The 288,358-nt window shown below is 38.3% G+C and overlaps 3 protein-coding genes and 2 pseudogenes across 6 annotated transcripts; 4 read left to right on the top strand and 1 right to left on the bottom strand.

The window, feature by feature from the left end:
* On the top strand, positions 26,328-27,878 carry LOC102187747 (annotated as a pseudogene).
* Positions 151,854-152,774, top strand: PMCH (pro-melanin concentrating hormone). Its single transcript, XM_018048181.1, has 2 exons — positions 151,854-152,192; positions 152,540-152,774. Exons 1-2 carry the CDS (start codon positions 151,944-151,946, stop codon positions 152,744-152,746), a joined length of 456 nt encoding a protein of 151 aa, XP_017903670.1. The 5' UTR covers positions 151,854-151,943; the 3' UTR covers positions 152,747-152,774.
* Positions 152,194-222,692, bottom strand: PARPBP (PARP1 binding protein). 3 transcript variants are annotated; one of them, XM_005680530.3, is made up of 11 exons: positions 222,595-222,692; positions 219,035-219,190; positions 203,696-203,929; positions 200,295-200,402; positions 189,576-189,746; positions 188,123-188,277; positions 176,874-177,057; positions 172,592-172,770; positions 170,406-170,487; positions 154,255-154,390; positions 152,194-153,788 (listed from the first exon to the last, which is right to left on the bottom strand). In XM_005680530.3, exons 2-11 carry the CDS (start codon positions 219,185-219,187, stop codon positions 153,448-153,450), a joined length of 1,743 nt encoding a protein of 580 aa, XP_005680587.1. In that variant the 5' UTR covers positions 219,188-219,190; positions 222,595-222,692; the 3' UTR covers positions 152,194-153,447. The 3 variants fall into 3 exon arrangements, with proteins under 3 accessions (XP_005680587.1, XP_017903667.1, XP_017903668.1); XM_018048178.1 differs by lacking the exon at positions 219,035-219,190 and having other exon boundaries at positions 222,595-222,666; XM_018048179.1 differs by lacking the exon at positions 154,255-154,390 and having other exon boundaries at positions 153,676-153,788; positions 222,595-222,691.
* Positions 222,729-274,871, top strand: NUP37 (nucleoporin 37). The gene is made up of 10 exons (XM_018048180.1): positions 222,729-222,820; positions 224,040-224,252; positions 234,514-234,638; positions 237,302-237,374; positions 239,647-239,741; positions 265,810-265,900; positions 271,067-271,248; positions 271,974-272,024; positions 274,022-274,115; positions 274,596-274,871. The coding sequence occupies exons 2-10, from the start codon at positions 224,097-224,099 to the stop codon at positions 274,707-274,709; spliced, it is 981 nt and encodes a 326-aa protein (XP_017903669.1). The 5' UTR covers positions 222,729-222,820; positions 224,040-224,096; the 3' UTR covers positions 274,710-274,871.
* On the top strand, positions 239,876-253,332 carry LOC102173371 (annotated as a pseudogene). Its single transcript, XR_001918142.1, has 2 exons — positions 239,876-239,902; positions 252,198-253,332. The product of XR_001918142.1 is annotated as a protein farnesyltransferase/geranylgeranyltransferase type-1 subunit alpha pseudogene (transcript).

Raw genomic sequence — 288,358 nt, 5'->3', positions numbered from 1 at the left:
GGAGATTTGGCAGCGAGGGGACCCTCATTGGAATAAAGATGCTCTATTAACTGAAGAAGCCAGTGGAGGCCACATAGCCAAATAAATTATACCAGCCTTCCTTAATTTACCAGCTGTTTCCTTTCTGTTGAGTGGAAATAGAAAAATTAAACCTTCTAAACTCAAGATGAAAATAATTCCTTCAGACTCTAGAGAGCATGATCAGGTTCTTACAAGAGAAACTATTTAGTGGTGACTTAATAATACATCTCCAGAATACAAATTCAAGGGACCAGACATGGAATGTTCATCAGCCTTTCTAATGACATTCACAGAGTTATTTTTATGCTTAATCAAATGAGTCTCAGACAGCTTTTGAATATGGAAAGGATGATACACAAATGTTTGTGCCAATTTCTGGTTATGCACTTTGCTTAAAAATTGACTTGGACTAGCTGAAATTTTGGCTGAAGGCTTTTCTTGGTGAGAACACAGTAAAATATGTGGGCATTTCATCTGAGTTGGGGAGGGTGTCACATCACTGTGGGTCTCAGCATTGTAAAAGGTCAGTTAGGTGACAAAGTGACAAATTCTCCTTATACTACTTAATGAGATTTTATAGATTACACCTGGAAGTAGGCAATTTCCATTACCATTTCCTGGATGGGGACTACATTGAAACTTTCTATTAAAAGGGTAATAAATGACTTGAAACATAAAAATTAAAGCATGTTCTCGTCATTCACTTTTGCCTTAAAAACACAAACTCATAATATAAGATAATTTGGAACTAAAAGAGACATATGAGAGCATCTAACTCAAAACATTTGTTTCACAAATTGAGAGAATCTGTCAGATTTAGTTCAAAATTCAAGCACCTAACAGTTGACTGGGTTTATGATAGCACTGCCAACTTAGAGCTTAGTCCAACCAAGAATCCTGCTTCAATCTTCCTATCTACAAATGCACTGGAAATAAAACCAGGGTTCCCGTGAATGGATGGTGGTCATTTCCCTCTAAATCCTGTCTTTGTATTTTTCCCACAGTGAGTTGGTTTCTAGGAAATATCTGGTGAAATAAAGCAAAAAGGGGAAGGGAGACCCCAGCAAAATCTTACCAAAACGACTAATTCATGCGAGGAGAAAAAAAATCATTTTTTCCTTGGCTTAAGTAATTTGGTTTGGCTTTCCACATGACCCAAATTCACCAGATAATTACCAGTTCTCTGTTTCTCTTCGTGCCGTTTTGGTCTGGCCTTTGAATCCTGAGTGTACCCACAGTCCAGGGGATTAACTGAAAATTTCCCTTGACATTATTAAACCCATATACCATGCATTTTATGGCCTGGTGCAGGACCCCAGATTGCCAGCACTAAGGAATGCACTCAAGAAACTTGCCCTGGCCCCCAGATCAGATGAAGGGAAAAGGGTTACTGAAAAAGAATAGTTGGGGTCACAAATTACAGAAGGACAAGGATATGTGAAGGATACATCATTTTATCCTTAGCACCTTCATAGAGCCTGACAGGCATATAGAAAGGGCTCCGTAAATATTGGATTGGATGAAAAGTGCCTTCCGGTGTTTCCATACCACCGTACAGAAAAGCCCGAATGAACTTTTTGGCCGACCCAATATTTCTTTCTTTCTTTCTTTTTTCCCACTATTTCTTGAAAGCATATACAATGAATGCACAGAAAATCAAGTGAGCAACCCCATAAAGTCAAGAGAGTTAAAATGTAACTTCTCTCTTGATTATTATAAAATGCTGTCAGAGTTTGCCAGCTCTTTAACACACACACCCACACACACACACACACACTTGCCCTGGTGTGGCTACACACGGACAGTAAGAACAACTGTCAGTGACAATTATTGAACCCTATTCTGTATAAAGCATTGTTCTAATCAAGCCTTCCATGTGTGTTAATTCATTTGATCACTGCAGACCTATGTAGCAGGCACTGTGATTATGTCCTCTAGCAGACGAGGAAGCCAAGAGTTGCATAAATTTCTTCAAAATTTCCCAACTAATCAGGAAATTGAACCAGGATATAAAGCAATCAGCCTGACTCCAGAGACCACAATCCTAATAACTGAGGCTTCCTTGGTGGCTCAGATGGTGAAGGATATACGTGCAATGCAGGAGATCCAGGTTTGACCCCTAGGTTGAGAAGATCCCCTAGAGAAGGCAGTGGCTACTCACTCTAGTATTCTTGCCTGGAGAATTCTATGGACAGAAATTAAATCTAACAAAGATGGCTGGGGATGAGTGCTTGCGGTTTCCCCACCACATCTCCATCCATCTTCTGGGGACTATGCCTGTGCTCCACAGCCTTTTATTAGTATCCTTGGTCTTTAAAAAGAGTCATGTCCAAATAGGTAGCTCATATGGAGTTTAGCAAAATCTTGGGAGATTGTGGGGTATCACTTCTGATGACAATACATGAGTGCCATGCAGGCAGCTATTTATACAGAAAGTCCTTAACAGAAAAGACTTAAAGAAACAGCCAACATGGCCCTCCTTTAAATGGCCATGCACAGTCCTGAGAACACCCCACCCATGTCTGCCCACCAGCTCCCTTCTACCTGGCCCCCTCAGGTACAGCTGGCTCATCCCAACCCTCAGCCCACCACATCGCTTCTCCCTTTCCTAATCAGCTAGCCAGACCACCACCTGCCAGTTCAGAGAGGGGGCTCAGGGCCCAGTAACCTGGTTCTTTCCCTATTCTCTATGTCACCAAATTTTATGTCATAGATTCCATATCCTGCTTCCTTAAGAACCTTTATCTCAGATTCTCAGTGACTCTTTCCTCTCTTAAAACCTGGTTCTTCAAAATCAAAAGTTCTGGCACTGAAATCCACACTTCTGTTGTAAGCTGTGCAGCCTACTAGAAACCTACCAGTTTCTTCCTTTTTGCTTTCCTGGTCTAACAATCCTAGCTCTCCTCAAAGTAATACAGATTACTGGCTGTATTAGGGAAAACATACTGAAACTGAAAGAGAGATTAGTACTTCAAAAACAAAACCAAAAACTTCTCTTTCAAGACAGTCAACTACAGGCCACTAAGTTTAAGAAATCACCAAAGCTTAATAACTCATCTCATTGAAGTGTATTTCAATCCATTTTGTTTTGTTTTGTCTCCTCCCCAAACCTGCAGAAGCAATTCTTGGATGTGGCTCCCTTTGCTCTGGAGTGGAAAAGAGCCTTAGTTTTTGTCCTGCGCCTGCCATTAATTTACTGCAAAACTTGGGCTGGCCACTTCTGTGTCCTGGGTGACAGTCTCAGAAGCAACATTTACAGAAAACTCATCTCAATCACTGTTTATGAGACAATAACTATGGACCAGACCTCTCTGGGAAGCTGTACATGCATTGCCTCCTTTGATGTTACAAGAATCCTGGAAACAAGGGAAGTATTTTTATCCCCATTTCACAGATAAGGCAGCCGAGGCCTATCATTGGGTGTAATAAGAAGTTCAGGATCCAAACCAAGGTTTTCTAGATCCTGAGATCCTTTACACTCTACAACTTTGTCTGACTCTTTGCAACCCCATGGGCCATAGCCCATCAAGCTCCTCTGTCCATGGAATCCTCCAGGCAAGAATACTGGAGTGGGTAGCCATTCCCTTCTCCAAGGGATCTTCCTGATCCATGGTTCAAACCCAGGTCTCCTGCCTTGCAGTCGGATTCTTTGCCATCTGATCCACCAGGAAAGACCCCCACAACTATAGTATCTTGTAACTTTTTATTTTGTATTAAGTATAGCCAATTAACAATGTTTTGATAGTTTCAGGTGGACAGCAAAGGGACTCAGCCATACTTATACATGTATCCGTTTTCCTTCAAACTCCCCTCCCATCCAAGCTGCCACATAACATTGAGCAGAATCCCCTTTTTATACAGTAAGACCCTGTTGATTATCCATTTTAAGTATAGCAGTGTGTATGACTACAGTATTTAGATTAGGGGTGTGTGTGTGCATGTTACTACAGAGCTGCTAAATCCATCACAGGGGAAATGTTCATGGGCAAATACAAAGTCTGAAACATATCTGTGCATAATGCTGGAAAGAGAATACCAATAGTTAGACACCCCAGTTGAGGGGCAGAGCTCAGGGACCACCTGGTCCAAGAAGACATAGGCAGTACATGTGAACAAATAACCGCATTCCCTTTGGTTGACCAATCTGGGCTGATTACGTTGTTGGGATGATTTCCCGCCCTGCTAAGGCAAAACCAGAGTTGCAAAATATTTTTCAAAAGGGCAAGTCAGAGACCACAAGCATTCTGGCAAAATTCTGGTTTGCTATCGCCTCTCACACTGACTTATTTCTGCTGAAAAGATAAGGATCCAAGGTAGGCTCTCTGGGTGGGAAACTCCAGTGCTCAGGGAAGGAGCCTAATCAAGAAATGGACAATGAACCATATGTAGACTCCCATATCCCTGACACAGCAAAACACTGCCTTTGCTCTGAATGGCAAAGTTGTTTCCCACTGTGTGCGTGGGAGAGAGATGACGCATTCTGTGACAGTAACTGTGAACAGGTGGGGGGAAAACAAGGGTCACTTCCAAGAGGTCTGTTAAAACTTTCCCTTTTCAAAGTCTGAGGAAATAATAATGTGGCTGTCCAAGTGAAAATCTATCTGTGGCTATGCGTTCCATGTACACCTTGCTTATCCTCTCAGAAGTCTCCATTAAAATCACAGCTGTTATTTGTGTGTTGGGTTCAGACATTCTCCCATGGCCATGGCAAAGGAACAAAGACAAATACTCGTGTTGGTCATTACCTGCAACTGGGATGAATGGCGGTTGATGTCAGCTGCATTCATATTGTATCTGGGAATAATAATAATGCCTTTCATTTGCAGAAAGCTGTACAGTTTATGAAGCCTTTTATGTACATTTCATGCATTCTTTAACATTAAACATGGTGTCTCCCTTACAGAAAACAATACAAAAGGATTTTTTTTTTTTTTTACAAATCAGCCTCTGCAGCATATAGATAACAAATATTTCTGAGTGTCTAAACAACCTTTACATCATCATAGCACCTTAAGATTTCCCATTCAACAAATTTCTCCTCCACTGTAACAACAGTAACACACACACACACACAGAATATTTCCTGTTCTTAGTTGAGTTGTTTATCTTTTTTGCTTACTGATAGGACGCCCTTATATGTTCTTTTAATTTATTTATTTTTAGTTGAAGGCTAATTACAATATTGTCTTGGTTTCTGTCATACATCAACACAGATCAGCCATAGGTATACATATATCCCTTGCCTCCCTCCTACCTCTCGCCCTATTCTTATACATTGCTGGTATGACTTCCTTGACAGATATAAGATTGTTACTCTCTTCCAATTGGTTATTGAGTGTGTGATTAGTACATTATTTGTTGAACTTTAGGTTGGAAAAATGGCTTTAGTTCAACTTCTTCATCCACAAATGAGGAAAACTGGTCCAGAAAGTTCACTTAGCCACTAAGTGGTAGCTTGATTAGAACTCTAGTCTTCTGACTTTTTCTCCTCAGTTCAGTTCATTTCAGTCACTCAGCAGCGTCCAACTCTTTGAGACCTCATGGACTGCAGCACTCCAAGCCTCCCGGTCCATCACCAGCTCCTGGAGTTTACCCAAACTCATGTCCATTGAGTCAGTGATGCCATCCAACCACCTCATCCTCCTGCCTTCGATCTTTCCCAGCATCAGGGTCTTTTCAAATGAGTCAGTTCTTTGCATCAGGTGGCCAAAGTATTGGAGTTTCAGCTTCAACATCAGTCTTTCCAATGAACATTCAGAACTGATCTCCTTTAGGATGGACTGGCTGGATCTCCTTGCAGTCCAAGAGACTCTCAAAAGTCTTCTCCAACACCACAGTTCAAAAGCATCAATTCTTCAGCGCTCAGCTTTCTTTGTAGTCCAACTCTCACATCTACACATGACTACTGGAAAAACCATAGCCTTGACTAGATGGATCTTTGTTGGCAAAGTAATGTCTCTGCTTTTTAATATGCTGTCTAGGTTGGTCATAACTTTCCTTCCAAGGGGTAGCGTCTTTTAATTTCATGGCTGCAGTCACCATCTGCAGTCACTTTGGAGCCCAAAATAATAAAGTCTGCCACTGTTTCTCCATCTATTTGCCATGAAGTGATGGGACCAGATGGCATGATCTTTGTTTTCTGAATGTTGAGCTTTAAGTCGATTTTTTCACTCTCCTCTTTCACTTTCATCATGAGGCTCCTTAGTTCTTCTTCACTTTCTACCATAAGGGTGGTGTCATCTGCATATCTGAGGTTACTGATATTTCTCCCGACTTTTTCTCTAAGGATATAGCTAATATCCTGCACTGGTGAATTCTCAAGTTGTCATAGTTACACAGTGTGATGTGCTCTTCTGTGCTTAGTTGCTCAGTCATGTCTGACTCTTTGCAACCCCACAGACTGTAGACTGCCAGGCTCCTCTGTCCATGGGGAGTCTCCAGGCAAGAATACTGGAGTGGGTTGTCATGCCCTCCTCCAGGGGATCTTCCCAACCCCGGGATCAAACCCACGTCTCATGTCTCCCACATTGCTGGTGGATTCTTTACCATCTGAGCCACCAGGGAAGCCCAAGAATACTGAAGTGGGTAGATTATCCCTTCTCCAGGGGAACCTCCTGAACCAGGAATTGAACTGGGGTCTCCTGCATTGCAGGCAGATTTTTTACCAGCTGAGCTACTACTAGGGAAGCCCATATAGTGTGATACACTCATACAATTCACATATAGCAATTAAAAATAAAAAGCATCTACTGGCATATGAAACAACATGGATAAATCTCAGATAAAATGTTTAGTGAAAGAGTCAGATATAATAAGCTATATATTATGTGATTTTGTTCATATGAAGTTCAAAACTAGGCAAAACCAAACTATGGTGGTAGAAACTAGATCTTTATTCCTTAGGAGAGGGTATGACTGAAAGGGGGCATGAGGAAGTTTCTCTGGGTGTTGAAATGTTCCATGTCTTAATGAGGGAGGTAGTTGCATGGATGGATACCTATGTAAAAGATTCATTAAGCTGTACATTTAAGATCTGTGCTTTTTGCTGTAAGTTATACAGTAATAAAAAATAAAGAAGAAAACCAAAGCAGAGACTTAACTATTTCTCATTAACTTGATGGATATTGAGCAAAAGAGAATAATTCTGGCCCTCAAATGATTTTTAATCTGAATTATTCTTCCTGGCTGACTTTCACTATTACACAAACCACAGAGTTGCCAAATCTCTACTTCTTTGAATAGTCTGGCTCTGCCTTGAACAACTGTGGGTTGAGCTAATTGACCTTCAAAGTCACTCCTAGGTCCAAATTTCTGGGATTTTTTGAAAAAGGGATGCCAAAACATATCTTTGAGCGGGAAGGAACATCAGAGGTTGTCTGGTTCTTGTCTGTTATTTTATAGGAGAAAAGAATGAGCTTAGAGAATGGAAATGACTTGCCTAAGGTTGCCCTGATAGTAATTCAGTGCAGCTCCTCTGACTTCATCTCAACTCAGGTCAACAAATATCCCTTGAGTGCCTGCTATGTGCCAGGTACTGAGTCAGACACCACATTGGGCTCCCTGGTTCTATAAAGCCAAAGGTGTCATTGTATTGCTTGGTGAGGGAAGTAATGAGCTCATTTCCCACAACCTAGTGTGAGAGCACCAGCAGACAAAGTCAGAAGACTCAAAAAAGGGAGCAAGACAAAATTCAAAGAGCCAAAGTAACATAACCACTTAATGTCCTTTCCCGCACTTGACCACAGAACTATCAAAGTCTCTCCCTCATCCCAGGGTGGGGTTTCTGGGACTCTAAATCATGATAATGGTAAGCTGTAATTCTGGAATCTACTATATGAAAATTCTGATCATAAGCCTTAACAGCATGTGAACCTGAAATTCCCTTTTTTATAAACTTCTACTCCCTTTCTGAAAAAACTTGTGTCTTTAAGCAAAGTTCTATTCTCCTTCATTTGATTCAGCAAACATGAGGAACTAATCACTATAGACTTCTTACAAAGTGGCTGTAGGAACTAAGCATGATGAATGTGAAATTCACCACTCAAAGCGTGCAGAGCACAGGAATTCACCACTGTGACAACAGCTTAGTCAAGCAGACACAGGTTCAGAGTGTAAGCCAGGGACATGAGTCTGTCATAATTCTACCACTGACTAGCTATGTGATCTTCGTCTCTCTGGGCAGTCACTTCGCCTCTCCAAGCCTCTGTTTCTTCATTTACAAATTGAAAGGGTTGGACCAAAGAACTGCCCACATTTCTCTCGGCTCACTCTGGGATTCAACAAGGGCTGTGACTCACAAGCTCGTGAAAAAAAACTTCGGAGTGTTGTAAATTTTGGTGGTTGTCCCCAGGAGTCCTGTTGATAATACTGAAGATGCAGAGGGTTAAAGAAGAGCGGAAAGAGATGAAGAAGAGAAAAGAGAAGAAAATGGAGATTATAAGAGGGAGAGACTTTCACTGAGTGTCTGCATGACTGCTTGCTAGGTAGGACCCTCAGGTGGTTCCTGACTGGACTTCTTACCTCCTTTCCTTTTTCTTCATGCATTTGTTCACAAAATATCTGATTCTATTTTGATCAAATTGGTCCACTAAGGTCCCTGGACCTCAGCCTGGGGTGGTGACTGCCTGTTTTCCTAGACTTTCTCTCTCACCTGGGACCTCTCGCTCTTCTATGCCATTGCGATCCATTGCAAGCTTCTCCTCTACACACTAAAGGCACCGTAACCCACACAACATACTTCTTTCCATTCATGAAACTCAGGGGCTTGGTTGAGGTTTTACCTCTAACTTCTGAGCCTAACCTAGACTATGTGGATGTGCAATCCCTACTACCAATCTGCCTATAGTCTTGCCTCCTTGAATTTGTCATGGCTCAGAATTTGCCGGTGGTACAGACGCGGATTTTTCAACCATAGGCACAGGATAGGTGTCTAATGCATCTCTGAAGAAAGTAACAGGAATACTCAGTGCCCAGATATCAGGAAAGAACAGTTTTCCTGAGGGATCAGCTGAGACGCTTGTGCAGACAAGCTCCCTGGAGAACATCTCTTCCCGAACACAAAGGAAGTACAAAGTAGATTGGGTCCTGTTTCCGAAAACTACCATTTCGTAAGAGCTAAATCGAAGTATGAGCGTGTAGGCACCACCACACCCATTCTCTCTCCATCTCCTACAAAATCAAAACCAAACTCCTCAGCCTGGCATGGGAAGCCCTTCATAAACTTTTTGCATCTTCATCATAATTTGTAGCTGTTCATGTGCCTGCTTGACTGTCTGAAGCTCTGGTTCTGTGGTTCTGTGGTTCTCAAGCAGGGTACAGGAGTTCTCCAATTAGAATCACCAGGGAACTTTAAATATTCAGATGCCCAGGCCACATCCCAGGCCCATTATATGAGACTCTCTGAGGGTGATACGCAGGCATCAGGAGTTTTTAAAGCTTCCCCTTCCTGCCCTGTGATTATAGTGTACCAAAGTAAAGAATCACTGCTTTCACTGGTTTAAGAATCATCTTCTGTGACCCAGAGAGATGTTATGGGGAGGGAGGTGGGAGGGGGGTTCATGTTTGGGAACACATGTACACCCGTGGTGGATTCATGTCAATGTATGACAAAACCAATACAGTATTGTAAAGTAAAATAAAGTAAAAATTAAAATTAAAAAAAAAGAATCATCTTCTGGGGGCTTCCCTAGTGATCTAATGGTTAAGTATCTGCCTTCCAATGCAGGGAACATGGGTTCAATCCCTGGTCAGGGGACTGAGACCCCACAGGCAACTAAGGTGGCACACTGCAACTACTGAGCCCGCACACCACAACTAGAGAAAACCCACCCCCACCCCCATACACACACAATGAAGATCCAGCGGATCTTGAAAAAAAGAGAAAGAAACACTATGTGCAATAGCATCTTTTTACCTATTTGATTGGCAAGCACCAAAATTTTAAAAATAAAATCATCTAGTGGGGCTGTTAAGAATAAAGTTTGCTTAGGCCCCCACCCCTAAGACTCTAAATCACTAACTGTGAGGTGGGGTCCTTGAATGTGCATTTTCAATAGGCATGTAGGGGAATTATGGGGCAGATGGCCTGAGAACCACACTTGGAAAAAACACTGCTCTTGGTCCATGAAACTACTTCATCCAAGCTGCCTGAGTACAGCGAGCAGTCTCACTCTCCTTGGCTTTGATTTGGCTTCGCTCTCTGCCTGGAATGCCCTCCCCTCTCCCTGACCTCTGAGAGAACTTTCGGTCACCTTCCAAATGTAAACTCTTCCCTGTGACCTTTCCTGACCCTTCCCAGGAGGAATTAATTACTCCCCCATCTGAGTTTCCATAGCACTTGGTACATGCTTCTGCTGAAGCATTTATCACACGATATTATGGCTGTTTCTTTATGTGTCTGTCACACCCTTTAAACTATGAGTATTTTCCTTTTTTCATCTTGCCAGGACCTAGCACAGTGCCTGGGACATAACTCAAGTCAGTAAATGTTTATTGAGTTCAATGAGGCTGTTTGTAGAGCTGGTTATCATATTAGATATCCATCCATCTATGTGCGGCAAGACTACAGACACTGGGATAGGGCACAGGAAGGATCCTAGTGCCAGAGAGGAGAGCCGGCCATAACAATGCCAGGTAGGAGAAATGCCAGCCCTGGGGCCAGGCCGAAGGCATGACTCCTCCAGCACAGAGGGCATACAGACAGGCTCAGATTTGCTTCCCTATGTTAGTAGGGACAGGAAAATTCTTTTGATGGTCCTTGAAAGTTAACAGTAGATATGAAGCAGAAGTCCAAGCTCATGGATAAGGTTGGTGATCATAAAGAATAACTAGGTGCTTATTATTTATATTGGGCTTCCCTAGTAGCTCAGCAGGTAAAGAACCCGCCTGCAATGCAGGAGACCTGGGTTTGATCCCTGGGTTGGGAAGATCTGCTGGAAAAGGGATAACAACCCACTCCAGTATTCTTGCCTGGAAAATCCTTAGACAGAGAAGCCTGGAGATATATTAAAAGAACACAGAACCTGAGTCTAAGTTCAGATCTACAATTGAAATCTCCATGAGATATACAGAGAACGTGAACATTTAACAAGAATCTTAGGATCACTTGGGTTTATGAAACACCTGGTTAAGCAACTTTAGGAAGTACTGAAAATGGGTAGAAAAAGTTTTTAATGCAAAAGAAAGCCAGTGTCCCCAGACACAGAATGACCTGCTGTGGTAGCACAAAGTCCATATCTGATGTGGACAAGGGGAAGTTTGAAGTTTGAAAAGCACTGGCCAAGGGTCATCACTGGGTTCCAGGAGGCCAGAGACCTTTAGAGGACCTTAATGTGGGCTGCACCAGCTAAGAAGTGGCTCTTCCTCTCTAGCCCACCTTTCTTTTTTGTGTGTGTGATTTATATATTCTTTTTTCTCTTTTTTAAAATTATTATTATTATTATTATTTTTACTTTACAATATTGTATTGGTTTTGCTACACATCAACATGAATCCGCCATGTAGCCCACCTTTCTTCCTGAAGTCCTGGAGTTGGGTAAGGTTGAGTACATGGTGAGGGACATTAGGAATAGAGAAACTAAAAGTTGAAAAAGGCTGTAGAAATGAAGACAGCAGAGTAGGCAGAAAAATAAATCAGAACACAAGCAAAGGTCAGCTCTGTCTCTCCTAAACTGCGATAATATAAAGTTATGATTCCAATCATGTTTCAAGCTCTTGAAAGAGGAGGAATGAGGGGTGTCATTACTGGAGTCAGCCAAACTGCAGTATCAAGGCACAGCTTCCCCAGCTGCCCTTACTTCTCACACTAGCTGCTGGTTTAAGGGATTCCTCAAACCACCCCAGGTTTAACCATTCACTGGGAAGATTCACAGAACTCACTGAAAGCTATTATACATATGGTCATGATTTACTATAGGGAAGGGTTAGAAGCAACAAAAGGAAAATTCACAAAGGGTATTGTTTAGGAGGATTCCAAATGCAAAGCTTCTGTTGTCCTGAGGATTCAGGAACGCCCCCTTCCCCTGGCATTAGTGTGACAATACAGAATATTGCCAACTTGGGGAACTCAGCCTTGGAGTCCAGAGTTTTTATTAGAGGGTCATTGCAAAGATGTAACTGGTTGATTGATTGCCCACATTATTGAACAGTCTCTGGTGGCACCTCCTCTTCCACAGAGATTGGGCTAGAAGAGGCCTGAAGAAGACAGAGGGTCTGCAGTTTTCCTTCTTTGAAATGGAGTTGAAGTTGCATAGTCAAAAGTGGATTTTCTGTGAAGCTGTAAGACACTCATCCACACTGTAGAGTCATGGGATCAATCAAAGAAAAGATTAGAACTAGTGTAGCTTTACTAAAAGTTTGAAATAGAGGTAAAGATATTCAAATATATACACATACTCACTCACCTAAATTTTAGTAAAAGCCTCAATTAGGCATCAATCAAAAATCTGTCAATCAATTGCTTTTTGTTTTTTAAAACTATACTTACTATGCATCCAACACTGAGATATTAAGCTACTGTTTGGGGAACACTATAAACATGAGATAAAATCAAGGATCCCAGACATTACAAGCTTTGGAGGTTTCCTTTATGTTCTTGCAAGTGTAGATACTTCCTGCTTTTTTCATGTCCATTTTCAAACCATGACTTGAAGGCCACAGTGAAGGTTTATTATTTCCACTCTCCACTACTTATCCTATGTTTGCTTCAATTTCTCTTCAAATAGCCAGTGTTCCAACCATGGAGTGACCCAAAACTTTATTCCAGAGAGATCTGAGCTTTCAGGGGTCCCTGATTATAAAGAATTTCTATAAACACCCCCCCCTTAATTTATGCCTGGATAGAGCAGACCTAGGAGGTTCCTTGGAATTTTATCATATTCCCCTCTGACTATGCTATGTATCAGAACCTTTGATAACTAGGATGGACTATAGCCTATATTTTCCCCGAAAGTGAAAGCATTAGTCGCTCAGTCACGTCCAACTCTTTGCAGCACTATGGATTGTAGCCCACCAGACTCCTCTGTCCATGGAATTCTCCAGGCAAGAATGCTGGAGTGGATAGCTGTTTCCTTCATCCAGGGGATCTTTCTGGCCCAAGGATCGAGCCCAGGCCTCCTGTGTTGCAGGCAGATCCTTTACTGTCTGAGCCACCAAGAAAGCCCAACCTGGTGTTAAAAAGAACCTGGAGTGGCAGGGTAGCAGTCTCTGTTGTTTCCTCTGGTGGAAGCATCTCTTCTCCAAGTATTAAAGCCCATATATGAGCATTACCCAAAGTCAAAGGTATGATATAAAATGTAACTGTGAGAAGTGACATTCCCATTTCTCACCTTGGTCTCTGGATCCACTTTTTCTGCAAGAGCCTGCACCATCTATCAAACACAAGTAGATATCAGTACCAGCTTTAAGGTAGCACTCCAATCCTTCAAGACATTGAGTTTCAGTTGGCACCATGACTGATTCTTACTTCAGTCATTCCACTGTTTTATAAAGCCAGCTGCTTCCAAAACAGAGATTAAGATAAGACCGTGAATTTCGATGGGCATCAGCACATTGTCTTCCTCTCCTAACAGGTAAGGTTCTTATTGAGAAGCAACATTGAGTAAGATACTGTGACAGTGAAAAAGGCATTCAGAATACCTACAGATTATGGTTTTTGGCAGAAGCATTAAGGGAAGAGAAGTAAATCCAAATCTTCTCTCTTTTAGTAAGGACATATTGCTTCTCTCTCCACAAAGGAAGGACTCAAATGCTATGAACCTACCATCAGGTGAATGACTAGCCTCTTGGAGTGCTATCAGTTGGGAAGGTCATGGTTGGTCACTAGAGCTGGCAAGCTGGTGATATTGGGAGAGCCTTGGTGAAGAAGTTCATATAATTGAGCTAGTATATCAGTTCCTGCCACCATGGCCACTTAACTACAGAGCCCACTGAGCTCAGCTGAGGATAAAGAGCTACTAGCATTCGAAGAGCAGATCTTATTGATCATCTAAGTACTCCAGGACTTTTTGTGAATATTTACATGAAACTCAGACCTTGTGGACCTCTTTTGAGAGCATATCAGATTAGAGCGCACCTGAACACAGCTAAATGCATGATTTTGTGAATCAGAAAACATTGTGCATGGTTCCAATGTCTATACCTATTATTTAGTTACACGCATCAAAAACAAATTTTTAAGGATTTAGAGGGAAAAAATTATATTGGGTAGCTCACAAAATCTCTAGGAAAGTCAGAGAACCAAGTTCAGAAGCTACCCATTCAGGGATCATGTTCAAATTATGCTGCAGAGCCTGGTTGGGAAAGACATCATGCCACGAGCAGTCATAGCAGACCCATACTCCCATCACAAGACACTGCTGACAGCCCTGAACCATTGCTGTCCCTAGGAACTGGACGCAGCTGCCAATCACTTTAATGGATGGATCTATAGGGTCCTCAATGCTTGTTAGCTTGGTTTTATGCTTGTGTTTGTTTTATTAAAGGCTTGTCTCCCAACAGCAAAGTTTAGGAGGATAACATAGAGTTTATATCATAACCCAAAGAAAGAGGGAGAAGAGATAGTGAACTTACAGCCATTTTTGGACTCTAAAAGAAATTAGTTTAACCAGTGAGTGGGAGGCCAAAGACAATCTGAAGAAATTTGACTGGTGTTTATATCAAATAGGTCACCAAGAAATGAAAAATACTCTGTCCCCTTCATGAGTTCAAAAGCCCACAGAAGTAAGTGAAATTCAGGATATGTTCGGGGAAACCTGAGAGCTGAAGAAACCATTGCCCAGTTTCCCAGTGGATGGCCTGCTAGAGGAGAGACCTTACATGAGAGACTTAGGTTCAACATGAAGGTAAAATAGTGCTGACTGAAGGAGATAGAGCAATGAGAAACTCATCAGGAAAACAGACTCTACCCATGGCATTTTAAATAGAATCAACTTAACATAGGGAACTGGTAACATAGGTAATGAGAGAGCTAAAAAGCCAAAGGGAGGATGGTGAAACAACTCAGATATTAGCAAGAGCAGAAAGCTGCCACCATCCCTAGGGCTGAAGGGACACAGGAAGGATATATATTACAAGAGCCAGAACCTGAAGCCATTGGGTGAGAGTTAGCAGTGTGGCAGGGGCTGTTCTGCAGGAGCTGGGAACCCAGAGAATGGGCTTGAAACTGCATAAACAAGCAAGCAAACACAGCAGCCAGTGTTGAAAGCCTCTTTGGAAGCAAAAACGAGGAGAAATACTCTGGTTTGTCCTGCCCTCCAGTCTTCCACCATTGGTCAAATCTACTTGAAAGCCAGTTGTCAAGGGAATGTGGGAAATGTAGTTGCCTGCAATGCAGACGGCATAAGCTCTTCAGGCATCCCACTGGAAGGAACAGGAGATCACACATGCAAACCCCTGAGCTCCAGGCTCTGGCAGTACTAACACTGCAGGCCTGGGAAGGTCACAGCCAGGCAGGACATGTTCAGTCTCTTCTAGGCTTTATGGCTGGAATGTGAGGTATTATTATAGATGCACTCATGTGACTCTTAATGATTATTTTATAGCCATGGCTAAAATAGCAGTGCAATGCTCCCACAACCATGAAGTAACCATACTGTTTTGGGTTGATGTGGTTGAGGGTCAGGAAGGCAGACAAAAGTGTCTTTCATTAGGATATGTGGGTTTCTGAGAAGCTATACCAGGCAAATACTCCTGTCTGATACCATCCTTTGGCTTGCTGAGACCTGTTCCCTGCAAGTTGACCTTCAGTAAAGTAGAACTCACATAACATGTATGCATGAAATGAAAAGGGAAACTGTTAGTCACTCAGTCGAGTCCAACTCTTTGTGACCCTATGGACTGTAGCCCTCCAGGCTCCTCTGACCATGTGATTCTCTAGACAAGAATACTGGGGTGGGTTGCCATTCCCTTCTGCAGGGGATCTTCCCAACCCAGGGATCAAACCCAGGTCTCCTGCACTGCAGGCAGATTCTTTACTGCTTGAGCTACATGTACATGTACTGGTGCTCATTTTTACCAGTTCTCAAACCTGTTCTCTGATGGATTTAAGGAGGGGTTAGTGGCTCCACCCTTCAGGCAGCCAGTGTTACAAGAACAGGTCTACAGCTGGGGGATGAAAGTAACAGTGGATTGTCTGTTGCTCAAGCCCATTTGGCTAAGAGGAAACTCATCTTCTTGAAGCAGTCTTTAAGACTCTCACAAAAATTCAGCTTGCTTTTTTCTGGGGCAAGATCCCCCAGGGTTACTTGGGCAAAGATGATGTACTAGAGGCCTGGCATTTTGAGAGAAAAAAAGGGAAAGCATCTACTGGAGAACTTCTGTACACCATATCCAGCCTTCGTGGTAGTTTAGTCACTAAGTTGCGTCCAACTCTTGAGACCCCATGGATGTAGCCCACCAGACTCCTCTGTCCATGGGATTTTCCAGGCAAGAATACTGGAGTAGGTTGCCATTTCCCTTCTCCAAGTGATCTTCCCAACCCAAGAATCAAACCCAGGTCTCCTGCATTGCAGGCAGATTCTTTACCATCTGAGCTACAATGAAAGCCCACATCCAGCCTTGGAACCTTTCCAATGTACCATGTCATCAGTTTATACAACCCTCTATGTGGTAGTGGTGGAGAAGGAAATGGCAACCCACTCTAGTATTCTTGCCTAGAGAATCCCATGAACAGAGGGGTGTGGTGGGCTGCTGTCCATAGGGTCGCACAGAGTCAGACACGACTAAAGCGACTTAGCATGCATGCCCGCATTGGAGAAGGAACTGGAAACCCACTCCAGTGTTCTTGCCTGGAGAATCTCAGGGATAGAGGAGCCTGGTGGGCTGCTGTCTATGGGGTCACACAGAGTCGGACATGACTGAAGCGACTTAGCAGCAGCAGCAGCAGCATGTGGTAATGGTGGTTCTCCAATTCATAGATGAGGAAACTGAAGCTCAGGTAAGCAAGGCAGACTCCTAAAGACATAAAACTAATGAGTGGAGAACCAAGGTCATCCTCCCAGAAGACATTTGAGAAGCCCCCTCAGGAGGAGTGAGGTGAGGCAAGGGACACTCTGGGTCTAGTTACCCAAAGTGGGGTGACCAAATTCCCTAGGACTAACTCACGAGTGATTTGCTTGGGATTCATAGAGATCGCAAGGGAAAAGTAGGTTGGCATTCATGACACTGAATTGACAGAGGATCCTAGAACCTTGTCTAGCATTGGTTGTTTTCAAAATGCTTCCTGTATCTGCTTTGGATTATCAGTGACCCCCTAATGTAGACTAAACAATTTAAATGTTTCAGTGAATTACACAACACAACTTACTTAGTGTGATGGATTTATCAGGGCTCCACATTACTCACCTGATCTGAGAGGCAGGAAAGAAAAAGAGGGAACTCCCTCATTTGCACTCACTTTCCAGCCAGGATACCATACCTCTTCTGCCCCTTCTCTGCAGCTGCGCTCACATCTGACTCAGCTTCAGTGTTGTCTCCCTCAGTGTCTGATGGGCACCAAATCCAGACAAGGCATTTTACCACCTGGGAGGGAATTTCAGGATCTCAGCTTTTAAGAGTTGAAGTTGAATGCCATGCGGCTGGTTAGCCCAGCTCAAGTTCACCACTTCCCACTCCACACATTCATTTATTTGATAAAAGAATGCTTTGCCAAGGGGGATGAATGGGAGAAAAGGTTAGTTAAGGAGTTTGGGATAGATATGTACACACTGCTATATTTAAAATAGATAACCTCTCCTGGTGGCTCAGTCAGTAAAGAATCTGCCTGTAATGCGGAAGACCTGCGTTTGATCTCTGGGTTTCAAAGATTCCCTGGAGGAGGGCATGGCAACCCACTCCAGTATTCTTGCCTGGAGAATCCCCTTGGACAGAGGAGCCTGGTGGGCTACAGTTCCAGTCTGAGGTTGCAAAGAGTCAGACACAACTGAGTGAGTAAGCACAAACAAATACCTATTGTAGAGCACATGGAACTCTGCTCAATGTTATGTGGCATCCTGGACGGAAGAGGAGCATGGGAGAGATAGGATACATGTATATGTATGGCTGAGTCCCTTCACTGTATGCCTGAAACTACCACAACATTGTTAACCAGTTATACCTCAACACAAAATAAAAAGTTTAAACAGCACTCTTAATTCTAATAATATATAAATGTTTATAGACACGGGCATATATTATCTAACCAAATAAACTTTTTTAAAAAAGACCCACCATAGAGCTTCCTCTCTTTCTCTTTTTTTCCTTTCTCCCTCTCCTTCTTTTTTCCCCTCCATTCCTCCTTCCTCCCCTACCACAAAATAAATAAATAAATGAAATGGATAACCAACTAGGACCTACAAGGAATTCTGTTCAATGTTAGGTGGCAGTCTGGATGGGAGGGGAGTTTAGGAGAGAATGGATATATGTGACTGAATCCCTTTTCTGTCCACTTGAAACTATCACAACATTGTTAATCAGTTACACTCCAATACAAAATTAAAAGTTAAAAAAAAAAAAAGCATGAGATGGCCTGTCACTGAGGGATGCATCAGTATGCTGGACTTCCTAACAGGCCTTCTCTGGCAGTCTCCTGCCTTGAGGACTTGGTTCTATCTCCTTTCAGATAGTTTGTCCCGTTTGTCTCAAGTCAAGCTATTATATTATCCTATGAGAAAGGTTGGGCTTCCCTGGTGACTCAGATGATAATGAATCTGCCTATAATGTAAGAGACCCCAGTTCAATCCCTGGGTCAGGAAGATCCCCTGGAGAAGAAAATGGCTACCTTCTCCAATATTCTTGCCTGGAGAACCCCATGGACAAAAGAGCTTGGCAGGCCACAGTCCAGGGGTTGCAAAGAGTCAAACATGACTGAACAAAGAACACACACACACACACACACACACACACGAATGGTTTGGGCAGGGATGAAGGAGTGGGTGGGGGCTGGCGGGGGGAAGGAGGGACAGGCCTTGCTCTTTGGGTCCCTAGAGCAGCCTGGTTCTTTCCTGTTATCTATCTCACCCATCCAGTCCCATAACCTAGGTCCTTTGAGAGGATGTCCTTTTTCCTGTCTCTTCACTAAACAAACTGGGATTCTCTCTGGCATTTGCTCCTGAGGGCTTTGTCTGCTGCCCTGCCTTTATTATGCATCCTCTCTGATCTCGTCCCTCTTCCTGCCTCGGATTCTCCCCCTCCTCCATCCTCAGGCTCACTTTTCCTGCCTCTACTCTTTCCAGGCCCTGACTTCTCAATTCAGCCACCCTCCCACCATTATCTTTTCGACAAATAATCTTGGCCTTACCTGCAACTCCATGTGACTCTGGTCTAGGCTTTCCCCTCACCTAGACAGTGCCATTTTCCTTGCACATTCCCGCTTCACCACCCATCTGCATTTCAAAGCAATAGTCATTGATCCCAACCACACTAATACAATAGTTAAGACTGTACTTTTATATTTGACAAAACAGTTTTAGCTAATGATGACTAGTTTTTCAGGGGATAATCTATTCTTTCCTAGAGAGAACACTGGTAAATAAACATAGTAAATCAGAAATACTGTTGCAAATGTGTGTGTATAAAATGTTTTGACATGTTTTAGGTGTGTAAGTGAATAACAAGTTTTTCCTCACCATCAAAAACTGGCCTGATCTCTTGGGGAAACATCCCTGATATAGTCCTGATCTTATTTACTATATACGTGGGCAAATCGATTAAAAGAAAAATTTATGTTGTCCAGTGTCAAAAGCCAAAAAAAAAAAAACCAAAAAAACAAAAAAAAAACTTCAGAATGAAAAAGAAGCAGAAAACTACAAAGCCAAACAGAATTCTGGGACAACTTTAAGAGAAATGGAGCAGAAGAAGGAAGAGAAAGCTGCAGCAAAATAAATTGATTTTTTGTAGATTTTTTGTAGAGTTCTCACTAAGCCAGAGGAACTCTGATACCATCAGTTCACTTAGGCACCACAAAACTCAAACCACAACTAAAGCTACTCTAAGGAAAGGTAGGGACCATAAAGCATGTTTTAGAGCTGGAAGGGGCTTTCACAATCAATTACCCAGACAATTAGACTGAAAAAGATAGGCTCCATAAAGTCATTGTCAAGTGTACTGGATAATAATAGAACGCTACCTAACATTTACTCTTTAATTATTATTGGAGAAAAGATACTTAACGTGAGATCTACCCTCTTAATAAATGACTCTGTGTACAATGTATTATTAGGCGCAATGTCGTACAAAAGATCATTCATCTGGTCGAATGAAAGTTTATGCCTGTTAATTAGGAACTCTCCACATCCCCCTTCTCTCAAGACCTGACAAACCATTATTCTCCACACTAAGTGTTGTGTGTGTGTGTGTGTGTGTGTGTGCGCACTCACGCGTGTGCTCAGTTGTGTCTGACTCTTACGACCCCGTGAATTGTAATCTGCCAGGCTCTTCTGCCCATGGAATTTTCTAGGCAAAAGTACTGGAGTTGGGTTGCCATTTCCTACACCAGGGGATCTTCCTGACCCAGGCTTCAAAACCAAGTCTCCTCCATCTCCTACATTGGCAGGCAGATTCTTTACCACTGAGCCACCTGAAAAGCCAGGTGTTTCCTATACGTTATTTTACTTCATCTCAAATAATTCTATAAGGTAGGTATTACTATTAGCCATATTTTCCAAACAAGGAAATTGACACTCAAAGAGATTAAGTAACTCATTTAAATCTTTCCAGGAAGAAAGCAGCAGGGCCAGTATTTGAACAGAAGCAGCCTGATGCCATTTAATCATTCCAAGGGTCTGGTCAATTCAAACTTCTGGTTAAACTACACAGATAATGAAAAAAGGTACATTTAGGAAGGACTTTTGGGGTCTCTACTTTCTGGATGAATGGTGCCTACATTAGTTCAAACAGGTTGTGCTACTGTAACAAACAATCCCCAAGTCTCAATGTCTTATAGCAAAATTTAATTTTTCACTCACGCTATATGAAGTCAGTAATGAATTTGGTGGGGCTTCCCTGTGACTCAGGTGGTAAAAGAATCTGCCCAAAATGTGGGAGACCCAGGTTTGATCCCTGCATCAGGAAGATCCCTTGGAGAAGGGAACGACTACCCACTCCAGTATTCTTGCCTGGAGAATTTCATGGACACAGGAGCCTGGCAGGCTACAGTCCATGGGATCACATAGAATTGGACACAACTGAGCGTCTAACACACACGCACACACACAATGAATTTGGCATCACATGATCCTCACACAGGACTCAGACTGGCAGACCCTCACCATCTGAAATAGTGTTGGTCATTATGGCTGGAGAATGGGAAGATGGCGACTCATGACTGGTCTTACAAGCTTTTATCTGAAGATGATGGCTCAGTGTAAAAGAATCTGCCTGCCAAAGCAGGAGATGCAGGAGACATGGATTCAATTCCTGGGTGGGGAAGATCCCCTGGAGGAGGAAATGGCAACCCAACTCCAATATTCTTACCTGGATAATCCCATGGACAGGGGAACCTGGTGGGTTACAGACCATGGGATCCAGAGACACAACTGAGCAGCTGAGCACCCACACACAATGTTCATCAATTCTGCTCTCATTTCTTTGGCTGAGGCAAGTTACATAGCCACATATAATTTTAAAGATGTGGATTAACGCAGTCTAACTATAAGGGTTGTTTGTTCTTATATGGCACAAGAGCACTGCCTGGAAATATTGAGGCATAGTCCTAATGACTACAATAGTGCCAAATTCATGAAACTGTCTTGTGAACTTACTTCACTCTCATTGTGTTGACCAGTCTTGATTCTGTAATTTAAATTTGTTGGTGTACTTTGAATTTATTTGTGTATGTCATGAACAAGTTTAATTCCAAATTATATACAATGACCACTGCTCTTCTAGAACACTAACTATATTTTCCCTCAAGCATAAAACTACATAGGTAACATTTCATACCAGAGTAATAAAAATAAGATTTGAATAAAACCAAATAAAATCTATATTCCAATTATAATCATCCTCCATATCTGTAGGTTCGACATCCATGGATTAAATCAACTGCAGATCAAAAACATCCCCTCCATTCCAGAAATTTCCAAAAAGCAAAACTTGAATTTTCCACAGATAGGCAACTATTTACATAGCAGTTTAAATTGAATTTATAACTATTTATATAGTATTTATATTTTATTAGATATTATAAGTAATCTAGAGATGATTTCAAGTGTATGAGGATTATATGTAGATTGTATGCAAATACTAGCCATTTTACGCAAGGGACTTGAGCATCTGCAGATTTTAGTGGGGAAAGTGGGGGTCCTGAAACCATCCCCCACAGACACCAAAGAATGACTGGAATAAACAGAAAATTTGATAATTTATGACATGAGATAACATGTGCAAAAATTCTAAACATATTTCCTGGCACAAAATGAGTACTCAATAATCGTTAGCTTCCTTAAACATATCGACTTCAATTAATTTTTCTTCAGGAGATACATCTATTTCAGTATCCACCAAAGACTCCTGAAGGATCAATGCTTCTGGTTCTAATGCTGATTACTAGACACCAGTACCATCCTCAGTAACTCAGTCATGTCCAACTCTTTGCAACCCCATGAACTATAGCCCTCTAAACTCCTCTGTCCATGGGATTTCCAGGCAAGAATACTGAAATGGGTTGCCATTTCCTACTCCAGACTAGACACTGGGCATACTAATAATTAAAAGATAAAAATGAATGATCTTGAGCAATGTTGTCCCAAAGTTCTTATTCTCAAAGGGAGAAAATGTTGAAGAGGAGTTAGATCTCTGGGCCACGTTATTTTCAGCTGAGCTCAATCTCCTAAACCATAGCTCTTTCTAATTATCCAGAACAGTTTTCAAATGTTTCTGACATATGCTGGTCATCACCACCACCCTCTTTGACATGCAATTACATATTAGTGCAGATGGCTGGAGGTAAAAGCAGGTGGAGGACAATAGAGGTTATTTTCACAGGAAAGAAGAGCAAAGTATACTCGGCACAATGGAATTTTCCTATTAACTGCTGGAAAGAGAAATATGGGTGTTCACAGGCAAAACAGAAAACTCTGCACAAAACTGAACCATGGAAATCAGAAATGTAGATCTTGAGGGAAACCCGTGGTATGAGAGCAATTCTCTCTGAGAATTTGGAAAACAAACAAGGGCAGTGCCAATAATTCTGCTCATCCTTTTTCTGATTAAACCCAGGGTCAAAGGAATGCCAGTCTACTAGAAGAAAAAGAGTGGCTTTTTTCTACTGCTCTCACTCATGAAGAAGACACTCTGGTGATGGAAGAGCTCCCCAACTTTCCTCTACCTTACTTGACCCCAGATATGAATACCTCCAACTGAAACCTTGCTTCTTCATTTTGCAATATGAAGAAGTGCTTGCTGGGGGAACTTTTTAGCCGGATACCCTTGAATGCACTTCCTGATGAAGTGGGAGATGTGCCAGCTGCCACTACAGATGCTGAAAGCCCTGGGAACAAGTAAAGCTGATTGTAATAATATGTTGCATGAGGCTGAAGGCGCTATGGTGGTGGAGAGCCCCAGCTCAGGGGTAGGCACCTTCCAGCTAAACAAAGGCCAGGCAAAATTTGGCCCTTTACTCTAGCAAAACTATTATGATATCTTGCTACTATATTACAAGGCACATGAGGGCTGCAGAATATCCCTCAAAAAGAAAAAAAAAAAAGATAGTAGCATCAGGGAAACTGAAAGTTTCTGGTTCCTAGAGATACTGATTGGCAATATAAGCTATATAGTTGTGGTATCAGAAACATGGAGAAGGTTCTCAACCAAGAAATATATTACTTTATTACTTGCAAATTCTTTAATTTCCATTATTACAGATGCATTTCTTCAATCTGTTCTGTTCTTTTGTTTAAAAAAATTCAGACTGTAATAAATTAGCATCAAATCATTTATACCTTCTTATGAATTAACTCATGTATTAGAATCTTATCCCAAAGATTCATCAATACCTTCTAGTAACAAAATGGGAGGAGAAAGAAAAATAAAAGGATGCTTTGTGTCTGAGGGGAAATTTATAGCATAAGGAACAGATCACGTAAGACTTAAAAATCAGAGGTTGAGGGGCAGGTTTCTGGAAATAAGACAGGAAGAAGAAAACAGATGAGGAAGGCAAAAGGAAGCAACATTAAATTTTATTCTTTCACTTGAATGTTTTTGTTTCAATAAATTGATTAATTGAGCCATTTGCAAAAATGGGATTTTTGATGGTTAAGGTATCCTTCAGTTCAAAGATGAAGTACTAAAAGCTAGCATTGTTTTATGCCTTTCATTGTTTGTAACTGCCTTTTCACTGCCTAAAAAACCACCTGGAATGTGGCAGATAATAAATTTCTTCATGAATGAATAAGTGAATGAATGAATAAAGCTAAAACTTCAAATCCAAATAAATAGTATTTCCTTCAAAGTTATCACCTGGAAAACTGTGTACTTATTCCGATCATCTCCTTATTGACCCAGACATATTTAGACACCATTCTGAGAATTGCCAAAGCAAATGACAAAGTCATTTTAAAATCATCAGTGGAATCAAGTTATCTCCCTCTGGTGAAATATTCAGTTTTTTTGGGTTTTTTTTTTTTAAACTTTGTTATAAGTACAACAGCAGATGAATTTCCAAGTTGGTTCTATTTTTCAATAAAAAATGAGACATAATTCTATGAAAAAGTTAGGCTGACTTTCTTGTGAGGCAAAAGCAAATCTAAAAGGGAGCCCCAATCACTCCAAAAAAGTTCTAAGCAATGGTGGCTTTGTTGGCCCAATTGGCTAGCCCTCCCACATGGCTCCTTTGAAAGATAAGACTTATTTAAGACCTAAATTTTGATCTAGCTGCTATTAAACAAACAAATGAAATAATAAAAATTGTATTCAAGTCACACTCTGTTAACTTCTGTTATTCATTATGCACATCAGAAAAAAAGATAGTATTTAAAAATCTCTTTCAGGGTAGAGCTTCCCCAGCAGCTCATCAGTAAAGAATCCACCTGCAATGCAGGAGACGTGGATTCGATCCCTGGGTTGGGAAGATCCTCTGGAAAAGGAAACGGCAACCACTTCAGTATTCTTGCCTGAAAAATCCCTTGGACAGAGGAGCCTGGTGGGCTATAGTCCAATGGGTCTCAAAGACTTGGACACAACTAAGCAACTAGGCACAGCATAATGATTATATGTATACAGTGAGGACTCCCACATAGACATCTCCAACTCTGACCTATCTCCTAAGCTCTAAGATTTACACTTTCAACCACGTGTGTACTAAGTCACTTCGGTTGTGTCTGACTCTTTGTGACCCCATGGACTGTAGCCTGTCAGGCTCCTCTGTCCATGAGATTCTCCAGGCAAGAATACTGGAGTGGGTTGCCATTTCTTTCTCCAATTAGACCCCACAATTGTATGTATAATACCTATGTCAAACTCAACATGTCTTAAAAAAAAAAAAGGCTTGCATTCTTAGTATTTCCCATCTGTTTTTGCCTATTAGTCTAATCTCCTCAACTAGTATGACCTTTCAAAAATGTGAACCAGCCCATGTGAACCCTCCATGACCTACCATCACCTTAAAATTGAAATCGTGGTGCCATGGGGTACAGTCCTCTGACCTAGCCTCTGTGTCATCTCAGCTCCAATAAGTCTACCCTTTACTCACTCTCCTCCAACCCCTCTGCCCCACCTGCTTTTCCTAGAACCACTAAGCTCATCATTGACTCAGCCCCTTACGCTTTCTCTTCCTTATGCCTAAAATTCCCTTCCCATACCTTCACATGTCAGATTCCTTCTCACCATCAGGACCCTGTTCAGTGTCATCTTCTGAAAAAGATACATTCTAATCTATCTAAAAGGTCCCCACTCAAGTCACTCTGATCCCCAACTGTGTTTTATTTTATTCATAGGACTAATCATATCTGAAATCATTACTTTATTGTTTGTTTATTGTCAATTCCCCTACATCTAGAATGTCAGGGACATGAGGGTATAAATTTTGCTTAACTTGTTTACTGTAAGAGTTCAGAACAGCACTTGGCACATAGCCTTTGACTATGAGGATCACAACAAACTGTGGAAAATTCTTAAAGAGATGAGAATACCAGACCACCTTATCTGCCTCCTGAGAAACCTGTATGCAGATCAAGAAGCAACAGATAGCCCTGAAGAGGAAGGTGGGCTCTGGGTTCTGGCATGGTCTCCGCCAGTTGAGGGAGAGTAACTCTCGCTACTGCATCTTGGGGTCCGTGGGGACCCTTGACTTCGACAAATATGGCGGTCCTTTCCTCATCATCAAGGATCAGGACTACAAGTCTCATCTTATGGTACTTGAGGCCCTCAAATCTCATATAATGGCAGCAAAGGCTGTAGCAAATACAATGAAAACATCACTTGGACCAAATGGGCTTGATAAGACGATGGTGAATAAGTATGGCCATGACTATGACCAATGATAGTGCCACCCTCTTAAGCATGATGAATGTTGACCATCAGATCACCAAGCTGATGGCTGAACTGTCCAAATCACAGGATGATGAGATGGAACCACAGAAGTGGTTGTCCTGTTGGAAAAGGCTGAGCAGCTGCTGGACCTCCACATTCACCCAATCAGGATCACTGATGGCCAAGAGCAGGTCACCTGCATCACTACTGAGCACCTGGACAAGATCAGCAACAGTGTCCTTGACAACATGAAGAACACTGAGCCCCTGATCCAGACAGCAAAGACCATGCTGGGCTCCAAAGTAATTAACAGCTGTCACTGACAAATGACCTAGATCACTGTGAATGCTGTCCTCACCGTGGCTGACATGCAGCGCAGGGACATTGACGTCCAGCTCATCAAGGTAGAAGGCAAGGTGGGTGAGTGGCTGAAGGACACCAAGCTGATCAAGGGCTTGATCATGGACAAGGACTTCAGTCATCCGCAGATGCCCAAGCAAGTGGAAGATGCTAAGGTTGCAATCCTCACATGTTTATTTGAGCCACTGAAACCAAAGATGAAGTAGAAGGTGGATGTGACATCTGTGGAAGATTTTAAAGCCCTTCAGAAGTGCTGAAGGAGCACTTCTGTAAAGGAGAAGTTTGAAGAGATGATCCAGCACATTAAAGAAACTGGTGCTAATCTAGCTATTTGCCAGTGGGGCTTTGATGATGAAGCTAATCATTTACTTCTCCAGAATAACCTGTTGGCGGTCCACTAGGTTGAAGGATCTGAAATTGAGTTGATCGCCATCGCCACAGGTGGCCACATCATCCCTAGGTTTTCAGAGCTCACAGCTGAGAAGCTAGGCTTGCAGGTCTTGTGAAGGAGATCTCATTTGGGACCACAAGAGACAAGATGCTGGTCATCAAGCAGTGTAAGAACTCCAGAGCCGTCATCATTTTCATCAGAGGAGGAAATAAGATGATCATCAAGGAGGCCAAGCATTCCCGTCACGACACTCTGTGTGTCATCCACAACCTCATCCGGGACAACCGCATGGTATCTTGCAGGGGCGCTACCGAGATCGCTTGTGCCCTGGTGGTCAGCCAGGAGGTCGACCAGTGCCCGGCCCTGGAGCAGTAGGCCATGCACACCTTTGCCGAGGGACTGGTGGTCATCCCTATGGAGCTCGCGGAAAACAGAGGCATGAACCCCATCCAGACCATGACTGAGATCCGGGCCAGACATGTGAAGGAGGTGAACCCCGCCCTCGGGGATTGGCTGTCTGCGCAAGGGAACCAATAATATGAAACATTAACATGTCATAGAAACCTTGATCGGCAAAAAGCAGCAGATCTCTCTTGTAACACAAATGGTTAGAATGACTTTGAAGATTGACAACATCCATAAGCCTGGAGGATCTGAACAGTAAAGACAGAATTTAGAATAAAATGAGGAGTAAGATCCGCAGCTGCTGCTGCTGCTGCTAAGTCGCGTCAGTCGTGTCCGACTCTGGGCGACTCCAGAGACGGCAGCCTACCAGGCTCCCCCGTCCCTGGGATTCTCCAGGCAAGAACACTGGAGTGGGTTGCCATTTCCTTCTCCAATGCATGAAAGTGAAAAGTAAGAGTGAAGTCGCTCAGTAAGTGTCCTGCTACTGTGACTAAATAAATGGGTGTCTTGTGCTGCATATACAGCTATTTATTGTTACCCTGTATCAGACACTGTGACAACAGTAGCTGTTGGGTAACCATAGTTTCACTTGTTCAAAGACATGAAATTATAGAGGTATGATCTCACAAGATTTTGTATTTGTTGTATTAAAGGGAACACTTTAAACAACCTTTATATTCTGCTCAAGTAAACAAACATTCACTAACATTCATCAAATGCTTTAACTGAAGGAGTTTGAGTTGATTTTTATTTAATAAGATGTAGAACCTGTTTTTAACAGCTTTAAATGTTCAGTTTGTTCTCAAGATTTGCTTTAACGTTGAGGAATATCGGCTTGGTCCTATTAAATTTATTTAAATACTGACAAAAAAAGAAAGAAGCAACAGTTAGAATGGCATATGCAACAACAGACTAATTCCAAATTGGGAAAGGAGTACGTCAAGGCTGTATATTGTCACCCTGCTTATTTAACTTATGTGCAGAGTACATCATGCAAAATGCCAGGATGGATGAAGCACAAGCTGGAATCAAGATTGCAGGCAGAAATATCAATAACCTCAGATATGCAGATGACACAACCTTTATAGCAGAAAGTGAAGAAGAACTAAGGAGCCTTTTGATGAAAGTGAAAGAGGAGAGTGAAAAAGCTGGCTTAAAATTCAACATTTAAAAAACAAAGATCATGGCATCCGGTCCCATCACTTTATGGAAAATAGATAGGGAAACAATGGAAACAGTGAGAGACTTTATTTTCTTGGGCTCCAAAATCACTGCAGATGGTGACTTCAGTCATGAAATTAAAAGACACTTGATCCTTAGAAGAAAAGCTATGGAAAACCTAGACAGCATATTAAAAAGCACAGACATTAGTTTACCCATAAAGGTCTGTCTAGTCAAAGCTGTTTTTTCCAGTTGTCATGTATGGATGTGAGAGTTGAACCATAAAGAAAAGTGTGAAGTGAAAGTCACTTAGTCGTGTCTGACTCTTTGTGACCCCATGGACTGCAGGCCTGTCCTCTGTCCTTGGAATTCTCCAGGCAAGAACACTGGAGTGGGTTGCCATTTCCTTCTCCAGGAGATCTTCCCCACCCAGGAATTGAACCCAGGTCTCTCGCATTGCAGGCAGACTCTTCACTGACTGAGCCCATAAAGAAAGTCGAGTGCCAAAGAATTGATGCTTTTGAACTGTGGTCTTGGAGAAGACTCTTGAACGTCCCTTGGACTGAATGGAGATCAAACCAGTCAATCCTAAAGGAAATCAACCCTGAATATTCTTTGGAAGGACTGATGCTGAGGCTGAAACTCCAATACTTAGGCCACCTGATACAAAGAACCGACTCATTGGAAAAGACCCTGATGTTGGGAAAGATTGAAGGCGGGAGAAGAAGGGGATAACAGAGGATGAGATGATTGGATGGCATCACTGACTCGATAGACATGAGTCTGAGCAAGCTCTGGGAGTTGGTGATGGACAGGGAAGCCAGGCGTGCTGCAGTCCATGGGGTCACAAACAGTCGGGTATGACTGAGTGACTGAACTTACTGACTAGCACATAGTAGGCATACCACTTGGAATGAATGAATGAATGTTCAATAAACCATACAAATTGTATGGTAGTTCTAAGAAAGGTTTATGACCAGACTGCACTCTTCTGAAAGTAAAGAACTGCTCATAGAGCCAGTAGTCATCAGCTTTGTAAGCAAATGTTTAGATTTAGAACTAATGCAACAATACAGGCTTGCCTAGGCTACCAGTTGTATAGTCTGTATCAAGTATTAGCTAGCAAATCAAGTCGGAGAAGAGTCGGACATGACTGAGTGACTTCCCTTTCACTTTTCACTTTCGTGCATTGGAGAAGGAAATGGCAACCCACTCCAGTGTTCTTGCCTGGAGAGTCCCAGGGATCAGGGAGCCTAGTGGGCTGCTGTCTATGGGGTCACACAGAGTCTGACATGACTGAAGTGACTTAGCAGCAGGAGCAGTAGCAGCAAATCAAGTATGTATCATTTCACACTACCTTCGGAACCTTTGAGTACTGGATAAAATACTTCCTTAGACAAATAGACTATGACCTGAAATAATTATGTATATATAATAACCAGCCCTGACAAGGTGCAAAAAAACAACCAAAGCTGGAATTGAATGGCTGTCCTTCTTTGCTCTCTCCCTCTCCTTTTAAAGTGTAGAGCTTTTTGGAAAAGAAGCATTATATGAATTCAAAGCATTATCTTATCAAATCCCCATAATTATTTTAACCATGTGGCGTAATCTGGGCACAGCCAGTGATTAAGCTGTGCCACAATTAAAACAATAACGTGAAACTAATTACAAAGAGCTAGACAGACTGTGCTATCTTTCTGCTTGGTGTCCGAATGTTACATAGAAGAATGTAATTCAACTCTGCAGACACCATCAAAATCTTCCAACATACTTTTAAATCCCTGACTGACTAAGGGGTAGGTGGCATCAGGGAAGAATGGGGAATGACAAAAGAGTAGGAAACAGTCCTGAATGAAGTGCCAGCTTTTAGATCTTTAGATCTCCTCTGTTAGAGGAGAAAATAATTTAAAAAGGATTCCTACGAAAATATTTTTTCCCTCTTCATAAAAACTGTGTAATCAGAAAGCCAGATAGCTTGGCCAGGCTACAGAAGCCATCTAAAAGTCAGAAAGACCTGGCTGATACATTCCCATTCAGACTAAAGTTACAATTATTTTCCTAGTCAGAGCAGGTAAGGGGAAGAAGCAGGAATCCAAGGGACAATGTTAAATTCATCATTTCACAGAGTTTTTCACACAAGGCCAATGGCATGAGTGAAATACTTTACATGTACACTTCCCTCTGTTAACAAATTATCTAAGTGTTATTTTTATTCATATTCAGTTAAGTTCAGTTCAGTTGCTCAGTCATGTCTAACTCTGTGACCCCATGAATCACAGGACGCCAGGCCTCCCTGTCCATCACCAACTCCCAGAGTTCACTCAGACTCACGTCCATTGAGTCAGTGATGCCATCCAGCCATTTCATCCTCTGTTGTCCCCTGCTCCCCCTGCCCCCAATCCCTCCCAGCATCAGAGTCTTTTCCAATGAGTCAACTCTTCGCATGAGGTGGCCAAAGTATTGGAGTTTCAGCTTTAGCATCATTCCTTCCAAAGAAATACCAGGGCTGATCTCCTTCAGAATGGACTGCTTGGATCTCCTTGCAGTCCACGGGACTCTCAAGAGTCTTCTCCAACACCACAGTTCAAGAGCATCAATTCTTCAGCACTCAGCTTTCTTCACAGTCCAACTCTCACATCCATACATGACCACTGGAAAACCCATAGCCTTGACTAGACAGACCTTAGTCAGCAAAGTAATGTCTCTGCTTTTGAATATGCTATCTAGGTTGGTCATAACTTTTCTTCCAAGGAGTAAGTGTCTTTTAATTTCATGGCTGCAATCACCATCTGCAGTGATTTTGGAGCCCCCCAAAATAAAGTCTGACACTGTTACCACTGTTTCCCCATCTATTTCCCATGAAGGGATGGGACCAGATGCTATGATCTTCGTTTTCTGAATGTTGAGCTTTAAGCCAACTTTTTCACTCTCCACTTTCACTTTCAAGAAGGTTTTTAGTTCCTCTTCACTTTCTGCCATAAGGGTGGTGTCATCTGCATATCTGAGGTTATTGATATTTCTCCCAGCAATCTTGATCCCAGCTTGTGTTCTTCCAGCCCAGCGTTTCTCATGATGTACTCTGCATATAAGTTAAATAAGCAGGGTGACAATATACAGCCTTGACGTACTCCTTTTCCTATTTGGAACTAGTCTGTTGTTCCATGTCCAATTCTAACTGTTGCTTCCTGACCTGCATATAGGTTTCTCAAGAGGCAGGTCAGGTGGTCTGGTATTCCCATCTCTCTCAGAATTTTCCACAGTTTATTGTGATCCACACAGTTATTCTTATTCTGAACTAATGCTAGGAGATGCAGCCTATAACTCCATGGGCTAAATGGCTAAAGGAAAACACCAACGTGAAAAATCTGGTCAATCACTAGCACATGGCTACAAAATAAAGCAAATTGTTTTGTTTTTGTTTTGTTTTTTTTTTAACCTCAGTTCAAGGCCACCCTGACAAAACCATACAAATTGAATCACTCTGTGGGGTTATTCAAGAGAATGGGAGAATAAACTTCGGTAGAAGGTAAGTGTCAGGGCTTACTTTAGATCAGCTTGTCCTGGACCTACAGCATCTGCACTGTTTGGAAACCAGTTAGAAATGCAACTTCCAGAATCCTAACCCAGACCTCCTGACACAGAAATTCTGGAGGTGGGGGCCAGAAGTCTGGGTCTTAACAGACCCAGATGATTCTCAAATCATCAAACTGATGATTCTCAAACCTGCTCAAGCTTAAAAGTCACTGCTTTAAAAAAAATTTTTTTTTGCTGTGTTCAGCCACTCAGTCATGTCCGACTCTTTGTGACCCCATGGACTGCAGCACGCCAGTTTCCCCTGTCTTTCATCATCTCCAACAGCTTTCTTTCTCAAACTCCTGTCCATTGAATCGGTGATGCCATTCAACCATCTCATCCTCTGTCATGCCCTTCTCTGCCTTTAAAAAATTTTTATTTATGCATTAATATTTATGGTTGTGCTGGATCTTTGTTGCAGTGTTCAAGTGTAGGGAAAGAGCAAATTAGCCAAGATGGCATAGTCAGGCTCTCTCACCCCACAGCCCCTTGTTCTTGCCCCATGATTTGTAAATAATGATTATGTAACAGCTGAGATCACTTATAACATTGCACATGTGTGTCACAAGGTACTCGCTTGGCCACAGGCTACTTTTACTAAGTGAGTTCCATGTAGAAAGTGGCGGCATTTGCTGTTGCATCACGGCTGTGTGTGTTGGGTCAACCAGGAGAGGAGAGAATGCAGTATGTCTACTGCTATGGCGGATGCACCAGCCGAGAGAGAATACTGTTACAGTTGCTGCACCAGCCAGCAGAGAATAAAACATGTCTGCAGTTCCTACGGTTCCTTGAGTTTTCTTCCAGCATCCCCGCTTGCACCTTATCTATGGTGGGTCCAACGAATGGTGCAATATGAACAGCAAGGCCACTGGCATCACAAACAGGATCAGCAATACATCAGGCTTCTCACTGCAGTGGCTTCTCTTGCTGTGGAGCACAGGCGCTAGGGCAAGTGGGCTTCAGTAGTTGCAGCTCCTGGGCTCTAGAGTACAGTCTTCAGTAGTTGTGGAGCGCAGGCTGAATTGCTCTGTGGCATGTGGGATCTTCCTGGCCCAGGGGTTGAACTTATGTCTCTTGGACTGGCAGGCAGTTTCTTTACCACTGAGCCACCAGGGAAGCCCATCACTGCCTTTTTGTTATTATTGTTGTTCAGTTCAGTTCAGTTCAGTCGCTCAGTCATGTCCGACTCTTTGCAACTCCATGGACTGCAGCATGCCAGGCCTCCCTGCCCATCACCAACTCATGGAGTTTACTCAAACTCATGTCCATTGAATCAGTGATGCCATCCAACCATCTCTCCTCTCTCCTCATCCATCCTCTTCTCCTCCCGCCTTCAATCTTTCCCAGCATCAGGGTCTTTTCAAATTAGTCAGTTCTTTGAATTAGGTGGCCAAAGTATTAGAGTTTCAGCTTCAACATCAGTCCTTCCAATGAATGTTCAGGATTGATTTCCTTTAGGATGGACTAGTTAGGTCTCCTTGCAGTCCAAGGGACTCTCAAGAGTCTTCTCCAACATCACAGTTCAAAAGCATCAGTTCTTCAGTGCTCAGCTTTCTTTATAGTCCAACACTCACATCATAGCCTTGACCAAGAGGACCTTTTTTGGCAAAGTAACATCTCTGCTTTTTAATATGCTGTCTAGGTTGGTCATAATGTTCCTTCCAAGGAGTAAGCATCTTTTAATTTCATGGCTACAGTGGCTTAAAGTCAGCCACTCTTTCTATTGTTTCCCCATCTATTTGCCATGAAGCGTTGGGACTGGATGCCATGATCTTAGTTTTCTGAATGTTGAGCTTTAAGCCAACTTTTTCACTCCCCTCTTTCACTTTCATCACGAGGTTCTTTAGTTCTTCTTCACTTTCTGCCATAAGGGTGGTGTCATCTGCATATCTGAGGTTATTAATATTTCTCCTGGCAATCTTGATTCTAGCTTGTGCTTCATCCAGCCCAGAGTTTCTCATGGCCTCCAGGCCTCCCTTTCTGCTCTAAACCTGACCTTTGCACATGCTAGATGTGTGAATAAAATACAAATAAAGTGCCAGTTAAACTCCCCTCTATATCTGGAGAGAGTATTTAGGTACACCCCACTGCAAAACCAAATCACTGAAGGAGAACTAGATTTCATGTCCTTTCACCAAGCAGATCTATGTTTTTAGGAAAAAATAACATAAGATTACACATTGGATGTTATTAATAGAAGTAAATTGCAGGCTCTTTGATTTCTACTCATCTTGAATATCCTTCAATACCTGGCACTAACACTTTAGCTGTATTGGCAATCTATACATATTTGTTCGGATGAAAGAAGTAATATTTTTAACAGACTCCATGAAAGGCGGTTGTCTTCACTTCTGTTTTCTCTCCAGTGTCTTCCAGAGCACTGTCTCACCCATCTACATACACCACATGTCACATGTCAGGCATAGGGCTAGAAACTAGAGAAAAATGCACACACGTGTGATATCACCCTACCTGGGAGCATACAGTTTAGTAGAAGGCAATGCATTTGAATAACTAAGCCCAGAAGGAGATGCTAGTTGCTATGATGAAAGTGAGCATAGGATATGATACAAGACAAGAGGGTATATTCAAATCTACTTCTGAAAGTTCAATGGTGTATCTAGTAGCATTGGGCCTGAATATACTTTGCATATCCTCCTAACCCAGTACCACCAACTAAGTCAACTCTGCAGAGGTTAAAATTTATTCTGAGGATTCCTGGTGGTCTAGTGGTTAAGAATCCACCTGCCAATGCAGGGGACATGAGTTCTGGTCCTGGAAGATCCCACATGCCAAGTGGCAACTAAGCCCATGCACCACAACTCCTGAGCCCACATGCCTAAAGCCTGTGCTCTGCAACAAGAGAAGCCGCTGCAATGAGAAGCCCATGCACCCCAACAAAGAGTAACCCCCACTTGTCGCAACTAGAGAAAGTCCATGCCCAGCAATGAAGATCCAGGTCAGCCAAAAAAAAAATAAGTCTTAGGAAAAAAAGTTGTTTTGAGATCTGAGAGTGGTAATGACCAATAAGAGTCAGTTTAGAATTGACCAAGGACATGAGGATTTGAAATAAATAAATAAATAAATAAAACCTTTCCTTGGAGTTGTTTTGAATATTCTTACTGCAAACTACTTTTCTGGGCTGTATACCGAATCTGTGTGTCAGTTCATTTGTGCCTCCTTGACGACTGAAGTCAAGGTCTGATGCTTGGCAGAAATAATTTGAGCAGCATGCCACTCACTCTACTCTCTGCTGCCACAGTGATTCTAGCCCTTGTGCAAATCTACCCTAAGCAACTAGGGACCATAACTAGGGAAATTGAGTTCCTTAAAAAGCAAAGGGAATGGAGTTGCCAAAAGAGTTTCTAGGAGGATATGCTTGGAATTTGGGATTTTTGATTTGTGTTGCTACAAACCCTGGGCAAGCTGCCCTACTAAAATTACCATTACATTGAATTTACGACCAAGTAATGGTACATTTCTCTCATTGAAGACAGATCTTCTCTATCTGTCTGGGCTCGAGCATGACCTGTGTGGGAAAACAATAAATCAGCACTTTCGCACAGCTCTTTTGTGTGCCTTGTGGGTAGGAGGGGGATGCCAAAGCGGTTAAGGTCAGCTTTGTGACTTGTGTCCCAGGAGGGCAGAAAAATCAGTTTGAGGATTTGCTAAAGGATCAACAAAATAATTGATAACCAGTGCACTGGCATGATTCTGCAGTTGGAATGCCTTTGAAACCATTCCCAAATGGCACAGGGATTAGGGAAGATTTTTGAACAGAGAATGAGTTATGTGACCTGGGGGGCATACTTTAACTCTGCCATCGACCTGGGTGTCGTTGTGAAGGACACTTAACCTCAGTGACCTCCTCGTCTGTAGAGCTAGAATGACGGCTGCAGCCCAGATGGAGCACATGAAGCATCAAGAGACTCCCCTAAAAGTGGCCAAGTATGTTTTGGGGCTTCCTCAAGTATTATTATTAAAATCAGAGAAACAAAAACAGATGAAAATAAAACCTAGTTTCAATCCTCAATTCTAAATTATAGGATACCAACAACTGGTATTCTTTGCTTGAATTTTCCAATGTTTCTTCACTTTCTGATTTCTGCCTAGAACAAACAATAATAATGACTGTAATATTTAATATGTATTATTTGAAACCTTGGCCCAGGCACTGGAATAAGCCTTTTTTCTGTATTTCATGTCATCTTCACCAACTGGTGGCTCAAGATGATAAAAGAATCTTCCTCCGATGCAGGAGACCCAAGTTCAATCCCTGGGTGAGGAAGATTCCCTGGAGAAGATATTGGCTACTCACCCCTCTATTCTTGCCTGGAGAATTCAGTGGACAGAGAAGCCTGGCAGGCTACAGTCCATGGGGTCTCAAAGAGTCGGACACAACTGAGCAACTAACACTTTCACCACCACCCCATGAGGTGAGGATTTCTAGCTCTGTTTTGCAGATGAGAATCCTGTGGTTTATAGAATCCAGCCCAGTGATAGTATTAGGACTTGCACCCACATTGGACAGTTTCCAAAGTGCATGCTGTTTGACACTAATTAGCTCTAACAATGGAAATAACAAACGATGGAGGAAGTCCTACCTTTAAAATTTTCAAATGTTAGATTAAAAGTTTGATACTATGAAGTTTAATAATAGGTTGCCTGTTGTTGTTCAGTCACTCAGTCGTGTCTGACTGTTTGAGACCCCACTGATAGCAGAATGCCCGGCTTCCCTGTCCTTCACCATTTCCTGGAGCTTGCTCAAACTCATATCCATTGAGTCGATGATGCCATCCAACCATCTCATCTCTCTCCTCATCTTCTTGTCCTCTTCTCCTCCTGCTTTCAGTCTTTTTCAGCATCAGGGTCTTTTCCAATCAGTCAGTTCTTTGCATCACATGGCCAAAGTATTGGAACTTCAACTTTAGCCTCAGTCCTTCCAAAGCATATTCAGTGTTGATTTCCTTTAAGATTGACTGGTTTGATCTCCTTGCAGTCCAAGAAACTCTCAAGAGTCTTCTCCAACACCAAAACTTCTCCAAGTGCTGTTCCTTAAAACTTCAACAGTTTGAAAGCATCAGTTCTTCTGTGCTCAGCCTTCTTTATGGTCCAACTCTCACATGCATACATGACTACTAGAAAAACAATAGCTTTGACTAGACGGACCTTTGTTGGCAGAGTAATGTCTCTGCTTTTTGATACACTGTCTAGGTTTGTCATAGCTTTTCTTCCAAGGAGCAAGCGTCTTTTCATTTCATGGGTGCAGTCAACATTGACAGTGATTTTGGAGGCCAAGAAAATAAAGTCTGTCACTGTTTCTATTGTTTTCCCATCTATCTGGCATAAAGTGATGGGGCCAGATACCACAATCTTAGTATTTTGAATGTTGAGTTTTAAGCAGTTTTTTTTTTCACTCAAGATTACTTGAGAGTACCCCTTTTCAATTACTGTCACTGTCTATTCAGTATCCACTAGAAATCCATTTAATAGCTATTGTTTTCTCACATAGAATTAACTGTAATTTCCTATCTGTTCTTAGACTATTAAAAGCGGAAGCGTTTTCAAGATAGACACTCAACCTTCACTTTGTTCAGATCTCTGCCTCCATTCTTTTAAAATCTTACACATTTTATAGCTTCAAGTTATATCATAATATAATTTTTTTACATTATCAAGGATTTAATTATATGTTCCTTAAAACTTTATTCCCTTTGAGAACTTATATTTTATTCCAACCATTTCTGAAATAAATTATTATAAACTTTGCATGACTCAGGGTCCCCTGGAGAATTCATGCTTTTAAGCTTACTGCAGCTATACAAAATAAATCCAGGCTTCTGTGCATTGTAGCTTTTGGCTCTGTATTTTAGCTTTCTCTCCTCCCATCATTGTAAACTGTTATTCCACATGCTGGCCTTGCTGCTTATAATATATCTTACTTTATAAATAATTGTCTGGATAAAGACCTGAAGGAAGATCCGTGTTTTTACTGTGGAGTAAAGTTCATTGGCTTTGTGACATGTATTTTCATATTATCATTTAGTTTACCTCCAAGTTCATAACAGTCTCCACAATGGTTATGTCTGACCAAAGACATAAGTCGAATGTGAATGCAAGTTAGATTGCTTTTTACAAGTCATACATACATATATGGAAATATAAGTCATATGGATGATGATGTAGGTATAGATATATAGATGGTATGCATGGATATTTTAGTTTAGACTGTTTGCGGACCAGACATGATACTGTGAGAACCATGACAATAAAGGTTTTATCTAAACTGGAGACTGATTTTAAAAGTTTGATTTGAGCCCAGAATTCAAGTTTAAACTTTACTTACCACCGTGCTTATTTATACTACAATGCTTTACACAGAAAAGTCACTCAATAAGTGCTAACTAAAGAAAATCATGCAAAAAGGAATTCAATGCTAAAATGTAGAATTATTTGCTTATATCCTTTTACTTCCCAGATTCACATATGCTCCTCTTTGAGCTTAACAGAGTTTGCAAAATAACTTACATTTGTTAAAACTCTCTCTTTAAAAGCATAATTTAAGAGAATGAAAATAAGCCATAGAGTAAAATTAAAAATTAACAAATTATATATACAACAAATAACTGTTATCAAGAATGTACATATATTTGAAAACCACTCAAAATTCAATAATAAAAAATTGTACAGAAGATTTGGACAGATGTTTTACCTAAGAAGATACACTGATGGGAGATAAACACATGAAAAGGTTTTCAACAACATTAGGTTAGAGAAATGTGAATTTAATTAGAATGGATAAAATTAAAAAGAATGACCATACAAAGTGTTGGTGAGCATATGGAAGAAATGCAGCTTTCATATATTCTTATAAGGATTCATACCTGAATGTTTCCAGCAAATTTATTCAAAATAGCTAAAATCTAGAAACAATTTGAATATCCATCTTCAGGAGAATGGATAGATTATAGTATAGCTACATGGTGAAGTACTGCTCAGCAACTAAAAGGAATGAACAATTGATACATGAACAACACGGCTGTATCTCAAAATAGTTATGCTGAGTTAAAGAAGCCAGAAAACGGGAAGTCCATACTGTATGATTCCATTCATATAAAATTTTGGAAAATGTAAACTTATCTATAGTAACAGAAAACAACTAACTCAATAGTTGCCTGGTAGCTGGGGTGAGTAAAGATGGAAGGGGTGCTTACCAAAGACAACAAGGAAATTGTAGGGACGAGGGCCGTGTTCACTCTTCTGACCATGGCAGCGGTTTCATGGATGTATAAGTCTGTCAAAAATTCTCAGTTTGCATGCTTTAAATTTATGCAATTTATGATTTGTCAATTACACCTCAATAAAGCTATGTGTGTGTTCCCCTGGTGGCTCAGATAGTAGAGAATCTGCCTGAAATGCAAGAGACCTGGATTTGATCCATGGGTTGGGAAGATCCCCTGGAGAAGGAAATGGCAACCCACCCCAGTATTCCTGCCTGGAGAATCCCATGGGTAGAGGAGCCTGCCGGGCTACAATACATGAAGTTGCAGAGTCAGACACGACTAAGCGACTAACAAAGCTATGCGTGCGTGAGTGCTAAGTCGCTTCAGTCATGTCCAACTCTTTGCGACCCTGTGGACTATAGCCTGCCAGGCTCCACTGTCCGTGGGATTCTCCAGGCAGGAATACTGGAGTGGGTTGCCACGCCCTCCTCCAGGGGCTCTTCCCACCCCAGGGATGGAACCCAAGTCTCTGTCTCATATGTCTCCTGCCTTGGCAGGTGGGTTCTTTACCACTAGTGCCACCTGGGAAGCCCCCAGTAAAGCTATTGCAAAGGGCAAAAAAAAAAAAAAAGAACATAGCAAACAAAAGAAAGGGACTAAAAACAGATTCAGAGGGCTTCCCCAGTGGCTCAGTGGTGGAGAATCTGCCTGTCAGTGTGAGACACAGGTTCAATCCCTGTGTCTGGGAAGATTCCACATTTTGTGGAGCAACTTAAGCCTATGCTGCAACTATTGAGCCAGCGCTCTAGAGCCTGAGAGCCATGACTACTGACCCTGTGCCCCCTCGAGCCCATGCTCCTCAACAAGAGACGCCACCACCATGAGAAGCCTGCGCACCGCAGCTAGAGTGCAGCCCTGCTCACCACAACCAGAGAAAAGTCTGCGCAGCAATGAAGACCCAGCACAGCCATAAATAAATAAGATTTTTTAAAAAATCAGAATCAAGGTTTAGATCTGAAAGAAATTTAACAAATCAACTCATCTATTAATTCATTTTGTGGATGAAGCATATTTGAGAGCAAGACAATGGTTACTCAATAAGTAGACTCAATTAGGGACACCAAAAGAACAAAAGATAAGCAAATTTGACAACTGGTCATTTGTTTTTTTGAAAAAGGCATCAAGTAATCAGATTGGAGAGAATCTGAATGTTCTTATATTTGCTGACAGTTACATCTGGGGTCATGTTGTCATGATATGCTCACTGTTTAGGGCTTCCAAGCATCTTAATCTTGTCATAGATTCAGAAATGTCAAATGACTGCACTGTTCTCATAGTAGGTGGTAGAGCAACAACTTGCACCTTTAATCTCTCATCTAAGGGCTTTGTCTTTTAGAAAAGGTTCATAGAGCTGGAAGAGAGTTCCATATCAGAAGAATTAGCAGTCATATGACTTAATAACCCCTAACCAGAAAGCAAAAGGAATTAAGCAAATCAATGTATTTGCATCTCACTTGCCAGAAACACCTCTGCAGAAACTTCCACTGGTGTTAGTGTACTTGTTCCCTGCTTCACCTTGGGTTTTACCTGCTGTGGATTCCTGTCCAGAGAAGCCAGGCAAAGAGCAAGGAAACTTTTCATGAGGGAGCAAGAGAAACATATCTACAGCCTCCAAAGGGATGACTGACAACATAACAGGGAAGTTATAGGGAAGTTCTAGTAGAAGAATCTATTAGCCTCTTCTCACAGCTGGAGGACTTACCATGTGTTCTAGGTTTCAATCACTGACTAACAAGTCACCCCAAAACTTAGTAACTTAAATAACAATCACTTATTTGGCATAAAGAGTCTGCACTTTGCACTTTGGGCAGGTCTCGAGGGAAACAGCTCATCTCTACTCCACGTGGCCTGACTGGGGTTGAATGGTCCACCTCCAGCAAAGCTGATTGATGCCGCCTATCAGTTTCTCTCCATGTGGGTCTCTCCATGGGGGAGGCTTGCTGCTGCTGCTGCTGCTAAGTCACTTCAGTCATGTCCAACTCTATGTGACCCCATAGACGGCAGCCCACCAGGCTCCCCCATCCCTGGGATTCTCCAGGCAAGAACACTGGAGTGGGTTGCCATTTCCTTCTCCATGCATGAAAGTGAAAAATGAAAGGGAAGTCTCTCAGTCATGTCCGACTCCTAGCAACCCCATGGACTGCAGCCTACCAGGCTCCTCCGTCCATGGGATTTGCCAGGCAATAGTACAAGAGTGGGGTGCCATTGCCTTCTTTCTTAAAACTTGAAGACTGGCTCCTAAGAGCAAGCATTCCAAGAGATAGGAAGCAAAAGCAACTAAGTTCTTAAGAACTGGATCTTACTGTTGTAGCCATGCGTTCCAGGAAACAAACTCACTCAGAAGGACAATGCAGATAGTGGAGTGTAGTTTATTACACCGGCAGGCCCAAGGCAGAGTCTCCTCTTAGCCAAGGACCCTGACCAGCATTTGTGAAAATCTTTATACCCCATGTGTATGTGTCCAAACCCACCACCCCAAATTCCTTGAGACTTACATAAACCAAGGAAAATACAATCCCAACAACCCCATCATTCACGTGCTATGTGCTCATGTGCTCAAACAGTCAAACAATTAGGCAATAACCAATAAACCCGAGGTTACACTCCAATAGATACAGAAAAATGTATGGCCTGTCTGGAGGAAGGGGTGATTAGTGTATGTCTTCTCTTAGGCGATGAGTAACCTAGATACGATCTTCAAGGTTCCCCTGTCTGGAGGGGGTCTTATCTTTCTGTTGTTATTTTCATAGGTACTAAACACAGAATTCAAAGTCCATTGGAAAGCTGGCCGAGCATGATCAGCATGAACAGGCCTAATATGGAGTCCAGGCCCTTTGAATTCCTTCTTCATTCCCCTCTCTTGATGCTCTTAACTCATATTATGAGCACTATTCATAGGGATATATTGCACCCTGGCTCTCCGACCACCAATTTGGGAGGATGACATCAACCTTCGGGTTACAAAGTTCATAATACATTGTAAAATCCAGGGTCCACAAAGCAGAACTATCAAGGCAACTATAACAGTGGTAAATATAGTTTTCCATCAATCGCCTTTCACCCAAGATAGGACCGAAGTCCAGAAGGGAATGTTTTCATTTGACATTGCTTTTACCTAGTTTTTCATGTCATCTAAAGCAGTCGATACATTGCCAATGTCAGGAATGTATGCACAACATTCAACCTCAATTATAGCACAGGTCCCCCCTTGAGCAGCTGTGAGTATGTCCAAAGCCATTGTATTATGAATTACTGCTTTTCTCATTTGGATTTGCTCTTCATTTAAGGCTTGGATGGCTTTTGTTCTATCTAGGAGGGCCCGTTTTGTGAAATTTGTCAAGGCCTCTACTTTAATCATGATATCTGTTGTCCCTATAGAGGGTACGAATAAGGCAGCAATATACTCATACCATTGAAACATGGATCTTGTCCACCTAGCATGTAAATAAGGTAGATTTACTGGGGCTTGTTGTAGGTTAGGCTTTTGTTACACTGGCATTTATATCAAATGTAACCCCATGACCCAAGTCTATTGCCTGTAGGTCTTACACCAAGAGAGCAAGGAGAGGTTATGATTGATGAGAGAGAGGAAAGTCTCTTTTTGTCATCCCAGAAAAGAGCAGAGTGGTTTAAAAACCTCCTTGGCAGAGCAGTGACACCCACCAAGGAAGTCCATCCATCACTGACAGAGGCATAGCCCTACAGCAGCTGGAAGTGTTGTGGAAGTCTGCGTAGGAATGAGCCCATGAGATGAAAACACTGTCATGAGTTGAAACGGAAATTAAATTCAAAATCACGTTGATGAGCCCAAGCAGCAGGAGTTGATTGTGCGGCTTCCTGAAGGGGCTCGTCCGGGATCTTCTTTTCCTTCTTCTTAAGGATGGTCTTAGTCTCTTGAGGGTCAGAGGGGTCCCTCTGTGCAGTCCATTAAGCATTTTTTTTTCAGTCTGCATGGTGTGTTCTCTTCACCCTCGTATGACGGATCCAAGGAACAATACCTGCAACTTTAACTGCAGTAGGGGTAGTTAGAATAACATAAGGGCCCTTTCACCAAGGGGCTAGCAAATCATGTTTCCAGTCTTTGACCCATACTTGGTCACCAAGCGTAAACTCATGAATCTGTTCCCCAAGGGGGAATGGCACCCTTTCTTGTACAAACTTAGTTACCCGATTTATTGCCTTACCCAGTTCCATCTGGTGTAAAATCCTATCCTCCCTTACCTGAGGCAAATTTGTTGACACTTGTTTTATTATGGGAGGGGGCCTCCCATTCACAATTTCATATGGAGAATAGCCTTGGGACTGTGGGGTCATCCTGAGTCTGAGCAGAGCTGTCGGAAGCAAGTCCACCCAGGAGCAGTCAGTCTCTATGATCCACTTGGAGAGTCTCTTTAATGTCCAGTTGGTTCATTCCACCATCTCAGAACTCTGGGCCTATATGTAGTGTGCAGTTTCCATTTGATGTTTAAAGTTTTGCTTACTTGTTGTACTAAACCAGCTACAAAAGCCGGGTCATTGTCTGAACCAATGCTGGGAACTATTTCCCTAAGCAGGCACTGGGCTACTTCTGATGCTCTTTCAGTCCAGGTAGGAAAAGCTTCTACCCATCCCGAGAATGTACATACCATGACCACCAGGTAATGGTAGTGTCGGTGAGGTTTCATTTCAGTGAAGTCCAGTCCCAGGTGTTCAAAGGGCAATGTGCCTTTCAGCTAAATAGCCGGAGGTTTTTGTCTGAGTACCCGAGAGGCAGCATTAACCTGTGAGCAGGCAGCATGGCCTAGGTGGGTCGCTTGGTGTGCTTGGCTTACCAGATTGTATGCCAGCTCCTCCAGTACCAATAATTTGCCACTTTGCAATTCCCACCATCCGTTTTCAATCTTGATGTCCCCTTCCACTCTGGCTAACCTGACAGCCGTTGTCCTTGTTTTATCAGGCTAGTGCCATCAGTATATAGGACCCAACTAGGGTCTGGAACTTTGCGTCCTCCTTTAAAACAAACCCCAGCTATCTTACCTCCTCCTTGCAGATCTGTGCCTTCTTCTTTGACACCCGGTAAGAGAGTTCCAGAAAAACATCTATTTCTGCTTTATTGACTATGCCAAAGCCTTTGACTGTGTGGATCACAATCAACTGTGGAAAATTCTAAAAGAGATGGGAATACCAGACCACCTGACCTGCCTCTTGAGAAATCTGTATGCAGGTCAGGAAGCAACAGTTAGAACTGGACATGGAACAACTGACTGGTTCCAAATAGGAAAAGGAGTACGTCAAGGCTGTATATTGTCACCCTGCTTCTTTAACTTCTATGCAGAGTACATCATGAGAAACACTGGGCTGGAAGAAACACAAGCTGGAATCAAGATTGCCGGGAGAAATATCAATAACCTCAGATATGCAGATGACACCACCCTTATGGCAGAAAGCGAAGAGGAACTAAAAAGCCTCTTGATGAAAGTGAAAGAGGAGAATGAAAAAGTTGGCTTAAAGCTCAACATTCAGAAAACGAAGATCATGGCATCCAGTCCCATCACTTCATGGGAAATAGATGGGGAAACAGTGGAAACAGTGTCAGACTTCATTTTTTGGGGCTCCAAAATCACTGCAGATGGTGACTGCAACCATGAAATTAAAAGACACTTACTCCTTGGAAGAAAAGTTATGACCAACCTAGATAGCATATTCAAAAGCAGAGACATTACTTTGCCGACTAAGGTCTGTCTAGTCAAGGCTATGGTTTTTCCTGTGGTCATGTATGGATGTGAGAGTTGGACTGTGAAGAAGGCTGAGCGCCAAAGAATTTATACTTTTGAACTGTGGTGTTGGAGAAGACTCTTGAGAGTCCCTTGGACTGCAAGGAGATCCAACCAGTCCATTCTGAAGGAGATTAGCCCTGGGATTTCTTTGGAAGGAATGATGCTAAAGCTGAAACTCCAATACTTTGGCCACCTCATGCAAAGAGTTGACTCATTGGAAAAGACTTTGATGCTGGGAGGGATTGAGGGCAGGAGGAGAAGGGGACGACAGAGGATGAGATGGCTGGATGGCATCACTGACTCAATGAACGCGAGTCTGAGTGAACTCCAGGAGTTGGTGATGGACAGGGAGGCCTGGAGTGCTGCAATTCATGGGGTCGCAAAGAGTCAGACACGACTGAGTGACTGAACTGAACTGAACTGAACCTGCTTCCATCAGCAGCTGGAGCAGTGCTTTTGCCCCTTTCCAGCATTTTCCCTTGGTCTCAGCAGCCAGCAGCAGGTCATCCCCATATTGTAGGAGCCAACATCCGTACTCTTCCGGATGGAATGAGTTCAGGTCAGAAGCCAAGGCTTCCCCAAGGATGGCTGTGGGGTTCTTAAACCCTTGTGGGGGAGTCCAGATGAGCTGTTGCTTGGTGCCCCCGACTGGATCTTCCCATTCAAAGGCAAAGATGGGCTGTGACACTGGGGCGAGGCATACACAGAAGAAGGCATCCTTGAGATCTAGGCGAGTATAAACTTTAGTCCTCGGCAGGAGGAGGTTAAGTAAGGTATAGGGGTTTGGAATAGTGGGGTGTAAAGTCACAGTAGCCTGGTTGACTAGCCTGAGATCCTGTACAGGCCTATAGTCCTGTCCTCCTTTCTTTTTGACTGACAGGATCAGCGTATTCCAAGCCGACTGGCACTCTACTAGAATGCCTGCTTGTTTCAATCTATTGATGTGGGGCAGTATGCCGGCCCAGGCCTCTATCGGTAGCGGGTACTGGCGCTTTCTAACAGGGATGGTGCCTGGTTTAAGTTCTATTATCATTGGGGCTTGATGTTTAGCCAGCCTGGGCGGAGGAGGGGTTGTCTTCCGCCCAGACCTCAGGGGATAATTGAGTTAGCTCTCTCTCATGCTCTTCTGGCCCACCTGGTTCTTCCTTCAGAGGCTCATCCAACCTCCACTCATCTTGGGGTGGTATTGAGAGAGAGAGCTAATAAGTCATAGTGTCCATCCGGAAGGTGGGCCTCTCCTCAGGGGAGAAAGTCACTTGTGCTCCTAGTTTGGAGAGCAAGTCTCTTCCCAACAAGGGTACTGGGCACTCAAGAATGTAGAGGAATTCATGAATCACTTGGTGCTCCCCCCACCCCCCATCTGACATTTTCTGGGCTGGCAAAATGATTTAATCATCTCTTCTCCTGATACCCCAGTTACCCCAGTCTTTTCGGACCGTGGTGCCACAGGTTTTGTTACTGCCGACAGTTCCACTCCTGTATCCACCATGAAGTCAATGTTTTGGTTCCCCACTTTTAAGGTTACCATGGGATCTCGGGGACCTGATTTCTCTGAGCCCCGGCAGCCCTATTTAATTTCCAAGTCCGCAAGCCCCACAACTGCGGGAGCTCCATCTTCCTTCCTGGCCTTAGGGCATTCATTCTTCCAGTGGCCAAAACCTTTGCACCAGGCACACTGGTTTGGCTGTAATGGGGCCCAGGGCCTCCGTTGGGACCAGTTGAAGGACTGTCCTGTCCCTGGGGCAGAGGCGGTTTTCCCGAGGGCCCGAGATAGACTTTCCCAGAGCAGCAGCTAGCATTGTAAATCTCTTGTCTGTTCTCTTTCATTCCCTCCAGCTCTCTGGCAGAGCACAGTCTCTGCTTAATTCCAACATCTCCCTCCCCTTCTTGTCAGTACTCACTGGGAGAGGCAGGTATAGCTTGGGCAGTTTGGCTGGAGCCGGATCCTGGAAGTGTTGGCCAGAGGTGTCACTCTGTCACCTGCCGAGGTGGTGGCTCTATGACCTCAGGGAGAGCTCGCAGAGGAGCAGCGGCTGCTGCAGGACTTCACCTGGCCCTGGATCGGGCATTAAGGCGGCCTCCAGTCCTGGTGGAGCACTGGGCGGCAGGAGCATCATCATCCAGTATGGGGGAGGGGGAAGGTCATCCCCGTCCAAATCCTGTAGAATTTCCTTTTTTATCATCAGTCAATTTTTGTGCCATTAATATTTTTCCCTTTCCCTTCTGGATACAGAACCGTGTCCAAGTAGGAGGGTCTTGAGCTAACCCTAGCCATGAGCCAATATATGGATATTGATCCAGGTGTCCTGGCTCTCCTGTGGCTACTGTATAGACTGCTTCCACTATTTTTAAGTTCATGTTGTTCTCTGGTGACCATCCTACTCCCAAAGGGGGCCATTTGACCTCACAGAGTATGTGGAGGCAGTTAGGCTTCATCTTCACCCCTAATCATCATCATCTCCTAATCCCTTCTTTAAATTTTTAATCATGCACTCCAATACAGTTGCCTTAGATTCACTTCCCCCCATCTTGCTTACCTTCTTGGACCTTCTTCTACTTTTCCTTTTCTTTCTGTCTACGAAGTTCTCAGTACCCTATGTACTTCTGATATTTCCACTCAATGACACTTAAATTGCCATTCTGCCTCCTTCCTAATTGGGGTGAGAAGAGCCTTACCTGCCAGATCCCAGAGGGAGAAGGGGGATCGGCGTGCCTTCACCTGCTGGTCAGCACAGCCAAACCACAAACACCGCGTGGTCCAAGACTGTTTCTCAATTAAAGTCCATTCTGCCTTGGTGGGCTTGATCAGGTGCGGATGAAAACACAGATGAGTTAAATATCCCATGTCTGAGGCCATTTCCGGGAAAGCCAATTCATACTCACCTAAGTATCCCCTTCCTTCTAGCCTAACAATTAAGAGGGGGTCAAGAATTTCACAGCAGACGAGACACATCCTGGGGGAGGGCAGAATGCGAGCATACAAGGACCAGTTTCCTATCCTAAAAATCCCCTCGCGATCGCTGGTAATAATTTTCCCTGAGATGGCATGGACACACCTCCTAAATGACCTTCACAAATTTCCTTCCTAAACCGTAGCATGCTTGTTGACCTGTGTACCAAGCAATCGCTGCTTCCTGCCTATTCCAGGCCCCTGTGGGTCCGTGCCCCTTCTAGTCCTTTCCAGCGGGGTGATCAGGCCCCCTCTTCCACCCTACTGGGTGGGTTCCTCCTCACTTCTGTTGTTGTTCATAGGCACTAAACACAGTGTTCAGAGTCCATTGGAAAGCTGGCCGAGCATGATCAGAATGAACAGACCTAAGATGGAGTCCAGGCCCTATGAATTCCTTCTTCATTACCAGATCCAGTGCCAGTTTCCAAAGTCATATTTTAAGAAACTGGGACAGCAATACTTCTGCCATGTTCTATCAGCCAAGCAATCATAATCCATGAGGATTCAAGACGAAGAGACACAGACCTTCCACCACTAGAAAGAAGGAGTTTCAGTAACTTCCATGGCTGCATTTTAAAGTCAAGGTACCGCACAATCATTACAGTTAAAAATTACCTGGACACTTTTGCTAGTTTCTCATTAAGTCCTTGCTCCCCCCATCAGAGAGTGAAGGGATTTGTGTATTCACCTGGACCATAACTTCTCTCAGTATTATAAACAAGACCATTCTCTGCTGGCATGTGTGGTCTTGGCATCCAAATTGTTTTCTCACTTTACAAGTAGAACTGGTAACATCACATTTTTAAATAACACTGGGAACAATCAACCTAAAAGCTCTCTTTAGACAGGGATTTGATCGCACTTTAGTGTCCCAAACATACTAGACATTTCATGACAATGCAAATTGACATGCCAAGTTGGCCCCACATAATTTTCCAATTCTTCTGGTAAACACTGCTTTTCTCAATATTTGGTGACAAGATAAGAGATAAATAGAAGTTGTGACAGCTTCCTCTACCTCACCATTAGGCAGTAAGTATAGTGCAAATAAATGTCAGGCCAAATTCTGCCCCCTAGAAATATTTATTAGCTAGAAAACTGCAAAAGAGTCACACAAGACAATTCCAATGGGCTTGAAAAAGTTCCTGCTCTCTACTTTTCTGGCACTCCAACAAGCTTTACAATAATACTCTAACAATATATTTAAAAAATAGCAAACCTACTAATTGGAGCAGGTGACAGAGTCTTGATTAAATAGGGAGAAAAAGAACAAAATTTTAGACCCAGGACATACTTTGAAGATGTTAGGCTTCTGGGTTTGTTAGGTCCTTCAGTGTTGTTCCTTCAGGGACACTTTTAGCCTGATGCATATATTGCCTCCCATCCGGTCCCATCACTCCATGGAAAATAGATGGAGAAACAGTGGAAACAGTGTTAGACTTTATTTTTGGGGGCTCCAAAATCACTGCAGATGGTGATTGCAGCCATGAAATTAAAAGACGCTTACTCCTTGGAAGAAAAGTTATGACCAACCTAGATAGTATATTCAAAAGCAGAGACATTACTTTGCCGACTAAGGTCTGTCTAGTCAAGGCTATGGTTTTTCCTGTGGTCATGTATGGATGTGAGAGTTGGACTGTGAAGAAAGCTGAGCTCTGAAGAATTGATGCTTTTGACCTGTGGTGTTGGAGAAGACTCTTGAGAGTTACTTGGACTGCAAGGAGATCCAACCAGTCCATGCTGAAGGAGATCAGCCCTGGGATTTCTTTGGAAGGAATGATGCTAAAGCTGAAACTCCAGTACTTTGGCCACCTCATGCGAAGAGTTGACTCATTGGAAAAGACTTTGATTCTGGAAGGGATTGGGGGCAGGAGGAGAAGGGGACAACAGAGGATGAGATGGCTGGATGGCATCACTGACTCAATGAATGCAAGTCTGAGTGAACTCCAGGAGTTGGTGATGGACAGGGAGGCTTGGCGTGCTGCAGTTCATGGGGTCGCAAAGAGTCGGACACGACTGAGTGACTGAACTGAACTGAACTGATTCACTTACTCCCCAAATTATGTCAAACATTCCTTATATCGATCAATGAACCCTCTGGTGCAACATATGAAGAGATCTGGGTCTGGATCCCTGAGCAGAGAACTGCAGGGGTCATAGTGTTGTAGGAGAGCAGGTGGTACTGGCTGTGAACCTATCGTGCACATCCCTGCATTTCATAACCTTACACTGGTAGCTTGAAACTGGCCATGGTGGGAATATTTACACAGGAGAAATCAACGAATGCCAAAAATCAGGGCTTCACTCCTCCCTAGGGCTCGTTGTTAAACATTTACCAGCACATGACAATACCTGACCACTCCTATGGTATGAATTAAAGTTAATTTACATCATAGTATTTATATGGGATTATTTAAAAGTAACAGCAATAACATAATAATCAAATTTTAATTGCTTAAATTAATTATTCCATACAGTTCTTGAACTCAAATAAATGCTTATGTGTGTGTGTGTTTTGAGTGAGTGAGGAGTTGTTTGTTCAATCTTACCAGCTTATTATAATCTGTGAAGTTTTCAGTCACATAATATTGAGTAGAATATAAAAACCGAGTCTAGATAGTCAGTTGCTCAGCAGAGCTAAATTAGATAATAATATGAAAGCTTTTCAAAGATTATCCACTCACACTTAAGATAAAATAGAAGAAAATAGAATGACAGGTATCAATCCAATTTTAATTTTACTTTCATTGAAAATTCTGATCTCATAATCCAAGATTTGGCCCATAATTTTATGTCCTGTATGATGGAAAAGACCAGACTTGAGGTCTCAACTTAAACACATATTATCTGTGTTACTTCAACCAAATCATTTCTGAGTTTCTCTTCTCCATCTATAATATCGTGATGATAAAAATGAGATTGTCCATGGAAAAGCATTTGCCACTGTCAAAAGCTACAACAAAACACTGGCAATTATCACTCAAGTGCTTCACAAAGGACTAGCTGCTAACAAGTTAGGATTTGGCCAGGAAAGCATTATTCTTTCCTTAATGAGAAATAATAATATTTTAAAATAATAATAATATTAAAAATAAACATTTTAAAACGTTTTATTTTGTATTGATGTAAAGCCAATTAACAAACAATGTTGTGATAGTTTCCAGTGGACAGTGAAGGGGCTTCTCCATACATATACCTGGATCCATTCTCCGCCAAACTCCCCTCCCATCCAGGCTGCCACATAACACTGAGCAGAGTTCCCTGTGCTCTACAGTAGATCCTTCTTGGTAATCCATTTTAAATATAGCAGTGTGTACATGGCCATCCTTAACTCCCTAACTATCCCTTTCCCCTATCCTTCCCTCCATAACCATAAGCTTGTTCTTGAAGACTGTGAGTCAAACAATTAAATATTTTCAGAAGAATTTTTTTGTCCAAAAAATCAACAGTGCTAAAATTAACTCTTCCAGGTTCTCTGAGATGGCAAATAAAGCCTGACCACAAAACTATCATCAGACACACTCAGTGAGACGTGCTGAATGTCTTAACCTTCTTTGGGTGCACCTGGGATGCGCTACCTGAGGCCCCTGCCTTCAGAGCTGGCTCAGTCCACATCATTCATTACCCATCACTAGCCTAGGATTGCCTTGCTTCCCCAGTAAACTAGATCTTCACATCTCCAATCCCACAGACACATATATTAAGAAAAAAACAAAAGACCCTGAAGTCACTGTGTTTAATCCAGTCTTCATTTTCACTAAACACACCTTCAAACTATCACACCTAATAGGTGCTGGGACTTTATATGTATTATCCCATTTAGCCCTCCTCCAAATATTCCCCTTTTGAAGGTAAAAACACTAATTGAACTTCAGAAGCTTTAGGAACTTCCCCAAGACTTGCAAAGCCCAGAGGTGGTACAGCCAGGTTTCTAAAACAGTACTGTCTGGCTTCAAAGACCATTCTCATTTTCCTTTTCCAGTAATCCCTCTACAAGTCTTAGAAGTGAATTCATAGACTCTTAGAGATCACTCAATATTTTTAAACGCCTTCTAGGCCACACAGTAGTTTGATATTTTCCACTAGAATGTAGGCTCTTGTCCTCAGTCATGTTCAACTCTTTGCGACCCTTTGGACTGTAGCCCACCAGGCTTCTCAGTCCATGGGGTTAGGCTTGCCCAGTCCAGGCAAGCATACTGGGGCGGGTTGCCATTTCCTTCTCAGGATGTAACTACCTGAAGCGGACTTCTTCCAAATGAGAGACAGGGGCTAGGATACCAAGCAAAGACAGACATCCTGCCTTCTTCACATTTACCCTAAGCAAACCACATTGCACTCTATAACAAAGGGATATCTTACCAATAAGAGTTTGAAAAAGAGCTTCAGAAGAATCCACCACCCTTAGCACATGTAGTGCTTTGATTCAACAATCTCCTCACAAAAATAAACCACAGTTATCTGTGGAGAATATGAGGCAGATCAGAAAGTGATGAAATAATATTGCACATATGTCATAAAAATAAGCAAAGCTGAAATAAATAAAGGTGATTTAGATCCCAGGATTCTTTTTTGAGTAACACTTATATTTTAAAGTTTACAAAGGTTAGGGATATGCTCACAAATGCTCTGATTCCTCAAACATGTGTAAGCTGGGAATGCCTCTCAACAGGTATTCCTGAAAAGAATTGTATAAATAAAATCTTAACAATAAGATATCTTTTAACTCTTTATTTTGTATTGAGGTATAGCCGACTAACAAACAATATTGTAACAGTTTCAGGTGAACATTGAAGGGATTCAGCCATACATATACATGGATCCTTTCTCCCCCAAACTCCCCTCCCATCCAGGCTGTCACATAACACTGAGCTGAGTTCTCTGTGCTATGCAATAGGTCCTTGTTAGTTGTCCATTTTAAATATAGCAGTGTGTATGTGTTCATCCGAAACTCCCTAACTATCCCTTCTTCCCATCCCTCCCTTCAGCAACCACAAGTTCATTCTCTTAAGTCTGTGAGTCTCTTTCCATTTTGTAAGGAAGTTCATACAATAACGCATTTCAAATGTCCTTAATGAGATATTTATTTATAACACCTTGTTATAAATCATTTTGAAAACCAGGCCCCACAATGTATCAACTTTGTAAATTCAGATTTTCTTTTGGGGAATTTTGTAAACTATGGTAAAAAGTATTTTTTGCCCTTCTCTAGCATAACTACAAAGCCAAATAATTCACCATGAATTCCAGCTTATGTGTTATTTTTACAAAATCACAAGATAAATTTCCAAAATCTGCCTTATATTCTAATAACTTTATTGTGAGGTTGTAAATAACTGGTTTGTTTCCTGGCCTCTTTGTATAGATTCAAATGTCTTATTGTACAAACAAGACAACCGAAGCCTGGAGAGGGCTAATGGCTTTTGCAGAATCTTGCAGGTGGACCACCACGGAGTCAGGATTGGAGGTACTCCTTGGGGTCACATCAGAGCTCTTCATACTCACCAGACTCAACTCTGCTTCTCACCATTTAACTGTCACACATTTAAGTATTAGTCTCCAAATATAAATTAAAGAAGAGGCTCCCTTGCCTTTGATATACATCAGAATGAAGAGAGGTCGAGGTGGAAAGAAAAACTATTCCACCTCCTCTCCTGGGTTTCTCTGAAATGCTGAAAAAAATCTATCTTTCCAATTAAAGCAAACAGTCTTCTTGTGCCTGTTGTACAAAGTCGTATGTCTATGAAAATTTACAAGAATGCTGAGCAAGGCAACAGCCTAACACTGAACCCCTAAGATCAAAACTACCAGGAGCAGGGGGCCCAAGAAGACTCTTGAGCTCAGCACTAAAACCTTCCAGGATATTTCTGCTGTCTCACATCCATGCTTCTTCCTGCCTCAAGTCCTATACATATGCTATTTCTTTTTCTAAGACTGATCCTCTGCCACTCCTTTTCACTGGTTTACTCTCTCTGAATCTTAGACAGTTTATCTCAGACACTTCTTCCTTGGGGGGAAATAAAGTCACATTCCCCTGTGTGTGTTTCCTCCACAGCTCCAACCACAATTATAGTTAAATTGTTAATTTTGTAACTGATGATTAATATATGTCTCCCTCATTAAGTACTGAACTACAAAAGAAAAAGTACTACTCTTGCTTGCTTGCTACTGTATCTCCATCACCAAGTCTTATGGTTGTTCAATCACTGTCGTGTCCAACTCTTTGTGATCCCACGGACTGCTGCACACCAGGCTTCCCTGTCCTTCTACCACTTCCTGGAGTCTGCTCAAACTCATGTCCATTGAGTCAGTGACGCAATCCAACCATCTGTTCTGTCACCCCTTCTCCTTCTGCCTTCAATCTTTCTGAGTACCAGGGTCTTTTCCAATGAGTCAACTCTTTGCATCAGGTGGCCAAAGTATTGGAACTTCAGCTTTAGCATCAGTCCTTCCAAAGAATATTCAGGTTAATTTCCTTTAGGATTGACTAGTTTGATTTCCCTGCTGCCCAAGGAACTCTCAAGAGTCTCTAGCACCACAGTTTGAAAACATCAATTCTTCAGCACTCAGCCTTCTTTATGGTCCAACTCTCACATCCATACATGACTACTGGAAAGATCATAACTTTGACTATACAGACCCTTATTCAGTAAAGGGATATCTTTGCTTCTCAATATACTATCTAGATTTATCATAGTTTTCTTCCAAGGAGCAAGCGTCTTTTAGTTTCAAATCACCAAGTCTAGGATGATATATTGCTGTTGTTCAGTCACTAAGTCAGTCTCTTTTGCAACCTCATGGACTGTAGCCCACCAGGCTCCTCTGTCCATGGGATTTCCCAGGCAAGAATACTGGAGTGTGTTGCCACTTCTTCTCCAGGGGATCTTCCCGAACAGGAATCAAACCTGCGTCTCCTGCATTGGCAGGTGGATTCTTGACCACTGAGCCACCAGGGAAGCCCAGGATGACATGTGTGTGTTAGTCATTCAGTTGTGTCCAACTCTTTGTGACCCCATTGGCTGTAGCCCACCAGGCTTCTGTGTCCATAGAATTCTCTGGGCAAGAATACTGGAGTAGGTTGCCATTCCCTTCTCCAAAAGATCTTCCCAACCCAGGGAACTAACCCAGGTCTCCCACGTTGCAGGCGGATTCTTTATCATCTGAGCCACCAGCAATCCGAGGATGATATATAGATGGTGCTAAATAAGTTTATCTGTTCAACAAATTTTATTGAGTACTGGCTATGTTCTAGCCATTGTTTTTGACACTAGGGGTGCAGCACTAAATTAACCCTCAAGAAGCTCACATTCTAGTAAGGGAGAGAAACAAAAATCAAATAGACAAATGTTTACATAATGAGTGCTATAAAGGAAACAAACTGGATGCTGAGAAAGAAAATAATAGGACTTGAGGGCTTAAGAAGATTAGGCTGTCTTGGATGTGGGGATCATGGAAGACATATCTAAAGAGGCAGCATTAGAACTGAGACATGAAGGATGAGAAGAAGCTAGCACTGCAAAGTTCCAAGATAGAGCTTCTAGGCAGAGGAAATGGCAAAGACAAAGATGACATGGAAAGAGAAGTTGGTGTATTCAAGAAAAAGAAAGATGTCAATGTAGCCGGATAGACCGAATGAGGAAGAAAGTAGCTCAAAATGAAGTTGCAGAAGTAGTCAAAGCTAGATCATTCAGGGCCTTCTAGGCCATGGAGAGGAGTTAGAATTTTATTTTAAGGGTAATGGGAAGATATTGAATATTCATGAGTAGGGCAGTCAAATCCCTGTTCATGATTATTCTCAAAGCAAGGTAATTCGAGAAAAACATCTACTTCTGCTTTATTGACTATGCTAAAACCTTTGCCTGTGTAATCACAACAAACTGTGGAAAATTCTTAAAGAGATGAGAATAGCAGACCATCTGACCTGCCTCCTGAGAAATCTGTATGCAGGTCAAGAAGCAACAGCTAGAACCAGACATGGAACAACAGTCTGGCTCCAAATTGGAAAAGGAGCATGTCAAGGCTGTATATTGTCACTTTGCTTATTTAATTTATATGCAGAGTACATCATGCAAAATGCCAGGCTAGATGAAACACAAACTGGAATCAAGACTTCTGGGAGAAATATCAATAACCTCAGATAAGCAGAGGACACCACCCTTATGGCTGAAAGTGAAGAGGAACTAAAGAGCCTGTTGATGAAGGTGAAAGAGGCGAGTGAAAAAAATCTGGCTTAAAACTCAGTGTTCAAAAAACTAAGATCATGGAATCCAGTCCCATTACTTCATGGCAAATAGATGGAGAAACAATGCAAGCAGTGACAGACTTTATTTTCTTGGGCTTAAAAATCACTGCAGATAGTGACTGCAGCCATGAAATGAAAAGACTCTTGCTCCTTGGAAGAAAAGCTATGACAACCCTAGACAGAGTATTAAAAAGCAGAGATATTACTTTGCCGACAAAGATCCGTCTAGTCAAATATATGGTTTTTCCAGTGGTCATGTAGGGATGTGAGAACTGGACCATAAAGAAGACTGAGCACCAAAGAATTGATGCTTTTGAACTGTGGTGATGGAGAAGACTCTTGAAAGTTCCTTGGACTGCAAGGAGATCAAACCAGTCAATCCTAAAGGAAACTACCCAAGTATTCATTCAAGGACTAATGTTGAAACTGAAGTGCCAATACTTTGGCCACTTGATGTAGACAGCCAACTCATTGGAAAAGACCCTGCTGCTGGGAAAGATTGAGGGCAGAAGGAGAAGGGAGTGATAGAGGATGAGAGGGTTGGATAGCATCACTGACTCACTGGACATGAGTTTGCATAAACTCCAGGAGATGGTGGAGGACAGGGAAGCCTGGCTTACTGCAGTCCATGGAATCTCAGAGTCAAACATGAATGAGTGAATGAACAACAACAATAACAAATTGAACACATGTTTTTAGAGTGTAATTTGACTTAGATTTTGACTTTGGCTGCTGGGTGGATAATGTAGTCTACAGTTTGCTGGTTTTCATAGTAGTCCAGACAAATGACAATGATAGCCTGGATAACAATAGTGATGACAATAATGGAATAGAGAGTGCATTTTATAACTGTTTTGGAATCATAGTGGTTACTGTTGGATTGGGTGTGTGGAGTGAAAGAGAGAAAATAAGGATAACTCTTGGGCTTTGGGCTTGACCAGCTAGCTGGACAGTGGTACCATTTACTGTGATGGGTATAGGGTAGGACAGGAAGAAGTTGGAGAAACTAAAAAATTCCATTATGTATATGTGAAGTTTGAGACATCAGTTAGTCTTTTGGATGTCCATCTGTTGATATGAATGAATACTTGTTAAATCAATAAATGTAGTTCTGCTTCCACCTAGGATGGAGAAGCTAACAAAAATAAAAAATAATAATAAAGCCATTATCACCGAAACAGGAAAAGTTGATAGTCTATACTCTATTTTTAAGTCCAAGTACCCATAATATTTGAATTCCAGGTCATCAGACAGGCTTAGAGGGAAATATTTCTTTGGGCAGAGTATGACCTGAGCAGTTTGAGGCTCCCAGTGTCCAGGAGCTCTTTTCCAACTAAATTTTGATTTGAAGTTAATGCAGTTTGCAAAAAGAATGCATTCTATTTTTTTTATATTTGTTTTTAAAAAAGTGAAAACCCATGTCTATGTGTTTGTGTGTGTGTAAAACATATCATTATCATGGATTCATTTAAGAAAATCTTTATTGAGAATCTACTGTGTACTGCTGTCTTCAACCCAGGCTATCATTATTTCTCATGAAGACCACAGCAGTGGTTTCTCTACTTAAACTCTTGCACCCTATGGTCCATTCTCCTCACCTTACACACAGTAGATCTGTTTAAATTCCAAGATGATCAAGATTTGGACACATTTGCTTCATCTATCTGCTTCCTCCTTCTAACCCACAACCTTTGGAGTATTTTAACGCCAATCCCAGACATCATCATTTCACATGTGTATATTTTATTATGTATTTCTAAAAAATACTGGTTTTCAAACATAATTATAATGCTATTATCTTTTCTTCACAATGAACATTAATTCTATGGTATCCTCTAGTATCTAGGCCATATTCAAATTTTCCCACTTGATTAAGAAACGTCTTGTTACTATTGGCATGTTTGAATCAAGAGACAAACAAGGTCTGCAAATTACCTTGTGTAATTGTATCTTTTAGGTCTCTAACTGTTGAGTACTCTCTCCTTTTATTTATTTTTCCCATCCCATTGACTTGTTGCAGAAGCTGGGTCAGCTGTCCTACAAATGTCCCAGAAACAATGTGATTTTCTGGATTTGTCTGTTTGCTTCCAATAATCTAGACTCTTAAATAACTTACATTGCCTTAGAGAAGGACAGATGCTACAAAACAATCATTCTTGAGTTCATCAGTGATCTGAGATTACAAAGTAATCAGGTTAACTAAATTCTGAAGGGCAAAAGGCAACTCAAAGAAAACATAGAATACTCCATGTTCCACCTCTGAGTGAATATGGAAGGAAAAGGGGCAGCCGTAGAAGTGGGTAAGGAAGATACAACTAAAATTTTAACATGCTGTTAAAGCACTCCTGTGGACTAGTATGAAAATATAGAATCCTCAGGAGCCACAGGCACAAGAGGGTCTGCACCCACTCACCAGTTACTTTCCAAGGCCTCCACTGGATATTTACAAGAAAGCCTAGGATGGTCCAGTGGTTAAGAATCTGCCTGTCAATGCAGGGTACACAGGTTCAATCCCTGGTCCATGAAGATTCCACATGCCGTGGGGCAAGTAAGCCCCAGGAGTTGCAACTACTAAAGCCTGCACTCCCTAGAGCCTGTGCTTCACAACTAGAGAAGCCACTGCAATAAGAAGCCCTCACATCACAACTAGAGAAAGCCCACATGCAGCAACAAAGACCCAGCACAAACAAAAATAAATAAGCACAAATTAAAAAACAAGGAAGCCTAGGGGCAGATAGGAAATTGGAACACCCTTCTTCATGGCACAAGTGTACAGGGCCTGGTAAAATCTGAAAGTAATACAAGAACACCTATAGAATCTTGTCTCACTCTGGGCTCTGCATGAGTTCAGGATGATAAACAGTTGCCACTGCCCACAGCCCAAAATCTTCTTGATAGGAGGCAAAAATCCATCTGCCTTGAGGGTAGTCAAAAGAACCTATTCATATCCTAGATATGACTGTGCTTTTACATGGAGTAAAATGCATCATGTCCTACGGGAGAATCAAGAAGCATTGCCATGTCCCTATTCCAGGGCAAAAGTTGGCTGCCTCTGGATGAATGGCAGAAACCTTGCTTCTGCCCAAAACCCTACACCGATACAAAGCAGAGCTTGCTACTGCTCAAGGAGGAGTAGTAAATTCATAATTAATTAAAAGATAGAGTTCACCGTCACATGAGTGAACTGACCTGAAGAGAGTCAAAGATGGCTAGCTGGTCACAGGAGAGAAATAGGAGTGATGAAAAAGCCTGGCATATGAGGCTCCGGAGCACAGTCTCTGCCTAAGACTATCCTAAGAAGGACAGATGCTACAAAATAGTCTCTCTTGAGTTCAACAGTGAGCTGAGATTACAAGGTGATCAGGTGTACTAAATTCTAAAGGGCAAAAGGCAGCTCAAAGCAAACAAAGGAGGCTGGATCAGGATGGGTTAAAAACAAAAAAACACCCCAGCATGAGCCTTGCACAGAGTAATAAGCAACAGAAGGCTAAAGCTAGGGAAAGGACAAGAACATGGAGAGAAATCTCTTCTATGACAAGGGCACTAGTGATTGCTAAAAGCTGAGGATAAGAGAAGAAAAGTCTAGAAAATCCCTCTAGTCCAGACCTCACACTAAGAACAAGGTTCTTAGTAGTTCACCACTGGAAGAATTTGAAGCCTAGAGTTCACTGAAGTTAACCACAACCTAGCAACAACAATAGCAAATCCAGACCCAGCTCAGCTACAGATGAGATAGCCTCAACTCCCTGAAGAATCATGACCTAATAGAAAAAGAAGCATGCCTAGTTCTGGGCATAAACATTACTTAGCCTAGTGTCTAATGTTCTTTTATACACATTATCTGGCATGTAAATAAAATTATGATAAACATAAAAAGCAAGAACAAAACAACCCATTGTCAAGAGAAAAAACAGACTCAGGACTTGGCATAGATGTTGAAACTAACAGACAAGGACTTCAAAATAACTGTAATTAATGTGTTAAAGGATTTAGTGGGGAAAGTATAATACATGAATGAAGAGATGGCGAACTTAAACAGAGAGACGCATGTATTTCCTAGGGGTTCTGGAACAAATTACCACAAGTTGGGTGGCTTAAAGCAAGAGCAAAGGATTCTTGTGCAGTTCTGCAGGCCTGAAAGCTGAAATCAAAGTATCAGCTCTTTCTGGAGGCTCTCAGAAAGACATTTTCTGTTTCTTCTGTCTTCTGGTGACCATCAGCATTCCTTGGCTTCCTTGACGTGAGGCCACATCACTCCAATCGCTGGCTCCATCATCTTACTGTCTTTTCTTCTGTGTGTCTGTGTCTTCTTCTTCTCATAAAGACACTTATAACTGTGTTTAGGACCCACTCAGGTATTCCAGAATGATCTCACCTCAACAAAATGACATCTGCAAATAAGATTTTCCCAAGTAAGATAACATTCACAAGTTCCAGGAATTTGGGCATGGACATATCATTGGTGATGGAGGGGCAGCATTCAACCCGCTAAAGATAAAAATCATGTAAGAGAGTAAGGCATAATCCTGGGTAGACAGTTTTCAAGGAGGGAACTATGAGCTGTGAATGATCAATAGCAAATATTTGCAGTATCTAGGGAAATGGATGCTTGATTCTGAAGGAGGGCCAAGTCTCTGGATGGTACAACACAAGCATTTTGTGTGAAATGTGACACCCTAATGGGGATACTGGCTTGTGTGTGATTTCTTAGACTGAAGAAAATGAAAAAAGGGCTAATCTAACACAGAGAGATTGTGTTCTGGGTGTCAGAGAATGAATAGCTTGGTTTGAGTCTGGGGTAAGAGAATCCAGTGGAGCATCTTTAGAACTTTATTGTATCCTAACAACAGCTATAACTGGACATGGAACAACAGACTGGTTCCAAATAGGAAAAGGAGTACGTCAAGGCTGTATATTGTCACCCCGCTTATTTAACTTATATGCAGAGTACATCATGAGAAATGCTGGGCTGGAAGAAGCACAAGATGGAATCAAGATTGCCAGGAGAAATATCAATAACTTCAGATATGCAGATGACACCACCCGTATGGCAGAAAGTGAAGAAGAATTAAAAAGCCTCTTGATGAAAGTGAAACAGGAGAGTGAAAATTTGGCTTAAAGCTCAACATTCAGAAAACAAAGATCATGGCATCTGGTCCCATCACTTCATGGGAAATAGAAGGGGAAACAGTAGAAACAGTGTCAGACTTTGTTTTGGGGGCTCCAAAATCACTGCAGATGGTGACTGCAGCCATGAAATTAAAAGATGCTTACTCCTTGGAAGAAAAGTTATGACCAAGCTAGATAGCATATTCAAAAGAAGAGACATTACTTTGCCAACAAAGGTCCATCTAGTCAAGGCTATGGTTTTTCCAGTGGTCATGTATGGATATGAGAGTTGGACTGTGAAGAAAGCTGAGCACTGAAGAACTGATGCTTTTGAACTGTGATGTTGGAGAAGACTCTCGAGAGTCCCTTGGACTGCAAGGAGATCCAACCAGTCCATTCTAAAGGAGATCAGTCCTGGGTGTTCTTTGAAAGGACTGATGCTAAAGCTGAAACTCGAATACTTTGGCCACCTCATGCGAAGAGTTGACTCATTGGAAAAGACTTTGATGCTGGGAGGGATTGAGGGCAGGAGGAGAAGGGGACGACAGAGGATGAGATGGCTGGCTGGCATCACTGACTCAATGGACATAAGTTTGAGTGAACTCCAGGAGTTGGTGATGGACAGGGAGGCCTGGCGTGCTGCGATTCATGGGGTCGCAAAGAGTCGGACACGACTGAGTGACTGAACTGAACTGAAATGAACTGAACTGAACATACATTATCACCCTTCTTGGTGGCCCAGAGGTAAAGAATCTGCCCACAAAGCAAGAGACTTGGGTTAGATCCCAGGGAGATGTGGATTAGATCTCAGGGTCAGGAAGATCCCTTGGAGAAGGAAATGGCAACCCACTCCAGTATTCTTGCCTGGGAAATCCCATGGACAGAGAAGACTGGCAGGACTACAGTCATGGGTAGTGAAGAGTCAGACATGACTGAGTGACTAAACAATGAACAACAACAAATACACATTTGCACATAAAGTAGATAGTATTATGGGCTGAGAAGCAATCAAAGGGCTGATCTCTACAGAATTCATCATCTGGGCTCCCATACTCTGGCCGCTATTGATTTGGCTATAGCAGAGGGTGAAAGGAAGTGGAGTTTGGGGTACTCACTCTCTGGTCCCTCCCTACCTCTCCTGTAGTCCTATGTGTCTTTACATCCATGGCTCCTGAACTGGCTTGTCCTTCGCAGCTCCACCTCTCCCTGACCTGCAATAACACCATTTCCTCCTCTTGCCCTTTCAGAGCAAAAATCAGTAATGGCTTCCTGCTATTTCCAGTCCCAGGATACCTCACCATCCTTTGTTGGTTCCTTTAACTTAGCCCTGAAATAGTCCATTCATAAGACAGTTCAACTCTTCGAAATATGGCATGTTTCCTACCAGAATTCCCTGACTCATCCACTTTTGTTAGCTCATGCTCTAACGTATGGGTTTCCCTGGTGGCTCAGACCTGGTAAAGAATCCACCAGTCTAATTCTTTCTTATTTCTCTTCTCTATCTTTTGGGACCTATCAGTCAATTAATTTCAAGGTCTCTCTGATGATATTTCTGCCTCACTGGGGATTGGGTTATTTATCCTACAGAAATTAAAAGAAGTAAGGGCTTAGTGTATTCAATAATCTAACTTGCATGTTCCTCCTACCCCCAGCCTGCCCATCCCCACAGGCCCATGCTTTTCTCTCTGCGTGTATGAACCTAGCATACATCTGCTGTCCAACATTTGTCTTTTTCCCTCTGCCTGTAGTACCACCTTCTCCTACTCAACCTACGAGACCCACTATCGGGTCAGCTCTCCTACAGAGCCTGACCTGTCCCTCTAACCACGAGTGGATTTAAATGCTTTCTCCTCTTGGGCTTCCCTAGTGGTTCAGTGGTAAAGAATTCACCTGCCAATGCAGGAGATAAGGGTTCAATCTCTGGGTTGAAAAGATCCTCTGAAGAACAAAATGGCAACTCACTCCAGTATTCTTGCCTGGAAAAATCCCATGGACAGGGGAGCCTGGTGGGCCACAGTTTATGGGGTCACAAAAGAGTCAAACATAATTTAGCAATTAAACAACTGCCTGTTTGCTACCATAGCTCACACAGATTCCTATATCATAACACAGTCATTATTCCATGACTGTTGATACATAGTTATCTCTCTTAGACTATAAATTCCCACAGGACTGCGTTCTTTTCATTTTTCTATCTAACACATGCCTGGTACATAGTAGTTACTCAATAAGTTTATGATGAATTAGTTAGAGAGGGAAATTAGATTCCTGTATAACATGTGTGGGGCCACCCAAGATGGGCAGGTCATGGTGGAGAGGTCTGACAGAATGTGGTCCACTGGAGAAAGAAATGGCAAACCACTTCAGTATTCTTGCCTTGAGAACCCCATGAACAGTATGAAAAGGCAAAATGATAGCATACTGAAAGAGGAACTCCTCAGGTCGGTAGGTGCCCAATATGCTACTGGAGATCAGTGGAGAAATAACTCCAGAAAGAATGAAGGGATGGAGCCAAAGCAAAAACAATACCCAGTTATGAATGTGACTGGTGATAGAAGTAAGTTTCAATGATGTAAAGAGCAATATTGCATAGGAACATGGAATGTTAGGTCCATGAATCAAGGCAAATTGGAAGTGGTCAAACAAGAGATGGCAAGAGTGAACGTCAACATTCTAGGAATCAGCGAACTAAAATGGACTGGAATGGGTGAATTTAACTCAGATGACCATGCATCTACTACTGTGGGCAAGAATCCCTTAGAAGAAATGGAGTAGCCATCATGGTCAACAAAAGAGTCCGAAATGCAGTACTTGGATGCAATCTCAAAAATGACAGAATGACCTCTGTTCATTTCCAAGGCAAACCACTCAATATCAGAGTAATCCAAGTCTATGCCCCAACGAGTAATGCTGAAGAAGCCAAAGTTGAATGGTTCTACGAAGACCTACAAGACCTTTTAGAACTAACACCCCAAAAAAATGTCCTTTTCATTATAGGGGACTGAAATGCAAAAGTAGGAAGTCAAGAAACACCTGGAGTAACAGGCAAATTTGGCCTTGGAATATGGAATGAAGCAGGGCCAAGGCTAATAGAGTTTTGCCAAGAGAATGCACTGGTCATAGCAAACACCCTCTTCCAACAACACAAGTAAAGACTCTACATATGGACATTACCAGATGGTCAACACCGAAATCAGATTGATTATATTCTTTGCAGTCAAAGATGGAGAAGCTCTATACAGCCAGCAAAAACAAGACCGGGAGCTGACTGTGGCTCAGATCATGAGCTCCTTATTGCCAAATTCAGACTTAAATTGAAGAAAGTAGGGAAAACCACTAGACCATTCAGGTATGACCTAAATCAAATCCCTTATGATTATACAGTGGAAGTGAGAAATAGATTTAAGGGACTAGATCTCATAGAGTGCCTGATGAACTATGGACGGAGGTTTGTGACACTGTACAGGAGACAGGGATCAAGACCATAGCCATGGAAAAGAAATGCAAAAAAGCAAAATGGCTGTTTGGGGAGGCCTTACAAATAGCTGTGGAAAGAAGAGAAGCAAAAAGCAAAGGAGAAAAGGCAAGATACAAGCATTTGAATACAGAGTTCCAAAGAATAGCAAGGAGAAATAAGAAAGCCTTCCTCAGCAATCAGTGCAAAGAAATAGAGGAAAAGAACAGAATGGGAAAGACTAGAGATCTCTTCAAGAAAATTAGAGATACCAAGGGAACATTTCATGTGAAGATGGGCTCAATAAAGGACAGAAATGGCATGGACCTAACAGAAGCAGAAGATATTAAGAAGAGGTGGCAAGAATACACAGAAGAACTGTACAAAAAAGATCTTCATGACCCAGATAATCATGATGGCGTGATCACTCATCTAAAGCCAGACATCCTGGAATGTGAAGTCAAGTGGGCCTTAGAAAGCATCACTATGAACAAAGCTAGTGGAGGTGAATTCCAGTTGCGCTATTTCAAATCCTGAAAGAGGATGCTGTGAAAGTGCTGCACTCAATATGCCAGCAAATTTGGAAAACTCAGCAGTGGCCACAGGACTGGAAAACGTCACTTTTCATTCCAATCCCAACGAAAGGCAATCCCAAAGAATGCTCAAACTACTGCACAATTGCACTCATCTCACATGCTAGTAAAGTAATGCTTAAAATTCTCCAAGCCAGGCTTCAGCAATACATGAACCATGAACTTCCTGATGCTCAAGCTGGCTTTAGAAAAGGCAGAGGAACCAGCGATCAAATTACCAACATCTGCTGGATCATGGAAAAAGCAAGAGAGTTCCAGAAAAACATCTATTTCTGCTTTATTGACTATGCCAAGCCTTTGACTGTGTGGATCACAATAAACTGTGGAAAATTCTTCAAGAGATGGGAATACAGACCACCTGACCTGTCCCTTGAGAAATCTGTATGCAGGTCAGGAAGCAACAGTTAGAACTGGACATGGAACAACTGACTGGTTCCAAATAGGAAAAGAAGGACGTCAAGGCTGTATATTGTCACCCTGCTTACTTAACTTCTATGCAGAGTACATCATGAGAAACACTGGGCTGGAAGAAACACAAGCTGGAATCAAGATTGCCAGGAGAAATATCAATAACCTCAGATATGCAGATGACACCACCCTTATGGCAGAAAGTGAAGAGGAACTAAAAACCCTCTTGATGAAAGTGAAACAGGAGAGTGAAAATTTGGCTTAAAGCTCAACATTCAGAAAACGAAGATCATGGCATCCAGTCCCATCACTTCATGGGAAATAGAAGGGAAAACAGTAGAAACAGTGTCAGACTTTATTTTGGGGGCTCCAAAATCACTGCAGATGGTGATTGCAGCCATGAAATTAAAAGACACTTACTCCTTGGAAGAAAAGTTATGACCAAGCTAGATAGCATATTCAAAAGCAGAGACATTACTTTGCCAACAAAGGTCTGTCTAGTCAAGCCTATGTTTTTTCCAGTGGTCATGTATGGATGTGAGTGTTGGACTGTGAAGAAGACTGAGCACCGAAAAATTGATGCTTTTGAACTGTGATGTTGGAGAAGACTCTTGAGAGTCCCTTGGACTGCAAGGAGATCCAACCAGTCCATTCTAAAGGAGATCAGTCCTGGGTGTTCTTTGGAAGGAATGATGCTAAAGCTGAAACTCCAGTACTTTGGCCACCTCATGTGAAGAGTTGACTCATTGGAAAAGACTCTGATGCTGGGAGGGATTAGGGGCAGGAGGAGAAGCGGACGACAGAGGATGAGATGGCTGGATGGCATCACTGACTCGATGGACATGAGTTTGAGTGAACTCTGGGAGTTGGTGATGGACAGGGAGGCCTGGCATGCTGCAATTCATGAGGTCACAAAAAGTCATGACTGAGTGACTGAACTGAACTGAACTGATATCAGTTCTTCATATAATCAAGGTACACTGTGAATCTAAGGCCACGATTAACAAATCCATGAGTTGTCAGGGTTATGTGCCAGAAGGAATCTTGTCTAATCCAACTTGAAAACACATGCATTTCCAGCTTTCCAGGTTCATTGGCTCATTCAAATTCTTTAACATTAGCTGGTCTAGTTATGCCTACAGGAACCCTGGTTTAACAGAGTTGAAATTCCTGAATCTCCTATACACACGTGGACATGATCATACCTCCTAGCCCAGGCAGAATTATAGCAAATCACAGGGAAGCATTCTTTTTTCCAGCTTCTCTATACTGAAAACGTAAGCAAAGGCAGTGAAATTGCATACCTTCTACCATTTGTCCTCATTCAACCTTTTTCCATAAAGTAACTTCGGAAAGTTACTAAAAGTTTCAAGATAGATTTTGAAAATTAGACACCTCTGCAAGGAGGCTATTTAAAAGAATTTTCCAAGGTTATCCTCTGGGAGGCTTAAGTTTATATGCTTTCAGCTTCCACCAAAACCTAAGTCAATCTGCTATTTTCTGCTCCATATGGTCTGGCAAGTAACTCCCCCCTTTTCCACTGCAGGGAATTAACCCCACAGCAGAAACAGTGAGTCAGAGGACAAGAACCAAATGATGCAGACGACCCCATCACAACCACTCAAGCTGGTGTAAACACTCTAACATGGCATGGGGATTAGATTCAGTACAGTGCTCCTTCTTCCCAGACCTGAGTCACCTTCCTCCAGAGATCAAATGCAATCACAGTCAGTTTTTAATTGGATTTTTCCGAGTAATGGCATTTATTTTGCCTATTGTTTACTGTGATGTTTATGTCAAGGAAGATGTTGATATAATTGCAAAAAGAAAAGTATGCTTTCTTATCTCTAACTACTCCTTTTCAGCTTGTTAGGCTCCAGCCACCCTGCAACAGTTAGTGATGAGTTATTGAATGTGACACTGGTCTCCCTTCACATTGAGTTGGGTTATATCAAGAAAATTCTCCTAAACCAGAGATGACTGGAAACTAGTCTAGAGAGATGCAAAGTAAAATTTAAATTATCTATAAGGAGGAGTGAGAAATTTTTTATAGCATAATGGGACTAAGATTAAGCTGAACTCTAGGAACTGAGTAAACAAAGATGAAAAAGTACAAGAAGCCCTACCTAGCACTTTCCTCTTAGTATCGTATCTTATTCAATCCTTGTAACATCCATGGCTGTTAGATACAGGAACTCCATTTTACAAATAAGGAAACTGAGGCTCAGAGGGTAGGTAAGGAACTAAGTCTTTCAGTTCAGTTCAGTTCAGTCGCTCAGTCGTGTCCGACTCTGTGACCCCATGAATCGCAGCAGCCAGGCCTCCCTGTCCATCACCAACTGCCGGAGTTCACTCAGACTCACGTCCATCGAGTCAGTGATGCCATCCAGCCATCTCATCCTCTGTCGGCCCCTTCTCCTCCTGCCCCCAATCCCTCCCAGCATCAGAGTCTTTTCCAATGAGTCAACTCTTCGCATGAGGTGGCCAAAGTACTGGAGTTTCAGCTTTAGCATCATTCCTTCCAAAGAAATCCCAGGGCTGATCTCCTTCAGAATGGATTGGTTGGATCTCCTTGCAGTCCAAGGGACTCTCAAGAGTCTTCTCCAACACCACAGTTCAAAAGCATCAATTCTTCGGTGCTCAGCCTTCTTCACAGTCCAACTCTCACATCCATACATGACCACAGGAAAAACCATAGCCTTGACTAGACAGACCTTAGTCAGCAAAGTAATGTCTCTGCTTTTGAATATGCTATCTAGGTTGGTCATAATTTTCCTTCCAAGGAGTAAGCGTCTTTTAATTTCATGGCTGCAGTCACCATCTGCAGTGATTTTGGAGCCCCCAAAATAAAGTCTGACACTGTTTCTACTGTTTCCCCTTCTATTTCCCATGAAGTGATGGGACTGGATGCCATGATCTTCGTTTTCTGAATGTTGAGCTTTAAGCCAAATTTTCACTCTCCTTTTTCACTTTCATCAAGAGGGTTTTTAGTTCCTCTTCACTTTCTGCCATAAGGGTGGTGTCATCTGCATATCTGAGGTTATTGATATTTCTCCTGGCAATCTTGATTCCAGCTTGTGTTTCTTCCAGCCCAGCGTTTCTCATTAATAAGCAGGGTGACAATATACAGCCTTGACGTACTCCTTTACCTATTTGGAACCAGTCTGTTGTTCCATGTCCATTTCTAACTGTTACTTCCTGACCTGCATACAGATTTCTCAAAAGTCAGGTCAGGTGCTCTGGTATTTCCATCTCTTTCAGAATTTTCCACAGTTTATTGTGATCCACACAGTCAAAGGCTTTGGCATAGTCAATAAAGCAGAAATAGATGTTTTTCTGGAACTCTCTTGCTTTCTCCATGATCCAGCGGTTGTTGGCAATTTGATCGCTGGTTCCTCTGCCTTTTCTAAAACCAGCTTGAACATCTGGAAGTTCACGGTTCACGTATTGCTGAAGCCTGGTTTGGAGAATTTTAAGCATTACTTTACTAGCATGTGAGATGATTGCAACTGTGCAGTAGTTTGAGCATTCTTTGGGATTGCCTTTCATTGGGATTGGAATGAAAAGTGACCTTTTCCAGTCCTGTGGCCACTGCTGAGTTTTCCAAATTTGCTGGCATATTGAATGCAGCACTTTCACAGCATCATCTTCCAGGATTCGAAACAGCTCAACTGGAATTCCATCACCTCCACTAGTTTTGTTCGTAGCGATGCTTTCTAAGGCCCACTTGACTTCACATTCCAGGATGTCTGGCTCTAGATGAATGATCACACCATCGTGATTATCTGGGTCATGAAGATCTTTTTTGTACAGTTCTTCAGTGTATTCTTGCCACCTCTTCTTAATATCTTCTGCTTCTGTTAGGTCCATGCCATTTCTGTCCTTTATTGAGCCCATCTTCACATGAAATGTTCCCTTGGTATCTCTAATTTTCTTGAAGAGATCTCTAGTCTTTCCCATTCTGTTCTTTTCCTCTATTTCTACTTCAAATCAATGAACTCTTTATCTAATAGAGTATGGATTGTGAGAATTGGATTATAAAGAAAGCTGAGTGCTGATGAATTGATGCTTTTCAACTGTGGTGTTGGAGAAGTTTCTTGAGAGTCCCTTGGACTGCAAGGAGATCCAACCAGTCCATCCTAAAGTAAATAAGTCCTGAATATTCATTGGAAGGACTGATGCTGAAGCTGATACTCCAACACTTTGGCCACCTGATGCGAAGAACTGACTCATCTGAAAAGACCCTGATGCTGGGAAGGATTGAGGGCAGGAGGAAAAGGGGATGACAGAGGATGAGATGGTTGGATGGCATCACTGACTCAATGGAGATGAGTTTGAGTAAACTCCAGGATTTGGTGATAGACAGGGAGGCCTGGCATGCTTGCAGTCCATGTGGTCATGAAGAGTCAGACACGACTGAGTGGTTGAACTGAACTGAACTTATCTAATGGAATTAGCAGGGGGAGTGGGAAGGTTTTTGCTCCAAACAAATTGATATATTCATGTTATTGCCCTTGGCCCTACCCAAACATGTACTGTACTTTTTCTTCTCACTGCCTTTGCCTCTTTACTCCCTGAAAATTCCCTCCCACTTCCCTCTCTGCTAATCCAGACCTCAGATTTCAACTCCCATTCCATTTCTCCCAAGAAGACTTCTCAGATTATGCTGTCCACAGGGATTACACCCTTGTTGAACTCCTATAACTTAGTTTCTCTGCATTTTGCTCATATGGCTCTGGTCGTATTTTTCCACATACTGGTAGTTACTTTCCCAAATGTATGTTTTTCTTTCCAACTAGTTTGTCAGCAGCCTAAGATCAGGGACATGATCTTAATATTCCTCACCATTCTTAAAAATAATTCTGAGTACTCAGTTGAATATCAATATATAAAAAAGCATTTAGGAATCAAAGAATGAATAAATAGTTTATAGAAGAAATACTTGAAAACATATCTTGTGTCTCCTATCTCTACTCATTTATTGTCTACCCTTTCCATATTTATACCACAACACAATCATAATTCTCATTTGCCATAGGAAAATAAAGTAGCAAAATACCAAAGTACCAAAGTAGGAAAATAATTAAATCCTTCTCTAAGATTTTTTTTCAATAGCAACAGTTGAGACCAACAAAAAGCACAAACTTCCATGACTCAAGTTAATAGGATTAGCTTGCAATGTACACAGGCTTCCTTTTTCCTCACAAGAAAATTTACCTTTCTAGAAAGGAGTTGGGGGACAAACGGCATTAACTAGGGGCCCCGGTACCACAAGCCAAATGATTGGGTCAGGAAAGGTAGTCAGAAATGCTCAAAGTCTTAATTGGGCCAAAATGAGGAAAACAATCAACTCAGAGAAAATCCAGGCCAAACAAACAGCTTCCCTGAATGATCCATCCCTTCAAGGGAATTGCCCATTCTTGGGAATTGTGAATCCTTTCTGCCTTTCTTTCCTTTGTCATGCTACATGATTAAGTTCTCTAGTTAATGAGAAAAACATTTGACTTAGTTATGTTCAATAAATTCCCATGAAAAAGATGGAAATTGGAAACATTTTCAAGCTGAGAAGCATTTAAAAAAAGAGTTCAAAAGCATCCATCAAGCCACTCTGCACCAAATGGAGGCATTTAACACCATCCTGGCAACCTGAGCCATATGCCCTGCCCTGTCTACCCAGCAAGAAGCATCTAAGAAACCACAGCAAGCTCATCCCAAGCTCTTCCAGCAACATTCCTTATTCTCGGATTGGATCCAACACAGGCCAGGATGGAGCCTGAGAACCAGCAGATGTCCCAGACACAGAACTCAGGATGCAACCTACATGTTTATTCTGGTCATTAAATTATTTTTACTATTGAAGCATCTTTAAGAAAAACTTAGGATAAAAAAAAACAACAAACAGGCAGAAAAAGAAAATCACCCGTAATTATACCTTCTTAAGCTAGCAAATATTAACAGAATTCTTGACTTTCTGCCTCAAAACCTTTTCCATCTCCCAACATTCTCATCTTATTGAATGGCATTGTCACCCACCAATTAGGTTAGATGGGCCACAAACCTAGCAGTCAATCTTTATTTCTCTCTATACTCAATTACCATGTTTCTAATAGCTCTCATATATAGAGTTATAAAATTTCAGCTTAATTACAAATTTAATGGGGTTAATATTTTGTAAATATTAAACCAATGTTCTCTTTTTCGCTTTTTTCCATTAGTATTGTTCCAACCATTGTTTAACTATGATAACCCAAGAGAAATACCCCCTACAGCAAGGAGAATATTGTGACATAGAGAAAGTCCCAACAAGACAGGTTTACCCCCAGACCCTAATGGTTTGTGAAGAAAGGATAAGGCAGAGGAAGCATGTTGTATAAGGAAAAATGAACCTCTAGATTATGAGTCATCAATATTTGGGAGTACTTTGTCATAGCAGCATTACCCATTCTACCCTGACTGATATACTGAGTTATATCAAACCCATAAAGTCCTAATAAGCAGGCTGATCTCCAGTCACCCAGAGTCATTCAGAGCTGCCTTTCTTTACTACCTACAGAAGTGGCACAATGCTCAAATCATTCCTAAGAATATAGAAGGCTTGAAACAAACCAACAGTATATTTCTCAAGGCTTATATGAATCTTAGGTAACAATTAAGGTTCAAGTCTCACCTCTGCCAAGGTATACACTCATCCTTGTGGACTTGGACCTCTATATTTCCTGCCCCCTCCCAACCAAGACGAATCATTAGCAGGAAATGTACCCATATAAATCAGGTTTGAGCAAGCTCCAGGAGTTGGTGATTTACAATGAAGCCTGGCATGCTGCAGTCCATAGCGTCACAAAGAGTCAGACACGACTGAACGACTGAACTGACTGAAATCAGGTCTAGAAGGAACCAACTACCTCCTTTCATGTGTCTTCATTTTCTTTCCTTTTTTTTCTCCTCATTAAAAACCTAAATTTAATAATTCTTGCTTTTTTCTGCATCTCCTAGAAAGGAAATCTGGTTTTTATCATTGCTTTATACTTATGACCAGAAAATATACTTGTTGTGGACCCCAGAACATCACTTCAATATTCCTTATCCTACAAACTGTGATTTCAAAAGCAGGACATAGTGTGTAAAGAATGTAAGCTTCCAAAGTTAATAGTTTTACTGAGATAGATTTACCCCTTCTTCTGCATGCATAAACTGAGAATAACAGACTTCCAGCTCATCATCATTAACTTTTAACAGACAATCCACCTCCTGCTAGTGATGATTGGAAGAGCCACGTAAAGGTTCAACAATGGGACAGGATTTACAGCAATCCCTTGAGGACAAAGTGTCTTGGCAGACAAGGCACCTAATTTCAAGAGTAAGAAAAGAGGCTGGATTATCCTCTCAAGGTTCTTTTTGGGCTCTGTGGCCCTGTGATTATGTCATAAAGCTATTCTAAAGCCATTTAAGTCAAGTTAAGAGCTTTTTTAGTTAAAAATTCTACACTCATTGGAATTGCTTGTGTTTGGAGCCCAACAGATTCTCCATTTCCTTTGTAAACTGAGAGATAATTAAAGATATGTACTCATAAAAATAGAAGAAAAGGGGGTTTTTCATTCAAAGCAAAAGCACAAATGTAAATAATTCAAAGTAAACTGAGCAAGTGATCTTTAGAAGAAAGTACTTCTTTAAAAAAACAAATAGTTATCGGGGATTACATGCCATGCTTTTAAGTCTTACAACTTTGTGAGAGAGATACCAAACCCATTTTACAGATTGCAGAAAGTAGGCACAGAGAGGTTGGGTAATTTGCTCAAAGATACAGAGATGGTAATCGGCAAAGCCAGGATTCAACCCAGGAAATCTGATTCCAGAGTCTGTGCCCTTAGTTGGTAAACTATGATGCTACTCAAGTAGGAGATACTGAATATAAACTTCAGGTTGACTGGAAATCTCTGCAAGTCTTCTAAGAATCTTAGGGCCCAGAGGGGCTTTTAGAATCACCTCCCAATAATATCTCACCAGCAGACATTGAATTTATTCTATAATACTGCCACCAGTGGAAACCCACTACTTCTCAAGGCAACTCATTGAACAGATGTAATGATTAGAAAATTTTTGGTTCTATTAAGAAAAAATCTATTTCCTTGCAGCATTCACCTATTGGTTTTGATTCTATGCTTTACCGTATGTAGTAGTAATCTAAGCCCTCCTTCTCATGCCTGTCTTTCAAATATAGGAAAATTTATGTACTAGTGGGTCATTTTCTTCTCTTCAATTTTGCTCTTCTCAATTCCTTATTCAGTTGTTCCCATGTGTGGCAGAGTTTCAAAAATTATCACTGGCCTTATCACTGTCACATGAACACATGCTAGTTTATCTGTACACCCTTAAGTGGGATACATAGAATTGAACAAAGTACTAAAGTATGGTGTAATCAGGACTAGATAGAGAAATACCCTCAATTTCCTTAATTCCAGACTTCTTATAATACCATGTACAAGAGTAATTAACTTTTTTGAGTAAGCCATAGCATATCATCAATTCATATTGAACTTACCATTATTTTTGATAGTAAAATATGGCTTGCTTCCAAAAGAGTGTAGAAAACATATGTACAGTTTTAAAAACTGGAATAAAAATGAACATCTGTGTATCCACCACTCAACTTTGGAGCTATGGTATTAAAAGCGGTTTAGAAGCCTCCATACACATCTCTCTAATTGTAGCCCTCTTCCCTTTACCCCAAAGTAACCTTTAGTCTGTATATTGTGTTCATCATTTCCACACTTTTTTCATTATCCTTTTACTAACCATGTACAATATATCATTTAATTTTTTAAAATGTATTATACAAATGGAGCCATAATGTGCATATTATTACTTCATTCAACATTATATCATTGAGATTCATCCATTTAAGTCCATTTTACACCTATCATTGAGTCTTCCCAAAGTTTTCCCATACGTTTTTTGTTTTTGTTGTTGCTTTAAACTTTTATTGGAGTATAGCTGATCTTATAGAGTTTTCTCAGGTTAAAAAGAAAAGAATTTCATGTTCATCTCTATTACATAGAATCTACCCAATGTCTTCCATCTCAGAAAACATCTCTTTTTAAACAAGTGTGTGCTGTGCATGCAAAGTCACTTCAGTTGTGTCTAATTCTTTGTGACCCTGTGGACCATAACTGGCCAGACTCCTCTGTTCATGGGATTTCCCAGGCAAGAATACTGGAATGGGTTGCCATGCCCTCCTCCAGGGAATCTTCCCAACCCAGTAATCAAACTTGTGTCTTTTATGTCTCCTGTTGGCAGGCAGGTTCTTTACCACTATTGCCACTTGGGAAGCCTAAATAAGAAGAACCTTAAATTAATATAGATATATTTTTCATACTAAAACCCTTGGATTGGTCCCCTAGCATCCCTTTAAATACAGAAGCCCGAAGCTTTAAAGAATTGCCTGTAAACAATTATGATTCCATGATTTAAACCACATACTGAAAAGAATGATCTTTTATTAAAAAACTAATAATCACATGCCTAATGAATTTAAAGCTTATTTTGATTAAGTTTAAAGGCAAACAATCATTTTGCAACTTACTTGTCACAGGTGTAAAGCATATATAATAAGTAATAATCAGTGGACAAAAAAAGTAAAGGGAATCACTCCCTGAAACATTTCAAGTAGAAGAGACCTATCACTTTAAATTAAATGTCCCTCCTAAACTGGAGAATAAATACTGATAAAGATATTTACCTCACTATTGCATCTGTTAAAAAGCAAGCCTAGTATATAGCACAGGATGTTTCAAAAACCACCATCCTGTTCAATTACGAACAACCTCTCTGCCATATCTATTCATTCCTTCAACACTTAAAGATATATGATATGTTCAATTCTGCGAAGCCATCTGGAGAGATTTTCATTTTGCCATCAACTTTTTGATAGAATCTGAGTTTAGTTATATAGAAAGAAGATATCAATACATTAATCTAGATAAGCAACTGTTGAAACAAACCAACCCCAAATCTCATTAGCTTGTACCAAAAAAAAAAAAAAAGTTCACTATGGCTCACACTACTTGTTAAGGAGCTCTAATCACTTGGGTCAAGAGGGTGCCTATTCTAGGGATCCAGTTTAATGGAGATTCTACTGGCCTTCTAGGTCAACAGGGCAAAGAAAAAGAAAGCTGTGGGTTCTTTTAAGCTTCACAAGCCCTTGCCCTTTATACCCATAGTCCATTTCCACAATTGGTTATATGACTCAATCCAACTGTTAGACTCTTGGGAAATTTGGGGGAATATTACAATTGCTGCTATACAAGAGTATCCAAATCTAAATCTAATAATGTGGTAGAAAACTAGCAATCTCCTTTTTGTCTCTTTCTCCTACCACAAAACACCAATTAAAACCCAGTAAGTAACTGCAAGGGATTCCTAGCTGGTGCTAGTGGTAAAGAACCTGCCTGCCAATGCAGGAGACATGAGGTGCAGGTTCAGTCCCTGGGTCAGGAAGCCTGGAGCAGAGCATGGCAACCCACTCCAGTATTCTTGCCTGGAGAATCCCATGGACAGAGGAGACTGGTGGGCTGCAGTCGTGTGGATCACAAAGAGTCAGGTACAACTAAAGCAACTTAGCACACACGCTGCTGCTGCTAAGTTGCTTCAGTCGTGTTCAACCCTGTGCGACCCCATAGATGGCAGCCCACCAGGCTCCCCCATCCCTGGGATTCTCCAGGCAAGAATACTGGAGTGGTTGTTATTTCCTTCTTCAATGCATGAAAGTGAAAAGTGAAAGTGAAGTCACTCAGTCATGTCTGACTCCTAGCAACCCCATGGACTTCAGCCTATCAGGCTCCTCCATCCATGGGATTTTCCAGGCAAGAGTACTGGAGTGGGGTGCCATTACCTTCTCCATAGCACACACACAAGTAACTGCAAAGTTTCCGTAGTCCTGGAACTTGGAAAGTTGAAAAGGAAAAGCAGTTTTCTCTACTATACACACAACTTTCAACATCTCTGTTGCTTTTTTGGTTTTCGCCCAGAACAATTTGTTCTGGTCCTCTGCTGGACACTAACTGGGTATTCTGCAATTCAACTCAATTCTGACATTGTCTACCTGAAGCTAACTTCAGATCCCATAAGTTACAAGACTGCTCCCCACTTTACATACCAATCTTGAGTAGTAGTACCCAGGTTACCCATAATTCTGGATGACTCTTATGAATGAGGAGTACCCATGATCCCCTCCTTCTGCAACTTACTATGACAGCTCGCATAGCTAAGGTAAATACTTATTTATATTTACCAGTCTGTTATAAAGGATATGATAAAGAATACGAATGAATAGTCAGATGAAGAGGTACATAGAGCAAGGCACATGAGGAGGGATATGGGGTTTCTGTGCCTTCTTTAGGCACACTGTTCACCCAGAATCTCTATGTGTTCTTATTCACTGAATCAGAAGTTCTCCAAACCCCCTACTTTGGAGATTTTCACAGAGGCCATAGGCATGATCAATTATTAATTCAGTCTCTAGCCTAATTCCCCTCCCCAGAGGATGAGGGGTAAAACTAAAAGTTCCACGCTGCTAATCATGGCTTGGTCTTTCTAGGGATCAGCCCCATTCCAGAAGCCTCTAAGAGTTACCTTGTTAGAATAAAAGATGACCTTATTGTCCAGGAAATTCCATGAGATTTAGGAGCTCTGTGTTAGGAATTGAGTCAAAGACCAAATATTGGAACAAAAGACGCTCCTAGCACCTCTATCACTTAATACATTACAAAGATTTTAGGAGCTCTATGCAAGGGACCAAGGGTGAATGCTAGATACATATTTCTTCTTTGTGTTGTTTTTTAAAAATTTATTTATTTTTAATTGAAGCATAATTGCTTTATAACATCATGTTGTTCTTGTTACATCAGAATATCACAGAAGTAGAAACTCTGAATACACCACAAATCATTGGAGAAACTGAAATTAAAGAACTATATTCTTCAAACTCTTTTGAGTTTACTAGAAAGTTAAGTAATGTGACCATGTTTGAGAGAATTCTTTTTGTGCTTACATGCATGCTAAGTTGCATCAGTCATGTCCTACTCTATGTGATCCTATGGACTGTAGCCTACTAGGCTCCTCTCTCCATGGGATTCTCCAGGCAAGAATACTGGAGTGGGTTGCCACGCCCTCCTCTGTGAGATCTTCCTGACCCAGGGATCAAACCTGTGTGTCCTCCATCTCCTGCACTGCAGGAAGATTCTTTACTGCTGAGCTACCAGGGTGGTTTTTGTGTGCATTGCCAAATGCCTTTCTAAAATTTTTTACCAAAGACTATCAAAAGTCTCTAATTTCCTATGCATATTTTCTACTGTACCTGTCCACTCTACTAAGATGCCTCACAAACACCTTGAATTCAACACAGCCAAGGCTAAACTCATCATCTTTCCCCTCAACAAATTATTTCATACATGGTTTCTTATCTTTATCAGTTTTTTAATATATAAATTTACAAAACCTAACCCCTCTGGCTTAAGACAAAAGACAACACACTACTATCATAAATCAAAAAGTCCAAAATAAAGGATGGCTTCAGAAATGGCTGGTTTTAGTACTTTAAGGACACCATCAGGATTTTGCTTCTGTCTCTGAGCTTTGACTTCATTGTACTGGCTCTGTTCTCAGACAGACATTCCTGTAATGAGTTCAAGATAACTACAGTAGCTCTGCCAATTGCCATGTCCATGACTTGTTTAGTAGGTCCAACAAAAGCTCAGAGATTCATGCTGACTGCATCAGTTGAGATGCTCTAACCTATCTTGATATGTGTCTAGAAAGAATGGAATACACTGATTGGCTCCTCTGGGATCATGTGCTTCACTCCTGGAAATGGAGGTAGAGTCCATTCCATTTAGGAACAAATGGATTGAGATGGAGGAGGGAGCTATATCTGGCTGAAAATTGGGACGTAATTACCGAGAATATATGCTGAGTGGCAACAACAACCATTGTGCATCCACTGCACTCTTTCCTGTCTCAGCTAAAATGCCATTCACACACTCAAGCACAAAACCTGGGAATCCACCTCCAGGCCTTTCTCCTGCTCACGCCCCATCCAGCACTACACTATTACTACATCTTTTTGCTTCCTTCCCTGTAAACATCTCTCCATCTCTCAAATTCTCTTTATTTGCACTGTTAACACTCTAGTTCCAAGCCTCCAACATCTCTCTCCTGGATGCTATACTGGCATTTTAACTGACCTCCCCATATCTACTTTTAACTCACTTTAATACATGATCTTTGGAATTAGAGGAATCTTTAAAAAACTAAAATCTGAACATGACACACTTCCCTTCTGTGTCTTCAGTGACTCCTCATTCTTCTCAAAATAAAGTGGCCTTGTGTACCACCCCCATTCCCCTGCCCTGAACAGTATGGTACATTTGACCAAGCCTCCTGAAGTCCTTAAATGTGCCGTGCTCTCTCTCCTCTATGGAAACTTCTCGTAATAGGTTCTCTGGCTACTCTGTCTGCTTGAAACTCTATTCCTCCACCCTGTCCATGAGCACATGGCAAAAGCAAACACATCCTTCAGATCCTGGCTTAGATACTCTTAATCCAGAAAAACCTTCCTGGTCTCCTTAGCCTGGATAAAGTGTCCCCCATTAGGTAATGGTGGCACCCTACACTACCCCATCAGAGTAGTTTTTATTGTATTATCACACCCTATGTATTTGTCTGAAGTGAAGTGAAGTTGCTTAGTAGTGCCCGACTCTTTGCGACCCCATGGATAGTAGCCTGCGCCAAGCTCCTCCGTCCATGGGATTTTCAAGGCAAGAGTACTGGAGTAGATTGCCATTTCCTTCTCTAGGGAATCTTCCCAACCCAGGGATCAAACCCAGGTCTCTCACATTGTAGACAGACGCTTTACCATCTGAGCCACCAGTATTTGTCTGAATCTTGCACTAAACTGTAAATTCTACCAGAAGAGTAACTATGACTATTTTACTCATTGTGGCACCCCCAGAATTTCTAGGACAGCATCAGTGTAATAGGTGCTTGATACATACTTGTTAAAAACAACAGCTAACATTTACTAAGAATTTGTTATGTGCCAGCCACTATTTTACGTGATTTACATGTGCTAATTCTTTCAATCCACAGACATTTAATGCAACTCCCAGTTTATAGATGAGAAAACGAAGCACAACAGGTTTGAATGAATTGCAAAGGTTATAGAGCTAAATGTTGCAGAACAAGATTTGAACCTAGGCAGTCTGGCTACAGAATCCAAGTTTTTTAACAACTACACTATATTCTTATGTATATGCAAGCATGCAAAAATGCTGTCCCAGATATTTTGAGGAACACAAAAATGACAAGTGGAGTGGAATAAGAAAGTACAGAGATACATAAAACACCCAACAGAGTATTATGTAATACAAGGCTTTTTCGCTTTTAAAACACACAAACAGTAACAAAATCTTTCTGTTTGGTAAGATGGGATTTGTCCACAGAGAAGTATTTCAGTATAAAAATTCCTGAATTCAAATGTGTTTGTGACTCAGTTACCCAGTGGCAGTTGATATTTATGTTAAAAATGAAAAACAAAACCAAGAAGTTATTCTGGGCACTAAACCATGTTTGAAACTGCTGCATTTATGTTTTTGAAATATTTTTCTATAACTACTAACCTTTCCAACAGGACTAGCTCTTTGACATTTCTTAAGAATTTCCATGCAAGGCCTATGTTTTTCTGCTTTAAAAGAAACAAAGAGATATTATGACTGTCTGGTACTTCAGTCTATAAATAATTAAAATAAAGGAGGCTTCACTCAACATGCCCCCAAATTAAGTTATATCTTAGGAGAAATATTTTATAAGTGTGCCTAATAACAAAAAGTTATTATTTAAACCTCAAATGAGTTACTTCTCTATTAAAAAAATTTAATAATTTTAACTCATTTCATTATAACACTGTTCAAGGTAGTTGAATCAAACATATAGAGAATAAAAACAGACTTAGAATATTCAACTGAAAGAAATGTTGCTGGTGGTATAAGCTGTGGGTCTCTGAATCCAATTTAATGAGCTGCAATTAAAACAACAGACTTTTCAGTGACAAAGAATATCTTCCAAAAGGAACAATGGCCACTTGCTGATGATAATCCAAAATGATCTTGGTTCTTTGAACTTTTCTAAGAAGTGTAAAATAATAATACTATCTGCTTACATTGGTGGAAAATGATAAGCTCATAGCCTATAGCAGATCCATGATAAATGTAATGTGAGCAAGCTTGATTTCCTCTCTGAAAACTGGAGAGGTGAATGGATTTAATGAGACTTAAATAATATTCTTAAAATAGCAAATGTTAGGATAGTCTGCACAGAAATATATATTTAATCTCATTCTCTTTGGAGAAGGAAATGGCAACCTACTCCAGTATTTTTGCCTGGAGAATCCCAGGGATGGGGGAGCCTGGTGGGCTGCCGTCTCTGGGGTCGCACAGAGTTGGACACAACCGAAATGACTTAGCAGCAGCAAGAAGTATTTAACTGGTCCAACCACTTGAGAGTAAAAGAAGGCTTCCCTTAGAGACTGAATTGAATGACCACCTTTGAAGCTGGATGAACATTGCACATGATTAAAAACTTATTTACTGGAGTTAACTTCCAATTTGGGTCTATTTAGGAAAAGATCATTTGAAACAGATAAAAAGCTGGACTTTAGGGTAATTTGAAATAAGGTGTTAGTATTTTGAAGAATTTTTTAGTAATTTGAAAGAATATATTTAACAAAATTTTGGTGAGTAGAGATTCTTAGAATCAAGATTTAATTTAAAAAAAAAAAAAACGTAGCCAGTACCCACAATTCACTTTTCCATAGGAAAAGAGTTTATTCCCAGGTTTAAAATGCTCTCTATGCTTTTGTTTTAATAAATATTTCCTAAGGAAATCCTTTGTTCACAGGTAGCCCAAAATTAAACTTGCATTCTATCTTATACAAATGGTTATAAATTTTTAATGAAAAGAATTTCTATGCATTACAAAATTACCATGTAGCCATTTCAACATATAAGAATATAATATCTGCAAAATAAATAGTTACTGTGACTGGTTCCAAATGGTTCAAGAGTATGACTCTGTAAAACAAAACTGCAGATTTTCAATAAAAATTACATTTTTCCTAAGGAAAATGTAATGGCTGAAAAAGAAAACAGAATGTAACAACAAAAAAAATTTATATGTTACTGTCTATGAATGCTTAACTTGGATAATTTATTCATTAACTTTGTTAGCTGAAGAGAAAGTAATTTTGAGTAGTTACTGTAAAAGGTCAGATGGAAAACAAATTTCCTCTGTGTCAATAGGTTAACAAAATGTTATGCTTGCTGACTCTGTATAAAAAGGGCAACTCAGAGAACACTTGACCTGATTAGCTCATCATCAGCCCATTAGGAGGTTTTTCTTGGAAAAGAAATGGGGAACCCATTTGCACCATTTTTATTACCTTCTAGATTTTTGTATACTATTGTGTAGCAGATGTGTAGCTACTAGTAGGTACTTGATGTGAAATTATTGGAGTATCTAAGTTCTGCTTTAAAATTTCAGGAATCCTGGTGGTTTCTAGGTTCTACCAGAAACTAACAGGGCAAAATATTTCACACAAATGTTGTCTTTGTGACTAGCTTCCTTGTATAGATACAGATGATTCATTTTCCTCTGTATATCCCAAGATATAAGATCAGTTCAGTTCAGTTCAGTCGCTCAGTCGTGTCCAACTCTTTGTGACCCCATGAATCGCAGCACGCCAGGCCTCCCTGTCCATCACCAACTCCCGGAGTTCACTCAGACTCACGTCCATTGAGTCAGTGATGCCATCCAGCCATCTCATCCTCTGTCGTCCCCTTCTCCTCCTGCCCCCAATCCCTCCCAGCATCAGAGTCTTTTCCAATGAGTCAACTCATGGTATGAGTATTTATTAATGTTTGTGTTTATTAGCCCCCAATTCTCAAAAATAAAATCTTTGTACCCCAAGTTCTAACACAGTGTCTGCCACATTGTAAGTTCAATAAATGTTTTCTGAATGTATTCTTTTATGGACTGGATATTCACAAGTACTTTCAAAAGGAATTTATTCTTCTTAAAGTGGTATCAACAGGTACACCCACTTGTTGTCTCTATCTTGCTTTAATCTTGCTCACTTATCCCCATTTCTCCACTTCTTTTAATGAATAAGAATTAATTAGACAAGCAGAAAGCATCTAAACATCCACATTCCTAAGGCTTGTGATTGGAATTTTCACTTCTGATTTCTTTTTTGATCCAAATAACTTCACACATTTATATATACTGTTAAAAATGTTATACACAAGTAAAAAGCTAAGGCTTAAGTTCCTTCAACCTGATGTTTAGCTTAAAAAATTTTGCATGTTTGAATGCTTCATTTCAACTGCTTTACCTTTTATCATATAGCAGGTGTGTACATTTCATTTCCCTAGCTAGTTCTTTTCAATGGAATTCACCATTTAAATGTTTATTGTTATCTTAGTTTTTTAAATGACTATCAAAATTTTGGAAAATAAATAAATAAAATCACAATGGACCAATATAAAGATTCTGAAAACAAGGAAATATATCAGTATAGTGATTAACAACAGAGAAGAAATCATTTTCATAAAGGATTTATGCCAGGAAGTAATTGTCGACTAAGGTCCGTCTAGTCAAGGCTATGGTTTTTCCAGTGGTCATGTATGGATGTGAGAGTTGAACTGTGAAGAAGGCAGAGTGCCGAAAAATTGATGCTTTTGAATTGTGGTGTTGGAGAAGACTCTTGAGAGTCCCTTGGACTGCAAGGAGATCCAACCAATCCATTCTGAAGGAGATCAGCCCTGGGATTTCTTTGGAAGGAATGAGGCTAAAGCTGAAACTCCAGTACTTTGGCCACCGCATGCAAAGAGTTGACTCATTGGAAAAGACTCTGATGCTGGGAGGGATTGGGAGCAGGGGGAGAAGGGAACGACAGAGGATGAGATGGTTGGATGGCATCACCGACTCAATGGATATGAGTTTGGGAAAACTCTGGGAGTTGGTGATGGACAGGAAGGCCAGGTGTGCTGGGTTCATGGGGTTGCAAAGAGTCAGGCATGACTGAGTGACTGAATTGACCGACTCACTGAAATAGATGAAGGAGTAAAGGTAAAGAGATTTTAGTTTTGCCTTTTGCGTTTACTCTTCCCAAAAGCAAATGTATTCATATTTTGTTATATAATTAAAAATTAAATTTTTAAAAAGTTTAAGGAGGATTAAAAATTAGTAAGCATGACAACAGGAAGAATTCTTGTAAGAATTTTCATCAATGTTAAATTTAAATTCAAAGTGCCATCTTTTGCAATGTCATATTGCATTAATATTATTATTTGTTATCAGTTAAAGTACATTATTTTATGTCCAAGTTCTTTGATTCAGCCTTGATTACAATAATAGTTGTATGGTAGCAATGTGTTTCAATGTTATTTAATGAGAAACTTTCAACTGTTAGCACAAGTGCTTTTAAAAATGCAAAGCACTAAGCTAGCCATTACCATTTGTTTTAGCTAGGTAATGAAGGAGTTTAGAGAATATTTATATACCAGTTACCATAAAATTTAAATTAAAGCTATACTTATTCTGTATCTTGTTATCTTAAAGTGGAATTTCTGCCTAAGTTTACATAAGACAGTTTAAATAAGACAGTTTTCCTATAATATTCAAAAGTTTGTTTTTAATAATTTCAAAGATTGTTGATTTGTAAAATGTTGAGAATATAAATTCTTGTTATAGGAAACTACATTTTTTACAATGTTGGCCCTAGAGAATTGTCTTTGTTCACATAAAACTGTAAACCATGTTTGTCATAGTTTGCATTTGCTCACTAAGTTTACAATAGTTAAACACTCCCTGACCTTCTCCCAGCTCCAGTCTTGTTACAATTAACTCAACCAGACTGGTTGACTTCTTTTGAAGAATGAAAAAATATATTTAAGACTTTCCTTCTTGCAGAATATATTTTTGCAATTAAACAACTGATTCAAACATCATTTTGAAGGTACAAAGCCAAATCTTATTCCATTGCACATGACTCATCAAGAACCTAATTTAATGCAAAAGTTATAAAAGGAATATCACAGGATGGTAATTAACAGCTTGCTTTCTCCTTTACAACAATAAGATTTAAACATAAAAATGAAAACAAAACAAAATGAAATACTAAGGAAAGCATGAGGTTTAAAAAGAAAATATTTTGAGTAGGAAAGGTCTGACTAAAACTATAAAAGTTTTTTATTGGTGAGTTCAACTATATATGAATGAAAACTCTAAATTGTCTAAAGAAATAATCAACACAAAGTACAACAATAAACTAAAAGGAAACATTTACAGTACAAATTACAAAGGGTTAATTTCATAAAACGTATAAAGAATACAAAAAGGCAGTAAGAAGAGTAAGCAAAGGTTATAAACACATAACAGAAGTAGGAATACAAAAGAAAATACAAATTAATTTTAATTTTTAATATAAATTTATTTATTTTAATTGGAGGCTAATTACTTTACAATATTGTATTGGTTTTGCCATACATCAACAACAACAAAACATTAATTTGTACTTTCTTTTGTTAATTTTTAATAGAAAGAAAAACTATAATGAGATACTAATTTTTATTTATCAGATGAGAAAAATATATTATGTTTGATAATAAGAGGAAGCAGGCACTCATACATTCAGGTGGGAATTTCACTTGGTATAATCCATATGAAAGCCACTGAGCAATGTCAAAATTTTAAATACACATAATTCCTATATTTTCCTATATTTTCTATATTCCTATATTTTCTTCTAGAATCAGTACTTGGTATATTCAAATAATATGCAAAGAAGTATATACAAACAATTCATTATAGCACTACTCGTAATAACACAAATCTAGAAACAACCTAAATTCCCACCAGTAAAGATTGCTTAAACAAACCACAGAGTATTTCTAGAATGGAATGTCAAACACAACGCTGAAATAATATCCAAGACATCTTGTTATATGGATAACAAGGTATAGCACTATATGTGAAATATTATTGTGGGTCTGTTTCTAGATTATATATACATATGAGAATATGTACACATGATATCATAGGAAACAAAAAACTGATAGCTGGTAGGACTGAGAGGAGGGAGACCTATTTTTCATTGTATACTAGCTGATGACTTTTGAATTTTTTACCAAGTGCACATATTGTTGTTTAGTTGCTAAGTCATATTGCTGACTTCACTGACTTTTGAAATCCCATGGGCTATAGCCCACCAGGCTCCTCTGTCTATGGGATTTCCCAGGCAAGAATACTTGAGTGGGTTGCCATTCCCTTCTCCAGGAGATCTTCCCAATTCAGGAGATCCAAATCTGGAGATGGATTCTTTACCATTTGCGTCATCAGGGAAGCTGATGTGCTGTGCTGTGCTGTGTTTAGTGGCTCAGTCTTGTACGACCTTTGTTGAACAGGACTGAGTGACTAGCACAGATATAGAAGGACAGATATAGAAGACAATGTAAAAGACACTCTCTTACTTACTTTAACCTCACGGTCAGTGAAATTTCCCTCTCTCCAAGGTTGACGACACAGTGGAAATGGGTAGAAATATGCTACCATTGACCAGCTCAATCCCACATCCTTCCTCAGGCCTCTTTCCACAATCTGATTACTGAAAATTCTTCTTGGTATAGGCTAGAAAGGCCATTATGTTTGGGATCTAGTGCTACTATAACTTCGTATTTCTTCTATTATCTTTATTAATATTTCAAAGGGGAGTTTGGAGACTGTTTCTCCCTGCCTCCTTGTTAGGAGGATATATAGGGGAACAATAGCTATAACCTGATGTTTTTCACTAACAAATGAGTGAAAGTGTTAGCTGCTCAGTTGTGTCCAGCTATTTGTGACCCATAGACTGTGGCTCACCAGGCTCCTCTGTCCATGGGATTTCCCAGGCAAGAATACTGGAGTGGGTTGCCATTTCCTTCTCCAGGGGATCTTCCTGACCCAGGGATCAAACCTGGGTCTCCCACATTGCAGGCAGATTCTTTACCATCTGAGCCACCAGGGAAGCCCCCATTAAACTAGCCTCCTATGAAATAAATTACTACTCAATACTTCTTCCCACATGCTACACTGACATCTGCCAACACGGAGGTTCAGTGTTCTCAACATTTGACAGCACGGAGCAAACAGATTGAAACAGAAAATTAAGGTCTTGCAAAGTGAAAAAGGAAGGAAAGTCACCTCGAAGAGAATACAAAATATGAAACAAACCTGTTGGGAAAAGTGGTAAAGCCCTTGAAAATGTTTGCCCCCCCAAAAAAAGGACTAAATATGATTGCACTAAGAAAAAAATTAAAACTTGAAGAGAAATAAGTCATATCCTACCAACATATTATTTATCAGGGAATATATGCCAAAATACCAATACTTGATCCATTTCTTGCTTTAAATCAATGCATAGTTATGAGCTGAATTTTGTAAGTAAAATAATTTTTATGATTTTCTTTTTCAAGCTTACAGCCAATTTAAATCTTTTTTCATTATTTATCTTAAAATTTTTGTCACTATTTAAAATGGACTCCAATTAAAAGTACGCTTTTTCTAGGACCCATTTTGTACTGATTGTGGTGACATAAGAGCATAACAAAAGTGGAGTCTAAGGACTTTTAAACTTAAACTGTTAAGTCCCTTTTCCTTGTTCTCATTTGAGAATCTCACACAAAATGAAAGTCTTGCCTATTTTTCCAAACCTCAAAAAACATTGCACTTAGAGAATTAGGTACAATATGTTCAACTTTTGAACAATGTGTTCACTTTTAAATTATAAGGACAGCCTCAAAGCCATAATATTTGGAAGAAACACTAGACCAAACGTTGTAAAGCTACTTTCCACTCAAGTGATTGTTACTATATATAGCTCAATTATACATATCTGAAATGTATATGTTTAGAAAACTCAACATAGATTACAGGATTAGGGTTCACTACAGCGTTCTGACTGGATCTAAGCCTATAACAGAAATAAAGTTTCTTTTTTCCCTACACACTATCTCCATTAACCCAAAAAAAGAAACTAAACAAATCCAGACTAGTTGCTTTGATTAAAACCATAAATTCAGAGTATGCTTTGCAGACTAGCTCTGTTAGGCTAACTATACCTCTGGGGGGCCAGATATCACACCATGTGTCTCTGATTCAGATCTTTCCTTGTGGTTGACAAAGAAAAAGGTTCAACATGGAAACAAAAATGGGCTCAACCTTTAAGTCCTGAAGAAAAGCAGGGCAAGTTTGTTCTTAAGATCAAGTCACTTTTTAGATCTGAAAACAACCAGACTCCACGGTTTCTGGCTTAGTTCACTCTTCTCAGATTTCGCCAACTAGAATCAAATGTCTTTGCCAAAAACACCTTCTTTAAGATTCAATACCAATTAAATTAAAGCAGTATAGCAGAGAAGGATCTGAGATCAGTTCCCATGTTATTATCTAAAAACTCTTGATTAATATGGTAAAGGGTCATGAGTGAGACTAGAATAAAGAATCTAAGACAAACGTGTTCAACCTAGAGTCCAAGGGTAGAATTGGAGAGGTTTGTGATCATGCATGGAAGACAAAATACATCTTTTCTTTTTCACTAGACTCTAACTTGACATTTCCCTCAAGTACAAATACAGGCAACACATCACAGTAATATTAGCTGCATCTGTAACTGTGTTACCAATAGAAATCACAAATATTTTTATATTGCATTATAGTTACTACAGAGATCTAAAAATATCACTTACAATGTTTCACTACTTCAAAACTATGCTAGTAGCCAACTTGTGGCTAGAATTGCATGTGATTATATCTTCTTGCTCACAGATGCTCAGCAAAACATGGACAACTACTCACCAATTCTGCAGTTCATAGTCATCCGGCCTCCATATTTTCCAAATGTTTTACCATGAAAGCCACGTGGTCTCACACAGGGGACCCAGATCCATGTTGCTTTTCAGTGTTTCCTGTATATAATGATTGGCCAATCATTGAAAGAGATGACTCAGATATTACACCAGAGTTTAATGTTCTTATTCAAGCTAAGCAACAAAAGTTTATATACTATAGTAATACTGTCTTTAATAAATAAAATTAGCTTTAACTTAGCTTTTTAAATGTAGTGTCTTGTGTTAATAAAGTACATATATGTCTATGCCATGAATTTAATACTTTGATAGCCATATGTAAAATATAACATTCTCTTTGTAATTCAGTGTATTTCATTTTATTCATTTAAGTTCTACCAGATGGCCAAGGGGCCCATTGGCACCAAAACGGTCAAGAGATGATGACTAACAGATAAGGCCAAATCAGCTTTCTCAAGGAAATTTGGTTCAACCAGTATAGCCAATTCATATCATATACGTCAAAAATGCTATTTTTCATTGAAATTTTATATATAATCATCCCCTCCTATCCCTCAAGTACCAGCTTTTAAATCTGGTAGGTAATTGCTAATAAGTTTTCTCTTAGCTATCACTGCAAGCACTATGAACCAAGGTTGGAATCCTAGAGAGTATTTCATTTAAATACCCTTCTCCCAGGTGATGCTAGTGGTAAAGAAGTCACCTGCCAGTTCAGGAGATGCAGGAGACATGGGTTGGGAAGATCCCCTGGAGGAGGAAATGTCAACCCACTCCAGTATTCTCAACTGGAAAATCCCGTAGCTGGCTACAGTCCATGAGGTCACAGAGTCAGACACGGCTAAGCATACACACACACACTCTAACCAATGCCCAATATATTATACAGAAGTGCAGACACCAAATGGAGAAGGCAATGGCAAGCCACTCCAGTTCTCTTGCCTGGAGAATCCCATGGACGGAGGAGCCTGGTAGGCTACACTCCATGGGGATGCAAAGTCAGACATGACTGAGCGACTTCACTTTCACTTTCAAAAGAGATATAAACAGCAGGAAGAATTTTGAGGCTCAATTTAGAATGGAATGATTCAAAGAAGAATTTATTGGCATTCTGTTTACAAAACTGTTTTTCTATGTAATGTCATTTACTGGCTTTTCCCCACAATGCAATGCACACATTCCTCTTACTCAGTAAAAGCCTTTCCCTTGTTGGCCTCTGATAAATGCTCCTGAACTCTTGTCATGCTTCTTCCTGCCCTACCTGTCAATAACCCTAACCCTAATCCTAACTGTCTTAGAAAGTCTTCAATTTACTGTGATACATTCACAATTTTTTTCTTCACTTCTTTTTTGTGACTCTTCATCTAATCAGTAACCTCTTTAAATTACACTGTATAAGCTGTTTACTCCATTATATATATTAGCTGCATAAAATGTGCCTCAAAGTATTTGTAGCCAGGGGAAAAACACAAAACAAAACTTCATTTGCGAAATGCTGTTAGGAGTGCTATGCTGCTGCTCTGTTTATTCGCTAAGTCATGTCTGACTCTTTGCAATCCCATGGACTGTCACCTGCCAGGCTCCTCTGTCCATGGGATCTCCTTGGCAAGAATACCAGAGTAGGCTGCCATTCCCTTATCCATGGGATTTTCCCTGACCCAGGGACCAAACCATGTTTCCTGTGTCTCCTACATTGCAGGCAGATTCTCTACCATTGCACTAGCTGAGAAGCCTGATGAGTGCTATACTGCATGATTATTTAAAGTCCTCTGGAAATACATAGAATGTAGAGATTGGCTCTGTTTGGGTAGGTCAGATTTGGTTCACAGGAAAGGCAATCTCAGAAAATGGCTTTAAAAAACAGAGCATACACTATAATCAGTGATAGAATAAACATTTCCTGTGCTAAAAAGACATGTCTAAGGTTGAAAGGTCTCTGAAATCAGAAAGAGAGGGAAAGGTAGTTCTACATAAAAATAAAACTCAAGCTAGACAAATTATAGTTGAACCAAGAAGACAAAATTCAATGTTAATTTTGACTCTCTCCTGAAACCTCACTAAAATGGGATTAAAGGAGATTAAGATTAACAACTCACAGGTATAGAGAATAGCAGAGGACATGAAAGCAATGCAGGTTTGGAAACATGAAAGCTGATGGACAAGTAGAACTGACTAGCAGACCAGGAAAAGCTGAATCCAAACTGAAGCCCAGAACTAAACTGATTTGTGCTGCAGAATCCAAGAGAGCCTCGGAAATTGGACTCCTCAGGTATCCAGAAACTGAATGGTGGAGCTAAATAGGGGTGAACTCACTGAAAAATCTGAACAAGAAGCAGTAGGATTCCTGGGCCACCGGTTCACTGTACAAGTTGAATGTCTATTCTTCTACAGCCTTGGTAGAAGTTTGAAGGCTCTCTTCTGTTACACACTGAAATGGACCCTGGACTTGGGAACACCATTCTCATTGAGAATTAAGGTAAGGTGTGTTATTAAAAGAAGAACATGAAAAAATATTGGAAAGAACATACTAAATGGTGATATGTGGGAGACGCCATTCTTTTTTCTTGTTTGTTTGTTTGTTTTGTTTGTTTGTTTTTTTAATTTTTTAAATTTTAAAATCTTTAATTCTTACATGCGTTCCCAAACATGAACCCCCCTCCCACCTCCCTCCCCATAACATCTCTCTGGGTCATCCCCATGCACCAGCTCCAAGCATGCTGTATCCTGCGTCAGACATAGACTGGCGATTCAATTCTTACATGACAGTATACATGTTAGAATGCCATTCTCCCAAATCATCCCACCCTCTCCCTCCCTCTGAGTCCAAAAGTCCATTATACACATCTGTGTCTCTTTCCCTGTCTTGCATACAGGGTCGTCATTGCCATCTTCCTAAATTCCATATATATGTGTTAGTATACTGTATTGGTGTTTTTCTTTCTGGCTTACTTCACTCTGTATAATCGGCTCCAGTTTCATCCATCTCATCAGAACTGATTCAAATGAATTCTTTTTTATGGCTGAGTAATACTCCATTGTGTATATGTACCACAGCTTTCTTATCCATTCATCTGCTGATGGACATCTAGGTTGTTTCCATGTCCTAGCTATTACAAACAGTGCTGCGATGAACATTGGGGTACATGTGTCTCTTTCAATTCTGGTTTCCTCGGTGTGTATGCCCAGAAGTGGAATTGCTGGGTCATAAGGTAGTTCTATTTGCAATTTTTTAAGGAATCTCCACACTGTTCTCCATAGTGGCTGTACTAGTTTGCATCCCCACCAACAGTGTAGGAGGGTTCCCTTTTCTCCACACCCTCTCCAGCATTTATTGCTTGCAGATTTTTGGATCACAGCCATTCTGACTGGTGTGAAGTGGTACCTCATTGTGGTTTTGATTTGCATTTCTCTAATAATGAGTGATGTTGAGCATCATTTCATGTGTTTGTTAGCCATCCGTATGTCTTCTTTGGAGAAATGTCTATTTAGTTCTTTGGCCCATTTTTTAATTGGGTTGTTTATTTTTCTGGAATTGAGCTGCAGAAGTTGTTTGTATATTTTTGAGATTAGTTGTTTGTCAGTTGCTTCATTTGCTATTATTTTCTCCCATTCAGAAGGCTGTCTTTTCACCTTGCTTATATTTTCCTTTGTTGTGCAGAAGCTTTTAATTTTAATTAGATCCCATTTGTTTATTTTTGCTTTTATTTCCAGAATTCTGGGAGGTGGATCATAGAGGATCCTGCTGTGATTTATGTCTGAGAGTGTTTTGCCTATGTTCTCCTCTAGGAGTTTTATAGTTTCTGGCCTTACATTTAGATCTTTAATCCATTTTGAGTTTATTTTTGTGTGGGGTGTTAGAATTCCCAGAATACTAATAGCCACAATTTTACAACATTCAAGCAGTGAATTAAAGAACTTTTCTCTGGAGAAATTGACCCACTGGGGAAAAATCATATATATATATAATATATATAATATGTATATATGAATATATGAATATATGTATCATAATCATGATATATATATACAGGTTTCCCAAAGAAACAGTCCTTTTCTATTAACCAAAAGTAAAGCATATCATTTAAAACCTCTACACAAACACACAAATACAGAACCTCTTAGCTTTTGAATATGATGGGGCTACCAAGTTCAACAAACATCTGAGAAAAGACTATAACACTTGGGAAAAACAAAAGCAAACAAAGAGGCCAATAGAGAAACTTCGAGTTTCTTAGAATACTGGAAACAGAATAAAACTTCAAAAATAGATTAATATCTTTCATAAGGTAAGATGTAGGTGATAGGTCTTCATACTCCCTTTGATCCCCTCCCCCCTCATGCTGATTTGAATTCACTCCAATTAGGTTTTCATCCCCAACACTCCATTGGAACTGCTAGTGTCAAGGTCATTATGACACCAGTGTTTGACAAATCCAATGGTCATTTTGCATTCTTATCTTATTTTAACTAATAAGCAAAAGTTGACACAGTCAATCATTTCCTCTTTGAAACCATAGTCTTCACTTGGCTTCTAGGTCATCACATGCTGCTAGTTTTGCTCTTACCCACTTGATGTTTCTAAATGTGTTGATTCTTCCTCATCTCCCTGATACTTTAAAGTTGCCCAAAGACTCAGTATTTATATTTCCTCTCAGTCTATACTAACTCTTTAGATGATGCCACCCACTTCAAAGCTTTTTATATATTTATGTTAATGAATACCAAATTTATGTCTACAGCATGGACCTCATCCTTGAACTCCAATTTCATGTATTCAACAGTCAACCACACTCTGCTATCTGGTTACTGAATAGACATCTCAAATTTGACATGTTTAGACATACAGTTCTTACTATGATGAAGTAATTCATATCATATTTATCTTCCCACAATAAACAATTGAAAATTGAACAAAAATAATTTTGTAACATATACAAATATTGAATCATTATGTTGCACACCCAAAATTAGTATGTCAATTATACTTTCATAAAAATTGAACAACAATAAATGAAGAAACTACTTTAGGCATTAGACAAAACAATACAAGTATTATTCTTGAAAGAAGCAAAATGCATGAGGTGATCTTCATATGTCACTTGCTTTCTACATTTTACAAATAGCAGCACAAAGAGTGGATCACAAATAGAAAGGAGAAATGTTAACAAGTAGAAACAGCAAAGTGAAATTTGTAAGCAAAGATACTAAAGAAGAGAGAGCTATATGGAATAGCCCCATATATCTGCACAGAGATCCCCTTTAGTCTCTGGATGAATACTAAGTTATGCATGGAAAGAGAAAGACTCCAAGAGGTCTTATAGGGAGCAACTGCTTCAGAGCCATGAGATTAATGCAGATCCCAAAGCTCTCACAATACTGAGAGATGTTTATATTTTCACAAGCCAAATGAAGAGATTTGACTGAATACCCACAGATATCTAGTTGCAACCCCAGAATGGACACACGTTAAAGGAAGGCTTATTTCATCACTAGATTAAGGACTATTCTAGACTCTCCCAAAGAAAGCTTAAAATCAAGTAGGATCAAGCTGATTGAGTAAAGTTCCTGCTAGCTAAAACAAACTTCAACATTGTTTAAAGAAAGACATAATGTTAAACACACTCTCATCAGATTTGCAACAACATTGCATCTTAAATGTCTCGCATACAATTAAAAATTACTAAACTGATGAAGAAGCTGGAAAAATGTATTAAAACCCAAAAATAGGAAGAAAAAGTCAGTAGAAATTCAGAGACTGCACTAATGTTGGAATTCAATAACAAGGACTTTAAAATAACTGGGGCTTCCCAAGTGGCTCAGACAGTAAAGACTCTTCCTGCAATGCAAGAGACACAGGTTTGATCCCTGGGTTGGGAAGATCCCCTGGAGAAGGAAATGGCAACCCAGTCTTGACTGGAGAATTCCATGGACAGAGGAGCCTGGCAGGCTACAGTCCATGGGGCCACAAAGGGTCAGACATGACTGAGCAACTAACACTCTTGATATAACTACAGCTTACCCCTGAACAACAGGGATTTACACTGCATGGGTCAACTTATACACAGGCTTTTTAGATGAATATATAGTCAGCTCTCCACACCAGTATGTTTTTCATCCACAGACTGAACTAACTGTGCATCATGTATACTACATTTACAATCTGCAATGGTTCATTCTGTGGATACAAAATTTGCAGATTCAGAGGGCTGACTATAGAACTTGAACATCTACAGATTTTGGTATCTACAGTGGGTCCTGGAACCAATCAATCCTCTGTGGATACCAAGGGAATACTATATTATAAATATGTTTAAGTGTTGAGTGAATAGAAGCAGAATCTAAAAAGAGAAATAAAAATCAGGGCGGGGGCGGGGAGGAAAGAATGGACATTCTAGAACTCAAAAAGAAATATCTGAAATACTTAGGATTAACTATAAACTACACATTGCAGGTGAAAAGATTAGTTTTGGAGACTGGACAAAAGGAACTATATCTAAACCAAAGCTTACAAAAAATAAAATAAGACTGAAAAAAAATGAATACAGCTGCAGTGGCCTGTGAAACAATATCAAGTTATCTAACATATATATAGTTGGAATTCTAGAAGGAGAGGGGAAAGACATTGGAGTCAAAAATTTTTCTAAATTAAATAAACAATGGCTACAAATTCTTCAAGAAGCTCAACTAACTCTAGCCAGATAAACCTGAGAAAAACTAGACCTAGGCACATAATAGTCAAATTGCTGAAAACTAAAAAGTGAGAGAAAATTTTCAAAGGGACCAGAGAAAAAGAGTCCATTGCATAGAGACAAATAAGATAACTGCTCTGTTCTCATTAGAAATAGTACAACCAGATAACAATGAAATGGCACATTTAAAGCACTGAAAGGAAAATATCATTGACCTAGAATCCTATATCCAGAAAAAAATATGCTTTGAAATGGGAGGCAAAATATATAGTCAAATAAAATCTGAGAAAATTCATGAATAGTAGACCTGCACATCAAGCCCAAGGAAAATATCAGACAGAAATTTAGATCTGCAAGGAATGAAGAGTGATGAAAATATATATGGGCAAAAATAAATGACTTTTCTCAATTTCTCTAAAGATTTGACTATTTAAAGCAAGGATAATAGTTTCCTGTGGAGTTTATAAGATGTGCAGAACAATTCATCAAGAAGACAGTTTAAAATGTGTATGTGAATAGTAACAAAGTTTAAAAAGAAATGAAGCAAAACCCAGCAGAACCAAATGAAGAAATGTATAAGTCCATACTCATAGTTTAAGGTATTAACCCTCTTCTCTATTGTCAACAGAGAAAAAAACAAACAAACAAACAAACAAAAAAACTGGCAATATTAGAAAAAGATTTGAACAATATTGTGACAAGTTTTACTTTCCACAAATGTTCTCAGCAATATTTACAGCCTCATATGCTCTTCTAGAACCTCCTCACATCCCCATCAAGACATGGAGTCAATGGACTCTCTTCTAGACTGAACAGACAGCATTCTGTGACTGCCACTACAAACAGAACATGGCGGAAGTAAGCTTTATGACTTCCAAAGTTAAGTCAAAAAAGGTAATATATCACCTACTTAGCTTTCTCCCTCTCTCATAATACAAAACTTGAGTGCTTTAAACCAACATCTCCCCTGAGCCACCATGCTGCAGAGGTCACACATTGAGACCACATTAAAATAGAGATGCCTAAGAAGCTTAAGATGATTCCAGGTTCCAACCCAGCCCCAATCAGCTAATGCTGAGTGGAACTTGCCTTTGAGATGTCCCAGCTGATGGTGGTTGAGGCACAGTAAACTATTCCCACTAAACCTTGCTGGAACAACAGCATTTGAGCCAAATAAATGTTGCTGTTTTAAGCCACTAAATATGGGAGATATATGTTACACAGCCATTGATAACAGATATCTTTACCAGCCAACATGATCTAACTGAAAAATATAGGATGCCATACCCAAACAACTAAAGAATCTAAGTACTCATGGTACATTCATCAATATAGATCATATGTTGGGCATAAACAAATACGAATGAGTTTAGAAGGACTAAGTCATACTAAGTTAGAAATTAATAAAGAGAGAATTCCTTGGTGGTCCAGTGGTCAGGACTGTATGTTTTCACTTCTGAGGACACATGTTCCATCCCTGGTCAGGAAACTGGGATCTTGTGGACCATGTGGAATGGCCAAGAAAAAGAAAAAAAGAAACCAAATTAAAAATTAATAATAAATAGACATCAAAAAATTTCCAAATTATAAAATTTTAAAAACAAGGCTTCCCTGATAGCTCAATTGGTAAAGAATCTGTCTGCAATGCAGGAGACCTGGTTCAGTTCCTGGATTGGGAATTGAATTCCTGGATCTGCTGGAGAAGGGATAGGTTACCCACTCAAGTATTTTGGGGCTTCCCTTGTGGCTCAGCTGGTAAAGAATCTACATGCAATGCAGGAGACCTAGGTTCGATCCCTGGGTTGGGAAAATCCCCTGGAGAAGGGAAAGGCTACCCACTCCAGTATTCTGGGCTGGAGAATGAGATGGACTCTATAGTCCATGGGGTCACAAAGAGTAGGACATGATTAAGCGACTTTCACTTTCACTTCACTTTCACTTTCAACACTTAAAGAAGCCAACATCAAAGAAATCAAAAAGAGAATTTGAAAATACTTTGAAATAAATAAGGAGAACAAATATGTCAAAAACTATGGGAGGCATCTAAAGTATCGTTTAAAAGGAAATTTATAGATGTACTGGATCTTTTTCCTTTAAAAGAAAGATTGAAAATTAACTGTCTAAACTTATACCTTAAAACTCTAGAAAAGAAAGAGTAAATGAAACCCCATATATGAAAATGTAGAGAATTAATAAATATGAGAAGAAATCAATGAAATTAAAAAGTCAAACAGTATACAAAAATCAATAAAACCAAAAACTAGTTCTTTAAAAGTTTAATAAACTTGACATTATCTTGCCAAAACTGATCAAAAAAGAAGAGAAAACAATGTGGGGTGGGAGAGGAAGACAGAGCATCTAGGATGAGTCATAACAAGGATGCTACCTCATGGCTAAGTGGTTTTCATTGCAGCGAAAACCAAATCAATACAATTCACCAAGTTAACAGAATAAAATGATTACTTCAATAATTTCCCTGATAGAAGTAGAAAAAACATTTAACAAAGTTAACACTTTTTCTAGATAAGATCTTGCAGAAAAATCATAATAGAAGGAAACTCCTTTAATGTTTTTCCCTTTATTGGCAAGTCTCCCTATTTTAGCCTTTCACTCCTAGAGCCTATTCTCAACAGAGCAACAAAGTTATCTTCTTAAAATACAATTAGATTAATTTAGCTCTTTTGCCCCAAACACTCTGTTACTCCAAATTTTGCTTCTGCATTTTGCTTAAATTGAAAAGATATTAACTTAGTTATATATATCATAATCTCTAAAAGAAGCACTAAAAATACTAAGAGATATGGCAAGTCAATGAATTAAAATAGGTTACCAAAAAAATAAGGCAGGAAAAGGAAAAAGGAACAAAAACTACAGGAGACAAGCAAATAAAGAAAATAATTTATAAAGGAGACAAATGCAATCATCAATAGTTACATTAATGGTAAATGATCCACATACCAATTAAAAGTCAGTGATTGTTGGATGAGAAAATCAAAATATTCTAATAGACAACTACAAAAAAGCTACTTTAATAGTAAAATAGAAGCATCCCTATTATAATCAAGAACAAGTAAAATATGTCTGCTAGATCTATTATTAATTAATATTGTTCTGGAAAAGTTTGCCAACATAATTGGGAAAGAAAGAAAATTTAAAGTACAAATATTGGAAAGAGGAAGAAAAAGTAACATTATGTAGAGGACTTCATTGTATAAGTATAAAACTGAACAAAATAATCTGAAAAGCAACCAGGGTTTATACAAAAGATTAGTAGAGTAGTAATTAAAAAATAAATAAAGCTCAATATGTGTCTACATTCCAGCAATAAGAAGTTAGAAAGTAAACTGCATTCCTAATAGCAAAACATATATCGCCTAAGAGATAAACTCATGAGAAATGTACAGAATCTCTGTGAATAAAACCACAATATTGTTACTGAAGAACATAAAAGAAAACTTGTCTAAATGGAGAACTATATCATGTTACTGGGTCAGAAGATTTAATATTATCAAGATGTCATTGCTTCCCAAATAAATAAATAAACTCAGTGCAATCTCAGTGGGTTTGAGGATTTATTTCTGGAAATGCAAGAAATGATTCTGAAATTCATCTGGAAGAATAATACACGAAACTAAGTGGGATATTCAGGAAATTATAGTAATGAGAGGACTTTATTCTACTAGGAAATAAAATGTATTCATATACAAAATAATAATTACAACATTATAGTACTTCCATAAAACAAGCAAGAGTGAGAGAGAATTTAAAGTTTAGAGCAATTTCTTCATAAGCAAAAGATTAATTTGTTAATAGTGGAATCTTAAATCAGTGAGAAAGTAAATTAGTCTATAAATAGGAATGGAGAGCTTGACTATTGATTTTGGGGAAAATAAGTTAGATTAATATTCAACACAATTCAAAATAAAGTCCATTTTTGAGATTAGTTGTTCGTCAGTTGCTTCATTTGCTATTATTTTCTCCCATTCCAAAGGCTGTCTTTTCACCTTGCTTATAGTTTCCTTTGGTGTGCAGAAGCTTTTAATTTTAATTAGATCCCATTTGTTTATTTTTGCTTTTATTTCCAGAATTCTGGGAGATGGGTCATAGAGGATCCTGCTGTGATTTATGTCGGAGAGTGTTTTGCCTATGTTCTCCTCTAGGAGTTTTATAGTTTCTGGTCTTACATTTAGATCTTTAATCCATTTTGAGTTTATTTTTGTGTATGGTGTTAGAAAGTGTTCTAGTTTCATTCTTTTACAAGTGGTTGACCAGTTTTCCCAGCACCGCTTGTTCAAGAGATTGTCTTTAATCCATTGTATATTCTTGCCTCCTTTGTCAAAGATAAGGTGGCCATAGGTGTGTGGATTTATCCTGGGCTTTCTATTTTGTTCCATTGATCTATATTTCTGTCTTTGTGCCAGTACCATACTGTCTTGATGACTGTGGCTTTGTAGTAGAGCTGGAAGTCAGGCAGGTTGATTCCTCCAGTTCCATTCTTCTCAAGATTGCTTTGGCTATTCGAGGTTTTTTGTATTTCCATATAAATTGTGAAATTATTTGTTCTAGCTCTTTGAAAATTACTGTTGGTAGCTTGATAGGGATTGCATTGAATCTATAGATTGCTTTGGGTAGTATACTCATTTTCACTATATTGATTCTTCCAACCCATGAACATGGTGTATTTCTCCATCTATTAGTGTCCTCTTTGATTTCTTTCACCAGTGTTTTATAGTTTTCTCTATATAGGTCTTTAGTTTCTTTCAGTAGATATATTCCTAAGTATTTTATTCTTTTCGTTGCAATGGTGAATGGAATTGTTTCCTTAATTTCTTTTTCTACTTTCTCATTATTCGTGTATAGGAATGCAAGGGATTTCTGTGTGTTGATTTTATATCCTGCAACTTTACTATATTCATTGATTAGCTCTAGTAATTTTCTGGTGGAGTCTTTAGGGTTTTCTACGTAGAGGATCATGTCATCTGCAAACAGTGAGAGTTTTACTTCTTTTCCATTTGGATTCATTTCTTTTTCTGCTCTGATTGCTGTGGCCAAAACTTCCAAAACTATGTTGAATAGCAGTGGTGAAAGTGGGCACCCTTGTCTTGTTCCTGACTTTAGGGGGAATGCTTTCAATTTTTCACCATTGAGGATAATGGGTTTGCTGTGGGTTTGTCATATATAGTTTTTATTATGTTGAGGTATGTTCCTTCTATTTCTGCTTTCTGGAGAGTTTTTTTTTTTTTTATCATAAATGGATGTTGAATTTTGTCAAAGGCTTTCTTTTCATCTATTGAGATAATCATATGGCTTTTATTTTTAAATTTGTTAATGTGGTATATTATATTGATTGATTTGCAGATATTGATGAATCCTTGCATCCCTGGGATAAAGCCCACTTGGTCATGGTGTACGATCTTTTTAATGTGTTGTTGGATTCTGATTGCTAGAATTTTGTCCAGGTTCGATGCAGGATACAGGATGCTTGGGGCTGGTGCACTGGGATGACCCAGAGGGATGGTACAGAGAGGGAGGTGGAAGGGGGGTTCAGGATGGGGAACACGTGTACACCTGTGGCAGATTCATGTTGCTGTATGGCAAAACCAACACAATATTGTAAAGTAATTAGCCTCCAATTAAAATAAATTTAAATTTAAAAAATAAATAAAGTCCAGGATTATTAGAGATTTAAATAGAAAAATAAGATCTATACCACTAAAGAAATACATATGTGAATATATAATCTTGGTGTGGTGAAGAAAATGACACCCAAGGCATACAGGAATATATTAAACTTCTTTATATTTATTTCTGTAAATATATTTTATTTGGCAAAATAATACATTGAATATAAATCCAAACACGCAGATGATTAACTGAGAAAAATATACCTTTAAGAAAAAGCTCATATTAATCCACAGAAAGCTGACAAAGAGTCTTTGTCATAAATAAAAATCAGTAACAGACAATGATCAAAAACTCTCAAAAGATGTAATTACCTGCCACATAATAATTGAAAGTGCAACTTAATGAGCATGCCATGTTAGAATATCAAATAGACAAAGCTCTATATATGTATTAGTAAGGGTATAGGAAAATATACTAGTGAAAGGGTATGCTGCTGCTGCTGCTGCTGCTGTCACTTCAGTTGTGTCCGACTCTGTGTGACCCCATAGACGGAAGCCCACCAGGCTCCCTCGTCCCTGGGATTCTCCAGGCAAGAACACTGGAGTGGGTTGCCATTTCCTTCTCCAATATATGAAAGTGAAAAGTGAAAGTGAACTCGCTCAGTCGTGTCCAACTCTTAGCGACTCCATGGACTGCGGCCCACCAGGCTCCTCCGTCCGTGGGATTTTCCAGGCAAGAGTGCTGGACTGGGGTGCCATTGTGAAATGGTATAGATTTGTATAATTTTTTTTGAAAAATAGATTGGAATTCTTGAAATTTTGTAAATATACCATTTAAGGGAGTTAATCCTAACAAAACAATAGTAGATTCCTCTAAATGGATATCCACAGTACCTGATTATAAAACATCAGATCAAAAAATGGCTCTATTCACTTTGTTTTTTAAGAAATCAAATCAAAACAATGAGACAGAGAGAGAGGGGGATGATCTTTGGTAAAACTAGTATATACTTGTAACTTTGAACTATGTTTGAGAAAGAGTTACCAAAGCCAGGAAAGTCAAACAGGAATGCAGGGAAATGCCAAAAGAGACATCTGTGGGAGAAGATCTCAAACAAATGAGGCAGAGCCCAGTTAGTTATCAAAGCATGGAGCACAACATGAGGGGCAAAACCACAAGTGTTGTCTGGGACAGTGGGAATAGGATGCCTGGGTCTTTAGAGGAAGTCTCCCAAACCCTGTAGAATAGAAAGACAAAAAAAAAAAAAAAGAACGAGGAAACACACATTTTTTTGAGAAAAGCAATGTGTTGTTAAGGAAGGGTAAAGGATATAGAGCCTGAATTATGAGCAGTCCAGAAACTGCTGATTTCTTTGCACTGGGGAGAAATGAAGATTAGAACAATTCACACACACACACACTGCTGAGCCATAAAGAGCTTTATTGTGAACCAAGGAAAGTTAATGCTTACCTGGAACACTACTCTAGGGTCTTCCCTGAAGAAATATCTCAAAAATAACTGGAAGAATTCAGCTCATTCACAAAAGTAATAAGCAAAAAGGAACCAGACAAGTATGCATGCAAAGTTATTCCAGGAAAAGGAAGAAAAATGTGGGGAAAACACATGGCAGGTGAGGAACACACACCAGAAAAATATGACCACTGCTCAGATAAAAGTCATGACCAAAAACATGGTCATAAATACAAGGCACCTAATGAATCAAAGAGCTTAAAGCAGAGAAATGGAGGAGATGAAACCCAAGCTGGCAGATTTAAAAAATGAATAGAAAAAAAAAATCCGTCCAACAAATCATGGCGACATTAAGCAGTACAAAGAGCCATCATTGAAATCACACTAAAGGATAGAAGAACAGGATTAAGGAAAGCAAGTGAAGTGATAGATATGAATCAGAGATAAAAACATAAATCAATACAAAACAAAAAGAAAAAACAAAGACATAATTTTGAAATACCTGAAAAACTTAAATCTATAACTTGTCTAGCAATCCATAACACCCACCACCAGAAAAAAAAAAAAAAGAGAAGCCTTCATGCAATATGATCTACACTTCAAAGATGAAAAACAAAAACCAAAAAACTTCAGGTGTGCAGGCAAAATGATTAAGTAACCTACAAGCCTGAGACACATTCCCATTTGTTACCCCTAAATTTACTCTTATTTCTGGCTGTATAACCACCCAACTAGACACTGGATCTCCTAACCTTCCTTGCAGTTAGTTAGGGTGGCTATATGAGTATGTTCTGGATAACTGGATACACACTAAAATGAAGTGTGCAAAGTAATCGAAAATTTAAAGAAAAGCTATTTTCTCTGAATTTTGCCACTTCATCTTTCTTGCAAACTGGAATATAGATGTGCCAGCAACACACCTTTAATCTTGGGAATGAGAATAATGCCCTAGGGGATGGTGGAGCAATAAGACAGAATAAATTGCTCCTTGGATGACTATGCAGTAGTTGCTCTGATAACAGACCAGACCAGATAGATGAGAGAGATATAAAGTTCAGTTCAGTTCAGTCGCTCAGTCATGTCGGACTCTTTGCGACCCCATGAATCGCAGCACGCCAGGCCTCCCTGTCGATCACCATCTCCCAGAGTTCACTCAGACTCATGTCCATCGAGTCCGTGATGCCATCCAGCCATCTCATCCTCGGTCGTCCTCTTCTCCTCCTGTCCCCAGTCCCTCCCAGCATCAGAGTCTTTTCCAATGAGTCAACCCTTCGCATGAGGTGGCCAAAGTACTGGAGTTTCAGCTTCAGCATCATTCCCTCCAAAGAAATCCCAGAGTTGATCTCCTTCAGAATGGACTGGTTGGATCTCCTTGCAGTCCAAGGGACTCTCAAGAGTCTTCTCCAACACCACAGTTCAAAAGCATCAATTCTTTGGTGCTCAGCCTTCTTCACAGTCCAACTCTCACATCCATACATGACCACAGGAAAAACCATAACCTTGACTAGACGGACCTTAGTCGGCAAAGTAATGTCCCTGCTTTTGAATATCTAGGTTGGTCATAACTTTTCTTCCAAGGAGTAAGCGTCTTTTAATTTCATGGCTGCAGTCACCATCTGCGGTGATTTTGGAGCCCAAAAAAATAAAGTCTGACACTGTTTCCACTGTTTCCCCGTCTAATTCCCATGAAGTGATGGGACCAGATGCCATGATCTTCGTTTTCTGAATGTTGAGCTTAAGCCAACTCTTTCACTCTCCTCTTTCACTTTCATCAAGAGGCTTTTTAGCTCCTCTTCACTTTCTGCCATAAGGGTGGTGTCATCTGCATATCTGAGGTTATTGATATTTCTCCCGGCAATCTTGATTCCAGCCTGTGTTTCTTCCAGTCCAGCGTTTCTCATGATGTACTCTGCATAGAAGTTAAATAAGCAGGGTGACAATATACAGCCTTGACGTACTCCTTTTCCTATTTGGAGCCAGTCTGTTGTTCCATGTCCAGTTCTAACTGTTGCTTCCTGATCTGCATACAGATTTCTCAAGAGGCAGGTTAGGTGGTCTGGTATTCCCATCTCTTTCAGAACTTTCCACAGTTTATTGTGATCCACACAGTCAAAGGCTTTGGCATAGTCAATAAAGTAGAAATAGATGTTTTTCTGGAACTCTCTTGCTTTTTCCATGATCCAGCGGATGTTGGCAATTTGATCTCTGGTTCCTCTGCCTTTTCTAAAACCAGCTTGAACATCAGGGAGTTCACGGTTCACATATTGCTGAAGCCTGGCTTGGAGAATTTTGAGCATTACTTTACTAGCATGTGAGATGAGTGCAATTGTTCAGTCTTATTTAAATCACTGTATCTTATACTTTGTTTCAGTATCATATTCTTTATTATACCTAATACAAAGAGAAAAGCTAGACTGGCTTCATACTTCACAATAATACTCAACACTGTAGACTTAGGTATGATACTGTCTTAGTTAGGGCTACTCTAATAGAATGCAGATTCACTGGTGGCTCAGACAGTAAAGAGTCTGTCTACAATGCAGAATACCTGGGGTTTGATCCCTGGGTTGGGATGATCCCCTGGAGAAGGGAAAGGCAACCCACTCCAGTATTCTTGCCTGGAAAATCCCATGGATGGAGGAGCCTGGCAGGCTACAATCCTTGGAGTCGCAAAGAGTTGGACATGACTGAGTGACTTCACTTTCTTTCTTTCTTTTCACTCTAATAGAATTCTATATAGTGGGTGCTTATAAAAAACATAAATTTATTTCTCAGAGTTCTGAAGGTGTCTGGTAGGGGCCTGCTTCCTGATCTGTAGATGGCTGTCCTTTCACTGTATCTCCCTATGGAAGAACAAGTGAGGGAGCTCCCTGGGGTCTCTTTTACCACAGCAGTAATCCAATTCCTGACAGCTCACCCTCATGACACCATCAATTCCCCAGATCCCTACCTTGAAATACTATCACTTTAGAGATTAGTTTTCAACAAGTGAATCTTGGAAGGACACAAGCAAGACCCAATCAAAAAGCTATTACAAGATGCAAATTACTATATATAAAAAAGATAAACAACAAGGTCCTACTCTACAGTACAGGGAACTATATTCAGTACCCTGAGATAAACTATAATGGAAAAGAATACAAAAAAGGATGTATACATATTGTATAATTGAATCACATTGCTGAACACTAGAAAATCACACAACTTTGTAAGTCAACTATATTTCAATAAACTAAAATTTTAGAAGAAGCTATTATAGACATATAATACATAGATGGTATTATAAGAATACAATAGATGGTATTATAAGAATAGATAATATATAGATGGTATTATAAGAATACCATCTTTAATAAGATACTGCTCATCCTTTTCTTTTAGAGAAGGAAATGGCAACCCACTCCAGTATTCTTGCCGAGAGAATCCTGTGGACAGAGGAGCCTGGGGGCTGCTGTCCATAGGGTCACACAGAGTAGGACATGACTAAAGCGACTTCAGTTCAGTTCAGATCAGTTCAGTCGCTCAGTCATGTCCGACTCTGTGCAACCCCATGAATCGCAGCATGCCAGGCCTCCTTGTCCATCACCAGTTCCCGGAGTTCACTCAGAGTCATGTCCATTGAGTTGGTGATGCCATCCAGCCATCTCACCCTCTGTCGTCCCTTTCTCCTCCTGCCTTCAATCTTTCCCAGCATCAGAGTCTTTTCAAATGAGTCAGTTCTTCGCATCAGGTGGCCAAAGTATTGGAGTTTCAGCTTCAACATCAGTCCTTCCAATGAATACTCAGTACTGATCTCCTTTAGGATGGACTGGTAGAGTCTCCTTGCAGTCCAGTTCAGTTCAGTTCAGTCACTCAGTCATGTCCAACTCTTTGCGATCCCATGAACCACCGCATGCCAGGCCTCCCTGTCCATCACCAACTCCCAGAGTCCACCCAAACCCATGTCCATTGAGTTGGTGACGCCATCCAACCATCTCATCCTCTGTCATCCCCTTCTCCTCCTGCCGTCAGTCTTTCCCAGCATCAGGGTCTTTTCAAATGAGTCAGCTCTTCGCATTAGGTAGCCAAAGTATTAGAGTTTCAGCTTCAACATCGATCTCCTTTAGGATGGACTGGTTGGATCTCCTTGCAGTCCAAGGGACTCTCAAGAGTCTTTTCCAACACCACAGTTCAAAATCATCAATTCTTTGATGCTCAGCTTTCTTTATAGACAGTAAAAGAACAGTAAAAGAATTTAATAAAATGTCTAAGTTAAAAATTAATATAAAATTATTCCAGTTACAGCTTTGATAGACATTCTTATATTAAACCAAACCATAGAAAACAAACAAAACCATACAAAAGCAAACAAAACCATAGAAAATTTGGATAAAATGAAAAGTACATGTTTGAAAGCATGAAGAACTATCAAGTCACTAGAACTTGAGAGGTGAAGTTCTACAAGAGGCAAGAAGGGTGTTGAGATAAACCCCAAATTTTGCTCCATTATTCCTCTGAATGCATTTGCTGGTTCACAAGCAGTTTAGAGTTTCACGTCTGAGAATCAAACAGAAAGGGATGGCTATGAGGCTGGAAGCTGAACAAAACTTTCTGTGGTCTCGCAAGACTGAAGGAAAAAACCTGGAATTCAACAAAACAACTAAGACTTGAAAACACAAGATCATCAGGGGGAATGGAAGTGTATTAATATTAAAATGAACCCAACGTTCAGCGATGCAGTTAACCTCTAGGAATCTGCTCATTTGTAAATAATATGGAGATGAGAACATAAGAAGCCAAGCAGAAAGTGGCAACCAGGATCCTGTATCAGTTTGCTTGGGCTCCCAAAAAAATAAAGGACCTCAGACTAGGTGGCTTAATTCTCACCATTCTGAAGTTAGGAAGTCCAAGATCAAGGAGAGTATTAGCAGAGCTGGTTTCTTCTCTGGTCTCTCTCTTTGTCTGGTAGATGGCCATTTTCTATCTGTGTTTTCACACGGTCTTCCCTGTGTGCATGGCTCTGTCCTAATCTCATTTTATAAGGACAGCAGTCATATTGGACTAGGGTTCAATGTAATGACTTCATTTTTAACATAAGTACCTTCTTAAAGGGTTTATCGCCTTCATCTCCCAATAGAGTCTCCTTCTGAGATACTAGTGGTTAGGATCCCAATATATGATTTTAGGAAGGATACAGTAGAGCCCATAAGAGGGCCTAAGAAGTAGAGAAAAACTTTAGGCAGTTCACTGACGATAGAGAGACAAAAATTGGGCCTCAAGGCCCATAAAAGGGAAGGAACTCTAATAAACATGCTCGACATTTAGTTAGGTCCCCTGAGAGGTTACATCTTAAAGCCAAATTGGAAATGGATTAGTCTTCACAGTGGAATCCATCTTTGAATCAGCTTAGTCCCAGGCTGGATTGAAGCAAATTGCCTGTCAGAAGCAACTGCAAATCTTCTTTGAAGGAATGGACAGAATTTAGACCCTCAAATTATTTCTAAAATTTTTTCATATGCAAGTCTTGTCACTCAGTAAAAAATTATAACATATATCAGGAAATAGAGACAAATAACTGAAAATCAAGAGGAAATAGAAGAAATACTGAAGATCCAGAGTTACTATTCTAGATAAACTATATATTTTATTTTAGTTGTTCAATCATGTCTGACTGTTTTCATCCCCATGGACTGTTTTGCAACCTCCAGCTTCCTCTGTCCATGGGATTCTCCAGGCAAGAATACTGGAGTGAGTTGCCATTTCCTTCTCCAAGGGATCTTCCTGACCCAGGAATAGAACCCAGGATTCCTGCATTGCAGATAGATTCTTTACTGTCTGAGCCACCAAGGAAGCCCAACATACATTATACTGGTTTTCAGAAGGGCTTCAAAGATATCAAATATATCTGCAAGTAAATTAACCACCTGTTGAAACAAAGCCTAACAATTCCTTAAAGAAGACGATAAAAGAAAAACACTCAACAATGTAAACCAGACAATAACCTGTGTTTAATACAAAATTAGTGGGCATGCCAAGAAAAACAAAAATTTGACCATAAACAAGGTGTTTTAGAAAGATACATGTTCAGAAACGATAAAGATGATGGAACTAGCAAATAAGAGTGTTAAAATAGCTATTATAAACTACTCTGAGGGCTTCTCTGGTGGCTCAGCAGTAAAGAATCCTCCTGCCAGTGCAGAAGATTCAGGTTCAATCCCTGGGTGGGAATGATCCCCTGGAGAAGGAAATAGCAACCCACTCCAGAATTTTTGCCTGGGAAATCACAGAGACAGAGCAGCATGGTGGGCTACAGTCCATGGGGTTGCAGCAGAGGCAGACACAACTTGGTAACTAAACAACAACACTATATTGAAGTATTTAAAGCAAAACACACACACAGTAAGAAAAGAAATTTTATGAAGTCTGGAGACAGTTTCAAAGATAGGAGAAAGCTGATAAGTTGTAGGAAACCAATGATGAAGAAAAAAATCTTAAAAAAGCAGCTAGGAAAAAATTATGTGATAAACAAAGGAACAAAAATAAAAATAATTGAACTTATTATTATAACTATGTAAACTGGAAGATAATTAAACAACATTTTTAAACTACTAAAAGAAAAGAGAAAACATGTCAATATAGAGTTCTACAATCAGTAAAAAATATTCAAAATAAAGATGAAATAAACATAGTATAGTTAAAGACATATATGTTGTTGAAAGTATTTATCACCAGGATATCTGTATTAAAAGAAACGTTAAGCTTTCAGACAGAAGAAAAATAAAACCAGGTAGAAAGTTGGATCTACAGAAAAGAATGAAGAAAAGAATAAATGATAAAGATATGGATAAATATAATATTTTATCTCATTTAAAAAATTTATTTAAAATATGTCTATTTAAGGTAAAAGTCATAATAATGTATTGTGGAATTTGTAACATCCAGAAGTAAAGTGCATGGCAACAATAAGATAAAAGAGCACAGGCAAATGGAAGTATACTGTTGTTTCTTACATTACATGTGAAGTGGTATATTATTTGACAGAAAAGTGTTAGAAGTTATAGATGCATGTTTCAAACCTGGGGCACCCATCAAAGCAATAAAGTTAACAATGAAGAGATACTGGAATTTGAAAAATACTCAAATCAAAAGAAGGCAGGAATGAAAAAAAAAAAGCTAAAGATGGAAATGTCCAGATCGAATAAACATGAAAGTAACTCAAACTTCACTCGTAAATTTATAAAAAAAATTTTTTTTAATTCAGCTGCAATGAGAAGTAATTTTTAACTTCAGTTTGGCAAAAAAAAAAAAAAAATGTCTGCTAACACTATCATCACTGAGATGTGGGGAAACAATCACTCTTGCATTGTTAGTAGGCAGGTAAACAGGTACAATCTTATGAAGCTCAGTCAGCAACATTTCTAAGGATTAGAGATGCACATAGTATTTGATCCAGGAACATTGCTTATAGATATTTATGCTACAGGTAGCTTTGTTCATCCATGAATGTGCAAAAATATGCAATAATATTAACTGCAAAATTATTTCTAATAAAAATTAGATTGGAAGCAATCTAAATGACCATCAAAAGGAGAATGGCTGGATAGGAGTAAAACTATGAACATACATACAAATAGACTACTATATATAGTAATCTACCCAAGTAATTCCACAGATTATCTCCCTAGTTAATATGTTCCTGACAAAACAACTCTTGGGTTTTAATAACCAAACCTCAGAGATGTGTGTATCTTCCAATACAATATTTTCTAGCCAGAGTTTATATAGGAACATTTAATATTTACCTCATAAAACACAATATATTTTTTACCAAAATGACAAGCAGGGAAAGCCTCCAGTACTGTGAGATAGTAAATTTCTGTTATGTTATCCAGTTTGCGGTATTTTATTACATCAAAGTAACACAGCAAGGTATTACCAGAAAGAGTGGGGCTCGGAAAAGAACTGATCAATGTATAAGCAGGAATAAAACAGAATATGTTCAGAAATTTGAGGATTTACAGGGTTAGAGAAAGCAATTGCTTTTTTATACCAAATGGTAAAAATATGGAACTTAGCAATAAATACTGGTTAAAACTCAGACTCAAGGGAAGGCGCAAACCAAAGGTATAGCCATTATCTTTTTTGTTAACTTTGCTGAATACGTGACGATGTCCCAGAGAAAAAACTGTGATGGATGCCCACTCAGTCTTTTCAGTGATAGGAAATGGCTTATAAAAAAGTGATTCAGGGCACGATCTCTCACATCTGAAGAGAGGGGAGACAGCTCAAAGAATGCTCAGCTCTTCTCCCTCCCACAACCCAGACTCAGAGAACATCAAAACCTTCAACAAAGGGGTTATCTGTTAAATAATAGCAACAAGAAAGAGAAAGGGTGGTATTTTTACATGCAGCATAAAATTCAGTGGCAGTATTTTTATCCAAGGAGTTAAAATAAGTTCACCAGGAGGGCTTTGTTTTGTCTGCAATTGCATCCCCATCACCTAAACCAGAACACCTAGACTAGTAGCTGCTCACCAAATATTTGCTGATTCCAAGAATAAGTAATGAAAAGGCAGCCAGAAGAATAAAGGCATTTTCTCTGCTTGCTTCTCCTAGTCCCGTGATGAGGAGGGAGGGGGAAAATGGGAAGCCCACTTGAGCAGTATTCTCAGAAAGAACTGAATTTAGTGACAGTAAAAAGGTGGTGTGTGTGAGCTAAGTTGTGTCTGACTCTTTGTGACCATATGAACTGTAGCCCACCAGGCTCCTCTGTCCATGGGATTCTCCAGGTAAGAATACTGGAGTGGGTTGCTATGCCCTCTTCCAGGGGATCTTCCCGACCCAAGGGATTAAACCTGAGTCTCTTACATCTCCTGCACCTGGGAAGCCATAAAAAAGAGGGAGCTTTTATTTGAGAAGTTTGTCTAAGATTATGTAAAGGTTCTTTGACCTTAGCCACTAATAGGCAGCCTTGCCATTAATTTATCATTTCCTCCCTAGTTTACTTCTCCCAGAACTAGTCCAGATCTCTTGTGAAGCTCACAAACTTCTTTAATCCCAACTCTAATTCACTTCATTACTGAGAGGACTGAAATTATTCAACATAAGTGTTCTCAATGAATCCTGTTATCATCTAAGCCCCTAAATTGGGACTCTCCCATTTCCATACCACAGATGAGGACATGGCCCCATTTTTTTAAAGCCAGCATAGCTGTATTCATATTTATCTGCAAAGAGGACATTTTTGCTCTTTTTGCCCTTCACATTCATGTAAAATGTCTGTTCTTTTCTGAATTTAAATTAATGCCTTGCATCTCCCCATCCTCTGCTCCTTCAGACTAAGAAAGCTTTCTCAAGATCTTAAAGTATTTCCAGATATAGAAAATTCTTCTTTTTGGTTCTGGCTGTTAGATTAAAACTATCCATACGAACTACAATTACATATTGCATATAGGAAAGGGAACAGAAGCACTAGATCTTAGTTAAAATCATTCTTCAACTGGGGCCAAAGCTGGAAATGCTTCTGAAGGTTCTTTATCTTTCACCCCCTCTATTTGCAAACATTCTTGTTCACATTTACTTTCTCAATATGTACCTTTATTAAGACAGATCTAATCACATCCCAGTTCAGCTCAAGCCATGAGAGTACTCCAAAAAATAATATTTTCTATAATGTCCTCATGCTGCTGCTGCTGCTAAGTTGCTTCAGTCGTGTCCGACTCTGTGTGACCCCATAGATGGCAGCCAACCAGGCTCCCCCACCCCTGGGATTCTTCAGGCAAGAACACTGGAGTGGGTTGCCATTTCCTTCTCCAATACATGAAAGTGAAAAGTGAAAGTGAAGTCGTGTCTGACTCTTCGAGACCCCATGGACTGCAGCCTACCAGGCTTCTCCGCCCATGGGATTTTCCAGGCAAGAGTACTGGAGTGGGGTGCCATTGCCTTCTCCGGTCCTCATGCTAACTATCGTATATTCACCCAGATGCCACCCGATCATATCCATCCCATAGGTAGCTAGGTGCAGTGAGTTTAAGTCTGCAGTTCTAGTCTGAGTTCTCCCCAAGATTTCTTCAAATCACCAAGAGTTCTTATGGTCTCTTCTGCTCAGTTCTCCATTATGTCAATTCAGAAGTGAAATTCAGTCTCTTCATTAATTCCCATAGAAAAGCCTCCATTCACATAAAATACAGCTTAGCTGAATACAGAAGGACCACAAGGAAGGATCATAGCCTGCACCCAGAGCAAACAGCTTCACATCAACCACTCTTCTTCACCGGGGTCCTTTCTAGTAATCCCACCACCAGGGATTCCCCAGTTGGTTCTTTACATAATCAGCACTTAGCTTCATGTCTTTCTGTAAATTCCCCTCTATTCTTACTCTTTTCCCTCTCCAGAAAGCTCAGACCCTGGAGGTTTCACTTTTCCCCTCCAAGGTATTTTTCCAGACAGATACTGCTTCTTCCATAAGAGGAATTCCAATATAAACTGTTAAATTTAGATTAGAATCTAAGTTAATTTCTGGAGATAATTTAATAATTCTAGTCTTGTTTCTTTTGTTCTTTGACTGAAGAAACAGAGGCCTAGAAATCTTAAGTGCTGTGCTTACTTTAGCTCTTACAACACTATTTACAGAGACCATCTGATTCAGAAACATGTGGGTGGTTTTTATGAAAAATACTAAATTTGAGGCTGCACCTTCCATCTGCTAAACCAGGATCTACTGAACAGCTCCCCAAATAACTTCTAGGCACACAAAGTCACTGCCTTTTAGTTATAATTTAAGGACTGGGCAGGGGAGGGGTGTACAAAAAAATACTAAAGCTGTTACAAATTTAATTAAATCTGAGCTGTAAGAATGACAGTTTGGTTTCACGCAGCACCTGAAAAGACCTTAGACAGTTTTGACACAGGACAAAGTAAATACTAGTGTCACTTTAGTGGAAGTAACAGCAGACTAGGAGTCAAAGCTAATGTGTAACCTTGAGCAAGTTACTTAACATCTCTGGACCTCAGGTTCCTAGGGGAAAATACTGTTTTCCCTACTTAACTCCAAGGACTATTTGAAGGGTAAAATGAGATCATGTATGTGAAAACACTTGTAGAAGGAGGAGAAAATAAATAGCTCTCTACAACCGCTAGGTATTATTTCAAAGTCCTACTTGGGCCTGGAAAACATCAATCTTCTGCCTGTTACCAGTGTGCTAGTAATACAGGCTATGGAGTTTCTCAAGAAGCCCGTAGGATCCAAGTTAGGCAGCTCATTGCTCAGGCTGAGTAGCCAGAGAGGGGAATTCTTGATTCAAAGCAGCATCTGTTAGTGATTAAGGTTTCAGAGGCATGTGCCTGAACTGAAGGCAATGCTACAGAATTGGTCATAGCAGCAGTCCCAGTTGTAAAACAGATTCCATCCTTAAAGTGGATATGAAAGGTAAACATGAAAGCACTATTCTGCAGTCACATGAAACAAAAATGATGCTTGTTTAACATCCCTCACAGCACACGTGCAAGCACACACAACGGGAAACAACAACAGCCAGAGGCTTATGGGAAAGAAACAGATTCCCCCAAGCCACAGCCACCACCATCAAACTCAGAAGAGCTCACTTGCAGTCTAACAATTGCACATAATGTTTGAAAAGTGGGTATCTCTGGCATTCACTCTCTGATGCTCTCTTCCTTGAAAACACAAGTTTGATTAAATTGGATCCTTAGCCAAAAAAAAAAAAAAAAAAGAATCCCCATATCCAAAAATCACTATAAATTCTGTCTGTGTCAGAAATCTGACTATAGTTAACATGACCATGTTTACTGTGAGTTAGAAGACAGGATGGACTTTGAACAAAGTCCATAGATCTGGGCCTGGTGTGAAGAGTGATCTTAGGACTTCTAGGTAGGCTGGGTGAGAAATTCTGAGAGTGTTTGGGATGGCAGTAGAATGAGACCCCAAGGTTTTCATTAACGTTATTTTGGGAAAGTGCGCACTGTCTATAAAAGTGGATGTAGGTGTGTGCTTGAGTTGAACTTAGAAAGCTTAGAGAGAGGGCTGTTAAAAAATTTAAAGAAAAAGTCAAGATGAGCAGTTTAAGGTGGGTCAGAATTTACTGTTCAAGCTATAAATTTCAGTTGAAAGTGCATGAATAAGAAACATGATGTCCCACACCAGGGGAGAGTCCTGGTTTTTATGGGGAACACCTTGAACATACCCAGGAAGTCAGCAACTTGGATGACCTGGCTGGCTTAAGTTTAGCCTTTCTGGAAGCACTTGTGAAAACGAAGGGAGAGCTGTACCCAAGGCCAAAGCAAGTGACCAATAAGAAAACAGAATAAGAAGCAAAAAACTGGGGCTTCCCTGGTGGTCTAGCAGTTAATACCTCACCTTCCAATGCAGGTGGTGTGGGTTCGATCACTGGTCAGGAAGCTAAGATCCCACAGGCCTCTCACCCAAAAAAGCCAAAACGTAAAACAGAAGCAATATTGTAACAAATTTGATAAAGACTTTGAAAAACTTGTCTACATTAGAAAAATCTTAAAGAAAAATAAAGAGTATGTTTATTTAAAAAAAAAAGAAGAAGAAGAAGCACCAAAAGCTGACTGCATGAGAGATGGATCTAAGGACAATCTTAATACAAGAAAACTGTTCCAGGAAGGCAGAGCACGGGGCCTATGGGCCAGTCACTGAGGCCAAAGGAAAAACAGAGGCGAACCATAGCCATCTATTTGGTTAGAAGTTTGTTTGTTGGTTTGTCTAATTGCTTGTTTTCCATCAGAAAATGAATGGTCACCATGTAAACTAAATTTGCCCATAAACCACTTGAATCTATCTTATAGAAACTGTTTCTTTAGGTCATGAAACAGGCTAAGAAACTAAATTGTGGGATGCAGCAGAAAGGTCATTTAACCAGGACTGAAATACCTGGGCTCTAGTCCAAGTTATGCCAATCACTGGCTGAGGTGGTGTCTCAGGTGGGGCATTTAGCCGATGCATCTTCTGGAAGCCTGCCATGGCAGGGCTAGGAGGGCAGCAGGAGGGAGTAAAGAGAGATGGAAAGATGATCTCCAAGGTCCCATCCAGTGAAAACAGTCATGGTTCCAGTTAGCGTATAAAATAATTGAGGAAGTCTGGAAGGCTATATATCAAAACATTACTAGAATCTACCTCAAGAGAATGGGATTAGGGCAGAGGCAGAGAGACAAAAGAAAACAATTAAGGAACCCTTTCAGTGGGGAAAAAATGCAAAGGGAGAGGGGATTATAAGTGAAATATTAAACAGGAAAATTTCCAGTTAGCATATAAAATAATAAAGTCTGGAAGGCTATATATCAAAACATCACTAGTAGTCAGAGCCTAAGCACGAATTAGAAGGAGCAAAGGCACTTGGGGGAGCTGACAAAGTGATTATTTTATTTCCCTGCCTTCTCCCCTGCCCTTCTTGGAAAAGCTCATGGTAGAGCCATTGGAAGCCTGTCGATCCCATCTAACTCCTCTTCATCCTCTGGGGCCCAACCCTCCTTGCCCACTAATGAGGGAAGGGGACATGGGAGGGAATTGCCTGGGAACGTGCTCTGATGCCTCCTTTGCAATACACCATCTGATTTTCTGGCACAATGTGAAGAAAGCTGAGCTTGGATCTTACCCCACACTGATAGTGCTGCTTACCCTGGAGATTTCAGCATCATCAATGTGGCTTCTTATATCATCCTGGCTTCCCTCTTTCTCACTATCAACTTCAGGGTCTACAAGTTTGTCATCCAAGCTGTACAAAATTCAAAGGGCCATGCAATAGAGCTATCTTCAGAAGTTTTCCATAATTATGAGAGTAACCCCATCAACATGGTCAACATGGTCCCAAAACTCATCATGTGTGTCTTTCTGGTGAAAGATCTGGCTGTGTTCATGTGGCTAATGACCAACATTGGCTTAGCTCCAATGAGATTGCCCTCCTGATCTTTGCCTAACTGTAAATTTTCAGTATTCCAATGAAAAGTGCAAATCCCAGTCTGACTACTATGTTATGACCAAGCCAGATGTTGAAGGGCCCAGGCAATGCTCTCTGGCATTTCAAAGAAAAAAAAAAAAAAAGAATAAGCACATGGAAATTAAAAATCCAACAGTTACCAAAACACCATTGAAGAGTTATAACCCTGCTCTTGTGCCATGAAGGAATATGTCCAGTGTTCAAACTTTTTTCATCTGGTATTTTCTCACCTTCTTTCACTTACCCAAGCACTGGGTTTTAAACCAATGTCTTACAAGAGTTTTGTGATTATTTTCAGTTTAAGGAATCATGATTACAAAAAAATTGATTTGGGGGTGGGAGTGGAATAATGACTATGGAGTTAACTTTTATATATTCCTCAGACTATTCTTACCCTCCTCTGACCTCATAACCCTGTTTCATAATGTGAGCAGCTACTAGTGTTATTGTCTGTCTTCTCCCGCCTCACTGGTACAAAACTTTCAATTCTGTTAATAGCTCATAGGTGATACTGATAGTCACTGAATCCTAGAATTGTTGTTATTGTGGTTTAGTCACCAAGTCATGTCTGATTCTTTGTGGCCTCATGGACTGTAGCCAACCAGGCTCCTTTGTCCATGGGATTTCCTAGGTAAGAATACTGGAGTGGGTGGCCATTTCCTTCTCCAGGGGATCTTCGTGACCCAGGAATCATACCCGCGTCTCCTGCATTGGCAGGCAGATTCTTTACCACTGAACCACCAGGGAAGCCTGAATCCTAAAATATCATCTGATAAATGAGATCAGAAGCAGAAAGTTGGCCCACTGAGCTGAACACCACTCCCTCTCTGCTCCTGCTTAGGAAATTAAAAGCCCCACCATTTGGGAAGGTGGTTTCTATTTCATATTCCAGTTCATTTAACTGGACATGAGTTCTGAGCTTAAGTATGAGAAAAGTGCTTCCTACCTTCTTAAATACCTGCCTCAAGCTTAATAGACAAGGCTATGCTTTATTTGTGAGCTGCTGGCTCAGAGGTTAAAGTGTCTGCCTGCAATGCAGGAGACCCAGGTTCAATCCCTGGGTTGGGAAGATCCCCTGGAGAAGGAAATGGCAACTCACTCCAGAACTCTTGCCTGGAGAATCCCATGGAGGAAAGAGCCTGGTAGGCTACAGGTGCTTTATTTGGGAAATTAAATGTATATAATTTCTATAAAAAATAATATTAGCAGTTGCCTCTGGGTACATGAACACACACAGAGTTCAGTTCAGTTCAGTCACTCAGTCGTGTCTGACTCTTTGCAGCTGCATGGACCGCAGCATGCCAGGCCTCCCTGTCCATCACTAACTCCCAGAGCTTGCTCAGACTCATAACCATAGAGTTGGTGATGCCATCCAATCATCTCATCCTCTGTCGTCCCCTTTTCCTTCTGCCTTCAATCTGTCCCAGCATCAGGATCTTTTCCAATGAGTCAGTTCTTCACATCAGGTAGCCAAAGTATTGGAGTTTTACCTTCAGCATCAGTCCTTCCAATGAATATTCAGGATTGATTTCCTCTAGGATTGACTGGTTTGATCTCCTTGCAGTCCAAGGGACTCTCAATAGACTTCTCCAATTCCATAGTTCAAAAGCATCAATTCTTCGGTGCTCAGCTTTCTTTATGGTCCAACTCTCACGCAATTCACTGTAAGTTATTTGAGAGAGTATATATGAATAAGTGATTGTAGTCAGGTGATTCATGATTTGGAAAAGAGCTTGAATATATTGGGGGCAGGAGGAGAAGGGAACCACAGAGGATGAGATGGCTGGATGGCATCACTGACTCGATGGACGTGAGTTTGAGTGAATTCCAGGAGTTGGTGATGGACAGGGAGGCCTGGCGTGCTGCAATTCATGGGGTCGCAAAGAATCGGACATGACTGAGTGACTGAACTGAACTGAACAATTAATAGAGCAGAATTTCTAGATGCTCTGTCCCTGATAAAGAAAAAATACCTAAAAACTGAGATTTATGTTCTACCACATTTTAAAACTACTTAAAAATGGTTTAAACACTATCACCATGAACACTATGGAAAGAAGTCTTATATTTGGCCTAATCATTGCCCTCTGGTCATCAAAACTCACTTACAAGGGTCAGTGGTCTCCATCAGCCCGTACTGTAACTGACTGTTCTCCCCAACATCAACACAAATATCTGATGTTTTTATGGAATGAAAATGAAATGAAAAGATGCAGAAAAATGGTGGAGTAAAGCTAATAAAATAAGTAACTATACTCTCAGTCTCTTTGAGTTGATGATACTCTTAGACCTAGTTTGAAACTTCATCTATCTTTAAAGCCCAATGGATGAGACTAAATAGAAAAAGACAAGGTCAGCATTCCGGTCCACACCAACACTAATTCTGAGTCCAAGATATGGTATGTGGTTCATTAAAGGAGATGTAATTTAAAGATACGAATCCCTAAGCTTATCAAGTCTAGAACAACAATAATTAAATACATGTTCTGATAACACTAAGTGGAAAAAAATCTCATGAAGCCCATGTAGCCAAGCACTGTCCTAATCTAACTTTGTTTTCCTTTCAACAGGGTTACAGAACCCACAGAGGCAGAAACGAATGGGTTTTGTATAACCCTGGCCTTCTCTTAGAGCCTAATTATTTGTTCTCAGAAACTCAAACCACTTCACTATACCCAAACAGGCCAGAAAGTTTGCAGGTAGAGCTGAGCCAAAGAGTCTGGTTTGGTTATATTAGCCAAAACATGAGTCGACCCATTTGAGATGACTAGACACAAAGGCAAAAGAAAATACAAAAATTTATATAGATGTGTGTCTGTGTGTGTCTTGCTGTGTGTCATGTTTTTGCGAATGCTCACTGGAGTTGACAGGGAGTAATGACAGTATTTTCACTGGATTGTCTTTTCCTTGGCTCATCTTTACTTTTGGAGGTAGAGCAGCAATGCTAGATCCTGACTGATTTTAATCTGCTTACCTCATTTCTTGACAAGCAGGACAAGAAATTACAGTGCTCTTTGTTATTACTGCAGCTGATAAAACCCTTTCAGAGGTGTCCCACCCTCACTCAAAGCATCCTTCTTCTCACCCAAATAGGCTTCCAAGAGTCCATGTAGTATTTACAGCAAGAGAGAAAGTTATATTTCATTTATTAAATAAATACTTGAGCTTCAAGTTACATTGACCTATGCTAGGCACTGTGAAAATAAAATAAGCAAATAATAAAAAAGAAAGAATAACATAAAGTTATAAAATCTAAATGTAGGATAAGAAAGTATTTTTAAAAAATATTTAGTTGCTTTTAAAACTTTTATTTTGTATTGGAGTATAGCCAATTAACATTTGTGGTAGTTTCAGGTGAACAGCGAAGGAACTCGGCTGTTCCTTCATACATGTAGGAACATACACATGTATCCATTCTTCCCCAAACTCCCCTCCCAATGCTTGCTAATAATGTAACATTTCCTTTGAAAAAAAAAAAAAGCCCAATACAAATCTCTCTTTCAAATAATAGATATAAGTACAGATGAGCTTCCCACGTGACCGCTAGTGATAAAGAACCTGCCTGCCAATGCAGGAGACATTAAGAGACATGGGTTAGATCTCTGGGTTGGAAAGATCCCCTGGAGGAGGGCATGGGCACCCACTCCAGTATTCTTGCCTGGAAAATCCCATGGACAGAGGAGACTGGCAGGCTACAGTCCATAGGGCCACATAGAGTCAAACACGACTTAAGCGACTTAGCACACATGCATCGGTACAGATGTGAATGTAGAGATACAGATGAGAGATACAGATAAATAACTCCCTGTTACATAAGGATTTTCTTTCTGCATCCCATTTAGAAGCTTTTGCATACACAGTTCTGGCCCTGGACAAAAAATGAAGTGAATGACCTTCACCTTCATCACCTTCAGTGTTTCCCAACATTCCTGTAGCTTTCCTATCCTCTTAGGGTCTGTTTTGCTCATAATTACCCTGGCTTCGAAGGGTCCTCTACTGTACTCCTTCACTGAACAGTCCACTGTGGTCCTTTATAAATTCCTTTTCTTCCCATCTCCACTGTCCAAAGAGGGCAGCTTTGTGAGGATAGCTTTTCAGATATACCAATTTTGCTAGATTACCAGAAGGTAGAAAGGTGTGGTTGTAAACATCAGTCCTGGATTGAATTAATTATATCTGTGTGGAATCCTGGCTCAAATACTTAACAGTTCTGTGATCTTGAACAGTTTACTTAGCTTCATGTCCCAATTTTCTTTTAGGTAAGGTTGGATGAAGGGGAGTGGTGGCTAATACCATATTTCATCTAATCTATGATGCCGTCTCTTGTCAGTCTCACCATGATTTGACAAGCCCCAAGGCTTGTAAAAGAAAAGAATATGTTCTAAATTATGCTAGTAAAGACACCATTAATTCTAAAACACATACTAATTTCACTGTGAAAATGTGTAGGGGGGAAAGTGAATCTTAAAATGTTTAAATACAGTAATATCAACTTCATAAAGGTATGGTAAGTATTAACTAAGATTTAGGCACTTGAATGTTAGCCAGTATTATTCATATGTTACTCCTGCCCGATAATATAGTTCATTTTAACAAGGGTTCTTTAAACACAATATACAAAATCACTCAGGGTGGGGTCTGGGGGTTTAGAGCCAATGGAAACATACCTTATGGGTGGCTTAGATTTTTTTGATGCCCTTATTCAGATCACACATCTTGGAAGTCATTTTTAGGATTGCTGCTGCTGCTGCTGCTGCTGCTAAGTTGCTTCAGTTGTGTCTGACTCTATGTGACCCCGTAGATGGCAGCCCACCAGGCTCCCCCATCCCTGGGATTCTCCAGGTAAGAATACTGGAGTGGGTTGCCATTTCCTTCTCCAATGCACGAAAGTGAAAAGTGTTGCTCCCACTCAAAAACTAGTGACACAAATCTGGAATCAGAACTTTTATCACAGTTTAGAGATTTATCCCTACATTAAATAATCAAATCATTCAAAGAATTTCATAATGAGCTGAAGTTTATAATTGCCTCCCCCAGATCACTTTCCAGGCTACATAGCTTTCCATTACTCTTTACATCTGGAAGTTTAATCAGTGCACCTATGACTATTTATCCTCAATATTCTAATTTCTGTCTTTTGATGTGTTAAATTGAAAAAGAATGTATAAGCACCAAACAGGAAAGAATACCTTTTCACTACCAGAAAACATAGTTATCTTTCAGATGAGTGACATTATAGAACAAGAATATTTTAGCAAGCACTCTGAATGACATAAATGTCATATATTTATTTATAAATCTAACTTGGTCACCTTTATGTTAAATTCAACACAGGAAATCTAAAAATGACACTCATCCAGAAGTTGGATATAATATACGTAACAAATATGGTATTCATAGAATGTTCTGTAAAGCATCATTCTTTTATAGGTCTTCAGTTTAGTCTGCAGCTTGATAACTTGTTTATGTCAGCACGCCTGTCTGCTAAGTAGTATACTGACAATATTGATGTGATTTTCCAATGATCTGAATACTAGTACAACAGTTGACAATATCTTGCCACAACTGTATAACTTCATAAAAGCTTTCATCTGCATCTTGCCAAAAATGTAGTGTCTATTTATAACTAGTCAATCATTTTCAGTGAGTCAGTCCTTTTGCATATCTCGCACAAACAATATGCTGTGATCTAAGTTGATTATTAAGATAGACTAAAAGCTTTCATAGACATTTGCTCAAAATAAATCAATCACCTACTTTAGACCCAAGACTTGAAGGATACTGACTAACCACCACCTGCTCAGGCAATTTAGGAACAGCACATACCAGAACATAGTTATTCCAGTTTGCAACAGGAGGCTGGCATCTCAGTCACCCTACACTCAGTACTTCCTTCTACTGTACTACCCTTTTCATGTACTCATGTGGAGTATTTACTTACATTCCAGGTTCTCCTATGAACCAGTAGCTTCCTTGAAGACAGAAATTGTTCCTTATTCATCTTCATACATTTATTTATATTATGCCTAGAAGATACTCAAAATTTGCTGAATTGCATGTCTCCAACCTTTTAAACATCCGTTGGGTCATAGAAAAAGCAAGAGTTCCAGGAAAACATCTACTTCTTCCTTATTGGCTACATCAAAGCCTTTGGCTGTATGGATCACAACAAACTGTAAAATTCTGAAAGAGATGGGAATACCAGACCACCTGACCTGCCTCCTGAGAAATCTGTATGCAGGTCAAGAAGCAACAGTTACAACTGGACATGGAACAATGGACTGGTTCCAAATTGGGAAAGAAGTACGTCAAGGCTATTATATTGCCACCCTGCTTATTTAACTGACATGCAGAGTACATTATGGGAAATGCCAAGCTGGATGAAGCATAAGCTGGAATCAAGATTGCCAGGACAAATATGAATAACCTCAGATATGCAGATGACACCATACTTATGCAGAAAGTGAGAGGAACTAAAGAGCCTCTTGATGAAAATGAAAGAGGAGAGTGAAAAAGCTGGCTTAAAATTCAACATTAAAAAAACTAAGACCATGGCATCTGGTCCCATTAGTTCAGTTCAGTTCAGTTGCTCAGTCATGTTTGCCTCTTTGCGACCCCATGGACTGCAGCACGCCAGGCTTCCATGTCCATCACCAATTCCCAGAGTTTACTCAAACTCATGTCCATCGAGTCAGTGATGCCATCCAGCCATCTCATCCCATGTTGTTCCCTTCTCCTCCTGCCTTCAACCTTTCCCAGGGTCTTTTCCAAGGAGTCAGTTCTTCACATCAGGTGGCCAAAGCATTGGAGTTTCAGCTTCAGCATCAGTCCTTCCAGTGAATATTCAGGACTGATTTCCTTTAGGATGGCCTTGTTTGATCTCCTTACAGTCCAAGGGGCTCTCATGAGTCTTCTCCAACACCACAGTTCAAAAGCATCAATTCTTTGGCCCTCAGCTCTCTTTATAGTCCAACTCTCACATCCATACATGACCACTGGAAAAACCATAGCCTTGACTAGATGGACCTTTGTTGACTAAGTAATTTTTCTGCTTTTTAATATGTTGTCTAGGTTGGTCATAACTTTCCTTCCAAGGAGTAAGCGTCTTTTAATTTCATGGCTGTAGTCACCACCTGCAGTGATTTTGGAGCCCCAAAAAATAAAGTCTGTCACTGTTTTCACTGTCTCCCCACCTATTTCCCATGAAGTGATGGGACCAGATGCCATGATCTTAGTTTTCTGAATGTTGAGCCTCAAGCCAACTTTTTCACTCTCCTCTTTCAGTTTCATCAAGAGGCTCTTTAGTTCTGCTTCACTTTCTGCCATAAGGGTGGTGTTATCTGCATGTTCGAGGTTATTGATATTTCTCCCAGCAGTCTTGATTCCAGCTTGTGCTTCATCCAGCCCAGCGTTTCTCATGATGTACTCTGCATATCAGTTAAATAAGCAGGTTGACAATATATAGCCTTGATGTACTCCTTTCCCGATTTGGAACCAGTCTGTTGTTCCATGTCCAGTTCTAACTGTTGCATTCTGACCCACATAGAGTTTTCTCAAGAGGCAGGTCAGGTGGTCTGACCATCTCTTTCAGAATTTTCCACAGTTTGTTGTGGTCCACAGTCAAAGGCTTTGGCATAGTCAATAAAGCAGAAATAGATGTTTTTCTGGAACTCTCTTGCTTTTTCTATGATCCAGCAGATGTTGGCAATTTGATCTCTGGTTCCTCTGCCTTTTCTAAATCCAGCTTGAACATCTGGAAGATCATGGTTCACATACTGTTGAAGCCTGGCTTGGAGAATTTTGAGTATTACTTTACTAGTGTGTGAGATGAGTGCAATTGTGCAGTAGTTTGAGCATTCTTTGGCATTGCTTTTCTTTAGGATTGGAATGAAACTGACTTTTTCCAGTCCTGTGGCCACTGCTGAGTTTTCCAAATTTGCTAGCATATTGAGTGCAGCACTTCCACTTCACATATCTTCATGGCAAATAGATGGGGAAACAATGGAAACAGTGACAGACTTTATTTTGGGGGGGCTCCAAAATCACTGCAGATGGTGACTGTAGCCATGAAATTAAAAGATGCTTGCTCCTTGGAAGAAAAGCTATGACCAACCTAGACAGCATATTAAAAAGCAGAGAAATTACTTTGCCAACAAAGGTCCATCTAGTCAAAGGCATGGTTTTCCCAGTTTGGATGTGAAAGTTGGACTATAAAAAAGCTGAGCATTGAAGAATGGATGCTTTTGAAGTATGGAGTTGGAGAAGACTCTTGAGGGTCCCTTGTTCTGCAAGGAGATTCAACCAGCCAATTTTAAAGGAAATCAGTCCTGAATATTCATTGGAAGGACTGATGCTGACACTGAAACTCCAATATTTTGTCCACGTGATGTGAAGAACTGTCTCCTTGGAAAAGACTCTGATGCTGGGAAAGACTGAAGGCAGCAGGAGAAGGGGACGACAGATGGCTGCATGGCATCACTGACTTGGATGTGAGTTTGAGCAAGCTTTGGGAGCTGGTGGTGGACAGGGAGGCCTGACGTGCTGCAGTCCATGGGGTCACAAAGAGTTGGACACGAATGAGTGAGTGAGCTGAACTCAACCTTCTAAAAATGACTGTACGTGGACCCTTGTACAATGCAGGGGTTAAGGGTGCTAAAATGCATGTACACCCGTGGTGGATTCATGTCAATGTATGGCAAAACCAATACAGTATTGTAAAGTAAAATAAAGTAAAAATAAAAATTAAAAAAAAAAGAAAACCATAAGGAAAATAAAATGCGTTTACAGTACTGTACTATACCTCATTGATACTGTAAGTTTACTTCATCTGTTTATCAGATGAAACCATTTGTCTGTCAGCACCTCCATTAATACTGTCTTATATAATATAAAATACTATAGATATCATACATATCACTAACACTAAACATCAAAAATAAAAACATAATATGCAAGATAAATTCATATATGCTTACAAGTATAACTGAATTCATGAATTGATAATGAGGAAGCAACAATATGACTACTTTATGGCTTTTATTCTTATGGTAGCCCATAATTGATATGACTGTTTTACAGAGTGTATCTTATATGCTAATGGCTGTATCATTATAAATTTTTATGCGATACAGTACTATTGTATGACTATATTCATAATACAGTTTTAGAAACTTATTTAAAATAAAAAACAACAGTTACCTGTGCTAATAGGCTAAATAGGCTAATAGGCTAATAAGCCTCTCCAGAGGCATACAACACAGTGATATAATTATTTAAAAGTCATAAAACCATAAGAAAACAAACACATTATTAAGTTTATATTAAATACCATTCACCTTATGCTTATGTAAGGATAGACTAGCACCTACATATATTTTATTCATTTGTGAGATACGTTTTCCTTATTTTTAAAAATATTTCTAGGCTACATGGCTTACCTGTGAATTTTTCAAATTGTTGTGAATTTTCAAATTTTTTCAATATACTTACTGAAAGATATGTGTGTAAGTGGACCAACACAATTCAAACTTGTGTTGTTCAAGGATCAACTCTACTTCAAGATATATATATATATATATATACACTCATTAGTCTACACCAAGTTCTTGAAACTAAAATTCTAGAAGGACTCAACAGTGAATCTACCTTTAAGTTTCTCCTAGTAGAGAAGCCTTGGGTAGAGAAGAGAACATGTCATGTAGCTACTGCTGCAGATAAATCACTTCAGTTGTGTCCGACTCTGAAACCGTATGGACCATAGCCCACCAGGCTCCTTTGTCCATGGGATTCTCTAGGCAAGAATACTGGAGCGGGTTGCCATGCCCTCCTCCAGCGGATCTTCTCAACCCAGGGATCAAATCCACATCTCTTATGTCTCCTGAATAACTAATTCGTCACAAACAGCTTTCATTAACTCAAAGATTTTTGCTTGATATCCAGCTACTGGAGATTGAAAAAGGCCTCTAAAAGGATTATAAATATAAGACATTTTCCAAGATAATGTGGATTTAGGAACACTGCTAAGAACACCCCCTAGACCATCAGTCCTCCAAAGAGATAGCTATGCCCTCAAGAAATTGTGGAATAGTCTGCTCCCTGCTGGTAAGACTCAAGTCAATCAGCTAAATACCCTAGAAACCGACACTAGAGAAATATCCTAGAAATTGACACTAGGATTGAGGAACTGGAAGGGACCTTAGAGGTCATCTGAGAATTCTAGTCAACACCCTTATTTTACAAATGAGAAATTTTTAGCCCCAAACTAGCTATATGACTTGAACAAGTTCAGAAAACTTATCAGAGGCAGAAACATGGAGAAACATTTATAAAAATATTTTCATTGAGTTGAATTTTTAATCCTATTTGACCAGGACACAAATTGATAAAGTTATCTCCTAGACATGTTATGTATGTTAAAAAGAATACACTCTTCTGAGTTTGACATCACAGGGGCAAATAGTTGGTTCTGCACATAAACCTACTCCAAATCAGTGTTCCAGGAGACAATTCCTCACCTTGCACTGCTTGTGCAGATCCTCCTCTAAAATATATCTCCCCAATTTCAACTGTTACTTACATACAGACAATATCAAAATCTTTATTACTAGTCCCAACCTTTGTCTGTCTATCTGTCTCTCACAAAATTGAGCCCTGCATTTCCAACTGCTTACTAAAGAGTATGCCATCACCTCAAAAGCAACAAACCTAAAACAAAACCTATTTTTCTCCTCCAACCCCAACTGAAGCTACTTTTCACATTTCTCATTTATGAACATGAGAAATGTTTTGCAACCATTCTGATACCCAGGTCTCAAATCACACATTAAACCAAAAGATGACATCGTAAATTGTCCCTTACTTTCCACATCATATAATCTCACAGCTGTATTGATTTCTCTTTCTCTTCCTAATGATGTTTTTCCTCTCCATTTTCCTTTCCACTACTGTACACCAGACTTTTATCATTTTTTTAGGCCAGTGAAAGGGTTTTCTAATCAAATGTTCTGCCTTCAACCACTTCCTTTTCCATCTATTCAACCTATTATTACCAGCAGTATCTTCCTAAAACATTACTTCACTATTTCATTTCCCATTTCAAAAATATAGAATAACTCCTTGTATCTATTGGATAAAACCCAGAGTCCTTGGCTAGCCTTCCAAAATCTGATTTTACCCTTTCTTTCAAGCTCTAATTCCCACTATTCTCTTACATCAATTCTCCCCTTCTATACTGTATTTTCAAGTCTCTGATGCTCTGATTCCTCACATCTGAAACAACCTGTTTACTTTACTCCAAATTTGTATAACCTTCAAAGTCAGTAAAGAATTCACCTGCAGTGCAGGACACCCAGGTTCCATCCCTGGGTGGGGAAGATCCCTTGGAGAAGGGAATGGCTACCGACTCCAGTATTCTTGCCTGGAGAATTCCATGGACAGAGGAGCCTGGCGGGCTACAGTCCACTGGGTCACAAAAAGAGTCAGACATGACCTAGTGACTAAACCACAACCACAAAGGCCAACATAAATCTCGTATTTTCCATGAATCCTCTGACCATCTCCATCTGGAAATGATTATTTCCTTGTTCAGAACTGACTGTCCCTGACACTTAGTAGGCATTTAACACTTATATTTATTTCTCAACCATCAGTTCACTCTTTGAGCACAGGGCTCTACTTATTTATTGATTGCCTATTAATAGCTTTGATAAATATTCAGTACCAAAAATTTAAATCCTCAATTATTAAAGAATGTTATGCTCCTATATTTCCACTGTTAAACTGTAAACATTACAGTATTACTATTTGTTCGGAAAATAGTTCTAGGGAATCTCCAAATTTTGAAAATTTAACTAGATGTATTTACATTCGGAGAAGGCAATGGCAACCCACTCCAGTACTCTTGCCTGGGAAATCCCATGGACGAAGGAGCCTGGTAGGCTACAGTCCATGGGGTCACAAAGAGTCAGACACACTGAGCGACTTCACTTTAACTTTTCACTTTCATGCGCCGGAAAAGGAAATGGCAACCCACTCCAGTATTAGGGAACGGAGCCTGGTGGGCTGCTGTCTATGGGGTCACACAGAGTCGGACACGACTGACGTGACTTAGCAGCAGCAGCAGCAGCATTTACATTCTGAGAAGCAGACTTGCTTCCTGTAGTCCTAAAGTTCAAATATGAAGAAGAAAAGGAGTTACTTATTGGTGTCATTACAGAGTGATATTTTAACAGAAACACTAATAGAAAATTTTCAAGTTACAACAAATATTATTAACCACAGCTCATCAGTTTGTGATGCATATCCAATTTCATGTGAATTAGTTCAAATTTCACAGTAACATGACTCCATGTAATAGCAGAAACAATCACTTAAAAGGATGGGGAATGCCTAATATAATCCAACTAAAATTGCTAACGAAATACATTCCCAATTAAGAGAACCATCCAATTTGATAAGAATATGGATACTTTGGGGAATATTTATGTTATTTGCCAACTGGAACTTTGTCAACTTAGTCACTTAATGGGCCAAGTCAAAGTCTCTACCTAAATAAGAAAAGGCATACTTTATTAAATTCTCGGTATCTCTGAGCACACTGAGGCCCCAAATCTTCCTAAAATCCTTCGAGATTGTGTACTTCAGAAATTCAGCAGGCCCCTCTTGACTCTTTGCCCCTCCAGGCTGTCTTCTACACCTGCACAACCTGAGGCTTGTCCTCATTTTTGCTTTGCCGTATTTGTTAAGTGAACAGCTATAAACAAGGTGAGATACTCTATTGGGTACGTTTAGAAATCAACTTAAGCTTTCTAAATTATTGCAGAATGAATCCTTTTTTGCATTTATATTTGTTCTAAGAGGTCTTCATTGCTGATTATAGACTGGTCCATTAGATATTTGAGAATCATATATATTTTTTTTCTATGTTACATACCCTTGCCTGAAATACATTCTCCTGTGCTGGATATAATAAAGCCACTAAAGAAACAGTCATTAAATTGAACTCTTATCCCTGGAATAAATAAGTGGTATCCAAGGAGGATAGGGTCTAAATTATTGGGCTCTCTTTAAAGTAGAAAATTTGTTTCAGAAGTCAGCTAGGTAAAGAACTACAGTTGTTCTCCTGGGATGACTTTTGAAATGAAAACTGACCATGATGGGAGATCACTATGACAGGCCTTAACCCTGCTGGATTTAATCACCTATGAAAGATCTTTCCCTGTTGTACACAAGAGGCTTATAAATTGGATGCAGGCAACTCAATTGCTTTCAAAAGTCAGCTTTCTCTGAAGGAATTGGAAAGAACGGTTTCATAATTCCTATAGTAAGAGGAGCTGCCACAGTGAAATAGCACCAGTTCGGGTTAGGTAGGCCCCTTTTCCCATGCAGATTCCCCAGTAAGTGTTTTTGTTTCTTGGTTTTGTTAAAATAAGATCCAAGTTATGGTTTCATAATTTCCCCGTCACTAGCCCTGAAATGAAGTTACTACAGCCCTTAAACTGGAATGACTCCACTGGCTACATAGCAAACCTTTGTCCAAGATTCAAACCAAACTGAATGTTTGAGGGTTTGGGTTGTTTTGAGTTTTCTAAACTTCAAGCTTAAATTTTCATGAACCTTATGGCACTTCCTGATCTTTTCTGGGGGAGAGAGTGGAAAAACTGACCTCCTTGGTGCCAGTGTGAGAAGCAGCCCTCCAAGTGTGGTGACTAACTGCAGGGAGAGAAGGTAGGCCTCGATAGGAATAGCAAGGCGGTCAACTCTGGAACTAATTTTTTTTTTTAATTTTCTCTGAAGGCTTCTCTTATATTCTTTTCTCCTAATATCTACCACATGATTAAAACATCCAGTGGCAAAGCTGGAGTGCAATGTTTCTAAAAACCATAGCATAATGAAAAAAGCAAGCCAGTAATTTTAGTTCAGACTTGAAATAAAATAGCTATTACCCATCATAACAATCATAACTAAGAATTAAACAAACATGGTAACATCCTCAATGCCACCTCGGAAAAATAACTGGATAGAAAAGAGAGAGGTGGCCAGATTTAAGCCTTTGGACTTGGAAGACTCATTGAAATCTACAGACTCCTGAGGACAGAGTAGTATTATATGAGGGAAAGAAGCAGAGAGAGTAAAGGAAGGAGAAATAAGATTTCATGGCAGAACCATTTGCTGTGGTGAAGACAATGTAATCCATGGATCAGACATGCAATCAAGAACTGTGTCATTCTCAATAAGTGTACTCCAGTCTATTCCTGGCTTGGGTGCACGCCAGCTCAGGGATCCGCTCCATCAATGAGAGCTCAGAGTTTCATACTGACGGTCAAGAGAGTTTCAAGGAAGACCGACTCCCCAGAAAATCAAGGATGAAAAGGGCAATTGTAACCACAACATCACTAGCACTGTCTCATTTTTCATCACTATGATGATAAGTTGCTCATACAGAAATCCACAGTGTGGCTAAATACAAAATCAAATGCATTTGAAGTTGCCATGAACTTTTGTTTAATAAACAAACATCATACTGACCCAGCCAGAGACTCTCTCTTTGGAATTGTAAAGGGAGTCATTTGCAAGCAAGCCAAATTGAGAATGAGATGCTCCTCAAGTCCTGCTGAACATCTTTATTGTGGAAATACTGGGACCCAGGTCGCCTTATATCATCTGATAGAAACCCCATAACCAATATAACCTAGATGTTTCTCCAAAGAGCATAACTAGGGCAAGTCTGGTGCATTAGATTCAGATTCTTAATCTCCCCTTACCACCAATATTGAAGAGATAAAAATGTCTTTCATTCAAATCTTTGTAAATATTATCATGAGCAGTCATAACTATCTATAACTGCTCTCTGAAGAAGAGAATGTCCAAACAAAACTGACCATGGGGCAATCATCAGATGTGGGGAATTCTAGCATCATGATGAAAGGGTCACTGACAAATCAGGAATGTTGACAGTCTAGGGAGTAGATCAAACTATGCATCAGTACAGGAGGAGGGCAGTCTCAATCTAGAATTGTGGAATCACTGAGAATCAGTAACAGGATGGCCAGGAATCTCTACATTAAAGCACATCCCTTATATGAATCCTGATACGATTAAAGTGAATAGAGGAGAGTTGGTTTCTTTACAGTTTATTGTTTTTATGTAAAAGATTTACTATAGAAAATTTAAAATACAGATAAGCACAAATATATATAAATATAATCCTACTACCCAGAAATAACACTGAATATTTTAGTGTATAATATTTTAGACACACACACAAATAAATATATGCTTATAGTTTTTAAAAGCTGTCTTATAATGGTTTTATCATTTTTCCATTAAATAATATACTAAAAACATCTTTCTATGTATACAAATACATACCTACAACATTATTCTTGGTGACAATATTGTATCATAATTTGCTTAGCCAATTTCCTATTTATAATCATTTGAAACAGTTTATAAGTTTTCAAAACACATTTTTTTCAGAGGTGAAAAATAAAAGTGAAGTCACTCAGTCTTGTCTGACTCTTTGCAACCCCATGGACTGCAGGCTCCTCTGTCAATGGAGTTCTCCAGGCAAGAATATTGGAGTGAATTACCATTTCCTTCTCCAGAGGATCTTCTCAACCCAGGGATCGAACCCAGGTCCCCCACATTGCAGATTCTTTACCATCTGAGCCACCAGGAAAGTCCATGTTATATGTATATTGTACTACAATTTGATTTCATATTCTTTTCCTTTATGGTTTATTGCAGAATATTGAATACAGTTCCCTGTGCTATACAACAGGACCTTGTTGTTTTTCCATTCTAGGTATAATAGTTTGCACCTGCTAACCCTGAATTTTCAGTCTAACCCACCCCCACTCCCCCCCTCCCCCTGGCAACCACAATCTGTTTTCTGTTTGTGAGTCTGTTTTGTAGATAAGTTCATTTTATCATATTTTAGATTCCACATATAAATGATACCATATGGAACGTGTCTTTTTTTTTCTGACTTACTTTACTTAGTGTGATAATCCGTAGGTCCATCCATGTAGCTGCAAATGGCATTGTTTCATTCTTTCTTATGGCTGAGTAATATTCCATCATGTGTGTATACATATATACCCTATCTTCTTTATCCATTCATCTCAATGGACCTTTAGGTTGTCAAACAGATTTTGTATATATCTCGTGGCATATCCGATGATACCCTTAGAAAGGATTTCTAGATGTGGAATAGTAAAAAATACACATTGGTATTTGATACAGATTTTCAAATTACTCCCAGAAATCCTGTATCAGTATGTTTCCACTGACAGCATACGAAAATTCATATTTACCCACATCTTCACTAATCCTAGCCTTTATCATTATTCTAAATCACTGCCAATCTAGTAGGAAAAATCTAGGAACTTACTGGAGTTTAACTTGCATTTCTTTATTGGAGGGATGGCTTCTTTTCAGTTTTGTAGATCTGCCATAGGAATCAGATTTGAATATTTACAAGGTATAAATATTTTCTCTAATAGTATAACAACTTTGGGATTATATATAGGTCTTTTCCTACCATGAGATCATCTAACCATTTTATGTTTTATTCAAGTCCTTTTATACTTTAGTTTTTCCTAATTTAAATATTTATATCTGGGCTGGATTTTCCTAAATGGACTAATAGGTCTCTAATTTGACTTTTCCCAAAAAGATTAGCCCGTTTTCTTAACACCAGTCATCAAACAAAACAACTTTTCCTCATTGACTTGAATGCAATCTTCAGCTTATACTAAATTCTAATAAATATCTGGGTATATTTCTGAGCTTTCCATATAATTCATGTATATATCTATTCCTGGCTTTCTCGGTACTATACTACTTTAATTATTATAGCTTTTTAAAAACCAAGTTTTATTATCTAGAGGAAAGGCCTTGCCCGGAACTCTTTCTTCCAAAATGTATAGGCTATTTTCTCAGGTGATCAAATTTTTAAAAAATTATAGTTTTAATTGGGACTGTGTTACAATTTTTAATACTCTCAGGAGAATTGATATGTTCATAAGTGCTCTCCCCTTATTCAAGTCTTCTCTTAAATTTCTCAGAAAAATTTTTACCTTTTGTTTTATCCTACTTAAAAATTTTTATAGTGTTTTATAAGTGGAATATATATTCTAAAGGGGCTTCCCCGGTGGTTCAGATGGTAAAGCGTCTGTCTGCAATGAGGGAGACCCGGGTTCAATCCTTGGTTGGGAAGATCCCCTGGAGAAGGAAATGACAACCCACTCCAGTACCCTTGCCTAGAAAATCCCATGGACAGAGGAGCCTGGTAGGCTAAAGTCCATGGGGTGGCAAAGAGTCAGACAAGACTGAGCGAAGCATTGTTTTATCACTCTGATAAATGGGATCTTATTTTTTATAAAGGTATTCCCAATATACAGAGATGTGAGGAGTCCCCAAGATCATCCTAAAGCTCAATGGTTCACTAGAACTCCTATATAGGACCCAGAAGTTGTTATACCCATGGTTATGGTTTATTTCAGTGAAAGAATAGAGAGTAAAAGTAGGAAAAGGAAAGATCATATGGGGCATTTTCAGAGGAAACCAGGCTCAAAGTTTCAGATATCCTCTCCCAGTGGAGCCACACTGAACCTACTTAATTTCTCCAGTAACAATGTGTGACAACCATACGCAAAGTGTTGCCAGTCAGGGAAGTTATCCTAAGCAGGCTTGAATGCTTGAATTCTTTACTGGGGTCATTCATGTAGACATATAGCATTGCCTCACAGATTTGTTACCCAAGTTCCAGACCCCATAAAGAAAGCAGGTGTTCATCCTAAATCACATTGTTAGCATCAGTTATTTGAACAAACAGGTATAGCAAGGCTCAAGGCCTTGAGCATGGAAAAATATTATTAGACAGAACATTCCAAGATCTCAGCTCCCAGGAGCCAACTAAAGGCCAGTCCTGAAAATGGGCCTTTCTTGGGAAAGTACAGGGTTTGAGCAACCCAGCCTGTTGAGTTAACCCTTTCCTATAGAATAGGAGCACTAATGATTTTTATATATTGACATTAGCCAGGTATTATACTGAACATATTTCAGAGAAGGCAATGGCAACCCACTCCAGTACTCTTGCCTGGAAAATCCCATGGATGGAGGGGCCTGGTGGGCTGCAGTCCATGGGGTCACTAGGAGTTGGACACAACTGAGCGACTTCACTTTCACTTTTCACTTTCATGCATTGGAGAAGGAAATGGCAACCACTCCAGTGTTCTTGCCTGGAGAATCCCAAGGATGGGGGAGCCTGATGGGCTGCCATCTCTGGAATCGCACAGAGCCAGACAGGACTGAAGTAACTTAGCAGCAGCAGCAGCATACTGAACATATTTGTTTCTTTTTTGTTGGTTTTTGTAGTCTTTCTAGCTAGACATTCATATCATCAGTGAACCACAGCAATTTTGTCTCCTGAATTCTGATAAATACCAGAATATATTGTTTCTTATTAAAGCATTTCCAGAACAATGATGAATAATAGCAGTAACAAGGGCATCAAGTCTTGTTCTCATCAATTCTGGAAATGTTTCTAAGTTAATTATCATATTGATGTTGGTTTCTGGCTTATGTTCTTTGTCATGTCATTTCTAATTTATTAAAAAGAATTTTGAGGGGAGGAAGTCCATGGCAGTCTAGTGATTAGGATTTGGAGTTTTCATTGCTGGGGACTGAGTTCAATCCCTGGTCAAGAAACTAAGTTTCACAAGCCTTGTGGTGAGGCTGAAAAAAAATTTTTTTAATGAACATCTGTGAAGTTTCATCAAATGTTTACAGAGTATCAGTCAAGATAATCATAACTAACATGCTCAAGGAAATAAAATGTGACCTAAGAATTTTATACCCAGTAAAACTGATCTTCAATGATAAGAGGTACAAATGATTAAAAAATGGAGTGAGCATATGGAAAAAATCATACACCTTTAAAACTCTTCTAATTATACTGGTAGTAGAAATATTAGTTATAGATTAATATTTTGAGATTGCTATATATAATTTAAAATAAATAAGTAATTATGAGATAGTCTAATATCCTTTGTATCCTTAAGAACTAGGATTTTTAGCAGAAAGAAAAAAGGAGACACAGATAAATATAGAAGAGGTAAATTAAAAATCCTTATAGATGAATTTTAACTGGAAGCATCAGTATGAATGCATTAGATATTTTATTTAACATACTGTTTTTATTTGTTCTATCCACTGAAGAGTTTTAGAAGAAATGATCAGCCCATAAGCAATCAGCATCTCTGCTCCCCAGATTGTGGCACTGAAATTCCAATTCTAACTTCAAGACTTCTTGAAGGAATGACAAATTCCAGGTCAGGGGAAAAACCTGTACAAGATGAACCTGGAATAGAATGTCACATTAGATAGCAAAAAAGCTGTCAAAGACTCAAGATTCACATAAAAAAAGCTCCCATTGGCAAAAAAAAAAAAAAAAAAAAAGGAACAATTTGAGTTACAGATTGGATAGTAATCTCAATGGATTGAATGAACACAGAAAATGTTTAAATCTATGAATTCATATTGAAACTTAGCGAAAAGAAAGTAAATAATCACCTTTTGAGGGATGAAAGGGAACCAACTCATTGTTTTCAACACTGTAAATAAAAGAGAATAATGAAGCAATATTCTGAATATCAGCAGGGTCAGTATCTAACAATAAAAACTACACACAGATCCACCACTTTAGAGAAGCTGAAATGAAGTTGCAAAAAAAAGAAAAGAACCCTCAGAGGTGGAAATTGCATTTCATATTTCCTTTCATATTAAAGAAGAGGTACTAGAACTGAATAGCATAAACAAGCCTTGATAATTTGAAGGGGGAAATGGAATTTAAATAATCAACGATGTTAAAGTGTCAATCTTGATGGTTTATCTTCTAGAACTTTCTTGAATGTCATTGGCAACATGATTCAGCAGCAGCATCAAAACATTTATTAGGCATCTGATTAGCTACAAATTATACAGAGTTAAGTACTGCTTGAATGAATTTGACAGCACCATCTCTGCCTCACAGGGAACATTCATATATGCACACGTCACAACATATGAAGAATTTCAAAGACACAATGATTGCCATGAACAAGAAAAACATACTTTTTGGCAACTTCCAGGGCACATCACTTCTTTCCATCATTGGCAAGACTTTGGCTGGAATTCTTTTGGATCAGTTACTGCTCAGTGATGGCCACTGTGTACTCCCAGAATAACTGTGGCTTTAAACCACAGGGCAACTGACATAATCTTTGCTCTATGTCAGAAATAAGAAAAATACAGAAAACAGCCTGACTATTACTAAACTTATTGACTGCACTGAAATTTTTTATGTTGTCTGTAGACCTCAAATATGAATTACTACATTGCTTTTTTTGACTACAATTTGTCAGGATCTAAGAAGCAAGTAAGACTGGGCACCCTAATTAATCAGCTAAACAGCTACCAGGCACACAGCACTATGCAGATTATAGTTATTTATATGACTGTTTAATTATGATCTCTCCCAATAGAATATAAACTTCACATAGAAGGGTCTGAGGCTATCTTGTCCACTATTGAATTCTCAGTGCCTAGCACAGTGCCTGGCATATATTATTAGATCCATAATAACTACTTGTTGAATGAATAAATGTGCAAGTGAATTACAAGATACAATACTTATATTTCCCCACTAAAGAGATTAAACATAAAATAATATCTTAATATCTAGATTAATCTTCAGTTTCCACTGTCTAAGGCAGTAAATCCTTCATGGATCATGGCCTTGGGGTGGCGAAGAGGCTTGTATAATTCAATGAAGCTATGAGCTATGGCATGCAGGGTCACCCAAGAAGGACAGATCATAGTGGAGAGTTCTGACAAAACGTGGTCCACCTGAGGAGGGAATGGCAAATCACTACAGTATACTTGCTACAAGAACTCCATGAAGATATGACACCAGAAGGTGAGCTCTCCAGATCAGAAGGTGAGCTCTCCAGGTCATAAGGTGTCCGGTATGCTACTGGGGAAGAGCAGAGGGAGACTACTAATAGCTCCAGGAAGAAAGAAGAGGCTGTGCCAAAGCAGAGATAATGCTCAGCTGTGGATGTGTCTGGTGGTGAAAGTAAAGAACAATATTAAATAGGAACCTGGAATGTTAGGTCCATGAATGAAGGTAAACTGGATGCAGTTAAGCAGGAGCTGGCAAGAGTGAACATCGCCATCTTAGGAATCAGTGAACTAAAATGGATGGGAATGGGAGAATTTAACTCAGATGACCATTATATCTACCACTGTGGGCAAGAATCCCTTAAAAGAAATGGAGTAGCCCTCATAGTCAACAAAACAGTCTGAAATGCGTGTGGTACTTGGGTGCAATCACAAAAACGACACAATGATCTTCGTTCATTTCCAAGCAAACCATTCATCACCACAGTAATCCAAGTCTATACCCCAAACAATGATTGCCAGAAAAGCTGAAGTTGAACGGTTCTATGACCTTCTTGAACTAACACCAAAGACGTATGTCCTTTTCTTCATTTTTCATCAAAAATATGTCTTTTTCATCAACACCAAAAAAATATGTCCTTTTGCATTTCACTGGAATGCAAAAGTTTGAAGTCAAGAGATACCTGGAGTAACAGGCAAGTTTGGCCTTGGAGTACAAAATGAAGCAGGGCCAAGGCTAACAGAGTTTTGTCAAGGGAACACACTGGTCATAGCAAACACCCTTTTCTAACAACACAAGAGATGACTCTACACATGGACATCACCAAAATGTCAACACTGAAATCAGATTGATTACATTCTTTACAGCTGAAGACAGAGACGCTCTATAGTCAGCAAAAACAAAACCTGGATCTGACTGGCTCAAGTTATCAGCTCCTTATTTCAAAATTGAGGCTTAAATTGAAGAAAGCAACATGGACGGACCTAGAGATATCATATTAAATGAAGTAAGTCAGACAAGTATCACATCACTTATATGTGGAATCTAAAAAAAAAAAAGATACAAATGAACTTATTTACAAAACAGAAACAGATTCACAGACAAAGAAAAAAACTTATGGTTACCAAAGGGATATCAGGGAGATGGGGGGAGAGATAAATTAGGAGCTGGGGATTCACAACTACACACTACTATATATAAAATAGGTAAACAATAAGAACCTAGTGTACAGCATAGGAAACTATATTCAGTATCTTGTAATAACCTATAATTGAAAAGAATCTGAAAAAGAATATATATATTATATAAGAATATATACATTTTATATATAGTATTTTATATATGGGATTCCCTGGAGAGGGTAAAGAGTATGCCTGCAATGCGAGAGACCTGAGTTCGATCCCTGGGTCAGGAAGATCCCCTGGAGAAGAAAATGGCAACCCACTTCAGTATGCTTGCCTGGAAAATCCCATGGATGAAGGAGCCTGATGGGCTACAGTCCATAGGGCCACAAAGAGTTGGACACGACTGAGTGACTTCTCTTTCACTTATGTGTATGTATGTATGAATCACTCTGTTGTACACTTGAAACTAAAATGTTGTTTCAATTTTTTAAATGGTTTTTACAAAAGGCTATACAGATTCATGGTTTCGATTCCAAGTCACATCCTCCATAAATCTCTGGTTTTCCTGGAAATATTAATCGCCAAAAGAAATCTCACAGCAATTACTGTAAAATAATAGCAGCACCAGCAGAGAAGCTATGTATGAAGTGGCTAAGAGCACAGACTATAAGCTTGACTCTTACCTCTACCACTTTCTAGATGTGTGATCTTGAGCAAGTGGCTTAGTCTCTACCTCATAGGGTTGTTGTGAGGATTAAATTAGCTAAGATAAACAATGTGTTTAACACAGAGCTTGGCATATCAGAAATGCTCAGTAGGTGTTGCTTTACAACTGTAATGATAAGCATCAAACACATACCATGTCCCATCAATTCTCACAACAATCTTTTGAAGAGGCTACCATTGTCATCCAGAGAAGGCGATGGCACCCCACTCCAGTACTGCCTGGAAAACTCCATTGATGGAGGAGCCTGGTAGGCTGCAGTCCATGGGGTTGTGAAGAGTCGGACACGACTGAACGACTTCACTTTCACTTTTCACTTTCATGCACTGGAGAAGGAAATGGCAACCCACTCCAGTGTTCTTGCCTGGAAAATCCCAGGGAAGGGGGAGCCTGGTAGGCTGCCATCTATGGGGTTGCACAGTTGGACACGACTGCAGTGACTTAGCAGCAGCAGCAGCAACCATTGTCATCTGGATTTTGCAGGAGAGGAACTAAGCAGAGAGGTTAAGCAACATGGCCACATGCATACAGTAAGTGGCAAAATTGAGATTCAAACCCAGACACTCTGGCTCCACAGCACAGGATCTTAAACTATGTTGTTCTGCCTCCCACGTGCTTGAGTTGATCATGTCCATATTTTCTGGTTTAGTCATTGTGTCTGACTCTTTTAGTGATCCCATGGCCTGTAGCGTGCCAGCATCCTCTGTTCATGGAATTTTCCCGGCAATACTGGAGTGGGTTGCCATTTCTTTTCCTAGGGGGTTTCCTAACCCAGGGATTGAACCTGCGTCTCCTACATTGGCAGATGGATTCTTTTACCACTGAGCCTTCTGTAAAGCCCCATATCTATGCTTACTATAGGCCAAAAAATGGCCCCCTCACTCATGTAAATGTATTCATATCAAAAACCATCTTTGCAGATGTGACTAACTTAAGAATCTGGAGATAAAGAGATAATCCTAGATTATCCTGGTGGGCTCTAAATGCCATCACATGAATAAAAGAGGGGCAGAGGGATATTAGGGACAGACACACAGAGGACAGATACAGGTAGAAGACCATGTCAGAGCCTGTGGAGGGAGTGTGGCCCTGACTACAGATTGACTTCAGACTTCTGGCCTGCAGAACTGTGAAAAGTAAATTTCTGTTGTTTCAAGCCATTGCATTTATGGAAATTTGTTTCAGCAGCCCTAGGAAATTAATATAATACTCTATCACATTCTAGAACCTATATACCTTGTCCCATCTATCCTCTTAATAAAAATTTATTCATAGACTTATCTCATTTATTGAAAGTCTGTTAGGTGCCAGACTCTATTCTTGATGTGCTAAGCCGTTTCAGTCGTGTTCAAATTTGTGACTCCATGGACTGTAGCCCGCCAGCATCTCTGTCTATGGGATTCTCCTGGAGTGGGTTGTCATGACCTCCTCCAGGAAATCTCCCCAACCCAGAGATCAAACTCACTTCTCTTATGTTTCCTGCATTACCAGGCATATTCTTTACTACTAGAGTCACCTGGGAAGCTCCTTATTCTTGATACTAGGGATAAAAAAAAATAAACTCTCTACCTCAGGAACATTGGGGAAGATGGACAATAAACATGTAAATAAATAAGTTGAGAAAATAATAAGCAAAGTGAAGAAAACACAGTGAAAAGGAATAGGGAATAGCTGGGAAGAAGGCTCCTTTAGGCAGTGGGGTCAAGGGAGCAATCTCAAAGTAAGACATTAAAAAACTCATGATGATGCCCCCACAAATAAGAGAAGGAAGATGCTCCTGACAGAGGGAACAGGGCAAAGATCTGAAGCCAAAAATTATCTTGGTATAAAAGAGGAAAAGAAGGCCAATATGGCTGCAGAGTGATGAAAGAAGTAGACAAGAGTAAGAAATAAGTTTAGCAAGGCGTGGGTTACACTATGTAGGATATGTGTATCAATTATCTACTGCTATAGTAATGCTGTGAAAACTTCATCCTTATAGCCTGTGCTTCTGAGGTGAGCTGGGAGTCTGCTAGGCAGCACTTCTGACCTCAAGTGACTGACTTGCTCTACTGTCTAGTGTTTGAATGGATGACTGCTGAGGATGGCCTCAGTGTGACAACTTTCGCTCCATGTGGCCCTCTCTTCTGCAGGCTGGCAGGGGAATGACCTCATGGTGATGGCAGAGGTTCAAGAGGGAATCCTTCAGTGTACAACACTGCTTCATTAGTTAAAGCAAGTCATCCACCCCAGGCCAGAGTCATGGAGTGGGCAGGTGATCCTGCCCAAGTTGGGAAAGCAAAATTACATGGTACAGATATAGGAAACAATGAACAATTGAAGCTATTAATGCAAGTTTCTGCAGGTATGTAGGGTCTTGATAAACTTATGAATATAAACAAGTATTTTCTAAATGGGATGTTACTGCATTACAAATATAGGACTTAAGAAAAAGAGAAGGGTCTTGAAGAATATTTGAGATTTAGATGCATGAATCAGGGCTTCCCTGATAGCTCAGTTGGTAAAGAACCTGCCTGTAATGCAGAAGACCCCAGTTTGATCCCTGGGTGGGGAAGATCCACTGGAGAAGGGACAGGCTACCCACTCCAGTATTCTTGGGCTTCCCTTGTGGCTCAGCTGGTAAGGAATCTGCCTGCAAAGCAGGAAACCTGGGTTGGATCCCGGGGTTGGGAAGATCCCTTGGAGAAGGGAAAGGCTACCTACTCCAGTATTCCGGCCTGGAGAATTCCATGGACAGTCCATGGGATTTCAAAGAGTCAGACATGACTGAGCGACTTTCACTTTCAGATGGGTGGAGGGACAAAATGGGGGAATTCTAAGAGTGAAGAATGACATGAACAAATTTATGAAAGCAGAAGAGAGTGCTGTACCTAAACAGAAAGAAAAGAATGTCATGTATATCAAGATGCTTCTGTCTTGTCTAATCTCTGTCACAAACAGAAGAAAATGAAGTAAAAGCAACTTAATCTCATATTCATCCTACATAGTAGAAACCACTGCTTTTAAAATGTTATGAGTATAGAGTTCTCAATATGATAACCAGGTATGTCTGAGGGCTAGAGACAGCCATGAAGAGTACAAACATTAGGATTCCTAATATGTGTGACAATGAAGATTCAATGCAGTATTCACTGAAATGATGAAGAAACCTAAAATTATGAATAAACATATACAATAATCTTTTTGGTAACCCAATGTTAAAAGCTATAATCAGATTGTTATTTTGGAAGGATGCTATCATATGTCTCCAAAATTGCCAAGAATCAAAACAATATCCAAGGATCAACTGTGAAAGAAATTGAAAAATTTATCCAGAAACATAATCTCAAGTATGTTCATATAACTCTTGATGTTAGTTGTATCTTGATTTGTGGCATTAAGGTTTTAAGGCAATCATCAAGATACCAGTCTAATCTCTAAAATCTGGTAATGCATAATTCACTAGTTCTGGCTCTTCATTTGGCTCTTTAAACATGCTGTTAATTCTGCTTGTATGACACTAATAGCAACATCTCATCTCATTATGAGACTCGGAGAAACGCCAGTCCACTAGCCTTCATAGACAAACATGAATTCAAATTTTTATATAATTAACTAAGAGGAAAATGCATGCAAGGCAGGACCGTAATTCAAATATATATTTGCAATATAAAGATTTAGATTAACTCACATTTAGCAGTTGCAACAGTAGAACAAAGCTTGAGGATACCAATATTCCTACTCACCTGGGCTCATAGTCCCTGAACAAATTCTGATAGAACATCACCAACTCTCTCCACATCTCCCATCTACCATACCACAAATCCCCTGCATGATGGGAAGAACCCCTACCTATCTCCACTGTTCGAGCAAAATTGAAGTGTTTTATGGCCTCCACAACTCTCAGCTGGGCCCCATGCACATGAAGAGTCTCTAAACACTCCCTGCAAGGCTGGGTTCTGGAAGCCTTCAATCTCTTCTCTGAACCCTCAAATTAAAGACAGACTCAAACTGATTCTTTCTGGAAAGGGAGACAACAAAGTAACCAGATTCAAACTCTTTCAGAAGTGTAACCTCCTAATTCCACTGCAGAATTCTGAGTGGCATAAATGCCCACGCAGAGATACCTTTCTCTGCCAACTACATAAACATCAGAGAGAGTGAACCCCTCTTCTAAGGAAATGCCAGGAGTAATTCTCTTGCCAACCCAATCTACCACTCCATATACCAGTGTCCTTTCTCTCCATCTAAATGTGACCCACTCCAGCCACCTATCTCCCCCATACTCTCACCTCCAAACAGCTCTGTGCTTCCCCTCTCCTCCTTCTCCAGTCTTTGCACTATGCCTCCTTGGTAATGAACACTCTGTGGCCTCCATTTCACTGATCTTTTTACCACCACACATACTTAATTGTTGGGAATGAGGATGAATGTCCTTTTTTATTTCACACTGTCAGTAGCTTGTAAAACCTTGTTAGTTCAATCCCACAAATTCAGCAATGCCACTTCTTTCTCTTCCTTATCATCATGCTCTATCTTCCATCTTTAAATAGAAATCCTCCCTTGGTGTTACACCCCTTTTCTGGATCCACAGCCTAATTTTTCTGCATTCCTCAGTGTAAATTACTGGCATGCTGTCTGTATTCACCATCACCACTTTTTCTCTTCCCATTCTTTCTTAAATCCTCTTTTATTGGTATTTGATCACTACTAGCATTGAGAAACTTCATTAAGGTCACCAATGGCTACCACATGCCCAAATCAAAGATAAATTCTCAGTTATTATCTTATACACTCAGCAGCATTTGGCATAACTGATGCCACTGTGCTTTTCCTCACTTACTAAGACAATCATGCTTTTTCTCCTTTATTCATTTAATGTGCTGAATTTCACTGAATTTTTTAAAAAGTTAAACCATTTTACATTGCTGAAATAAACTTTACCTCATCATGAAATGTGATCTTTTTCATAAAACTACATGAAGGCGAATGGGTTTTGCACTGTATAAATCTGAGAAGGAATTCTAAGTTTACTTATATTTTTTGATAATGTAAGTGAGCAATCTTTGCTTTGGGACTTATAAAATTAGCCATTAAGAAATTCAGGGTTCTCAGTAAAACAATGACCAATCTCTAATTTGGGGTGCACTGAATTTATTGGCATTACATGGCAAAGATATGTTAATTGAAGGAAAGAGAATTTTGACAAAGTTATTTACAAATATATAGTGTTAGTAGTAGTTCTTTAAAAAATTAAGATTTCATTTGATATAAACTTTTTGCCTTTCCGAGGTTTTCTGAACCACCCAAGCCCATCTGGCAATAGTTTTTCTTCTTCAAAGTTCCTCTCTACCACTTGGGGACACTTAATTTTCAGCATCAATGGAAAAGAAATCTACTATGCTCCATTGCACATCAGAGTAACCAATGTTTAAAAAAATTATCATTAAAAAAAAATTGGAAACTATCTCCATAATTAAATGGTTATGGGAAAACCTCATAATGTTCAGAGACTATGACAATTTAAGCAAAATAAAGGAAAACATTAACTAACTTTTCTAAACTGTCAAAATGGTTTGGATTTGGTCCCAATTTTGGGTGAAGATCAGCCAAACCAATTCATCTGGTGGAAATTTAAAACAAAATACATAATTGCTAATATTTATTACACTTCCAGAACAACAGCTAAGAAAAAAAAGGTTACCATTAATAAGGACTTTTGTAGATTAAACAACCACCTCAGAAGCAGGTTCATACCCTGGGAAACAAACCAAGGCACAATTAGCTACATTAAAAAAATAAAGAAGCCCTAAGAGCAAAGAAGTCAGAGGACTTTGAAATCTTTCATTTATAAATACAGTCTCAGGAAATATGTGCCTAATTAGATTTAAATAGTCTCCAAGAGAATTAGCAGCTAACTATACTCATCTCTGATCCAATATAAAGGAATTAGAATATTAAACACTACCATTTAAGAACTTGAAATATAGCCCCATAGCATGAGTTTAAAAGGAAATAATTTAATACACAATATATACATACATTTTGTGTAAATGGATTCAAACTCACTTGCAGAGAGAATTTTCCACTGAAGAATGAACTAAGACATCCATTTCTAGCAATATGGCAGACTACTTGTGTAGAGAACACCTCTCAGTAAAAAACACCTTAAAACGCTAAGTATGGCTAGATTGGTGGTAAAATAAGGAGAGTAACAGATGACCAGAAAAAAGGAAGTACAATATTTCACAGGAGTTAACAAGGACTAGAGTCTGCATTTTCTCTGAGAGATTCTGTGAATTGCTGGTGTCCTAGCACTTGGTGTTAATAGCCCACATAGGCTGAACAGAGGACAAAACTTAGGAATCATGTAAAATGAGATAGCAGATAAGAAACTCCCTCTTAAAGCTCAGAACCCGCCTAAGGAAGTACACTAGAAAGAAAATCAGCTAGAAGGAAATGTGTCTGTGTCAGGAGTGGTTCTGAGAAAAGAGGGATAAAGTTATATATATGTATATGTATACATATATGTGTATATATATACATGTATACATATATATGTATATATATATATACACACACACATACATACATACACACACACACCCCCCTACATCCCAAAGAATTCCTAATGACAAAAGAATATTCGCTTAGTTTAGGATTTGCACTGACTCTGGGGCCTAAAAAGCTTCAAGAAGAAATTTTGGTTTGAAATGGCCCTGTATACTGTTCCAGGTGCCAGGCAGACGAAAATACAGGAATTTCAAAAATTCCTTGGGATACAGTTCAGTGAATATATGCACAAAATGAAAATTCAATGAATACATGAAGAAAATACCATGAGCTAGGATCAGCAGAAATAACAAACTGTAGAATCAAACAAGCAAAGACAGCAGACATTGGATAACTAGATACAAATATAAAATGTTTAAAAATAAACATTAATGTTTAACAGATTTAAAGCAATAAAATAGGTTGAAAATATGAATAGAAATAGAAAACCTAACTGAACCAGGCAGATCTGAAAAGGAACCAACTAGAACTTTAAGAAAATATAAGAAGTTAAATTAAAAGCTCCAAACACAGTTTAAATAGCAGATTAACTACAAGTGAAAGTGTACAGGTGAACTGGAATACAATGCTGAAGAAATTATTTAAAGTGTAGCACAAAGAGAGAAGGAAAATTAGGAAACAGAGGTTATAAGATATGGAGCAGGCAGTTCCAATACAAGAGAACAAGAGAGAAGCAATATTCAAAGAAATAATAAGTAAAAAATAAACAAACAAAGAAAACACAAACATCTCCTCTTCGGGACTTCCATGGCAGTCCAGTGGTTAAGACTCTGCCCTTCTACTGCAGTGGGCATGGGTGGGTTCAATCCCTGGACAGGGAGCTAAGATCCTGCATGCAGTGCAGTGCAGCCAAAAAAAAAAAAAAAAAGAAAGAAAAACAAAGAAATATTAAGTAATACTTTTCTAGAACTCATGAAAAACATCAACCCTTAGATTCAAGAATTTAAGCCGGGATAAATTATAAGGAACTCATGCCCAGACACATCATATGAAACTGCAGAACACTGAAGCCAAAGAGCAGATTTTAAAAGCAGCTAGACAGAGTACAGAGATTACCTATAAAGGAATCGTGATTAAAACCAATAGCTGAATTTTCTGCAACAATGAAAACCAGAAAAACTGAAATAAAATAAAGTACTAAGGGAAAACAATCATCAAATGAGTAATTGTATAGTCACGAAAGCATTTTTCAAGAACAGCAAAAGACATTCAAACAAAACTTTTTATTTTGTTTATTACTAACAGAACTTCACTAAGTTAGCATCTAACTTAGTATACTTTAAAAACATGTACATCAAAAAGAAAAATGGTTATCCAAAGAAGATCTCAGCTATAAAAGGAAATGGTGGGGAAATTATAGTAAACCTGTAGGTAAATCTAAACCAATGTTAAATGTATAAAATAATAAGTGAAAATCGCTCAGTCGTGTCCGACTCTTTGCGACCCCACGGACTGTCATGGAATTCTCTAGGCCAGAATACTGGAGTGGATAGCCTTTCTCTTCTCCAGGGGATCTTCCCAACCCCGAACCCAGGTCTCCCACATTGCAGGGGGATTCTTTACCAGCTGAGCCACAGGGAAGCCCAAGAATACTGGAGTGGGTAGCCGATCCCTTCACCAGCAGATCTTCCCAACCCAGGAACTGAACCGGGGTTTCCTGCATCGCAGGCAGATTCTTTACCAACTGAGCTATCAGGGGAGCCCATAAAATAATAAAATAATCCCTAATTTGTTTCATTAAAAAATCAAGATAGAATTTAAATCTTTGAAAATAATTGCTTACAAATTAGGAATAGTGGTGACCAGATTTAAAGGTTTTTACATTATTTGGGAGGAGGACAAAAATACTGATAACTTTAAATAAATGTAAATAACTGAAGATGATACTAAAATGTCTAGTGAAGTGTTAGTGAAAGTGTTATTCACTAGGGTAGTCCTTAAAAGAATGTATATATACGGGAGTATCACTGATTTACAACATTGTGTTAATGTCAGGTGTACAGCAAAATGATTCTGTTATACACCCATATATGTATATAACTATATCCTTTTTAAATTTTTTTCCATTTTAGTTATTACAAGATATTGAATACAGTTGCTTGGCCTATAGAAAATCCTTCTTTACAAAGTTGGCTTAAAAAAAAAAAACAAAAAAACCCCCAACTACAACAATAACAAACATTAGTTAAGATCAATTCTACCTGAAAAGAACAAAAAATATATTAAATTTAAATCAGAAGGCAATAAGGGGAAGGAGAAAGCATATTAGAACCAATAAAAATCACAAAAGAAAGTAGCACTGAATATTAGTAATTCAATAAACAAGATAAATGTAAATGGACTAAACTATCCAAGTAAAAGACAAAGATGACAAAGACAAAATATTCCAAATTCAGCTATATGATATTTACAACAGACACATATAAAACATACAGATGATACAGGACAAGTGATAGTAAAAGACACATTATTAAAGCTAGAGAGTCACGATACATGGTTTAGTTTATGGGAAAGGCAGAACAATTTCTACTTGTAATGTCCTAATAACATAAGCTCAAAATAAATGAAGCAAAAATTGCAAACCAGAAATAGAATTAGATAAACCCATTATCATAATGAAAGATTTGCAAATACTTCTCTATAACATAATTCATGCAGAGAAAAAATCAGTAAGACAAACAAGATTTGAACAACATATTATCATGTTGGCAATAAAAGAAAGGAAAATTACAGATTAGTCTCACTCATGATAATAAACGCAAAATGTATAAATCAAATATTACCAAATTGAATTCAATACTTCAAAAGGTTTGTTTCATAAATACATAGTTGGTTTAATATGGGGAAAATCTGTTCACTTTCTAAATGAAAGACTGGCAGAGAAAAAATATAATTATCTCAAGAGATGCAGAGAAAGCATTCAATAACATTCAATAATTCACGATAAAAATTATTTATAAGCTAAAAATAGAAAAGAACATCCTGCAAGTTATAAAGGGAGCCTACAAAAAAAATCTAGAGCAAACATCATGTTCAATGGTGAAAAATTAAAAGCATTCTCTGTAAAATCAGTAACACTGCACGGAATTATTTCCATATCCAACATTCACAGGTTTGAGTCAGTCTGTTTGCACACATGGACAGACACAGAGATAAACATACACAAACACACACACTTGCAAGAAGGAAATAACATATCATTATTATTTATATCAACTGTCTTCATGGGAAATCCCAAAGAATTAATATAAACTACTGAATTAAAGAATTATTGTTACTATTGAATTCAAGATTTTAACAAGTGTTTTGTATATAAGAACACTACAGAAATGCCAACTGCATGTGTTCAAAACAGCAATAATCTTAGACAAGGTAAATTTTTAAAAGATACCACTTAGAATAACTAAAAATTAAGAGCTTAATTAAATTCTGTAATTAATCGCTCAGTTGAGTCTGAATCTTTGCAAGGCTATGGACTATAGCCCGCCAGGCTCCTCTAATCCTGGGATTGTCCAGGCAAGAATACTGGAGTGGGTTGCCATTTCCTCCTCCAGGGGATCTTCCCGACCCAGGGATCGAACCCAAGTCTCCTGCATTGTCAGATGGGCTCTTTACCACTAGTGCGACCTGGGAAGATTATAAACAATTATAATTCTTACAACAAAGACATATAAGAAAAAGATATGAAGGAAACAATAAAATATCATTAAAAGTTAAGGAAGATATTAATAAATATGGAAAAGTACCATGTTCATGAATAAGTAAATTATCTTAAGAGTATCAGTTCACCTCCAAAATTAATCTGTAGAACGGATGCAATTCTCTTCAAAATTCCAAGATTTATATGGAAAAGAAACGGACAAAATCAGCCAAGAAACTTCTACGGAAGAAAAACTGGTCACTGAGTAGAGGGCTGAGAAACTTGACCTACCAGATATCAGAAGTTATTTCAAAGTTATAACAATTAATACTGTAGATCTGGCAGTAGAATAGAGAGTTCAGAAAGAGACCTACACATACATAGGAACCTAATACACTGCAGAGATGGCACTGCAGATTGGTGGGAAGAAGATGAGTTATTTAAGAAGTTAAGGACGTCTGGAGAAAGTTAAAATTTAGTTCTTAAACAGAAGATTCTAGATGAATTAAGAATTTAAATCTGAAAGTCAAAACATTTAAACTTTTAGAAAATATAGAAATATGTTAATGATCTCAGGGTTTGGAAGGACTTCCAAATAACAGCATATTAAAAACATTAACCACAAAAAGCACAAAAAAAATTAAAACATTAAAATTAAGGAGCTTGGTTCACCAAAGACATCATGAAGGGATTCAAAAGATAAGACATACTGTAATAAAAAAATATCAAAACACATAACAAAGAATTAATATCTAACATATATTAAACTTCCATAAATCAACAAGAAAAAAATCATCAACCCAATAATGAAAATTTTTTCTTTAAATGGTATAAGCATATGAAAAGACATCCAACCTCCTTGGTAATTAGAGAAATAAACATTAAATGACAATAAGATAGCCAAGTGTTAACTAGAACCTACAGCAGTAAGAACTCTCATACCTTGCAGGTAGGGGCTTAAACTGGCTACTACTATTCTGTAACCATTTCAGCATTAATAAAGCTGAAACGCACATACTATATGACCCAGCAATGCCAAAACTAGAAATATACCCTAGAAAAACTATGGCACATGCATACCAGAAGCATACATACAAGAATGTATTCTCTTAGTTGCCAGGGTCACCATTAGAAATTAACTCTGAAATGTTTAATTAAAAATTATATAACACACTCATTATCTAAAATTAAGGTTTATGGATAATGTAAATATTCTCTTTGTGGACCTGCTAAATTCACTAATAAATATTAGTAATAATCTTCTGTAAATACAAAGATAGAAACACATCTGATAAGTCAATATAGCACATGTGACCTTTTTTTCACACTGACAGGCATATATACTTTAAACACCAAAGACTACTCCCAAGCATTTATGGAAAAAAAAAATCTTTTTGAAAATTATTTCAATTTAATCAGGATTGAAAGTATTTAAACTTTGACCCTTATAATCCTGAGTGAAGGGCTTTCCAGGTGTCAATAGTGGTAATGAACCCACCTGCCAATGCAAGAGTCACAGGTTCTATCCCTGGGTTGGGACGGTCCCCTGGACTAGGAAATGGCAACCCTCTCCAGTATCCTTGCTTGGAAAATTCCAGGACAGAGGAAGCTGGTGGGCTACAGTCCATGAGGTCACAAAGAGTTGGGCACGACTGAGCATGAGCGCACACACACACACACACACACACACATCCTAAGTAAAAGAAGTAACTTTAGTTTTAATATTGTACTTAATTGAAAATATACAGAAGAAAACAATATAAATAAACAAGAAAAGAATATGGAGAGTCTGATGTCCTGTGGTTTTCCTTAATAAGAACTCACTTTCAAGAGAGTATAATCTCTTCAACACTAAGCTTTCTACCAAGGATCTTAATAAGATTCTGAGAAAATTCACACTTAAACAATATGCCACTAAAACCAAAACAATGTGGGTATTACCAGCTATACAAAAGCTTGGTTTCTATCTGATGAGTCATTTCTAAAATGATGAAAGTTTTTCAAGTGCTTTTTATTCAAGCTGGAAAATATATAAAGGCAAGAATCATTTACAAAGCAGGATGACTGAGAAATTTCACTTCATTTTATACATCCTTGTTTGACTCTATGCAAACATCAAACTAAGGATGGCAAAAATGAATTTCTCTTCCTACATATTAATACTAACTTTTTCTTTGCTTTCTCAAGGCATTTCACTTTCAGCATCCAAGTCGATAAGAAATTTAGAAGATGACATGGTATTTAAAACATTGAGGCTGGGGAAAGCCTTTCAGAAGGAAGATACCGCAGAAAAATCAATTGTTGTTCCTTCCCTGGAGCAATATAAAAATGATGAGAGCAGTTTCATGAATGATGAAGAAAACAAAAATTCAAAGGTAAGTGTGTGACTTGTCCTTTATTTCAATGGAAATTTGAATGATCTTTATGAATCATTTGAAAGTAAAGTTGATACTTTTATAAGCAGAAGCATGTAAAAACAAGTCACAGTATGCATTAGAACAATTAAGCAAATTTCATACATACCAGGTTGTTCTTCCATTCTGGGAAATATCTCTTATTCAAAAAGTTTTCATTCCCCGAAAATCTTGTATCTAAAGTATTTCTTAAAGAGTCAAAACAGTGCAGGGCATCTTTAAATTGATCAATAAGAATATTACACAATTATATTATAGTTCCATTTACAATAGAACAGTTAAAACACAAATCAACCTTTTCTTTACAGAATGCAGGTTCCAAACATAATTTCTTAAATCATGGCCTGCCACTGAATCTGGCTATAAAACCTTATCTTGCACTAAAAGGATCTGTAGCTTTTCCAGCTGAGAATGAAGTTCAAAATACTGAATCAACACAAGAAAAGAGAGAAATTGGGGATGAAGAAAACTCAGCTAAATTTCCTATAGGAAGGAGAGATTTTGACAGTGAGTAGTTTTTTTTTTAATTGAATTCTTATACCTTAATATCATAAAATAGAACTTTGAATTTAATGGAATTTGGGTCCAATCATAACAAAATCAAATAAGACCATGGTTCAACTTGTACTTGATATTAAGTGACTCCTGCAAAAGATGTGAAATTAAAAAGTATTTAATTAGTTATTATAATTGTAATTTACTCAGATTTAGCTATACCAAATCCATTCTTTTATTTCTAATCAACTTTGTGTGATACTAGTCCTTTAAACAATTTAACTTTTTTTTTCCTTCAGTGCTCAGGTGTATGCTGGGAAGAGTCTATCGACCTTGTTGGCAAGTCTGATGCCTGTTGGTCCACATCATCGTTTAAAAAGAAAGCAAAATCATTTAATTGCCTCTCGGGAAAAAAGCCCTTAATGTTACTATAACTTGTATTATTTTAAATGTCTGTTTTAAAAGAAAGTGGTATTAAGTTATGCCTAAATGATTGCTTTACTTGTGCATTAAACTTTATGAATTTTCTGCATAATTATGACTTACTAGTATTTTTTTAAATGCTTAACATGCTAACCATACGTACACTGCAGACCAAAATAATAAAGCACTATAACTTACACCTTCATTTCTTAAAAATTAAGTAGAATTTGGTAAATGGTTATATATATATATATACACACACACACACACACAAACCTAAAGAACATAAAAGATAATTTCATAGTCTAAAAAACTGAGTCAACTTCGTCTGGCCAGTAATCAATTTCTCCTTGGTGGTACATCTATTGCTTTTTGCAACTCTGAGTAGTTTGCCATCCAATTTATTCTGCAAATCTTTTGATGTCTTAGGTATCTTAACAATTTTGTATTGAAGTGGTTCATTTCCATTATCACAGAGAATATTTTCATCATCCAAATCCACCTGTCTCCTTTTTGAGCTTGTATTTCCTGTCAGACTACTTGATTTTCTTGCTACTTTTTCTTTTTCATTTCTGCCCAGATGAACATTTCCAGAACTTGTTCCAATTGTTGCTCTTCCAACAGAAGAATTTACACCTTCTGTTATGCAAGATGAAAAGAGGAAAGAAATTATATAATACTTGAAATTATTACACATGAGATTTTATAAACTTTTAAAATAGACATAGAATATTTTAAAATTTATGATTTACAATCAAATAATGCTATAAATTACATTACTAACAGATACAGCAATATTACTATCACATTTCATTTCATTTTACCATATCACTTTTCATCCCTACAAACAATAAATTTGCTTTGTTTGAATGCACAACACAATCCTTAAATGCTACTACAAGTTATTTCTTAAATACATTTAGCTAAGTCAAACTAAGTCCTAATTCTATACACCAATTTGTACTTAGATATAACTTTTAAAATAAACTCGTCTTTAAAAATATAAACTTTTACATTACAAAAAAAAATCTAGTTTTACTTCAGTTAAAACCAATCAGTACACTAGAATTAAACTGTTATTAAACTGTTCAATTAGGTCAATTACCAGAAAGGTCATTTTCCATGTGAAGAACACACAAAGGCTTTGATGCTGAATTAACATTATTCCATTTATCCTTGCTTATCATGCAGTCATCTTTATAAGTACAGGCAAACTGAGATCTAATTAAGGTTTGCTTCGTCTGGTAACAAGAAGAAAATATGCAATTTTCCCTTTATTTTGACTTACTTTTTCATCTATATAGAAATATACTCTGTAGTAATTGAGGTACCATAAAAATTTCCCTTAAAAATTTCATTATCTATTGGGAACGTTTAATCCTTAATATTCCATAGTTTGCAAACTCATTCACTGCTACAATTAGCTTTTCTTTTCCCAGTAATATCAGTTTTGTGTATGTTTTTGATAATTTTTATAAAAGCTTACCAAATCAATTATAAACTCTACAATGGCCTTTGTTACACATTCCTATGTCCGAGGTGCCTTAGAAAGTGGGTTTTATTATAAGTTTAATAATGATATACATGATATACATAATCCTAGAAAAATAGAAGCTTTTAATCTTAAAATACAGAGCAAACTCTTTTAGGAAAAAAATGAAATTAGAGAAACTAAGGAAGGGAGAGATACTAGGATGAAATAGAGAAATAGGAGAAGGTAAAAGAAGCAAAAATAGGCAACTAAGAAAGAAACAAGATAAAACAGTACTGAATGAAAGGCTTTATTTCTTAATTAAAAACTTGAATATTCAGAAAATTAAGAAATAAGATGGGCTTCTCTGGTGGCTCAGTAGTAAAGAATCTGCCTGCAATGCAGGCTGGGAAGATCCCATGGAGAAGGAAATGGCTGCCCACTCCAGTATTCTGTCCTGGGAAACGCCATGGACAAAGAAGCCTGCAGGCTACAGTCCATAGGATTGCAAAAGAGTCAGACAGGACTTAGTGATTAAACAACAACAAATAAGATTTGACCAAGTGATTTAATAGTTGAGTATTCAAAGTATACTCCTGTAATTATCTTAAAACATGAGAAATAGGAGAAAATTAGAAGGCTAAATTTAATTCTTAAGCACTGAAAAGGATGTCAAGAAAACACTTTTGGAAATGCATTCTGTAAACATAAAACCAGTGGCTGTTTTAAGAACAGGAATTAATTTCAAAACAAAGTAATCCACACAGATAATGCAAATTTCAACAATTGCAGCTGCTGTATAATGCCATTTAGTTATTATAATAGTGAGATTTCTCCAAATAATTAGAAATCATCTCAAATCCTTTTCAGAAAGAGACAAGTTTAAATTTCAAATACATGATTAAATAAAGAGGACTTCAACAATTCAAAAATTAATACTTCAAAGTATAACTACATCATGCTGAACAAAGCTCACAGAGCATATATTGATACATTTCACAAAGTCTAAAACAGCAAGATTTTATATTATATATTCAGTAATTATATATTGTTTTATATTCAGAGAGATAACTGCATTAACCCCCTCAGATGTTTGCAGAGATAATGGCAGTGAAACCCACTGACTATAATTTAGAAGAAATTAGAATAGTCCCCAGTCCAGCTGCTTGATAAAAGCAAGTTTTCTCAGGATGACAAATTTTATATCTTTTTGAGTAATGGTATTTATGAGAGCCTCTAACTCCCAGAACACTAAAAATTATGTTTAATTTGCTTGAAGATTCAGACAATTAGAATTTATCTTCCATTTAAGCACAAAAATACACAAAACTGAAAAAATGTGAAAATGTAAAAGATCAAAAATATTTTTTTAAAAAGTGAAATACAGTAGGCTTTGACAATGGATGGAGCTATAGCCCAAGATCTTCATGAATCCACAAGAATGCAACTATTATTAAATAGGTTCTACCATGAGATGCCCTAAAATACAATTGAAGACTTTAACTAGGGATTTAACTTTAATCCCTTTCTGGATTGTATTAATTTCATAAGTAAAGAATTAAAACCATTAATAAAGCTATTAAAATAGTTAATGAAATAAATTTTATATTACATCATATCATTACTGTAGCAAATTATCCAAAAACTTTTACTTCCAATACTAACTGTTAATATATTTTTACACAATGTTTCTCTCATTTCACCAAGGTGACTGCCTATATAGAAAATTATAAATTTACTGCTTGCAAAGAGTTATAAAGAGTATAATAAGACCATGAAAGCAAACGGATGCTAAGTGACTGGCAAGCAGCACTCCCATAACACCCAAACAGTGATGGCACCTACAGGTGGCTTGAGGGACTTCAACCTCCCACCAAAATACCTTCATCAGTACCACTTATGTGTGCGTGCTTAGTCACTCAGAAGTGTCCGATTCTTTGTGACCCCATGGACTATAGCCCTCCAGGCTCTTCTGTTTATGAGATTCTCCAGGCAAGAATACTGGAGTGGGTAGCCATTCCCTTCTCCAGGAGATCTTCCTGACCCAGAGATCAAATCCAAGTATCCTGCAGGCAAACCCAAAATCTGGAGACAGATTCTTTACCGTCTGAGCCACCAGGGAAGCCCTAGTAACACTCATAAAATACTCTACATAAAAAGACAATAATTATATTATTGAACACAGACAACTGACATTGTCTCAATTTTATACCTCATATGAATACAAATTTATTTAGAAAGTTATTTGTGCTAATTTTAAACTTGAGTGAGTGAGTGAAGTCGCTCAGTTGCGTCCGACTCTTCACGACCCCACGGACTGTAGCCCACCAGGCTCCTCCCCCATGGGATTCTCCAAGCAAGAGTACTGGAGTGGGCTGCCATTTCCTTCTCCAGGGGATCTTCCCAACTCAGGGATCGAACCCAGGTCTCCTGCATTCCAGGCAGACGCTTTAACCTCTGAGCCACCAGGGAACTTACATCTGAGTAAAAACCTCTCTTTGCTATATAAATACAGTTGTAAAATAAGTTCAATAGCCCTCTTGACAACTAGATTTCTTCTCTCCAGGGCCCCAATGGAAATTCTCTAGTCCTCAGCCAGAGTAGGCCAGTTTCAGGAAACTAGAGTTATAAGGCAATGGATTCTTAAAATACTGATAACAAGTTCATATGAGAAAGGAAATTAGTTAGCCACTATATTTACCATGAAAAACATTATTTATAAACATAACAAAATACAAGAGAGAACCATAATGGTGCTATGGTAATACTGCAACATTTATATACAAAACTGAAAGTAGTTATATTGAGGATATTTTGTTTTTTGGTAAGAGATTCTATGTGAGTTTCTTCTCTGCCCTGTACAAATATCTTTTTAAACCAATTATCACTTATTAAGTTCCAACTATGTAACAGGAACACAGAATACTAGACTACTAGGATGGCTTCTATAATCACAAAGACACTCTACTTATAAAATTGGATAATAGAATCAAGACTGAAAAGATCTCAGAAGGCTAGAACAGTAAGTAGAAAATAACAATCAAAGCCACAGTCATCAAGACAGTATGGTACTGGCACAAAGACAGACATATAGATCAATGGAACAAAATAGAAAGCCCAGAGATAAATCCACACACATATGGACACCTTATCTTTGACAAAGGAGGCAAGAATATACAATGGAGTAAAGACAATCTCTTTAACAAGTGGTGCTGGGAAAACTGGTCAACCACTTGTAAAAGAATGAAACTAGATCACTTTCTAACACCGCACACAAAAATTAACTCAAAATGGATTAAAGATCTAAATGTAAGATCAGAAACTATAAAACTCCTAGAGGAGAACATAGGCAAAACACTCTCCGACATAAATCACAGCAGGATCCTCTATGATCCACCTCCCAGAATTCTGGAAATAAAAGCAAAAATAAACAAATGGGATCTAATTAAAATTAAAAGCTTCTGCACAACAAAGGAAAACATAAGCAAGGTGAAAAGACAGCCTTCTGAATGGGAGAAAATAATAGCTAATGAAGCAACTGACAAACACCTAATCTCAAAAATATACAAGCAACTTATGCAGCTCAATTCCAGAAAAATAAACGACCCAATCAAAAAATGGGCCAAAGAACTAAATAGACATTTCTCCAAAAAAGACATACGGATGGCTAACAAACACATGAAATGATGCTCAACATCACTCATTATTAGAGAAATGCAAATCAAAACCACAATGAGGTACCACTTCACACCAGTCAGAATGGCTGTGATCCAAAAATCTGCAAGCAATAAATGCTGGAGAGGGTGTGGAGAAAAGGGAACCCTCCTACACTGTTGGTGGGAATGCAAACTAGTACAGCCACTACGGAGAACAGTGTGGAGATTCCTTAAAAAATTGCAAATAGAACTACCTTATGACCCAGCAATCCCACTGCTGGGCATACACACCGAGGAAACCAGAATTGAAAGTGACACGTGTACCCCAATGTTCATCGCAGCACTGTTTATAATAGCTAGGACATGGAAACAACCTAGATGTCCATCAGCAGATGAATGGATAAGAAAGCTGTGGTACATATACACAATGGAGTATTACTCAGCCATTAAAAAGAATTCATATGAATCAGTTCTGATGAGATGGATGAAACTGGAGCCGATTATACAGAGTGAAGTAAGCCAGAAAGAAAAACACCAATACAGTATACTAACACATATATATGGAATTTAGAAAGACGGCAACGACGACCCTGTATGCAAGACAGCAAAAAAGACACAGATGTGTATAACGGACTTTTGGACTCAGAGGGAGAGGGAGAGGGTGGGATGATTTGGGAGAATGGCATTCTAACATGTATACTATCATGTAAGAATTGAATCGCCAGTCTATGTCTGACGCAGGATACAGTATGCTTGGGGCTGGTGCACGGGGATAACCCAGAGAGATGTTATGGGGAGGGAGGTGGGAGGGGGGTTCATGTTTGGGAACGCATGTAAGAATTAAAGATTTTAAAATTTAAAAAATAAAAAACTAAAAAAAAAAAAAAAAAAGCACACAAGACAAAAAAAAAAAAAAAGAAAATGAATGAGGATAAACAAAGTCCTATATTTAAGTTCAAAATACCAATTACAGATGTACAGGATGAGAATCTGACTTAAAAACATATGAAAAAGATTTACAGATTTTAATTGATCATGAACTTGACTGGAGCCAACACTGTGATATCAAACTAAGAAATGCACATAAAAAGACAAGATGATATGATGCAAAAGGCATCAGATTTGCCATCAAAGGACCTGGCTTCTTATACTGGTCCTATCACTTACTAACTAGATGATCTTGGGTAAACCTCAAAATCTTTTTTTTTTTTTTTAATTTTTTATTTTTTTAAATTTTAAAATCTTTAATTCTTACATGCATTCCCAAACATGAACGCCCCTCCCACCTCCCTCCCCATAACATCTCTCTGGATCATCCCCATGCACCAGTTCCAAGCATGCTGTATCCTGCATCAGACATAGACTGGCGATTCAATTCTTACATGATAGTATACATGTTAGAATGTCATTCTCCCAAATCATCCCACCCTCTCCCTCTCCCTCTGAGTCCAAAAGTCCATTATACACATCTGTGTCTCTTTCCCTGTCTTGCATACAGGGTCGTCATTGCCATCTTCCTAAATTCCATATATATGTGTTAGTATACTGTATTGGTGTTTTTCTTTCTGGCTTACTTCACTCTGTATAATCGGCTCCAGTTTCATCCATCTCATCAGAACTGATTCAAATGAATTCTTTTTAACGGCTGAGTAATACTCCATTGTGTATATGTACCACAGCTTTCTTATCCATTCATCTGCTGATGGACATCTAGGTTGTTTCCATGTCCTAGCTATTATAAACAGTGCTGCGATGAACATTGGGGTACGTGTGTCTCTTTCTATTCTGGTTTCCTCGGTGTGTATGCCCAGCAGTGGGATTGCTGGGTCACAAGGTAGTTCTATTTGCAATTTTTTAAGGAATCTCCACACTGTTCTCCGTAGTGGCTGTACTAGTTTGCATTCCCACCAACAGTGTAGGAGGGTTCCCTTTTCTCCACACCCTCTCCAGCATTTATTGCTTGCAGATTTTTGGATCGCAGCCATTCTGACTGGTGTGAAGTGGTACCTCATTGTGGTTTTGATTTGCATTTCTCTAATAATGAGTGATGTTGAGCATCTTTTCATGTGTTTGTTAGCCATCCGTATGTCTTCTTTGGAGAAATGTCTATTTAGTTCTTTGGCCCATTTTTTGATTGGGTCGTTTATTTTTCTGGAATTGAGCTGCATAAGTTGCTTGTATATTTTTGAGATTAGTTGTTTGTCAGTTGCTTCATTTGCTATTATTTTCTCCCATCCATACATAAATGGGAACATTTGCCTCATAGAGTTGTCAAGATTAAGTGAAGTGAAAAATATGGAAGAGTTATATATAACTCTAAAGATATATGCAGATACTCTATAGTTATTAGTGTAGTAACACATAAAGAGAATATTCCTATAGAGTAGGAAATCCGTTGAATTAGGTTTCTCAGGACACAGTCAACTCGAAAATGATTCTAGGAATGTAGTTCAAACAATGAACTTACAGTCAGCTTCTTCATTTTAGTTATTAAAACAATACAAGCTATACTGACTTGTATTTATAACTTAAAAGAGATTGCTTTTCCTTTGTTCATAAAAGTTGAATTTTTCTGCACCAGATTAGTGGCTACACAGAACTGAGATTACTTCCTGTTGCAAATTTTCCAAATCTCTCTGTGTATTTGATTTGGAATAACAAATAAGCAAAACAATTCCCTTCTGAAAGTGCTTTTGAAGTACTAAACAACTAAGAATAATGTTCAGATTCATACATGGCTGTTAAAATCATTTTATGTTCAAGTCACATGAGAGAAAAGGATTCAAAGTTTTCCTTTGTAGAGTGATTTCCCCCCTTTGGAAAGATTTCTATCCACAGTAAAATTGCAATGAACTTCAAACCTGCCAAGAATTGGAAAAGTCCTTTTGCCACAACTTTTTTTAAAACTGAAATTATTAGTAGGTTCCCAGTTTAAGGAAAATAGTACTTCACAAAGGAAAGCCTGACTCCAGTTAAATTAAGACTAATGAGCCAGAATATTAAAACATCATAGAAACTTCCAGTTACCTGTATTAATAAGGGAATGAAATTTCTAAGCCCCCACTATACTGATATATTTTATTAACAAGTTTGGAAATTACTCAACATACCTATTTGACATATAACTACTCAGAATTTATCTTTTCACTCTTACAATACCACATTTTCCAAAGAAAAGAGATCTGCTATGATTTTTTTTATAATTTTCTTTCTTTATTTTTGATTGTGCTGGGTGTTTGTTGCTGCAGGCTTGCCTCTAGTTGTGGTGATCGGGGCTACTCTCTAGCAGCAATGAGAGGGCTTCTCATTGCAGTGGCTTCTCTTGGTGAGGAGGACAGGCTCTATAGGGCTCCTGGGCTCTCAAGCACAGGCTTAATAGCTGTGGCACATGGACTTAGCTGCTCCATGGACTGTGGGATTCTCCCAGATAAGGGATCACACCTGTGTCTCCTGCACTGGCAGGCAGATGCTTTACCGCTGAGCTACCAGGAAAGCCTGAGATTTGCTGTCCTTGGTGAAATATGAACTTGTGAGGATATCAAATGATCCATTTCTTCATCAGTAAAATTTCATTTAACTTTGCTAAATAACGGAAAGATAATATTATGACCTAGGTAATAGCATGATATTTTTATGACTCCTTATTATAATTACTATGCCTTTATTTACTCTTTAGAAACAGCACAAACTATGAAGTTGTTATTGTTCAGTCACCAAGTCCTATCCAACTCTGAAACCCCATGGACTGCAGCATGCCAGGCTTCCCTGTCCCTCACCATCTCTAGGAGTTTGCCCAAGTTCATGTCTATTGAACCGGTGATGCCATCCAACCATCTCACCCTCTATTGCTCTCTTCTCCTTCTGCCTTCAATCTTTCCCAGCATCAGGGTCTTTTCCAATGAGTTGGCTCTTAGCATCAGGTGGCCAAAGTATTGAAGCTTCAGCATCAGTCCTTCCAGTGAGTATTCAAGATTGATTTCCTTTAAGATTGACTGGTTTGATTTCCTTGCTGTCCAAAGGACTCTCAAGTCTTTTCCAGCACCACAGTTCAAAAGCATCAATTCTTCAGCACTCTGCCTTCTTTATGGTCCAGTTCTCACATCCATACATGACTACTAGAAGTCTTACATCTAAACACAATCCTTACTCTGATACTTACTAGGTATATGGACTGGAAAATAATGCCTTTTAGACTTCAGCAAGGATTAATTGGAAGGAGGTATATAAAATATCTAGTATAACACTTAGAAGGTATGCAATAAATCCCACCCTCATTCTGTCAGTCAAAATGAGTTCAAATTTTAGTTCAAACTAATATAAACATTCCATATCCATTCTAATGAAAAATACTCTTCAGTCACCTTCTTAAAGAGATTTGTACTGATCATTCTCTTTAAAACCAAGACACACACAAAGAATATACTCTCCTTATAACCCTTCCCAGCTTTATTTCCCTCCATAGCACTGATAACCATCTAATACACTGATACAATATAATTATCTTATTTATTTTCTCCCTCTCCCAACTAAAAGGTACGCTCCATGAACAAAACCTTAGTTTGCCAACCGATGGTGTCCTCTGGTCCTCTTACGGTGCTCTTCATTCCCACAGGGTGAGGAGTAAGAGACTATTGCCTCTCTTTTTAGATCCTGTTCCAAGTATCTAAGGGCCCCAGAATTCCTTACTCAAACCGCCAAGGTGCTGGGCCAGCACTGGCCTCTTCCTCTTGCAAGGGCTTACTGCTTATGACACGGGTATTGGGGAATGGGATGTATATGTTTCTGGGTGGCGGGTCTCTAAGAGCAAGGAACAGAACCAGGATTAAAGGAATTGTAGGGGCAGACCAGAACCCACTCCAGTGTTCTTGCCTGGAGAATCCCAGGGACGGGGAAGCCTGCTGGGGTGCCGTCTATGGGGTCGCACAGAGTCGGACATGACTGAAGTGACTAAGCAGCAGCAACAGGGGCAGACCAGAGGTTTCCATTTATATTCTTGCACTCCAGTCCCGTAAATACTGGGGGAAGACTTGTCCATCAGGGCAGGGCAGGGAGTGTGTGTGTTTGCAGATGTATTTCCAATGCTTAGGACAGAGCCTGGTACTCAGCAGGCATTTAATACATGTTTGTTGAGTGAATTAAGTAAAATTATAACAGACTCTAACAGGTGTATGTGAGCAGAAGGTATGAGGTAACAGAAACCAAGAGGAAGCAAAAGCTTGGAGGTAGAAAAAAAAATGTACAGAGAGTAAAGAAACCACAGGGTACAGAAATGAGAGAAGTAGATTGGTGAAGAACAGCTAAATTACCCTAAGGACAAAAGCTCTGAAATAGAAAAACAGGTACAGAGTAAACTCTACTCTGTTCAGTATAGTAAGAAAACTATTTGGTACAGAAACAAGAGAGAGATATACATGCACAGAAGAGCTATATCACATTCAAGTGGAGAGAACCATGCAGCTAAAGTCCTTAAGCCCCACTGTATCCACCATTCCTTTCAAGTTTTTAAATATTCCGCCTTTCTTAGGTTCTCATGTACATATCCTTAAAATAAGCCCTACAAAAAATAACTGTTCCTTAAAATCACCAAAGCCACACCTTCCTGAATCTTGCCCCATGTTTTATTCACTCTTTTTGTATACTACTGAAAGCACAGTTTCTTTAAACTAGAAAAGAAATCTAATAGTTTCATTGGGTTGCTTGCTCAGCCTGAAATGCTCTCCTCCATCCTCTCTTCCTATTTAGATCCTATTTATTCTAGTCTCTCATGGTCAGAGCACCATTTCTTAAGTCTTATAAAGGGTTTCTAGTTATCGCATTTTTAATCTACTAGTATCTTTAATCTACTAGAACTGAAACTATTGAATATGCTGGAGAAAATTAATTAAAATTCAGTTCAGTACAGTTCAGTCGCTCAGTTGTGCCTGACTCTTTGTGACCCCATGAATCGCAGCATGCCAGGAGGCCTCCCTGTCCATCACCAACTCCCGGAGTTCACTCAAACTCACGTCCATCGAGTCGGTGATGCCATCCAGCCATCTCATCCTCTGTCGTCCCCTTCTCCTCCTGCCCCCAATCCCTCCCAGCATCAGAGACTTTTCCAATGAGTCAGCTCTTCGCATGAGGTGGCCAAAGTACTGGAGTTTCAGCTTTAGCATCAGTCCTTCCAAAGAAATCCCAGGACTGATCTCCTTTAGAATGGACTGGTTGGATCTCCTTGCAGTCGAAGGGACTCTCAAGAGTCTTCTCCAACACCACAGGTCAAAAGCATCAGTTCTTCAGCACTCAGCTTTCTTCACAGTCCAACTCTCACATCCATACATGACCACTGGAAAAACCATAGCCTTGACTAGATGGACATTTGTTGGCAAAGTAATGTCTCTGCTTTAGAACATGCTATCTAGGTTGGTCATAACTTTCCTTTCAAGGACTAAGCGTCTTTTAATTTCATGGCTGTAGTCACCACCTGCAGTGATTTTGGAGCCCCCCAAAATAAAGTCTGACACTGTTTCCCCATCTGTTTCCCATGAAGTGATGGGACCAGATGCCATGATCTTTGTTTTCTCAATGTTGAGCTTTAAGCCAACTTTTTCACTCTCCACTTTCACTTTCATGAAGAGGCTTTTTAGTTCCTTTTCACTTTCTGCCATAAGGGAGGTGTCATCTGCATATCTGAGGTTATTTGATATTTCTCCCAGCAATCTTGATTCCAGCTTGTGCTTCTTCTAGCCCAGTGTTTCTCCTGATGTACTCTACATATAAGTTAAATAAGCAGGGTGACAATATACAGCCTTGACGTATTCCTTTTCCGATTTGGAACCAGTCTGTTGTTCCATGTCCAGTTCTAAGTGTTGCTTCCTGACTTGCATATAGGTTTCTCAAGAGGCAGGAATTTTCCACAGTTTATTGTGATCCACACAGTCAAAGGCTTTAGCATACTCAATAAAGCAGAACTAGATGTTTTTCTGGAACTCTCTAGCTTTTTCCATGATCCAACAGATGTTGGCAATTTGATCTCTGGTTCCTCTGCCTTTTCTAAAACCGGCTTGAACATCAGGGAGTTCACGGTTCACATATTGCTGAAGCCTGGCTTGGAGAATTTTGAGCATTACTTTACTAGCGTGTGAGATAAGTGTACCTGTGCGGTAGTTTGAGCATTCTTGGCATTGCCTTTCTTTGGGATTGGAATGAAAAGTGACTTTTTCCAGTCCTGTGGCCACTGCTGAGTTTTCCAAATTTGCTGGCATATTGAGTGTAGCACTTTCACAGCATCATCTTCCAGGATTTGAAATAGCTCAACTGGAATTCCATCACTTCCACTAGCTTTGTTCGTAGTGATGCTTTCTAAGGCCCACTTGATTTCACATCCCAGGATGTCTGGCTCTAGATGAGTGATCACACCATCGTGATTATCTTGGTCGTGAAGATCTTTTTTATACATTTCTTCTGTGTATTCTTGCCACCTCTTCTTAATTATACAGTATTAAAAATGGAGTTCCTCAGTAGCAGTAGCACATTTCAAGTGCTCATGAGACATGTGGCTAACACCCACAATATTGGACAGCAAAAACTACAGAACATTCCCACAGAGAGTTCTGTTGAACACTACTATGTAACAAAGCTTTACAATCTATTTCCCATGGTACATACACGAAGGGCAGATGGATTTTCAAAAGACTCAGGGACATTTTTTAGTTTTCTGGGTCCATAATATTGGAACCAAGACGTAGCTTTACATTATTAAAGGAAACCATGCATCTGTTCCTCCCATCTTTAACTACTACCTGATGTGAAAGGGCCAGTTAAGCTTCAGAAAACATTATAATCGTATATCTTCAAATACTATCTCAATCCTATTTTCTCCTCTCATTCTGGGGATCCAATTAGGCATATGTTACGCATATTCTGTGTTCTTATCTTCTCTTTTGTTTTTGCATTCCTTATTCTCTCCTTGCTTTAGTTTGCATATTATTCTAATGACCTATGTTCATGTCTACTTGTACTACCTAATGCTATGTCTAGTTTACTATTAAATTTACCTAATTATTAATTTTAGATAATGTTTTTACAGTTCTGGAAATTCTACTTGGTTTTGATTTAAAATGTTTGGTTCTCAGGAGTTTCAGGTGGTCTAGGAATTAGGATTTGGCGTTTTAACTGCCATGGCCTGAGTTCAAATCCTGGTCGGGAAACTGAGATCCCACAGGCCGCATGGCATAGTCAAAAAAAAAAAAAAAAAAGGATTCTCTGTTGGAATTTCCCAATTTTACATCCAATTTGCCCTTCTATCCCTTTAATTACTTTTAAGTGTTGAAGGACTCTGTCTTTCAAAGGTTGTTAAACATCGTGTTCTTTGGTCTCCCAACCCACTTCATTTCCAAATGTGGGAAATATCTTGAGAAGCAACAACCATGTGTTTGAGGCAGGTCCCACTCCTCAAGTGGAGCCCTGTCTTCTGAGCAACTGCAAGACTGCAGGTGATTTTAGTCTACTGGACTGAGACTCCTTAACTTCCTACTCAGCTCTAAAATTCAGCATAGGTATCCTAGGTAAAAATAAGTGTGCATCCAGTGTTTCCAAATTGTTGCCAGCCCCTCAAGACACCAAAATATTTATTAGTTCCTCTTTGCTTCACTGAAGTTCCTTTATATGGGCCAAGAGCAATCCCCGGCTCATACCCAAATGTGGAAAAATAATCCCAGAGAAGAAAACTCTGATAATAGACTGTACACCTCAGAACTTTACCCTCTCCAGATTTTTTGTTTATTTAAACTGCTTTGCTTACACAGCTTTCCTGTGTCTTTCAAATATATTTTCCCCAACTTGTCTGCCTTTTATTTTGTTACTGCAACAGAAATGGTATTTTGCGATGATCTACTATATCCTAGTTAGAAACAGAAGCCTCCAAATCTGAGTCATTTCTTGATTCTATTCCCTCCTTGAGGGCATTTTACTTTCTCTTCAATAACATTTTGAAGGCTGCATATTTTCTGTTATCCCCCATTTCTCTGTAGCCTGAAGAATGATGGAGGTAGAAGTAATGCTCAATAGAGGAGACAGATCATCTGAAAAAATGTCTGGGTTGGTTCTGTACTTTCTTCTAAGAATTTATTATGTATCATATGTACTAGAAAAAGTCCCTCTACTTAGAGTCTGTATTTCATTCAAATGGAAGGTGATCATTTGGATAATTGCCACAATTCAGTATGCAGCACTAGAGCCTCCAAAGAGTCAATGTGTGAACTCCAGAGTTCATTTTCCACATTACTATGCAGTTGCCACTTCTATTATTTCTCTAAAAAGAAAAAAAAAAAAACAAAAAAAAAACACCACACACTTAGCTGGCTTCTCAGTTTTGGAAATATTTCAGTAATAATTCTCAGGACTTTGTCAACTCACTAGCACACTATATGGACACTGGAGCTAGATTAAGCTGCTAAATCATGTTGTGCCTTTTCCCTCTGAAATCAGTCTCCTTGCTTAGCTATAATTTTTGAAGTTTACAGTATCCAATTACATTATTTTCTGTTGTTTGCTTTTGGTGAATATTTTTACTAGGTTTTGCTATTCTGTAATCATTTTAAGTATTGAGGAGGGAAATTCTATGACTTGAACTCAATCCACCATTTTAATTTGGATATACTCAGTTTTCAAGTATCCTAAAGGTTAAACACAGAGTTTAATTTTCCAATGCCATGAGCATTCTATTGCCTGGCTGCTTATAAAGGTACTAGAGTTAGATCCAGCCTATTTTTCACACTACCTATGCTAGTTTTTACTGTCCCAACTATGCCAAGCTTTAAGGATCCAGTGTTTTTCTGATCTGTTGACTTAAGCTAGTTAGTTAACACTCATAATTATTCTGACATACATATAATATAAAGGAAAATACTAGACTCAGAATAAGGAAAAGAGATGTATAGACAACTTTTCAGTTGCATCTGATAAGTAAAATACTGCTAAATCAAGCTGGAAGGAACAAAACTGATTAATTTACAAGAATCTAAGAAGGTAAATATCTCTAAAATATAAGAATGGAGAGAAAGCATTCCCTAAAGGTTCCTACCAGAACCATGAAGATTCAGGAAGAACCTTCTAATTTCCTTCACGGGGGATTTTATTTGACCATCATAGACAATTTTTCAAATAAGGTACAGTAGGAAATAAAACTTGAGCACTTAAAATGAGCTAATGAACACTTTCCAAAGTGGTTTCATAGGATTTTGTGATCAAGAGTGCCCACTTCTATTTATGAGGAAATGAAAATCCAAGAAAAGTTAATTTGTCCCAAATAGTAATGACATGGATATTTCACAATCAAGTATGATTTACATCAAAATTCTAATATTACATCAAAGTTCTTTAATATTACCTACTGTTGTCTTTCCAAGACAGTATTTCAAGCATAGATCATATACTCTTTCCATGACTAAAAGAAAAGAACTAAATACCAAAAGAGAAAAAAAGTAACAGGATAATAAAGTAATAAAAGTTGTTAAACTACTTTTCCATAGTTACTCAGTAGTAAATATTAGCAGCATTTTTTTGTTATTCCAGCAAGTATTCAACCTGGCCATGGTTCAGCTATATACCTGGCTAAACCAATTATTTTCACACTTTGCTTTCATAAAGAGTACTGTACTATAAAATATAACCATAAACATCAATTCCTTCCTTTCTCTATTGCCATTTAGTTTCAGAGCTACGTAGACTAAGCCCGCTCCACTATTAAGTAACAAAAGCAATGTAATTACAGTCTCATTAGTACATATCCATAGCTTCCCACAATGGCATAAAATATGTCCTGGTAGTTATGATATCTTGGATAAGGTGCTTCTCAAGGATTTTGATTTCCTCATCTATAAATAAGACTGGATCAGATAAGCTGTTTTCTACTTCCCAAACTTTACAAATTGGTTAATACATTTTATAGCAATTAGTTGACTCATCAATTTCTAAAAAGACCTTCTCTTTCTTCAGATAGATCATCTCATTTTGATTTACTTAGTTTAACAAAATACCCCAATGATCTTTAAATGAAAATATTAAAGTTTGTCATTATCCATAGAAGGGAAAAATGAAAGAATTTGTTACATTTCTGTTTCTAATCAAGTCCAAAGGAGAGATTGTTTTTCAAAAATCTTATGCCTTGGCTATAAGTACTTGGGTTAACAAAGAATTGGAAAAGTTTTTCCAAAGAAAAATTATGCAAAACTCAATGATGTATTCCATAGATGTTAATTACTAATAGCTACTAATAATCAATAGGAAGATCAGGCTTATTAATCTAAATAAACTAAATGGATTTGCAGTATGTAGATGAAACAGATAACTATAAGTTTTACTAACTAGGACTAACTTGCCAAATATGAATATAAAGAACAAATTAGAGTTCTCAAGTTTTATTAAGAGATGAATAACTATTTGATAATTTAAGGATAATTGTAAATTTTACGTGAAAATTTTGTTAAATGAATAAATTCCCAACCATAGAACAGTGTCTGGCATATAGCAGATACTCAATAAATATATATATTAAATGAATAAGTGAGTTAAAAATAAGCTTCTTTTTGAGAAAAAGATTAAGAAAAATTTAAATGCCTAAAAACATGTTATTAACTACATATAGGTGCAACGTTTCATATGTGAACAGGGATGCTAAATGAAAATATAAAGAATAGCTTTAGTGAATGAACAATGTGAAATGTTCTCCTTGTCTCAATCTACAATCAATTACTTTCTGCCATTATGTCTTCAGACAGGAACAAAACTGAAACTACACAGACTCTCAAGACTCAGTGTAAGATACCAGAAATGTAAATGAGAAAATCATGTTCTCTTTAATTTCCCCTTCATTCACTGAACAGATATTTATTGACCACTTACCATATCAGGTACTTATTCCTTTCCTTCTTTTAGGTCCAGGGTATTGAATACATCAGAGACAGATTAGCCAAGATTGTATTAAAAGGAAAGTTTCTGTATATCAACTGTCATAATGTATTTTCCATTTAATCCCTATAGTTCCATGTATAATGTATATTTATAATATCCAGCTCAGCTTTATATATTTATTTCTTCTAAAAGCAAAACAAATTTTTATCATTTTCATGATAGTACATTAAATTGTACCTTGATTTTTTTCTCTTCCATTGACTTATGGATGCGTTCTCTTAAGGGTTTCATCGATGAATTATCCACTTGTGTGGGAGATCTACGTCCAAAAAAAGTAAAAATTTACAAACCAAAGTAGCTTTTAAATTTGTTTTCACCTCTCCTCGACCTTACAGTTAGAGAATAAAAGTTTATTCTGAACCTAGTGGTTTACAGTACCATATAAAAGTGTTCATATTCCTATTCTCAGAGTTCTAAATACTAATAATTTGCTTAATTAATTAGTTCAGTAACTAAATACTTGAGCTCCTACTATATGTAAGGCACTGTATAAGATGTTGTGAAGAACAGAAAGTTCACTCATTCACTGACTCTGAATTCAGGAATCTTGATCTAAGTGAAATAAGATAAACACATAACTAAAATTCAAAGTAAAAAAGGACAGATGCCATAGCAGGGAAATTCAAAAGAGAAAAACATAGTTTAGAAATAGGAGGGTCAGGGAAGACACAATAGAGAAGTAGACACTGGCACTTTGGAGCCAGTCAAACCTGGACTCCTCAATAAATCCATTTTTAGCTTAATAGAGCCAGAGTCATAACCCCTTAGAGTCAAAAGACCATTATATAAGAATAAAGGATAGTCTATTATAAGAAAGACTAGTTTATAATACTACATTGACTTACATTCATATACACTGTCCTTAATTTTAACATTTCAATGCAGACCATTATTTCCTAGTGGCTCAGATGGCAAAGAATCTGCCTGCAATGCAGGAGACCTGGGTTTGTTCCCTGGGTCGGGAAGATCCTCTGGAGAAGGGAATAGCAACCCACTTCAGTATTCTGGCCTGGAGAATTCCATGGACAGAAGAGCCTGGTGGGCTACAGTCCATGGGGTCGTAAAGAGTCGGACGCACCTGAGCGACTAACGCACACACACACGCCATGGACTGGTACTTGTCTGCACAATGACAACTGAAAATACTAAGGTAACTATAAACATGTGTTTGGGCACATGACTGAGTAAAGAAAAGTATCTCTTTAAAATGGATATGGGGATTAATTTTGTTTAGAAAATCCTATAAACACAAAATAACTTTTTCTTAGAAAATTACATAATTCAATCTAAGAGAAAACTTAAATCATTAATATTTCTACCTAAAAGCAAGCTTTATTAAACAGAAGTAAATTAACAGGAGGGGGAAAAAAAACAAGGTTCATCTTCTTTATACTGTGCTCTGGGATTCCAACCCAGGGTATGAGTAAATCACTGATAAAATTGTAAAGGAATTAGAAGACAACATTGAATGGTAGAGAATCATGAAGTTAGTCTTTCAAGAGAAAAGACAGTGAAGCACAGGAGAAAGAGCATAAAGCAATCATGGATGGATCTGAACAATTTTAGATGAAAGCCAGATTTCTAAAAGGTAGTTCAAGCAGAAAATAGAAAAGATCAAACAGGTTAATTTTGTAAAAATCCTTCACAATGTACTAAATACAATTTTAAATGGCTGTTCTAAAATTTTAAATGTTTCTCTAAATAAATATTCATTAATTAAAATATCACCAACTTACTCAATGTTTTGATTAAATTGTTAAAACTGGAGAGTATCATAATGTCTTGTACAGAATACCAAAGGTAATTTAGTATTTTCTTTCTAATGTGAGGAAGAACAAGTAAATTGTCAATTCCAGGGCAAGTCTGGAGTATAGCAACTCTCCTATTCCCAGGCAAAAGAGCACAGTCCTTGGAGCAGAGACCTCAGGTTCTGGAGAAGTACACCTCTGCCACTTGCTAACTTGGACAAATTGCTTACCATCTTTCTCAAATCTAATTCTTTACTTATAAAGTGGGGATACTACTAAAAGAGACTCTTGTGACGGATGAAACAAGTGAAGCATTCAGCAATGTTTTTGACACAAATATCTTAGCAAACAAATATTTCCAAAACAAAAAACAAGAACGGAGAAACATAAATTATTGGTCATAATCTCACAAAATACCATTTTATATATGACTTCCTCACATTCAAATGTTCCATCTCCCTTTAACTAACTTTTGTTTTCTCTCTTCACACTTTTTCTGTAGTTCCCAAGTTTCCTACCATAACATATACTTCTTTTATAACCAATGAGGTGCTTTTTCAAAAATTTTCTTTATAGACCTAACATTCACATACATATAACTTCCACATTACTTACCGAAAAAGTGTAAGAACAGAAGTTCCATTAGGATGAATTGTGTTTTCATCGTCATACAAAAGCTCTGCTTTGTTTTTGGTAGGAGCACTGGCTGCTTCTTCATCCAAAAGAACTAGCAAAGCTTTCACAGTATCTCTGCCACAGTATGCAGTGCCATGGTTTATGGTATGAGATTTTGGCTAGAACAAGAAATAATTTCAAGTAAATGTAATGATCACTCCAGCTGGGTCAATCAACCATTCTTTTCCATTTCGTGTGCTATTGTTATCCCTTCTCTTCTATTAAGCTATAAAAAATCAGCCACGAGAAGTGGCTTTAAGGCTTGTGAATATTTCTCCCTCGAGCCATATTAAAATCTACCTTATGAGCTTCCAGAAGCACAAAAAATATAGAAAATAATATTAACAAATGAAGACATTAGATTTTGGACAAAATAACACTAAGCTTTACGTCAAAAAGTTTAACTACAATTTATGTGACCGAGCAAGGTAATGTCCAAAATCTTTCAAGCTATGCTTCACAATATGTGAACCGAGAACTTTCAGATGCACAAGCTGGATTTAGAAAAGGCAGAGTAACCAGAGATCAAATTGCCAACATCTGCTGGATCATAGAAAAAGCAAAAGAATCCCAGAAAAACATCTAATTCTGCTTCACTGACTACGCTAAAGCCTTTGACTGTGTGGATCACAACAAACAGTGGAAAATTCTTAAAGAGATGGGAATACCAGGCCACTTTACCTGCCTCCTGAGAAACTTTATGCAGGTCAAGAACAGGACAGTTAGAACAGGACACGGAATAACGGACTGGTTGAAAAATTGGGAAAGGATTATGTCAAGACTATATATATTGTTAACCTGCTTATTTAACATATGCAGAGTACACCATTCGAAATGCTGCACTGGGTGAATCAAAATCTGGACTCAAGATTGTCAGAAGTATTAATAACCTCAGATATGCAGATGACACCACCCTAATGACAGAAAGTGAAAAGGAACTAAAGAGCCTTTTGATAAAGGTGAAGGAGGAGAGCGAAAAAGTTGGCTTAAAACTCAACATTCAAAAAACTAAGATCACAGCATCTGGTTCCATCACTTCATAGCAAACAGATAGGGAAAAAATGGAAATACCGACAGATTTTATTTTCTTGGGCTTCAAAGAAAGTCACGGACGTTGACTGCAGCCATGAAATTAAAAGAAGCTTACTCTTTGGAAGAAAAGCTATGATGAACCTAGGCAGCATATTAAAAAACAGAGACGTCACTTTGCTGACAAAGGTCCATATAGTCAAAGCTATGGTTTTTCCAGTAGTCTTGTATGGATGTGAGAGCTGGACCAGAAAGAAGGCTGAGCACTGAAGAACTGACTTTTCGAATTGTGGTCCTGAAGAAGACTCTTGAGAGGCCCTTGGACAGCATGGAGATCAAAGCAGTCAATCTTAAAGGAAATCAACCCTGGGTATTCACTGGAAGGACTGATGTAGAAGCTGAAGCTCCAATACTTTGACCACGTCATGTGAATAGTCAACTCACTTGAAAAGACCCTGATGCTGGGAAAGATTGAGGCAGGAGGAGACGGGAGCTGCAGAGGATGAGATGGTTGGATGGCATCACCGACTCAATGGACATAAGTTTGAGCAAACTGTGGGAGATAGTAAAAGACAGGGAAGCCTGGGGGAGCTGCAGTCCATGGGGTCGCAAAGAGTCAGACACGACTGATCGACAGAACAACAACAAATGTGACCTCAGCCGCATGACTTAATCTCTGTTATTTTTTCTCTCTTATACCAGAAGTGGGATTCTGGTGATCTGAATACCAACCCCACAAATGGCTGTAAAGATCTACTCAAATGCAAAAATAAAAAGACTAGTTGACCTTCATTCTTTCAGTCATCACCTGTAAGTACATCCTAAGTCCCAAGAACTGTGTTTGAAAGGCAATAACCAATACCTCAAGGAACCCGTAGTCTCTTTGACAAAATAAGCAAGTAACCAATAAAGGCATTACAGAGTGCTAAAAGCTATTTTGAAGACCACGTATACCTTATGCAGTGGGAGCACACCAAAGGAAGCACACCAATTTACCCTGGTATCAGGGATGGTTTCACAGAGGAGACACAGAGGGGTAAGAAAGAATTCGGTATTTTCAGTGACCAGGTAGCAAAGGGCAACATAGAGGGAGTCATGTGGGATGAGGCTGGGAAAGCTTTGTATATTACACAAAGAAGTTACAAGTCAGTCTGTTACAAAGTTAAAACCTCTTACTTTATTAAAAAAAGGAAATAAAATGATACTTTTTACATTTTAGAAAAAAGCAATGATGGAAATGTATAAAATATATTCCAGGGTAAGACTGTTATTAAACACGGAGCATATGTGTGTGCTCAGTCCCTGAGTTTGTGTCTGACTCTTTGTGACCCCAGGGACTGTAGCCTGCCAAGCTCCTCTGTCCATGGGATTTTCCAGGCAAGAATACTGGAGTGGGTTGCCATTTCCTTCTCCAGGAGATCTTCCTGACCCAGCAATCAAACCCACATCTCCTGCTTGGCAGGCAGTTTCTTTACCACTGAGCGACCTGGGACACAGGACCACAAATTAAGAGACTGTAATAGTCCAGCTCAGAAATGAAGAAGGTAGTAGCAGTGAACTAAAACGGTAGCAGTGGAGATAAAGAAATAGTAGATTAAAAGGGGAGAGCTGGAAAAACTTGGTAACTAGACAGAAGAATAGGGAAAATATATGATAATACTACACATAGATACACATTAAGAACAAACTTTGATGGCATTTCTGGCTGGGTTCATACCAATTAACTAGTTGTGTGTGCTGTAAACCTCTGGAAAAGTTGCTCAGCCTCACTGTGCTTCAGTTAAATCACAGGTAAAATAGGGATAATGATAGTGCCTAACTAGAGGGTTGCTGGACATTGTGCTTAAATAGCAAGAGTTGCCCTTTTGGGGTCATCTGTTATTGATGTACCATTTTCTTCAAGTTTCATCAACATGGTCTTGGCCTCCTTTCTCTACTTGGCTGACCAATTCTTGGTAGCCTGACTCTAGCTACACCAGAATTTTAACAAACTGCCTATCAAAAACTGGTGCTTAAAACACATTTATCATTGGTACCGAATAAGTCCATACTGTTTAATATTAATTTCATTGAGAATTATAGGATTATATTTTTCAAAGATTTTCAGTTTGGATGAAAACATGAAATGAAGAACCAAGTTGTCTACATCTTCATTTCTTGTGATAGGAAACGGCAGAGATTGATGCTCTTATATATCTGCACTGTGATAGTTCCTGACATAATAAAACCTGGTGGTCATTTGAGCCAAGTTAGCCAAAGGAAGTGTTAACACACACAAAATACATGTGAAAACAACCCAGAATCTCTCCTGCCTTCAAATTAAGCTAAATGCATGCACTGGTACAGAAAACAGCTAAAAATAGTGCACAAAGACTGGAGATAAACAAATGAATTACAAAAATTAAGTGAAAGCCTTCTTTCATCCACAGGCTATCACAATTACACCTAAGGAAAAGAGGATTTTGTTACCTGAACAGTTAAATTGCAACAAATGAATTATTGTAACACATACTCCAAAATTCTGTTTTAGAATTAAAAGAACGGTAGTCAATTTCTCCTATAAAACTTTACTTACAAAACCTTATAATGTTTGACTATCTATGTAAAAAAAAAAAAAGAAAGAAAGAAAGAGGTAAATTTTCTGGAACATGTAATTAAAAGATTACTAAGTATAGGAAAAACTCCTAATATTAGCAGTAAACTGGCAACAGAGGTAGAAAATAAGAGATCATGGAAATAGAAAAATTCTATAGAAGAAAAATAAACTGCTGAATAAAAACCATTTCTGTGGTTTTTCTATGGAGTGCCTAGCCCTGGGATCATAACCAGAGAAACCACTCTTCTTTCACATCTGAGTACATGAGGAAATAATTGTTCTGTAAAAATAATTATTGAAAAATAGGACAAAACACCTTAATATCCCTCAAGAACTATAAATTTCTAGTGCTACAAGGGATGCTGAAGATTATCCAGTGCCTTCCTTTGATAAACAGAGATAATTTGTCTCATAGATGTTATGATTTCCCCAAGTTGAACATAATCCTGTATAATCCTATTGAGAAACTCACATTTTCAACATCATCTTATAACAGAGGAAACAATCTTCTGATTTAAGTAGCAATAGTAAATCATTTCTACAGCCACTAGAAAAGATAATGTTTTGTATAGAAGGATAAAATAAAAACCTCATTACCCGTGCAGGACTGATGTCAGTGGTACTAAGAGCTACATCTCCTTGTTGAGAATTGATAATATTTTTAATCCTCAAATCCAAATCTTGAGCAACTTCCTCTACTGCTTTATAAAAAGGATCCCTGCTGTTCTGGCCTTTAGTCAGCTGCATCTTTATCACTGAGAGTATCCGACCCCCCGCAATGCTGAAAATAGAAATAAGATCACTTTTATAATAACATTTTGAGATGACAATATGTTTATAAGCTTGAAAATATAATGCTCAGAGCTAATCAACACTTTTCAGAGAATATGGCTTTGATCTTACGAATCAAACAGTAACACATTTAAGAAAAGCATAAGAACCATTAGAAACAAAATTTAAAAGTTTTTCTAAAAGCAAGTTATTTCAATAAGGTAAGTTACTTCTTCCTTGATTTGAAAGCTGAAGGAAATAATTTAGTTATATATGATATCTGGTCAACTCCAGAGCCTACCCTACAGAATCACAGTCTCCAGAAAAGGGTATTCAAGAGTTGCATTTATTTTGCAGTTACCACAGGTGATTCTTATGACTAGACAAGCTTGGGAAAATTTTCATGAAAAAATTAGCTCCTCGAGAAAGGAACCATATTTTACTAATCTTCACACTAACTTGGCAAACAGAAGAAATAATTGATATTTCTATTGAATAAATGACCACTATCACATGCAACAGGCTTCTCTGGTGGCTCAGACAGTAAAGAATCCACCTGCAAGGCAGGAGACCTGGGTTTGATCCCTGGGTTGGGAAGATCACCTGGATGAGGGCATGACAACCCACTCCAATATTCTTGCCTGGAGAATCCCATGGACAGAGGAGCCTGGTGGCCCACAGGCCATGGGGTCGCAAAGAGTTGGACATGACTGGGCAACTAAGCAGAATAGCATCACATGCAACGGGGCTTCTTTAGTGGCTCAGTGATAAAGAATCACCTGCAATGCAGAAGATGTGGCAAGAGCTATGGGAAGACCCCTTGGAGAAAGAAATGGCAACCCACTCCAATATTCTTGCCTGGAAAACCGCATGGGCAGAGAAGCCTGGCGGGCAGCAGTCCACGGAGTCATAAAGAGTCAGACATGACTGAGAGACTAAACAACAACAATCACAAGCAACAGTCTGAAGTTTTTACTTGTAAGACAAAAGACATATGTTTTACTATTTTTATATTATTATTTGTGGTAGAAAAGCACTTAGTTTCAACTTACACTATGGCAGACTAGTTACTCTAGGGGAACATTCCACTAGGCTTGGTAGGAATCAGGGAAAATGTCCAAGTACAACCCAATTTCATCCCTAAAAAGTGACAAACAAAAGTTGGAGTGGAAAGCTGGAAGCTGTGAGTGATAAGCAGGATGAATGAAGGTTTTGGTGAGGACAAAAAGCTCTAGTAGCAATGTGATCAGGACCCAAAACCTACGTGTGAAAAATTTCCAGAGTCTGAACCTTCCAAGTGGGTAGGAACTAGTATCAGTTTTATTTATATTTATTCTACAATATTTTGTATTTTTGAACCTTTAAAAAACTTGTTTTTTCTATTTGGTTATGGCATAGATATATAATTTTTTATATTGATATGTGTCTAGCAACACTGTTAAACTCTACCATTAATTTTAGTAATTTGCATTTAGATTCCTGGAGTTCTCTACACATACAATCATATTCATATTATCACTAAATAGACATTTATTTCTTCTCAATTGTTGTATCTCCTATTTCTTTTTCTTACCTTAGTACACTGAACTGGACATCCAATGTTATGCTGAAAAGAAATGTTCTAAATCTTAAATAATATGCTAAAACATTTTATCATTAGGTAGGTTTCAAAAAAACCCTTTATCAAGTTAAAGTCCTTATTCTTAGTTCATTTTACACTGAAAGGGTAGTAGCCCTATAAGTTGGGTATATCCCAATAGACACCTCACCTTGAGTAATCCCTGGGCTTGTCCCCCTGCCCCTTTAGACTTTGGTGGCTATAAAAAACAGACCCTCCAAATCACCAAATTCAGCAAGTACTTTCAAAATAAAAGCTGGCCTCCCTTCTTGACTTTCCTCTCTGGCTTTCTTCCTTCCCACTATTTTTGGCCTGTAAAACATTCACCTCCTAATCAATACATCTAAGAATTAGTTTATAAATATGTTATCCAGCAATATTATTTTCAATGGAATGGTCAATCAGGTGACCTAGTCTGCTATATATCTGTAATCAGAAGTCTGAACAAACTCTAAGAATTCTTTTATGTAAACAAACATTCATTTTACAACTGGTTTTTCTTCTTAATTTTCAATTAAAACCATAGAAAATAATTGGATGAAATGTAGTCAAAATGAAAATATAGTTAAACACTGTGTGCTTTTTTCTGGGAATTAATCTCTAATGGAAGAGTTCTGGAAAAGATTCAAAAGCATAATCAAATATGAAAGAGCATCATAGTGTCAGTTATAAGAACAAAAGAAAAAGCTTTCAATAATATTAAAGGTAAAAGTCACCTTTGCCTTCTTTTCTCATTCTTTCTATAAGACCAAATATTCTAAATTTTAAAGATGATATAATCCCCTGGATGAACTGTACTTAGGAAAAATTTGTAAGATTTGTATTTCACATGCTTGCCAAGCTCAGCATTTTGACCCTTAACAAAATCCGCAAACACTGGTGCTATGACTTCTATTGCTATACATTCATGACAAGAGCCAATATTAGCTCTTCAAATATCTGCTCAGCAACACAATAACATAATTCAAATTCTTACTTCCAGAGTCTAAGAAACTCCTGAAGTTTTAACCCAAATGATGCCAGGACATTTGTGCTAAGCACTAGAGATACAAAATGAATATTTCTTTTTAAAAGGTCACAGTTGATCATTTGATACAATGAGATATGGAAGGTACAGCAGTAACTTAAGTGGGGAGGTAAGAAAGAAGGGGGTCTTCAGGAAAGCACTCAGAAGAAATTACTACTCTGGAAGAATGTGGATGAGAAAGACATAAACTAAAGTTCCTAACTAATAAATGCATCCCATTAAAGCCCTGAGGCAGAAATAGAAAAATGAAGCAAGTGAGGAAAAACACAACTAAATCCTTAGACTGAAGACTAATCAAAACATAGTGACTGAAAGAGGATAATAAGCAATAATACAAATAATTGGCAACATTTTACTATAATTATTGACTATCTTTACTATATAGAATGGAGAAGGAAATGGCAACCCACTCCAGTATTCTTGACTGGAAAATCCCATGGACGGAGGAACCTGGTAGGCTACAGTCCATGGGGTCGCAAAGAGCTGGACACAACTGAGTGACTTCACTTTCTTTCACTTACTATATAGAATGACTTGCCTTTTCCCTAACATCTTTAAGAATTTGGTAACTATTTGCCATAGTAAATTATATCTTTAAAAATTAAATGTGATTAAAGGTGCTATATGAAATATATCAAAAATGCTTCTGAACTATTTTGAAATGAGAAATGTAACATTAGGATTCTGGAGTGGCTAATTTCAATCAGACTTAACATTCTATAAATGCACAATATTTAGTCCAATAAATATAATGCAGGTGTGCACTGAAAAGTTGTGTAATAAAATGGAAACATAGAATTTTAAACATTTGAACAGGGAACTAACTAATTTATGTAACCTGAAACCCCTAATTTAAGATCTTTTTCAGGTGAAAGTATAGACTGCATTTTATGGTGGCACCTACTGGCAAAGTATAGAAATGCAGCCATACTATAGCTTAGAAGGTCTGATCAACAGCTAGCAGTGGGGAGGCAAGCGTGATCTTGATTCCTTCCCTGTCTGTCTATCGTCCATCTTTCCTTGAACTCAAAGATTACTGTGATTCCCTACCACCACCATCCTATTATAAGACAAGCTACAAGGGTTAAACATATTTTTCTCTCTGAGTTTTAAGGTTGAGAGACAGAGGCCAGGGTAAGATACAAGCAGCGGGTGGAGAGTGTAGAATGTGTACATCACACTGACACTTCTGAAGTTTCATCCTGTACCTAATATTGAATCATTGAAGGGTTTTAACTAAGGGGGTGACATCTGTTGTTTTAAAAACCCTGGCAGCAGTGAGGATGACAGGATGGAGCAACTCAAGACTGGAGGCAGAATGAACAACTCAGAGATAAGTAAACCAAAAAATCCAGGCAAAAAAGGATGAAAGACTGAAAACAGACTTTCGATGAAAAAGGGGAATACGATAGTAGCAATAGGAATAGAGATTTAAAAAAAGAGAGAGAGTATCAAAAATGCTAAGTAAGAAGAACTATTGGATCTTCGCAACTGAAGGGATAGTAAAAGGGGAAAAAAGTAGTTTAAGATGTGTTCCAAATTCTGTTTGGATGGCTAGAGGGAAAGAGGCTTCATCAAGCTAGGTACTTTAGGAGGATAAGCAGACTCGCCAGGAAAGACAAAGATTTAGTTTGGGAGATGCTAAGTCTGAGGTCCCTTTGAGGTAACAACCTACGGGAAGTTAAAAAATGTATTTTTGAAGCTAGGAAAAGAGTTTGAATTTCACTGAAATATGGGTTAGAATTTGCATATATAAGTCAGGGAGGCAGATGGAAAATAAGAGGATGACACCTCAGAAGTTAATGGGGAAAGAGTTCTATGAAAGAAAACGATCAAATTTGAGGACTCAAAAGAGACCAGAAACTATGACAGCTAGAAGATCATAAAAGATTTTTGGTAGAATAGCTTCAGAGGAACGGAAAAGTGAATGAGTGTGAGTCAGTTAAACACAGATAAATAAATATTGAGTGCCTACTCTATGCCAGAAACTGTGCCAGGGCTAGGGAATATTGGTGAAGAAAACCAATAAAGCCCTCAGAGTTTACAGCCTCACGAGAAACATATTTCAAACTATTAGCACTTGGGAGGGAAAACAATTGGGAATTGGAATAAAAGACAGCATTTTTTTCAAGAATTTGAGCTATAAAAGAAAGGAACTGACAAAAACAGAGAAAATGACTTGTTTTTTTCTTATAATGTTGATAGACTGGGGCTACAGGACTAGTTGGGGAAGGAAATGGCAACCCACTTCAGTATTCTTGCCTGAGAAATCCCATGGATAGATAGCCTGGTGGACTACAACCCACGGGGTCACAAAAGAGTCAGACACGACCAAGCGACTAAACAACAACAGAAGGACTGGCAGAAGCTGAAATTACGAAACAAAATGAATAATCAATGAAACTCTGTCCCAACAGGTTACCTATATTAATTATACTCACTATAGGAAATATCCTCCCTTCTCCCCATCTGAACTTCATGTCACCCCCATTCTCCATGTATGTTTAACTCTTTCAAGTTCATCCTTCAAGATTAAGCTCGATTATAACAACCACTCAGGTAAACCCTCCTGACAATCTTATCCCTGGCTCCCACAAACTAGGTCAATTGTCCTTTCCTCTGTACATCCTTCTATTATTATATAAACAGAATATATGTCTTTGGTTTGTAATAACTTTACTATTTAAAATCATGAAATGAATATATATTTAACACATGAAAACATCACGTTACAGAAGAAAATAAGGACTACTCAATCAACTATTATTTAGACACCCACTTCTTCAGTATCTTCTCTAGAATATAGAATATTAATAATTACTCATTATGACCAAATAATCCCAAAGGAAATCAGTCCTGAATATTCATTGAAAGGATTGATGCTGAAGCTCAAACTCCCAATACTTTGGCCACCTGATATGAAGAACAGACTCCTTGGAAAAGACCCTGATGCTGGGAAAGACTGAAGGCAGGAGAAGGGGACAAGAGAGGATGAGATGCTTTGATGGCATCACCAACTCGATGGACATGAGTTTGAGCAAGCTCCAGGAGTTAGTGATGGACAGGGAATCCTGGCATGCTGCAATCCATGGGGTTGCAAAGAGTCGGACACAACTGAGCAACTGAACTGAACTGATGACCAAATAGGATATTCAAAATAATCAGCTGCTAAACTGAAGAACTGAAGGCTGTTCTCTTATCCAAGAGATATCTTCTCTAAAACATACTTCTACCCTGTTGTACAAAAGTGTATGTGCAAATGTACTTTTACCCTGTTACTTACGCCAACCAGAAATTCCTCCAAAAAAGAATGTAATTACAACAAATGGATTAAATATACGCACTTATATCTGCTCTCTTCTAAAGTACCACTAAAGCAACAAAAAAAGGCAAAGATTTTAAATCCATAAAGGAAAAGAGTGTGAGAGAGGAGACAATAGTCAAGAGCAGAGGCATGTTATAAAACTACAGAAATAAGAAGAGCAGATGGAAAAGTAGTAACTGACTACCCAGAACAGAGAAAGCTACAAGCCAAGTAACTGCTCAGAGAGACACCAAGAAGTAGTCATCTCAGAAACTGAAGGCTATGGTGAAGGTATCATTGCAAATAAGAAAGCTGATTAACAAGGAACACTTAGACCCCTAACTCTCCTGTCTTACTCTGAGCAGTCAGGACTAGTGAATTTCTCTCACTTCAGAATGGAAAGCAGGATCATGCTGAAGAAACTAAGCCAGGGAGGCTCCAGACCTAGAGGCACCAACAACTGAAAAGAGAGACTGAGTAAAAGTCTGCATGTTCAACTGGGTGACTCAAAATCAAGTTACTTCAAATCCCAGAATATTGCTAGCCAGATGGACTATATTCAGAAGGAGACTAAAGGATGCCATTGTGGAAATTTGGGGATAAGTTCCAAAGGAAAGACCTGTAGTTATTCACATTTGGAGAATTCCCAATAAAAAAGCCAACTGGTGTGACTATGCTGTCTAATCAGGCCTCATTCTTAAATATGAAACAACAGTCTAGAATCATACCACATTTTAGGAGCACCTTTAACTTGAAAGAGGGCAAAAGAAACAAAAGCACTCAGCTTAGATAAAACAAAGACTATCCAGGAGGCAGATAAAAATAATCATAAAAATTAAATAATCTTAAAGAGATAAATAAAACATAAGACCACATACAGTCACATGTGAGAATAATGATACTTATCTCCCATTTACCCTTTCTCAGGAAACTACTTGAGCAAAATAAAAGGTTTAACCAATAAAGAAAACAAAGTCATGAAATCCAGGAAACAAGGCAGAGGCAAAGAAAATTCACAAGGTGATAAAGCTTCATGGGTGACACTCTGAAACAGGCCTGGCAAGCAAAAGTACATAGACTAAATGAAGAAGACAGATGACTTTCCAGAAAAAAATGTCTGCAAGGGCAAAAACCAGAACTGATAGATGACCTAATAAAAAGAAGAAATTGTATAGTTTCATCAGCAAACTTGATAAAGAATTAATCATAAATGTATAAAAAGCAAAGCAGAAGAAAAAAGTAGATACTCATTGACTTTAGAAAAAACAAAAATGTACACAAGATAGGAAGTATAATAATAGTATATAATATAGTTTAGCTGCAGGCAGTAATTACAGAGCTATAACAAGTGTGCATACGTGTCTATGTGTGTGGAAGGAGGGGGAGAGGAAAAAAGGAGTGTTGGGAGGTTAGTGAGTAGGTGGCAAACCCTCATCTGCCATGGTAGGAAATTAACAGGTAATGTCTAAACTTGGAACTTAAATATAGCTGCATAGACTGACAAGGGTTTAATACCCAAAATATACAAACAGCTCATAGAACTCACTATCAAAACCCAAATAATCCAATCAAAAAATGGGCAGACTTGAATAGACACTTTTCCAAATGAGACATAGAGATGGCTAACAGACACATGAAAAGATGTTCAACATCGCTAATTATTAGAGAAATGCAAATCAAAACCACAATAAGATATCACCTCACACCTGTTAGAATGGTCATCATCAAAAAGTCTACAAATAACAAGTGCTGGAGAGGATGCAGAGAAAAGGGAATCCTCAAACACTGTTAGAGGGAATATAAACAGGTGCAGTCACTATGGAAGACAGTATGAAGGTGCCTTAAAAACTTAAAAATAGAACTACCATTATTATCCAGCAATTCTACTCCTGGGTACATATCTGGAAAAATTGGAAACACTAATTTGAAAAGATATAAGTACCCTAATATTCACAGCAGCTTTATTAGCACAGCCAAGACATGGAAGCAACCCTAGTGCCTAACAACAGGTAACTGGATTAAGAAAATGTGGTATATATTCACAATGGAATATTACTCAGCCATACAAACAGAATGAAATCTTGCCATTAGCAGCAATGTGGATGGACCTAGAGAATATCATGCCTGGTAAAGTCAGAGATACTAAATGATAGCCCTCACATCTGGAATCTAAAAATGAATGTATATACAAAACAGAAGGAGACTCGCAGACATAAAAACAAACTTACGGCTACCACAGTGGGTAGGGAATAAATTAGGAATATAGGATTAATAGATGCTACTATACATAAAATAGATAAGCAAGAAGTATTTACTGTATAGCACAGGGAATATACACACTATCTTATAATAACCTATGATGGAATATAAACTGCAAAAATACTGAATGCTTTATACTTGAACTAACATAACACTGTAAATCAACTATTACAGGAGACCCTGGTTTGATCCTTGGGTCAGGAAGATCTGCTGAAGGGATAGGCTACCCACTCAAGTATTCTTGGGCTTCCCTGGTGGCTCAGCTGGTAAAGAATCAGCCTGCAGTGTGGGAGACCTGGGTTTGATCCTTGGGTTGGGAAGATCCCCTGGAGAAGGGAACAGCTACCCACTCCAGTATTCTGGCCTGGAGAATTCCATGGACTGTATAGTCCATGGGGTTGCAAAGAGTTGGACACAACTGAGCGACTTTCACTTCAGTTACTTTAGCTTTAGCTATGTAGAGACGTGGATAGACTTAAGAGTCTGTCACACAAAGTGAAGCATGTCAGGAAGAGGAAAACAAATATCATATATTAACACATCTAAGGTCCGTCTAGTCAAGGCTATGGTTTTTCCAGTGGTCATGTATGGATGTGAGTTGGACTGTGAAGAAGGCTGAGCACCGAAGAGTCGACGCTTTTGAACTGTGGTGTTGGAGAAGACTCTTGAGAGTCCCTTGGACTGCAAGCAGATCCAACCAGTCCATTCTGAAGGAGATCAGCCCTGGGATTTCTTTGGAGGGAATGATGCTAAAGCTGAAACTCCAGTACTTTGGCCACCTCATGCGAAGAGTTGACTCATTGGAAAAGTCTTTGATGCTGGGAGGGATTGGGGGCAGGAGGAGAAGGGGATGACCGAGGATGAGATGGCTGGATGGCATCACTGACTCAATGAACATGAGTCTGAGTGAACTCCGGGAGTTGGTGATGGACAGGGAGGCCTGGCATGCTGCGATTCATGGGGTCACAAAGAGTCGGACACAACTGAGCGACTGAACTGAACTGAACTGAACACATATATTTGGAATCCAGAAAAATGGTACATATGAACCTATTTCCAGGGCAGGGATAGAGATGCACATGTAGAGAAAAGACATGTAGATGCAGGGGGGATGGGAAGAATGGTATGAATTGGGAGATTAGGATTGACATACACACACTACCATGTGTAAAATAAGTAGCTAGCAGTGGGCTGCCATCTATGGGGTCGCACAGAGTCGGACACAACTGAAGCGACTTAGCAGCAGCAGCAGCAGCAGGAACCTACTACAGAGAAGGCAATGGCACCCCACTCCAGTACTCTTGCCTGGAAAATCCCATGGATGGAGGAGCCTGGTAGGTTGCAGTCCATGGGGTCGCTAAAAGTCAGACATGACTGAGTGACTTCACTTTCACTTTTCACTTTCATGTATTGGAGCAGGAAATGGCAACCCACTCCAGTGTTCTTGCCTGGAGAATCCCAGGGACAGGGGATCCTGGTGGGCTGCCGTCTATGGGGTCGCACAGAGTCGGACACGACTGAAGCGACTTAGCAGCAGCAGCAGCAGGAACCCACTATAGAATACAGGAAGCTCAGTTCGGTAGTCTGTGATGAGCTAGATGGTTGAGATGAGGGTAGGAGGGAGGTCAAAGAGGGAGAAGATATATGTATACATATAGCTGATTCACTGTACTGTACAGCAGAAACTAACAAAATGATGTACAGCAATTATATTTCAATAAAAAACAGCTGTATAAAAATTCCATTTAAGTGAGGTGAATATAGAAACAAACAAAAATATTAAAAGTTGATTCCTCTGAGGACTTTATTACTGTAAGTCTGTAGTACTATTTGATTTTAACAAAAATATACCTATTTCGTTTTACTAAAAATAAAATATTCTTTAAAATTAATTATCTGCTGTGAAGAAATGACCAGTCAATATATTATTTGGATGTGCAGAAGATGTCACTGATATTGACTATAAGTCATATTCAAATCCTCTTCCAAATTCACTTCACTGTAATAGATATCAATATAAGAAAATAGGGATTTCCCTGGTGGCTCAGCAGCAAGAATCCACCAATGCAGGAGACACGGGAGACGTGGGTTTGATCCATGGGTCAGGAAGACTCCTTGGAGGAGGAAATGGCAACCCACTCCAGTACTCTTGCTGGGAAAACCCCATGGACTGAGCAGCCTGGCTATAGTCCATAGGGTCACAAAGAGTCCGACACAACTGAGTGACTGAGCACAAGCATAAGATGATAGAAGGAAACAATTCAGAACAAAATCCTGAGAATAATTCTTCCTGGAATCTTAAAATGGAAAGAAGTTTCACAGAATAAGAAACAGTGATTAAGAGAATGGGTTCCACGGTTAGAACTGAATTCAGGTCCCAACTGTACTACTTAACAACGATGTGACTAAATTCAGTTTCTTCCTCTCTAAATTGAGTATTTATCTAGAATTTAGGTGGAATAGTCATGTGATTATAATTTATTAATCTAGATTTTTAAAACTGAAGTACAGTTGATTTATAATGTATTCATTTCTGGTGTACAGTAAAGGGATTCAGTTACACATATACATATTCTTTTTCATATTCTTTTCCAATACAGTTTGTCACAGGATATATAGTTCCCTGCACTAAACAAGAGGACCTTGTAGTTTACCTGTTTCATATATAGTATTCAATAGTTTGTATCTGCTAATCCAAAACTCCCAAATTATCTCTCCTTCCTAAATTCTGCCGCCCTCCTTATCTGGATATTTTGTTTCTCATTCCTAGTTTGGTTTGATGTTTGATCATCTCAATAGCTCCTATTTTTCTATCCACTTGATTCTGTGAATTTTAAAGACAGACTAATAACACATATTTGTCATACCTTGGATTTGATATTTCTCCAAGAATTTCATCTAATTTGTCAATGAAATTAATAAAATTAGACAATCCTTTTATATGTGCCCTTAAAGGATCAGATGGTGATGGTGCATATCCTTTCCCTCCAAGCTCTATTGTTCTAATAAACGATGTGGCCACCTATGAATTAAAACAGATGGTTATGTTTAATGATTTAGTAAGTTAAAACTACATCTTATTTTATGAATTAAGCACATTTACATATTTCTATGTATATAGGTAAGGTGATGCATTTTTTTATGATTCATGCTAGATTTTCATTCAGAAGCAAAAAAAAAAAAAACAAAAACAAAAAAACAGGTGTCATGCAGAAGGTGTGCCAGCCAGAGTGATGGCAACATACAGATGGAAACTGAGACTGAAGAGTTGAGTTAGGGACAAATTAAGGGCATAAGAATATGTTCCCAAGAGTATATCACTGTTGAGAATTCCCTGGTAGTCCAGTGGTAGGACTCCACACTTGCACTGTAGAAGGGACAGGTTCAATGCCTGGTCTGGGAGCTTTACAGCGCAGCAGCAGCAAAAAAATAAAAGAAAGTATATCACTGTCTATAAAGAATTAGACAGTGATATTCTATAAATATAAATTCTATATTCTTCAATAAATTAACTACTGGCTACTAGAATTGTTATATGGAACAAAGGGAATTTTCAGTGCCAACTGTGTTGAGTTCTTCAAGGTTGGACAATTAATTCAACTCTTCTAAATCTTAGCTTCTTTATTTGTAAAATAAAGATTTAGATGAGATAATTACTAACCCCCATCTAGCTTTTACATTTTAGGATTATTTGACCATGTGTAGTTGAAAAGGCCTTGCTTTTACCATGATAAAAAATACATGCTTGATGGTTATACATTAGACCATCTCCATCAAAAACAGAATGTTCTAAAGCTGCATTTTCCAAAGTATATCCAAAGAAAGAAAAAGAAAAATCTCTGAAATTTAAATAATCTGAAAAAAGTTCCATAGTTAAATTATTTAGGAAACAACAAATTAAATAGCAAAGTTAACTTAAGCAGAGTTCCTTATGGCAGGACTTCTCAAAGCTTTTGATATAAACTCATGAATTCTGTATATCCAAAAAGGGTATACACGATTTCCAACTTTTTGCCCTTGGAAATATTTATTCAAGGAGCCCTGAATAGGAACTTCTGCCTCTGGAAATTATTTATTTCAGGAAAGCACTAGCATTCTACAGAACACATGTAGGCAAACACTGCTTTAGAAAATATTCCCTTATTAACTTTGAAGGATATAGTAAGAAAAAAAATACCGAAGACTTTCAAATACATGAGGTAGAACACATATTCACAATTTAAAAGTTGTTCTATCATAGCTACAAGAATTCTACATTAAGGTACATGGATCCACAGTTCAGAATCTCTGGAAAATCTTGAAAATGTAACATGTCCATACCAAAAAGATAGACATCTGTTTCTCTCGAGCAGCATGTTTCAAATCAGTGAAGGCTTCTCTTCCAAGTCCTCTATCAGGAATATTGAGAATATGAGCCAGAGCCAAGTCATTCTTCGAATTCACTAGCAGGTTTAAATATGAGTAGATAATTTTCTTTGCTAGTAACTGTACCTGTACAATAAAATATTTCCTTTATTAAATATTTCTAAATTCACAAATAATCTTTTTAATACACAGTAAAATACTTATGATCATTCAATGACAAATGCTCACTCAGCTCTTTGGGAAATGAGAATTGCCATATAAACGAAAAATTTGGTTTGAACAAAGAACATATCCTTGCTCATGAAACTAACTTGCCATCAATGAAAATCTGCAAATAACAACTATCATAATTGCTGGAAAATGTCTTCTAAGAAATTATATAAAAGGTACAGCTGCATTTCTGATGAGACCTGATCTCATTCCCCTACATATATTTGCCACTAAATAATAACCAATAATGAACTCCCCTGAATCATAAGGGATGGGCCTATGGGCACTATTTGGTACTATACCCATGTCTCTTTACAGGGCAAGATGTAAGGGCTGAAGTTAAATTGCTAAATTTTTTAAGTATTACAAGATACTGACTTAATACCAGGAAACCAACTGAGTATTAAAAGAGATTCAACCAAATGTTAGCAAATAATAGCAAGTAGTTGCTGTTGACATTAACTACCCTAAAACACAGAACTAGAGACTGTTGAAGCACAGGATAAAAATAATATTTGGGAGAACCTGATATCAGGTTCTTTCATATATGAATAACCTGACATATATAACCTTTCATATATGAATAACCTGACATCAGTTCTTTCATATATGAATAATCCTTCACAGTCAAATGATAAACTGGGGCATTCAATGATCTTTTTCTTCAAATTAGCTAACTATAGCTTTTCAAGGCCTTGCAACTTCTATTACTACAGAATTAATAATATTAATTCCCACAGGTAACAACTACAAAATATTAGGGTAATTTTTAAAAACTTAACTATGTAAAGACACTGGATGGCATCCAGGAGCAGATACAAGCTGGAGAAGAACTTAATTTTAGAAGAACTGCAACAAAAAGGGTAAGAATTTCAAGTTTGTGGTTATTCAATAATAGGGAATTGTGATTTCCAGTAATAGTGACTGATCATGTGAACCCCTTAAATAACAAACATTAAATAGTAAATTAAAAATTTTAAATACTACTAAAAGATACTGGGAAGTATCCAAAAAATAGAAGCTGGAGAAACATTTAGTTTTAAAAGAATTCCAATAAGAAGGGTATGAATTAAGTTTGAGGTTTACTGGCCCAAGTTTCATGACTATGGCTGTGGAAAATAGACGTGACTGAAGGTGCCAGAGATTAGAATTCAGAGCCGGGAAAACAGCTAGAAATTTAAGAGGAAATTCTGGAAACAACTGAGATCATAAATAGCCAAAATCCCTAGCTGACAGCGAAATTATGCAAGCACAGGGAAGATTTCAAAGGCTCCATCTAAAACACAGACAGCAATCAGAAAGAAATATATACTAGAAAGATTGAGTTATAAAGAACTGGAGCTATGGGTCTGAAGGTTTCTTAAACCAAGTGCACTCCACAACTGTGTATAGCTTAAGTGACAGAAAGCTGAAGCTGGACAGGCTTGAAATATTAAATATACAAAGCCAACACCTGTCAGAACAACTGGAAAATTCAGGAAAATCCCTAGGAAAAAGGAATCCATGGAAAGAATAAGCTCCATATTGTCCCTAAATACTTGGCTAACTGCCAAATTTGGCAGGCAGAGGGAAGGGCTACAAAAGCCAAGCTAAAAAAAAAAAAAAAAAACAGTAAAGGGAAATCATAAGAGAGATATCCAAAAAGCTGCACGCCACCAAGGAGACAAAATATAAAGTTGGAATCCAGGCAAGTCACCTGCATACCAGAACAAAAAACCAATGTTCTGAACACAAGAAAAAACTAGAGTTGCTATAAAATATTACCTGAAATGTCTTGGTTTCATCCAAAAATTACTAGACAGTCAAAGAAAAAGGAAAGTGTGACTTATTTTCAGGATAAAAAGCAGTCAATAGAAAATGTCACCAAGTGGACCTTAGAATTATTAGAATTATTAGAATTTAGCTGACAGAGATCAAAGAAACTGCTGGAGTCAAAGAACTAAAATAAAATGTGTTCAGTGAATTAAAGGAAAGTATGTTATTGGTGACTTAGAGGAAATGACAACAGAAAAGTGGACATTCTAATGGAAGAAAATCCTAGAGATAAAAAGTACAGTAACTGATACACAATATTTGCTAGGTGTGCTCAACAGCAATTTGGAGAAAGTAAAAGAAACTATGCAAACATACAGATGTATCAATAGAAATTACCAAATCTGAAAAACAAAAGAGAAGGAGGAAAAAAGAAGAAAGAACCAACATATCTATAACTGAAATCTCTGTAGAGGAGTGAAAGAGAAAATATATTTGCTGAAATTATAGATAAAAGCGTCCCAGATTTGGTGGAAAACATCAATTTATTGACCTAAGAAGCTACTCAAGTAGGAAAACACAAAGAAACTCACTTCTGTAACTTACAATTAAACTCTGACATCCAAAGATGAAAAATCTTAAGAGCAGCCAGAGCAAAATGACACATTACGTATGCAAGATAAGGTGAACAGATCATCAAAAATTAAGTAAGCCAGAAGAAATAGAAACAACATATTAAATATGCTGAGACATGATCTTTAAAATTACTTCACAATTACAGTAGTCAAGATGGCATAGTATTGATCTCCTTCCCATGGCAGAAACTTTGGAACCCAAGTGATACTCAGTCTTAATTTTCCTATTTCCTTTGAGGCACTAAGGGGTGCTCCCCCTCTTATTTTTTAACAGATAGTTTAAATAGAGTGGAAAATATGTTTTAATGAAAAGACTTCTCACAGGAGTATATATATTCCTGGAAAACACACAAATCTTATTGCAAATTGCTAATATGTTACAATTTAATTCCACCTTCTGTGAAAAAAAGGAAAAAATATTACATAATGAGTATCAGGAAGTTTTCAGGCCTATAAAGATGGACTTAACCTGTCTTCATATAAACACTAATATAAGCATTCTAACATAAAAACATTACAATTTAGTCATTCCCTAACGAGGATCATTTAGATTCCTCCAAATTTTTATTATAAACATTGCTGCATGTATATTCTGATATTGATCTCCCAGTATACATGTTGTGTTTTTACTGTACTACTTTATTATTTTAATACATACTGCCAAGTGTCATTCACTTGTACCTACTTGTACCCTCACCAATAGTGTAGGAGAGTTCCCATTTTCCTATACCCTGGCCAATGCTTAGTGTTATAAAACTAAACTTTTTAATGATTTCCTCTGATTACCTGGAAGACTAGGCATCTTTTAAAAATTGTGGTGGCCATCTTTTTTTTTTCGTATTAATTGACTGCTCGTTCTTTTGCATAACTTTCTATTGTGTAATTTGTTTGTTTTCTTATTATTAACAGTAGTTCTTTTTATACCCCAGCAAAGATCTTCTCTCAGTCTGGTGCTTACTTTTTACTACTGTTAACAGAACAGGTCAAGAAATTTTATGCTTTATAATGATTAAATTCATTAATCTTTTCCCTAATCTTTTTTGTTTTCTGGGTCTTAAGAAGCCTTCTCAACCTTGAGATTATAAATATTTCTTTTTAATAAGTAAATAAAAATTGTTAAAAAAAAAAGATAGCACAGTATTTACAAAGAGATAGACACTCAGATAAATGAAACAGAACAGTCCAGAAAGACACCCAACTCAGAGAGTGGGGGCAATTGGTCATCTACATATAAAACAAATGAACTTCACCTATACCTCACATCTTTTATAAAAATTAACTCAAAATAGACCACAGACCTAAATGTACCAGAAGAAAACAGGAGAATATCTTCATGAATTTGAATTAGGAAGTTATTACATATGAGAAAAAGGTACAATCCATAATATGAAAAAAAATTGATAAATTGGATTTCATCAAAATTAAATTACCTGTATGCGCTCTCTTCTTATTCTCACCCTTTCAACTACTTTCACCCTGCTCTAGAATCCTGTTTTTACTTTCTTTTATTAAATTCTTAGATGTTTCTCTTAGAATCTTTACTTGAAATCTTCCCCTTGGCTATTATCTTAGGAAAATAGATTCAGAAAGGCTAACCTCAACTTATGTTCAAAACTTATAAAATTCATAAACTATGCAGTGACTGATAACTTAGCTAAAGACACAATAATTTATCATCTGTAAACTCTAAGAAAATATTTTCCTTATTAAAATTAAGATTTCTTCATATTCTGTCTACTCTCATTAAAATTAAGAAGCATAAAAGAGTTAAAAAGTAGAAATAAAAACTTACAAATCAATAGAAAGTTTCTTAGACAATTATTAAGGAAGCTTCAAGTTCATATATATCTTAAAAGCAATTTTAAAGATAACATGCTTTGGGATTACTTAAGTTTCATGTTAAAAAAAAAACCAATTCTTGAAACATGGGAGGCAGTCAAGGTCAATTAAAAAAATCTCAATGAACAGGAAAAGGTTACCTTAAATATGGACTCAAAATATAATTTAAGCAAACCTGATTAAAACAAACAGTTTGAATATTAACTCTATGAAATTATTTTTCTTAAGTATTAAAGATACTAAATGTTACCTTTGCAGAGAGGATCTCTGATTTTCCAGTATAAAGTAGCAATTCACATATTTTCCTTCTTATCACCTGTTATATATGTTATATATAACTCCGCATATCAGTCAATTATAATTCTCTACATAAGTATCAATACTTTCTAATACTTTGTTTTCTTAAGTCTTTCTACTACTTTCTGGGTTCTATGAGAGCAAATGATGTATCCTCAGGGCCTAAAAGAATGACTGGCATTATAGCAGGTAATTAATCCAGTTTTATTAATAGGTTCTCAATCTGCTTTTATTCAATGGTAAATGAAGGAAAAACTAATACATATAGCTGGCCCTTTTAGATTATTTCAAAATTGAAATTAACAAAAACTTGTGTGCTAAGTCACTTCAGTTGTGTCTGACTCTTTGCGACCCAATGCACCATAGCTCACCAGGCTTCTCTGTCTATGGGATTCTCCAGGCAAGAATACTGGAATGGTTTGCAATGCACTCCTCCAAGGGATCTTCCGGACCCAGGGATCAAACCCATGTCTCTTATGTCTCCTGCATTGGCAGGTGGGTTCTTTACCACTACCATCACCTGGGAAGCCCTTATCTGGGATCAAATTAGTGATTACATATTTTTTATTACATTGGCTTACAAAGAAAAGTACTGAGGTACAACTAAACTAAAATTGTCATTAAGATCTAAAATTTTATTGTAATAAAAGGTATAACATAGTTCTCTGCTTTATTTCAAAAGTCTTTTTCATCTCTACTTTCACAGTAAATCATAATACATCATGTGAATCTATAACGCAAAAGTTTCCATTTTAACCTCACAGTGCAACAGTCTAAAACACACAGAAAGGGTGACACAAATTCCCAAAAATCAAAGCAGAGAAAAGAGATGTTGTAGTCAGAAACTTTTTTACTCTTTCTACATTTAATTTCATGCAATCTCTGTTTCACTGTGCTTCTCTTGTCCAAAAACAATGAGAGTTTACCAATATGTATAATTGTGATCCTCACTGGGTATAAAACCAGGGCTTAACCTCCCACATCTCCAGCTATAGGAGATTTTCTTTAGGGTTAGAAAATTCTGTCCTTTTGTGATGTTAGGAAAACATCAGGCAAAAACATCTTGGAGTCCTCACAGAGTGTTTCTTTTAACTCATGGCTACAATTGGAAATCTATCCCTATCATTATGGTCAGATAACATGGCAGTTATGGTTTCCCTGCTCTTGTATTTGCAAGTAGGTTTTAAAGTGGCTCTCTGGAAAAGCATTCCACATAAATACAGTTATGATATCCAGAAGCAAGGGCCTAAATTGAAAAAATCCACAAGATTGAAGCTTTTACCAAGATACCAAAAATAAAGATACTGTTCCATTTATTTGTTTAATAAACTGATTCTATCCATACCACAAAATACTTGCAATGTTTGTTTAGGAGTTGAACAATTTTATTTAAACTTTCTGAGAACTTCAAGTTTCTTTTCCTATCCCTTAACTATTATTGAAATGCATATATACTCAATCTTAATTTGAAGAAAGTCAATTTTTCTAACTTGAGATTAAAATTTATACAAGTATTTTTTTATTTCTTTGTCAATACATAAATTCTTACATTTAGTGAACAAAAAAATTAGACCAGAACTAATATACTCATAGAATTTTTTATTTAACTGATTTTTTTTTGTGGCCTTTATTCTATTTTTCCCTTTATTACTTCAGAATTTCTAAAGCAATAGTTTAATACTTCAGGGAAAAACAAAATGAAGTAAAATAAAATAAGGCAACAAAAACATTGTTTCTCCAACTCATTCCATTTGTCTACTTGAGGAACTGGTATGGCATTAGTAGGCACACTTGGTGATCAAAATATATCTTCGCAAGACTACAGCCCAAAAACTTACTTTGGAATTTTAATAGAAATATATTGCCTTCCAAAAATACTCTGCAAAAGAAAAATTAGAGTTCTGCAAGTAACAGAAAAATGGTTGAGAGGATGGCTCTTACTTTAATAGTCCTCATAATATCAAATCCATCAGCTAACTGGTGGATAAAAATCTCTCAGAAAATATAATCCAAGAAGGCAAAAGATAAAAAGTAAAAGATTGAAACTAAGAAACTACCATTGTTGTTTTTTAAAATTTATTTTAACTGGAAGCTAATTACTTTACAGTATTGTAGTGGTTTTTGCCATAGATTGACATGGATCAGCCATGGGTGTACATGTGTCCCCATCCTGAACCTCTCTCCCACCCCCTCCCCATCCCATCCCTCTGGGTCATGCCAGTGCACCAGCCCTGAGCGCCCTGTCTCATGCATCGAACCTGGACTGGCGATCTATTTCACATATGGGAATATACATGTTTCAATGCTATCCTCTCAATGCTATTCTCTTCGCCTTCTCCCACAGAGCCCAAAAGTCTATTCTTTACATCTGTGTCTACTTTGCTGTCTCGCATATAGGGTCATCGTTACCATCTTTCTAAATTCCATATATGTGTTAATATATTGTATTGGTGTTTTTCTTTGACTTACTTCACTTTGTATAATAGGCTCGAGTTTCATCCACCTCATTAGAACTGATTCAAATGCATTCTTTTTAATAGCTGAGTAATATTCCATTGTGTATATGTACCACAGCTTTCTTATCCATTCATCTGCCAATGGACATCTAGGTTGTTCCACGTCCTGGCTATTGTAAACAGTGCTGTGATGAACATTGGGGTACACCTGTCTCTTTCAATTCTGGTTTCCTCGGTGTGTATACCCAGCAATGGGATTGCTGGGTTGTATGGCAGTTCTATTTCCAGTTTTTTAAGAAATCTCCACACTGTTCTCCATAGTAGCTGTACTAGTTTGCATTCCCACCAACAGTGTAAGAGGGTTCCCATTGTTTTAAATAAAAAACTAAAGGCTTACAATGAAGGCCTTCAGTTTCTATGTACCAAGTACATAAAAAGTTCATTCCAGTTATCCTGTAGGCTGTTAATAAAATCCTTTTTCATGGTTATCCCTTTAAGATAATTTTTTATTGTAAAATAAGTTTAATGGTGATAACTTTATATAATTCACACCCAGTATTTGAAGCTACAAATATTAGGATCTTTGAGTTATGCTGGATCCTTATATGCAGCTGGCATAAACCCCATTATTTGGGCTCTCTTAATCATTTTTATAATTTCTTTTTGTTTCTTCTAACAAAGACCTATTATATCCCTTCCATAAATTCATCTAGTAAATAGAGAAATAAAATGGGATAAAAGCTGTACATTCTTATAATCTACCCATTTTCCACAGAAGATATAATTTTTTAAGAGGCTCCTTATTAGGATATTCCATTGGAATAGGCTGGACCTCATTGCTGGTCATTAAGGTCATCTTACATGTATAAATTAGTTCACTCCTTCTAAATAAAAGGCACAATAACAATTATTGCTTTCTCCCTGTAGTCTTTAAGATAGATCAAAAAGACCTATAAGTGATCTACCCTCTTGAGGTATGAAAGTACTCCTCCAGTATCACAAGAAAAGATGAGGCAACTTGGTAAGCATTTTGTCAAGGTAGGAGGAAAAAACAAGCAAGCAAGAGAAAACAGTTAGAATCACTGAAAGAACCTATGCCTAAGCAGGAAACAGTCAAAGGTAGGCTTGGATATTTTCTTGTACCAGAAAAGAAGGAAGTACTCAAAAGTCTAAGAGGACCCAAATTGAAGTGGACCCCTACATTTTAGCACCAAAGATTAATGACTAATTGATTTTAAAATTCTGAATAAATAAAAATTTGTAAGTACATAGTAATATAAACACACATAAAAAGAGAAAGAAAATTTTTAAAAAATCTAATTTGCTTCCTATAAGTAACTATTACGCTAACTCCTAAACTGGTAATTAAAGGGAATAGTGATCCTGCCATTTTTAGGGAACTGTACTTCATCCCAGTTAATGAGATAAAGCTCTTCTTCACTAAGAAATGACAGAAAATTAGTGCAAAGACATGACAGACTTGGAAACTAACCATTCTGCAAATTCTAAAAAAATAACTGATTCATACCAGGATTATCAATGCATGCTCAAAACCATTTGGTGAAAGGTTACTGGGAAACAGGATATTTATAGTGTCAGACTATCACTAGATCTTTTTTGACAGCAAAAGAAAAACTACATCTTTATATTGGGAAGAACTCACAAATTCAGGACAACTTGAGTTTGTGTCTCTTGTGTATTGGTTGCTTAGTTGTGTCAGACTCTTTGAGACCCCGTGGACTGGAGTGCACCAGGCTCCTTTGTCCATGGAATTCTCCAGGCAAGAATACTGGAGTGGGTTGCCATTCCCTTCTCCAGGGGATTGTCCCAAACCAGGGATCAAACCCAGGTCTGCTGCATTGGCAGGTGAATTATTTACCTTTTGAACCATCAGGGAAGTCTACTGGTATGATACCAAATGAAATACTCAGCATTGGTTATGAAGTATTTATCAGGAAATGTTAAACCTCAACCTAAGCAAGCAGTTAGGTGTTTCCAGTTTATTGGAAATAGAGGGACAAGTTAAATAATACCAGTAGGAACTCAACAGAAAAATTAACAAGGGAAAAAAAAAGAATGGAATGCTAAGAATCTACGGAGACATAAAACTCATTATGGGGACAAACGGAGAAATTTGAACTGGAAATTTAGTAAATGGATGACATTAGGGACTACTTCAGTTTTCTTGTATATGATAATGGTATTGTAGTTCTGCCCTCATTTTCAGGAAATAATATGCTGAAAAATTTTAGGGCTTAATCATCATGATGTCAGCAATTTAACTTTCAAATAGGACAGAAAAAATATTAGATGCAGATATACACCACATTGTTGCTACTGTTTAGTCACCATGTTGTGTTCAACTCTTTTGCAACCACATGGACTGTAGCCCACCAGGCTCCTCTGTCCATGGGATTTCCCAGGCAAGAATACTGGAGTGGGTTGCCATTTCCTCCTCCAGGGGATACTCCCCACCCAGGGATCAAACTCACATCTCCTGCTTGGCAGGCGAATTCATTACCACTGAGCCACCTAGGAAGACCATAAAGTACATTATTCAGTTTAAAAAGTAGGCATACAGGTATTTACCTGAGGCTTAGTCGCTCAGACATGTCCAACTCTTAGCGACCACATGGACTGTTGCCCACCAGGTTCCTCTGTCCATGGGATTCTCCAGGCAAGAATACTGGAGTGGGGTTCCATTCCCTTCTTCAGAGTAACTACCAAAACCAGGGATCAAACCCAGGTCTTCCATATTACAGTAAAATTTTTTACTGTCTGAGCTACCAGGGAATCCCATAGTGATAAAATATATTTTTAAAACTGCAATCTGGAAAATATCCTGGTAGTCCAGTGGTTAAGACTCTGCACTTTCACTGCTGAGGGCCAGGGTTCAATCCCTAGTCTGAGAACTAAGATTCCACAAGCTTTGAGGAACAGTTTAAACAAAAAAAAGTTGAGGGATTACTACTGTTATTAGGAATCCAGCAAACTATTCAACTGAAGGCAAATTACAGTAGACCAAGCCTGTATTACTTTTCTATGGTTTGTTTGCACAACAAATCCTGTTATCAGAACTCATGATACATCATTTATTCTGCTGCCAAGAGTAGAGAATAGATTTTTCAATTGTACATATCCTCCTAAGAATCAACCATTTAAAAGGCTAACTGGGAAGTATACCAAATACAAAAATTCAAAGAACTCTGGCAACCTGTATCTTTAGCTACTTTTCTAAGTATCTTTATACTTAGAGAGATACCTATTTTGCACAGTGCCTGTTACCATGTACAAAACAATAAACTGATTATTACTGATATCATGCTCTTGCCAGTCTCTAATGTACTGCTCTTTGCAAATATATTTTTACTCAACAAATTAAAAACTTGTAAAAAGTAACAAAAAAAAACCTGTAATGTGCAATCAAATTCATAGTGATTTGAAGAGGATCATATCCAGCTTTAATTTACTCAGTTTACCCATACCTTTTCATTTTCCTGGTTGTGTTTACTCATTGGTGATGCTGGTTCAGAAAAATCAGTCTCATCATCTACTGCATACTCTCTGCCAGACAGAAAATCCAATAGGCGACTCTGTAAGAATTACACAATATTACTACAATCAGCTGAGAATTCCACTGCTGCTCCATAAGGAGTAGTACATGTGTGCTAAGTCACTTCAGTTGTGTTTGACTCTGTGCAACCCCATGGACTGTAGCCTGCCAGGCTCCTCTGTCCATGGGATTCTCCTGGCAAGAATCCTGGAGTAGGTTGCCATGCCCTCCTCCAGGGATCTTCCTGACCCAGGGATCGAATCTGCATCTCCTGCATTGGCAGGCAGGTTCTTTATCACTAGCATCACCTGGGAAGCCCCCATAAGGAGTAGAGATCGTTTCAACTTCCATTATTCATAGTACTGTCAGCATTTAATATACCTAAACAGTCAACTGAATCCCAAAGAGCTTTTTTTCACTAGTTCTTTGAGGCTCAGCTGACTGTAGAGAAATAAACAGGCTGCCAGTCACCTGCTTAGGCTGAGAAAGTCTTCTTGTGGTCTCTCAAGCCTCACCAACAGTAAAACCATCTGTTGGGCTACTTAATGGCTTCCTGAGAGTCAGGGAACCCTGGCACACTCATAGAAGGCATGTATTGACGTTCCCGAGATCTCTAAGGACTGCTAAGCTCTTCTCAGGACTTTTCTCGTAGCTCAGTTGGTAAAGAATCGGCCTGCAGTGCAGGAGTCTGCCTGCAATGCAAGAGACTGGGGTTCAATTCCTGGGTTGGGAAGATCCCCTGGAAAAGGAAATGGCAACCCACTCCAGCATTCTTACCTGGGAAATCCCATGGACAGAGGAGCCTGGAGGGCTACAGTCCATGGCATCATAAAAGTCGGACATGACTTAGTGCCTAAACCACCACTACCACCACCAAGCTCTTCTCAAGCTCTTCTTCACCATATTTGCTCCTCAGCCTAGGTCTCCTGGAGGATCTTGTCCTCCAGATAATTGTTCAGTTTATGAAAGCAATCACTGTACCAGTTCTCCCTAGAGTTCAGTTAGAAGACTTCTATGCTCCTAGATGGGGCTTCCCTTATAGCTCAGAGGGTAAAGCGTCTGCCTGCAGTGCGGAAGACCTGGGATCAACCCCTGGGTCGGAAAGATCCCATGGAGAAGGAAATGGCAACCCACTCCAGTACTCCTGCCTGGAAAATCCCATGGTCAGAGAAGCCTGGTAGGCTATAGTCCACAGAGTCGGACACAACTGAGCAACTTCACTTTATGCTCCTATATGCCCATGGGGCCCTGCATCCATATCCCTCAGGAGCAGAATTATAAAAGTAGGAAATAAAAGGGAGAGGGGTATCATTCAAATTATGTTCCCAGAAATTCCCTGCATTATCTTTATCTTAACTCCTTATAATTCTTACCTTATTTAGGCTACAATAAATCAAAAACAAAGAATGCTTATCAGGATCATGAAATTTCAGGATCTTTAAATTCAGAAATCTTTAAAACTTTCTGATACGTATCTTTAAAGATACTTTAAGATATTTAGCATATTTTTTAAAAAATCAATCTAAGGATATTTTCCTGCTCATTTTTTCCTCACTCCAAGTTTCCTTTGAGTAATGTTAAGTATCGACCAAGTTGTTAGATTTAAACGCAGAAAATGTTCTACTTCATATATTACTATCTCAGCAGTTCCCGCTTCTTTCCTGATGTTCTGCAGAGGAGACATACTGATATCTGGAGGCAGAACATCTTCAAATGTAGAACCTTATATATCGCACACTATTAGTTAATTCACTTAAATGAAGAAACTTGTTAGAGAACTTAGAGGCAAAGGATAAAATGAAAACAAAGACCTCAGGCAGATAATACTCTCACTGGCTTTTAAAAACTTGTGTTTCATTAGTCTCTCTAAATTAACTTTGTGAAAAATAGTTAAAAATCATCTCTAAAAGTAAGCACATAAAATATAACTAGAGGGGAATTATTAAAAAAACTGTCTTCACTCACAAGTATCCTTATTATGGTGGGGGTGTGTATGCCAGGGTATGCATGTACGTGAATGTATTTTGAGAAGTTACAAATGGGCAAGGATTTTCATGATGGCCCAATGAGGCAAGGACAACAAACCAGCTCCCAGTATCCATTCTCCCCTTCTTCCTTAGTATCTGAGCTTTCTTTTTGTTTCTGGCATGTTACTACACAGAATAAAAACTATATTCTCCATCCTGGCTAGCATCTTGGTGTGGCCATGTGACTAAGCTTTGGTTAGTGAGATGGAAGCCAAAGAGGTACACCACTTGAAAGGAAAAGAGACTGTCCTCTCTTACCACTTCCTGCTGCAAGAAATGCTGATATAGCATCTGGAGCTCCAATAACTACCTTGAACCACAAGTGATCTTGAGAGTAGAAGTGAAGAACTAAGATGGGAGAGAGGGCAGAATGACCGAAAACCCCTACGTATCTGATAACCATGAACCAATCATACAAGTCCTAGATGCTTACTCACTTTTAGACATCTTTTACAAAGGAATGAAACAAACTTCCATTATCTTAAATAACTGTTATTGTGGAGTTTTCTATTCTAAGAAGCCAAAACATTACTGCCAAGTTATTGAAAAGAAATATTTGTAAAATATTTTATTATCTTAGAAATTCCAGTAAACATTTTCTTCTAATTATGGCTACAATTATTATTATTTTTTACCACTGTTTAACTACTACTTTAGTGGCACTTGGTAAATATTAAGATAAAGAAATATATTTCAATATGTTAAAACATACTAGATATATTCAAATATATTCTAGAATAGTATATCAACCAAGCTATGAAGGATGATACTCCATTAACTTTAAAATTCATACTCTATAAAAAAAAAAGCAATGAATATGTCTGCAAAAAAGGAATAGAATATTACCTCATACAGAATGTATCATACTGAACATTCTCATTAAATCATACTCCACCTTAGTAAAAAACTATTAATCCATAGTCATAGCAATTATTTATACTATATATGCCAAATGAACAGATGCACCCTAAATCAAGAAAGTAAAATACAAAAGCAATCCTTGACATTATTCAAAAAGAAATCACACATTTGGTATTGATTTACTAACAATGTTTTAATCTAATAATTAGCTGTCCTTATAATTTAACAAAATATTAATAACACAAGTTCAACAAAATTTACCACCAAAATATTTCTCTCAAGTAACAATTAGCTTTCAGGTAGCAAAATTTTCCATTCTTAACGTGATCCAAAAAGCAAAAGCATCATCAAGTTACTATAAATGCTAATACCATCACTTAAAATAAAAATAAATCTAGCCAAATTTTAATTCAACTAAGACAGAATTATTTAAAAAAATACTTACCGGGGATATGTTCGCATAATTTTCACAATTAGAAGTCAAATCACTATATTTTTTATAAACATCAATCAGATCTAACATGTTACTATTCTTTAAGAAATCATCATAAATCTTCCTGATGTCTTCATAATGGTCAATCATTTTTATATTTTCAACTGGTAAGTTTAATTTCTCATGTAGAAAGTATTTCCAGGTCAATATGATATCACTGAGAGAGACTGTAAACTCTCCACTATGCTGAAAGAGAATAAAAATTAAAAATTACCCAAAATAAAATGATTAAGTTGGATGCTAGTTACTCATTAACTTACAATTAAGATCAGTTCAGTTCAGTTCAGTTGCTCAGTCATGTCCAACTCTTTGCAACCCCATGAATTGCAGCATGCCAGGCCTCCCTGTCCATCACCAACTCCCGGAGTTTACTCAAACTCATGTCTATTGAGTCGGTGAGCCATGATCTTTGTTTTCTGAATGTTACAAATTGAGTTTTGTCATAGAAAACTCTACATTGAATTCCACCGGATTTTAAAAGAACAGCCAAGTTGAACTAAAGAATAATATTAATACCTGATATAAAAGAAAAAGATTTTGACGATTTTTAAAAATACTATCAACTATAAAAAGTTTGCACTTGATAAAGTTAACAAATACGAAAGAAAGTCAAAGTGTTAGTTGCTTAATCATGTCCAGTCCTTTGAAACTCCATGGTCTGTAGCCCATTAAGTTCCTCTGTTCATGGAGTTTCCCAGGCAGGAATACTGGAGTGGGTTGCCATTCCCTTCTCCAGGGGATCTTCCCCACCAAGGGATCGAACCCAGGTCTCCTGCATTGCAGGCAGATTCTTTAACATCAAAGCCACAAAGGAAACCCTTAACAAATATAGTCATCTTATTTCCTGAACTTTACTATATTTATTCTACCAAAAATGGGAGAGGATGGGTGAGTAGTGAGTTGTACTTAAGTGCCATTGATTAAGGAAACATTAATTCCTTTTAGTTCTTTTTGCTAAGGTATTTTTAGTCTCTTATTTAAAAATTCAATGCCACACTGGATTCCTACATACTCAGGTCAGTTCAGTCGCTCAGTCGTGTCCGACTCTTTGCGACCCCATGAATCGCAGCACGCCAGGCCTCCCTGTTCATCACCATCTCCTGGAGTTCACTCAGACTCACGTCCATCGAGTCTGTGATGCCATCCAGTATGTCATCCTACATACTACATTATCCCAAATGTTAGTCTTAAAACATGATCATAAAACTTAAATTTTAAAAAATTATGTTTTATTACTATTTCCAGGGAAGCTAAAATATCTGCTAAAATTTAGGGTCAGTGAAGAATTTTGAACCTTCCCTGCTTATCATCACACTTAACAATCACAAACAAATGCTAAAAAGCAACAGTTCAGGTTTCTCCTATAAGTGTCAGATGTTACTAACTAGGCAAAATTGTTCATTTTTCCCTCTTATTCAATATCTTCATGATAAATTATCTCAGTGGTCATGTTGAAGATTTTTTTTAATTGATTGTATTCTGTTCCACTTAAGTATCCAAGATATTAACAATGATGCCCTCCAAAACATGCTAGACCTTATTTAGTTGAAAAAAAAAAATCTAAGTACTGCTTTCCAATGCAGGATGAGTAACAAATATTTTTTAAGTATCTGTATGTGGTTTCGAGAAATATATTTTGCTGCCCTCTTCCACAGTTAAGTTTAATATGTTAGCATTTTTGCTAACACCAATATCTTTCCATTAATAGCATTTAAAAATGGGTGGGTATTTAAATAGCACTATTCATTAGAACTAAATTATAACACCATCTGAAGCCAATGAAGATTAATAGAAAGAAATAAAAGGAAGCCAAATAATGTTATTTTCTACATTTCTGATTCTTTCAAATCTCTGTATCTTTTATAAAAAGTAGCCATATTTTCTAACTAATATCCAAATTTAAGACAAGATGCCCAAACTGCCTTAAAGTAAGTAACTTTTTATTTATCCATATGGCAGCAACTAAGAAAATTATCTTTATTGTCTTTAAAGTAAGGATCCGTAATATAAAAATTATTAAAATTAATTCGATTTCATGAAATTAGTTGAATGCACAATCAAAAAAAAAAAAAAATCAGTAACTCTCAAACACTGGACCCATAACCCAGATGTAAGACAGATTTGTAATTTCTCAGCATTGCATCAAAATTGTATACTTTACTTCCCAATACCACAAAGGTTACTTACACACCAAAGAATTTCCAAATGGTATGTAAGTTTAACTAATTTAATTAATTAATTAGTTAGTTAAACTAATTCAATTATTTAGAGTTTCAAAACTACACTGTTATATCTCAAAAATCCCTAAAAACCATTTTGGAATAACAACCTTCATGTTAAAAATAACTTAAGATTTTGCCTAATATAAATGTACAGATTTCATCCTAATGACTCTGTGCTGTTCTCAGTCATGTCCGACTCTTTGCAACCCCATGGACTGTAGCCTGCCAGGCTCCTCTGTCCATGGAATTTTCCAGGCAAGAATGCTGGAGAAGGTTGCCGTTTCCAACTCCAGGGGATCTTCACAACGCAGGGACTGAACCCACATCTCTTGTGTCTCCTGCATTGGCAGGCGGAATCTTTACCACTGCACCACCTGGGAAGTCCTATCCGAATGACTATAGCTAAAGGAAACTATACAAGTTCTTAATCTTGTGAGAAAAGGTTTTGACTACATTAACAGTGTTTATACTGGGATTGTAAAAACATTTTAAATCCAAATAAAAATGCACTCCAAATATCAGTTTTCATGATCAGGTGTCCATCATGACAGCATATTCTATTATTCAAACCAGTAACAACTGATTGAGAGAGTTTGCGGTCAAATCAGAAAATGTTTTGCTAAGAAAACATGCCAGCTGGCAAATATCTGAAGGAAGTTCAAAACGTTCAATCCTTTAGTTCTCTGATGGACATAAGAAGGATTGCATTTCACAAGAATAAAATGAGAAAAAACGAGTTACACTTATCAGAGTACTTGTACTTTTTACATTTTACCAAATGTATACTTGTATAATTATTCAAAATTTTAAACAAATTTTATTTTTTCACTAACTGGAATTCTTGTTATTGAAAGAGAAAAGATAGCAAATTTACTTAAGAGCATTAATTGGATGTATGACCTTGAATAAGATACTGAAATCCCTGAGTCAGCTTCCTTGGTTATAAAGTAAGACTGTACATATTAAATAACACCTGATAAACTGTAACCAATCAAAACTGTCAGTTTCCTTTCTCTTTTCTCATTCAATGTAAAATAACAGTTTGTTGCGGGAAGGGTGGTAGATAAATAGAATACAATTTTTAAAACTGTTTCTTATTTGTTATGTCACTATTGGATCATTTTCTAATCTGATAACCAGTGCAAAGAAATAGAGGAAAACAACAGAATGGGAAAGACTAGAGATCTCTGCATGAAAATCAGAGATACCAAGGGAACATTTCATGCAAAGATGGATTCAATAAAGGACAGAAATGGCATGGACCTAACAGAAGCAAAAGATATTAAGAGGTGGCAAGAATACACAGAAGAACTGTACAAAAAAGATCTACAGGACCCAGATAATCACGATGGTGTGATCACTCACCTAGAGCCAGACATCCTAGAGCCAGAATGTGAAGTCAAGCGGGCCTTAGAAAGCATCATTAAGAACAAAGCTAGTGGAGGTGACGGAATTCCAGTTGAGCTGTTTCAAATCCTGGAAGACGATGCTGTAAAAGTGCTGCACTCAATAGGCCAGCAAATTTGGAAAACTCAGCACTGGCCACAGGACTGGAAAAGGTCAGTTTTCATTCCAATCCCAAAGAAAGGCAATGCCAAAGAATGCTCAAACTACCACACAACTGCACTCATCTCACATGCTACTAAAGTAATGCTCACAGATGCCTTTCGTCAAGAAGACAGGATGGTGAAGGGAGGGAAAGATGGCGGAGGAATAGGACGGGAAGATCACTTTCTCCCTCACAAATTCCTCAAAAGAACATTTCAACGCCGAGCAAACTCCACAAAACAACTTCTGTAGGCTGGCAAAGGACATCAGGCAACCAGAAAAGCAGACCATTGTCTTCAAAAACAGTCTTCTATTTCTCCTCTAATTTTTATTTCTATAACCTATTATTACTATTTTTAAAAAAAAAAAGACTTTTTTTTTTTTAAGGCAAACACCATACATAGTCTTTGGATGGTTGTTGGTGTTTTTTTGTTTGTTTGTTTGTTTGTTTTTTAATAATTCTTTTTTTTTCTTTCTTCCTTTTTCCTTCCGCTTTTCTTTAATATTGTATCTTTGAAAATCCAACCTCTACTCTAGATTTTTAATCTTTGCTCTTAGGTTTTTGTTGTCAATTTTGTACATTTAAAAACCCAAACTTCACTACCCAAGTTTACCTGAGAGCGAGATTACTGGCTTGACCACTCTCTCCTCCTCTGGACTCTCCTTTTTCTCCACCAGGTGGCCGCTGTCTCTTTCTCCCCCATCTCTTCTCTATCCAACTCTGTGAATCTCTGTGTGTTCCAGATGGTGGAGAACACCTAAGGAACTGGTTACTGGCAGGATTTGTCTCTCTCCTACTCATTCCTCTCTTTTATCCTCCTGGTCACCTCTGTCTACTTCCTCCCTCTCCTCTTCCCCGTATAACTCTGTAAATACCGCTGAGCGGTCCAGACTATAGAGAGCACATAAGGAAGTGACTACTGGCTAGCTTGCTCTCTCCTCTTTTGATCTCACCGCATCTCATTCCAGTTACCTCTAACTACCCCCTCCATCTTCTCTTCTCCTTGTAACTCAGTGAACCTCTCTGAGTGTCCCTCAATGTGGAGAAACTTTTCATCTTTAACCTAGATGTTTTATCATCGGTGCTGTATAGATGGAGAAGTCTAGAGGCTACTGTAAAAATAAAACCGAAAACCAGAAGCAGGAGGCTTAAACCCAAAGCCTGAAAACATTAGAGAACTCTTGAATTCAGGGAACATTAAGCAATAGGAGCTCATCAAATGCCTTCAAACCTACACCGAAACCAAGCTCCACCCAAGGGCCAACAAGTTCCAAAACAAGACATACCACGCAAATTCTCCAGCAACACAGGAACACTCCCCTGAGCTTCAATATACAGGCAGCTCAAAATCCCAAAACCTTTGATGTCTCATAACCCATTACGGGTCACTCCATTGCACTCCAGAGAGAAGAAACCCAGCTCTACCCACCAAAACTCCAACACAAGCCTCCCTAACCAGGAAACCTTGACAAGCCACTGATAGAACCCCACCCAAAGTGAGGAAGCTCCATAATAAAGAGAACTCCATAAATTACCAGAATATAAAAAGGCCACCCCAAACGCAGCAATATAACCAAGATGAAGAGACAGAGGAATACACAGCAGGTAAAGGAACAGGAGAGTTGCCCACCAAACCAAACAAAAGAGGAAGAAGTAGGGAATCTACCGGACAAGGAATTCTGAATATTGATAGTGAAAATGATCCAAAATCTTGAAATCAAAATGGAATCACAGATAAATAGCCTAGAGACAAGGATTGAGAAGATGCAAGAAAGGTTTAACAAGGACCTAGAAGAAATAAAAAAGAGTCAAAATATAATGAATAACGCAATAAATGAGATCAGAAACACTCTGGAGGCAACAATTAGTAGAATAACGGAGGCAGAAGATAGGATTAGTGAAATAGAAGATAGAATGGTAGAAATAAATGAATCAGAGAGGAAACAAGAAAAACGAATTAAAAGAAACGAGGACAATCTCAGAGAACTCCAGGACAATATGAAACGCTCCAACATTCGAATTATAGGAGTCCCAGAAGAAGAAGACAGAAAGAAAGATCATGAGAAAATCCTTGAGGAAATAATAGTTGAAAACTTCCCTAAAATGGGGAAGGAAATAATCACCCAAGTCCAAGAAACACAGAGAGTTCCAAATAGGATAAACCCAAGGCGAAACACCCCAAGACACATATTAATCAAATTAACAAAGATCAAACACAAAGAACAAATATTAAAAGCAGCAAGGGAAAAACAACAAATAACACACAAGGGGATTCCCATAAGGATAACAGCTGATCTTTCAATAGAAACTCTTCAGGCCAGGAGGGAATGGCAAGACATACTTAAAGTGATGAAAGACAATAACCTACAGCCCAGATTACTGTACCCAGCAAGGATCTCATTCAAAAAAGCTGAGAGAATTCAGTACCACCAAACCAACTCTCCAACAAATTCTAAAGGATATTCTCTAGACAGGAAACATGAAAAGGGTGTATAAACCCGAACCCAAAACAATAAAGTAAATGGTAACGGGATCATACTTATCAATAATTACCTTAAACGTAAATGGGTTGAATGCCCGAACCAAAAGACAAAGACTGGCTGAATGGATACAAAAACAAGACCCCTCTATATGCTGCTTACAAGAGACCCACCTCAAAACAAGGGACACATACAGACTGAAAGTGAAGGGCTGGAAAAAGATATACCACGCAAATAGAGACCAAAAGAAAGCAGGAGTGGCAATACTCACATCTGATAAAATAGACTTTAAAACAAAGGCTGTGAAAAGAGACAAAGAAAGCCACTACATAATGATTAAAGGAACAATCCAAGAAGAAGATATAACAATTATAAATATATATGCACCCAATATAGGAGCACCGCAATATGTAAGACAAATGCTAACAAGTATGAAAGGGGAAATCAACAATAACACAATAATAGTGGGAGACTTTAATACCCCACTCACACCTATGGACAGATCAACTAAACAGAAAATTAACAAAGAAACGCAAACTTTAAATGATACATTAGATCAGTTAGACCTAATTGATATCTATAGGACATTTCACCCCAAAACAATGAATTTCACCTTTTTTTCAACTGCTCATGGAACCTTCTCCAGGATAGATCACATCCTGGGCCATAAATCTAAACTTGATAAATTCAAAAAAATCGAAATCATTCCAAGCATCTTTTCTGACCATAATGCATTAAGATTAGATCTCAATTACAGGAGAAAAACTATTAAAAATTCCAACATATGGAGGTTGAACAACACACTTCTGAATAACCAACAAATCACAGAAGAAATCAAAAAAGAAATCAAAATATGCATAGAAACTAATGAAAATGAAAACACAACAACCCAAAACCTGTGGGACACTATAAAAGCAGTGCTAAGAGGAAAGTTCATAGCAATACAGAAATACCTCAAGAAACAAGAAAAAAGTCAAATAAATAACCTAACTCTACAACTAAAGCAACTAGAAAAGGAAGAATTGGAGAACCCCAGAGTTAGTAGAAGGAAAGAAATCTTAAAAATTAGGGCAGAAATAAATGCAAAAGAAACAAAAGAGACCATAGCAAAAATCAACAAAGCCAAAAGCTGGTTCTTCGAAAGGATAAATAAAATTGACAGACCATTAGCCAGACTCATCAAGAAGCAAAGAGAGAAAAATCAAATCAATAAAATTAGAAATGAAAATGGAGAGATCACAACAGACAACACAGAAATACAAAGGACCATAAGAGACTACTATCAGCAGTTGTATGCCAATAAAATGGACAATGTGGAAGAAATGGACAAATTCTTAGAAAAGTACAATTTCCCAAAAGTGAACCAGGAAGAAATAGAAAATCTTAACAGACCCATCACAAGCACGGAAATTGAAACTGTAATCAGAAATCTTCCAGCAAACAAAAGCCCAGGTCCAGATGGCTTCTACCAAAAATTTCGAGAAGAGCTAACACCTATCCTCCTCAAACTCTTCCAGAAAATTGCAGAGGAAGGTAAACTTCCAAACTCATTCTATGAGGCCACCATCACCCTAATACCAAAACCTGACAAAGATGTCACAAAAAAAGAAAACTACAGGCCAATATCACTGATGAACATAGATGCAAAAATCCTCAACAAAATTTTAGCAATCAGAATCCAACAACACATTAAAAAGATCATACACCATGACCAAGTGGGCTTTATCCCAGGGATGCAAGGATTCTTCAATATCTGCAAATCAATCAATGTAATTCACCACATTAACAAATTGAAAAATAAAAACCATATGATTATCTCAATAGATGCAGAGAAGGCCTTTGACAAAATTCAACATCCATTTATGATAAAAACTCTCCAGAAAGCAGGAATAGAAGGAACATACCTCAACATAAAAAAAGCTATATATGACAAACTCACAGCAAACATTATCCTCAATGGTGAAAAATTGAAAGCATTTCCCCTAAAGTCAGGAACAAGACAAGGGTGTCCACTTTCACCGCTACTATTCAACATAGTTCTGGAAGTTTTGGCCACAGCAATCAGAGCAGAAAAAGAAATAAAAGGAATCCAAATTGGAAAAGAAGAAATAAAACTCTCACTGCTTGCAGATGACATGATCCTCTACATGGAAAACCCTAAAGACTCCACCGGAAAATTACTAGAGCTAATCAATGAATATAGTAAAGTTGCAGGATATAAAATCAACACACAGAAATCCCTTGCATTCCTATACACGAATAATGAGAAAGTAGAAAAAGAAATTAAGGAAACAATTCCATTCACCATTTCAACGAAAAGAATAAAATACTTAGGAATATATCTACCTAAAGAAAGTAAAGACCTATATATAGAAAACTATAAAACACTGATGAAAGAAATCAAAGAGGACACTAATAGATGGAGAAATATACCATGTTCATGGATCGGAAGAATCAATATAGTGAAAATGAGTATACTACCCAAAGCAATTTACAAATTCAACGCAATCCCTATCAAGCTACCAGCCACATTTTTCACAGAACTAGAACAAATAACTTCAAGATTTGTATGGAAATACAAAAAACCTCAAATAGCCAAAGCAATATTGAGAAAGAAGAATGGAACTGGAGGAATCAACTTGCCTGACTTCAGGCTCTACTACAAAGCCACAGTCATCAAGACAGTATGGTACTGGCACAAAGACAGACATATAGATCAATGGAACAAAATAGAAAGCCCAGAGATAAATCCACACACATATGGACACCTTATCTTTGACAAAGGAGGCAAGAATATACAATGGAGTAAAGACAATCTCTTTAACAAGTGGTGCTGGGAAAACCGGTCAACCACTTGTAAAAGAATGAAACTAGATCACTTTCTAACACCACACACAAAAATTAACTCAAAATGGATTAAAGATCTAAATGTAAGATCAGAAACTATAAAACTCCTAGAGGAGAACATAGGCAAAACACTCTCCGACATAAATCACAGCAGGATCCTCTATGATCCACCTCCCAGAATTCTGGAAATAAAAGCAAAAATAAACAAATGGGATCTAATTAAAATTAAAAGCTTCTGCACAACAAAGGAAAACATAAGCAAGGTGAAAAGACAGCCTTCTGAATGGGAGAAAATAATAGCTAATGAAGCAACTGACAAACAACTAATCTCAAAAATATACAAGCAACTTATGCAGCTCAACTCCAGAAAAATAAACAACCCAATCAAAAAATGGGCCAAAGAACTAAATAGACATTTCTCCAAAGAAGACATACGGATGGCTAACAAACACATGAAATGATGCTCAACATCACTCATTATTAGAGAAATGCAAATCAAAACCACAATGAGGTACCACTTCACACCAGTCAGAATGGCTGTGATCCAAAAATCTGCAAGCAATAAATGCTGGAGAGGGTGTGGAGAAAAGGGAACCCTCCTACACTGTTGGTGGGAATGCAAAATAGTACAGCCACTACGGAGAACAGTGTGGAGATTCCTTAAAAAATTGCAAATAGAACTACCTTATGACCCAGCAATCCCACTGCTGGGCATACACACCGAGGAAACCAGAATTGAAAGAGACACATGTACCCCAATGTTCATCACAGCACTGTTTATAATAGCCAGGACATGGAAACAACCTAGATGTCCATCAGCAGATGAATGGATAAGAAAGCTGTGGTACATATACACAATGGAGTATTACTCAGCCATTAAAAAGAATTCATTTGAATCAGTTCTGATGAGATGGATGAAACTGGAGCCGATTATACAGAGTGAAGTAAGCCAGAAAGAAAAACACCAATACAGTATACTAACACATATATATGGAATTTAGGAAGATGGCAATGACGACCCTATATGCAAGACAGGAAAAAAGACACAGATGTGTATAACGGACTTTTGGACTCAAGAGGGAGAGGGAGAGGGTGGGATGATTTGGGAGAATGGCATTCTAACATGTATACTATCATGTAAGAATTGAATCGCCAGTCTATGTCTGACGCAGGATACAGCATGCTTGGGGCTGGTGCATGGGGATGACCCAGAGAGATGTTATGGGGAGGGAGGTGGGAGGGGGGTTCATGTTTGGGAAAGCATGTAAGAATTAAAGATTTTAAAATTTAATTTAAAAAATAAAAAACTAAAAAAAAAAAAATAATAAAGTAATGCTCAAAATTTTCCAAGCCAAGCTTCAGCAGTATGTGAACCACGAACTTTCAGATGTTCAAGCTGGATTTGGAAAAGGCAGAGGAACCAGAGATCAAATTGCCAACATCCGCTGGATCATGGAAAAAGCAAGAGAGTTCCAGAAAAACATCTATTTCTGCTTTATTGACTATGCCAAAGCCTTTGACTATGCAGATCACAATAAACTGTGGAAAGGTCTGAAAGAGATGGGAATACCAGAGCACCTGACCTCCCTCTTGCGAAACCTATATGCAGGTCAGGAAGCAACAGTTAGAACTGGACATGGAACAACAGACTGGTTCCAAATAGGTAAAGGAGTGCATCAAGGCTGTATATTGTCACCCTGCTTATTTAACTTCTATGCGGAGTACATCATGAGAACCATGGGCTGGAAGAAGCACATGCTAGAATCAAGATTGCCGGGAGAAATATCAATAACCTCAGATATGCAGATGACACCACCCTTATGGCAGAAAGTGAAGAGGAACTAAAAAACCTATTGATGAAAGTGAAAGAGAGAGTGAAAAATTTGGCTTAAAGCTCAACATTCAGAAAACTAAGATCATGCCATCTGGTCCCATCACTTCATGGGAAATAGATGGGAAACAGTTGAAACAGTGGCTGACTTTACTGTTCTGGGCTCCAAAATTACTGCAGATGGTGATTGCAGCCATGAAATTAAAAGACGCTTACTCCTTGGAAGGAAAGTTATGACCAACTGAGACAGCATATTCAAAAGCAGAGACGTTACTTTGCCAACAAAGATCTGTCTAGTCAAGGCTATGGTTTTCCCGTGGTCATGTATGGATGTGAATTGATGCTTTTGAACTGTGGTGTTGGAGAAGACTCTTGAGAGTGCTTTGGACTGCAAGGAGATCCAACCAGTCCATCCTAAAGGAGATCAGTCCTGGGTATTCATTGGAAGGACTGATGTTGAAGCTGAAATGCCAATACTTTGGCCACCTGATACAAAGAGCTAACTTATTTGAAAAGTTCCTGATGCTGGGAAAGATTGAGGGTAGGAGGAAAAGGGGACAACACAGGATGAGATGGCTGGATGACATAACCGACTCGATGGACATGGGTTTAGGTGAACTCTGGGAGTTGGTGATGGACAGGGAGGCCTGGCGTGCTGTGGTTCATGGGGTAACAAAGAGTCGGACACGACTGAGTGACTGAACTGAACTGAATGAAGTTATTGAGAAGGAAAGGCAATCCACTCCAGTATTCTTGTCTGGAGAATCCCATGGACAGAGAAGCCTGGCAGGCTACCGTCCATGGGGTGGCAAAGAGCTGGACACAACTGAGGGACTAAACAACAACAATGAAGTTATATATATCTGCCATATAATGAAGTCAAAACTCCTCAGTGAATCTATTATAGGTTAAATCTTTAGTGGTATAAAACTGCTAGAGATATGTCACATTATTTAAGCTAAAATATTTCTCCTCCTCAGAAAATATGCCAAAACCCTGAAACTCTAAGGTTATTTTATTTCTCCCCACCAAAGCCGTTAAGAATGCAAACACACCAATAAACAGACTCACAACCAGGTATTCAAAGGCTTTACTGTCGTCAAATTCAGTTGTAAAGACTATACTTTAGGGACTTCTATTCTTAAACTTCACAGAATTAAAAACCTAAAGCTCAAAGCACAGGATGGAAAATATAGATGAAGGATATGTACAACCAAGTCCACCTTACTATCCGCTACTTGTGAACACACCTGCAGGCAGGTGTATGCTGCACATTGCCAAGTGAGAAAGTCTAAGCACAGATGGAAATCTTGAGCTGAGACTGCACATGAAGAGTAAAGCAAAACTCATCCACAACCCACCATCTCCACTGCAAACGTGCATATATACACACGAACTGCGAAAAGATCAGTTGTATTTCATCTTTCCTCTTCTCTCCCACCCAGAGCCTGCATTTTCAGTAAATTAAGAGAATTAACAAGTAGAAAATTAACAAAGAGAAAGAGATCTTGAGCGAACTCTACACAGGCAAATCCTAAAGAAAAAATGACTTGGATTGAATATTTTAATATGTCAAAATTTTTACAATGAGAACTAAATTTTCTTCAGGGTATATATCACTTAGCTTGTGGATATATTTTTAAATTATTCATAAACCAGCAAAAGAGGTAATTTGAATATGATCTGTTTGATTCCAGAACACCCCTCCTCAATCACTATACAATAGTGATTCTTAATAATTTCATTTTCTCTCTCTTATTTTCTAGTGCATGGTGACCAAGGTTTAACCTTCAGCTAGCCCATTCCATTACAATATTACAATATCCTCATACTCTGTTATTTACCTTAGCACCATTTCTCCAGATTACTAAAGAAGGACATATTCCTTTTTAAATACTCAGGCAGTAAATTTGGTAAGATTTGGAAAGAGACCCTATGATATTCCTTGGGTGTCCAGCTTCAGTGACTGAGTAAACAATGGAAGGTTAGGTTGAGAAGTTCAGGGAGCAAACAGTGTAATCTACTTTTAAAAACTGATGTGGACAGAAATGTTCAGCAAGTATCTGACCATATCAGAGTAAGACTCAGTAGAGAGGTCTGACAAGAGTACATTATGAGAAATGCTGGGTTGGATGAAACACAAGCTGGAATCAAGATTGCCGGGAGAAACATCAATAACCTCAGATATACAGAGAGATGGCACCACCCTTATGGCAGAAAGCGAAGAACTAAAGAGCCTCCTGATGAAAGTGAAAGAGAGTGAAAAAGTTGGCTTAAAGCTCAACATTCAGAAAACGAAGATCATGGCATCTGGGCCCATCACTTCATGGCAAATAGAAGGGGAAACAGTGGAAACAGTGACAGACTTTATATTTTTGGACTACAAAATCACTGCAGATGGTGACTGCATCCATGAAATAAAAAGACACTTTCTCCTTGGAAGAAAAGTTATGACCAATCTAGATGGCATATCAAAAAGCAGAGACATTACTTTGCCAACAAAGGTCCATCTAGTCAAGGCTATGGTTTTTCCAGTAGTCATGTACGGATTTGAGAGTTGGACTGTAAAGAAAGCTGAGCACCAAAGAATTTATGCTTTTGAACTATGGTTTTGGAGAAGACTCTTAAGAGTCCCTTGGATTGCAAGGATATCCAACCAGTCTATCCTAAAGGAAATCAGTCCTGAATATTCATTGGACGGACTGATGTTGAAGCTAAAACTGCAATACTTTGGCCACCTGATTCAAAGAATTGACTCATTTCAAAAGACCCTGATGCTGGGAAAGATTAAAGGCAGGAGGCAAAGGGGACGACAGAAGATGAAATGGTTGGATGGCATCACCGACTCAATGGACATGGGTTTGAGTAAACTCCAGGATTTGGTGATGGACAGGGAGGCCTGGCGTGCTGCAGTCCATGGGTCCCAAAGAGTCGGACATGACTGAGCAACTGAACTGAACTGAAGTATAAGGGAAGTATATCCAGTGAACACGGGTAAATGGAGCACACTGAAAGATACTGACGAAGTGTACAAGAGGGCATCTAAAATACATGCAGAACTCTTTCAAAGAGTAAGAAAGAGGCAAAAATAAGTCAACAGTAAAGTAAGCAAGGAAGCCTGGCACAGGGTCCCAAAGAGATGGACACAACTTAGCGATTCAACAACAAAATAAGCATAGGATACGAATAGACAGTTTAGGAAAAAGATACCTCAAAAGGTATCCTTTTAAAGGTGTACTTAAGCACCATTTAAAATTCCTGATTTTTAGGCGTAATTCTTTTTCTTTCAAAATGATGGTTCTAGTCACTATTTTTTCTCAATGGCTTTATGTGCTAACATGAGAAAGGTTCAAATCTGTCAATGTCTAATTTGAGAGGGAAATTTCACTAGTATATGAAATTTAAAAGTCTGGGAACTACTGACATATAGAATTAAAATAATTCATCAGAATGTCATTTCACTATCTAGCCCAACAGACTCATTGAAAACATTTTACCCTTCAAAAATTTTCTTCTCTAGTCAAGATAATGTCAAGTCTCCTGACCATTTTCAAACCATCATGATTTTAATCACCCTGGATTGCTTCCTCTGAACTGATTATCTCGTCCTTCACCACTTCAAATTCTTCCCATCCGAAGACTTCCTTCTTTTAAGTATATTATGTAAAGTCCAAGAAGACTTTCCTTACCACTCCAGCCTAGGTTCACCCTTCTTTCATCTGAACATCTCTCAACCCTTAAGTAGAACTCATTCCAAACACTCTTATCCCAAGCCAACTGTGCAAAAATCACTTCAGGTTATAAAGATTAAGTTTGCTTAAAAAATAAGATAATTTCCAGAGTCTCAGTGAAGATAAGGAAAATCAGTGTCCAAGATTAGGGCACAGGAGCCAGTACTTTTTAAAAGCCCTCCCAAGTGATTCTGCTTCACAGCCTGGCTTAGGAATAATTAATCTGTACCACAGAGTCTGAAATTAGTCATACAATACTTGATTACATTTAAATAAACAGTATTTCTGTGTGGCTTCTAGAACTTTTTGCAGAAGTCTTATAAAAATAATTTTTAACCATAATAATAATAGTTGTACGTTTACCTTAAAATTATAAATTAAACATCAAATGTGCATGTTACACATTAAATTATACATATAAAAGCTTCACTTTTGACAAATTAACCAATCATTTCAAATCCAATTGCAATATTTTGACACAGACATGCAGAGGCATTTGTGAATATAGTTTAATGACATTATCATAGAAGGGCACATATTGCCCAGAAATTAATGCAATTAAGCGTATTCAAATGGGCACCAACCAGAATTCACTTTTAAAAAAAAGTTAACCTAAATACAGTCTACTAACCTGTTTGTTGTTCTCTGCCATGGAAAGCTGCAATGCCAAGAGCATGGAGTCTGCACCACACACAGTAGTTCTCTCAGAGTTACAAAGAGTGTGCCAGTTCCTTCTGAACTCTTTAATCATATCCAAGATAGACTTCTGATTAAGCCCAGCCATTCTCTTAATGTAGGGCAGAATGCAATGTTAAAAAGCCACATTTTAATTGGGAATTAATATTTAACATGTGTAAGGAAGCAGAGTAAGAGAAAAATAGTGAACAAGAGGTCATTTCATATTTACTATGATTGTTTTTAATTAAATTTAGAAAAACAGAGTAATACAGTTTCCACCCAATCATATTCCCCTCTCCGTTAGTTTTCTTGTAAATCTTATAAAATAATGAAATCCAACCATCGATCTGAAAATTAATACGAAACAGATAAAGGCAAATTCTGAAAACATGATTATAGACACAAACATAGCGAGCTGTATTTTTAAAAATATTTATTTTGAAATAGATGGTAACATCTATGGCAGAAGACAAAACAAAGAAAGTCGATTTCCTCTCATCCCTGTATTATCCCAAAAGAGGTGGTCTATTTTCCACCCCTTTGAATCTGGGTTAGCCTTGTAACTTGATTTGATCAATAGAATGTGACAAGAATGACATCACAGGAGTTCCAAGCCTAGACCTAGTTCCCAAAGGCCCATACAGAAAGAGTTAATATGGCAGACCCGACTACTATCTTTCAAAAAGCATGTTTACAGGGTTGGCCATTGGTTGGCATCTGGAAACTTCAGATTTCAGGAAGATTTTCAGTAAGAATGGTTCACTGCACTTAAACTATTTGTACAAACAATATAGCTTATGCTGCTAGGCTTTTCTTTTTAGTCTAGAATTTGGGAACATAGAAGATATCTACATGTTCAAACCCCAGTAAAAAGCCTGGGCACTGAATCTCTAAAGAGCTACCCCGACAGACAACATTTCATGTGCTGTCATAACTTGTTGCTGGGAGAAGTAACTATATCCTGTGTGACTCCCCTAAGAGAAGACTTTGGGAAGTTTGTGCTTGATTTCTCCTGGAGTTCACCCCCATGTACCTTCTCCCTTTGCTGATTTTGCTTGGCATCTTTTTGCTGTAACATATTATTGCATGAGTACAACTATATGCTGAGTCCTATGAGTCCTCTTAGCAAATTATCTAACCTGGGGTAATCTTGGGGGCCTCCTGACATAAGTCTACAGATTTAGCTCTTACTCTCTCGCTATTCTCAGGATGCCATATGAAGAACTGCAAATTAGCCTGCTGGAAAGGCTGTGTGGCGGAAAACCAGCTGATAGGCACTCCAGCTGATAACCAATACCATGAACAGACATGTGAGTGAGGCTATCACAGATTATCTAGACCCAATCAACCTGTGAGATGACATACAGCACCCTAAGTAATCCTAGACAAGACCAGCAGAACCACATAGCTGAGTACAGCCCAAATCGTTGATCCTCAGGATCATAAACATTTTAAATGGCTGTTGTTTAACGCCACTTAAAACTTCAGAGTAAAGTTTGTTACACAGCAATAGACAATCAAAACAATAATAGCTAATACTTAGAAGGTTTCTTGGTGCCAGGTACTTTTCAAAAGCTTAATATTTATTACCTCATTTAATCTTCACAAGAGTTCTGAGGAAGGTCTGTTATTATCCTCATTTCACACCTAAAGAAAGTGATACCCTATGCTGCTGAGCTAGCAAATGGCCAAACAAACCTAAATTCAAGATGCCTAACTCCAAAAGTGGTGCGCTTTTATATCACTACAACATTTTTTCCATACTTTCTTTTAAGTACCCTAGTCTCCAACATAGTCACATGCCATTATTTAATTTGGGGTATTTTACTATTCACATTCAATCAATTTACTCCTCTGTTATCTTTTTCTTCTTTTTTTATATGACATAAACAGAATCCAGGATGTTTACTAGGTATCTTGGGTTTGAATGATTTAAAAAAAAAAATGGGTATGTGCCATTTACAAAACAATAATTTGCAGACATAATCAGGGATGCAATTTAAAGATACAGGTAGAAGACTACAAAGTATCTACAAAAATACAAATCCAAGTAAACAGTAAAATTGTCTTCAAAATATCACCTTAATCTCTTATAAGAAAAAAATATAAAGTAAAGAAATAAAGTTTCAGTAACATGATCAGTTTGTCTAGAATCAATATTTAGTAGTAAATTATTTACTGGTATTATTTAAACATACTATGAATTCGGATTGCTAAGAATGAAAACTAATCTGGAATTAGACTGTTCTGAATTCTGGCTCCACCGCTTACAAACTGTGAGAATTCCAAGTTATGTCACCTCTCTCTGCCTCAGCTTCCTTGTACTGAAAACAAAAATAATAATAGTACTATCTCAGAGGGTTTTGTGAAAAGTAAATGACATAAGTACAAGATAAGTTTTTAGAATAACGCCTGGCACATATAAAAGCCCATCTCATTCAGGAGTTAGAACACTTTCGGAAAGGTTCCAACAGTAAACACTGAGGCATGCAGGACATAGGGTCTCTTACAACTATTCAAACTTCATCTTGGTGGGTGAAACTAGCCACAGACAACACATAAACAAATGAGCACAGCTCGGCTTTAGCAAAATTTTACAGAAATTTAAAGATCATAAAATTTTCACATATTATAAAATATTATTCTGCTGGACTTTTTTTTTTCAACCAACCAAACATGTAAAATCCATTCTTAGCTCACGAACTGGCTGCACAAAAACAGGCAGTACCACGAGTTCGCCAAGCCTCTAGCCTTGACTCTTTCAGTAGCTAGCTGGCTGCGAGAGCCCCAGGAATAAGCCCTGACTGCCTAGGAAGAGGCAGAATACTTTCAGAAATCAAGGAGACAATGATTATACAAGTATTCTGAAAGTCAGGCTGCAACATACAAAGAGTAGTAGAAGATAGCAGCGATATTAAACACTTGTTTTTAGCATTTGGATTCCAAGCTGCACTGCAGCAAAAATTGTAAGGCAGGAAAATGTCACTGGGGAGCCAGTATGAGATGGATAAGAGACATACTAGAGTCCTCATTTACTGGCTGTATGTCCTTCAGTATTTAAAACCTCTGATGAGCATAAATTTCTTCATCTGTAAAACGGAAATGATTACCTCCTAGTTCATAAAATTAGGACACGTTAGTGAGACAGTAAATGGAGGTGCTCAATAAAAAAAAGGCACCGTTGCTGTTCATGGTATGCAGGTCCTACCAGTCCCTTGGACGGAAGTAAAAGGGAGAGGGCGAAAGTGGAGTCTACCTAAGCCTGGTTTCCTGCCAATTAACTCATCTAAGTAGGGCTCTGTGGACCTTATTCTTCCAGTCAGCAGATGATCCCTCAGCACCTTCCAGCTCCATCAATGGAACATAAGAACTCTATTCAATATCCCCAGACCAAAACAAAAACACGCCACAAATATTACTCTAGGCAACCACATGGCGCTCTACTGTTACGGAAACACCCTCACAAGTCGCAGCTTAAAGCCTGAAGACGGGAGAGAAAAAGGTAACACTCACCTGGCTCGGGGAGAACCCAAGAGGTGCAGACTCCCCTGAAGAAAACTCCAGCCGGCTGCACAAGGATGAATGTTCGAGAGATCGCAGGTTTACATTTTAAATCTCGCGGGAGGGCCCGCCAGCCAATCGCAGCTCCCGCCCTCTGACCCGGAAGCAGAGCCGGCGCGCGCCGCAGCAGCCCAAGGTGAACAGCAGCTGGGCTCTGTCCGCTTCCAGGCGCCCTCCGGTGCGTATCGCGCGTCGGGCCAAGGGGCATGGCTCGGCTGCCGGTCGCCACGCGCCTCCAATCTATCCCTGGGAGTTCCTCCTCTCCTCGGGCCGTTCCCCACCCCTCTTCCTTTCGACCTCGGGCTCCGGGAGGTAGTGGCGGGGTATCGCGGTATTTGCGTGGCTTTGGAAGAGGTGTCAGGGCTATGCGGGGACTTTTCTTGTTCCCTCTCTCCCCTGTTTTCGCAATTTTAGAGGGGCAAGTCCAGCCCGCTTTGTACAGTGAGACCCTGAGACTGTAATTAGACTGGACACTGCTTTAATGAACAGTTAGAAACCGAGTTTCCTAATCTGGAATCCTTTGCACTTCCCTCACTGCTGCCTTACCTGTTGGTCACTTTTTACAACTGTTTAGTCCCAGATGCCCACTCTTAATGTTACTAGGTTATAGACTTCCCGAGGTGGAACTCATATGATTTCTTAGTAGATACTCACAAGATACTTGATGTGTTTGCTATCAAGCCCGGCTGTTTTTCAGGACAACTCCTACCGTCCTATTAAAAACAAAAACAAACGAAAAAGTGACCTCTTCAGAATCTGTAAGTCTCATCTGGGAATGCTACTTTCAGAATGCACACCAGGCCATGAAACGTTAGCTGAAGTTTGGCGCCTGGTTTTATGAATACTATTTTGTATCCCATTTTGGCATTCCTTCCTCCAGATTGTATATTTTGTATCTGCTTATTTTATAGTATTGTTCACACTGAATCATAAATAACCCTGGATTGTGAGCGTTTTCGAAACAGGCTTTTGTGTTTCTCTCTTGTACTGGTGTCTGACACTTAGAAAGTCTCACATTCTGGCTCCTCTTATGAGATTGGTAAGCAAGTTAACCATCTGAAGTCTCGATTTCTTCATCTGTAAAAAGGGGACCATAGTACCTCCCTCTTAGGTTTGTGCAAATATTAGGCATGGTAATGTTAGTAAAATACTTAATGGTGGCGCTTGCAGGTAGAGCTCCATAATGTTAATGATCATTAATTTTTTATGAGTATATTTCCTAGTAGTGTAATTCCATCTTTAAGTACTCCCTGTCCTTTAAATAATCTAGACAGAATTTTGTAGTGACTTTCTCTGCAAGTACCATTCACAAAGTAGTTGAATAATTTTTTTTTTGAGCTGCCTGTCATCACATCCTAACACTTTGATGGTTTCTGTTTCTGTGCTGTAATCCACAGTTCTGTGACCTTGTCCAGTAGGCTGTTTTTGCTGCTGCACAAGTTTTGCCGTACAAGATGAAGCAAGATGCCACAAGAAATGCTGCCTACACTGTGGATTGTGAAGATTATGTGCACGTGGTAGAATTCAATCCCTTTGAGAGTGGGGATTCAGGAAACCTAATTGCATATGGTGGCAATAATTTTGTGTTCATTGGCACCTGTACATTTCAGGTTAGTGTACAAAACTGCACTGAGTGACAGTGAAGATGTTTCACTGAAAAGAAAACTTACACAAACTTTGGTAATTTTCACTAAACTTTGAAAGCATGAGATGAAGAACTACTGAGAAAGACATTCCTAGTAATATATGCCTAATATTTGTGCAAACATTGAATAAGTATTGAAAAGGAAGAATACAGTTGACCCTTAAACAACACAGATTTGAACTGCATAGCTCACTTATACATGGATTTTTTTTTTTTCAGTAGTAAATACTAGGATACTGTAGAATCTACAGTTAGTTGAATCTGCAGATGCCGAGGAATTGCCCACAGGGAGAAAAATGAGAGTATTAGTCTTTTAGTGCTGTCAGACTCTTTGCAACACCATGGACTATAGCCTGCCAAGCTCTTCCTCTGTCCATGGAATTCTCCAGGCAAGGATACTGGAGTAGGTTGCCATTCCCTTCTCTAGAGGATCTTCCTGACCCAGGGATTGAACTGGATCTCTCGCATTGTCGGCAGATTTTTTACTATCTGAGCCACCAGGGAGACTTACTGCAAGTTAAACCAGGATTTTCAACTGTGTGGAGTCATTGCCCTAAACCCCATTATTCAGGGGCAAGGCTATATACATATATACATATATAAGGCCTATATATGCTTTATGATTAGAAATGGAATATTCTAGTAATTGAAGGTTATGATTAACTATACCTTGTTATGTGCAGGAAAAATACCAATTAGATCTGGTTAATTACTAAATCCAGCTTTTCTGTATTCCACTTTGACATAGGAAAAAAAAAACAAGCTAGTAGTACTGAGAGCTTAAAAATGATCTTCCAGGAGATTTTATATGATATCAGCTTTCCTAGTCGCTTTCATGCTTTTTATATATCTAGAGTATACAGAGTATGAGCTCTATGAATTGAACAGGCAATTCAGCATAGTCATTAAGACCGTGAACTCTGGAGCCAAAATGCCTGGGGTTTTGTTCCTGCCCAGCTTTGCCTCTTAATAGCTAGGTGACCTTGAGCAGGTACTTAACCTCTCTGCTATAAAAATGAGAACAATTACACACTTGACTCTTGGACATTATAGAGGTAAGGGACAATGGATGCAGTCAACATCCAGGTGTAGCTATAGTTCCCTGATTCCTCATCCATGGATTCAATCAACAGCAAATCATATAGTCCTCTAGTAGATATGTTTTGAAAAAAAATCTGTATATAAGTCAACACAGTTCAAAATCATGGTTTTCAAGAGTGAACTGTACTTAACTGTACTGAATGTCATAAGTTAGCGTGTAGAGTTCCTATATAGTGTCTGAAACATTTAATACATATGACTCATCGATTTGGTCAGGCACACTCAAGCACAGCCCCATATTTAATGGTGTGGCACACATCACATTTTCTCACAGGAAAGCTAGTTCTATGTGTCAGAATTTGAACAATAAGAGGTCAACCCTCAGGAATCTCTGGTTAATCCTTTGTTTATCAGAATGTTATCTATGTAACACTGTTTCGTAGATTAAGGTTAATCAGTGAGGTAATTTGGCAGTGACAAATTTTCAAAGATTTTAAATAACTTTATCACCAAAGTGATATTATAAACATTGTAAACATTATTTCCTCTTTTACTGAGGAGGCAGTTCAGTATCTTACAGTATTTAAACATCATAAATGCAATTTGACATTTTACAGTGGCATAAATGTATTAGGTTATACACAACTAGACTGCATGTATGTTTATCCTAAAGAGAAAGTATGAATTAAAAGCTTCCATTGGTTGGTGTCTGAGTAGAACACAGGGGTTCTTACATTATCCCACATTGCCTCTTAGGGTTGGGGTAGGAGTTTCTAGCTTTTATGCTGAATATGACCTTCAGCCTGATCTCAGCTGGACCAGGTTAAGATCTCATCAGGTTAGGATCATAAAAAGTCACACAGTTTGGAGAAATAATACAACACACTCTTGAAAAAAACCGAAGGGAAACTAGTTTCCTAAAGCACACTACTAATCTGCAAAAGAAAAAAGCAGCCCCCTACAGATGAAATTGAATTTTGTTTCAGTGCTTTTGAAATTAATAGCTAATTGTATTCAAAAGTACTGAAAAAATAAGCTTTGCTTTATGTTCACCTAAGAAATTCTGAGGGAGAAAGTCAAGAAAGAGAGGAAAAAGAAGGCAAAGAAGTGATGGGTAGCAGAGAGAAAAAGGGAGCAAAAGGTGGAAAGTGACAAAATGAGAAGGAAAAAAAAAAGAGCAAAAACATTTGTATTGCTCTGTTACTGTTTGCGGTCATAGGCATTATCCCTGTGGACCCTTAGACTGTGAGGCTGGCAATGTGGGTCTTAACCCCAAATAATCTAAGGAAAGTATTAGATTTCTATTAATTTATCAAGCAGTGAACACAAATTATCTTCTGTGCCAGGTATTGGGGATACAGTTAAACAACTGTCTCTGTCCTCATGGAGTTTCCATTCTACTTTAAAGGAATGCAAGGATTTATCTGACTAATAACTGAAAAAACAAACTCTATACCAGATTTTTAAGTCCCTGTTCTTTTCCTCCTGTGCTGCTGTTCAGAGAGGTTGAAGCCATAGTTCAAACAGTTCTAGAGAATGAGTTCCAGTAATTTGCCAGCAGAGATTCAGATTGCTGCTTCTGAAATTATTTTCTTATTGAATTAAGCACTGTTGAACATTGTTCCTACTCTCTCATGTTAGAACTTTCAAGTTCTGTAGCACTCAGTTTCTTATCTTGAGGAAAAAACTAGGAAAAACTGAATTGAAAGAGTTCACATTTCTGTCAGAAAGGCAATCCTCACTCTAAGACTATTAGGAAAACACTGCTGATACAGTAAATTTGAATTTCAACAAAGCATTTTTCAGAATTTCATGATATTGTTTTGACTATGTTGGAAATTTGAGCCAAGTGACAGTACTATTGGTTGGTGTCATATCTTTGTCAAATACTCATTAATTGCAGATCAGGTGCTGGGAACTAACAATACATATTTTAAAAAAGCAAGGACCCTGCCCTCAAGGAGATGTTTAAATGTAATGCAATGCAATAAGATAACACTAAAAAAGTAAAGAGAGGGAGCATGAAGGTTTCTAATTCTGTTTAAAGGGTGGTCAATAATAAATTGCATACACCTGAAACTAATACAACATTGTAAATCTGTTGTAAATCAACTATACTCTAATAAAAATTTTTTTTTAAATAAATTGCAACCTCTGCTGGGACTTGGATGAGAAGACTAGGACAATAGGACAAGCACATTGAATTTATATAGAACATGAAGTTGAAAAGGCTACCTAATGCTTTGGGTGACAGACTTAATTTAGCAAATTTTTATTGAGCACCTGTTATGTGCCAGAAACTCTGCTCAGAATCCGAATATTGTTTTAATAGATCCAATCCAAAATTGGATTAAGCTGCCAAAGGAACTTAATTCAGTGCTGTCCAATAGAAATAGAATGTAAGCCACAAATATAAATTTCAATGTCGTAGTAACCACATTATGAAAAGTAAAAAGCAGGTGAAATGAATTTTAATAATGTATTTTTACCCAGCATATCCAATATATTTTATGTGTGTAACGAACATAAAAATTATTAATGAGATCCTTGCATATTCCTTTTATACTAAGTCTGTGAAATCTGGTGTGGATTTTGCACTTTATAAAGTGTGCATCTTGGACCAGCCATGTTTTTCCAGTGCTAAATAGCCCCATGGGGCTAATGGCCACCAGATTTGGCACCACAGCTCTATATCCTGTGCTGTAAATTGACAGTAATATCTAGTGTTTACTTCAGTTCTTAGCAGTGTATTATGATTCAAAGGAGATAATGTATTTGAAGACAGATTTCAAAGTGGCATTAAAAAGTTTAAAACCGTCATGTGAAAGAGGGATTAGACTCAGAATGGTAACTTTATGTCATCAATTCTGTTTGAGTGGAGTTGTTACTTACGGTGCTTTAGGACTAAGGCTGAAACTGCCTCTTTGAGTGTGTTCACCTAGTGGAGATCAGTTAATGACCAGACATGTGTTGTCACTGAGTTAAACTACCTCAGTGATGGTTCCAGAGAGCAGAATTTGGAGCAATGAATAGAATTTACATGGAAACAGATTTTGGTTTAATGTTAAAGAGAACTGTTGTAATAGTTAGAACTACCCCCAAACTGAATAAATTTGCCACCAAAGTAGCTAGTTCTCTCTCACTTGGAAATGTTCAGAGAAGGGTTATGTAAACTTTTTTTCAAATGTTCTAATAGAGATTTAAGATTTAAGCATTAGATGAAAGAAGTAGACTAGGTAAACTTTACAGTCTCATCCAACTAAAATTCTGTATTTGGCCTTAAATGGGTGTGGTGGGAAGAACAGCCAATTTCAAACCCTTAGAATAGCCCTTTCATCAACCTGGCTTTGCCCCAACCTCAAATGATGTGCGTTATAGCAAGTTTTCCAAAGTATCTTAATTTCCTGCCCATACAATACTGCCTACACCTCAAGCTAAACCCAAAATAGCATTCATCTCTGCCTATACCACACTCACACACCCTGGCCTTTTAGTTGGCTCAGTGGTAGACATTGCTGCCAGGAAAAAAGGTTTCACTGGTGATACATAAAATGCAGACTATATAGTCACTGGGATGTCTTTATCCCCATGACCACCCAATAACTCCGTATGTACTTTAATAACAAACTATAGGACCTAATTGTCAATACTGTTGTTACATTAGCAAAAATAGTGTGTTTTGATGGTAAAAAGTTCATTTTTAAAGATTAGTTTGTCAATGTGGAAAAATAGTTATCATCCAGTCTATAAAGTCAGTTGTGATTAGGCTCCTAACCTTATTTTTAAGTTCCTTAGTGATTGCTGCCTCGGCATATCTAACTGTTCATTATACAGTTATTATACAGACAAATTATGAAGTAATAAAATTTGACTGGTTTTTTTTCCTTGATAAATACATTTGTTTCCCTTTTTATGTTTTTTCTGTTAAGTTCACCTGAAATGTAAAGTTATTTTCAAGGGGTATCTGAATTATGTAGAGAAAGGTATGTGTAATGTTTGTGAAATGATTGTGCTAGGATTCCAAAGGCTATCCTGGAAAAATCAACACATCCACTAGGATTCAATTAAAGTACACATTGTAAATCTTTGGATTTAGATTCAGGATGAATGGAATTCTTAGAACAATCCTTCACATAACTTCTATCCATGTAGACATATATATTCAATTAAATATCAAGTTTCACCTGAATTTTCCTCCAGATCCTATTTTATAATCTAAAAAACTTTTATAAAGGATAACTGTAGTCACTTAACACAGAAGATCCCTTGGGCAACTTTGTCATGAAAATTTTTGCCTTAGTCTCTAGATCCATGTAGGGTTTTGATTTAAATAACAAGAAGATTATTTATTTTTTAAATGACAATATTTTAAGCTTATACAGTGCGTTTTAAAATATATATTACTGATAAAAAGTATAAAGAATAATAATAGTAGATCCCTGTATACTTACTACCTAGCTTCAGAAAGGGAACAGCAACTCTTTTGAAGCCCCCTGGGTTTTCTTTCCTTACCCCCTTTTCTTCTCAGCCCCAGGACGTAACCATGTGTGAAATTTCATTTTTCTTCAGTTTCCATGTCTTGGTGTTGCAAATCAATATATTGTTTTTCATGTTTTAAACTTTGTATCAGTGAAATCATTCTGTATTTTTCTCTTTGTTATTAAAGGGCTTCCCAAGTGTCCCAGTGGTAAAGAATCCACTTGCCAGTGCAGGAGACACAAGAGACATGGGCTCGATCCTTGGGACGGGAAGATCCCGCGGAGTAGGAAATGGCAACCCACTTATATTCTTGCCTGAAAAATTCCATGGACAGAGGATCCTGGTGGGCTACAGTCCATAGGGTTCTGAAGAGTCAGACACAACTGAGCACCACCACCACCAAATTAACTATTAGATTCTCCCTTGTCAAAGTTCATATATCTTCATTGTAGTATGATATTTTATAATATGAAAATACCACAATTAATCTATTCCTCATTAGGAAGTATTTTGCTATTGAAAGTGTAGTATGCATATTCCATGTATTTTGTTACCTTCTCCTTTCATCTTTTTCCTCCTTGATAGTTTGGAAGTTTACATGTTATTTCTCTTTTAATGGTTACCAAAGGTATTTAATATGTATTCTTAATTAGACAAAGCTAAAATTCATATCTTTACTTCATGAATAGAGCAAGAACCTTTGACACTTGAACTGTTATCACCCACTGCAGACTTATATTATTATTATATTTTAGTTCTCTATCGTTTTTCTTTTCATTGCAACCCACAAATTCAGCATTGTTTTATGTGTCTAGTATTTGTTTAATCCACATGTTTGCCTTTGATTTTTCATTCACTGTTCCTTACATCTCAGGTCTGCTTTCTGGGGTCATTTTTTTCCCTGAAAGATATTCTTTATTATAAGAAAAAGCTTAAACTTCTTCTGTGGAATAGTAAATATTTTAAGCTTTACCAGCCATTTAAGGTGTCTGTTGCAAGTTATTATTTGTTTTTTAACAACTCCTTAAAAATATAAAAATGATTCTCAGCTTGTGAGCCATACCAAAGCAGACCATAGGCCAGATCTGGCTCCTTGGTCATAGTTTGCCAGCCCCTGCTTTATTGATGCCAATCGTTGGTTTTGGTTTTTATGAAAATACCTTTAAAACAGCTTCATTCTTGACACACTAGTTTGTTGTGGCTATAGTTCAACAGTTTTTCGTATCATTTTGAAGATATTTCACTGACTTCCTGCATGTGTTTCTGCTATGAAGCTGATGGTTGTTCTAATTATTACTCTTTTATAGGATACCTATCTTTTCTTTCTGATTTCTATTGCTAAGACTCTTATCTCACTCTTGCTCCTTCTCCCTCATTCCCCTCTTCTCACATATATGCACACACATATGTGAGAGTTTGTGTTTTCTGGAGTTTTACTGTATGGTGTCTAGCTGCAGATTTCTTTTTAAGCTGCCTGAGATTTATTGTTCTTTCAGAATATACAGATTGGTGCTTGTGATCAAGTATGAAGAATCCTTTGCTGTTATCTCTTCAAATCTTGCCTCTTCCCCCATTCTCTTGACTGCTTTCTCCTACAACCCAAATTAGCTATATGGTGGAACTGCTCACTGAATCCCTCTTAACATCTCTTTTTGTCTTCAGTTCAGTTCAGTTCATTTACTCACTCATGTCCTACTCTTTGCGACCCCATGAATTGCAGCACGCCAGGCCTCCCTGTCCATCACCAACTCCCGGAGTTCACTCAGACTCACGTCCATCGAGTCAGTGATGCCATCCAGCCATCTCATCCTCTGTCGTCCCCTTCTCCTGTCCTCAATCTTTCCCAGCATCAGGATCTTTTCAAATGAGTCGGCTCTTTGCATCAGGTGGCCAAAGTATTGGAGTTTCAGCTTCAACATCAGTCCTTCCAAAGAACACCCAGGGCTGGTGTCCTTTAGGATGGATTGATGGGATCTCCTTGCAGTCCAAGGGACTCTCAAGAGTCTTCTCCAACACCACAGTTCAAAAGCATCAATTCTTCGGCGCTCAGCTTTCTTCACAGTCCAACTCTCACATCCATACATGACCACTGGAAAAACCACAGACTTGACTAGACGGAACTTTGTTGGCAAAGTAATGTCTCTGCTTTTGAATATGCTATCTAGGTTGGTCATAACTTTCCTTCCAAGGAGTAAACGTCTTTTAATTTCATGGCTACAGTCACCATCTGCAGTGATTTTGGAGCCCAAAAAATAAAGTCTGACACTGTTTCAACTGTTTCCCCATCTATTTGCCATGAAGTGATGGGACCAGATGCCATGATCTTCGTTTTCTGAATGTTGAGCTTTAAGCCAACTTTTTCACTCTATTTCACTGTCATCAAGAGGCTTTTTAGTTCCTCTTCACTTTCTGCCATAAGGGTGGTGTCATCTGCATATCTGAGGCTATTGATATTTCTCCTGGCAATCTTGATTCCAGCTTGTGCTTCTTCCAGCCCAGCATTTCTCATGATGTACTCTGCATAGAAGTTAAATAAGCAGGGTGACAATATACAGCCTTGACGTACTCCTTTTCCTATTTGAAACCAGTCTGTTGTTCCATGTCCAGTTCTGTTGCTTCCTGACCTGCATATAGGTTTCTCAAGAGGCAGGTCAGGTGGTCTGGTATTCCCATCTCTCAGAATTTTCCACAGTTTATTGTGATCCACACAGTCAAAGGCTTTGGCATAGTCAATAAAGCAGAAGTAGATGTTTTTCTGGAACTCTCTTGCTTTTTCCATGATCCAGCAGATGTTGGCAATTTGATCTCTGGTTCCTCTGCCTTTTCTAAAACCAAGTCAAGTGGGCCTTAGAAAGCATCACTACAATCAAAGCTAGTGAAGGTAATGGAATTCCAGTGGAGCTATTTCATTTCTGAAAGATGATGCTGTGAAAGTGCTGCACTCAATATGCCAGCAAATTTGGAAAACTCAGCAATGGCCACAGGACTAGAAAAGGTCAGTTTTCATTCCAATCCCAAAGAAAGGCAATGTCAAAGAATGCTCAAACTACCGCACAGTTGCACTCATCTCACATGCTAGTAAAGTAATGCTCAAAATTCTCCAAGCCAGGCTTTTTGTCTTAACTACATTCTGAATAAGTTTTTCAAATCTGTCTTCCAGCTTCTCTGAGCCTTGTTTATTTTTTTCTTATGATAGTATTTTCATCTATACTTTTTCATTTAGTTCTTTAATACCTGTCTGGTCATTTTGGGTAATCTCATGTTGCTTAGTCAGATTTTTTGATTCTCTTGTCTACATCCTCAAAAATACATTTTTTTAATCTGATTTTTTAATGTCTCCAGGTTGATTCTTCTGTTTGTGTTTGTGGTATTTTGTTTTCATATGTAGCAGTGAATGCATGTAAGATCGTATCTGATTGAACTATATCTGTGAGAATTTTGAGACCTGGGTAGAGGAAGTTAATCCAAAACGAATTTGCCTTTAGTCGTCAAGTACTTAGGGCCACTAACAACATATGGACATTTTGAAATAAGTTTTCATTTTCTGGGGCACATAGTTAATGTGAATTCAAGCCCCAAACTTCTGTTAGGGCCAGCCAGTGGTTGAGATTTCTCACAAGTTACTTTTTTCTTTTTCTTGGCCTTGAGCCAGGGTATATATTTTGCATGGCACTTTTGATTTGGGGTTTTTGTTTTCCCTACTTCCACTTTAAAGGTCCTGGATCTATTCAAAGGTCCCTGATCTGCATCCTTCTTTGTGTAGGCACTAAGTTTTGTCTTCTGTCTCCTACCAACAAACATTACTAATTATTGGATATGGGCAGATGTCCTTAAGATAGCTTTCTGCTTCGGTGCTAAGTTGCTTCTCTGGATTTGGATTTTTGCATTATTTTTGTAGTCAGAAAGCTTTTCAGGTTATTGTCCATATTGCCAGGCAAAGATGACTTGACTTTTCAAAATTCATTCTTGTCTTCCTATGAGAATAAACTGAAATCATTTTAGTAGTACTGAATTAAATAGATAAGCTGACTTTATTAAACATCTTACCCAGAATCAAATATCTAAAAGACTGATCACTAATTTGCACATCCACTGCTCATAGTAATGGTATAGGTGAACAACAGTTTGTTCAATCCCACACATGTGTGAAAGTGAAAGTGTTAGTTGCTGAGTTATGTCCAACTATTTCCATGTAAATCACTGATATTCTTTATAATTACTTTGAGGCATCATAAGGTACAAGATATCTTATACATAATCAAAACTGCGTTCAGTATATATTTTTGATACTGTTATTTGATAATCCATGCATGTTACTTCATTTACTAGAACATTCTGATTCTTAGAGCATTGTATTTTCGTTGTGTTTGATGTGAAATATATTTACTATTAGGAAGAAAATGTCTCGAGATAAAGTATAACAAGTATATTGTTTTTAGTTATCTTAGAGAGTTATTTTGTAACAGACAACTTTGAATATTTTTGTTGTCGTTCAGTAAACTGGTTGAAAGAAAGTGAAAGTGAAGTCGCTCAGCCGTGTCTCACTCTTTGCAACCCTATGGATTATAGCCTAATATCTGATCTGCTTTTTGAACTTCCCAGAAGAATATTCATGGCCCCCTGATAAATTCTTCCTTATAATAAAATACTCAGTTTTATATTGTTTGTTCTCATGACTTATTTAAACATTTACTGTGTATGCTTAGGAGGAAGAAGCAGATGTTGAAGGAATTCAGTATAAAACACTACGAACATTCCACCATGGAGTCAGAGTTGATGGCATAGCTTGGAGCCCAGAGACTAGACTTGATTCATTGCCTCCAGTAATCAAGTAAGTTGAAAGTTATTAAATGCAGCATTTATTAATATCCTTTGTGTTAAGTGATCTGAAGCCTCTGATCATGGGGACATTTTTCCTCCATTTCCCCAACTTCAGGTATTAGGTATTTTAATATTTGCTATTATTTCATAATATAGGCTTATTGTTTAAATTTGTGACTTAATATGCAAATATAGCAGAGATGCCTTGAAGCATGTGTTTGAGCCTGACTACAAAGCTGTTTATGTGAGATTCCTATGAATCATAAATTCTTCACTGAATTTACCACTTATTGAAAGTGCAACTTTGTTAAAATAACTAAATTTGGTTGAGTCATTAATCAACCTTACTGCCCCATACATAAAGTGAGGAAAGGAAAGTGAAGTCGCTCAGTCATGCCCAACTCTTTGCGACTCCATGGACTGTAACTTACCAGGCTCCTCCATTCATAGGATTTTCCAGGCAAGAATCCTGGAGTGGGTTGCCATTTCCTTCTCCAGAAGATCTTCCCAACCCCGGGATTGAACCCAGGCTTCCCTGATGGCTCAGAGGTTAAAGCGACTGCCTACAATGAGGGAGACCCAGGTTCGATCCCTGGGTCAGGAAGATCCCCTGAAGAAGGAAATGGTAACCCACTCCAGTATTCTTGCCTGGAGAATCCCATGGATAGAGAAGCCTAGTAGGCTACAATCCACAAGGTCGCAAAGAGTCAGACACGACTGAGTGACTTCACTTTCACTTTCACTCCTACATTATAGGCAGATGCTTTACCATCTGAGCCACCAACTGTAGTTCTAATCTTTGGGCTTCAGTTTTGTTGAAAACATTTGAAAAGAATGACTACTTTTTGAGAAAAAAAATTAACATACTTGCTGAGGCCTTCTTCACAAAGGCAATGATATGTCAGGTTATTTAAGGTCTGTTACAAAGCACTAACCTTATTTCCATAAATGTCAATTCTAAAATGTATGTCTTCTTTTAGTAAACAGTATTTAACAATCATAATTTAGCTCCTACTGAGCTAACCTAATTTTTTTAAATTAAGGGATAATTTATATACAGTGAACTCAACTCTTAAAGGAACAGTTTGATCAGTGTTGACAAATGCATGTACTTTTATAACCTAGATGCTAGTAATACATAGCATTTCTGTGACCCCCAAAAGATTTTTTGTGCTCCTTGTGGTTAATCCCTGTACCCCATCCTCTGTCTAAGCAACTATTGATCAATTTCTGTTACCAGAAATTAGTTTTGCCTAATTAACCTATTTCTTCCAATGACTCTTAATTAAATCATTGAAAAGGCATGGTACCAGAGACTTATCAACATATCTGGATCTCTAGATTAGGAGACTTGTTTTAAATTAAGCTTTATTTAAATTAAATAAACTAAATGTTTTAGGTGAGAAAAAAATATTAGCTTTAATGCAGTCAAAACTTGAGAAATTTAGATCCATATGATACTCATTTACTTAAAGACAATTGGGAATAAGCTCTATTTTTTAATTCAGGCATACAAAGGGTTCCCACCTGGCTCAGTGGTAAAGAATCCACCTTCCAATGCAGGAGACATGGGTTTGATACCTAGGGGGAAGATCTCCTGGAGGAGGAAATGGCAACTGCTCTGGTGGAAATGGCAACCCACTCCAGTATTCTTGCCTAGAGAATCCTGTGGACAGAGGAGCCTGGTGGGCTGCTGTCCATAGGGTCACATAGAGTTGGACATGACTGAAGCGACTTAGCATGCATGCATGCATTGGAGAAGGAAATGGCAACCCACTCCAGTATTCTTGCCTGGAGAATCCCAGGGACGGAGGAGCCTGGTGGGCTGCCATCTATGGGGTTGCATAGAATCGGACACAACTGAAGTGACTTAGCAGCAGCAGCCAGTGTTCTTGCCTGAAAAATCCCATAGACAGAGCTGCCTGGCAGGCTATAATCCATGGGGTCGCAAAGAGTCGGACACGACTGAGAGACTGAGCGCATACGTGTACATACAGATATATAAGTTCTTTCTTCCTCAGCCATAATCTGACATGCTAAGAATCTAAGAATTTTAGGATTAAAGGCAAACTAGTTAAAAAATAGTTATTACTAGTTTGTTTTGTAATATACATTGATGTACATCTAAACAAGAACCTTAAATAATAGGGTCAGTATGATAATACTCCAACTTTTAGTAATAAATACACCAGCATTTATAGGTATAAAAAGATTATTATATTTCATCTAATTTAGTGAATTTAATGTATCTTAAAGTAAGAAAGCTTATAGATAACTGAAGGAGGCAAAGGCTAAGATAGATGTATAACTATATTTTTATACCTTATATTGACCTGGCTAAAAGAAGATACTTTTTTAAACCCATCATTTTAAACCTTTAAGAAAAAGTTAAGTGTTAAATTCGTGTGGTGATTTATAATAAAATTCTATGCTTTTATAATTAAAGAGACAAATCCAATATACTAATATTTGTATGTTTTCCAATAAAAATTTGTGTCCCCTACTTTCACCCATAGTTGTATAACAGATTTTACAACGGAGCAATAGCATTCCCCTTTTGCCCAAACAAAAGCATGATTATGAGTTATGAAGATGGCTTTGGTGGGTAAAGGTGGGAAGAACTTTCACTTACCTAGACTAAAAATGGCCTTATTTTTGTTTTCTTGCTTCCAGATTTTGTACTTCTGCTGCTGATATGAAAATTAGATTATTTACTTCAGATCTTCAAGATAAAAATGAATACAAGGTATGTTGACAAGTTTAATTTGTAAATCTATTTCAAAACATTTATTATTTTTGCTTTTTTATTGAATTTATCCCAATTTAAAATGACTTTATGGTTGTCTTTGAAATATGTAGTTTAGAGTCTCATTTACTCTATTTTAGGCTATAGTAAGGAACTAGGATCATAGTAAGGACTGCGAATTATAAATCTAATATCACTTATTAAATTAAAATAGTAGGTAAGCACAGAAATGAGAGGGAATTAGAAACTTGGTATAATAGACAAGAACACACATACAGGTGAACTTGAAGGGAACAAGCTCAGTACAACGCAGTGCAAGGCAGGACTGCAAAGTGATTAAAGGCACAGACACAGGAGCCAGAGCATCTGGTTTGAAGCCCAGCTGTGCCACCTTAGTTACAGTATGAGTTTGGTCAAATTCCCAATCTCTTGTTCTCTTTCCTTACCTGTAATATGGGATGATCATAGCATCTGCTTCATGGGATTATGAGCATTGGCTGAGCTAATTCATGTAAAACACTCAGAACAGTGCTTTTTACATAGTAAGCCCTGTATGTGAGTTTTTTATTGGTATGATAAATAACCCTGTAAGATAAGTCAGACAGAGAAAGACAAATACTATATGATTGCACTTATGTGAGGAGCTCGTCTTAAAGCTGAACTCATAGAAACAGAAAATAGAATGGTGGTTGTCAATGGCTTGGAGGGTGTAGGAAATGGGGAGACGATGATGGAAGGGTACCGACCTCCAGTTTTAAGAGGAGTAAGTTCAGCCGGTGGGGGGGGCCTCCTGTACGTCATGATGATTATAGTTAACAATACTGTATTATATCTTGCTAGTTGCTAAAAGACTAGATTTTAAGTATTCTCACCACAAAACAAAAATGATAGTTTTGTGAGGTGATAGAAGTATTAACTAACCCTATCATGGTAGTCATTTAACTAACCCTGTTATGGTAATCATTTCACAATGTATATGTGTATCATTGTGTACTAATCATCATGTTACACACCTTAAACTTACATAGTGTTACATTTCTCAATAAAGTAAGGAGAAATTCATTAAATACCTCTCAGTTTGGATTGAAATTGAATCATGTTTTTTTATAAGAATAGTATTGCCTTCCTGATTTTCTAGTAAATAAAACCTATGAATAATATTATAAAACAAAGGTAAACTATAAACCTAATCATTTAGAAAACAGTAAAAGTTATGCTCTAAGTTATATACAATGGGCTATATGCAATTTTACCATAATAAATGCACTGTATATATTAGTTTATTTAAAGCCATATCAGTGAACATCTGAGTGTACAGTGACACATAGAATTTTGACCCATCAAGAGTCAATAGTTATTAACTATTATTGCCAGTTAAAAAAGACATTAAATAGTTAATGTGATGTGGCTTATAAAAACTGTGACATAAGCTCTGAAGAAGGACCTGGACTTGTTAAACTTACACCAGAATGTTTGAATGAAAGCCTTTTTTTTCCTCCCTCATTTCCAAATAGTAAGTAGTACCAAATAGAATTACTGTGTTAATCTTAGAACTGAGATCAAATTCAAGTGTCTAGAAGGTAAGTAGGAAGCAAAAACAATATCCATTAAATTATTTAAATATCTGCTATCTGACAGGCCTGTTCAGGATTTCAGTTTTAAAGATTTAGACTAATTGGACCTTAACCTGCATGCATAGTCCTCTAACTTACAACTTCCCGTTTGCTCCTTCTGTGGCCAAAAGAGGGTTTCTGGGTTCTTGTTACAATGGGCTTATAATTCTAGCTGTCTAAAGTGCTGGCAGTCACATTGAACAAATAAATAAAAACAGTAGAAGGTGAAGTCCCTGCTATATGTTTATTAGGTAGCAGCCAGTGTACAGAGCAGCAGGTATGAGATAGAAAATCAAAAGGGGACTTTTATTTCAGGGTTCCTAGAAAGTTCTCCTGGCTTTAACTTTTGTATAAGCTTTATGTAATAAGTGAGAAATGAGGTGATTTGAGGACAGGTACAGTTAAAAAAATAAAAACAAAGTGTGTTTTTACAAGAAATGCATACTAGAAAAGAAAGATCAAGCTAGTAACAGTGTGTTGAATGATCAGCTTCTTTCCAAAATAAACCTTCCAAAAAAGTGGGTGTATAAGTCATGCTTTAAAAATTGCAGATTACTTAGGAAATATTTATAGAAAAGAGAAGCATGCAGTGAAGTAAAAATATTAGGTCGGAATATTGTAGATTATTGTGTTCTTACTAACTTTTCCCCTGATGTCAGGTTTTAGAGGGCCATTCAGATTTCATTAATGGTTTGGTATTTGATCCCAGAGAAGGCCAAGAAATTGCAAGTGTGAGTGATGATCATACATGCAGGTATGTTGCTTACGTTACAACAAAAGTTTTGAATTTTCATCTTATGTTAATGAGAATTACATTAGAAAATGTAAATTTCTACATATATTCCACAAAATGTTATAAAAGAAGCATACTTTATTTAAAGTGTAAGTATGGCACCAACAGGAGTTTCAAAACCAGTAAGTTGAATTCTCATCTCAGTTAATGAAAAATTCCCTAACTAGCTCTTGGGTGCCTCTCTCCATCTTATTTTAGGTTTGCGTGTTTATGAAATCTAAGTATATATCAGGTCAAACATTGAACAGAATCAGTAGGATAATAAAAGGCATTTGCCATTCTGTGAAGTTATTTCACAGATTCTATCTGGGAAGTTAATGTTTAATGATGAACTGAGAATCTCATTTGCTAAAGCAAGACTTGGGGAATTTACTGTTTCGACAAAGTCAAAAGTCTCTTTCTAAAGCTTTTCTGTAGATACTCAATATAGTACATTTCAATATTATATTCTTCCACCTTACCACCCCCACCCCTCAACCCCGCCTAGATTGAACAGATGAGGTAGCTATAACATTTTACTAGTACCTAAAGCTGGAGAATATCACAAGTAAAGAACAAGATGAAGACCAAGTGTAGGAGGTAGAGATAAGCTAAGGAATCAGAAGTAAAGCAGTCATTAGAGGAATGCCAGTTGCCTCGTTTGCTTTAACAGTGCTGTGAGCAAACTGAACCACACACACACACACACACACACACACACACACACACACACACACACAAAGAAAACAAAAACCACTGCTCTGCTATTTTGCATAGTTTTAATGTTTGATAAAGCTATGACAAAATTGCTAGTATTTATAAATAGTTGTACAAATATAAAACTACTAAGTATGTGACCTTTCACATTGGAAGTAAAGCCACTAACTTCTTTTTCAATTTTAATCTTCTCAGTCGCTCTTTTTAAAGTTATAGTCATAAGCCATTATTTTTTATGTACTGCCTGTTAAGATTTTCATGTTAGAGACATAAAAGATTTACATGACATTAAGATAGTAGAGTCCCAAGTGTTAAAAAACCGAGTATAGAGACTGAAGAGTTAGTGGGACCATTTTTTAATGTAAAACTTAAATCACTAGAAAGAAATAATGACACTTTAGTTCTCTAACACATGGAGTTTCCTAATCACAGCTTTTGGAATAATGAAATCTTTGAGGGGGAAAATGAGTGTCTTTGCAGGCCAAGGCATATCCTGTGAATAGTGAATACCCCCCAGAGACCTTGGATGACATTCAGAGGTCTGTGATTTTTTATTTCTTATAGGCGACTTTGGGATTTTTGTAGAATTGTAAAATTGTCCTAAAATTTGGGGGAGTAGCAGAGGGTTGCCGCTTTTTTATTTTGTCAAGTGATAAGAATTTTTTAAAAGTCTACTGCCTTCTATTATTATCATTTTATTTTAAGAAAAATCATTATTACTCTAAATGGGAGAAAGGACTTTACTTCAAAATGAGTCCTGTAATTTAAATCAATTTAATTTAAAATTTATTATGTTGCTCCTAATTGTCTTACTTTGCTAGCCTGTGGTTGATGGTGTTACTGTTCAGTAAATACTCTCCCGTCCATACTCCTGTGGACAGAGACTTTGCTTGCTCTGTTGACCTTAGCCATGAGACTTGTTGAAGCCAGTGTAATGTTAGCAGATGTGACTCAAGCGGACACTTTAAACGTTTTACCTAGTTTGTCTTGACCTGCTGTCCTGTGTCTTCTACTGTAAGATAAACATGTCCTGGATAGCTACTGGCCCCAAAGTGAGAAATACATTAAGCAGAGATGGACCCATCTGGCATTATGAAATAGAGCGTCCCCAGACCCGTAAGCAAGAAATACATGCCTATTTTTGTAGGTCTGAGATACTTGAGGTTGATAATATCTTTACAGCAGTGGCTAGGGAGCTGACTTTAGTATTTATCAGCTTAATTTGCCAACCAGAGGGACTATTCTGATTGGCTTTCAAAGTCAAACCTCTTGGACTAAAAGCTAAACAATACAGATAAGATCTTTAAAAGAAACAGAAGATGTAGCTAAATCAAGAAATTTAAGAAAGAGTAGTAACAAACACTCTCAAAGTAAAAGAGAAATTAGGAATTCTGAGGGGACAAACTGCAATCAGAAAATGTTTCAGTACAACTGTCTTCATTAACTCAAAGTATACAATTACCGAGTTACAAATAAAGACACCAGCCAAATGACAACTCTGCAATTTGGGTAGAAGATATAGCCAAATATATCCCAGGAATCATTCCTATCATTGTACTAAAGTGATGTCTACTGGAGTCTGGATCTGTGTATGTTGGTGATATAGGTACCTTAGTGAAATCTTGTGCAGTCATATTCAAAACCTGTGTCTTCTTGGATTTAGAATTGTATGCTGGTGAGACTATGCTTTTAAAGAACATGCTAAATAGAATAACTAGGTCAATAAAGAAGTAGAGGATTTTAACATTTTAAACCAGCTGTACCTAACAGACCTATATAAAACATCTATACACTCCCAACATCAGCCAAATGTACATTCTTCTCAAATGCACCTGGAACACATTAAAATAAACCATCTATTAGTCCTCAAAGTTAGTTTTTTAATCACACAAAGTATCTTCTTTAATCACAGTGTAATGAACTAAAAGCCTTTAACAGAAGGAAAAGCTACAGGTACATGGAAAGTAAACAACACACTCTCGTTAAACAGCCAATAAGTAAAAAAGGAAATCACAAAGGAAATTAGATTTCACTTTGAGATGAGTGAAGATGAAAACATAGCATCCAGAATTTATAGGATGAAGTAAAAGCAGTGCTCAGAGGGAAATTTATAGCTGTGAACACTAACATTAAAAAGAAGAACTCAAATAACCTAAATTGATACCTTACAAAGCTTAAAAAGAAGAAACCCAAAACTAACAGAAGTAAGGAAATAAGAAAGATTAGAACAAAGATTAACAAAATAGGGAATGGAAAATAATAGAATCAGTGACATCAAAAGAGGTTCTTTGAAAAGATATAACAAAATTAGCAAACCTTTAGCTAGACAAAGGGAGAATACTGCAAGTGGTAAAAATCAGAAAAAGTGGAAACATTACTACTAACCTTACAGAAATAAAAAGGATTATAAGAGTATACTATGAATAGTTATATGCCAACAAATCAGATAACCTAGGTGTCATGGACAAATTCTTAGAAACACAAAACTGCCAAAACTCAAGAAAAAAAATAGAAAATCTGAATAGACCTATAAAAAATAAAGAAACTGAATCAATAATCAAAAATTTCTCAACTAAGAAAGCTCAGGACAAGATTCTTCACTGGTAAATTCTGCCAAACATTTAAGGAAGAATTAACACCTGTCTCTCAAATGGTTACAGAAAGTAGAATAGGAGGAAACACTTTCTGACTCATTCTGTGAGGCCATCATTATCCTGATAACCAAAACCAGACAAAGACTTCACAAAAAAGAAAACTGCACACCAGTATTTCTTACAAATATAGATGCAAAATCCTCAATAATATCCAGCTAAAACTGGGAAACTCTTAGAAGAAGAAAACAGGGACAAAGCTTTAGGGTCTTGGATTTAGTAATGGTTTCTTAATTATTACACAAAAAAACACATCTATTAAAAATAAATAAATTGGGCTTCATCAGAATTTATAACTTTTGAATACCAGAGGACCCTGTTAAGGGAGTGAAAAGATATTCCACTGAATGGGAAAATGTATGTGCAAATTATATATCTGATAAGAGTGTCATCCAGGATATACAAGAAACTCTTCTAATTCAATTATAAAGAGATAAGCAACCCAATTTAGAAAAAAAAATATGCAAAATACATGAATAGATGATTCTCCTGAGAAGATATATAAATTGCTGACAAGCACATGAAAAGATGCTAAATGTTATTAGGGAAATGAAAATCAAAATAAACTGCCACTGAGCACTAAGATAACTGTAAACACAAAGGAAAAAGCAAGTGTTGGCAAGAATGTGAAGAAACTGAAACCCTCATACTTTGCTGGTAGGAATGTAAAATGGTGTAGCCATCATGGAATAGAGTTTGGCAGTTCCTCAAAATGTTAAACATGTAACCCAGCATTTCCAATCCTTGGTATAGACCCAAGAGAATTAAAAATATGTGTTCATTCAAATGAAAACTTACAAAGGAATGTTCGTAGCAGCACTATTCACAATAGCTAAAAGATGGAGGCAACCCAGATGTCCGTCAGTAAATGAATGGACAAATAAATGTATATCCATACATGGGCTTCCCTGGTGGCACAGATGGTAAAGAATCCACCTGTAACGCAAGAGACTTGGGTTCGATCCCCTGGGTTGGGAAGATCCCATGGAGGAGAGTATGGCAACCCACTCCGATATTCTTGTCTGGAGAATCCCCATGGACAGAGGAGCCTGACAGGCTACAGTCCATGGGGTCACAAAGAGTTGGACACGACTGAGTGACTAAGCACAGATATCCACACAATGATAAATACTATTCACCTGTAAACAAAAATGAATATAGATACATGGTACATCATAGATGAAACTTGAAAACACTATGTTAAGTGAAAGTAGCCAGAGATAAAATACTCTGTGTTTCCATTAGGTAAATTCTCCAGAAGCAGCATATGGATAGACAAAACAGATTAGTGGTTGCCGGGAGTTGGAGGACCAGACATAGGAGTGACTGCTTAATGGGTACAGTGTTTCCTTTTGGGATTATAAAAATGTTCTAGAACTAGATAGTGGTGGTGGTTGCACAACATTGTGAATGTGCAAAGTGCTCCTGAACTATACACTTTAAAACGATTTAAATGGTGAATAAAAATTTTTATTTACTAAGCTTTATTATGTAATTCTACAGTATGAAACAGTGCTACAAGATAGATTCTTCTTGTTTTGTACTATAAAGAGCAGAAAGAATGTTTCTCTCTGCAACTCAAAAAAAATTCTTTTACATACACTGTTGATCTATGCATATCTTCAGATGTTTGACTTTGACGTTTTCAAGGAGACACAATATTATAATCAGGTAAGAGATTTGTGTCCTTAGGGACACCATTTCAAAACACACTATCCCTTCAAGAAGTTCATAAAATTTAACCTATTTTATTGAAAATTCCCCAATTCTGATTCAGAATGAAGATAGTCTCACTTGTACTAATGTCTCAGTCTATCCATTAAAAGTTTTGACTTGTTTGTCTCTTAATACAGAGAATGAATGTATAGAGAATAAATTTGTAGACTAGTTCATCCAGACAGCAAATGTCAGGTATCTACTATGTGCCAGGCACTGTGCTAGGTTCTTGGTAATGACCGATATATTTTTAAACCTGTAAATAATCATTTCAGAACCATTTTAAGCTTCTCTAAGACTCACACAGGTGTTTTATTTCCTGTAAATGAATTATAATAAAAATAATATTGCTAAATATTTTATGGAGTACTTTACTGCATACTAACCACACTGAGTGCCTTACCTATGTAAGTTTAATTTTTTAAATACTATTTTTTAAATTACCTATGTAATTTTAATTTTTATAACACATCTGAGATAGGTTCTCTTTTTACCCTCCTTTTATAAGATGGGGATACAGGGCATAGAAAGGCTAATAATTTGTGGAAAAGGACATAACTATTAAGGAGAGGAACTCAAATATCAGGCAGTCTGACTCTAGTACCTGCACTCTTAATTCATTCACCCTTCTCAGTGGCAATTTTCAAATTCATCCTGTGAGAAGATAGTATTTGTATATAATATTTTAGATATTTCTTACTAATGTGCATTCTGTAATATGACTTTTTATTTAAGATTTCTCTAGTTTTAATATTCTGTAATATCTGCAAGTTCTTAAGAAAATTGAGTTCTCATTTAACAGTTCTTTATCTGTCCCAATACTACCTTTTTTGTAAACATTTTCTAAAGCGTGCTATACAATTTTCGGGGGGCGGTCCTAAGATGGCAGAGGAATAGGACGGGGAGACCACTTTCTCCCACACAAATTCATCAAAAGAACATTTGAATGCTGAGTAAATTCCACAAACAACTTCTGAATGGCAGCAGAAAAGCAGCCCATTGTCTTCGAAAGGAGGTAGGAAAAATTATAAAAGATAGAGAGACAAAAAAGGTACGGACAGAGATCCATCCCGGGAAGGGAGTCTTAAAAAAGAGAGGTTTCCAAACACCAGGAAACACTCTCACTGGCGAGTCTGTGGCGAGCCTTGGAACCTCAGAGGGCAACATAACTGGGGAGAAAAAATAAATAAATAATTAAAAAACCCACAGATTAAGTGCCCAACAGTAACTCCCAGCAGAGAAGCAGTGCAGATGCCTGCATCCTCCACTAGCAAGCGGGGGCTGGGCAGAGAGGTGCGGGCTGCATTGCTTAGAGGAAGGACCTGGCCTGAATGGCCCAAGGGCAATCTGAAGGAACTAACTTGAGATACCAAACCAGACTTCTGGATAGCTACCCTGTGAAAAGCCCTAACCTAAAACACTGCCAGGCCCGCTCACCAAACAAAGGACTGATTAGAGTTAGCTGGCTGCAGACAGACCCATCCCCCACTGGAGACAGGCAGGCGAGGGCAGCCAGAGCCGGAAGGGGTTAGTCGTGCCTCAGAGAGGCATCATCTACCAAACTGCAAGCAGGCTTCGTTGCTAACCAAGATTTCTTGGGATTCTGGACAGTCGACATCTGCCTGAGAAGGTGCGCCGGCTATACACCCAGAAAACCGAGCGGCAGGGATGGGGGAGGCGATAAGTGACTGCACTCACCAAACACCTGGTAACCTGAGCTGCTTGGACCTGGGAAGGGGACAAAACGCAGGCCCACCAAGTCTGCGCCTTTGTGGAGTACCCGAGTGCCTGAACCTAAGCGACTTAAGCCTGGGAAATGCATACAACCCAGGACCAGCCTCAGACAGTTCCCGGCAGAGAAACCTAGAACCTAAGCAGTGTAGACAGGAAAACACACATGCTGTGAGCAGAGGCAAACCCAGTGTAGCCGAGACACTGGGAGCACTCCCCACAGATGCCAGTGTTATTTGTTTGCAGTGTTCCTCCCTCCCCACAGCATGACTGAACAAGTGAGCCTAAAAAAGTGTCCACCACCACCCCCTTTAGACACTGAAGAGACCAGCAAACAGAAGAAACTAAAACAGAAGGAACCGCCTTGGAAGTGACAGTTGGAGAAGTCTTGAGGCTACTGTAAGAATAATACTGAAAACCAGAGGCAGAAGCTTAAGTCCAAATCCTGAGAACATCAGAGAACTCCTGACTCCAGGGAACATTAATCCACAAGAGCTCATCAAAAAGCCTCCATACCTACATTGAAACCAAGCTCCACCGAAGGGCCAACAAGCTCCAGAGCAAGACATACCACACAAATACTCCAGCAACGCAGGAACATAGCCCTGAGCTTCAATTTACAGGCTCTCCAAAGTCACTCAAAATCCGCTGACATTTCATAACTCAGTACTGGAAACTTCATTGCACTCCAGAGAGAAGAAATCCAGCTCCACCCACCAGAACACCAACACAAGCTTCTCTAACCAGGAAACCTTGACAAGCCACCTGTCCAACCCCACCCACAGTGAGGAAACTCCACAATAAAGAGAATTCCACAAACTGCCAGAATACGGAAAGGCCACCCCAAACACAGCAATATAAACAAGATGAAGAAGCAGAGAAATACCCAGCAGGTAAAGGAACAGGATAAATGCCCACCAAACCAAACAAAAGAGAAAAGAGATAGGGAAACTACCTGATAAAGAATTCCAAATAATGATAGTGAAAATGATCCAAAATCTTGAAAATAAAATGGAGTTACAGATAAATAGCCTGGAGACAAGGATTCAGAAGATGCAAGAAAGATTTAACAAGGACCTAGAAGAAATAAAAAAGTCAATCAATAATGAATAATGCAATAAATGAGATCAAAAACACTCTGGAGGGAACCAACAGTAGAATAATGGAGGCAGAAAATAGGATAAGTGAGGTAGAAGATAGAATGGTAGAAATAAATGAAACAGAGAGGAAAAAAGAAAAACGAATTAAATGAGGACAATCTCAGAGACCTCTGGGACAATATGTCAAATACCCCAACATTCAAATCATAGGAGTCCCAGAAGAAGAAGACAAAAAGAAAGACCCTGAGAAAATACTTGAGGAGATAATAGTTGAAAACTTCCCTACAGTAGGGAAGGAAATAGCCACCCAAGTCCAAGAAACCCAGAGAGTCTCAAACAGGATAAACCCAAGGCGATTCACCCCAAGACACATATTAATCAAATTAACAAAGATCAAACACAAAGAACAAATATTAAAAGCAGCAAGGGAAAAACAACAAATAACACACAAGGGGATTCCCATAAGGATAACAGCTGATCTTTCAACAGAAAATCTTCAGGCCAGGAGGGAATGGCAGAACATACTTAAAGTGATGAAAATAACCTACAGCCCAGATTACTGTACCCAGCAAGGATCTCACTCAAATATGAAGGAGAAATCAAAAGCTTTACAGACAAGCAAAAGCTGAAAGAATTCAGCACCACCAAAACAGCTCTCCAACAAATGCTAAAGGATCTTCTCTAGACAGGAAACACAGAAAGGGTGTATAAAGTCGAACCCAAAACAACAAAGTAAATGGCAATGGGATCGTACTCATCAATAATTATCTCAAATGTAAATAGATTGAATGCCCCAACCAAAAGACAAAGACTGGCTGAATGGATACAAAAACAAGACCCCTGTATATATTGTCTACAAGAGACCCACCTCAAAACAAGGGACACATACTGACTGAAAGTGAAGGGCTGGAAAAAGATATTCCATGCAAATAGAGACCAAAAGAAAGCAGCAGTAGCAATACTCATATCAGATAAAATAGACTTTAAAACAAAGCCTGTGAAAAGAGACAAAGGAGGACACTACATAATGATCAAAGGATCAATTCAAGAAGATATAACAACTATAAATACATATGCACCCAACATAGGAGCACCACAATATTTAAGACAAATGCTAACAAGTGTGAAAGGGGAAATTAACAATAACACAATAATAGTGAGAGACGTTAATACCGCACTCACACCTATGGATAGATCAGCTAAACAGAAAATTAAAGAAACACAAACCTTAAATGATACAATAGACCAGTTAGACCTAATTGATATCTATAGGACATTTCACCCCAAAACAATGAATTTCACCTTTTTCTCCAGCACACACAGAACCTTCTCCAGAATAGATCACATCCTGGGCTATAAATACAGCCTTGGTAAATTCAAAAAAATTGAAATCATTCCAAGCATCTTTTCTGACCACAGTGCAATAAGATTAGATGTCAATTACAGGAGAAAAACAATTAAAAATTCCAACATATGGAGGCTGAACAACACACTGCTGGATAACCAACAAATCACAGAAGAAATCAAAATCTGCATAGAAACGAATGAAAATGAAAACACAACAACCCACAACCTGTGGGACACTGTAAAAGCAGTACTAAGAGCAAGATTCATAGCAATGCAGGCTTATCTCAAGAAACAAGAAAAAAATAAATAACCTAACTCTACACCTAAAGCAACCAGAAAAGGAAGAAATGAAGGACCCCAGGGTTAGTAGAAGGAAAGAAATCTTAAAAATTAGGGCAGCAGCTGCTGCTGCTGCTGAGTAGCTTCAGTCGTGTCCAACTCTGTGCAACCCCATAGGCGGCAGCCCACCAGACTCCCCCCATCCCTGGGATTCTCCAGGCAAGAGTACTGGAGTGGGGTGCCATCGCCTCCTCCGAAAATTAGGGCAGAAATAAATGCAAAAGAAACAAAGGAGACCATAGCAAAAATCAACAAAGCCAAAAGCTGGTTCTTTGAGAAGATAAGTAAAATTGGCAAACCATTAGCCAGACTCATCAAAAAACAAAGGGAGAAAAGCTGAATCAATAAAATTAGAAATGAAAATGGAGAGATCACAACAGACAACACAGAAATACAAATTATCATAAGAAACTACTATCAGCAATTATATGCCAATAAAGTGGACAACTTGGAAGAAATAGACAAATTCTTAGAAAAGTATAACTTTCCAAAACTGAACCAGGAAGAAATAGAAAATCTTCGACCCATCACAAGCGCAGAAATTGAAATTGTAGTCAGAAATCGTCCAGCAAACAAAAGCCCAGGTCCAGACGGCTTCACAGCTGAATTCTACCAGAAATTTAGAGAAGAGCTAACACCTATCCTACTCTAACTTCCAGAAAATTGCAGAGGAAGGTAAACTTCCAAACTCACTCCATGAGGCCACCATCACCCTCATACCAAAATCTGACAAACATGCCACACAAAAAAAAAGAAAACTACAGGCCAATATCACTGAACATAGATGCAAAAATCCTTAACAAAATTCTAGCAATCAGAATCCAACAACACATTAAAAAGATATTACATCATGACCAAGTAGGCTTTATCCCAGGGATGCAAGGATTCTTCAGTATCCGTAAATCAATCAATGTAATACACCGCATTAACAAATTGAAAGATAATAACCATATGATTCTCTCAATAGATGCAGAGAAAGCCCTTGACAAAATTCAACATCCATTTATGGTAAAAAAAAAAAAAAAACCCTCCAGAAAGCAGGAATAGAAGGAACATACCTCAACATAATAAAAGCTATATATGAGAAACCCACAGCAAACATTATCCTCAATGGTGAAAAGCTGAAAGCATTTCCCCTAAAGTCAGGAACAAGACAGGGGTGCCCACTCTCACCACTACTATTCAACATACTTATGGAAGTTTGGCCACAGCAATCAGAGCAGAAAAAGAAATAAAAGGAATCCAGATTTGAAAAGAAGTAAAACTCTCACTGTTTGCAGATGACATGATCCTCTACATAGAAGACCCTAAAGACTCCACCAGAAAATTACTAGAGCTAATCAATGAATATAGTAAAGTTGCAGGATATAAAATCAACACCCAGAAATCCCTTGCATTCCTGTACACTAATAATGAGAAAATAGAGAAATTAAGGACAATTCCATTCACCATTGCAACAAAAAGAATAAAATACTTGGGAATATATCTACTTAAAGAAACAAAGTACCTATATATAGAAAACTATAAAACACTGGTGAAAGAAATCAAAGAGGATACTAATAATTGGAGAAATATACCATGTTCATGGATCAGAAGAATCAATATAATAAAAATGAGTATACTACCCAAAGCAATCTATAGATTCAATGCAATCCCTATCAAGCTATCAACGGTATTTTTCACAGAGCTGGAACAAATAATTTCACAATTTGTATGGAAATACAAAAAACCTCAAATAGCCAAAGCAATCTTGAGAAAGAAGAATGGAACTGGAGGAATCAGCCTGCCTGACTTCCGGCTCTCCTACAAAGCCACAGTCATCAAGACAGTATGGTACTGGCACAAAGACAGAAATATAGATCCGTGGAACAAAATAGAAAGCCCAGAGACAAATCCACGCACCTATGGACACCTTATCTTTGACATAGGAGGCAAGAATATACAATGGAGAAAAGTCAATCTCCTTAACAAGTGGTGCTGGGAAAACTGGTCAACCACTTGTAAAAGAATGAAATGAGAACACTTTCTAACACCATACACAAAAATAAACTCAAAATGGATTAAAGCTCTAAACATAAGACCAGAAACTATAAAACTCCTAGAGGAGAACATAGGCAAAACACTCTCTGACATAAATCACAGCAGGATCCTCTATGACCCACCTCCCAGAATATTGGAAATAAAAGCAAAAATAAACAAATAGGACATAATTAAAATTAAACGCTTCTGCACACCAAAGGAAACTATAAGCAAGGTGAAAAGACAGCCTTCAGAATGGGAGAAAATAATAGCCAATGAAGCAACTGACAAAAAATTAATCTCAGAAATATACAAGCAATTCCTGCAGCTCAATTCCAGAAAAGTAAACAGCCCAATCAAAAAATGGACCAAAGAACTAAACAGACATTTCTCCAAAGAAGACATACAGATGGCTAACCAACACATGAAAAGATGCTCAACCTCACTTATTATCAGAAATGCAAATCAAAACCACAATGAGGTACCATTTCACCCCAGTCAGAATGGCTGCTATCCAAAAGTCTACAAGAAATAAATGCTGGAGAGGCTGTGGAGAAAAGGGAACCCTCTTACACTGTTGGTGGGAATGCAAACTAGTATAGCCACTATGGAGAACGATGTGGAGATTCCTTAAAAAACTGGGAATAGAACTGCCATACTACCCAGTAATCCCACTGCTGGGCATACACACGGAGGAAACTAGAATTGAAAGAGACACGTGTACCCCAATGTTCATTGCAGCACTGTTTATAATAGCCAGGACATGGAAGCAACCTAGATGTCCATCAGCAGATGAATGGATAAGAAAGCTGTGGTAGCCCTGGTGGCGGGGCCTCCTCCACCTCCTCAGCTCGGGGCAGAGCAGTGATGGCGGCTGCCAGCTGGGTTGGGAGGTTGAGCAGGGCAAGGAGCCCAGTCAGTTGGAGCTGCTGCAGCCTCCTCAGCCCCATCCTCCTCCGCCGCCTCCCCAGCCGCTGCAGGAAGAGGTGGTGGCAGCAGCGTCCCCTATGGACAACTGGTTCCTGAGTCTGGACTTGCCCACTTATGTCCTGTACAGGTTCAGAGCAGAATGGGCTGAAATAGATCCAGTGCTGCAGAATGATGGCCCCAATCCAGTGGTCACGATCACTTATAGTGAGAAATTTCAGGACATCTATGATTATTTCCGGGCTGTCCTGCAGCGTGACAAGAGAAGTGAGCAGGCTTTTAAATTAACCAGAGATGCTATTGAGTTAAATGCAGCCAATTACACAGTGTGGCATTTCCGGAGAGTACTCCTAAAGTCACTTCAGAAGGTTCTACATGAGGAAATGAACTACATCTTTGCAATAATAGAGGAGCAGCCCAAAAACAATCAAGTTTGGCATCATAGGCGAGTGCTGGTGGAATGGCTGAGAGACCCGTCACAGAAGCTTGAGTTTATTGCAGATATTCTTACTCAGGATGCAAAGAATTATCATGCCTGGCAACACCGACAATGGGTTATTCAGGAATTTAAACTTTGGGATAATGAACTGCAATTGTAGACCAACTTCTTAAAGAGGATGTGAGAAATAACTCTGTCTGGAACCAAAGATATTTTGTAATTTCTAACACTACAGGCTATAATGATCGTGCTATATTGGAGCGAGAAGTCCAGTACACTCTGGAAATGATCAAACTAGTCCCACATAATGAAAGTGCATGGAATTATTTGAAAGGGATTTTGCAGGATCATGGTCTTTCCAAATATCCCAATCTGTTAAATCAATTACTTGATTTACAACCAAGTCACAGCTCTCCCTACCTAATTGCCTTTCTCGTGGATATCTATGAAGACATGCTAGAAAACCAGTGTGACAACAAGGAGGACATTCTTAATAAAGCATTTGAGGTTAAAAAAAAAAAAAAGCTGTGGTACATATACACAATGGAGTATTACTCAACCATTTAAAAGAATACATTTGAATCACTTCTAATAAGGTAGATGAAACTGGAGCCTATTATACAGAGTGAAGTAAGCCAGAAAGAGAAACCCCAATACAGTATACTAACACATATGTATGGAATTTAGAAAGGTAGTAATGATAACCCTGTATGCAAGACAGCAAAAGAGACACAGATATATAGAACAGTCTTTTGGACTCTGTGGGAGAGGGTGAGAGTGGGATGATTTGGGAGGATGGCATTGAAACATGTTATACATTCTATACATTCTATATTATTCTAACATAATATACATTCTGTATTATCATATGTGAAATGAATCGCCAGTCCAGGTTCGATGCATGACACAGGATGCTCAGGGCTGGTGCACTGGGATGACCCAGAGGGATGGTATAGGGAGGGAGGTGGGAGGGGGGTTCAGGATGGAGAACGCATGTACACCAGTGGCGGATTCATGTCAATGTATGGCAAAACCAATACAATATTGTAAAGAAAAGAAAAAAGAATGAGAAAAAAGTGTACAATTTTGAATGAACCTCATAGAAAATATAACCTATCAAAATATATAATGATAAAAATATTTTGATTGTACCACATTTCTATAAAATATTAATATTTTAATATTATATAATAAAATGTTTTAATTATATTACACATATCCATAAAAAAGCAAGTAGTTATGGAATAGCAGTACAGTGTATATATGTTCAGACATGACCACATAAGAAGATATAGTAAAATGTAGTCTTTTCACTCTTTACAAGGAATAAATTTGCCTATTGGAAAAATAAGATAACAGGAAAATGTAAGGCAGAGGCAAAGCTGCCAAGCTGCACAATTCCAGGGCTATGGCTTACAGAGTACAATGTAAATAGTGCCATCTGGAGTTCTGCAGTGTCATAACCTTGAGCAGAACTTGGTATTAGACTAAAAACTGAAGTCAGTAGTAATTTAAAAAAAAATTAATACTATGGGAAGTGAAAGTGTATGGAAATAAAGGCTAATCAAAATAGAAATAACCTGACAAGACAGATTATAGGATGTCAAGTTGAAAAAATAGGGAAGGATAATAATCTTGCAAATTAGCCAATTTTTATATGGATGGTGTCAGAGTAATTCACTGTTACAACATGGGATGGAACACTAACAAAGATTGAAAAAACATATTTCCTCTCTTGAAATGGCCCCACCTATTAGGCTCCACCTAATACTAAGCCCCATCTAGTATTTCTCGATTTTACTGTGACATTCAAAAGGCATGTAGAATGGCTAGCATCCCTGGTTCCCTTTCACTAAATGCTTGTAGCACCCCACTCATTAGGACAATCAGAAATGTTGTAACTAGGTGTTGGAACCATACCCTGTTGAGAAATTTTGATTCAGTTAATAGTAAGTGACCATACTAAGTGTTCGATATAAATTAATTCATTTACTCCTCAAAAATACTGTTTGGTAGATTCTCCAATTGAAGTTTTTATCTTTTTATATTATTGAAAAAGCAAATGTTCATATTATTTCTATGCCCTGATCAAAGTCAAGCATTATGTAGGGTTTAATAAAATTGATAGAATTATACTTAGTGTAATATCTACAGACATGTTTTCATCTTCTGCTTGGGAAGAATTTATCACTTTTGAAAGATACTTTTGCTAAAACACTCAGTGCCAATTCTTGAAACGAAGATGTCATATTCATTCATGTGTCATTAGGCCAACTTTCAGATGAGGCGCAAGAAAGGAGAAATGGAGTTTGGCAGAGGACAAGGAAAATGACCCTGGAGTAGACTGCCCTTTTCACTAAGGGATTTTGCAGGGTCAGCCATGCTTGGCTACCTTAGAGTCATCCCAGCCCTAGAAGAGTACCCTCTTAAATATTTAGTGAGTGAGTGAAGGAATGAGTACAATCCTGTATCTGTCACCATGTCTTTATAAAAAAAAAAATGCCATTACCAAACAAACATCTGACAAGAGATGTGTTTAAGAAAAGAATTCCCAAGTAAATCATAGGATTGCTAGTCATTCGGCCTCATGTTAGAACACTGTTCTTTTATGGTCCCTCTTCATGTCCTCCATATATAGATCTATCATATACATACATTTATGTACAGGAAAATATAAGTACTAGTACTTGAAATTATGACCTAGCATCATCTGAAGAAAGTTAAAATTATTTTTGAGAGGTAAGTAAATGCATATTTAGAAAGATTTATTATCCCCTTCCTTCTCAAAGAAGGTAAAAATGGTGTTTAAGTGTTTAATGGGTTAAGCTTATTATTTTAAAAACTCACTAATACAGAACATCTCATCCCTAGTCAGTGCCAAATAACAGATGTTCTTGTATATTAAAAACAGTACCGTTCTGTAAGAACAAGTCAGATCAACAAGTATTTATTAAACATGTTTAGTATAGCCAACATTTAGTACTTTGGGGGATACAAAAGAAATAGAAGATGCAGTACTCACTGTAACTACAGAAGATGTCAGAACTAAATCCATTACCTCCTCCTCCCCAGTAATCTTTTAAAATATTAGATAAAATTTATGGTGAAGGAAAATTGGCTTCCAAAAACCAAGGAATTCTTAGTTCAAGACTAAAATAATAGAGGCGTGCAATGTCCCATTCACTTTGTCTATAAAACATGGAATATTAGTAGTTGTCATGTTCTCGCAGTCATCAATTTAACTAGAATGGGAGGAAGGGTGGGACATAAAAAATAATGATTTTTTAAGAAATATAACCAAATTGCTAGATAAGGGAATACTGAATTACCTTAGTTATCCACTAAGCCAATAATGCTGTGTTTTGAAAATTATTATGAGAGAAATAGAATGTTTATCAAATGTCTTCCATATATCCCATGTTAGCTAAATTCTTCCCATAATACTTATGCTCATGTATATTTGCATCTTTAAGATCCACAGTTAAGACAGTGTTCCTCCCCGAACCCCACCCCAGCTAAGATCACAAAATAAGTGATTTACTTAAAATTAGTCCTTATGGGAAACAGAGAAGAATGGAGACTGAGAGCCTTCTGAAGACAGGCCAAGAGAGCATTGCTTGGAAGATCAATCTGCATTTAGGAGCAGTTAAATGATGCCTGATAATTACAGATACAAAGTGAAATCAGGAGAATGTATACTATTCATTATAATGTATGGTTAAATAATTATAGAAATAAAGTGTTCTGCTTGTCTTCTAAAATTTCCTCTAGTTTTTTATAACATTTTGAATCAAGATTAATTATTTCATAGTTCTAATAGGAGCTTTAAGAATGAGATAAAAGAGACAGCTTGTATTGAATTTACCTCTAGTAAGTGAAACGTAAGGATTTAATGTCTTTATAAGAACCATCCAAAAATTATAGTAAAATCTTTTGATCACCTTTGCAGATCTCTGTCAAGGCCATGAAATAGTGTGTTAATAAAAGAGTGTAATAGAGTGAAAAGTTATAAAATGATGAAAGAATTTTCTGAAATTTCATACGATCGTGTACTGGTAATACCACTGTGGTGTTCAGCCCTTTGATCTCTCATGTGCTCTTGGAAATGAAATATAAAAGTACTTCATAAAGTATTTCATAAAGCGTATCACCCTATCAGTGACTGCAGTAACTTAAAGCTTGTTTTTTTAGCCATTGTAGCCATTGTGTGGTTGTAAGTAGTGAATTGTACAAATAATCACCATATTCTTGAAACATATCCATTCAGGTTTATTTTGAAAGTCCATTAATGTAACTGATAAGGAGTACCTTCCCTCTTCTGTAGCATATAGTCAAATAACTTACAAAGTATATCAAAATTTTTCTTGAAAGTAATGAAAGGGGCGTATTTCCTGGGTAGTTTCCTGGTGTTTGTGTTAAGGTTTATGTTAGTTAAAGGAAAAGTCCTTTTATTCTGAATTCCTTGAAGATGAAATAACTAAATATCTGTTTGAAAACTACCATATGCTATTTCTTTGCAGTTGAGAGTTTAATTTCGAGGTTTATTTTTAAATCTGACAAAATATCTCACAATTCCTATGCTTCAGAAATGTTTGTCTTTGTAAGTTAAATAAGATGTCACTTCTCCTCTGGGGTGGCCCTCAGGTATGATAAATTGGTAGTTTCTGCTGCATTTGTTTATATTTTTAAGAAAAAATGAAGGAATGACATGTAAACGTGTAAGATTTTTTTACCCCTCCGAAGCTTCATGATGTGTAATAGTAGATTGTTGTTTGTGTGGTAAAGTTGGTTTATTAGTATTATATTTGAATCAGGTCACTTCCTCTCCCTTTCAAAGTACAGCCTTTGATTATTGACTCTATTTTTGACTTATAAATTTTTGTGTTCATAAATTTTAATATTATTTGTAGACAAGTCAATATAAAGATATCACAGCTTAGATGTACAAATAATAGAGCATGAATGTTCCTATCATGGATTACACCTTTTTCTTAAGCACTCATTCATGTGATTTTCAGAAACCACTTTGTTTAGTCTTTTTAGTTAAAACATCTTAGTTTATTCTGTTTTAATAGTCTTTTGTGGGTAGTAACCCAGAAGGTAATTTACTTCTCAGGATATCTCCTTGCCTTCTTCCTTCCCCAAACACTTCCTGGGTACAGGGGGAATCTAATAAAACTTCTGGGCACGAGGAGGGATAGCTGTATATCTGGCCTTCACACTGTCCTCTGGTTGATTAATAATTTTTAATTATTGACAGATAAAATAGCATAAGTAATTATCTTTCATTTTCACCCTTATAATTCTTCTTGTCAGTAAAATTTCTGGTAGTCCATTTCATCTATTATTAATACTATTTGCCTAGTAGTATCAAGTACTGATTTTTTTTAAAAAGCAGAATTAGTCTAATATTTTTTCTGAGTATATTTGAAACACTAACATATCCTGAAAGTATCCTTTGCAAAATTTTTATTTTACACTGTCTTACCATTTTGTGGGCTTCCCTGGTAGCTCAGCTGGTAAAGAATCCACCTGCAATTCAGGAGACCCCAGTTCAACTCCTGGGTTGGGAACCCCTGGAGAAGGGAATGGCTACCCACTCCACTATTCTGGCCTGGAAAATTCTGTGGACTGTGTACTCCATGGGGTTGCAAAGAGTCGAACACAACTGAGCGACTTTCACTTTATTCACCATTTTGTCACCTCCACTGTTAAAGCGTTTCCCTACCTATCAAAGTTCTCTATAGTCTAAGCCACAAGCTGACAGTTCATTCATTCATCTCTTTAACCTCCCATATCCCTGTCAAGGTTTGTCTACCTAATCCCTAGATTTGTGCTTTCAATTATGTGATTCCCCACCTCTGAACTACTTTTGCACTTAAACCCAGATAATTTAGCACTGAATAGTTTTATAATTTGTTTCACTCTTCCTCCTCTTTGTGTGTTCACTTACTGTGGAAAGATACCACATTTTCTCCTTTTTTGAATCATCCATAGCATGGTGAGTGACTTAGTGATTGATTAGTAGGAGATGAAGGGGGAGAATCTTCATTTTGCTGTCACAAACTCAGTGAAAATTGTTTCTTGTCTAGGAGTGTTGAAGGTCTCTTTCCTGTACAAGTAACGTTTGTAAACTGCCTTCTCATCTTTATAACTACATCTAAGTATTACTTTTATTCTTTTATATTTAATTAATCAACACAGTGATTCATGTGTTCCAGTCCTGTCTTTTAAAAGGATTATGGTTTATATTTTTCACTTGACCAGTTAGAAAGGGCCAAATGAATACAGATGTGTCATTTAATGTCATCTATCCCTTCTTTTGTCTATGTTGTAAACATTTGGTAGCAGAAATTTCCTTCTGTGATGAACTCCTTACTAGACAATGAGCTGCCAATTAAAAATGGAAAATAAAATTATCCAGGAAATTTCCTTTTGAATTTTCAGGGCAAACACATCTCTCTAAGTAAAAGACCTCTTGAGAATATCTTGGCCATCCCCTATAAGCCAGCACCCAATTTATGAGACCTTTTTCTTAATTAAATGGGACACTTACCATTTAAGTACCATATGGTTGCTGCTGCTACTAAGTCACCTCAGTCATCTCTGATTGTGTGACCACAGAGTCGGCAGCCCACCAGGTTCCCCCGTCCCTGGGATTCTCGAGGCAAGAACACTGGAGTGGGTTGCCATTTCCTTCTCCACCCATATGGTTCGGTTCAGTTCAGTCTCTCAGTCATGTCCGACTCTTTGCGACCCCATGAATCGCAGCACGCCAGGCCTCTCTGTCCATCACCAACTCCCGGAGTTCACTCAGACTCACGTCCATCGAGTCAGTGATGCCATCCAGCCATCTCATCCTCTGTCGTTCCCTTCTCCTCCTGCCCACAATCCCTCCCGGCTATCAGAGTCTTTCCCAGTGAGTTAACTTTCACATGACGTGGCCAAAGTACTGGAGCTTCAGCTTCAGCATCATTCCCTCCAAAGAAATCCCAGGGCTGATCTCCTTCAGAATGGACTGGTTGGATCTCATTGCAGTCCAAGGGACTCTCAAGAGTCTTCTCCAACACCACAGGTCAAAAGCATCAATTCTTTGGCGCTCAGCTCTCTTCACAGTCCAACTCTCACATCCATACATGACTACTGGAAAAACCATAGCCTTGACTAGACGGACCTTTGTTGGCAAAGTAATGTCTCTGCTTTTGAACATGCTATCTAGGTTGGTCATAACTTTTCTTCCAAGGAGGAAGCATCTTTTAATTTCATGGCTGCAGTTATTTTGGAGCCCAAAAATAAAGTCTGACACTGTTTCCACTGTTTCCCCATCTATTTCCCATGAAGTGATGGGACCAGATGCCATGATCTTCGTTTTCTGAATGTTGAGCTTTAAGCCAACTTTTTCACTCTCCACTTTTCACTTTCATCAAGAGGCTTTTTAGTTCCTCTTCACTTTCTGCCATAAGGGTGGTGTCATCTGCATATCTGAGGTTATTGATATTTCTCCCGGCAATCTTGATTCCAGCTTGTGCTTCTTCCAGCCCAGTGTTTCTCATGATGTACTCTGCATATAAGTTAAATAAGCAGGGTGACAATATACAGCCTTGAGGTACTCCTTTTCCGATTTGGAACCAATCTGTTGTGCCATGTTCAGTTCTGTTGCTTCCTGACCTGCACATAGGTTTCTCAAGAGGGAGGTCATGTGGTCTGGTATTCCCATCTCTTTCAGAATTTTCCACAGTTTATTGTGATCCACACAGTCAAAGGCTTTGGCATAATCAATAAAGCAGAAGTAGATGTTTTTCTGGAACTCTCTTGCTTGTCCCATGATCCAGCGGATGTTGGCAGTTTGATCTCTGGTTCCTCTGCCTTTTCTAAAACCAGCTTGAATATCTGGAAGTTCACGGTTCATGTATTGCTGAAGCCTGGCTTGGAGAATTTTGAGCATTACTTTAGAAGAGTGTGAGATGAGTGCAATTGTGCAGTAGTTTGAGCATTCTTTGGCATTGCCTTTCTTTGGGATTGGAATGAAAACTGACCTTTTCCAGTCCTGTGGCCACTGCTGAGTTTTCCAAACTTAATATTCTACTGAAAAGCACTCAGCCTGAAATGAAGCAATAATTTTGACAATGAACTACCAAAAGTAAGATAAGTTCCTCATCTTAGATCAGGATACCTCTTCACCTGTACATCAAAGAACTAAATCTGAGAGTTCTACTTAAGACCACAGAGTTGAGAGGGGTGGGGAAGTTATAGTCATAGTCAAATTGCATCAAAACTGTCATTTTATTTACCTCAAGAGTAATGCTGTCTGTATCCAGTGCTCTTAGGTTCAGTCTATATTATTGATTTCTTAATATGTCAGCGTTACCTTAAAAGCTTTTGTTTTGAAATTTCCCTTGCAAACATTTGAATAGGTATACATATATGTTTTATATAGCTCCTGATTTTTGACCGTAGTAGTTTAACTTGATAATGTTATATTTTTATACTTTTACAAAGAGTCTATTATCTTTCAGTATGTTTTATTATGTGTATTAAGAAAGTTATAAACCCTTATAGCTTTTCTTTTTCTTGCTATACCGCTTGCCTGAAAAGTATGCTTCTTCAGTTATAATGAACTTTTAGGTTATTTTACATATTACAAACAAATACACTAGCAATAAATTTGGAAATATTAAAATATGAATTTATGGGGTTTTTTTTCCAGTTATAGTAGAAACTCTTATCTAACATGGTTGAACTTGCAGTTCCTTAAATAACCAAAACGTCAGCAAACTTAGGAAATCATTTTAAAGCAATGTCTACCTAACTTATTTAATTCACTTTTTTTTATTTTTGTTTGCACTTGATCTTTGTTGCTGCACGTGGGCTAGTTGCAGAGAACAGGGCTGCTGTCCAGTTGTGGTATGTGGACTTGCCATTGCTGTGGCTACTCTTGTGCAGAGCACAGGCTGTAAGCCGGCCGGTTTCAGTAGTTGCAGCACATGGGCTCAGTAGTTGCAGCTCACAGGCTCTAGAGCACGGGCTCGATAGTTACAGCACCAGAGGCTTAATTGTTCTGCGGCATGTGGAATCTTCTTGGACCAGGAATTGAACTCGTATTCCATGCATGGGCAGGTGGGTTCTTATCCAGGGCACCACCAGGAAAGTCTTACCTTATTTTAATAAATAATGTATATATGAAAATTTGCCAATTTTTTGGTATAGACCAAGGATTTTGTTTTTCTTAAATTATGTGCCCATTGATTTGCTTTGGACTTCTTTTTTGCTTAAACCACACCCATAATCCAGTGACTACAATGAAAACAAAATTTGTCAAGCAGTCATAATTCAAATATAGCTAGGTTTTTGTTTTAGTTGTTTAATCTTTTGTAACTGTCATGCATGCCTAATTTAAGAGCATTTTTTTCATTTAGAAACTTACCTTCATTTAGTTACCATCAACTTAGTTCCATTGAAACAGTTTTTTCACATTCATATTTTGCCAGCTTATATAATTATGTAATTACAATAGACTAATAAGCATGGGTTTACATGACTTACAAGCAGCAGTTCACTAAGCCCATTTTTCTGTGAGGTAAGCCTACAACAGATGCACATGTGAGCTATTAGAAAATAATCTTACTCTTGTCAGTTCTGGAGAGAGAAAAAGTAATCTTTCAGAAGGAGGTCAGTTAAGAGAGTTTTTACTATATATTGTGTTCACTACATTTTAAAACTGATGGAAATTTATTCATTTACAAATACATGAAAATAACATAAAATGCAAGTGGAAAGGGAATGATTTGAGAAATCAACCTTACAGATAAGCTCAACTGAAAAGTTGTGCCTTTTGCTATTGAGACAAATAATTCTTTTAAGATTGTTTTGTCAGAAAATTTGTCAGAGAAAATTTAGGCATTTTCAGTTGGTGATTACAAAGAAAGATGAAAGGGGGAAAAAGGATAAATGAGTTATAGCCAGTCTTGAAACCTATTTGACAGTATACTTGCTAAAGTTGAATGTATTTGTAAGCTATGATCCAGTGAGTATCCAGAAAGTAGAGGTGGAAAGATGTGGGCATGTGTCTGTCTAAGAAAGGAATGGGTGTGTGGATGTCTATATTCACTAAAAGACATGTACAGGAAAATCTGTAGAAGGATTATTAGTAATGACCATAAATTAGAAACAACCTAAATGTTTGTCAGCAGTAGAATGGGTAGATACTTGGCAGTGTACTTAATTAATGGAATACTATGTACAGCAATGAGAATGAACAAAGGACAACATGCAGCAATGTTGGTAACTTTCACAAGATTTAATAATGAATAAAAGATGCCAGACCAAGAAAATACACTGGATAGTATTTTCCATAGGATTCCATCTTTATGATATCCCAAACCAGCAGAAGTCAGGATGGTGGGTACTTTTTGTGAGAAGGCAAGAAAACAGGAGAAGAGGGTGGCAGAGAATGAAATGGTTAGATAGCATCACCGACTCAATGGATGTGAATCTGAGCAAACTCCAGGAGATAGTGAAGAACAAAGGAGCCTGCCGGGCTACAGTCCATGGGGTCAGAAAGAGTTGGACATGACTTAGCAACTGAACAGCAACAACAACAACAAAGGAAATAGGGACTATAAGGAAGCACAGATGACATTTGAAGTTCTGGAAATGCTGTCTTAATCTGGATGCTTCAGGTGTGTTCTCTTTGAGCTGCATGCTTAAGATTTATGTATTTTTATTATTTATGGTATACTGCAAAAAAAGAAATGTGATTTCATCTGATGGGACTAAGTTAACTAGATGAGATATGTTGTAAAGACACAGGAAAATAAGTTGAGCTCCACAAAGAGAAGCTTAATTATAGAATCTATCAAAATGGGAAATAAAACCTAACAAGTTAAAGTGTACCATCTGTAGCTAATTTAGCTGTGATAACTCATTTCAGCCCAGTTGGTTGTATTTTGCATGCTTAGTACTTGGATTATGCAACTGCTGAGAATTATTTAATAAGCATATAATTATAAGCTATAAATCATTTTACCCTAATCCCATAAAGTAATCTGGATCACTCTGCTCATTTTTTAAATCAGTTTGGTTTTTTTGTTTGTTTTGTTTTTTCCCAAAATGTATCAGATTCTGTTCAGGCTAAATACTGTTTAAAAATGAGATTAAAATTTGGTTCAGTGGACAAGAATAAACTTCATTAGTTGGCTTGTTTTTATAGAATATCCATTTTTTAAATCTCTTTGGTTTCCTTCATTTGAAATTAAAAAGTCATGAAAATATCCTGGTCTGTATTTATTCAATATAATAGCAAACAAAAGTCAAATATGTGTTAGAATAAAATCAAAAGAATGGAGCCTTTAAACCATTCTCTCATGGGATTCACTGAATATGCAAGACAAATTTCTGCTACTTCAATAGTGGTAAAATATATGCTAGCCCACTTGTATAAACAGTAATAAAGAAGAAAGAAATATTCAGTTGACTTGACTAATAATCTTATTTACTGTGGAAAATGGAAACACAATTGAATAAACCCATAGGAAATGTGATTCCAATCTCCTCAGTTAAACTGTAGTTGTCTCCCTATGTAGTAAACACAGATGAAGTGTTAATTTAGCGAGAGGAAAAAAAAGTGTATGCTTCTTCTATTTAATCAAGTAGATAATCATTTTAAAGCATATTTATGTTAGTTTATGTGTAAGTAAGATATTTAAAGATTGGAGGTCCTATAATTTCTCTAGAAAGGAAAAATATTTAAATCCTGTGGTTTGACCCAGAATAGTAGAGGCATTGTAAACTAAATATGTCTGCTTTCTTTGAAATAAAATTTTGCCTCAACCTTAAAAACATTCCCTAAGTTTCTTGAAACTGTTTTATGGTCCCTAATGAGATATGAACTATAATATAGACGAAAAAGTCCAAGGCATTCTAATAAATGCATTCAGTTCTTAAGGACCAGATTCTGTGGACACTTTGCCAGCTACCCTTTACCTTCTGTCTCTTGCCATCCTAATTCTATGCCACACTCTGTACCAGTGAGATATAACAATGATTGAATGTGAAGAATGAGCTCAAAAACCATTAGTCTAGATGAAGAATAGGACTTCCCACAAAAGAGTCATTATTGAGACTTCTGAATCTTGATCTCTTCCTCTGGGGATGGGAAGAAAATTGAGATGGAAATTGAGTAGGTTCGTTGTAAGTGTTGAAGAGAGGGAAAGTACAGGGAACCAGATGCTTGTTCCTTCAGCCATTCTATCCTTTAATTTTTTATTAGTCAAGGCTCCTTTTGAGAAGAATTGAGGAAGTGAGCCATATCAGAAAAGGTAAATGATAGGAAATAGCCCTTGACCTGGGAACCCAAAGGCAGAAGGAGTGAACAACTCCTATCTCCCTAAATTCACATCACCTCATACTAGCTTCTTTATGTTTAAAATGGGAGCACTGGGGTGGAAGAGAGGGGTGCAGGTGTATGTTTTAAGTACCCCTGGTAGAAATTATTGTTAATTGAAGTGACTACTGGAGGGGCTTCCCTGGTGATTCAGATGGTATGCCTACAATGCAGGAGACCTGGGTTGGGCAGATCCCCTAGAGAAGGAAGTGGCAACCCACTCCAGTACTGTTGCCTGGAAAATCCCATGGACAGAGGAGCCTGGTAGGCTACATACAGTCCATGGGGTTGCAAAGAGTCAGACACAACTGAGCAACTTCACTTTCACTCACTGAAGTAGCAATACAACCTGATTAGTGACCTAGAAACCTCAAGATTCCACAAAATAAAGAGTTCATGAATAATTTAATTTAGTTACTGTGTTATGGTATTGCTGTATTAGATTAATTAGAAAATGTATGTGACTGTTTTTCCATTATTGAATGTGGTAAAACTTAAATTCTTCATACTGATTTTACATTTTCTAAAATAATTATAACTGTTATAATTTTCTATAAAAGATGCTTTAAATACAGATATCTACCCTATAATCTCTAGTTGATAGCCTTGAATAAATGTAGGGAATTTCTTTTTTTTTAGCAGCGTATCAAAAATTTTTAACATTATACTCCTGTTATTTCAGGATTTGGAACTTGGAAGGAATACAGACAGCTCATTTTGTTCTTCATTCCCCTGGAATGAGTGTGTGCTGGCATCCTGAAGAAACTTTTAAGGTTATTATTTATAACTTAGCTTTCTTTTATCAAGCGGAAAAGACATACAGATGTGAAATACCTGCACAGAGAAGAAAAAAAAAATCGATTTGTTTTTCACCTCAGAGACTCTTAATTGTCATAAATGCATTTAGGTTAGTCTAGAACGTTATAAGTTCTCTGTAATCAAGTTTTTATTTGACAACCATCATCTATTTACTCAGAGTATACTTTTCATGCCTTTTGATAGGTTATAATCTACACTAATGCCTGGACTATCTAGTAAGCAGTATTTGTTTTAAAAAATATATGTTACATCCATGCTTGTGAGCCATAGTGTGTAAACAGAAAACATCAGCGGCATAAGACAAATTTGACCTAGCTGCAGTGGTATTCAATTTCTATTCAGACTAAAGCTTTCTAAAATTCTAAAAATACACTGAGTTATTATCAGTTGACCTAAATTCCATTGAGAAGATAGGAGCCATTCAACAAGAGTTCTGTCATTTGCCAGTATCTTCTCCTGGGCATTACTCTACATTCCAGAATCTAAAACGTTGCCACATTCATCTTCTTAAAGTGAGTTCTTAACGCTGTCCAGAGTTCCTATTAGTTTGTAGGCACCCTGCTTTTCATAGCCCTCTAAGGTCTTCATACTTCCCCATGACTTTTCTGTCTTCACACTTCCACAAAAAGATAAACTTGACTTATCACAGCAGATTAATAATACCTACTTATGTTTGGCTCATGGTCAGCATTTCATGTAGTTAGCTCATTTAATCCACATGGCAGCCTTATGAGATGGGTACTGTGATGATCTCATTTTACACATAGGGAAACCAAAGCTCAGAAAAGTTACTTGCCCAGGTTCACACAGCTACTAACTGGAAAAATGGACATTTGTACCCCAACAGCGTACTCCATAGGCCTCGCTCTTAACCCTAGCGTTCTTGTTTCCCCATTTTAGTCTATCACCTTCACATCTTTATTTCTGAATGTTTGAACCCATCACATCTTTGAACTTAAGTACCTTTTTACCCATCTTTTTACCTATAATCTAAATCTCCTCTACTCTCTCAAAAATCATGAGTGTTATTTTTAACAAATCCAGTGGGCTTTTCTTCCATTCTTAATCTCAAGGCAGCTTTTTATACTGTTGATCATTTCCGCCTCGAAACCCTGCTCACTTGATCTTTAAAGCTGCATTAGTCTAGCCATCTTGAGCATCTATGCATGTATATTTCCTTTCTCTTTCTCCTCTGCTAACTATTCTTTCATTATGTATTTATAAATTGTTGTAAAGAGTATTTCTCACCTACACTGTACCCTTTATTATAATAGAGGGTAAAAGAAAGAATGAAGTCCTTGTCATTGAGTTACACACTGACTTATAAGTAAGAAAAACATGTAAATACAGTTACACAGACTTTAAGTGTTAGAATCAAACATCTAGTTAAGTAAACTGATGACATAAAGAAAGATCAACCATATATGCTCACAGCCTTCAAAGTAATCCTGAACTGAGATGCCCCAGACTACATTAGTGTGTTCTCTGAACCCTGGGATACCATGAAATCTTGTTTCAGGCCTATTGGATATTTTATCAGTAGAATTATATTCTGTTTGTGAAGATCAGTGAAATTTTATCATTTATTTATATTACATGTGTATATTATTTCCATGTGTATATTATTTCTGAATCCAGATTCTAAATTTTATTTTACATCTAGATTTCTCCTTTGCAGCAGTGAGTTTACATGAAGCATAATCAAAGAATCTACCAGAATGTTAATATTACCATGTATAAATGTAATAGGCTACTTTTAAAAACTGTGACCCAAAAAAACAAAAACCTGTGACCTAGGTGAGAAATAAGGATGTTTATCATAATCTCTATCCCAAAATTTATATCTTAATACTTAATTCATGGTTATTTAAGATTCCTTTCTTCCATATGCTTTAAATTAGTTTCTATTAATCTTCTCTATGTCTTTGAAATTTCACCTTACCCATCTCCTTGTTTTTCTTGTTTCCATGAGTCCCTGCTCTAAATTGCATCAACTCAGTATCCTAAAGGAGATCAGTCCAGGGTGTTCAGTGGAAGGACTGATATTGAAGCTGAAACTCCAATACTTTGGCCACCTGATGCGAAGAGCTGACTCATTTGAAAAGACCCTGATGCTGGGAACGATTGAGGGCAGGAGGAGAAGGGGATGACAGGATGAGATAGTTGGATAGCATCACCGACTCAATGGACATGGGTTTGGGTGAACTCCGGGAGTTGGTGATGGACAGGGAGGCCTGGCGTGCTGCCGTTCATGGGATCGCAAAGAGTCGGACACAACCGAGCGACTGAACTGAACGATATCCTAAAATCATCTTTGATATCTTCCTTTCCTATATGCAAGTTTTTCCAGATCTTTAAAGTTTTTCTTCACTGTCTCTAGAATACATTCCTCTTAGTCATTAATGTGTATTCTTCACCTTTCTATTCCCACAAGTAATCCCTGCCAATCCTTAGCTTGTTTATAAAATCTTTGGCTTTTCAGTCTGATTCTTCTTGCCTACTTTAGTTAAGACTGACCTTTAAATATCAATTTAACTGTGTCACTACTTAACTCAGAAACCTATAATTATAGAAAGGCAGTACAATAGCAGTTAAAAGTATGGGCTCTTGAGTTAACTGCCTAGAGTCAGTGCCCAGTTCTACCACTTACTAGCTAAATAATCTTTGGCAAGTCACAAAATCTCTTCTCAATCACTTCTTCATCTTATGAAAAGGAAGCTTACAAAGATTAAGAGTGAACACTTATAAAGTCCTTAAAAGAAAACCTGATGCATCATAAGCACTCAGTCAATTTCAGCTGCTTGTCATTGTTGATACTATCGTTACTACTAAATGTGGTAGGTGGTGGTTCTCATTGCTCTGTCAGATCAAACCCAAAATTTTTGTTCTGTTTTGCTTGATCTTGATAAAAATGAGGCAGCCAGAGAAGAAAGGTAAGTCTGTGATCACCTAGCTCTTAAAATTCTTATGAAAGTCTTCAGTTCAGTTCAGTCGCTCAGTCATGTCCGCCTCTTTGTGACCCCATAGACTGCAGCACAGCAGGCCTCTCTGTCCATCACCAACTCCCGGAGCTTACCCAAACTCATGTCCATTGAGTTGGTGATGCCATCCAACCATCTCATCCTCTGTCATCTCCTTCTCCTCCTGCCTTCAATCATTCCCAGCATCAGGGTCTTTTTGATTGAGTCCGTTACAAATTACACAAGACAGCCATGTAATCTAGAAAGCACCAAGCAAATGCCAGCAATTAATAATAAAGTTACAGGGAATTCCTTGTCAGTCCAACAGTTAGGACTCAGTGCTTTCCCTCTCAGGGCCCAAATTCGATCCCTGGTCTAGTAACTGAGATCCCACAGGCCACATGGCACAGCCGTTGATAGTAGTAGGATTTCCCTGGTGGTACAGTGAATAAGAATCCACATGACTAAAGAAGCTGTGCTATTAACCCACCATGCTTTATTGCCTGTCCCAACTGAGGTCCAGACAGACTTGGCCCTTCCATAGCTCATAAGTTAAACCTGAAACTCTCAAGACTTTTGGAGACAGGTTCAAAATCTCAAGTGTTTTTACTAGGTCCAAAATAAATCTTCCTTGGTCTTCTCCCATTTCTAATCCTTCCCGACCCATGACTTTACACAGCCCACCAGATCACTCACCAATCTTCATAACCTAGTCTTGTAGTAAGGAACACATATGGTGCTGTAGTTAGACCTGGGTTCAAACCCAGGCTCTGCCACAGGCTTAGTGATGAGATCTTCCACAAGTTACTTTAATCACTCTGCACCTCAGTCTCCTTTCTGAAAAATGGGATTGATGATAGCAGTTTCCTCAGATAGTGGTCATGAGGACTAAATATTTTTATATATTACAAATTATATTAGTAATGTATTGTGTGTATACAACAAATTATTTTTGTTGTGTATTTGTCACTGACCTCATGTTATTGAGAATAGTTTTAAATTCCACCTTTTCTCTTAAGAATCCCCTAATTTTAAAGACTGACTGTGTCCTAAATAATTACTCCTCCTTTGCATCCCACTGTATTTCCCCTTAAATTATAGTCAGTTTTTTTGGTTGTTTTTTTTTTTTTTTCATAATTCTCTCTCGATGGAAAGTTTCTAAAGATCAAGGATCATGTCTTTTACCTTTACTGAACGTAGCATGGTGTTTTACATACAAATGTTTATGTGGTTGATCTTCATTATTCACAGATCCTACATTTGCAAGTGTGCCTACTCACTAAAATTTATTTGTAACCCCAAAATTAATACTCATCACTCTGACCGTCACAGACATGCATGGAGCAACACAAAATTTGAGTTGACTAATATGCACATTCCTAGCTAGGGCTGAATGAGGCAGTACTCTGCCTTCTTGTGTAAGCCCTCATACTGTAAACAAGTACCCTATTCGTGGTCTGTTTAGTGCCACATTTTTATGCTTTTTGTTGGCAATTTCTTTAATGTGTAAAATGACCCCCAAGCACACTGCTAAAGAGCTACTTAGTATTCCTAAACGCAGGAAGGCTGTGAGACGCCTTACAGAGAAAATATGTGTTAGATAATCTTTGTTCAGGCATGAGTTGTAGTGCTGTTGCCTGTGATTTCTATGTTAATGAATTAATATGTATTAAATAAGATGTCTATAAACAGAAATAAGCTTGTGTATTGATCAGTTGACAAAAATGTTGTGGTCAGAGACTCACAGGAACACAACCCTTTAATTTCCTTTAGGATCAGTGGTTTGATATTCACTAACTCAGTGTTTGCAGCAACTTTATAAAACCTTAACTACTGTGAATAACTCAACTGTGTATGTGTATATATATGTATATACTTAGAGTGAATCCTTATGCTCTTCTTCCTGGGGACCATGTGTAGTCATTTAAAATTGTACCCAGTTTTCTTGTGTCTTTCTTTTTGCCAGTTTCTTGTGAAGTTTTTTAATATTTGATTTTTTTTTTTTACTTAGGCTTACCTTATTTCCTTTGCATTTTATCTCCCTTTTGTAATATACGCACATGTTTACATATTACTGTATATATGACATTGAATCTCTGTCTCCTCAGATTTGACTAGTAAATTAGGCTGTTGAATTCTCTTTGTTTTTCTGTCTTACAGCTGATGGTTGCAGAGAAGAATGGAACAATTCGGTTTTATGATCTTTTGGCTCAACAGGCTATTTTATCCCTTGAATCAGAACAGATGCCATTAATGTCAGCACATTGGTGCTTAAAAAACACCTTCAAAGTTGGAGCTGTTGCAGGGAATGATTGGTTAATTTGGGATATTACTCGATCCAGGTACTTCCTTAGTATATTTATCTATTATGTACCAAAGAATCAGTCACTATTGCTAAATGATCCATTGACCTATTCTTGTATACCTGGGCCACATTGTAAAGCAAAATTAAGACTCTCCTACAAAAGGGCCAGAGTTAATGGGCTTTTACATAACAGATATGGGTTTTACAGATTTACTTTGAGAGTAACAGAAAGAATAATGCAGAGGAGATCTTTCATTGAGGGGTGTGTGTGTGTGTGTGTGTGCATGTGCGTGTGTGTGTGTGTGCACTCAGTCATGTCTGACTCTTTGTGACCCCATGAGACTGTAGCCCAACAGGCTCCCCTGTCCATGGAATTTTCCAAGCAAGAATACTGGAGCAAGTTGTCATTTCCTACTCCAGGGAATCTTCCTGACCCAGGGATCCAACTTGCATCTCCTGCATTGGCAGGTGGATTCTTTTACCACTGAGCTACCTGGGAAACCATTAAGCAATGTTTACTTATGTTTAAAAAAAGAACACTGACCCTGTTAAATGATGTTGTTCTATAATGGTTCTAAATCATGTTCATATCTTTATCATATTTCAGCCATTTTAACTCAGTGCTTATTTGGAATTCTGTCACAATTTAAGTACCTTGGGCATTGTGTCCTTTAAAGAGAAAATAACACTGTAATCCTTAATTTAAGTTCATCTACCTGAGACCAACACATAATTCATAAGATGCAAAATAATATCTTTTAGTTACCCTCAAGATAAGAGACCTGTCCACATGGATCGAGCCTGCTTATTCAGGTAATGTACCATTTTGGGGGGAGGGTGGTTATAATTTGATTTTTTGTATTTGATTACTTTGTTCATGCTGTGCCAACTTCTAGAATATGTTTCCAGTCCTCTCCTTTGCACTGACTTTTTTCTTTTTTTCTGGTTGTTTTATAAATGGATGTTTTGCTTTGGTTTTTTTTTTTTTTTTTTTTTTTGGTCTCGGTGAGAGATTGTTTTCCAATATTTTCTTTGAAAATGTTTATAAAATATAGAATGTTACTACTCCACTAATACCACCTCAACAATTTAGAGCATTTGCTTTCATAATTTTTCTGCTGATAAAGATGTGAAATGTACATGGGCCCATGTCTATGCATGTAAAAACTACATACATTGTTGTCCTCGAGAACAGACTGGATATTATAGATCTGTGGTCTTTTTTCCACTTAAATTAATGTGCTTGTTTTTCATTTCATTCATTTTTACATAATATTGCACTGTATAGTGTAGTCTTGGAAAATTTACTAACAGAGACTAAAATCAGTAGGACATTTATTATATGTTGTATTTCATCAAATCTAAAATACCCCCAATTAAACTGTAGAACCTAAGGACACTATTATTTTATGTATTCTAAAAAAAAAATGTATTCAACTAAATGTAAGCATGCCATAGATTATAAGGTGAATCTTGATTTCAGAGTTTGAGCAAATTCACATTTTAAAATCAACAAACTGTAGACTCACAGACATAGAAAAATTTTGGTTACAAAAGGGGAAAGAGGGGGAGAGGAGGGGATAAACTTGGAGTTTGAGATTAACACATACACACTATTATATATAAAATAAATTACCAAAAAGGATTTGCTGTATAGCACAGGGGATATTTTGTAATCACCTATAAAGGAAAAGAATTTGAAAAGAAACACATATATATGTATATATAAAATATATATATAACTGAATAACCATGCTGTACACCTGAAACTAACATATTATAGATCAACTATACGTCAGTTTTAATTTTTTTTTCCCAGTTACTAAAAATAAAACCAGCAAACTATGGTACTTAAGTCTAAAGGAGGTCATCTCAGGATTGGTTTATATCATTAAGAATTCATATCTTTCCATCTGCTATCCTCACTGGCAAGGCTTTGACTTCGTGCTTCCCAATTGCAAGATGACTTCCAATGTTCCAGATACCATAGCCTCATACCATGTTGTCCAAAATAAGAGGAGAGGAAGAAGCCACTCCCCTTTTATTGGGGATTGCTATCTTTGCCTTATACCAATTGTCTTACCCCTTGGGGTCAGACACCCTGTGTCAGGCCCCAGCTGGGGTTCAGTTAGCTCTGAAACAGGGCAGAATGCCTGTTGGACAGCAACTAATCATATCTACCAGACATTAAAGTATTAACTAGACTTATAGCCTTTTTTTTTTTTTTTGGTCAAGGAATCTTTTTTTCTTCCCCTCATAGCTCCCCCACTGCACTTATTATTGTGGCACACTTGTTGCTGGAGGTCCATTAACACTTGGTGGTTCATTGATTCAGTGTATTCCAATGTCTATGTTGCCTTAATACTTGAATACTTAAACATTTCTGTATTCTAGGTGTTTACTTTACACAAAGGAGTTTAAACTCATGAGTTTATCATTAATTTTAAAACAAATGTCAATAGAATTTTAAATGTATTGGGGTTTTTAATGTATTGTGCTGTGAAATATTTTTTGTCTGATTCCTTGTTTGTATCTCCTGCCATATTGTCAGACTTTTGGGAACTGCTGACTTTGTGTAACTTTGAAATTTAATGAAGTGGCCCATGATAAGCAATTAATAAACATTCACAAAATGAGAAAATATTTATAGCTAACTTCCCTGAAATTCCCAGTCTGATTGTAAAATCCATATTATCAAATTTAGACTTATAAAATTAGCATTTTGGTACAAAGAGAAATAACCAATTTTAGAAAAGCTTGCGTTTGTCTGTAGGATTCTGTACTTATTTTCATCCTTTGTCCTTTCTTAGATGGTCCACGATTAATGAAAACTTATTTGCAACCACTGGTTATCCTGGCAAAATGACGAGTCAGTTTCAGATTCATCATTTAGGACATCCTCAGGTAATGTGGTGGTGTTTGGTAATGTGGCATATGTGTTTTTAAATTTGTGTTTTCTACTTTTCCACTTATAGCTCCCCAGATTTGTAATACGTAACTAAAGGATTTATGAAAGAGAAAGCATTTTTTGATGTTTAAATCACCAGTGGTAACAGACTTTTTGCTAGTATTCACATACGAAGTATTTTATTTCTTCTATTTCCTCCTTCATTTAAATATAATTGTGCTTGCCCGGTTGGTTTAGACTGTGAAAATGTTTGTGTCTAGGCTGCACCAGTTATCCATAGTTGATTTGTACACTTCATTCCAGTCAGTTACAAACAAATACTATGTATTTCACTTATGAGGGAGCACATTTTTTAATTCTGTTTCCACTATAAACAAAGACAGTTTTTCAATGTACTTCTTGTTTTTGAAAGGTAGTTTTTATTTATTAATGTTGGTGATGTGTTGAACTTCTTTAATCCTTCACATATTTTATAGCCCATCCTCATTGGCTCTGTAGCTGTTGGATCTGGCCTTTCCTGGCATAGAACTCTTCCACTGTGTGCAATCGGAAGTGACCACAAGCTGTTGTTTTGGGTGACTGAAATGTAGAGTAAATTTTCTGTGTACTTAGATCCATAAAACTGGACCTTAGTACATATTTTGGAGAATTTCTTATTTTTATATCAAATATATACTGTAAGATCTAGAAATGTTCCAGTTGTTGTTTTTGTTAAATAAAATATTGATGGTTTGAATCATTTCCCTGTTCTATTCTCTGTATGTGTGTGGTTTTCCTTTTTTTTTTTTTCCTAAGTCAAGTTTTAAGACTATGACTAACTCAGCAGCTCTAGGAAAGAGATGATTAGGGAAGCTTAATGCTTTTGATTTTATCACAGGATTTTCCAAAGGGTATCTTATGTTCTATACCTTAAATATATATTATTTTCCTAATTCTCAAAGACACAGTCATTTACAAAAGGGAAAAAAGGCCTCTCCTTTCACCATTATTCCGGAAATTGGTTGAATATATTAAATGTATGTGTGGGTAAATGCATATGCATTTTCTGTTAGCAGTATATACATATACCGGAGACATAAGAGACGTGTGTTCAGTCCCTGGATAGGGAAAATCCCCTGTAGGAGGAAATAACAACCACTCCAGTATTCTTGTCTGGAAAATTCAATGGGCAGAGAAGTCTGGCAGGCTACAGTCCATAGAGTCACAAAGAGTCAGACACAACTGAGAGACTTTCACCTCATAAATATAGGAGTCTTATTACAACTTTCTCAGTAATTATAAAGGATTATTATTCAATTTGATATAAGAAATTATTTTCTTATATCACTATGTTATCAATCTGTTTATTTACTATATGCGAACTCCTTTTGATTGGGCATCTCATCATTTTCAGAACATTTGGTATATGGGGTAAAGCTTACCTTAGAAAATAACTTATGATTTAATAACTTTAACAATCTCCACCTTTTATAAATCTTCACCATTCTTATCAAAGTTTTTGAAATGGCACCTGGTGGCAATAGAACTACATGCACCCTCTTCACAGTCATTGAAGTAAACATTGTTTAAGGCAGCCATGTCATGTGATCTAGTCAGAAGAGTATAATACAGCTAAATAAATTTCTTCAAACTCTGCATTCCTACAAGTTAATGCCCTCTCTGAAACTGCATTTCCACCTATAAAATGGAGATGGGAATCACTGTCTCGTGGAGTTACTGGGAGGCTTACTGTCTCATGGAGTTACTGGGAGGAGTTACTGTCTCATGGATTCACTGTGAGGTGAATGAAGATACCTAACATGTCCAGCACAGATTTGTAGGTAATATTAATTTATTTCAGAGATGAATAATTCTTATTTTTGAAGAACTGGAGATTTATTTTTAATTTATAATGCAAATAAATATTCAAGTTTTCTTTTCATAAGACATCTTAAGTATCTTATGACACATCTTATGAAATCAAAATTATCTTTGAGAGATATAGAATTGTTACAGGTAATTTTTTTTTAGTAATATCTTGTAATCATGTACATGTATAAACTGCAAATGTGTTTAATTACAAGGAAAAATTGTATAGCATAGCAGTTCAGTTCAGTCACTCAGTCATGTCCGACTCTTTGTGACCCCATGGACTACAGCACACCAGGCTTCCCTGTCCATCACCAACTCCCAGAGCTACTCAAACTCATGTCCATCGTGTTGGTAATGCCATCCAACCATCTCATCCTCTGTTGTCCCCTTCTCCTCCTGCCTTCAATCCCAGCATGGGGATCTTTTCCAATGAGTCAATTCTTCACATCAGGTCAAATAGCATAGCAGTTCCCAAGTTAAGTACTGAATACAGTAAAATATTACTAGCAAATATTAAAAATATTTTCTTTTACTCTTTCATAAGTAGATTTTTAACTTAAGGCAAAGTTGAAGGAATTTTGACATGGTTCCCATTAACAATCTCTGTGAGGGGACAGAGAACCCTAAAAGTGTGAAGATAGACTTTGTAAGAGTTTTGTCATTTTAGGGTGTATGTCAAAAATGACAAGTTGGGTCAGTATATTTGAAAATTGTCTTAGACTTAAGAATTGAGTGGGCTTAGGAATAGAGTTTGGAGAAGTATGTTGGGGCTTGGGTATTTGGGTATCTTGGAGATGGATCCTCTGGAATAAGGGCTTACCCATTTATAAAAGTTATCCAATGAAATTACCCACTGGGCCTGGCGTCTATAGGGAACATACTGAAGAAAAACTCATGGTGATTGTGTGAATACAGTTCTACCAAAGAGAGGCAGTAAGTGTTACCCTCAAAAGAGAAAAGGTGATTACATCTGTAAATTAAGGTGACTCTGAGATAAGACATTCTCAAGAAATGAGAGGGATGTCTTTAGCCCTTTGGGAGTGGTATGCATTTTATCCTGAGTAAACTTTGAGACTATTTCAAATACTAAAAGGTGATGCTGTGAAAGTGCTGCAGTCAATATGCCAGCAAATTTGGAAAACTCAGCAGTGGCCACAGGACTGGAAAAGGTTAGTTTTCATTCCAGTCCCTAAGAAAGGCAATGCCAAACAATGCTCAAACTACTGCACAATTGCACTCATCTTAACATGCTAGCAAAGTACTGCTCAAAATTTTCCAAGCCAAGCTTCAACAGTATGTGAACCATGAACTTCCGATGTTCAAGCTGGATTTAGAAAAGGCAGAGGAAGCAGAGATCAAATTGCCAACATCCGTTGGGTCATTGAAAAAACAAGAGAGTTCCAGAAAAATATCTGCTTTATTGACTACGCCAAAGTCTTTGACTGTGTGGATCACAATAAACTGGAAAATTCTGAAAGAGATGGGAATACCAGACCACCTGACCTGCCTCTTGAGAAATCTGTATGCGGGTCAGGAAGCAACAGTTAGAACTGGACATGGAACAACAGACTGGTTCCAAATAGGGAGAGGAGTACGTCAAGGCTGTATATTGTCACTCTGCTTATTTAACTTATATGCAGAGTACATCATGAGAAATGCTGGGCTGGATGAAGCAGAAGCTGGAATCAAGATTTCCGGGAGAAATATCAATACCTCAGATATGCAGATGACACCACACTCACAGCAGAAAGGGAAGAAGAACTAAAGAGCCTCTTGATGAAAGAGAAGAGTGAAAAAGTTGGCTTAAAACTCAACATTCAGAAAACTAAGATCATGGCATCTGGTCCCATCACTTCATGGCAAATAGATGGGGAAACAATGGAAACAGTGACAAACTTTATTTTCTTGGTCTCCAAAGTCACTGGAGATGGTGACTGCAGCCATGAAATTCAAAGATGCTTGCTCCTAGGAAGAAAAGCTATGATAGACCTAGACAGCATATTAAAAAGCAGAGACATTACTTTGCCAGCAAAGGTTCATCTAGTCAAAGCTTTGGTTTTTCCAGTAGTCATGTATGGATGTGAGAGTTGGACTATAAAGAAAGCTGAGCACCAAAGAACTGATGGTTTTGAACTGTGGTTTTGGAGAAGACTCTTGAGAGTCCCTTGGACAGCAAGGAGATCCAACCAGTCTATCCTAAAGGAAATCTGTACTGAATATTCATTGGAAGGACTGATGCTGAAGCTGAAACTCCAATATTTTGGTCACCTGATGTGAAGGACTCATTTGAAAAGACCCTGATGCTTGAAAAGATTGAAGGTGGGAGGAGAAGGGGATGACAGAGGTTGAGATGGTTGGATGGCATCACCGACTCAATGGACATGAGTTTGTGTAAACTCTGGGATTGGGGATAGACGGGGAAGCCTGGTGTGCTGCAGTCCATGGGGTCACAAAGAGTCGGACATGACTGAGGAACTGAACTGAACTGACTGAAGCATTGAGAATTCTAACCTCTTTGTTTAGATCTCATATATAGGCTATCTGACCATTTTGCAGCTTCTACTTTGTTAAACTTACTGTGTTCAATTATTGGGTTGGCCAACAAGTACTTTAAATGGTACAAAGATACTCTTTTTCCTTAGTAAACTTTGTTCTTAGTAAACTGTGTTTAAACTAAGATGGGAGGAAATGTTTGATGGGGAATTAACTATTGGTCATCACTTCTAATTCCTGATAAATAATACAAGACCTGATTGTGTATATGTCCCCTAGTTTTAGTTTTTCCGTGTTTGTTTATAAATATGCTTAAGAGGTTTCTCTTTTTTGAATAAGTTTTTCTCAGGATTGCTTCTCTTACAAACATTTTAGGAAGAAGAAAAAAGGTTGTGCTTATGTTCTAAAACTTGTATTATTTAGGACTGTTGAAGCAAAAGTCAGGACATCACAAATCTGCAAGATGTCAGAACTAAATCCTACCCTTTCAAAATGATGGGATCATAAGTCTCATTTTATTTTTATGATTTGGCTTTTATGTTATGAGTATTTCAATGTCTCTCCCATGCCAAAAACACAAAATCGTACACCCATGCTCTCCAATTTGTTTCTTTCTTTGGTAATTTGTGACTACATATTGACACTGACCTTGAAATGTTCCTGTTGCTGTTTTAAATCTCATGTCAGTGGAGAAGAAATTGAAATCTGGTTTCCACATTTGTGTCTGGTTTTCTGTAATAGTCCAAAATCTGACATTATCCCAGAAATGCTGATTGGGAGGTTATGAGACAGTATTGTGCCCAAGACTAATTTCTGAAGAGAGAAATTTGCTCCAAATTATTCCCCATATTTTTTGTACCTCAAAAAAAAACTCAGTTTAACCCAACTTTAGACTATACCAGTAATATCCTTGGTTCTAGGCCCAAATAAAAAATTTTAAGTAAAAACGATCATTATGATGGTCCATTTCCACACATTCTTGATGAGAGCTTGCTCAGGTCCTCAGAAGCAGCATTCTGTTCCAGTATATTCTGTCAAGCTATTGTTGTGCTCAACAGCAGGGACAGTCGAGAACAACAACCTTGCTGGTTCAAAAACATTTATGTTTAACAGGCATCTGAAAAGAATTTCAAACAAGCTAACATTTGTTTCTAATTATACATCTAAAGAAATGTGCCATTTAAAACATAGGTAGAAGTTTTCTTTTGTTATTATTAATGAGGCTTTAATTTATAGCTACCATTTGTTCACTAAGCACAGTAACACAACAAAATAATTAGGATATCAGCTTTGAGGATCTCATTTCACAAAAGGAAAAACGAGCACACATTTGATGACATATCCATTACTCAGACTTAACAGAACCAATTTCTTTTGCGTGCACTGACACAGACTTCATGGGAAATCAAAAACATTGAATTGTCTTGCTGACCTACTCGGCTGTTCTTTAAACTACATTAGTAGTTTAGTAAAAACAATTGTTGACCTTACGAGGATCCAGTTACATTTGCCTGACAATTTCTCTGGATGAGCTTATTTCTGTTTTCACTTATGTCTTTGTTATATAGCTATTTGCCTTGTTGACTCACTTGCAACAGAATACACTACCCTGGGACTTGTAACACATATAAGCTTATAAAATCCATATGAACACTGGTAAGTAAAAGTGAGGTCACCAGGTTTCTCAGCCTTTGCAAACAATTTGAGTAACCAATAGACTTAAAAGATCTATGAAACAAGCATTTCTATCAGCTGCAGTTTTAGTGCTATATTGAACTGAGTGTTTCCTCCCTTTGTAATAAAAGACAGTAAATGCTGCTGATCCCTTTGCTTCTAATGGTGGTTAAACACAAAACTTTCATCTTTCTTATAAACACAGCTGTTGTCCTATCAGTAAGCCAAATCCAGACAAGATTAGACTTTGGCCAAAATTCAGGTTAATCTCTGCAACCATCTGAAGAAGAGCTTTCTAATACTGTTTTAGGAAATCTGTTTTTGAGACTGTATCAAGGAAATCAGACCCAGACAACTAACTTCCAAATAAGCCAGAGGCAACTAGTGGTAAATTAGACCACAGTGATAAAGAAGGTAGAGACTGTCTAAACAAATTTTTGGTTCATTTTTACTTAGACTATAACTGTAAAGTTAATTTCTTAGTTGACCTTTAAGTTTAAACCAGACCAATACAAATTATTTTTAAATAACTTTCAATGACCTTTTCTTACTTTAATGTTTCTTTGTTTAATTGCTAGTTCGTTCTTCCACTAGGACTAATGAAAACTAGGTGTTTATTTTTATTCTGTGATCTAATAGATGCTGGCAATTTGGTCTCTGGTTCCTCTGCCTTTTCTAAATCCAGCTGGTACATCTAGAGGTACTAGGTTCACATACTATTGAAGCCTAGGTGGAAGGATTTTGAGCATTACCTTGCTAGCATGTGGAAAGAGTGCAATTGTACAACAGTTTGAACATCCATTGGCATTACTTTCTTTGGGATTGCAATGAAAACAGCTTTTCCAGTCCTGTAGTCACTCACTCCTGAGTTTTCCAAATTTGATGGCATATTCAGTGCAGTCCCTAAACAGCATTATCTTTTAGGATTTTGCCAACATCCAGTAGATCATAGAAAAAGCAAGGAAATTCCTGAAAAACATCTATTTCTGCTTTATTGACTATGATGAAGCCTTTGACTGTGTGGATCACAACAAATTGTGGAATATTCTCAAAGAAATGAGAATACCAAACTCTTTAAAAAGCTGGCTTAAAACTCAACATTCAAAAAAGTAAGATCATGGCAGCCAGTCCCATTACTTCATGGCAAATAGATGGGGAAACAATGGAAACCATGACAAACTTTATTTTCCTGGGCTCCAAAATCACTGCAGATGGTGACTGCAGCCATGATTAAAAGACGCTTGCTCCTTGGAAGAAAAGCTATGACAGACCTAGACAGCATATTAAAAAGCAGAGACATTACTTTGCCAGCAAAGGTTCGCAAAGTCAAAGCTATGGTTTTTCCAGTAGTCATGTATAGATATGAGAGACCACAAAGAAGTATGAGTGCTGAAGAATGAATGCCTTTGAACTGTAGTGTTGGAGAAGACTCTTGAGAGTCAATGAGGACTCTTGGACTGCAACGAGGTCAAACCAGACAATCCTAAAGGAAATCAATCCTGAATATTCATTGGAAGGATTGATGCTGAAGCTGAAGCCCCAGCAATTTGGCCACCTGATGCAAAGAGCTGACTCATTAGAAAAGTCCCTGATGCTGGGAAAGATTGAAGGCAGGAGAAGGGGATGACAGAGGACAAGATGGTTGGATGGCATCACAGACTCAATGGACATAAGTTTGAGCAAGCTCTGGGAGATAGTGAAGGACAGGGAAGCCTGGAGTGCTGCAGTCCATGGGGTCGCAGAGTCAGACATGACTGAGCAACTGAACAACAACAACAATATCAGACCACCTTATCTGTCTCCAGAGAAACCTATATGCAGGTCAAGAAGCAACAGTTAAAACCAGACATGAAACAACGGACTAGTTCAAAATTGGGAAAGGAGTACATCAAGGATGTATATTGTCACCCTGCTTATTTAACTTATATGCAGACTACATCATGAGAAATGCCACGCTGGATGAATCACAAGCTGGAATCAAGATTTCTGGGAGAAATAACAACAACCTCAGATATGCAGATGATATCACTCTAATGGTAGAAAGCAAAAAGGAACTAAAGAGCTTTTTGATGAGGGTGAAAAAGGAGAGTGAAAAGGGTGCCTTAAAACTGAACATTTAAAAAATGTGCCATCGGTCCCATCACTTAATGGCAAATAGAAAGGGGAAAAGTGGAAACAGTAGCAGATTTTATTTTCTTGGGCTCAAAAATCACTGTGAGTGCAGCCATAAAATTAAAAGATGCTTGCTCCTTGCAAGAAAATCTATGACAAACCTAGACAGTGTATTAATAAGCAGAGACATCACTTTGCCAACAAAGATCCATTTAGTCAAAGCTATGGTTTTTCCAGTAGTCATGTACAGATGCAAGAGTTGGACTGTAAAGAAAGCTGAGTACCGAAGAATTGATGCTTTTGAACTGTGGTGTTGGAGAAGACTCTTGAGAGTCCCTTGAACTGGAACGAGACCAAACCAGTCCATCCTAAAGGAAATCAATCCTGAATATTCACTGGAAAGACTGATGCTGGAAATGAAGCTCCAATAATTTGGCCTTCTGATGTGAAGAGCTGACTCATTAGAAAAGACCCTGATCCTGGGAAAGATTGAAGGCAGGAGGAGAAGGGAGAAACAGAGGATGAGATGGTTGGATGGCATCACTAACTTGATAGACATGAGTTTGTGCAAACTCTGGGAGATGGTGAATGACAGGGAATCCTGGAGTGCTGCCATTCATGGGGTGACAGAGAGCCAGAAATGACTTAGAGACTGAACAACAACAACAGTGTTTATATATAACAGATAAAATAACTCAGATACAAAGTAACTCAGTTGTGTCCAACTCTTTGTCACCCCATGGAATAGTCCATGGAATTCTCCAGGCCAGTATACTGGAGTGGGTAGCTGTTCCCTTCTCCAGGGGATCCTCCCTACCCAAGGATTGAACCCAGGTCTCCCACAGTGCAGGTGGATTCTCTACCAGGTGAGCCACCAGGGAGGCCCATGTTTTATTATTATTGTATAATAGCTTGCCTCACTTTGGTTTCCAGCCTACCAAAAAAGGGGGTGGGGGGAGAGGATTCCATTAAGATGTAAATTCTCTGGCATTTTAGATACTTTGCTAAATGTTCTGTAGGACTGATCCTCCTGAAAGTTGGACACAAGTGCCTCAAGCTGTGTTGTGAACAGCTAACTTTGCTCCGTTCTCTCCGAATTTATGTACTAAAGAGAACATTTGTGGGAGCATCCTTCACTTGAAATCTGTAGAGTTCTAATGAGATTTCCCTGGGAAAGTACAAAACCTGATCATATATACAGCTAGCTGCTTCAGAGGTCTCACCCCATCCTGGGCCTCCCCACCACAAGTACATTAACCCATGTACTTGGACCCATGGAGCAATTATGAAATTCTATCAGTGTTTTTGACCTATTCCTTTCCCTATCATTCTACCCACCTACCACAGTAACTAAGATATGTTTGCATGTATGTATAATCTTTACAAAACCCTGGGTCATTGCTTCCCAACCTGTTCATCGCAAATAACTGGGAGAATATGAAAGTATTGGAAGAGTTTCTCAATCATCTTACCGCTATCATAATCCTCTTCTTCCTTGGAAACTGTGAACTCCTGGGGTCCTAAGATAACATAGATGGCCCCCAAATCAAACTGCCCACATAATTCTAACAGACGTTGACCTAAAGCGTCCTGCCATTTCCCACTTCCTCCCCCAAAACACCCATTAACAGTAGAAGGAATGAGCCTGCCAGTGAGGCCTTCCCTCCGGTTCAAAGACATTGGCTTTTTGAAGATCTCATTCAGAATTCTTGAGAGGGTTAAAAAGTTCCCAGATACATCAAGGTGTGCCTGTCATCTTGATAACTATTTTGTGACCCAAGGTTTGGCTCGAGTTCAGATGAAAGCTAGAATACTTTATCCCTGCCTATGTAATATGTAAGGCAAGATTTTCTAAAGCAGGGTATATTACAGGAAAATGAGCAGGACCTGGCCTAGAAAATAAAAGGAATTGAAATACTATCTTTGAATGAAAACTTGGGATTTTAAGATGGATTTCCAATATAGTTAACCCATTTCCATTTAATATTCTCACTTTAAATCCTCAACAATGTATATGTATTTATTCAGCAAATATTAAATATCAAGCCACAATAATCTGGGGCTCCTCAATATATATTTTTCTATTAAAAGCAGCTTCTCATGCTATAAAATATTGTGAACCACTTTCCTAGACTAACTGGCTCATAGCCCAGTCATTTTTTAAAGGGTAATAGGAAAGGTTCTAACATCATCATTTTGAATTCTAGAAACAAGGCTACATGAAGAAATGTTGACATTGAACTTACAGAGTAGTGTTAAGTGATTTTATGAGGTTGTGATTCAAAATAACCTGACTGCTTTAAGGAGTCCAGGTGCTGAGTCATTTACTGAAACTACCAGAGGAGATTAATTAGAAGCAGCTGATAGTGGCATCATTTGCTCCCTTTTTTTTAATAAATGGAGAAAGTTATTCTGTGAAGAAGACAGGGTACTATAGAAGGTGTACAAAGCTAATGACTGAAGCCTTTCTCATTAATACCCCCACCAATGTGGAAAAGAAAAAAATCTGATTTAGGAATTCAAGATAAAAATACCTTGGTTCTATCAAAATGGTAATGGTTAGTTCTAAGAAGAGTGATTGTGGGTTACATTCTTCCTTCCTATGCTTTTTTCTTTATGTTTTCCATAAATAAATATTTCACTTTTAATCATAAATTCTTAACTTAAAAATAAGCAGATTCTGCTATCATGTGCATGGCTCTAATAGGTATAGCGTATAAAGAAATGGACTCCTTGGACTGCAAGATCAAACCAGTCAATCCTAAAGGAAAACAATCCTGAATATTCATTGGAAGGACTGATGCTGAAGCTGAAGCTCCAATACTTTGGCCACGTGATGCGAATAGCTGACTCATTTGAAAAGACCTTGATGCTGGGAAAGATTGAAGGCAGGAGGAGAAGGGGATGACAGAGGATGAAATGGTTGGATGACATCACTGACTCAATGGACGTGAGTTTGAGCAAACTCCAGGAGATGGTTAAGGACAGGGAATTCTGGCGTGCTGCAGTCCATGGGATCACAAAGAGTCAGACACGACTGAGCAACTGAACAACAACAACAAAGAAATTGAAACCGGCCTGTGATCTCAAGGAAATTACAAAGAGGTTAACAATACCACATGGTCACAATGTGTTAGGTATCAAATGAGTGATGAAAGCAAGTTGCTCTATGGACTAAAAGAGAAGTGACAGTTTAGAAGACACTTCGATGGGGGGCACCAGTTCTTCAGAAGTGGGGTGCAATGTTTTCAGTTCAGTTCAGTTGCTCAGTCGTGTCCGACTCTTTGCGACCCCATGAATTGCAGCACGCCAGGCCTCCCTGTCCATCACCAACTCCCGGAGTTCACTCAGACTCATATCCATTGAGTCGGTGATGCCATCCAGACATCTCATCCTCTGTCATTCCCTTCTCCTCCTGCCCCCAATCCCTCCCAGCATCAGAGTCTTTTCCAATGAGTCAATGCTTTGCATGAGGTGGCCAAAGTACTGGAGTTTCAGCTTTACCATCAGTCCTTCCAAAGAACACTCAGGACCGATCTCCTTTAGAATGGACTGGTTGGATCTCCTTGCAGTCCAAGGGCCTCTCAAGAGTCTTCTCTAACACCACAGTTCAAAAGCACCAATTCTTTGGTGCTCAGCTTTCTTCACAGTCCAGCCCTCACATCCGTACATGACTACTGGAAAAACCATAGCTTTGAATAGACAGACCTTTGTTGGCAAAGCAATGTTTTAGGAGTTATTAAAACAGGAGGCTTAATTGAGAGTCTGGATAAGGGATGATAAGACTCTGTCTCCTAAATACCCTCCCCATGGTTTCCATAGCCAGGCAGCTACTCCTTCCCCTCTGATCACTTCTTGAGAAACTGAATAAGGCTCTAGATCCAGAAATGAGGTACCTTTCTGAAACTGTTACCTGAAAGGTGAGTGTTCTGTGTTTTCTTGGATTCTGTCATTGTCTTCTTAGCACATACTCATCACATAAACATATTAATTATATGTATAATTATACATAAATATATGTAACTATATATATAACACTATATTTATGTGTGTGTGTGTATATATATATGTATATATATAAATTTCTGTATCCCTGAAGCTCTGACATATGTGGACTTAAAGATCCTGGGAAAGACAAGCATCTACCAGGACTAGCTAATTCCCAAAGTTAGTCAAACAATTTACTTGCAAGCACGTTTTTCATACACAAACCAACCAATCTGAGACCATTACCCCCAACCACCTCCTTATCTAAACTTTTACACCAAGCCAATATTTCCCCTGCCATAATTTAACCCAGGGCAAGGTACAGACAAAAGGGACAACTCCTGTGCCCTAAATCCACTCGAATTATTCACACCAGCCAGCCTTCACTTGCTTCTCCTGTCCTGCCTTGCCTTTCAACCACAGAAGTCACAATAAAGGATATGGAATAGGCTTTCCCCTGGCTCTTGCTTCTGTCTTCCTCCCAACCAAAATTTGGTGTTTCCCCTACAACCTGTGTGGCATCACGGGTCCCCTTCTCTTGGGAAACATAAGTAACATTCTTTCAATGGTAATTACCATTCAATCATCACTCATCAACTACATAAGTTAAAGTCCCAGGGTACAAAATAGCAAAAGGACCTCCCCCATACTAAGAAAGTTTTCTTAATCATTAGGCTATATGCTGTTTTATTGGGCACCCCCCAACTGTAAATATATCCAGATATCTTCTCCTGAGGTAATCCACTTTTTAGGGACTACTGCCTACAAAAGCCTACAACCCAACTTTGTAGGCACAATTAAGAGAAGGAGCCTAAAACAATGGATTCTTCACTAGGTTAGGTTATATCTAGCCTAGAATGAATAAAGAGGCTAGAATTCCTTTACTTAACCAAATCCCAAAAGATGATTGAATCCACTTGCAATGCAGGAGACCCTGGTTCGATTCCTGGGTCAGAAGGATCCCCTGGAGAAGGCATAGGCTACCCAGTCCTATATTCTTGGGCTTCCGTGGTGGCTCAATGGTAAAGAATCTGCCTGCAATGCAGAAGACCTGGGTTCGACCCCTGGGTTGGAAAGATCCACTGGAGAAGTGCATGGCAATCCACTATTCTTGCCTGGAGAATCCCCACAGACAGAGAAGCCTGGCTGGCTACAGTCTATGGGGTCACAACGATTCGGACACATCTGAGAGATCTAAGCACAGCATCACTCCTGGGGGAAGTGGGGAGCAGGGTAGGGGGTATTTAAATTTATTTTCCCACTATGCTGAACCAATACTATACTCCTCTAATTGTTCATCCTGAAGCAGAGCAGAAAGAAAAACAAAGAAATAGGAACACAGTCTTCTCATTTCCCCCACCTAAGAACTGATTCATGATAAAAGTGACTTTCTAGTTATCTGCTATGAAAACAAAGATAACTATTAAAAGATTCTTAAAGACTTTTTAATTTAATGGCTATATGCAGGTGGCATTTAAAATGCCTGACTCTTCAAATCAGTGTTCATTACAATTTACTTGCTTTGTCTCCAGAATTTAGCACAATAAGTGAAATCCAATGAGAGAAACTCTAGAGGAAGGATTATATATTCCATAGGATTTCTGGCAGTTGTCCAAAACTTCTAGATATTGTTTTTAACAGCCCTGGAAATTCACTTAAGTTGTGAGTGGCACTGCTGTCAGGAGCTATGGATGATTGATGAACAGTAATGATCAAGGATCCTAGGAGATGGAGAGACACTCCCACTTTTCTGTTAACTAGAAATTACATCTCATAGCATTATATTTCTTTTCTTTTTTAAAGAGCACTTAAAATTTTTTTTTTTTTTTTTTGTCAATCGTCCGACTTAGGATAACGTTTCTATAGTTCTCTACTGCTGCTGCTGCTGCTAAGTCGCTTCAGTCGTGTCCGACTCTGTGCAACCCGATAGACGGCAGCCAACCAGGCTCCCCCATCCCTGGGATTCTCCAGGCAAGAACACTGGAGTGGGTTGCCATTTCCCTCTCCAATGCATAGTTTTCTATATAGATACATATGCTAAACCTCATTCAATCTTTGTATTCACCACAAGGCCTAGCATAGTATCTGGCACTTTTTTTTTTTTTAATTAACGAATAACTTA

Source organism: Capra hircus, chromosome 5 (assembly GCF_001704415.2).
Source record: "Capra hircus breed San Clemente chromosome 5, ASM170441v1, whole genome shotgun sequence".
NCBI classification, from domain to species: Eukaryota; Metazoa; Chordata; class Mammalia; order Artiodactyla; family Bovidae; genus Capra; species Capra hircus.
The sequence above is the reverse complement of the archived record's forward strand: the minus strand, read 5'-3'. Positions and strand labels throughout refer to the sequence as shown.

What these genes read in the sequence shown, in the direction of transcription:
- PMCH (XM_018048181.1), top strand. Translation starts at nt 151,944, where the DNA reads ATGGCAAAAATGAATTTCTCTTCCTACATATTAATACTAACTTTTTCT. An exon ending in AAGAAAACAAAAATTCAAAG is followed by an intron (nt 152,193 to 152,539) that starts GTAAGTGTGTGA and finishes TTTTCTTTACAG; the next exon opens with AATGCAGGTTCCAAACATAA.
- PARPBP (XM_005680530.3), bottom strand. Translation starts at nt 219,187, where the DNA reads ATGGCTGGGCTTAATCAGAAGTCTATCTTGGATATGATTAAAGAGTTC. An exon ending in ATTATGCGAACATATCCCCG is followed by an intron (nt 200,403 to 203,695) that starts GTAAGTATTTTT and finishes TAATTCTTACAG; the next exon opens with AGTCGCCTATTGGATTTTCT. An exon ending in TCTGTTCTTACACTTTTTCG is followed by an intron (nt 170,488 to 172,591) that starts GTAAGTAATGTG and finishes TTTTGGACGTAG; the next exon opens with ATCTCCCACACAAGTGGATA.
- NUP37 (XM_018048180.1), top strand. Translation starts at nt 224,097, where the DNA reads ATGAAGCAAGATGCCACAAGAAATGCTGCCTACACTGTGGATTGTGAA. An exon ending in TTGGCACCTGTACATTTCAG is followed by an intron (nt 224,253 to 234,513) that starts GTTAGTGTACAA and finishes GTGTATGCTTAG; the next exon opens with GAGGAAGAAGCAGATGTTGA. An exon ending in GATCGAGCCTGCTTATTCAG is followed by an intron (nt 272,025 to 274,021) that starts GTAATGTACCAT and finishes GTCCTTTCTTAG; the next exon opens with ATGGTCCACGATTAATGAAA.